This window comes from Chrysemys picta, chromosome 7, assembly GCF_011386835.1.
Source record: "Chrysemys picta bellii isolate R12L10 chromosome 7, ASM1138683v2, whole genome shotgun sequence".
Classification (NCBI taxonomy): Eukaryota; Metazoa; Chordata; order Testudines; family Emydidae; genus Chrysemys; species Chrysemys picta.
Window position 1 is genome coordinate 33,513,603 of NC_088797.1, and position 244,594 is coordinate 33,758,196.

Sequence of the window (244,594 nt, forward strand, 5' to 3'; positions counted from 1 at the left end):
GGTGTTTGTGTTGGGGGAGCTATTTTTAGCACCAATTCCCCCTCCCTGGGTGGTAATGAGCAGCTGCTGTGGCCTGGTGGGGGGAGGGGGTTCACCCACTCTCCCATCTCCTCTCTAGGTCCCCCTCACTCACTCTTGTGACTAGCAGCTCTGGCAGGCACTGGCCCAAGGGCAAGAGAAGGCTAGAGATACAACCCACCCCCTGGCTCTAACCCCCAATGCCCTCCCAGAGCTGGCTAGAACCCAGGAGTCCTGGCTGCCAGCCCCCCTGCTCTAACCCCCTAGCCCCCACTGCCCTCCCAGAGCTGGATAGAACTCAGGAGGCACCAGGTGTGGACAGGTGCAGGGATGGGGGCAAGACCCCAGTTTCTGGGTGAGGGCGGGGCGGGGCGGGGCGGACCACGAGTGGGGAAAAAAAGCAACAAAGCCAGAGAGTGTTGAGTATCATCTTTATTGCTGGCTCACAGCCCCAGACCCTCCACAGCTGGGGAAAGTGGAGGGTAGAGCAGCATACCCCACAGCTCCTAGGACTCCCAGCCCAGTGCGGGCGGTGGCTGAGACACACACATATGGGGCTATAATTAAAATTACCAACAAATCCCCAGCCTGTTCCATTCCCCCTGTCCCACATTAAGAGTTGAAAGTCAGAGGGTATTTGCACAGATTCCCTGCCATAAGTTATAAAGGACCCCTAAAAATAATAAACATAAATGCCCCCTAAACAGTCAGCAAGTACGTGGCAGGACGTATTCTGGGTTCTATTGGCTGTAGGATAGGAGTCTCATGGCCCAGGAAAAACAGTAGTCACTGAGATACAGCAATAGGGATGGATCCCAGGAGTCCTGGCACCCATACCCACCGGCTTCCCACAAACCAGGAAGGAAAAAAACAACACACAACACTCCAAGTTGTAGCAATGGGCTAGGTGGGGATTAGCACCAGGCACTGAGTGCCTAAGGGGGAAATGCGGGGTGGGAGGACGGATATATGAACAGAGATGTAAGCTGGTGGGGGTGGGTGGAGTGACTCTGTTTATTTTAAAAGTCACCAGTGGATGGGGACTGATCCCCCAAAATTTAAAACCACATCAGGGTAGCAGAGGCAGGGCACCCCACCCCGGATAATCACACGCAAAGGGGGGTGGAGTGGGGTGCAAAAATGGTGCACTAGAAAGAGGGTCACAGTGCTGGGGGCCTGTGAAGGACAACTCCCACGCCACGCCTCCCCTCCCTCCCCCTAGGGAACTGACACACCTTCTGCCTCGTTAGTAGATGGGGGACCATGGGATTTTAAACCTACAGAACGGGTGTGCCCCAAAACATAGCTGGGTTTTCACCCCCTAAGTGGGTTGGGTGGGGGGTTATAATGGGGGGGGGGGGAATTTCTCACCCTTAAATAAATAGCATGTTATGGGGGGGAGGGAGAGGGAAGTTAACCCCCCGCATCCCTTTTCTCTGGGTTTCTTCATTCCTCAACCCTATGGAATTGGGGGTGGGGAAGAAGGAAGGGACAGGAATCCAAATGTCCCTCTGCTTATCCTCAGCTAGGCAGAGGCAGGAAGTAGTGGCCAGTTCTCCCTGGGCGGGGTGCAGGGGGGATCCCCCACACAGAGGGGGGGGGAAGATCCCCACACATAATGGGGAACATGCTGAGCATCTGGGGGAAGCCAGCGCAGTGTCTGTTTGCTGGCACCCGGTGGCGCTTGGTTGGTGACAGGGGTCAGGGTCAGGCAGGCCTTAGGGGGACTATTCACGGGGATCATCAGGCGCAGGGATTTTGTGGTGGGTGGGCTCGACCCCCCAGATCTCACGGGCGTACTGCGTGATGGTGCGGTCGCTGGAGAACTTGCCCGAGGTGGCGATGTTTTTAATGACCTTCTTGGTCCATTCCTTGGTGTTCTGGGGAGAGAGACGCAGGTCAGTGGCAATCACACATGGACTGCTGGGGGATGGGGCCGGGGAGGCCAGATGGGATGGCTGGATGAGTGTCAATGGGGCGGGCCGGCCATGCGTGGGATGGATAGAGGGACAGCGTGTAGGGGGGGAATGGATGGCTAGATAGAGGAGTGGGTATGGTTAGAGGAGTGTCTGCAGATGAGGGATGAGTGTGGGGATGGATGGATTGAAGAGGGTTGAGCGCAGAGATGGATGGGTGAATCCAAGTAACTACCACTGACTTTCATAACATTTGAACACCTTGAAATAAAGGTGAGTAGAAGGACGGACAGACAGACCGACACACACACACACCGCAGCCCCCCTGAGCTCCCCTTTACATACCTCTAGCACTGTGCCTGGTTCTCATCCCCTGGCCATCAGGACGCCGCAGGGCTGAGCTTGATGGGTTTTGATCTTTCCATTTCTCCCTATGAAGTTCCATCCTGCCCCCTTTCCAGCCCCCTGCAGGGCTGTGGTTCTCACCTGAGCTTGTCAGTGTTTCTCGGGGATTGAGGGGCCTGGAACTGAGCCAGGATGCCCAGGAATAGAATCTAGGAGTCCTGCCTGCCAGCCTGTCCCGGCCACTCTAACCCACTAGACCCCACTCCCCTCCCAGTGTTGGGTGCAGTACCCCAGGGAGGCCACTAGGGTGCACACTCACCTTGTAGAGGGCGCTGACATTCTCCTGGCATTTGATGTAGGCTTCGTAATCCGCAAACACTTTGAATCTGAAGACGGAGGGGAAGCAGGAGGGTATCAGGCTGGGGGCCCTTGTGCATGCTGCCACCTGCTGCCCACAGACAGGATCGACACCTGGAGCCTGTCCCAAGAACATAGCCAACAGCAGACACCCAAAGCTCTGGGGAAACCCTTCCCCCAATGCCTCAGCTGCCCCTCACTATGGGTGCACTCGTGGAAACAGAACCCAGGAGTCCTGGCTCCCAGCTCCCCTTCCCATAATCCACTAGACGCCCCTCCCCTCCCAGAGCTGGGGACAGAGCCAGTGCTTCATTTGTGCCAGGGCTTGCCAGGGCTGAGGCCCGGCACCTCTGGGCTGGGCAGTTCCTAGCCCCGGCACCTCTGGGCTGGGTGGGGCAGGTCAGTTATGAAAGTGAAAAAATTGCTTGAGCCCCAGCACCTCTTTCCTTACAAATTAAGCACTGGATAGAGCCCCCTTCCTCCACCCCACACCAGGCCTGGTTGCCTCTGTCCCTTATTCCCTCCCCCCAGTGCCTCCTCCCACCTGTCATTGTTCATCAGCATGTTGACAATGTCCTTGAAGAGCTGGGGCTGTTTGGGGGAGAAGAAGCCACTGCTCAGCTGGTCAATCACCTGTCTGAGCTCCGGGATGCGGTCGTAATAGTCCTTGGCACAGTAGCTGGAGGGGAGGTGAAGGGGGGCAGGTTACCTCAGGATCATGGCTCCACCCCAGCCCAGCATGGCCTCAGGGGCTCCCCCCAAACCAGAAGCCCCCAGCCCCCAGAGGACTCCCCAAGCCCCCTGCCCAACCTGGCTCCCCCACCAGCCCCCAAGAGGGACCCCAGCAGCATGGGGAAGGCATGCTGAGGGAATGGGGGCAGGATCCCAACAGGAGGGCAGGCAAACAGTGTGAGGAGCCCAGGTGGGGGGGGGGAATTGGGAAGGGATCCTAGCAGGAGGGGAGGCAGGCAGCGTCGGGAGGGTCCTGGCAGTGGAAGATGGGTGCGAATCTGGCACTGGGTTAGGGGGCACCATGGGTAGGAGATCCAGGCAGCGGAGGAGAAGATTCTGGCAGCTAGGTGGGGCGGGTGTAGAGAAGGTGGAGCAGGAATCCAGCAGCAGGGAAGGGGGCATGGGAGGGAGGCCTGGCAGAGGGGTTCCCTGCACGAGGGAGGGGCAGGGGTCCGGCCCCCACCCTTTCCTGTCCATCTCTTCCACGTCTTCCACCCGCATGCCGAAGATGAATAAGTTCTCCTCGCCCGCCTCCTCTGCCATCTCCACGTTGGCGCCGTCCATGGTGCCAATGGTCAGCGCCCCATTCAGCATGAACTTCATGTTGCCGGTGCCCGAGGCCTCTGTGCCGGCCGTGGAGATCTGCTCGGACAGGTCGGCCGCTGGGATCACTGCGGGAGAGACGGGATCAGCGGTTTGGGGTGGGAGGTCTGAGGTCGCCATGTGGGGTGAAAGGGCCCATTTACCTGATCCGGGGCAATTGCGGGGGGCGTGGGGGTAAGTAATGCGGGTCAGAAGCTGCCATGTGGGCTAGACCCAGCCCTGAACCGGAATGGAAGGGATGGAGGTTAGAGGAGGCTGCAAGGAGCAGACAGCCCCATTGGCCTGATTTGGGGTGGGAAATGGGAGTGCCAGAACCGGGGGGGGGGGGAGGGGAGAGCCTGGAGAGCCAGGCCCCCCCCACTTTTTATCAGCCATTAGGGCGAGCAACGGGGGGTGAGGGGCAGAGACGAGTGAGCAGGGGGTATGGTCTTGGGGGGGGGGGGGAAGAGGCAGTGCAGGGGCAGGGTCTTGGGGGAAGTGGCGGTATGGGGAGAGGCCTCAAGGAGAAGAGGCGGCATGGGGGGCAGAGCCACCCTTCGGGTGCCAATGGCCCTTCCCCAACTTTTAGGGACTTTCTGACCCCACTATTCTCCCACCAGGGGTGGCAGAAGTTGCTGTGTGGGGTAGATGGCCCTTAACCTGATCTAGGGCAGTGGTGGCAGGTTTGGGGGGAGGATAGCAGGGTGAGAGGTCACGGACTCCCTACCCTTCTCAGCCAGGGAGACGCGGTAGTTCTCTAAGAAGATCATCTTGAGGCGGTCGCCGATGATGGGGTCGTTGTTGATGACGTCCCCGATTGCCGTGACCAGCTTAATGATCATCTTGGCTATGTGGTAGCCAGGGGCGGCCTGCGGGGGGATGGAGGGTGAGACTGCCGCTTAATCCCCACCCTCGCCTCCCACTAAGGGACAGCAGCACCGAGAGGGGTGGGCCTTGGCCTCCAGGTCTCACCTTGCCGCCGATCATGACAGTGCGTGGCACAAAATGCTGGTTGGGCTCCTTCTTGATCCCTGCAGGGGGATGGGGAGAGATGCAGGGTCAGGGCCAGTGTGCCAGGTAGCAGGGCCGGCAGCTGGCCAGTCCCTGGCCACCCCAGTGAGCACAGCTGGCCTGGAGGTTGGCCTCGTAGCTGGGAAGAGTCAGCAGACCGGCTCTGAAGGCCAGCAGCAGTGCAGCAGCTGCTCAAAGCCTTTGCCGCTGGCAGTGATAACCCCTGCCTTGCCCAGGCCCTGCCCCCGCCTTGCCCCATTCCAGATGACCCAGTCCTGACCTCGACTCCAATTCCAGGCTGCCGACTCCTGCTGCAGCCCCTGGGCCTGACTCCTGTTCCAAATCTAGGTATGGCTGCCCATGTCCCGGTCACTGACAGCGCCACCGAAGAGGTGAGTGGATACTAGTGGTTAGAGCAGGGGGACTGGCAGTCAGGACACCTGGGTTCTCCCTCTCACTGTGGCATGTGGCTGGGGGTCAGCACTCACGGTTGTAAAGGGTGATGACGTGGAGGCAGTTGAGCAGCTGCCTCTTGTACTCATGGATCCTTTTCACCTGCACGTCGAAGAGGGAGTTCGGGTTGATTTTCACCTTATACTCCTCCTCCAGATAGGCAGCGAACTTCAACTTGTTCTCCTGGCGTGGGAGAGCAGAGATGGGAACCTAGGCCTTGCATCCCATCCCCCACCCTGGGGCCAGATCACAGCCAGCACCCCCTAGAGGGGAGAGGTCCTGGGTTCCATTTCCTCACCCTGGGTCCAAATCACAGCTGGTGCCCCCTAGAGGGGAGAGGCCCCATGTCCCATTTCCCCACCCCGGTACCTGTTTAATTTTGGCAACGTCCCGGATAAATCCCTCATCATCCACGTAGGCCAGAAGCTTTTTCAGATGGTCGAGGTCAGAGATGTATTCGTCCCCGATACGCTGGGGAAAGAGGAGGGTCAGAGCCAGGCCTGGCACAGGAGAGTAGGCAGGCACCCCCTCACTCTGCCCTTCCAGGGGCAAGGCAGAGGAGAGGGGTCCAACCTATGAATGCCTCCACATCCCTGCATGGCAGCCTGCCCCTCAACGCCTGTCTGTATCTAGAATCCCACACCCCATAGAGCCCCCCATCCCTGCATGGCAGATTGCCCCCCAATGCCTATCTGTGTCTAGCATCCCACACCCCATAGAGCCCCCCATCCCTGCATGGCAGCCTGCCCCCCAATGCCTATCTGTATCTAGCATCCCCCCACCCCATAGAGCCCCCCCCATCTCAGAATGGTCACCCCCCATGACTGTGTATAGCATCCCCTCACCCCACAGAGCCCCCTATCTTCACATGGCAGCCTGCCCCCCAACTCTCCCCTCCCTGTCAACCCCACCATCACTTAATGGTGCCCCCCAAAGATCCTGCACTAATCTGTCTGCCTTGTGCATCCTCCAACCGCTCCCCCCCCCGCCCCTCACCGCATCCCCATCCCTGCATATCACCACCTAGGATCCTTCCCCCCAGGGACCCCGCAGGCTCCCACCTCGCTGCACTCACCTCGGCAATGACCTCAGCCAACCCTGGGTTGCACAGAACCAGCCAGCGCCGAGGTGTGATCCCATTGGTTTTGTTCTGGAATTTGTGCGGCTCAAGCTCATAGAAATCCTTGAAGCTGGAGGGTGGGGGAGAAAAGGGGAACGAAACAGGAAATAAATGAATGAGACGACCAAGGAGAGAAAGAATCAAAGCAGGACCAAAAACAAACTAGAGGGCAAAAGGGCAAAGGAGAGAGAAGAGAAAGGAAGAATGTGTGAGTGAACAAACACAAGAATTGATGAGAAGGGAAAGAAAGGATGAAGAGAAGAGTGAATGAAGGGAAGAGAACAAAAGAGGAAAGAAGAGATAAAAGAACAAAGAGAAATTAATTAGGAAAAAATGAAGGTCTAAGAAACAAAGAGAAAAAGAGGGAAAAGAATGAATGAAACAGGAAAAATACAGAGGGGCAAAAGTGGAGAAAAAATAAGGACAAAAAGAATGAAATATATAGAAAAACAGGAACAGAACAGAAAGAAGCAAATGAATGAAAACGAAAAAGAGGGTAAGATACAATGAAATAGGAAGGAACAAGAGAAGAGAAAGATAAAGGAATGAAGAGAATGAATGAAAAAGGGAAAGGGGAAAAATTAAAGGAACGAGAGAAGGGCGGGGGAAAAGAGGGAAGAATGAAATGGGAAAAAATGCAGCATGGAAAAGAGAACCGAGTGGATGAAAGAGGAAAGGAATGAACAGGAAGAGAAGGAATGGGAGCAGCGGGGGAGTGACGGACAGTGAGGTGCAGGGGAGTGTAAGGACAGTAAGGGGGCAGAGCATGGCAAGGGGCAGGGCACATACACAGACTTCTTGATTATGTCGGAGTGGATGCGGGCGACCCCGTTGATGGCATGGGAGCCCACGATGCATAGGTGCGCCATATTGATCCTCTTGATGCCGCTCTCCTCCACCAAGGACATGCGCCGCAGCCGGTCGAAGTCCCCGGGGAACATGGCATTGACTTTCTGGGGGGGAAGGGAATGGCAGAATCCGGATGGAGCAGGCACCCCCAGAGAGAAGCTCTGCAACTGAGCCCTCCTAGGAGGAAAATGGGGGGTCCCCACTGTCCCAGTCCTAGGACACTCATCTCCTCAACACCCACCCTGCCCCACAGTGGGAGCCAATCCCAAATGCCTGTGGTTCCCTCCCAAGCCAAATTTGGTTCCCCACCCCCTCCCTAACCTCACCCCAGCAAGAACACATGTAAATCAGCTGCAGAGCCAGGGAAAAGACCTCGGAGTCCTGACAGCACCACGCAGCTCTAAACCACTAGACCCCACTACCCTCCCAGAGCTGGGGACAGAACCCAGGAGCCCTAGTTCCTGCCACGTATGGAGGGAAAGAGACTTCTCCACTGGATTAACCCCATCCCATCCTGGGGGTGGAGCTCACATCAAGGAATCTCTGGTTAATTTCATAGATGATCTCCAGGTGCCGGGGCAGAAGGGTTTCCAAGAGATTGACGGGCCAGCGCTCCAGGGCCTCAGGCAGCACCGTGTGGTTGGTGTAGGCGCAAGTCCGCACCGTGATGTCCCAGGCCTGGGAGAGAGACAGCACGTGAGGATCCCCAGCACAGCACTGAGATGCAGCAACCTCTGGGTGGGACATGGGGGCTGTTCAACAGAAGAATGACGACACCCGCTCCCTACAGCACAGGGCCCCCGACATCACACGTACACACACCCCTTACCTTGTCCCAGTCCAGTTTCTCGATATCAACCAGCACCCTCATGAGCTCAGGGATGGCCAGGGAGGGGTGAGTGTCATTCAGCTGGATAGCGACCTATAGGAGAGGGGCAGAATTCAGACCACCAATGACAGAGGATGCATGAGCTTATCCGTGAGAGGCCAGGGCTGGAGTAGCCGGTAGCTCCTGCCACAGCTAGTTCCTGCCCCCCTCCCCACAGTGCCCCCTGCTGGGAGAGGCCAGGGCTGGAGTAGCTTGGAGCGCCCTGCACAGCCGGCACTCCTACCTTGCTCCCTACAGCACCCCCTGCTGGGAGAGGTCGGTACCTTGTCAGGGAAGGCATCAAAGGAGGTGCGGACGGGGTCCCGGCTGCCAAACTTGGAGGATTTGAAGCGGCGGATGATGTCCTGCAGGGTGGCCGCCACAGTGAAGTACTCCTGTTTTAGACGCAGCTCCTTGCCCTCGAAGAACTGCAGAGAGGAGGGACAGGTGAGGATGGGGCATTCACCAACCCACTCCAGGCCTGTACAATCCCAACCGCAGAATGGACCAGTGGCTTCAGATGCGGTATAGGCTCTCTCCAGCCCCTGCTCACAGCATAGGGAAAGTAGTGGCAGACCTGGGAATGTAACCCAGGAGTCCTGGCTCCCTGGTTCCCTGCTCTAACCACTACATCCCCCTCTCCTCCCAGAGCAGGGGATGAAACCCAGGAGTCCTGACTCCCAGCCTCCCCAAGCAGTAGACAGGAGGTGTCTCACGCTCCCACATGGCTGCAGAGACCTTGAAGGGGGTAACATTTGGGACACATCATGGGGGCAGGGATCTGGGGGCAGAGGGAAATCCCAGATTTGCCCAAAGGTGAACCCTCCTGGCTAGTGAGATTTAGACCAACCTGACCCCCTGGGCCCTAGCACTGCTGCCGGAACTGGGGGCTGGGTGTGGAAGCAGAACACCCCCATACATACAATGTATAATCCACACCCCAGGTCTAACAGGTTCCTTAAAGGACCAGCTCCCCTCAGGAAACCCTGCAGTGGATGCAGGGAGCACTGGAGTGGGCAGGGGGCTACTCACGTTATCATTGGGGTACAGCACCCGAGAAATGTTCTCGGCCAAGTTCCTGTCCAGCACGGCTTGGATGTAACCACCAACGTTAACTGAGGGGGAAAAGAGAGAACGGGGCCTTAGTTCACACAGGGATCCCTCGCCAGGTGCTGAGGTGCAGCCACTTCTGGGGTGGGAGCTGTTTATACAGGGATCCCTTGCCCAGTGCTGAAATGCAGCCATTTCTGGGGTGGGGCGCACAGGGGCTTTTTGTACAGGGATCCTTTACCCAGCAGCTCTGGAGCCAGCTCCAGGGTGGGGCCTGGGAGGGGCTGTTTATACAGGTGGGGCATTGGGGTCAGCAGGGGAGGGGAGGTTGCCTCCTACTGAGCCCCCATCCCTGGTTATCAGTAGCTGTCTCCCAGCCCTGCTCAGCAGAGGGGGTCTGATGCCTGGCCCTTGGCTGCTGTGATGAATCCAGCAGAGACACAGACCCTCGCCCGGCCTGAGGGGCCCCCCTTCACTCACAGTCCTTGAGGTTGAACTCGTTGGGGGCCCGGGCGGACCAGAGGCGCATGGTGTTGACAGTGTTGTTGCGGTAACCAGGTACGGGTGTATCGTAGGGAAGAGCCAGGATCACCTGCCAAAGGACAGCAGGGTCAGTGCCAGCCACGGCACCCCAGTGAGCATGAAGAGCAGAGCGCCCAACCCCAGCCTTTCCCAGAAGGCCATTCGACCTCGCATCCGATAATACCCTCCCCTCCCCCTTTTTACAGGTGGGGGGACTAAAGGACAAACGGGAACTGAATCCCCCAGCGAATCAGGGAGAGGACCCAGGCGTCCTGGCTCCCTGGGCACATACTCCCAGGCTGCTGAGTGTGCTGACACACTCGTGCAATGGACCTGTGCTTCTGGGGAATCGCACATGCATGGAGGCACTGTGCAAAGGTACATGTGAGCACGCACAGGCCACTGGTGCACAGGGATCTCACACTTGCATGGAAATGCCCACTTGTGCGCTTGCAAACGCACACACTCAGGCATACCTACACACTTGCACTACTATGTGCAAAGGCCTTTGAATGCACCTCTCCCCCATTAATACGGCTTGTGCACCAACGGCCCTGCATGTGAATGTACACTCCCGCACAATCACCACTCACTTATGCAGGGGTACATGCATGGCTGCCAGGCCCTCACATACAGATACACTCACAGCCTCGCTTGTGCAAATGCACACTCACAACTCACTCAGGCCTCCCGGACTCACCTGTGTGTCGACCCATTTGGTGCCGTCGGGCCCGTGGTCCACGCGCCCATAGAAGTGCACTGGGATCATGTACTCGGGCCGGGCCTTCTCCCAGGGGTTGCCATAGCGCAGCCAATCATCAGCCTCCTCCACCTGCCCAGGGAAGGCAGGAGGAGGAGGGGTTAGTGCCATCCTGTTCCCTGCTCCCACCCCACCCACTGGGATCCCTTCACATACACACCCAGGGCGTCCCATCTACCCAACACCCCATCTCCTGCTGCGATCACCTGTGCCCCACAACCCCTGCTGCCTCCCCACCCAGGACACCCCACACTGGCCCCTGGGCAACCTCTCTGCCAGGCCTCTCCTGCCCCAAACTGGTGGCAAATCGTGGGCCTCTTCTACCCGACACTGTCCCCCCCAGACACACATCCAGCCCCCCAACACACATCCCATCCCCCCAGTGCCCTGCCTGCTCCCCTGGGGGAAAGGAGCCCCCATCCCAGCCCCCCGCACCGTGGGGGGTGCGACCCACCTGCCAGCCCCCAGAGATCTTCTGGTTGAAGATGCCAAACTCATAGCGGATGCCGTAGCCGTAGGCGGCCAGTCCTAGGGTGGCCATGGAGTCCAGGAAACAGGCTGAGGGGGAAAAGGGGGGCAGGGGTTTGGCATTACAGCCAGATCAAGGGGAAATGGGGGGTACCTCAGTAACAGCCAGGCCAGGGGGGCAGGAAAATGGATAGGGATGGGGGGCAGGTAGAGGAGATGTGGAAGAGGGACGGGGGACAGGCAGTGGGGTCACAGTGATGGGGTGGGAAATGGAGGAGGGGGCAGGCATGGAATGACTGTGATGCGGGTGGGGGGTGGTCAGGCAGTGGGGTTACAGTGATGGGGGTGGGTTGCCTTGCACGGTGCCTGGGGCAGGTGCTCATGTGGGTGCAGATGCTGAATGGGGCCCTTGGATTCCTTTCTTCCTCGACTGCTGGGCAGAGCCATGGGTCTGGGGGGGCAGTGTCAGGGGACAGTGTCTGGGAGGCTGGGTGTGTGTCTGGGTAGGCAGTGTCGAGTGTTGTCTTGGAGAGCCGGGGGGCTGGGGTGTGTGTCGGTGGGGGCAGTATTGGGGGTCCAGGTGTGTGTCTGGAGGCAGTGTTGGGGGTTCATGTGTGTGTCTGTGAGGGGGCAGTGTTGGGGTGGTTATGTCTGGGGGAGCAGTGTTGGGGGGCTGGGCGTGTGTCTGGGTGAGGACTGTGTCAGGTGTTATGTCATGTCTTGGGGGTCGGGATGTGTGTGTCTGGGGGGCACTGTGTTTGGGGGCTGGGTGTGTGTCTGTGAGGGGGCAGTGTTGGGCGTTGTTATGTCTGGGGAGGCAGTGTCAGGGGGCTGGGTGTGTTTCTGTAGGCAGTGTTGGGGGTCCATGTGTCTATCTGGGTGGGCAGTGTCGGGGGGGCTGGGTGTGGGCAGTGTTGGCGGTTATGTCTTGGGGGGACAGAGGGTTGGGTGTGTGTCTGTGAGGGGGCAGTGTTAGGGGTGGTTATGTCTGGGGGGGCAGTGTCAGAAGGCTTTGTGTGCATCTGTGAGGGGTTAGTGTGGGAGGTTGTTCTGTCCTGTGGGGCAGTGTCGGGGACCATGTGTGTGTCTGGGGAGGAGTGTTGGGGGCTGGGTGTGTGTCTGTGGGGGAGGGTCGGGGAACTGTGTGTCAGAAGTTTTGTCTGGGGGGAGCATTGGGGTGCCGGGTGTGTGTCTGTGGGGGCAATGTGGGAGGTTGTTTTGTCTGTGGGGGAGTGTCAGGGGGCCAGGTGTGTGTCGGGAGGGAGTGTCGAGGGGCTGGGTGTGTCAGGGGGTCAGATGTGTGTCTTGGGGGGACTGTCACAGGGCTGGGTGTATGTCAGGAGGGAGTATCAGGGGGCCAGGTGTGTGTCTCGTAGGGAGTTTGGGGGGCTGGGTGTGTGTCTGTGGGGGAGTTTTGGGGGACTGGGTGTGTGTTGGGAGGAAGTGTCAGGGGGCCGGGTGTGTGTCGGGAGGAAGTGTTGGGGGGCTGTGTGTATGTCGGAAGGGAGTGTCGGGGGGCTGGATGTGTGTCTGGGGGGGAGTTTTGAGGGGCCGGGTGTGTGTCGGGAAGGAGTGTCAGGGGGCTGGGTGTGTCAGGGGGCCGGGTGTGTGTCGGGAGGGAGGGTCGGGGGGACGGGTGTGTGTCGGGAGGGAGGGAGTGTCAGGTGGCTGGGCGTGTCAGGGGGCTGGGCGTGTGTCTGGGGGGGGGAGTGTCAGGGGGCCGGGTGTGTGTCTGTGGGGAGTGTCAGGGGGCCGGGTGTGTGTCTGGGGGGGAGTGTTGGGGGGCTGTGTGTATGTCGGAAGGGAGTGTCGGGGGGCTGGATGTGTGTCAGGAGGGAGTGTCGAGGGGCCAGATGTGTGTCTGGGGGGGGAGTTTTGAGGGGCTGGGTGTGTGTCGGGAGGGAGTGTCAGGGGGCTGGGTGTGTCAGGGGGCCGGGTTTGTGTCGGGAGGGAGGGTCGGGGGGCTGGGCGTGTCAGGGGGCCGGGCGTGTGTCTGGGGGGGGGAGTGTCAGGGGGCCGGGTGTGTGTCGGGGGTGGGAGTGTCAGGGGACCGGGTGTGTGTCGGGGGTGGGAGTGTTGGGGGGCTGTGTGTATGTCGGAAAGGAGTGTTGGGGGGCTGGGTGTGTGTCTGGGGGGGAGTGTCGGGGGGCCAGGTGTGTGTCAGGAGGGAGTGTCAGGGGGCCAGGTGTGTGTCAGGAGGGAGAGAGTGACGAGGGGCTGGGTGTGTCAGGGGGCTGGATGTGTGTCTGGGGGGAGTTGCAGGAGGGAGTGTCGGGGGGCCGGCTGTGTGTCTGGGGGGGGAGTGCTGGGGGCCGGGTGTCGGGAGGCAGTGTCGAGGGGCTGGGAGTGTCAGGGGGCCGGGTGTGTGTCGGGGGGGGAGGGAAGAGTGTCAGGAGGGAGTGTCGGGGGGCTGGGTGTGTGTCTGGGGGGGAGGAGTGTCAGGAGGCCATGTGTGTGTCAGGAGGGAGTGTCGGAGGGGCGAGTGTGTGTCAGGAGGGAGGGAGTGTCGAGGGGCTGTGTGCGTGTCTGTGGGGGAGTTTCAGGGGGCTGGGTGTGTGTCGGGAGGGAGTGTCGAGGGGCTGGGTGTGTCAGGGGGCCAGGTGTGTGTCAAGAGGGAGTGTCGGGGGGCCAGGCGTGTGTCTGGCGGGGAGTTTTGGGGGGGCTGGGTGTGTGTGTGAGGAGGGAGTGTCAGAAGGGAGTGTCGGAGGGGCGGGTGTGTGTCAGGAGGGAGTGTCGGAGGGGCGGGTGTGTGTCGGGAGGGAGGGAGGGAGGGTCGAGCGGCTGGGTGTATCGGGGGCTGGGTGTGTGTCTGGAGGGGAGGAGTGTCAGGGGGCCGGGTGTGTGTCTGGGGGGGGGGGGGGGGAGTGCTGGGAGCCAGGTGTCGGGAGGCAGTATCGAGGGGCTGGGAGTGTCAGGGGGCCGGGTGTGTGTCTGGGGGGAGTTTTGGGGGGCCAGGTGTGTGTTGGGGGAGCTCTCCTGGCCCTCGGCACACAGGGTAGTCGGGCTCCATGGGTGCCAAACTGGCTCCCCTCACCTGCCAGGCGCCCCAAGCCCCCATTCCCCAGCCCAGCGTCCTCCTCGATCTCCTGCAGCTCCTCCATGTCCAGGCCCAGCTGTGGGGGGAGGAAAAAGGGGGCATTAGGGAAGAGTAGCCGGTCCCCTCTAGTCCACGCCATCCGCTCCCCCCGCCCTCCCATCACTGCCTCTCCCTGCTCCACCCCCTCTCCTCCCTGATCCCCCTACCTCCCCCACCTGCCCCCAGTCGGCCGGCGCTGGGGTACCTGGTAGGTGGCCTCGTCGCAGGCATTCTGCAGCCCCAGGTTCACCATGGTGTTCTGCAGGGTGCGGCCCATGTAGAACTCCAGCGACAGGTAATAGATGCGCTGCAGAGAGAGGAGGCAGAGACGGGGCGGGGAAGGGTTGGGGAGCCCGTCAGCCCCACCCCCAGGAAACAGGCCCCATGCCCCGTTCCCTGGCCCACTTAGTACACTAGTTGCCCCACCCTGGGGCTGGACAAGAGTCAGCGTCCCCTAGAGGAGAAACACTCCATATCCAATTTACCACCCTACTTGGGCAGGACACTCTATGGGGGGCAGAGGGGGGCAGGTGGGGTGTGTGTGCGTGTGACTGGCTGCTGGGGCCCATAGATCAAGCCCCTGCTGCTGAATACAACAGGCCATTCAAAGGCACTCATTGGGGGAGGGAGGGCGGGCACCCAACTTGGGTATGCAGCCACTGCCCCTATCCAGTGTCCCAGCCCCCCCTGCACCAGTCCCCCACCCCACGGGCTGACACAGGCTCTTTTCCAGATTAAATGGCAAAAGTCAACAGCAAATGTCAGGCTGGGCTAAATTTAACCAGACTGTGCCCCATCCCAGGACGCCGAGATAGGATCAGAACCAGGGGTCTTGAGAGCTGGGATTCCTCCCCTACCCCCCACTACCTTTCACTTCTGGTGAGAGGCCCTGTGTACCACTGCCTGCTCCCCAAGCCAGCCAGTCCCCCTGCCCTAGTGCTGGATCACAGCCAGCGTGCCCTAGAGGGGAAAGGTCCCATGTCCCATTCCTGCCACCTGAGCCAGCCAGTCCCCCTGCCCTGGTGCTGGATCACAGCTAGCGCCCCCTAGAGGGGAAAGACCCTGTTTCCAATCGCCTGCTTCCTTCATCCTTCAAACATGTTCCCCCGAAACCTACTGCCCTCTAATCCTAAACCTCTCCCCCAATCCTAGCTCCCCCCTTGCAGGTCCCCCTATGCCCAGCATGCCGGGCGGCACCACTAACTCTTCATATCTGCCCATACTGGCTCAAATCTCCAGCCATTGCTACCTTTGTGTCCGTCCCGTCCCCCCCCGGAACAGGAAGGGGATTAATGACCTGCAATCCCCTCATACCGCCCCATCCCCCACTGTGATTCTCCAGACCAGGTGCTCAGCCCCCAGTGCGGGTCTCTGAGAGGCAGTTTGTGCTGACTCCTTGACTCACACACACCCAGGACTTGGGGGCTGGCCAGGGATTGGGGGAGGGCGGCTGGGAGGGGTGAATCACGGCCAAGGCACTCTCAGAGAGGCGTGGGGGCCTGGGGAGGGAAAGAACGAGGGACGATGGGACAGGAGGACACTGTGGAAGAGCGTCCGAGATAAATGGGGGACAGAAAACCTAGGGGGGAGCAACGAGCAAAGGGCTTAAGGATGATGTGGGGGAAGAGAGAAAGGGCAGGAGCAGCAGAGGGAGTGGGGGAAGGGCAGGAGCAGAGGTGGCTGGGGGAGGGCAAGTGGGTCTGGGGTCCCACCTGGGTCTCTGGAGGAACCGCCCCATGAGTTACGCCCTCCCTCTGCCAACTTCTGGGGGGAACCAGGCTCAGATGGTGACCCATCCCTGCCCCAAGGAAGGAAGCCTACTGGCTCTGCTCAGTTCCCACTGACCCCCACAACTAGTCAGGGATGCTGTCCTGTGAACCACCAGGCATTGGGCCGCATGGGCCTGAGGGGAGCCAGGGAAGGAGAGTACTGGTCTGGATGGGCCTGTGGGTCTGATCCGAAGCCCTTCAGCGCCAATAGCCCAGGCCTTTACTCCCTGAGCTGAAGGGTCTGGGGCAGCTGGTGGCAACAGTCCAGCTGGTATTTATACCCTCTGTGGAGCACACGCCAAGCTGGCCTGGCACTGGAGTCTGGCTCCCAGGTGTCAGCAGAAGGCTAGAGCTTGGCTCACATATGGGAGGGGGGTTTTGGTTTGCGAGCCATCCACTGCCCACATCCCCATTGCCCTAGAACAAGGGGCCTGTCCAACAGCCAGACACCCCTGGCCCCGCTATTCCCAGCGGCAGCTCTGACCGGCCCTGGTAGCCCCTCCGCTGTCTGCTCCCCCCTGCCCCAGACATGCCCTGCCCCAACGTCCCTCAACTTTGTCCCCTCCCCTGCCTCTCTGCCCTTTTCCTGGTGGTCCCACTGGCTGCAGACCCTGCTCGGGTGCCCCCCTGCTTCCGACCCTTCTGGCACTTCTCCCGCCTAATCCTTTGCCCCTCGCATTCACTGCCCCTTGGAATCTCTCACATAGCACTGCTGCTGTGCCCAGATCCTTCTCCCGGTTAGGGCTCCCTCCCCAGTGCCCTTCCCCTGGCTCAGCTGTTGGGTGTTATCCCTGCCTGCCCCTGGGCGCCCCTGAGCACTCCCACCTTCCCAACACACAGCCAGCCGGTACCCCCTCTCCAGAGTACCCCAGTGCACTCTCCCCTAGCCCTGCACACACACCCCCGGCACCCGCTCTCCACTGCGCCCATGGGCATCCCTCCATTCCGCCGTACCCCTCTCCAACGCACCCCCGTGCGCTCACCTTGGGGTCCTTCTCGTAGTAGTACTGCTGGGTGCGGATCCACCTGCCCACCAGGTGGTCGCGCACCGTGTGCGCCAGGGCGAAGTAGTAGTCGCGGGGGGTGGCCACGTTCCGATCCTTCACCAGCGTGAAGTGCAGATGCCGGTTGAAGTTCTTCTTGAGGTCGGAGACATTCTCCACCCCGGCGAGTCCCCGCACGCTAATCTGCTTCCTTTTCTCATAATCCGACAGCGGCAGAGACATCCTGCAGCCTCCGGCAGGGACCTGTCTAGTCTGTGCGCACAGCGGGGGCTTTCACGCGGGGGGACACAGGCCCTGGCACTGCGGCACCAGGGAGCCAGGCGAGCAGGAGCTGCCAGGAGGGACACCAAGGAACCTGGATCTCTGCTCTGCCTAGCCCGCTCGCTGCAGCAATGCGTCCTAAGCTCCTCCCCTCATGTATTATTAACCTAACCAGATTGGTGCATTATTCATGAGCCCCTCCTCCAGGTCGGGAGGGAGCGGGGGAGGCCCTCGCCCCGCCTCCTGGCTCATGAGGCTCCTCCCCTTGGCTTATCAATTATTCCTCTGATCCCACCCACACCTCTCTGGGAATCCCCCTTCGCTGGGGTCCCTCTTGGCTGAAGAGTTGTAGAGGTGAAAACAACAGAGGGCAGAGCCCGTGCTAGGCATAAGCGGACTAAGCAATGGCTTAGGGCCCTGAGCAGCTTGAGGGACCCCTATTAATTATTAGTATGTGGGGGAGGAGGGAGGAGAGAAGATAAATGTTCCTTCCTTTGGCCCCCGATTGGGCTAGCACTGGCACTGACAGAAGGGGTTAAGTACCAGAGGGGTAGCCGTGTTAGTCTGAATCTGTCAAAAGCAACAGAGGTCCTGTGGCACCTTTGAGACTAACAGAAGTATTGGGAGCATAAGCTTTCGTGAGTAAGAACCTGACTTCTTCAGATGCAAGAAGGGGTTAATCACAACATGGGAAGTGCTGGTAAAGGGCTCCTGCTATTGTCGTTACAAGGACTAATAAAATATTAAGCAGTGCTTTAACTAATCTCTCCAGCCCCAGACTCACTGTCTATCTGTGAAACCCTCACTCTGTATATCCATCCCCATACTCACCCTCTAGCCATCTAACCTTCCCTCCCAGAACAGGACTTGCTAGCTACATATATAACCCTCTATGTATTCATCGCCATACACAACCTCAATCTATCCCCTTACATGAATATCTATCTCTCCGTCCCTCACCCCGTTAGCATCTGAGCGTATGCTACGCTGCATTGTAAACCTGGCTTTGTGGAGCCGCTGTTTCCAACCCTGCACATGAGCAGCCATACTGCAAAATTACAGGGCTTAGACCGGAGTCACAGCAGAATTTGGGTTCTGACCCACCTCCGAGCAGGCCCACAACCCAGGTTCTGATTGGTTGGTGACCAAAATCTGACTGATTTATGCATAGACAGAAGGGGGCCTTTGGTTCAAACCTCAGCCCACGCTCTGGCTTAGTGTGCAGTGGCAACATACATACTCTCAGAGTCACTTTGCTCTTGGTGGCTGGCATATTAATTTTTACTGTTGTGTAATGATTTTCAAATTAATTAGCAGCCAAGACAATGAAAATTAGTGGGTAAGAACGACAGCGTAATTCAGTTAGCAGAAGGCAATGGAACAGCTAGAAGGCAGGCTGAGACTGTTATGGAGAAATTAGAATAATAATAGAAGGGAATGAATGGAAAGAATCATAAAGCAATAAGATGTAATTAGACTAGGATGCAATTAGATTAAGGATGGAGTCAAATAAATGATAGAGGAAGAATTCCACGTAGTCAAAGCACTGGCAATCTCAAAACATTTTGTGTCCTAGACACTCAGACAATAGGGGCTGACAATGTTTTTCTCAATGTATAACTGTATTATTAATCTATTTGTTGTTGGCTCTAGTTTTTTTTTATAAATGGCTTGACTGGGGGGACTTTGTTCTAATGGTTACAGAAGGAGGGGACTAAGAGCCAGGACTCCTGGGTTCTATTCCCAGCTCTGGAAGGGGAGTGGGGTCTAGTGGGTTAGAGCAGAGAATGCTGGGAAGAAGGATGCCTGGGTTCTCTCCCTGGCCTACCAAGTGCACCCTGCATGACCTTGCACTTCCCTTCTCTATGCCCTAGTTTTCCTATTGACAAAGTGTTCAAACCCCAGGAAAGGGCCCCCACACTCAGTGTGCCGAGTACATATTGTCTCCATTTCACAGCACCATGCACACAAACTCCTGACACTGGGGGCAGGAGGAGATTACAGGATGGGTGCCTGCCTGGTCACTTAGGGTATGTCTACACTGCTGCAGGCAGCAACCAGCCCAGCCTGGACCAACAAGCTTGTGCTAGTGCACAGAAAATAGCCATGTGGACATTGCAGCTTGGGCAGCAGATCAGGCTGCTGGGCCCCACTGGATCAGAGCTCAGGTGGCTAGCGCAACTCTCCATTGCGGCTGCAATGGCCACCCTGCTATTTTTAGTGTGTGAGTTTGACCTCCACTATTGCGAGTCTGGCTGGCTGGGCTGCTTGGTTCCTGCTGCAGGGGACCGAGGCCCTTAGACAGGACAGTATCCCACTGTCGGGATTACAACACGACACTGGCAGACCAGCGTGCACTTGGCACACACGATTGCACACTTCAATGACTGCAAACTCAAGAGTCCACCTGTACTCCCATTCCCGATCCAGCCAGGGCCCTGCCTGGGACATGCAATAGAGCCAGTGACCCATAGAAGGGAAAGACCCCATATCCCATTCCCTGCCCCCCACTGAGCCAATCAATATCTACCTTGGGGCCGTATGGGAATCAGCATCTCCTAGTGGGGAAAGGCCCCATATTCCATTTCCCCCCTCCCCTTGCCCCAAGCCAGCCAGTCCCCCAGCCCAGGGCCTGGATTAGAACCATTGCCCAAGAACTGAAATGGCCCAGATCCCCTTCTCTGTGCACCCCTCCCCCTCAAGAATAAGCAATTGAGCAAAACCCTTCCCCTGAAGAGCTGAGTTATGAAAAGAGCGGTGTGCTAACCTTGTGCTATTTTTTCCCCTCACCCCTAAGAAGGGATCAGGCAAGGGAAGATTGCCCTGTCATATTCATTTCTATTTCTGGCATGCAGTTCAGGGGCCTCAACTCTCAGATCCTTATTCTGTGTGCACACAAAGCTGTGCGCAAATGTGAGTACTGTGTGTTTGTGCATCCATGAATGTGCCTGTGCATGCATGAGCGTGAGGCTGTGTGTGTCAGTGTGTGCGCACACATTCGTAAAGAGTGTGGGTGAGCTTTCCACACCATATTACTGGGGAGTTGGGTTTTCTTTGAACAGATGGGACTGCAATCCTGTCCCCCCTGCATTGAGAAGGGGAAGATGGGAGACCAAGGTCTTTCTTTACTACTGGTCCCCCTTTTGATATTCCCCTTTTCCAAGGTTACCAGTATTTTTTCTCAGGCAGAACTAAGTTCCTCCTTCATAATACTGCAGTATGGCTGAGACTTCACTTCAAACCATTATGGCAAAAGCTAAGGGGGTGTGTGTGTATATTATATACACCTCTACCTCGATATAACGCTGTCCTCGGGAGCCAAAAAATCTTACCGTGTTATAGGTGAAACTGCATTATATCGAACTTGCTTTGATCCGCTGGAGTGCGCAGCCCCCCCCCCGGAGCACTGCTTTACCACGTTATATCAGAATTCGTGTTATATCGGGTCGCGTTATATTGGGGTAGAGGTGTATATGTAAACCAGTATAGCTATCACAGCAAACCTTCCTAGTGGAGACGTAGCTTCTACCAGCAAATCAGTGCTTTGGCGGGTCGAGCTGAGGCTAGCGCCCTGAGTGAAATAAGGCTCTACCAGCACAGGCACCCTTTTGCCAGTATCGCTGCTTCTTCACTAGGGCTTTTGCCAATATAGCAATGTCACTTAAAATAAAAAAATCACCCTTGTCTGAAACATTGCTAGCGTAGCCCGGGCTTCAGTATCAGCCCCACAGGTTCAATGCAGGCACCCAGCCCCACTCTAGCTACTACATACCATTACCTATCAGGGCTTCTAATACAACCCAGGAGTCCTGAATCTCATCCCCTCCCTACTCTAACCAACTAGACCCCCCTCCCCCCCAAGCCAGGGATAGAACCCAGGAGTCCTGGCTCCCACCCACCCCCCCGAGCCAGGGATCGAAGCCAGGGCCAGGGAATATTTGTAAGCAGCTCTCAGCACCTTGGCACTAGAATTGCTGAATGACAATATTTCCTCAACCTCCTTCCCAGCTGGCACCTCCCCATGTGCCTCCCGCAGGTCTTCTCCCAGTCCATGCACAGAGCTACACTGCAGCTCCGCACTAGCTGAGCACGCAAAGGTGGGTGAATGATTGGCACAGAAAGGGGGTGGGACAGGCAGGCAGAGTGTGTGTATGGGGGGAGAGAGAGAGGGAGCCGTGCAAATCTCTGTCCTGGCAGGCTACGCAAGGACTACAACTCCCAGCATGCTCTGCACTGGGCAGGCCCCTGCCGGCGCGAGCGAGCGGCTGCGGGGAACATGCCGCAGTGCGCGTGTGAGGCTGCAGCAGCTGGGTCGGTAACTTGACCCGTGTCAAGGTCATGGCAGTAAAGTCCTTGATGGGCTGTCACAGGCGGACAGCGGAGAGTGTCAGGTGGTTATCTGAGCTACTCACCTCCCCCACCCCATCAGCTAATGTACCCCTCTCACCCCCACCCTCACACCCCATCAGCTAATGTACCCCCTCACTCCCCCTTCACCTCATCAGCTAATGTACCCGCTCACCCCCGCCCTCACCCAAATACCCCATCAGCTAATGTACCCCCTCACTCTCCGCCCATGCACCCCATCAGCTAATGTACCCCCCCACCCTCGCCCACATACCCATCAGCTAATGTACCCCCTCACTCTCCACCCATGTACCCCATCAGCTAATGTATCCCCTCACCCCCCACCCTCACCCACATATCCCGTCAGCTAATCTACCCCCTCACCCTCCACCTATGCACCCCATCAGCTAATTACCCACCCCCCATGCACCCACCCACCCCCACATCCAATCAGCTAATCTATCCCCCCCACTCATGCACTCACCCCCACCCACACACCCCATCAGCTAATCTACATACCCCCATGCACCCCCTACCCATCCCCATACACCCCATCATCTAATCTGCCCATCCCAAACAGCTGTCAACTTAATCTACCCATCCCCATACATCCACCATCAAGTAATCTACCCATCCTCACACGCACCATTATTGTATCTGTATGTTTCTCAGAAAAACTGAGGAACCATCTCCTGCACCTTACATACTGCAAAGGAGACCAGCTCAAACAAGAAATCATCACATGCTCCCATGATCAGGAAACCTACCTGGAGATCACGCAGGAAACCAAAAGCATCTATCTAAAAAAACTTGATGAGAGCCATCCAACAGCACAAACAACAAGTGAAACCTACTGCAACAACCAACAGACAACCACCTGTGAGTGAAACCATGACACCAGCACCCAGCACATGGACACAACACCCCAATATAATCAACCTATCAAGACTACCCCCACCTGAACTGAAATACAGTATCTGTACTCTCCAAGGGACTGAACTTCTGCCCACCATCGAACCTGAACCCGTACTAACTATAAAAAACGGTTAATTACCTTCTGTAACTGTTGTTCTTCGAGGTGTGTTGTTCACATCCATTACACATTAGGTGTACGCGCGCCGCGTGCACGGACGTCGGAAACTTTTTCCCTTAGCGGCTCCCGTCGGGTCGGCGGGCCCCCTCCTTCCCGCCAGAGCGGCGCCCCGCTCCAGGGTATATATATCCCTGCCGACCCGACCCCTCCGGTTCCTTCTTGCCGGAGACTCCGACAGAGGGGAAGGAGGGTGGGAAGTGTAATGGAGGTGAACAACACATCTCGAAGAACAACAGTTACAGAAGGTAAGTAACCGTTTTTTCTTCTTCGAGTGATTGTTCACGTCCATTACACATTAGGTGATTCCCAAGCTTACCATTGGAGGTGGGTAGGAGTCAAGGTACAAGTGACTGTAACACAGCCCGACCGACCATCGCGTCCTCTCTGGTCTGATGATGGATCGCGTAGTGGGCTGTGAACGTGTGCATGGACGACCAGGTGGCTGCCTTACAGATCTCCTGGATCGGGACCTGCGCCAAGTAGGCCATTGAGGACGCTTGGGCTCTAGTCGAATGGGCCCGGATCTCCGGGGCCGGAACATTGGCGAGCTCATAACAAGTGCGTATACAGTGCACAATCCATGCCGACAAGCGCTGTGTCGAAATAGGCAAACCTTTCATACGTTCCGCAATCACAATGAACAGCTGGGGTGTTCTGCGGAATGACCTGGTCCGCTCCAGGTAAAATGCCAACGCCCTTCGGACATCCAGGGTATGTAGGCTGCGGTGGTGAGGGTCCGTATGGGGTTTTGGAAAAAACACCGGAAGGCAAATGTCTTGCCCCATGTGAAACTGTGACACCACCTTTGGGAGGAATTTGGGGTGCGGCCTAAGCTGCACCTTATCTTTATGGAACACCGTATAAGGTGGCTCCGACGAGAGGGCCTTCAATTCCGATACCCTTCTGGCCGACGTGATGGCCACGAGAAACGCCACCTTCCAGGAGAGGTGCGTGAGGGAGCAAGTGGCCAGGGGCTCAAAGGGGGGACTCATAAGTCTATTTAGCACTAGGTTCAGAGACCACGTCGGAACCGGCGGGCGTGAGTAGGGAAACACCCTTTCCAGCCCCTTGAGGAATCGGGCCACTGTGGGGTTAGAGAATACTGACACTCCCAACTCTCCCGGATGGAAAGCCGAAATAGCGGCTAAGTGAACTCTAATTGAGGCGGGCGCGAGCCCTTGATTCTTGAGGTGCAGTAAATAGTCCAAGATGGACGGAACCGAGGCCTGTAAAGGTTGTATGCGTTGGGGCTCACACCAGTGGGAGAACCTTTTCCACTTCACCAGGTATGTTGCCCTTCTAGAGGGCTTCCTACTATTAAGGACGACTTGCTGAACCTGGTGAGAGCACCTGTGTTCTGCATCGTTCAGCCAGAGAGATACCACGCCATGAGATGTAGCGAAGACAGGTTCGGGTGGAGTAGGCGACCTTTGTCTTGTGTGACTAGGTCGCGATGGAGGGGAAGGGTGATTGGATCGGCTATGGACAGTTCCAGCAGGGACATGAACCAATGCTGGCGTGGCCAGGCCGGGGCAATAAGTATGATCGTTGCCCTGTCCCTGCGGGTCTTGAGAAGAACCTTGTGTATAAGTGGAAATGGAGGGAAGGCATATTTTAGGCTCCCTCCCCATGGGATCATGAAGGCATCCGCTACTGATCCCGGGCTGAGGTTCTGGAACGAGCAGAACTGAGGGCATTGGCTGTTGTCCCTGGTGGCGAACAGATCCACCCGGGGAAAACCCCACCTCCGGAAGATCGAATGCAGGACGTCTCCTCTCAGCGTCCATTCGTGCATTCGGTAGGAGCGGCTGAGGCGGTCCGCTAAGCCGTTTTGAATTCCTGGAAGATACGTCACGATGAGGTGTATCGCATGGGCTATACAGAAGTTCCATAATTGGAGTGCCTCGCGACAGAGGGGAGAAGACCGGGACCCGCCCTGCTTGTTTATATAGAACATGGCGGTAGTGTTGTCCGTCAGGACTGCCACGCTGTGACCTTTTAGGAAGGCATGGAAGGTCTGGCAGGCGAGGCGAACCGCTCTTAGCTCCTTCAGATTGATGTGAAGCAGCTTGTCCTCTCTGGACCACAGCCCTTGTGTCCGCAGTTCCCCCAGGTGCGCCCCCCAACCTATGTCTGATGCGTCTGTCACTAACGTCAGAGTGGGTTGTAGGGTAGCGAAGGGGATCCCCTCGCATACCTGCTGGCGATCGAGCCACCAGCGTAGCGAGCTGAGCACCTGGTTCGGGATCGTGACTACCTGATCCAATGGGTCTCTGTTGGGGCGATGCGTGTGGGCGAACCACAACTGTAAAGGCCGAAGCCTCAGCCGGGCATGTCTGACCATGTGTGTGCAAGCTGCCATATGCCCCAGAAGTTGCATGCAACATCTTGCTGTTGTCGTGGGAAATTTTTGGACCGAGCTTACGGCCCCGTGAATTGACATGAACCGTGCCTCTGGTAAACTCGCTCGCGCGGTTACCGAGTCCAGGGTAGCACCTATGAAGTCCAGCCTCTGAGTGGGGACTAACATGGATTTCGGTACGTTGACCCGGAGGCCGAGCTTGTCGAACGTCTGCAAGGCCAGCGTTACGTGAGATCGGACTTCGGCCTCTGACCTGCCCACGAGTAGCCAATCGTCCAGGTACGGGAACACACGCATCCTTCTTTTTCGAAGGAAGGCTGCTACCACGGACATGCACTTCATGAACACCCGTGGTGCTGACGCCAGGCCGAAGGGCAGGACCGTAAATTGGAAATGGCGCTGGCCGACAATGAAGCGCAGAAACCGCCTGTGGGCCGGATTGATTGCGATGTGAAAATAGGCATCTTTCATATCGAGGGCAGCATACCAATCCCCCGGATCCAGGGATGGGATAATAGTTCCAAGGGAGACCATACGGAAGCGCGCTTTGATCAGGAACCTGTTTAGATCGCGCAGGTCCAAGATAGGACGGAGGCCCCCTTTTGCCTTGGGAATCAGGAAGTATCTGGAATAGAATCCTTTTCCCCTTAGGTCCAGAGGGACCTCTTCTACTGCTCCTGCAGAGAGAAGGGTCTGTACCTCCTGTACGAGGAGTTGCTCGTGAGAAGGGTCCCTGAAGAGGGACGGGGAAGGGGGATGGCAGGGAGGGGGCGAGGAAAACTGGAGGGTATAACCCGCCTTCACTGTGCGCAGGACCCAGCGGTCCGATGTTATGCGCGACCAGGCCCGGTAGAAACGGGACAGACGGTCCTTGAAACCCAAAGGAGGATCCGGTATATGAAGTGGTACGCTGTCCTCGGGCGTAGCTTCAAAAGCCTGGTTTATTTCCCGGCTGTGGCTTGCCGTGGCCATGATTCTGGCCCTGGTTAGGCGTATTGTTTCGTCTCCGCCTATTATCCCTGCCTCGACGGCGGTAAGGCTCGTGTCGGGGCCGAGGGTGGTAATGCCTTTGCGGCGGCTGGGGCTTGAAGGGCTTACGCTGCGTCACCGGCGTATGCATACCCAGTGACTTAAGGGTCGCTCGTGAGTCCTTAAGGCTGTGCAGCCTGGCGTCCGTCTGGTCGGAAAACAAGCCCGAACCTTCAAACGGGAGGTCCTGCAGCGTGGTCTGTACCTCCGGCGGGAGACCTGAAGCCTGCAACCACGCCGAACGCCGCATCACGACTCCCGACGCAATTGTTCTGGCCGCAGCGTCGGCTGAGTCTAGAGCGGCCTGTAAAGAGGTCTTGGCCACTGCCATTCCTTCCTCTACCAGGGCCGTGAACTCCTGATGAGCGTCAGGTGGGAGGGAGTCCTTAAACTTGGCGACTGATGCCCAGGAATTGAAATTGTGCCTGTTTAGGATCGCCTGCTGAGTGACGATCCTCAGCTGAAGGCCTCCCGATGAATAGACTTTCCTCCCGAATAAGTCCAATCTCTTATCTTCCTTGCCCTTGGGGGCAGGAGCTTGCTGGCCATGCCGCTCTTTCTCGTTCACCGCTGAGACCACCAGCGAACAGGGGGAAGGATGTAGAAAGAGGAAGTCAAACCCTCTAGATGGGGCGAAGTACTTTCTCTCCACGCCCTTTGCAGTTGGCGTGCTAGAGGCCGGTGTTTGCCACACCGTCTTATAGTTGGACTGTACGGTCCGTATAATCGGGAGAGCGACTCTGGAGGGGCCCTCTGGGCTCAGGATATCGACCATGGGGTCGTCCTGCTCCACGGTCTCTTCCGCCTGCAAACCCAGATTAAGGGCTACCCGGCGAAGCAGGTCTTGATGTGCCCGATGGTCAATCGGGGGAGGGCCGGACACCAATGTGCCCGCAACTGCCTCATCTGGCGAGGAGGACGAGGTCGGGGCCTTTTGCCCATCCTCAGTATCCTGCAGTCCGGCATCAGCCAATTGCTCCTCTGCGGCATGACCCGCCGCGTGGGATTGGGACGGTACCGTACTCGGTGCCGAGTCCCCTCTTTCCCGCTCCGGTGGTCTAGAGACCGTTGCCTCCCTATACGATGGTGGACGGTGCCGCGGGGAGCGGGATCGGTACCGGGATGGCCCGGATCTCGAAGCCCTCGATGGGGGCCCTTGTTGGTGGTAGGCCCAGGGTGTCCAGAATGGCCATTGGCTCGGCTGGCCCCATTGTGACTGTCCGTAGTCCCTGCTGGCCTGTGATCTACGGGCAACCCCGCCGTATCGGTCTGAGTCAGTCCCCGAGACCACGGACGGTGACCTGGAAGGCCACGGTGGCGCCGTAGGACGGTGCCGATCCGACCTTGGAGAATAGCGCCTTCGCGACCAGGACCTGGAACGGCGCCTCGCCGACCTGGACCTGGAACGGTACCGGTGATCCCGGGACCGGGAACGGCTACGGCTGGTCGGCCTTGGGTAACGAGCCGCCAATGCTTCACGGTGCCGACTCGTGCTCGGTTGCTGAGTCGGTGCCGATCGTGTGCTGAAGCCCGACTGCTGCGGTGCTTCTTGCGCCGGGGGCAACCGGGAGTCCACCGAGGCGGAGCTCGACCGGGACCGGTCCCTGGAACGGTGCCGAGACGGCGACCGTGACGGGCGCACCATCGCCGGCTTGCCTCTGCGCGGCAGCATAGGCGGGGCGCCTTCAGCGCGTACTGGGGCCTCAATGGACAAGGCGATGAGGTCCTTAGCTGCCTCAAACGTGTCCGGAGTGGAGGGCTGTTCCACAAGTTCCTCTAGCCCTTCATTGTCGCTCGACGCGCTCATCCCGGGGCTCGACGGGCCCTTCGGCGCCGGAGCCACTACCGGGGTCCTTGACGAGGCCGTGTCGGCCTTAGGGGCACTCGAGGTCTTTACCGGTGCCGCCTTCTTATGCGGGGAGCGACCGCGGGCCTTAGGCTGGCCCTTCACTTTCGCCGGCGAAGACGATCGGCGTCGTGCCCTTCCCCGCTGGGTCGGTGCCGCGGTCTTCGAGTGACCCGCCAGTGCCGGTTCCCTCACCGAAGCCGGTGCGCTTCGCACGGAGGCAGACGGTGCCGTCGAAGTGGAGGGCTGTAACGCCGTCTCCATGAGCAGCTGCTTAAGGCGAAAGTCCCTCTCTTTTCTAGTTCTGGGCTTAAAAGCCTTGCAGATTTTGCAGCGCTCTTTCTGGTGAGCTTCCCCCAGGCAACGCAGACACGAAGCGTGGGGGTCGCTCAATGGCATAGGCCTGCGGCACGTGGCACAGGCCTTAAAACCCTGGGCGTGTGGCATACCCCACCGCCCGGTGCCGGGGCTGAACAAACAACCCCAGCAGGAGCTTTAAGTACTCTAATGAGCCGTTAACTACTGAGTAAACTCTATCTTTGATGACTACTAGATAACTCTAATGACTATTTGCTAAGGGACACTCTCAGACGAGAGACAGAGTTGTTCCAACGCCGCCACGGACGGTAAGAAGGAACTGGAGGGGTCGGGTCGGCAGGGATATATATACCCTGGAGCGGGGCGCCGCTCTGGCGGGAAGGAGGGGGCCCGCCGACCCGACGGGAGCCGCTAAGGGAAAAAGTTTCCGACGTCCGTGCACGCGGCGCGCGTACACCTAATGTAAAAAGAAGAACAGGAGGACTTGTGGCACCTTAGAGACTAACAAATTTATTTAGTCTCTAAGGTGCCACAAGTCCTCCTGTTCTTCTTTTTGCGGATACAGACTAACACGGCTGCTACTCTGAAACCGTACACCTAATGTGTAATGGACGTGAACAATCACTCGAAGAAGAAGAATTCTGATGACTCTACCTCAAGGAATTCTTTCACAAAGATGAGATCATCCACAACTACCTCATCCCCACCAATAGTCATAAGAAAAAAGAATCATCTGACTGACCATGACCCATCAGACAAAACCACACACTATCATTATATCAATTGCTTCAGGAAAACAATCAACAGTGAAATCTTTAACAAACATCACACCCACAACAATCTCTCTGCCACTGAGAGGACAGCTATACAGTCCCTGAAATCCAACTGCCAGATAGTGATCAAACACGCCGATAAATGGGGCATCATCTTGGTCCTCAACTGCGATGACTACGTCAACAAGACCAGCAGACAACATTCCGACTCCACCTACTATAAAGAATTCAAAGATGACCCCAAACCACATTTCACCCAGGTATTTAAGGAGATCATCAAATTCTTTCCTGAAACCTCATCCCCCACGAACCCTCCCCAAAGACCTTCTACATGCTTCCCAAGATACACAAACAAGGGAATCCAGACGGACCTATCATATCTGGCCATGGCACTCTTTCTTAAGGAATATCAGGACTCATAGAAACCATCCTCAAACCACTCACCACACAAAAGGCCTCCTCCAAGACGCTACCGATTTCCTCCAGAAACTCCTCAACATTAACCAGTTCCCTCAGAACACCATCTTCACCACCATGGATATAACCTCCCTAGACACCAACATCCCTCACCAGGACAACATCACTGCCTGCCTCAGATACCTACAGGATAATGTACAATGCTCAGAAATCCACCCCAAACTCATCCATTTCATCCTCACCCATAACAATTTACATTTAACAAACACACACTTAGTCCAAACCATGGGACCAGCCATGGGTACTAGGATGGCTCCCCAATATGCCAACCTCTACATGGGCCACCTCAAGGAAGAATTTCTGAAAAAAAAAGTGTGCCTTGAAGCCAACAAGATACCTGAGGGACATTATATTTTTGTCCTCTGGACTCCTTCATAGATTCCACCACAACTTCAACCATAGGCACTGAAAAAAATTAGTGGGTGCTCAGCACCTACCAGCAGCCAAACTCTCCCCTCCCCCTAGCGCCTCCTGCCCCCTGCTAATCAACTCCTCCCCCTCCCTCCCAGCGCCTCCTGCACACTGCAGAACGGCTGTTCCATGGGATACAGGAGGCGCTGGGAGGGAGGGGGAGGAGTGGGGATGGGGCATGCTCTGGGTTGGGGGCAGGAAGAGGCTGAGCTGGAGCAGAGTGGAGGTGGGAAGAGACAGGGCTGGGCCTTGGGAGAAGGGGTGGAGTGGGGGCGGGCTAGGGGGCAGAGTTGAGCTCCCCCCAAGCAGAGAGGAAGTTGGTGCCTATGACTTCAACAACCTTCCCTATCTATGAAACTCTCTAACACACCCACAGCCACATCAGCTTCCTGGACTCTAATTAGCTTCAGCAACAGAACTCTATAAATGACTATGTACAAGAAACCCACAGTTCACCACACTCACCTCCACTGATCCAGCAACCACCCCTGTTCTCTACAGCCAGGCACTCAGATGCCAGAGAATATGCTGAGGAGAAAGTCTGGGATACACCCCTTAAACTTAAAAGCACCTTAACCAAACAAGGACAGTCCACCAGAGAAGTAGATCGCATCATTGAATGGGCCACCCAATACCCCAAGAGAACCTGCTTCAATACAGAAAAAAAAATAATCCATCAGTCGCATACCCCTAGCTGTCACTTACCATCCCACACTGGAACCCACATGGGTGATCCTCAAACAATTTCAACCCATACTCCATGGGGACCACATCCTGGAAAAAAAAGTCTTTCCTGAACTCCCTTTCTGGCCTTCAAACAACCCCCAATCTTGCCAAGCTCATGGTCAGAAGCAAACTCCCCACAGACAAGGACCCATCAAATCAAAGCAGCACCAGCCTACACTCTTGAATGAACTCACATAGAAAAATGATAAAAGACAAAAACACCCTGTCACCCAGGGGCAAACACTTCTCACCAAATGCTCACTCTGTATCAGACCTCTCCAGACTCATCCTCAAATGAAACCTGCACAACGCCTGGGAGCATAAATCCATAGCGCCGCTAGACACTAAAACCTATGGACTTAGTGGGAGACTGGTTTCATGGAGCATTACAGGAATCTATAGCACACACCTGCCTGCTAACCCTTAATGGCGCATTTCAAACGCCTTTTACATCACAATCTCACCCTGGTGGGCCACTCCATCTCAAATGGCTTCCTGCAATGTGACCCCTTATGCTTATCTGTCCTGACTTGTATTTAGCTCAGACACTCAGATTTCTTTCCCCAGACCTGAAGGTTACCTCTCTGTCGTTCAAAAGCTCGCACCTTCCACCAACAAAAGTTGGTCCAATGGAAGATATACCTTACTTACCTTGTCTCTCTCTATCCCCATACCTATCCATCCATCCCCATACACCTCCCCATTTACTGATCCATCCTTGTATGTAACTATCCATCCATCCCCATACACACCCCTTCATCTCCAGACACAGCCAGCCATCTATTCATCCCCCGACATTTCAGCCCCCCCCCAGTCTCTCTTTATCTCTCTACCTACCTGTCTAAGCTCCCTCTTTCCCACTAAGCTCTCTGTTGATCTCCCTAATTTCACTCTCTAGCTCCCCAGTCTCATTATCAGTCTAATCTCTCTATCCTCTAATCCCTGCCCCTGAGTGACAGTCACCCCCTGTGCGTGCTGTAAATCCCTATTGGCAGGATTGAGATGGGATTTAAGTGATTCGTAGAGCCCGCCCCGGGATCCATTCCCGCTCGCACTGCCTCATTGGCTTGGTTTCCCAGTGGGCTTTGAGAAAAGGCTTTGTTTTAATGCCACCAGGGCTCTACTGAATCCCAAGGGCCCTGTGTGTCTGATAGGAGAATCCTCCAGCACCCTGGGTCTCTGGTAGCGGCTCCCATGCTCTGGTCCCAGGATGCTGCCTTGCTTGTAATGAGTGGAATTCCCATTGCAACAGCTGTGGCAATGCAACTCAGACCCCCTCCCCCAGAGGGGCTGGGCCTCCCACATACGCCCTCACACAAGGGTGGTGAGAAGAAGAGCTCAGACCTCCACAGGCAGCCAGGGGCCACAGATGCCGTCTCACACATTGGGGTAGAGGGTCAGATTCCTCCCAGAGGGGCAGAACAGCCCCAGACCTCAGCTCCTGTGGGGCCAGGGAGAGAGGCTCATACCGTTCCAGAGGGGCAGGGTCCCCTAGCCAGATCCCAGTTCACACATGGGGAGCCAGGAAAAGGGCTTAGACTCCCCCTTGAGGGGTAGCTCCAGCACACAGCCAGGGTGGTACATAGGTAAGCTCACCTTGAGGGGCACCCCCTCATGCCTGGGCATGGCCTTGCAGGGGTCCTCGTCACCAGCACCCCTGACTGCTTCCCAGGCCCTGTGCTTCCCAGGGGTCCTCGTCACCTTGCGCCACTCTCCCACCCAGCTAACACCCCCCCCGCCCCCGCAGCAGCTAACCCCACCTGGGGAGACTCCCCCCTGCGACGGGGAGCCCCCCCCAGCTCACCTCCGCTGAGCACGCCGGCGCCACTCTAATTCTCCTCCCCTCCCAGGCTTGCAGCGCCGATTAGAGGAGACTTAGAGTGGGGGCTGAGTGCTCAGCGGAGGAGGCAGAGTGGAGGTGATCTGGGGCGGGTAGTGGTTCCCCTGTGCGGCCCCCTCCCCCCGTTACTGCGGGTGGCCTTCCCCGAGTGCCCCCACCCCAGCTCACCTCCACTCCACCTCCTCGCCTGAGCGGGCTTTTAGGCACCCCCAACCACTAGGCACCCTAGGCGGCCGCCTAGTTTGCCTAAATGGTTGCACTGGCCCTGCCTGTGAGGGCTTTGTTTGGGGCTTCCAGTGCCTGGCCTCCAGCCCTGCGGGGTAACAGAAGGGCCAACTCCTGATACCAAACTAACAGGGCCGGCTCCAGGCACCAACTTGGCAAGCAGGAACTTGGGGCGGCCACTCCGGAGAGGGGCAGCAGGTCCAGCTATTCGGCAGCAATTCGGCGGACAGTCCCTCACTCCTGCTTGGGGCGAAGGACCTTCCGCTGAATTGCCCCGCAGATCGCGGCTTTTTTTTTTTTTCTTGGCTGCTTGGGGTGGCCAAAACCCTGGAGCCGGCCCTGCCAACTAACCATTGTCCCCCATCCCCGGGGGCTACCTGAGGGTCTCGGCTCCTACTCCCGGGCCCTGCAGAGCTTCTCCCAGGCTGTTTCCTCCCAGCTGGATCCCCCACTGCCTCCCCTCCCCAGGGACCCAGCCCTTGCCCCTGCTCCCTTCAGGCCCTAGCTCAACCTGCCTGCCTCCCTTCTCCTGGGAGGTCTTGTCCATCCTGGCTTCCCCAACTCTTCCCTCAGAAGGCACCTTGCTGATGCCTGTTGGCTCTCCTCCCTAGATTGAGTGCCCAGCTCTAATGGGGTAGTCCTCTCTCTGGTCCTGCACAGCTGGGGTCTGTAATTAGAAGTCTCCATCACACCCAGCTGGGGTCACTAGGGATCACTAAGGTGCTGGGTCACCAGCAAGGCTGATCCCAGCTGACCTTAAAGGGCCAGCCAGTCTGTGATGCCAGGGTAATCACAGCCCAGGAAGGGGAGGGAGAGCACTGAGCCACAGAGCGGGGTGGGGGTGAGAAATTATGATAAACAAAGAAGGAAATTAAATGCCCCAAGCTTTGTTAGCACAGAGCTGTGCTTGCCTGGGGCACTTCGTGTCCTTCCACGTGGAGAACAGCAAGACACACCTCTGAAAACTAGGCAATGAGGACGTACGGTTATATCATGGGGGGGCCTCTTTGGGCAACACCCCACTCCCAGGCCAACACCACACAGGCCCGGGCTGTGCTTGAAAATTCGCTCCCCCAAGCTCTGGCACACAAGGCTGTGAAGTCTCAGGCCCTGGCTAGGTGGAGCTAAGCTTGGCGTAGACACAGGTAGGGAGCGCAGACGTACATTAACTGCATTCACTCTTGTAGCACCGTAGGGAGTGTCTATGCTACAGCACCACAGCGGCACACGGATGTGGCCCAGAGCTGTGCCTCAGACCAGCGCCGCGCCCTCGCTGATGCTGCAGGGAACAGAGCGTGTGAGCCCTGGGACCAAACAGCATCTCTGTGCTAAGGCAAAACTTGGATTTGGGTCAGGCTGATGCTCCGAGCCGGCACCATGACACAACCCACCCTGGGCGTGTTACGTGATCCCGCCTCTTAGCATCTCTTCTGAGCCACGGTCGTCACTCAGTCCTTGGCATGTCTGCCGCCAGGCTGCTGATGGCCCCTGTGGCGAGCAGACTCCGGTGCAGCCCTGTGGACCTAATCCACAGCTCTCAGGGCTGAAATGATCCCTTAAGGAGCACATGTCCCTCTTGCCACAGCACAGTGCCAGGCTGCCCCAGCTAGTCCCTCCCAGTTCAGCACAGCTACACCCCCACCCCAGAGTCTGCTGTTGGAGGGAAAGCAGGGAACTGCGGGAATTTGAGTCCACACAATACCACCCAAAACAAACAATGGCACCTCCTCCAATACCTTCCTCGGCGCTCCTGAGTGGAGAGTTGGAAGGCCAGGAAGACGGATAGATCATCTACTCTGCCCCCAGCCCAGAGCACGTCACGTTGATCCCCCTGCACTGAGACCCCTCACTCACCTATGACCAAAGGGCCTCCCAGGAAGGCAGCCAGGGCTGATCGGAAGGGTGACAGCTGGAGAACCCACCCCCTATGGCAGTAGCGCGTTAACCCTTGCAATACCTTTCCTGAACCATCAAACTACTGGCTAGTGCCAGCACAGGTGGCAGAGTTAAGGTTCTTTCTGGTTGTCAGAGGTTTAAGTTCATCCGCTCTCTATATTGTGGATGGATCCAGGGGACACTGGGCAACCTTAACTCTGCATTCACGAAGTTTAGGGGCATTTAATATGCCAAGGCTTCTCACCCTCTTTGTACCTGTTATCTGCAATATGGCACTTTCCAGCTGCACAGCGCCCCCCCACTGCTGCACAGGCGCATTAGGGCCAGCACTGACTGAGCGAAGAGTGCCCCCAACTGATCCCCTAGCCTGCTCCCTGCAGCACAGCGCCCTCTAGCACAGGACCATCATTAGCACCAACTGTTGGGACTGCACCCTTTAACATCCTCCCCGACTGTGCTCCCTGCAACATAGTGACTAGAGGCTAGACATAGAGGCTAGAGCCTCTGCTGGGAGTGGTGTGGGCCCAGTGCCCCAGGACTGGGGCACTGGGCCCACTCCACTCCCAGCAGAGGCTCTAGCCTCCCAGCCCAGAGAAGCTCCCAATACAGGTGCGAAGGCCACATCTCTCCACGCTCATCCCTTTCCCTGGACTCCTGAGGTGTGAGACTGCTCCCAGCGAGCCAGGAGATTAACCGAGCCGGCTGCGGAGATTAAGGCTGCAGGATTAGTGCACCTGGCAGCATGCGGGGGATGGGGTTGGCCTGTTCTTGACTCACCTTTAAGAAGATAATGGCTTGAGTCTGATTGATGTAGAAACACAGTTGAGCAACCTGCCCAGGCCTCATGTGGGGCGTGGCAGAGCACATCCCCCAGAGCCCAACCAGGATACTGGCTCTGGCTTCTAGTGCTTCTGACCATAGGATTTAATTGAAAAGAGGAATCCCGGCCCTACTGCTTACAGTGGTAAGGACACTCCTCAAAATGCCAAGAGAGGGTCAGCTAGAAGCTGAGGTCTGCCTGAGTCTGCAGCTCTGAGAACAGCATGAACTACTCCACCTCATGTAAAGGGAGTGTTCACGCTGGTACTTCCTGGCAACAATTCAAGATGCAAGTGGCGGGGGTCACTCTGGCAGCAGTGCAAATGCCAGTCACGTGTTCACGCTGGAATCTAATGTGAAATTAAACAGGAGGGGGTTGCTCATGCTGACACCCATGGATTTAAAGGGCAGCTAGGCCTTCAACTGAAACCTAGTGGTGGTATTTTTAAGTGACACCATTAGCCAGTTCACCCCTGACCAGAGAGGAGGGAAAAAAGAGCGCAGTGGGGAGATGGGTGGTATGCACTAGGCCCCACACCTGCCCACTCCTTGAGTCCTGTCCATTTTCATGCCTGCTAGTGAGTAGGCTCAGAGGGTAACAATCAGGCAGCTACGGAACCAGCTAAAGGACCACAACCATCATTCCTGGTCAACTTGGGCCAATGTGCAGGGTCCTATAGACCAGGGGTTTGCAAACTGGGGGTTGGGACCCCTCAAGGGGTTGCAAGGTTATTACACGGGGGGGGGGGGGGGGTCACAAGCTGTCAGCCTCCACCCCAAACCCCGTTTTGCCTCCAGCATTTATAATAGTGTTAAATTAAAAATAAAAAAAGTGTTTTTAATTTATAAGTGGGGGTCACACTCATAGGTTTGCTGTGTGAAAGGGGTCACCAATACAAAAGTTAGAGAAACACTGCTATAGACAATCGCTGTGTTTTAGAGCCCTCAGAGGCAGAGACCACAGTGGACCTGCCGGGAGAGCTAGAACACTTAGAATTTCCTATGGGGCTCTTGGGCTGCAGTTTGGCAGCTGTAACTTTCAGAACAAGCATTACCATCCTGCGTCACAAAGGGGGAAACTTCAGTACAGACAAGGGAAACAAGCCCTGTGTCCCAGGTCCCTGCTCTAACCTACTAGATCTCACTCCTTTCCCAGCCCCAGACATACAGCCCAGGAGTCTTGGTGCTCTAGCTGCTTCACCATACCCCTTTCAAGCCAGGAAAAGAAGCCAGAGGTCCTGGCTCCCAGCCCCACTCCCCAGGTTCCATACCCCACTCCCCCTTCCCAGGGCTGGGAGTAGAACCTAGCAGTCCTGACTGCAGGGTCACCTCTCCTCTGCTCTTTGTATAGTGGGCATAAAATTAGAAGCACTGACCCTACAAGACCTTATTAGCCCATTGTTTCTATGAATACCAAGGCTCATTAGAGCTTGATTAGGGACACAGGCTCTACCAAATGCAGTTTACTGGCATAGGGAGGGTCCTAGTCTCTTCCAAGTCTCCCACACCCTTAGGCCAGTTAAAGTTTCCCTGTAAGGATCTGCCCAGGTGATTTCAGAGTAGGATGTGATGCTGTAGAGTGTGGAGGCAGGAGAAAGATAACCCGAGTGCCAGGAATCCATAATCTCTGGTTACGGGGCTGGAAACCCAATCCACCAGGAATCCAGAGCAAGCCTTAAAGGCCACAGAGCCTTAAGGCCACTTGCACCCCCCACTCCTGAGCAGGGAGAGGCAGAGGGAAGAACCAACCCCAGCAGTTATCTGAGCCTGTTGGCACGTAGAAAACCTTGCTGGCTTGATATTGACAAGAGTCCAAAGAAAGACTAGAGGACTGGAAGCTGGTGCAATCTCTGTGGGAAATCAGGATGGGCTCTGGGACGTGGGGGGGGGGGGGGGGGGAGATGATTTGTAGTGGGGTAGCAGCTAGGAGCTCTAGTCACGCACCAGGACCCCATTGCACTAGGCGCTGTACAGAGAGACCAAAAGACTTACAGCCTAAACACTAAGACAAGAGAATACAGAAAGCCAGGGGAGTACGAGGAAACAATGAGACAATATTGGTCAGCACGCTAGGCCGTGATCTCTGCACACCAGCAGCCCAGACACAGTCAATTTTTTTGTAGGACTATCGGCAAAGAAGAGTTTTGAGGAGGAAGGAGGAGAAGTAGGTGGTTTTGCAGGTGTTTATGGGAATCTCCTCCCAAGCATGGGAGAAAGCACCAGGGGGCTTGTTTGAAAACAGAACAAGTGGTGGTTGACATTATAGGCTGATCAGAGGCAGGAACCGACAGCTCACTAGCGAATGAGAGATGGGGCGGGGATAGGCAGTGAAGAGCTTTGACGATGAGGAGAAGCAGCTTGTGTTTGACAGGAAGAAGGGGGAGCCAGTGGAGGGATGTAAAGAGGAGCAGAGAAGATCAATTAACAATGGGAACAACTTACTTTGAGATGTGGTGGATTCTCCAGCACAGAGGGTTGTTCTGGCCAGGACTGGCTCCAGGGTTTTTGCTGCCCCAAGCGGCAGGAAAAAAAAGAAAAAGAAAAGAAAAGAAGCCGCGATCGCAATTGCAAGTGGCGGCACTCCAGCGGCAGCTCCACCGCGCTGCTTTCTTCTTCGGAGGGAATTCGGCGGGAGGTGCTTCCCTCTGAGAGGGACCCGCCACCGAATTGCCGCGGAACAGCCCGATGTGCTGCCCCTTCCCCTTGGCCGCCCCAAGCACCTGCTTGCTGGGCTGGTGCCTGGAGCTGGCCCTGGTTCTGGCAGCCCCACTCTAGCTCAACCACCAGATATTGGCAGGAGGCAGGAACCACTAGGTAGGATTTTGCATAGGAAGATGGACTTGATATCTGAACAGTCCCTTCTAGCCTTCAACCCTATGAAATACTAGCCAAGGCTTGAGGGGAAGATATCCCCACGTTAAAGCAAGGCAGCCTGTGTCCAGTTCTCCCCGCAGTTATTTGGATGGCAAAGAGCCCCAGGCACAGGCCAGGACCCCACTGCACCAGGTGCTGTTCACACACAAGACGACAGGCCGTGCCCCAAAGTGCTTCCAGTCAATATGGCCATTGCTTTTATTGTTAGCAATAGCACCTAAAGGGTGGTTTGGTGGCTCCTCCCAGACATTAGGAGAGGAAGCACCAAGGTGCTTGTGGGGAAAACACAAGGAGCAGGCCCTGGGAGCCAGCACTGTCAGGAGCTGGGGGGTGTGTATCAATAGCTCAACAGTCAAGTGTGTTGCCCCTCCGCTGCAAAGGTGCCTTTCTTTGCAGGGACTGGAGACTCCTGGGGCCCATTCTCAACACGGCCATAAGCTTCCTGCGTGAATGCGGGCAAGAGTTGCATTCCTGGCTGGGTGCAAATTCCCCATGTGTAAAGTGCGGGGGGGGGGGGGGGGGGGGCTTCCTTTGCCTTGACCATTTAGATTAACAGCCCCATCCAAGCTCAGGGGTCCCCAGCAGGGTGAGTGCCACCAGACCCCCCACAACAGCTGTCATGCCAGGTGCTGGACAGACAGGGCAAGAGTCCCAGTCCCCATGGAGCTGCCATCTAGCGAGAGCAGAAGAGAATGGGAGAAGAGAATGAGCATTATCCCTGTTTTACAGATAGGAGCTGAGGCCCAGAATAATGACGCAACTTGCCCAAGGCCCAAGAAAGGCTGTGACAGAGCCAGGAATGGCAAGAGTCTCACACCCAAGACATCTCAGGCCCACTAACCTCTACAAGGCTCAGGTGAGACAGTGGTGCCAGGGGATTTGCACACTTCATTTCCATTAAAACAGGGGTTCTCAAACTGGGGGTCAGGACCCCTCAGGGGGTCACAAGCTGTCAGCCTGCACCCCAAACCCCGCTTTGCATCCAGCATTTATAATGAGGTTAAATATATTAAAAAATATTTTTAATGTATGGGGGGGGGGGGTTGCACTCAGAGGCTTGCTGTGTGAAAGGGGTCACCAGGACAAAAGTTTGAGAACCATTGCATTAAAAAAAGTCAACCCACCCTGGGAAGCTAAAGCCCTTTTGGGAGCTTGGAGGATACCAGACCGGACATCCAGGTGAACAGGTTGCTCCTCAGACTGCACTAGCTCGAATCCTGTCCTGCAGCACCAGGGGACAAAGGAACCTCCAGCTGTCTGCCCTCCTTCAGGTCACATCAGGCGACGGGAGACAGCTGGCTTCCAGGGCTTGCATGCCTCAAACCTGGGGGTCTACAGCATGCCAGGATCACCCTGCTTTTAACAAAGAGCTGGGGAGGGGCTGCTTCAGGTTCTGAATCCCAACAGGAAGGGGTTGTTTTGCTGATCAAATAAACAGCCTGTTTTCTCTGCAGCGCTTTGGCGGCCTTCTGGAGTGGAACTCTCATCCATGACTGCCACCAGAACCATCTCTGCTGGCCTCATTTATATTCCAAGCACAGCCATACTCACAAAAGGGCTCCTTCACCAAAGCTTTTCACACATCAATAGGTCACAGAGCAGGGACAACGGGAAGGGACATTTCTGCCACACTCGGAGCTACAGGAACTTCCAGTGCATGGGTAGATTGCAGTCTTTTTTGCTTCCTGGTCTGCATGGCTCTACTTTGCCAGCCTCCCACATTTTGGCAGAAACAAGGGGCTGTGGAAAGGAATCAATGCTGGCACAGCAGTGGCTTCAGGATTGGACATGGGGCTGCTCGCAGCAGCCCATCATGACAATCCCAGCCTTCCCCCATGCCTATGGGGAATTGAGGTATTGCCTCAGCCCCTGTCCCAAACCCCACCACTGTTCACTGCCTCCGAAACAGCTGAACTGCAGGAGCAGACAAGCTTTCACTCTCCTGCACTTAAGCCAAGCTACCTGGAGTTGAAAAAGGTCCAATAGAGCAAGACTCTTCAGATTCAGGTAGGCCTAGAGGCCCTGACCGATACAGCGCACTTCTACCCCCACATCATACAAGGTGCAGCCCAGGCCCGACTGAAGGGGGGAGGCTTGTCATGCCAGGGACAGTGCACATGTGGTGAGAGTCCCTGCTTCAAGTTTACAGCCTAGACCCAAGCAGGATCACCCTGTTTCCAGTCACAAGAGGAGTCCGTAGCTTCCTGAGCCCCAGACAAAAAGGTGGGAAAGGAGACAGGCACAAAGAGAAGCGTCTTACCCAAGATCACGTAGTGGATTATTGGCAGAGCCAGGAATCAAACCCAGGTGTTCCGCATCCTAATACTCTGTCGCATGGGCCACACCACCTCTGCCCACGGATCATCTTCCTCTTGTAAAGCAGGAAGAAGGAACGTGTTTGGGCACCTGTCACACAGCTTGGTTTTGCTTCAAAAATTTTCCTGTTTCAAGGATCTTGGAAGCTCAAGGAAGATGATCAGCAACTGGTGGAGGATACCCCTCCTAACTGGGATCTGTGTGGCTTAGATAGATTTGGGAGCCAGGACCCCTGGCTCTATGGGCTCTGGAAAGAGTGGGGGCTGATGCTTAGAGCAGGGGACACTGGGAGTCAGGACTCCTGTGTTTAATTCCCAGATCTGGGAGGGGAGTAGGGACTAGGAGTCATTGAGAACTGGGTTTTATTTTAAACACACACACACACCTGAATAAGGATTAAAAACAAGTTGAGACCCTGATAACAAGAGCACACAGTTACAGCAGGCTGTGAAGAAACTACACCAGCAGGTTATTTCACAGTGGCCCTGAGACAGCATGCCAGAGTAAATGGGCTCAGTGACAAGAGTGACAATTACCAAGCTTCTGTATCTTGGTTAATTTCACTAAAGACAGAGTAAGAGACTGGGCACCAGAGGACCCGATCCCAACCCCAACTCTGCCACTCATCCATGTTATCTTGTGAATAGGCACTCCAAACACATCATCCCTATTCTACTGCTGGAGAAACACCGATCTGCCTCCCTACATGGGGAGCTGGAAGACCTAACTCTTGAGTGTTAAAGTGCACTGAGATTAAAGTGCTATCCATGTGATCAGAGCAGGTGATCTAGCTGCTGTTTGGTAACTTTGCAACCATCGCCAACACCGAGTTTCTTTTAAAGGAGTCAAAGATGGAAGGAGAGGCTGATGTTCAGCACCACGTAGCGGAGACTCAGCCAATAAACAGACCTGGGCTGATGTCATTCTGTCCATTCACACTTGTTAGTATTTACACAAGTGAGAGGGAATCTAAATCTCCATTTTACTACACCTCTAAGTCAACTGTGCCCATAGTTGTATCAGAGCTAGATGAGCAACTGAAGTATTTATACGCAGTCACTGCATGCTTTTCCTGACCCAAATCCACTAGGGAAACTGGCACAATGCAGGGACATTCCGCTGGTCCTACCCAAACAAATGATGTGCAGTGCTTGGAGGAGGAACAGCACACTGCAGTGAAGTGGAAGAAATGCTCCTCAGGGGACTAGAGTGAGAGGTTCAGTCATCTCTGCTCACATCTGCCATGGGCATGGAGCCTGTGGTAGCAGTGGCTGGATGAACCACGCCACCCAGTATTGCCACGCAAGAGTTGTTGGTGTTTTAGCTAGCCCTTGGCTTAAGGAGTGGGTAGCACTACAGAGCATGAACTGTTAATTGAGCCAGTGACCCTTTAATGGGTCAGACAATGTGACAGCAGATCATGCAGCCCTCCCAACTGTCCCAGCAACAGGGGTGTCAGAAATATCCTGCAGTTGGATTGCTGCTGTGGCACTGACCTCCCAGCGCAGCAAGGACCTTGTTTGTAAGGCTGAAGGCCTCAAGAAGAGCTGAGCTTTCAGGAGCACACACTTTCCATACAAATGTGCAAGGGATCATACCCCCAAACCCCGCCTTTAAGAAATATAGCCCAACTCCTGCAGTGGAGCATAGCACCACTTGTTGGCAGCAAATGGTAATGGGTTTCCCCCATCCAAGTCACTGAGAATTAATTAGGCCTTTATAAAAAAAAAACTGCTTTTATTCATTGGAACCTCCCCTCTAATGCAGTTTTATTCATACACAAAAAGCAGTAAGAAATGGCTGCGGGTGACTGAACGGAAGAGCGTTTTACACATTATCGTCAACAGAAATCGCTCCAGTTTGGGGGGCAAGGGGACCCCAGACCACAAAACATTCAGATGTTAAAAAAAGATTCTAGGCACATGGCAAGTGAAAAGCAAATGGACCTTGAGTGTATGCAGTAGCAGGGCCTTCTCAGTGCCTACTGAAACCTCTTAACTACCCAATCAACCACTAACAACTCGCTACTGCTCCCTATGGGGCATTCCAATACCCACAGTTAAGAGGACAATGGACCCCACCCCTCCAGTATGCTTACCACCATTGTCTTGTATAGTAGCCCCTTGACAGAAACAACCCTCCCCAAGCCAAAGCCCTGACTTGGGGTGTATTAGCACTGGGGTTCACAGGGCCCAAAGATCAGCTATGGTACTTTCCTGCCTCTTTCCTCTGGTATGAAGTCATGTCCAAGGAGATCTCTAAAATCCATTTGCTTGCCCCTTGCCCGCATTCCAACCTCCAGGCACTAGCAGTGCTGGAAAGAGTCTAGACTCAGAGAGCATTGCTCTCCTCAGATGGATTTAAAATTTAAGTCGCAGAGAGAGCGAGAGAGAGAGAGAGAATGGAAATAAAGTAACAAACAGGTTCACAATATGGAGCCAGCGTTCCGACCGCGTTCTTCAAGGGAAGAGTTGCGTCGCTTCACAGAACTGTCCTTTCTCCCAACATGGCCACCAGCCAGCTACAGGCAGGTTCCTGCTGAGGGAGTGTCCTCACTGCATTCCCAGAGTTCTCCAATCTCACTTTGGGAGCCCCGGCAGCCCCTGCTTCAGAAGAGAAACTCCGTGCTACAGTGCCCTGAGAGCTAGTGTGGATTCTGCTACCGAAACACACCAGTCGGACAGGAATCGGACATGACAAAGCCCCGAGCCTTCATTCTGAATAGAGTAAGGAGGAGGGTGTGAGATGTAATCTCAAGCACGTTCACAGCAGCCTGGTTTCACGTGCCTCTCCCCTCCGATTCCTGGCTCCATAAGGTGAGATTCAGCATTTTATGAAACAATTGAATAGAAAAAAATCCATCCTTCAGTTCTGTGGTGGGGGTGGCGGAGGCGCAGGGGGCATGCCGAATGGTGGCAAGGCCGGCACCCCCATCCCCATCATGGTGACGAAATTAGAAGGGTCCATGGGGGGCGGGGGAGGGGGCGGGGCGTACATCATGCCCGCGGAGCCAGGCGGCGGCGGCGGCGGAGGAGGCGGGGCCCCGGGCGGCAGCGGAGGCTGGACCCCTGGAGGCAAAGGGACCATGGAGGGGTTGCCTTGCATCTGCGGGGCCCCCGTAGAAGCCGCCACCGCAGCCCCCTGCTGCTGCCATGGCGGGATGGACCCGGTGCCAGCGCTCGTGGTGGTGGTGGTCGTCGTATCTGGGATTTAAAGAAGAAAAAGGTCACTTGAAAGGATCAGGGGTGAAGCTCGGAGTAACTGTAGGTAAGGGAAGTGTCAGCCTCGCTAAAGGGACTGGACTGTCATGGGATGCAGGCTCACCACATGCACAGAGGGCACTACTGGTCCTGGGAGTGTAGGGAGTATTCTCTGGCGTCAGTCAGGGCAAGGGAGTCATATGGAGAACTCTTCGTGCAGAGAGCTATTTCCATCTTTGCTTTGGCACAGCTGACAGCTGGGCAAGTGGGGTGCAGGAGTGCAGCTCCCAAACGCAGCAGAGGGGAACTAACTGCTATGACAGTGTTTCCCTGCCAATGGGCAGCGGAGAGCAGCAATGGGGATGGGGAAATTGTACCACCCCAGCCTCTGCAAACATGCTGCCGTGCTCCCACCTCCCCTACCCCGCCTTCTACACCCATGTAACCATATGGGTGAGTGGGGTAGTGTCCCTTTCTCGCACGCATGCGGGATGGGGATGAAGGTAAGAGAATTGCTCTTACTCACTTTGCTGCCATGGCAAGGGAGTACTGGACGCCATACTGTTGCTGGGAGGTGGCGGCGGAGGCTGCTGCTGCTGCTGCCATGGGGGGAGAGGACCAGAGGGAGGCGGGGGAGGCTGACCACTGGGCGGAGGGGGCGGCGGGGCCATCATACCCATCGGCGGCGGCATCATACCTGCAAGGGAGAGGGGCGGCCGATTAGGGGCTGGGCATCGAGGCGACACTGAATCGTGACTTGGTTAAGGGCTTGTGACACAAGACACTCACCTTTTCCTTGATGCAGGCGATAGACCCCAGAGCCCACAGGCGTATTTCCCAGGTACTGATCTTGAGGGAATGAAAGACCGTAGCCTTAGTGCCAGTTAATGAGACTAGGAGATTCTTCCCCCTTCTGCCCCAGTAAGTCAACTCGTTAGCTAATAGCCCTGTCCACAGACAAGAGCCCATGCAGACACCATAGCCCAGTGATACAAAACTGTGGCTCTCCAGCCTCAAGTGGCTCTTTAATGTGTCTTCTGCAGCTCATGATATTAAAACACTGATTTAAACAACCACCAATCAGGATACTTTGCCCAATTAACCAATTAAGTTATCAACTTGCACTAAGTTATTAACTTATTTGCTGTGCACGTGTGTGTAAAAACACTAAATAATTCTCCTGTCATTCACATTGCTGTGGCTCTTTTGGGTAATGCTGATCACTAACTTGGCTCCTGAACCACTGAGGTCTGAGTATCTGCTGTAGCCTAAACTCTGAGGCTGTAAGGATAAACCCTTCTGCTTTGAGAGGGAGCATGCCGATTAGTGGAGTGCATCTCAACTACAGAGCACGCCCCAACACCAGTCCCGGCCCAAGCCAACCCCCCCGTACCCGCAGTGCCTTGGAATGTACTTACCCATGTGGTGGGGGCCCGGGTGACCTGGAGGATGTGGCCCCTGGTTCATGGGTGGATGATGTGGCTGCATCCAGGGTGGTGGGCCATTGGGATTGTGCTGCATTGGATGGCCACCATGCCCACCCATGTTGGGCATGGGGTGGTGGAAGTTGTGAGGCCCACCTGGACCCCCAGGTCCTCCATGCATCCCATGGTAGGGCCGGTTATCAGAGGGGCCGGAGTTCATCCACGGAGGACGGTTCTACAGTGGGGGAGAGAAAGGAGCTATTCAGACATGCCTTTAAATACAATCAAAGCCATCATCTTATGTACTTCAGAGAGGAAAGGTGGAACCAGACTGCTAACTATTAACTGTTGTATTATGGGAACTACAAGCCAGGACCAGACTTGGAGGGTCCATCTAGTGTGATACCCTGTCTGATAGTGGCCAGAGCCAGACGCTTCAGAGGAAGGTGCAAGAAACCACACCCTGTATCAGGCAGATGTGGGATAACCTGCTTGACATTAGGTCTCACCCTGTTCCTTACCAGTTACAGACTGGGGTAAGCTCCGAAGCAGGTGGTGTAACATCCCTGTCAAAGCTTGTTAACATTGGCTACTGTAACTCTGGATATTCTTGGTGTCTGTAGAAGTGTCCAATCCTTTTTAAATCTAGCTCACTTTTTGGCCTCAGTATTATGGCAATGAGTTCCACAGGGCAATTATCTGTAGTGTGGAAAAGTATTTCTGTGGCTCATTCTGAAATCGCCACCTTTCAATTTCACTGTGTTCCCTTGTGCTTGTACTGCGAGTAAGTACAGGGAGAACAGAAGCTCCTGATCTCCGTTCTCTAGGAGATTAATTTATAAATCTCTGTTCCCTAAACAATCCCAACGTTTTCATTCTCTCTACATGAGAATTTCCAACTCCCTCAACATCGTTTGGAGCACCCAAAAATAGGACAAAACCCAGAACTGACTGCACAGTTGTTTCTCTCCCTATGAACCATTCAAAAAAAAGGGGGACTGATTCCTGTCACCACCACTGAAAAGCTGTGGGACGGACACCGCAGTGCATGGGGATGGAGAAAAGGGGCCTATTGTAAGGTGTTTCCTTTCAAGCAAATACTAGCAGGTGAAAAGGCCTAATCACTCACAGGAGGAGGCGGGTTGTTTCCTGGTCCCGAGGGTCTGGGCCCGCTAGACAGAGGTGTATTGGTGGGGCCAGAGGAAGATCCCACAGATGCTGGGACTGGAGCTTCTCCCAACTCTGCCATCAGGGACAGGTATTCTTTGTCCATGCGGGCTTTGTCCTGAGCAGATTGAGGGTCGCCAGGTCTGGAAGCAAAAAGTCACATGCCACTAAGCCAGAGGTTTTCTACCTTTTTTTGTTTGCGGACCCCTAAAAAATTTCAAATGGAGGTGCAGACCCTTTTGGAAATTCAACCTGTGGTCTGCAGACCCCTACCACAGAAGTTAGTTTTTAGTCTAACTGAACAGACTTCAACTATAAAAGTTGCACGTGCTTGACAACATTCGATGCAGTTTGAGAAAGGGTGTTAAACTGTGGGCTTCTATGGTAAAGACAACAATTTGGGGTTTTGACCTGTAGGTGGGGGCATTCACATACTTTAGATTGATCAGAAAATCAGAATGCCTTTGGATTTTTTTTTTTTTATTATTATTATTATTATTATTATTATAGTCACCTTTCGCAGACCCCTTAGATAGTCTGTGGACCGGAGGTTGAAAACCACTGCTCTAAGCCACACACTCCAGATACCAGTGCTATGGGAGGGGAGCTGAGTCCACTGTACAGGACAGATGGATCCAAAGCTACATCACTCATCTCCTAGGTTTCATATGGAGTAAGCTGTGAAGCTAAATGAATACAGAAAACTACCAGCATGGATTGGGCCAGTGCCTCCATCTAGCCCACTATCCCATCTCCAGCATCAGCCACTAGCTGCTGCTTCAAAAGGTAGGTACCAGAAACCCTACAGTTAAGAAATAACCTATCCCAGGAAAAGTTCCTTTATCCCAATCAGAGGCTGGTTTGGACCCCCATTTCTAATCACCATTAGGTATTGTATAGGATTAATTTCCAAGCCTAGTATTCGCTAACTCCTACCCCTTCCCTGGGTATTGTGCTAAGAGGAAGACTGATTTGTCAAGTGCTTCTGCGTTTGATAGTACATGATTTCCTAGGACTAGCTGGATGGTCTGCTGCAATTAGCTGCTAAGACACCCTTCTGGAAAACTATAGCATTCCAATCACAGAGCCCATCTGCTGACACAAATGATGAGCAGGCACAGCTGACAGAAGATTGCCTAAACAAGCTGGCCTGGGAAATTTACCTAGAGAACTTGCAGTCGGAGGCAATGTGTCCAGCTCCTCCACATTTGGTACACACAGTGGTGTTGGTGATGCTGCGGGTCTCCGCACTTTGCCATGGCCGCAGGATCCTAAGCGATAAAGCATAATTAGATCAGCTTGACACTCAAGCAGCAGCAAACATATGCAGCTGCACTGACTTTGCTACTTCCAACTGGCAGGTACTTACCTGTTGTCATCTTCCCGCAGCGTCCCATTAAGCCGGGCCAGCTCACGCAGCTGCATCTTCCGCAAGTCGTTCTGGTCTTCTGGTGTTTCAATGCCTTGCTTCAGAATATTTCGGATCTGGAAGAGACATATTGCTTAGTGGTATCAAGCTCAAACCCTTATCTGCCTTTGAGAAATTCAGCTTCCAAATGCAGGTCTACACCACTGTTAGAATTCCAGCTCCCCTACAGGCCAATGATAAAGCTAGCCCCCTCATTCCAATTCCTTTCCTATGTTCCTCCATATCACTCCTATGAGTGGAGTGCTGAGATTGAATCTTCCTCCAAAGTTCCCAGACAGGTCTTATTTATTTCATCACTTTGCCTCAAAAATAAAAGCAAGTACGCAGAATAAGAGGCTGGCAATGGATTACAATGCAGGAAGCAAGCTTGAGTTGAGTTTCCACAATGTGATCTTTTACCGTAGCTGAGACGGACTCCCCCAGATGTTTTTGGTTTGACCATCCTGAGCTTTGCATTTATACCTGTTCCACAGCCTTCTTCACATTCTCCATGGTGTTGGCAGTGACCAGAGCATGAAGAGGCTCATCTTCTCCAGGTAGCATCTGGCCATCTTTTCGGCCCACCTTCCCTTCCTTCACCGACCCCTTCCCCCGGATCATGATCTTGGCATTGCATTCCTTCTCAATATTCTTCAGTGTATTACCTCTGTAGAACAAATGGTTGTGTTATTCCCATGCCAACTGGGGGATTTCTCCACTCTCCCCCGATGCTACTTCACTCCCAATGTGACTGTATCACTGCCCCAAGTACTCCTCTTCATGTGGGGTCAGTTTTACCCCAATCAACACCCTGTTTAGAACACTTCTAGGGGTATGTCTACACTTAAACCGTTAGTGCAGCACAACTGCAGCTGTAGCACTTCAGTATAAATACTACTTATACCAACAGGAGGCAGTCTCCTGTTGGCATAGGTAAGCCACATTCCCAAAAGGCGTTAGCTACGTCACTGGAAGAATTCTTCCATTGACCCAGTGCTGTCTACAATAGGGGTTAGGTCAGCATTAGCACATCTCTCACGGGTATGGATTTTTCACACTCCTGAGAGATGCACCTATGCTGGTGTAAATTCCCAGCGTATATCCAGCACTAGGTCAATGCCAAGCACACACTCCTCAAACACAAGGAATCTTTCTGCATTCCCAGAGAAAGCATAAACACACTATGTCAGACATGCTATCGAGGATGTCCTGTCAGAAGATAACATGACAGGTAGTCTGTTTCAGTGTCACGAAGTCCTACATTAAGATATGGGGGCTTGCAGGGTGGAGACTAGAACTGGAATAGCTTCCAAGCACCCAGCAAGGCCGTAAAGCTACTTGGATCGTTTTGCCTTTAAAATCCCATAGTACTTTCAGCCTGGCTCTTGGAGACATGTTCTGAACCATTTTAAAGGCTGCCAATTCCACTCTGGTCTTGATGTCACACCATCTATCTGCTAGAGTCTTGATGTGCTTTTACCAGCACCATCTCTCAAGCATGAGCAAATAAGCCAGCACTCTCCATTACTGCCAAACTCTTGGGACTCCAAATTTGATCACCTCTGAACTACCCTCATTTCACAGAGACGAGTAGCAGCTCACCTGGGTCCAATCAGAAGCCCCACAAAGTTAATCTCAGGATATTCATCCTGTGGGATCATCACCTTATCGCTCACTCGGGTCGCTGGAGGCCTGGAAAAAAAAAAAAAAAATCAAGAAGTATCATCAAGACCTGCATATAGCTAGCCAACAGACACCTCCACAAGGAACCTGAGCCAGCTCAGATCAGAACTCTTTCCCCAGTTCAGAATGCATTGGTAGTCCAGGGAAACAGTGGTTATATGCTTTATAGCAATGGTCTCCAACCTTTTTAAGCCCCAAATCACTTTTTGAATTTAAGGGCAACCCAGGATCTACCCTGCCCCTTCCCCCAAAGCCCCGCCCTGCTCACTCCATCTCCCCTCATCGCTCGCTCTCCTCCACCCTCACTCACTTTCACCTGGCTGGGGCAGGGGTTTGGGAGAGGGTGCAGGTTCTGGGCGGGGGCTGAGGGGTTTGCGGTGTGGGAGGGGGCTCCGGACTGAGCCTGGGGCCAAAGTGCAGGAGGGGAGCAAACTCGGGGGGGGGGGGGAGGGGGAGGGTGTCAGGCTCTGGTAGGGGGCTCAGGGCTGTAGGAGGGCGTTCTGGGTGCAGGAGGGTGTCAGGGCTGGGGCAGGGGGTTGGGGTGCAGGAGGTGGTTCGGGGTGCTGACTCTGGGAGGGGACTGGGGCGTAGCCTCCCATCAGGCAGCACTTACCGCAGGCAGCTCTCGGTTGGCAGCGCAGCAAGGTGAAGGCTGTCCCGGCCCCACGCCACTCACAGAAAGGGCCAACGTGCCCCTCTGGGGGGCATGGGGCACACGGCTCTGCATGTTGCCCCTCTCTGCCAGCATCACCCCCTGAGCTGCCAATGGGAGCTGCGAGGGCAGTGCTGGCAGACAGGAGCAGCGCACCAAGACCCTCGCGCCACACCCCACACACCCCGCCACCTCGGGATCGCGCTGGCTGCTTCCGGGAGCAGCGTGGGGTCAGGACAGGCAGGGAGCAACCTCGCTACACCACCTGAGATCACAGTCAACTGCAGGAGTCCCCAGGATTGTCCAGTCAATTATGATCAACTGGTTGGGATCTACCTATAAAGCAGTGGTCACCAAAGAGCTATTTACACAGCAGCACTTGTGCAGAGGAAGCTGGGATAGGGCAATAGTCAAACTTGGATTTTGGGACAGGATGAAACCGTCCAGGAATGACAGTGCAAAGGCCTATCCATAACATCTGGCAGGATCTTCTCCCTCCACTTACTTGTAATCAGCTGGTGGCTTGAAGTCCGGGTTGAGGGCCACCATCTCTGTGATGAGGTTATGCCTCTCCTCCTCCAGCTTCTTGCGGGTGCGGAACTCACGGGTATTCAGGCGCTTCCCCTCGCTATTGTAAATGGGCTCAGGGGAAGGGGACCTGCAGAAAACACCCATGGTTATTCCTCCCGTGGTCAAACCCAAGTGGCCACTTACAAGTACAGCTTCCCCTCAACCCTAGCATAATTTAGGCAAATCAGGGCTAAATGTGCTATTAAGACCACAGGAAAGGAAGGTGTAAGTTCATTCATGCCTGTCTTATGACTACATGGATAAGGAGGTTGCAGCAAAACACTGTATGCCACGAGGAGGGGGGAAATAAGGTGCTTTATGGGGGTAGCAAGGCTGTAAACAGCTACAATGACAGCAACTCTGCCATGAGTGTGCTCATGATTTTAAAGGGGAAGGTGGAGAGAGTTAATTCGCACGGAGAACAAACTTTCCAGCTTCACTAGGCAATGCAGCCATGAGTTTAGAGAGACTCCTAACGCAGGAGATAATGCAGGTTAAACGTGGACTTTTAACACCATAACAGAGTAACAAAAGAGATTAGTCTTTAATCAAAGGTGACTAATCCTGCTGGCAATACCCATTAAATCTAGTTCACTGCCCCAGTGTAGAGAGACGGTCATGGCTTCTGTCCTGGCTTTTCCATCATTGTGCTGGCAGCTTCAAGGCCGACTCTCAACCTGTTTTCTGTGTTAAGGCTTAGAGGCTGGGTCAAACCGCCTTTTCTTGGTCCACAGTCTGGACCTGTAAACCTCTATGGAGAGCCCTGTTTTCTCCACAGGGTTTAGATGCCCAGAAAGCAGAATTTTTTGTGTTTTGTTTTAACAGCAAAATGTTGTAAAGCTAAAATAAAAGAGTCAGTTTGATTTACCACAGCTGTGTTTGCGGTAAGAAAAAAGTCACACTCCTAGAAATTTGATTAAGTTATGGACCTTTTTTAAAACATGAAGGAAAATTTAGGATTAGCTGCAAGAAGGGAAGAGATTATGTGGATCAGGTTATTAAAAAATACATCCCGGAAGTAATCAGAAACCTACACCCTTGTTTTAGGTTAAGAGAAACTTTTTCTACCGGGTTAGAGCAAGGATTAAATTCAGTTGATCCCACTGTCTTCTGAGCCTAAAGTGAACCATCAACACATGGAATAAAAGGTCAGGTTTGATCAGGACTAATCATGTCTAAATTACACCTCCATTTCTAGGATTTGAATAAATGTAACACAGTCCAATAGCAGAGAGAGCAACACAAAAATACAAGATATCACCCTCCCAGCTTGTTTTTACTAAGCATTTTAAACTCATGTTAGCTAGTAGTTGGTTTAGAAACACATTTTAAAGAATTCAAGTAACAATGAATTATTAAATGGCTTAACTTTGAGATTACACCTTCAGAAATTAATGCTAAGACAGTCATTTCATGCATTTGATTCTGTTGAACTGCTGAGGAGCAATTAAGAGTTAGACTCTTCTGTAACTGAATCAGAAACTCCAATAAATTGTTTTTTTTAAACCACTAACAGGTTTGATATTTGACAGATCAGACAACTTTGGCTTTGGGGTCTTTTGCTAAACTGATCATTAAAAATGTTAAAGGCTGTTACAGCAATGCCTCACCTTCACAGGAAAAAAATTAAGAAACCAATAAGTCTCCCCTCATCAGTCTGGGTTATTGTTCACATAAGAAATACCAATCTGTCAGTCAAGTTAGGACAATTGCCCCAACTCAATCTTAAAAACCAAGAGCAAGGGAAAAAGGATAGACTTTACATCTATTCCCTCCTGACAATAAAAGGATTAAAAAAAAAACATCTTTCAAAGTTTACTAGTAACTTGTAATAATGGTGAAAGTTGGTCAAAAAGACACTATGCAGTGGTGCCCTGTAATGTAAAAAGTGCAATGGGAGTGCAAAATTTGTGTGCTAAAGAAAACTAGTTATTGCAAGGAAATAAGGCATAATAATTTGACTCCTAGCAAGGCTAAACGAAGATGCAGAAGTGAATGGCTTTAACATCCATGACACCATCTTACGGATCTAATACACCTTCAGCTGGGTAGAAATCAAGCCAAAGAAGGTTTCACTCCCATTTTAAAAGCAAAACTACTTCAGTTGTGCTAAATGCTATAACACAACAAATTCCAGCTGGAAGATTGGGGGGGAAAGAGGGGTTTACTCCCCTCCGGTAAACAATCCAGACTCTGCTGTTCCATGCTAACAACCCAACTACAAAAATAAAGTGGTTAAATGCTGTTACTTTTCAGAATGTCACTGAAGCCCAACATAGCCACAGCTGTTCAAAAACCTATTGCAACGTTTTCACTTCAAAAAGAGTAAACGAGGCTGGAATTACCCCACCACCTTGAGTCCCCAGAATTCCCCGATGTTGGCCAATGCTGTACAATAGCTGGCAGCAAAGAAATTGGTTAGAAAACTCATCTGGCTTTTAAAAAATCATCCTCAACCACCAAGCAGAAAGCTCTGCCATATAAGCTGATCAGAGTATGTTTCCAGGCTGCTCAAACTCAATGATGCAAAAACAAAAAAAATTAAAATAAAAATAAAATAAAATAGTGCTTAAAAGTTTGCAAGGTGAACCTGTGAGAAAGACCTCTAGATACTGGGCATGTGCACAAGTCAGACCCTGAAAAAGTACATTAATTGGCTACCTTAATTTCCCTTAAAACAAGTCAGGTTAATTAAACCTACAACCTTAGAAAATCAAAAACAATGATATACCCTTATTACCCTTTTCCCTGTGGTTTTTGTAGGGCTAGAATTGGTTCCATTCCATCTTCCCTAACAGAAAAACCCCAGCTCTCCTCCACAAAGAGCATTGCAGTCATCTGACTAGAGCAGGATTGTATTGAACTGACACATTATGATGCCACCAAAAAAATGTATTAAAAAAGGTAAAAGTGTTACTGTCAGCTGGTTAAAACTGTTTCCCAACCTGTCCTCTGGGTTAGGGGGGATGCCCAGGTCTCCTGTGCGCAGTTTACGAGTCAGGTCTTCAATCTGCAGTTGCACTGGAAGAAACCAGGTTAGGAAAGAAAAAAGGATGGAAAAAAGACATTGTTACCAAATAACATCTCAAATCTTAACATCAAAGCATGAAGAACGGGAAACTTTGCAATGGACGACTGATATTGTGAATAAATCGAAGGAGACCCGCACAATGTTATGTCAGCCAGCTAAATTCAGCAGGAATCCAGAAAAGCCCACATTGATCTTATTTACATCTAGCTAGCCTTCTTCAAAGAGGATTATTAATTAGAAAGCAAAGTACTCAACTGAAATGGAGTTAGCAGAAAGAACTGTCTGATCTCTGAGACTACAACCAGCAAGTCACTGGAAGCCAAAACTCTTTCTGACCTGCTAAAACTGGTATTAGTTCCAGGCCTAATGGAAGATGCCTTTGCAAGCAATTCCACTGTCCTACTGGACTTCTTCTTCCCATAGCAGAGTAACAATGTCTGTAAATATCAAAATAATTTTACTGATGATTTCAGAGCCAATTAAAAATGTGACTTGAATTAATGTTGCTGAAGTCAGACATACCAGTTTAGAAAAGGTCTCATTTCTTTTCCTAAGGCAAAAGCACATGGGCCATGCACCTGTGCATATCTTTATTCTTAACAGAACTCCTTAAGGTAAATAAAAACAAACATACAGAAACTGCATGCACTGTACCATGCTAACTAACCCACACTATGTACAGACTCCAAAAGGTCTGTTGCTGTTATAGGTCATGGACAAGGTAAGTCAGAAAAATTCAGGGTCGATTTTCAGATGGTAAATTACTAAAATGTACAAGCAGTTAAGCTTGACTCAGTTCTGGGTCCCTGACGCTGTACAAAAGAAGAAAGATCAGGATCTCTGAACCCTGAGCAATGTGATTTGGTTAATTTCTGGAGAAGCTGAATAGCACGTGGGAGAGGGGTGCTAATCTGATCCACACTATTTCTTTTCAAAATCCCTGCCCCATTTATTATTATTTTTAAATAAAAGTGCTGGTGTTACATTTGCTTCTTACCTTAGCATAGACTGAGAATTCTGAGCTGCAGTTATTTCATCCAATTGGCAGCAGTTTTATGATGGTTCCAATTTAAGATTGCCTCATTGGCACAGAAACCTTGCTTTCTTTTTGTGTGCAATATGTCTTGCACTTCTAACTCCCTTCAAATGATATTTAGAGCCTCTGAGAAACTGGGACACTCACTGTCCTTGCCTACCAATCACTTCTCTTCTTTAAACTGTTCTTCAAGCAATCCTGGCTCTGCCTATCCCCCAAACCCCACATCTCTCCTCAATCCCTCATGTCTCCCTCTTCCAAACTCATATCCTGTGTTTTAAGTTATGCACACATTATAAGCTCTTTGGGGCATGATACATGTCTTAGCTTTGTTGCTGAAATAGCACGTACACATAGGGCTCTACACAAGTAACAAAACAGCAACTTCAGAAAATCTGGAAATCAGACTATTCATGTCTCATTTCCTTCTGTAGAGCAGTAGTTGGCAATGCAGCTAACACCTGGCTCTTCCTTTAAATATCAGATATTTGTTTTATGATACTGGATCAAAATCTGCTTTATATTTCTGCCTAGAGAAGATATTCTGGTACAGAAACTGACAGAATCAAGGGCAAAACCCACAGTCTAGAAACTGACCTAGCAACCTTGACAGTAAACTATTAACAAACTTAAGTAAACCATAACCAGATCTCAGCATTGAACAAGACGACTAGTTACAAAGCAAGTCAAAATTCTCAGTGGTTATGCAGAAGAAAGAAACCAAGGATTATTTTCAACCCGAGGGAGATGAACTGGATCACACTGTCTTGTGAAGAAGAGCTTGCTTTATGTAAAATGCAAGGACTAGAATTACATGTGACAATGCAAAGTCTCAGACAGATTAGGACTTTCTTGCCCTTTTTCACCCTCCTGGCTTATATTTGGTAGTTCATGAAAAGTGAATTTAGCATCACTGTTTGCAATTGAAGGCAAAGTTAATGTTAAACCTTGTATTTATAAACCAAGTCACTTAAACATTCTTATTCCCATACAGGAATGGTGTAGTCCCAAAGACAAATCTTAACCTTTGAAATTCCTTGTTTTCACAATTAACATTTCAAAATCCTTCATTCCCATAGGTCTAAGCAGTATCCCTTTCCCAGCAGTCTGTGTGCATGTGAATAGAGCTCATTTAGCAGAGCTCTAAACTAGAAGAGATCCTGAAGGTTTAGATTTCTTGCCACAAAGAACAGAAGCAAAAGTTTCTCAATTTCCCTCAGAGCAAAACCAATATGACCAATGCCACCTTGAACACAAAAATTGAACTTCTACAGAGGTCATTTTTAAAAAAATTAAGCAGCCCAAAAGGAAGTCAGACTAGGTTTGAGGGGATTTCTGGTGCAAGGCTGTGCTGTGAAAGAGGTACCGGCAGGCAGTGTTCTCCACTGGAGAGGTAATCCTAGAGGCCCCCACTGACTGTAATGAGATTACTAAATAGATGTTGAGAATAGAGGCTAATATACCTAGAGAAAGGATCACCCCACCCCTACAAAAACTATTCTAGGCATTCCATTTTCACCATGCCTGTGGAGAACACTACTCTTGTCACAAGCACGACAGGGGACCTGCAACAGGGCACGACTGAGCAAAAAATGTGTGAATTACTGATTTAAAGTTATGGAATAAGGCCACAATAACCTGAAGTCTAGAAAAAACATAGTTAACTTTCCAAACACTCAGCAACCAGAAATAGTCTCAGGATTACCAGATAGCAGATCAGATGGAAAAAGGGAAGAACGTGTATTTACCTATATAAGCTCTCTCTTGCTCACGAGTGAGTCCAGGAGGGATAACAGTGGGCATTCCTGGGATGACAGTCTTCTGCTCCATGGTGTCTTGGTTCCATCTGCTTCTCTTCCGCTTCTTATTAGGGAAATCTAAGGGCAAGCATCCTTCTTTAGACACACTTTGTAGAAATACCTTCATGCATACAATTTGACTTAATACATACATCTTACATAAGCAATAATGGCTGCAACATTGAGCACACACAATTCCCTTAAGTCAGAAATACTGTCAAGGCTACCTACTCCTTTCAATACCAAAACTCACTGGGATGTGGAGAACTGCACACAAAGGCAGTAAGGTCTACAGGGTAGCACATTGAACCAAAGTTATATTCTAGTCTAATCACTGACCTGCCATGTGACTTTGGGCAAATCACTTTACCTCTCTGTGCCTGTTTCCCCTCACCCCTTGTCTATTTAGCCTTTAATCTTACTGTCACCATGTTTGCACAGCACCTCGCAGAGTGGGAGTGCTTCTCTGTTGAGGCCACGGGGTGCTACCATAATATAGATAATAGCAGCACGGCAGAAATTAATCAGCAAATGTTGCCACATTAAGACTTATTTATTATCTGCAAATCAGCAAGGGGTAGAACCAGCAGTGAGATTGAAATTCAACAAAACAGTGGTATCAACTACAAAGTTATGCCCCTCCATAAGGCAAGACAAACGGGAAAACAGGAAGATGCTTCAAGATCACCTTTCCAAAGCAAAAGAACTGCTCTCCAATCCAACTAACATTTTTCTAGTCACTTCAGCCACCATTTTTAAAGGGAACGCTGCAGTTCTGATCTTCCGTCAGCAAAGCAACATGGCTGCCTCCCACAGCACCATTTCACATTCAGTCTCTCTGCACACATTACAAGATCCCTGGAGGGAACAGTAAACGTTCTAGGGATATTTACATTGGATGTGATGGGAAACTATTAAAACCCCACAGCAGTTTTCCTTGAACAGTAGTATCGGAAATTGTTAATCCTCCCTTTTTTTTATGATGCTGATCTATGACTTGCTTTCACACAGGTATGGCCAGAAGAGCATGCATTTTGTCGTATGATTGAACACATTTCCAAAATGTGCTCTTCTAAAAAACATTAAAAGCTTAACAGGATTAACTATCCCTAATCATCTAGCTAAAGGGGGAGACTAATAAAAATTGGAAGTTAAAGAGACCAGGGCAGCCTTTATCCTCCATTTCTTCCCAATCCTACAGAGACCTCCATTTTGGTTGTATGAGTAATTTGCTAACTCCTACAGACAACACCAGGCCTCGTCTCTTCCAAGAATACCCATGTCAGGCTGTTCAGTGCCTTAGGAACTGCAGTTATTTTGTGTCCAAAGCTCCCCGACTAGCACATGCCCACGTGTATTACCCAGAACCCCCATTTAAGTTACCAACCCATAGATCTGTTTACATTCCCTTCTTACCACAAACCATGTCTCTCCAACCAATTAAGAAGACTGTTCTCTTCATTCCCTCCCTCAAAAAAGAGAGCAGCCACCACCTCAACCCCATCCTGGCCCCCATCCCCATTTCCCCACATTTGGCAGGATTCAGATCCCTTTCTCCTACTGTGCCTCAGATCCCACTTTCCCAGTCTACTCTCTACCTACTCTTTCTATACCCCCATCCCACCCCTTTATTTACCCCAAATTCTTTCCTCTCCTAGAGCACCCAACATCATCTCTTCCTCCCATTCTCAAATCTACCTCATCCCCCCCCAAATACCCCTACAACATAGTCTCATAGCCATCTCCCATCCCATAAACCCTTAAACCCCCAACTTACACCACTGCAGTTTCTATCCCGTCCCACAATTGCCAAAATTATAACCACCCCTAAATTTATGCCCCTTCAACTCCCATGGACCATCTCAAGCCCCCCCATCCCTTTGCTTTTCAGTGCAACGTTCTCCAAACTTACCCCCTCAGCCTATACTATCAACAAACCTCAAAAGGCCCCAAGCCTGCCCCTTCACCCCTTAGCACTGCCCCATTAGTGTATCCCCCACCACTCCAGCCCCTTAACTTCCACACCTCTTCCCTGCTGAGCTTAACTCTACTCCTATATATCCCCATTGCCCTATAGTTCCTCTAACCCCAGCCTCAACCCTATCCATAGAACTGACCCCCACCCAACCCAGTTCTTCCTCCCCCTCCATTTTACCCTGCCCCCTCCCCCCTTTTGTTCTGCCCCTCACCGTGATTACTGCCCCCTCCCGGGCCGTTCTCATCCTGCTGTTGTTGCGGCGGCGGCGGCTGCTGTTGCTCGTGGCCCTGCGGGGGCGGCGGCGGGGACGGATACCGGTATTGTCCGTACTGAGGTGGGGGCTGAGGCCCCCCGGCCTGAGGCGGCGGCTGTTGCTGCTGCGGAGGAGGAGGCGGGGGTGGGGGTGGTGGGGGCTGCGGCTGCTGCGGCGGGGGCTGAGGCTGGGGCGGTGGAGGGGGCGGGGGTGGCGGAGGAGGCGGCGGCGGCAGCGCGGCGAAGGGGTAGGCAGCAGCCGCCATAGGGCCCAGCAGAGCTGCTTGGGCCTGGCCCGGGCCTGGGGGTGGTGGAGGTGGGGGCCCTGGAAGAACCAGCCCTGGGGGACCCGGCGGAGGCATCGGGTAGCCCGGTTTCCCCGGCGGTGGGGGTGGATGGAGCTTCCCTAGCGGCGTGGCGTTGGCTCCAGTCGCCGCCATTAGAGTCTCCTCAGTTCGCGTTTCGCGAACCTTCCAGCCTTTGCACCTCATAAAGCTGCTCGAAAGCCATTGGCCGCGGAGATGTCAGTCACACTCGCGCGTCCTTCCATTGGCAGACTCTTACGTCCATTGGCCTTCCGCGGCGGCCTGTTGGCCGAGCCGCTCCAGTGAAGGAAAGCGATTGGAGAAGAGCAGTCGAGTGGTGGAGGCAACGCACATAGGTCAGCTGAGATGTCACTCTGCAGCGAACTGCGGTGGGAATGGTTGAGAGGCAGGATGGGTGAGCAGCATGGGGGAAAGACAAGTTATGATTGGTTGACTGGGAACGTAAGGCGCGGTACTAGCTGTATGGCACGGTGGGCGGGAGCCTAGTTCAGTGTCCGTGTTGGTACTGGATGAAGAGACGGAGGGCGGGCACTCGGGGTGGCGAGCTGCGTCGGGATTGGTTGGAGGGGTCTTGCCACACGCGCGGTGTGCCTTAGAGATTTTGGAAAGGTCGTTGGAAGACCCCGTACTGTGCGGGGGTGGTTGGTAGTGACGTTAATGCGGAGGGTCGCTCTCATTGGGCAGTACGCTGCGCGGGCGGGGCGTTCTTTCCCTGATTGGTGAGTGACAGGGCAAGCGCGAGGCAGGGTGCTGACTAAGCCCCAGTCAGTGTTGGGAGGGTGGTAGACACCCCTCCCCCCCCATGCTAGGAGCCCCAGGGGCTCATGGGAACCACTGTCTTTCACGCTGCTGGGAGCCCCAAGGGCTCATGGGAACCAACCCCCCTTCACCCTGCTAGGAGCCCATGAGGCTCATGGGAGCTAGGCCAAGGGAAGTGTGTTACCTCCCCGCACACACCAAGGGGGGGATGTGCCCAGCAGGAGGGGGCAGGGGCCACACCTTGCAGTCACTACTGGGCATGCTCAGGTTGAATCTCACCCCCTACACCTGGCAGGGCTTTCTAAGGAGCAGGTTAGGAGCCAAGGTAAGTACCATGGTGATAGGACTGGGGGCACTCACGGGAGTCCTTGCTCCCCCCCCCCCCCCCGCCCCCGACTGCAGTTAGGGCATAGGAGTCATTGAGCAGTAGGCTAGGGCCTGATCTAGTGCACTCTTCTCCCTTCGGGCTCCATGCTCAGCAGCTATTTCTCCTTCTCCACAAAAGTCCTGTCTCCAGGGTGCACTTCCTGCTGTGGGGCTGCTTTTCACTTGCAAGGCCAGCATAGTCCCAGCCCCAAAACAAACATCAGTTCTCTTTTCAGAGTAGCAGCCGTCTTAGTCAGTTCTCTTGTTTTCCTTATCCCTGCCCAGGTCCCAGTGATATTGGGTAGAGCTCTGTGCTCCCCCCACCCCCATTCTCATAGAGGCCAGAAGGAGGTTTCAGGCAGGACTGAAGACCAGTTCTTACCAATAGGGGTGACCGTATTAAAGATTAGGGAGGAAAGCTAGAATAGCAGTAGAGCTGAACAGGCAAAGAGGTCCCAGTGGCTCTTCCCTTGAGTGATTCACCCAATTAACACCAAGCAAATGAAAGACAGGTTTAATATCAATGTCTCTTTATCTTTTAAATAGCATATTTTTTCAAGTTTGGTTTCTTTTATCCATAAATTCCAGCTTTCAGTTAAAAACCACAGAGAAATTAGCAAAACGGAAAGGGAAGCTTCCACTGCCTGAGTTAGTAGAGCTGTTGGCCCCAGGATCCTGGTCTCTGTCACACTGGCATTTGGGGTTGGCACTGGTTTCCAAGGTAGCAAAAGAACAAGGCATCCCAGCAGGCAGCCAATGCAACATACTGCCTGCCAGTATGAAGCACTCTGCTTCATTTCAAAGCAGTCATCCATCCACCCATCTTTTCACACTCAAAATAGCAGTCATGCCAACCATGCACCCAGCCCCTCCATAGCAGACACACTCAAACCTCTCTTACCTCAATCAGCCACCCACTCAACCAAGCGATTGGCCTGCTCAGTAACCAAGTCCCTCACCTAGCCATTGTACCTGCCCCATCAACCAAACCCATCCTAATAATCATCACACCCAACCAACAAGCACTCAAGCTCTCTCTGCCACCAGCCAGCTGCTCAAACCAGCCTATCTGGATGCCCAACTAGCCATCCCACTCATCCCCATCAGAACCCATCCAGCCAAGCAATCGGCCCAACCATTACCAAAATAGTCAAACAGGTATCCCAGCCACTGATTAAATTCAATAGGTTTGTCCCACCTCAGGCACTGCTTGTTGCTCACACCTTGAATGACGAGACACAGAATTGCTTTCCCACTCCTTTTGCAGCTGAAGGTGTGTGCCAGATTTCTGGACCTTAAGTGCTACATGGGGAACACAACGCAACCACTGGAAAACCGATTGTCTTCATGTTGAAGCTGGAGGAGGAGGACACTTTCACACCCTGTGTCTCCAGAAGACATCTTCTTAGGGTTAAGAACTGGGGAGGGGGGGAAGCATTCAGCAGGCACAGGTATCAGTCAAGACAGACTGCGGAGGTGTCTTTGGACTGGCTGTAGTCAATTATTGCAGACATAAGGGTCTCAGGAGATGCTGGCCCTAAAAGGGGGGAGGGAATCTCTCCATGCACTCCTGGAAAGTAGGGGTATCTCAGGAAGACTTTGGACAATAGGACAAGTGGACTGTAGAGTTTATAGAGTAGAACTCATCTGACATGGATTCCCGCAGCAGAAGACAGGCCCCGCTCATGGGAATAGTTCCCCGAGGCTCCCGCTACCTGTGCGCCTCCACTGAGCTTCTCAGCTATCAGCAGTTTAAACATCACAGCAGGAATTCCCCCTCCACACGGGATATTGGAAAGGCAGTTCCACACACTCAGTAGCTGCTCTCGTGTCCCGTTAGGATGTAGAGGTTGCTGTGAGCCAAGGGATTCTCCGTGGGCGTGCTCTCCAGGATGATATCTCTGGGAGGAGGGGTAGAGGCAAGAGCAATGAGTGAATGTGGAGAGACAAATGGGCAGAGCACGTTTTGAGCAGAAGGGGAGGATTGGTAACCCAAACCTGATTTGAGAGGTGCCATACCCAAGCAAGAAATGCAACTCAGCAAAGCCAGCCCCAGCCATGATTGTACCCCACCGCCCAACCCAGACCCCATCACAGTCCCACAGCCATGAATGCAACCCACCTACCACACAAAACCAAACCCACCATGCAGCTCCAGCCCCCCAACCCTGACCACCATGCAAAACCAGCCTCTCCAACCCAACCATGCAAAATCCACTCTTGATTCAAGTGCTGGGCACATTTCTCTGACCTCACCATTTATAATATAAACAGCAGCATTTTATTATATAAACCCCAATCAAACCAAGCATGTGCCACTCCCTGCACATGCTTCTTTCCTGGCAAGACAATGAGAGAACCACCTCCACTATGCTTAATGCGCTACTGGCAGGTGCTGTGATACTGCAGTGGTAAGCACAGTATAAGACTCTATATAGAATAGAATAACTTCATCCCAGCCATGCAATACCCACCTTAACCCAACCATGCAAATCCAGCCCCCAATGCGGCACATTCACCACGCAACCTCCAGCTACCCCAGAATGCAGCCCAAACCCTGACACAGCGCCATGCATCCTCAAAACAGGCCTACAAATCCACCCAGTCACATAACATCCAGCAGGAACAGGGGCACAGGATGGACACAATAGAGAGTCAGGTGACCGGCTACTGAAGTGACCCAGCCCATGCAAGAGGAAGGAAAAGAAGTTCACAGCTCCTGGTCTCCCAGTCCCCAGATAATTTTCCCACTGTCCCAGCCTTGCAGCCTGGCAACAAGTTCCTACCAATGGCACAGCCAGACAGGAGTAGCCAGCCGGAGCAGGCAGCCACACCACTTGATCAGAGAGTGGAGAGAGCAGAACAAGAATTCTCTGTTGGTGGTGCACTCCCTGCTGCAACCTGCCCTGACCACATTCTCACTTTGGGGCCTCACCTGTTGGCTCCCAGCACCCGGAACACCCTGGATTTATCTGTGATTTCTTGGGTCACCTGTCAAGGAGAAGGGTCAGATCAGCACAGTTTTCCCAGTCCAGCTCCTTCCTGGGTCAGTGCATCTCCATCCCCCTCCCAAACCAGGGTGGTGGGAGAGAAGGGGACAGTTCCGATACCATGTGGTCTCCATCAGGAGCAATACCAACTCCATGCATCATCTCCAAGTTAATCCCCCCGCAGAGTCTGATCCCCCTCTTTGGGGAAGATAAGGAGACATGTCCACCCAAGCCACAATCTGCACTCACCTCGTTGCCCTCCAGGCTGCGGCCCTGCATGCCATGTTTCCAGAAGGCCAGCACGCTGTCTTGAAGGCACACTGCGGTGGGAGGGACAGAAAGAAGGGGGTGAGCAGCGGGTGGTATGGATGACCCCCACCTGGGGGAAGCTGGCAGATGGAGGACACTGCTACCAGGGCAGGGAGGAGGGTGCTGGAACAGAAGGCTGGACAGCTCCTGAGGTCACCAGGCCAGGCAGGAGTGTGGGCCAGGAGATGAGCCGGCCAGTGGCAGTTCTCTCCCCAAGAGACCTCCCTCCACTCACCAATTGTCTCAATGGGGAAGTTGAAGGTCAGCTCTGGGGCCAGGGCTCTCTTGGGGGCCCCACGCAGGTTCACTGTCCTTACATAGTCTGCAGGGGAGAAAGAGTGAGGCAGTCAGCACCAGCTGTGGCCAAGGCTGAGCCAATGAGAGGGCCATGCTGGGAGAGGGACTTACACTCAAAGCAAACGAGGACTGTGTCTCTGTCCATCTGAGTCACGTGGCAGGCCACACTGGAGGCCCCATCTGCAACAACAGCCGGAGAGACACATTGAGACCCTAGGGGAGCTGGCACCCTCTAGTGGAAAAAGGCCTCATACCCCGTTCCCTCCCCTTGGAGCCCACCAATTCCCCCAAAGGGGAAATGCCCTGAGTTCTAGTCCCCACCCTGCGGCCAGATTGAAGTTGTCACCCCCTGGAGGGGAAAGGCTCTGAGTCCCATTCCCTGCCTCCCCTAAGCCAGCCATTCATCCCCCCGCCACCCTGGGGCCCATGTGTGCTGATACCCCCTAGAGGGGACAGGCCCCATGTCCCATTCTCCGCTTGGGCGTCTCTTACCTGCAGAGGGCTCGGTGCTGAGGCTGGAGTTGGTGCTGAGCGAGAGGACGTTAAACTCCAGCTCCTGGCCCGGCCGGTCTCGGTCCACAACACGCACGCACACTTGAGGGTACTCTTCCGTCTCCACCACAAGCAGCTCAAACAGGCTCAGGGGCATGGGCAGGGCCACAGGAAAGTGCTGGGGTGAGGGAGGGGAGGCTGAGATCTCAGCAGCAATGGGTTCTCCCATGCGTCGAGCTTCCCTAGGGCAGTGCCGTCAGTGAAAAGGACCTGGCAAATTTTCCCCACCAGAGCAGCATCCAATCTAGGGCAAGTGTCCCTCCAGAGCAGTGCCCTGCAGATTTTAGCTCCATGCAGGCCTACATCAGAGTCAATGAGACTCCTGGGTTCACCAGTGGCTCCAGCACCCCTTTTTCCCCCCACACCCCGGACCTACCTTCAGCAGCATGAACTTCTGCAAGGGCTCGTACCACTGCAACAGCACCAGGCTCGAGGGAAGAGCAGCGCACAAGAAGGTGTTGCTGGAATAGGGGTTCCGAACTGAAAGGCAACCAAGGCAGGTGAATGGGTTCCCCCAGGGGGAGAGCAATCAGCTGAGGGGCTCCCCTGTCCCCAGGGAGACAGCGATCCGTCCCACAGGAGGCACCCCGGTGGCGTGTCAGAATCACACTCACCCACTCGGCACTTGAGGCAGCCCTTGGTATCTGCTATCTTGGAGGAGAGCGCAAACTTCCTGCAGGGAGGAGGAACAGAACAGAAGGAAGGAATGAGCTGCCACCGGAGGACTAAAGGGGGCAGGATGAGGGGCTGAGTGGAGAGGGGATTCTACAGCCAGGCATGATGCAAATCCACCCACAGTTACCCTAAGGGGAGGAGAACTGTCAGCCAGTTAACCCATAGAACTCTCCGCTATAAAATAGTGGAGAAGCAAAGAACTGGAGGAGGGTTGAAGGAAGGATGGGGAGTTTTCAGAGAGAAGATCGCGGCTGCTGTTAGGATTGTGAGATGTATCCATGCACCCATCATGGTAAGACTGACGGTTATTTTGGACTCTTAGGAACACAAGAGCCACCAGACTGGATCAGACAGGAGCCCTCTAGCCCACTGTCCTGTCCCTGACAATAGCTTCAGAGGAAGCCCCACATCAGGCCGATTGGGATAATCTGCCCTCACGAGGGTTTCAGCCTAATCCCTAACAGGGATCTTCTTAAACCTTCAAGCAGAAGGATTTAGCTTCCTTCCAAATTCATTACCATGAGCTAGTCTAAATCTGGTTGTTCTCATTCTCCACTGAGCACTTGTTCCTCTGGGAAACTCACTATACTCTTCGCCTCAGCGCCAGCCAGTGGCAGAGTGTACCCACAGGCTAATTGTACAATTCACAAAGGTCAGGTTTCAGGGCTTGACTACAACCAGGGAGGTCAGGAAGGAGCTTCCCCCACTCAAGGTAGCATTGGAAAATGAGGCATCCAGCAGATGCTGCAAATGAAGACAGGAGACCAGGGTAGATGGGCCCATTGGTCTGGTTCAGGATGGCAGGCATGAGATGGGGGATACTACTCTGGATGGACCCAGGGTGGCAGTGGGGAAGAGGGGCCCATTGATCTAATCCAAGGGGATACTGGGCCCTAAGGGAACATGAGGGAACCTCAGCCTGAAGTGGCCAATTACAAGGCTATGAGGACACCCAGCCCCATCTGGGGATTGACCCTCGGTCCCTCCCGGCTCGGTGGAGTTTCAGATGCAGAGCCAAGCACAGCACCTGGGGATGATGCGCTCAGTCAGCCGGTTGGTGGCAATGGAGAGGGGGACCTGCCGCTTCTGCAGCTGCCTCCGCTGTTCAAAGAGGCCCAGGAGGTTGTGAGAGGAGATCTGGGAGGATTTCCCTGCACAGAAAGAGAGAGAGAGAGAGCGAGCTGCATTGGATACTAGGATGGTGGATCCTAATGTGCTATCCTAAGGAAACTGCACCTAGATCTGAGGGTGACCCTCACCCCCACCCATAGCCCTCGCCATCCCAGCCCTGCCGGTGCCCCTCACCCCACCCACAGCCGCTGGCCATCCCAGCCTGGGCTCCACACCCAGCCCTGCTGGTGCCCCTCAATCCTGACCTGCAGTTCTCGTAGACTCATAGACTTTAAGGTCAGAAGGGACCATTATGATCTTCTAGTCTGACCTGCACAATGCAGGCCACAGAATTTCACTCACCCACTCCTGTATCAAACCCCTAACCTATGTCTGAGCTATTGGTCTGCTAAACCCAGGGTTGTGAGTTCAATCCTTGAGGGGGCCATTTGGGGATTTAGTTGGGGATTGGTCCTGCTTTGAGCAGGGGGTTGGACTAAATGACCTCCTAAGGTCCCTTCCAACCCTAATAATCTATGATTCTAAGTCCTCAAATTGTGGTTTAAAGACTTCAAGGTGCAGATAATCCTCCAGCAAATGACCCGTGCCCCATGCTACGGAGGAAGGCGAAAACCCCCCCAGGGCCTCTGCCAATCTGCCCTGGAGGAAAATTCCTTCCCGACCCCAAATATGGCGATCAGCTAAACCCTGAGCATGTGGGCAAGACTCACCCGCCAGACACCCAGGAAAGAATTCTCTGTAGTAACTGAGATCCCACCCTATCTCGTGTCCCATCACAGGCCATTGGGCATATTTTACCGCTAACAGTCAAAGATCAATTAATTGCCAAAATTAGGCTATCCCATCATACCATCCCGTCCATAAACTTATCAAGCTTAGTTTTGAAGCCAGATATGTCTTTTGCCTCCACTGCTCCCCTTGGAAGGCTATTCCAGAACTTCACTCCTCTGATGGTTAGGAACCTTCGTCTAATTTCAAGTCTAAACTTCCTGATGGCCAGTTTATATCCATTTGTTCTTGTGTCCACATTGGTACTGAGCTTAAATAATTCCTCTCCCTCCCTGATATTTATCCCTCTGATATATTTAGAGAGAGCAATCATATCTCCCCTCAGCCTTCTTTTGGTTAGGCTAAACAAGCCAAGCTCTTTGAGTCTCCTTTCATAAGACAGGTTTTCCATTCCTCGGATCATTGTAGGAGCCCTTCTCTGTACCTGTTCCAGTTTGAATTCATCCTTCTTAAACATGGGAGACCAGAACTGCACACAGGATTCCAGATGAGGTCTCACCAGTGCCTTGTATAATGGTACTAACCTCCTTATCTCTACTGGAAATACCTCGCCTGATGCATCCCAAGACCGCATTAGCTTTTTTCATGGCCATATCACATTGGCGGCTCATAGTCATCCTGTGATCAACCAATACTCCCGAGGTCCTTCTCCTCCTCTGTTACTTCCAAGTTATGCATCCCCAGTTTATAACAAAATTCTTGTTATTAATCCCTAAGTGCATGACCTTGCACTTTTCACTATTAAATTTCATCCTATTACTATTACTCCAGTTTACGAGGTCATCCAGATTTTCCTGTAGGATATCCCAGTCCTTCTCTGTATTGGCAATACCTCCCAGCTTCATGTCATCCGCAAACTTTATTAGCACATTCCCACTTTTTGTGCCAAGGTCAATAATAAAAAGATTAAATAAGATTGATCCCAAAACCAATCCCTGAGGAACTCCACTAGTAACCTCCTTCCAGACTGACAGTTCACTTTTCAGTACGACCCATTGTAGTCTCCCCTTTAACCAGTTCCTTATCCACCTTTCAATTTTCATATTGATCCCCATCTTTTCCAATTTAGCTAATAATTCCCCATGTGGAACCATATCAAATGCCTTACTGAAATCGAGGTAAATTAGATCCACTGCCATCCCAGCCTGGATTACCTCAGCCCCCTCCACCTCCCGGCTGATGCCCCTTGATAACTTGTATGACATTCTGTGCATCTCACAGTAGCTGTAGCCAAAGGAATCTACAGTTTCCAGACTGGGAGGAAGCCCAGATCCGGTGCCTCTCCTACTCACTCACCTGCTAAGGAGAGCAGCACGTTGTTCATACAGTACAGCCAGGAGCACCTGTGGGGCAGGAGCTGGGGGGGAAGGGGGGGACGACAGACACCTCACCAGTTAGCTCTTCAGTCAACTTAATCAGGAAACTACATGCAGCACTGCCATTATCTCTGCCCATCTTGCCCATCGTTTAGTTAGTTAATTACTAACTGCTCCCCACAGCACGGCTTGCTGGGAGAGACCAGGGCTGGAGTACCCAGGAGCTCCCCCCACAGCCAGCGCTCCTGCCTCACTCCCCACATCGACCCCTGCTGGGAGAGATCAGGGCTGGCGTAGCCTGGAGCTCCCCCCACAGCCAGTGCTCCTGTCCTGCTCCCTACAGTGCCGCCTCTCTGGGAGAGGTCAGGAGCTCCCACAGCGTTAAGCTATACCTCTATCTCCTGGCATCTCACCTTCTCCATGGTGTCCTCATGGAGTTCATGCAGGTTGAGTGCGTAAATCCCCTCCTCAGCCCCTACCAGCAGGTACTGATCTGAAACAAGGCCAGCCAGAGTTAGATTTGGAAGGGCCGGAGTCCCAGCACCCACTTAGAAGCCAGCAGTGTGCCTGCTCCCCTCCTACCCACATGCCCCTCTTCAGCCCAATGGCTGGGAGCTCAGAGCTGGTACCCAGGGGCTGGAGGCGGGGAAATCAAGTCCCCAGATTGGCTCAGCTATGACAAAGGCTGGAGGGTGCGGCAAGGATGGTGGGAAACAGGAGGGCATAGGGTGAAACTGAACCAGTGCATCGGTGAATTGAATGTAGGAGGAGAATCAGCCTCCTCCCCCCAGCCCCAAATGGAGCAGCCGGGGGGAGATGGGGTTAATATGGACATTGTGGGGGGCAGAGAGCTGTGTTGGAGGCAGCCGGGGGCCCTACCTCGTGTCTCTGGATGGATCCACGTCACAGCTGAGTTGATCTTTAGAGGGCAACCATTAAAGACTTTGGAAAAGCAAGCACCCATCTGTGAAGGAGAGACCAGAGGAGAGGCTGGGCCTGAGTAGCCGGGAGCTTCCCCCATTGCCAGCACTCCTGCCCAGCTCCCTACAGCGCCCCCTGCTGGGACAGACCAGGCCTGGAGTAGCCAAGAGCAACTCCAACAGGCAGCGCTCCCACCCTGCTGTCTACAGCGCTCCCTGCACGGAGATGCTGAGGAATGGCACTTACATGGACCTTGGGGGTGGGAGGCAGCCCATGGCAGCTGGATCTCTGAAAGAGAGAGAAAGCCAATCAACACCACACACCACCAAAAGAAGTATGCCGAGCTGCCCACCCCACCTGAGAGGCAACAAGAGCACTGGGGCACCAGCCAACACCCAGACATCAAGCTGGAACCCAGGAGTCCTAACTCCCAACATCCTGCTCTAACCACTGCATCCCACTCCTCTCCCAGAGCGAGAGATAGAACCCAGGAGTCCTGCTGCATTGCTGCCTATGCACCATGACTGCCAGGCCTCCCCATAATCTCTTACCCCCCCTTTTCTACCAAGGCCTGCTCCCCCAGTTGTTTGCACCTACCTCTGTCTCCTCCCTCCTCTTCATGGTGGCCCATTCGGTGGAGAGCAGGGAGGCTCCAGGCTCTGGGGAGCCAGTGTGCAGGGGGGGTTGGACGTCACCTGACTCTGGGCTGCCTGGAGGTGGGGGACACACACAGCACCTGCCTATCAGAGTCAGCTCTGCCCTGGCAGCCCCCACCCACCCAGGGGCCCCCTCCATTCGCAGTTCTCAGCCCCACTGGAGATCCCTACTCCTTGCCTGCGTTAGACTGTGGTGCTTAAACGGCCCGGTTATCCCCTGCAATCGTCCTGGCAGGGGATCCTCTGGGCACCTCCACAGAGTGTCACACACACACTGGCCCCCTCCCCCAGTCCCTCATCACTCTGCCTGCCGATCTGGGGTCATGGTGTGAGGGAAGCAGAGTCCCCAGTAGCCTCTTCAGCCCCCTGGCCTCTCTGCCAATAAGGAGGTCAGTGTGATGGGAGGCCCCATCCTGCTAGGGACCAATGGGCTGAGATACAGCCAACTCATCTCACAGGTGGGAACAACTTTCATTCACTACGGACCTGGGGCCTGAACGCAGCCGACGCCCCCTAGAGAGGAAAGGCCCTGTGTCCCACTCCCAACCCAAGAGCCAGCCAGTCCCCCACCCTGGAGCTGGATTGGAGCTGGCACTCCCTAGAGGGAAAGGCCCCGTATCCCATTCCCTGCCCCTCTAAGCCAGCCAGTCCCCCGCATCTTGTGTCAAACCCTGGTACCTGCTGAGGTCTGTCTCCTCATGGTCTCTGAGCCACCCCCAGGCTCCATGACCTGCAGCTCCCAATTCATCAGGTCCCATAGTGATGCTCTCTTGATTGTTCCCGTCTCGTTCTCAGGGATGCAGTGGGGGTCCACAGGCTGATCCTCTGGGGTGGGGACCTGGGCAGAGAGACAGTCATAGAATGGGAGGGGACTTGTGCCAGGGCAGGCAGCTGCCTGGGGAGATGTGTGTAGAAGAACTTACCCTTCCAGACGCTGGGCGAATGGTCAAACTCCTGTAAGGAAAAGACAGAGAGAAGGGTCAGGGGTGAGGCTTGGAGAGGGACAGCCCCTTATGTGAGCAAAAGTGGGGGCCCTGGGGTGGGGGAACTCCCTCCTCTGGGGAGTCTCCAAGGGGACATCAGGGGTCTCCGACATTCATCCCTGCCATGTTCCAGATCTGGGATTGAGGAGGGGGAGATACAAAGCAGCTGCAGAGAGCAGGGTCAGCAGAGTTCACACCGCTGCCCCTGCCCCCCAAAACAGCCCGCGTGTCAACCCCCGCCACACACGCACCAGGCGCATCTCTGTGAGGGGGAGTGGCAAGGATGCTTGTAAAACTCATTGTGTGGGGGCAGGGACTCTGCATTACTGCCCCTCCCCCCACCACTGAAATGACCTGATCTCTACAGCTTGGTGGGAGGTGAAGGGACCCCCCACACACACACTTTGCCTGCCCCAACTCCAACCTGAGTCTCAGCTTTACCTTTCCTCCAACGCCTCCTCCACAGACTGCAGGAGACTCCTAAAGACAAGGAGAGGGGGTAGGGATATGGGCCACACATTACCTGCCCCCCAACCCACTAGACCCCACTCCCCTCCCAGGGATGGGATAGAACCCAAGAGTCCAGGCTCCCAGCCTCCCCTGCTGTAACCCACTAGAGCCCAGTGCTCACAGCCATCCCCATCCTTAGAGCTGACTAAATTGCCTGTTTACCTGCACTTGGAGCCATCAACCCCCCTGCTCCCAGATTATCCAGTAGGAGGCGCTGCTCAGTTCCCCATACCCCCACCCCCTGATGCGACACTTCCAGGCAGGACAGGGGAGGCCGAACTTTTAACCCAAGACTCCCTTGGTTCCTCTCCCCACCACCAGACAGATACTTACTCTTCAGCTCCTAGCAACGTCCAATCATCCTCCTCTTCCCTCTGTGGAAGGACAAGACTTGTAACCAGTGGCGTAGCCAGGTAGAGGGAACAGGGGGAGCAATAAAAAAAAAAAAAAAAAGGCGCCACCCGCTTCAGCGCTTTTACTCACCTGGTGGCGCTCCGGACCTTCGGCGGCGGGACCTTCACTCGCTCCAGATCTTCGGCGGCACTGAAGGTCCCGCCACCGAAATGCCGCCGAAGACCCGGAGCGAGTGAAGGTCCCGCCGCTGAAGTGCCGCTGAAGACCCGAAGCGCCGCCGAGTGAGTAAAATAAAAGCGCCGCAGCGGGTGGCACTTTTTTTTTTTTTTTTAAATCGCTCCCCCGGGTGAGTACAAAGGCGCCAGGAAATTGACAAGGCACCACTTGTGCTCAGTGGGGGCCCAGCGCTCCCCCCCAGCTACGCTACTGCTTGTAACCCATATGGAGTTACCTGCTTCCCACAACGCCCCCTGCTGGGCAAGTCTGGGGCTGGAGTATTTGGGAGCTCCCCCCACAGCCAGCTCCTGCCCCGCTCCTCACAGTGCCCCCTGCAGGGAGAAACCAGGGCTGGAGTAACCGGGAGCTCCCCCCCACGGCCAGAGCTCCTGCCCTGCTCCCTACAGCACCCCCTTCTGGGAGAGGCAAAGAATTAATGGTGTTTCCACTCACCAGACCACAATATGGTTCTGTTTCTTTTCTCAGTGGGGGCCCGAATTTAACTTGATTAACTGAAAATCAAATTATACAAATTGGCTCATCTGCTGATTGAGACACACTCCATTCCCCTCCCCCCCGCCCCCAGAGCAGCTAGGACTAGCAGGAGGCATCAGCTGTAATTCAGGGGTGAGGCAAACAGCCCTGCTGCTAACCACTCCTGCTTTTTGAAGATCCTGTGAACCCAGGCATCCGGGCCAAATCCCAGCTCTGGGAGATTCCATTTTTTTTGCCCATTCTTTTTGCCCATCCTTCCCCCCATCATTCCAGTTGGATTCAGGATTCATCTTCTCTTCCCTAAGCTGTTGTGTAGCCTTGCTGTGTGACTGTTCAACTGCCCCCGCACGCCACCCCAGAGGCAGCTGCATCTCAGCACCATGCGATGGATCCCTGAATAAACGGGGGGGGAGTGGTGACTGTGCTAGGGTGCCTGGATCTGGGTACACCAGTCTAGGGGCAACAGGGGTGACTTACACTGGATTTCAGAGAGCGTCCGTTCTGCCTGGCCATGTGCCCCACAGGAGTGGATTTTGTCTGGAAAGATGTCGTAAACCTTATAGGAAACAGTGGGGGGGGGGGGGAGAAAGGGGGCAAGGAGATTTGGGGGGCACACATACAGACAGGATGGGGGAGGGGCAGGGAGATGGGGAACAGTTACTTATAGTCCATTTCAAGTCCCCAACTCTCCCACTTCACTGTGGCCCCTCTTCCCAGCCAGTTCAGAGAACTGGGCCCAACTGGTTTCGTGGTGTGGGGCTGGATTGTAATGGTGGAGGAGGCTGATCGGGGTAAGTGCCAGCTCGGCAGCCCCCAGAAACCGAACACACACAGTCCTATGCATCCCCAGAGCGGGGCAGCATCACTGGGAGCTGCAGGGTGCGCAGGGCTGCCCGGTCGCTGGTCAAATTCCACCCCAGGACAGGGCCATTTCTATCAACACACACATCATCTTGGGGCAACAGGCTTCAGCTTCAGTGGGGGGGAGCTGGGCACTGGGACAGGGGACTCATCGGAGCCAGGCTGCCCCAAACCATTACCGGTTTGTCATGGTAACCGGGCCTAGCGACTGAGCTGAGCCGGCTGTGGGATGGTGGGTCAGTGCCCAGGGAGGCTGCAGGGGCATAATGGGCGGGCCTGGAGTCTCCCCCAGGGCAGGTACCTCAAAGTCTCCATCATCCAGGGACGGGGCAGCTAGGTCAGGGCTGTTGACCTTGTCGAGTAGCTCGATGGCCAGGGTGCGGGCAAGGGGCTGGCTGGTGAACAGGTGCTGGGGGGACAAGGGTCATGGTGCTGAAACTGGGAGACAAATGTTCCCCCCAGACAGCCCCCCACTGTCCAACGCAGCATGCCCCATTTCCCCACCCCAAACCCTCCCCAGACCACACACTGCCCCCAGCTCTCTCACGCCCCGATCTCTCTCCCCCGACACTTAACAGCCCCACTGCCCCCATCTCCCCCACCCCCACGCATACACCCTGCACTGCCCCCACCTGCCCCCCACTCTCCACGTCCCAACCCTGCCACACTGAACCCGCATTTCCTTGACACACACCCTGCCCCCCACTCCAGTACAGTCCCCCCAGCTTCTCCCACACCACCCCCAATGGCTCCCACACTCCTCACTCCAATTACCCCCCTGCTCAGCCACCACCCCCTTCAGCCAGTTCACCTGTAACAGCTTTTCCGCTGTGGGTCGCTTTTTGGGGTTCTTGGTCAGGGCCAGTTTGAGGAAGTGGTGGAATTCTGGGGACCTGGGGAGGGGGGGGGCAAAGGGGGAATCATTAAATCCCCCTTGGTCCCTCAGGAGACCCCCCCAGCCCTGCCAAGCCCCCCAAATTCTCCATCACTTTTAAAATAGAATCCTCACCCTCCAACCCCAGCATTCCTGCCCCACTCCCTATAGCGCCCCCTGCTGGGAGAGGCTGGGGCTGGAGTAGCTGGGAGCTCCCCAACAGCCAGCTCCTGCCCTGCTCTCTGCAGCGGCTGCTGCTGGGAGAGGCCGGCAGCAACACTCACCAATGAGCTTTGTCTTTCAGTTTAGGGGGTTGGAAGCTGCTCTTGGACATGAGCATCAGGGCCCTGCAGAGAGAGAGAGAGAGAGAGAGAGAGAGATCAGGGGGCAGGGGAACCAGACAGACAGAACCAGCACGTTGAGGGTTGCGAGGGAGACAGACAGAGCTGGGAGGGGGGCTCGATCCCAGATCTTCCCTTGCATCCAACTCTGCCTCCAGCAGCTCGACCCGCTTCTCCTCCCCCTCATTGCACTCACGTCACTTCCTCGCTGTGGGGAGGAGAGAGACCAGATGGGCCCATGCCAAGGGGGTGCTCCGCTCTTTGGCCTCTTACCTCATGGGGTGAAGGTCGAAGAGCGGGGGCTGCAGCTCGGCCAGCTCAATGGCCGTGATGCCGATGGCCCAGATGTCACACAGCTGGTTATAGCCGCCCTTCTTCTCCACTGCGGCCACCTCAGGGGCCATCCTAGATGAGGGAGGGGCCGCAGACCAATCAGACAACACCGGGCCATACGAATGGGACTCTGGCATCCAGCTTCCCAGCCCTCAAGGGGACCCAGGCATCCAGCTATACCCATGACATTCCCCCCACACACACACACACACCTGCCAAGCCACCCCTGGGATCCAGGCATCAGGCTCAGCTCACCAGCCTCCTCATCACAAGCCATTCCCGGCTTTCCAGCCCAATTTCCCAGCTGCTGGGCACCCCAAAGCACCCCCACACCCTCCTCCATCCCCCCACTCCAAACACCAAGATGCTGCCTCCCTCTGCCCCACCAAACCACCTCCCCAGGCTCCAAGACAGCCCCAGATGGGGTGTCCCAATGGTGAGATAGGCTGGGTTGGCCAGTTCACTCTACTACCCCCACCATGTTCCCCTGGCAGGTAGCGGGGGCGAGGGTGGGGGTGTGAGGTACCAGTAGGGGGTCCCAATGAAGGACTTCCGCTTCGCCACTGATGCTGTGAGTTCAGCTGAGACTCCGAAATCCGCTGCAAGATGTGGGGGAGAGAGAAAGGGGGGGGAACAACAGGAACCCTTGTAAGGGGGCACTATGGGGAAGGGACCCCATATGCATATTGTGGGTCTGTACAGTACCTGTCATGATGGGTCATTAGTCACCACCATGGATGGAAGACAGGTGGGCACACACAGCTCCACTGGCGCCCCTCAATTCTGACCCACAGTTTCCTGCTATCCCAGCCCTGGGCTCTCCCCATCCCCACATTGGAGTCCCTCAATCCTAACCCACAGTCACTCGCTATCCTAGCCCTGGACTTCCTCCCTGACCCCCAACTCTGCCAGTGCCCCTCTGTCCTGACACACACACCCCTCTGGTGTCCCAGCCCTGGGCTACCCCCGACCCACACAGGGATCCAGGTTTTCTATGAGGAAGGAGGAAGAGCAAGTAACTCACCCAGTTTCACATCTCCAAAGAGGGTGAGTAGGATATTGGCTCCCTGCACCAAAAAAGGGAAAGTGTCAGTGCAGGAAGAACCACTGCTCCACTGGAGTGACCGCACCTGCTAAAGCAGCCTGCTCTGGAGATGAACCCAAGGGGCTGGTGAAGGAGGGAGGGGAACGTCACTCTCTGATCCTTCCCCTCCCCAAGCCCAATGGGATTCTCCCACTACCCTTGTTAACCCTGGAACAACGTGCTACAGGATGTTACCACAGTGAAGGGCCAAGTGTGGGTGGCGAACAGAGTCAGCTTCCTGGGTCCTATTGGTGTTAACTTGGGAAAAGGGGATTAATAAGCAAAGGTGATCCCCAGCATAGGCTCATGGGTCTGACCCAGTGGGCCAAGGGGGGGGATCTGGGGCTGGATGGGCCCATGGGTCTGATCCGGGGGAATAGCGGGGGATCTAGGGCTGGATGGGCCTCACCTTTATGTCCCGGTGCATCTTGCCTTTGGCATGTAGGTGGCTCAGGCCCTGGAGGGGGAGGAATAACCTTCTGAGTGTCCCCCCGTCCACACATGTTGCCACGCCCCCCCCCAGACTGACCTCCCAGACCCTGGGGAGGATGCTGGTCTACTCAGGGCATCAGCCACCTGTGCCCTCCCCCCCCTTTCCATGGTGACGAAGCTAGAGCCTGTGCTGCAACTCACACAGCTCTTCCTGCCGCCAGGGACAGAGGAAACTGCAGGGCAATCAACGGGAAACAAGGACTTCCTGCCTGGCCCAGGCCCCGTCAGACACAGCCCCAGGCAGAGAACCCAGGTGTCCAGGCTCCCAGCCCACCTCCCCACCATCCTCAAACCCCACTCCCCTCCCAGAGCTGGGGACAGGCACTCATCCCCAATCTCATGTGCCCCCAAATGTGAGGTGCCCAACAGAGGCTTCGAAGTCTCCAATCTGACCCTCGGCTCTCTGTTTACTCACCTGCAGCGTTTCTCTGCACACATAGGCAATCTGCTTCTCAGAGAGGGGGCCTGTGGCTGGAAGAGACATACAGACGTGGACAGATACACACCTGGGGGGGGGTCCACTATTCTCTTGCCACAATCCAACCACTCCCCAAATACACTCCCCATAATCTCTTCCAATGCCCAGCTACAAACACCCCAATTACCCCACTACCACAGCCCCCCAAATATCCCCCCCACACAATCCAACGTATCTAGCTTCTGCCTCATCACCTTCCCCATGTTGTAACACTGCCCCCCCACTTCCTCCCATCCACCCCCCTGCCTGCCCCCCATTTCCTATCTACCCCCCTGCCCCTCACTTCCTCCTATCCACCCCAACCCCCACATGACCAGGAACCAGAGGCATTTTGCAAACAGGAAGGGAAACCGACCAGAAAGTGAAACAAATGCCTCTTCTTACAACATCCTGATGAGAGAACGTTCTGTCTCCCAATGTCAGAGCACATGGGACCCAGGATTCCAGCTATGGGAGCAGAGTGGGGCCTTGTGGGTTAGAGCAGTGGGGCTGGGAGTCAGGAGTCCTGGTTACTGTCCCTGGAAGAGGAGTGGGGAAAAGAACCGAGGAATCCTGACTCCCAGCTGCCACCATCCCTCCCTGCTTCTAGTTACACCAGGGCAGGGACTCACTGTGGTAGATTTCCTGCAGGGATCCTCCTCCACAGAACTCCATGCAGATCCAGAGACGGTCATTCCTGAGGGAGCAAGGGAGGAGATGTCAGCACAGCGCTGAGATGCAGCCGTCTCTGGGGTGGAGCTGTTGATACCAAGTTTTGCACAGGAAGTGAAGGAAACTCATGTAAAATCTGGGTGGGGGGGGGGATGTTGAATGGAGTTATCTGAGGTGATCTGTTCCTAGAGCTGCACTGACTGTGAAGGGCCCCCACCCAGCTCCCTGCAGCACAGCGCCCCTGGCGTGTCTCACCTGAGGTAGCTGCCGAAATACGCCACCACGTTGGGGTGCCCGCAGTCCCTGAGCGTCGTGATCTCCTGCTGGATGGAGCTGATGTCATCCCCTGGGAATGAGAGGAGTTGGGGGTATGTCAGGGAGGGGGCTGAGGGCATCATCCCAATGGAGCTGTGTCAGGGACATAGCCAGCTCCACAAGAGCTAACCCCTGCAAGCTGGCTGCAGTGCTCCTCATTCACCCACAGGGGGCCCAGGCAGCACCAGGGGCTAAACAGGCTAAGGAGGGTCACAGATAGTTCCTTATGGACCAAAGGTAAGCACTGCAATGGGGGTGGGGGGAGCACTGGGGGGGGGTGATACTGGGGTGCACCAGGGTGAGTCTCAGGGCCAATTTGGGGGTAGACTGGAGCAATTTAGGGGTCACTTAGAGACACACTAGGCCAGTGATTCTGGGTGAGTCCTGAGGGTGATGTGGGGACCACTGGAGCAGTGATTCTGGGGGGGAGGTTTGGATTTTTACCTGGGTCCAGTTTGACGATCTTTATGGCAGCCAGCTCCGCTGTCTGGGTGTCCCGGGCCTAGGAACAGGGAAGGGGCCATCACTCGCAGGGGCCTCAGCATTAGCTGTCTATGCGCCTATGGGGTGGGGGGGGTCGGGGAAGGGGCTCGGGATCCAGCTCTTCCCAGATCAGTGCCCCCACCCTCCTCTGGGTTGCAGCGGGAGGGTTGTCTCCCAAATGCAGCCATCACCCCACCGCCTCCCCAGGCCCGGCTGGTATCCCACCATTACCAGCCCAGCCCCGCCTCCCCCAACACACCCTGCTGCCTGGAAGGCTCCGTTCTCAGGGCCCAGAGTTGCCCCCAGTCTCCTAGTGCAGAAGGATTCCCCACTCCCCAAATGGTCCTGGGTCTAGATACACCCCCCCAAGGAGCTCCCCCAAACCCCATTTCTGAGCCCGAGATCCATTTTGCACCCCTCCCTGAACCCCAGAATTTGGGATCCCTGTAGGGATGCATAGTTTTTGAATTGTTAGTTTACAGGCGTAGCAAACTGTTTTTATGGCTACGAGGCAAGAGTGACTTTTAATTTAGTGTTTGTGTTTGAGAAATTTATTTGGTTAATTTGATTGTATTTTTGTAGTTAGTGTTTACGTGTTTAAAAGATGGGTTTGTTATCTTATGTGCATGTATACTACCTGGCTTTTCTATGCGCAAAATTTGTACCAATAAGAAGCGTTGTAAGCAGGGAAGTGTAAAAAATAAAAGCCCCAAAAAAAGTGCCTGGAGGTAGAGGAGCTTTTCGGCTACCACAGACCTGGTGTTCTGTTTCCTTTCCTGCGTTGTCACCACAGATCCCCCCTAGCCCAGGCCCCACCTCTCCTCCAACCAACCTGAGGGACCGTCTCTCCCAGCTCTGTACCCCACCTTCCCCCTGAGGAGAGGGTACCCCGCCCTACCCACCTCTCTCCCCGATCTGGAGCCTCTGTTGTCCTCCCCCCCGCCACATTCTCCCCCTCCTCCCCATCTCAGGGTCTCTCCCCTGTTCACACTCGTGGTTTCTGACACCAAAACAGCCTTGTTCCGGGTTTCCGGTGCCAATCCCCCCCCCCCCCCCCGCCGCCGCCCCACCCAGCACTTCCTGCCTCCAACTCTACCCCATCCTGGGGCCTAGCTACAGATGGTGGGCGGATGGGGAGAGACAGATACCTCCCCATCCCAGCTGAGCTCTCCAACACCCAGCCCTGTGGCAGGTAGGACATGTTGCAAAGCGTCCTTGTGCTGATGCCCAGACAGACAGACAGGATGTGAACTCCCCATGCCAGCAGCCCAGAGCTGGGGTGGGGGCAGGGGGCTCTGATGCCCCCTCCCCAGGACACAGGCATGACAGGGCCAGGTGCCCACCCCAGCCCACAGACACAAGTTAAGCCACACCACTGCACAGACGCCATCTCCTGACGTTAAGCAATTTCCTTTTCACCCTCCCCATGTCTCCGGTTTGTTCTATCGCTCTGAGCCCTGCACCTGCCCGAGGCGTGTGGGGGAGGGAGAGAGGAATTAATGATTTCAGCTTTATAAAGAGCATTGAAGAGGGAAACGCTCTAACCACTAGACCCAACTCTACTTCCATAGCTGGGATAGAACCCAGGAGTTCTGTCGCCCAGCCCCCGTCCCACCCACACCGCTAAACCACTAGACCCCACAGGCTCCCAGGGCCAGGGAGAGAACCCAGGTATCCTGACTCCCAGGAACCCCCTCACCCCTAATCTCAGGGACCTGTAGGCCATAATACGCCCCTAAGATCTACCTGTCTATGCCCTGCACAACCCCCTGATTGAGATCAGGCCAGGCACTGCACAGACAGTGAGCACCAGTTCCTGCCACAAAGAGCTCACAATTTAATTAGACACAGGATGGGAAGGCAAACACAGGCACCAAGAGAGGAATTTACATGCCTAAGTTAAGTGGTAAAGTCAGGAATAGAACCCAGGAGTCCTGGCTCCCACCCCATCTAACCCAGTGGCTCTCAACCTTTCCAGCCTGCTGTACCCCTTTCAAAAGTCTGATTTGTCTTGTGTACCCCAAGTTTCACTTCACCAAAAAACTACTTGCTTATAAAATAAGTCTTAAAAATACAAAAGTGTCACAGCATAGTTACTGAGAAACTGCTGACTTTCACATTTTTACTATATAATTATAAAATAAATCCATTGAAATATAAATTTTGTACTTACATTTCAGTGGATAGTGTCTAGAGCAGTATAAACAATTCATTGTCTGTATGAATTTTTTAGTTTGTACTGACTTCGCTAGTGCTTTTTAATGTAGCCTGTTGTAAAACTAGGCAAATATCTAGATGAGTTGATGTACCCCCTGGAAGACCTCAGCGTACCCAGGGGTACACGGACCCTGGGTTGAGAACCATTGGTCTAAACTGCCGGACCCCAACCCCCTTCCCAGAGCTGAGGATAGAACCCAGGAGTCCTGGCTCCCAGTCGCGTGCAATGAACTCACCAGCGCTCGGCCTCTCTGGGCCCAGCCTGGGCATCGCTCTCTCAAAGCTCTGCTCCCGCCTGGCACGCCGACCTGTGCTGGGGCAGGCATCGCAGTGGGGAGTCTGCGCCCAGGCTGTGTAGGAGACTGGGCAAGATGTTGGGCCCTTGGTTCTCAAACCAGAGAGCACAAGGGGGCGCAGGCTTCACAGCGATTGTAGGCCCAGCGCATTGCCCACCCCAGCTCCTTGCCTCCCTCCAGCCCCACACTGCTCCCTGGGGCCACCCTCCCAGCCCCTCCATCGCAGGGATTCCCTGCAGCTTCCCCTCCCTCACACCAGGGGCTCTGTGCCCACATGCCAGGTATCCGGTGCTTCCCGCATGTCAGGGGCTCTGTGCCGCTCCTTCCCCCCAGTACCAGGTTCCACATTCTCCCCCGCTCCCATTCCAGGGACTCTGTGTCCCCATTTCCTCCATCAAAGAAAAACAATTTACGAGTCTGAGCATGGAATGGTTGCCTCTTGGCCCCGCTCATTCACTCCTGACCCTGGCAGATCTCAGCCCTGGAGCTAACCTTGCGGGCCCAGCTCTGGGAGGAGGAGGGGTGTTATGAGTGGCCCAGCAGGCAAGGGGCACAGAGCCTGTCTACCCCCACACAACCCCGGCTGCACAACACCTTTGAGTCGGCATAATGGTGGCACAGAAACAGCTGGCAGCACGGGGGTTCTGGCCACCCTAGTGTCTGGGAAGGGGAAGCATTAGATCCCCCCGAAATGGCCTGAAATTGGTTCAGATCCAGCCAGCCACAGCCATGGTACCTCGGGTGCTGGGGGCAAAGGAAGCCTCGGGAATGAACCCTAATTAGCTGATGCAAATGTCAGCTCATGCTTCGCAATGCTCAGTGTTGTGGAGCTATTCCCCAAGTGTAGGCAGGGCTAAGTCTGCACCACCAGCAGGAATAGAACCACTCCCCTCCCTGGGGTAGAACCCAGGAGTCCTGGCTCCCGGGCCCTCTGCTCAAACCCAGGACAGGTCACCCCATGCACTGGACTCCTCTCGAGGGAGGCCCTCCCTGTCTTAGCAGCTCCCCTTCCATCCCCTCACACCTTCCTGGTCTGGCAATGAAGTGCCAGTTGCAGTGGTTTGAGTTTCTGACAGTGCCCCAGGGACCGCTCAAGGGGCTCCCCCACACGTTTCTGCCCATGCACAATGCCTCGCCACCCCCCTATGCCTGTATCCTCCCCCCACATACACTCCTCAGGCCTGAACATCAGCCCCTTCCTCAGAATGCCCTGTGCACTTCCCCCATCCACTCCCAGGACAATCCCCCACCTCTTGCCCGAAAAGGGCACCTCACAGGAACCCCACCGCAGGCATCTGGGTCATGCCCCCCATGCATCAAGATGGTCTTGGCAGCCACTGCTGTCCTGCTCTATCGCCCAGGACAAAAATCCTGCCAGGCGCCCCCAGCCCCTAGATTTCCCTGTGCACACACCCCCTGCCCTTAGCACAACCCCAAACAACCCTGCCCCCTCATGCACCCCCAGCTCCCCTGCCCCCATATATCCCCTAGCTCCCCCTGAATCTCCCAGGGATCCTCTGACCCCAATTCCCTAGGAATCCCACAAATACTCCAAGATCCTTCATCCACCCTAGTCTCCCCTTGATTTCTGGGCTAGCCAGGCCCACCCCTGAGCCCTCATTTCCCCCATTCATACACCCCACTGTATCCCAGCTCCTAAACCCCCAGGCTATTCCCCATCCCCAGGCCACAAAATCCACCCTCCTGCCTTGCAGCCCCCACCCTCCAGTGTCCCCAAGACCCTTTGACTCACATACCTCCCAAAGGTCAGGAAATCCCCTAGCTCCCTGCAACCCCCACCCCAGCTTCAAGGGCCCCAGTGTCCCCTCTTATCTTCCTGGGCCACCATGCACCCTACCTCATCTCTCCAACCCCACATACCTGCTCTTTTGCTCCATGGGACCACTGCTCCAGCTCCCCACGCCCCCCTCTGTTCTCTGCCATGACCCCTGCCCCCATCCCAATTCCCCTCAGCCCATGGCTCCCTGCCATGCCCCCCATACGCACCCCAATTCCTCCTCGGTTCCCCACCATACCCCTGCCCCTACCCCAGCTCCCCATGCCCTAGGGTCCCCTCTACACACGGCCGTGCACCTCCAAGCAGGGACGGCTCTATGTTTTTCGCGCCCCAAGCACGGCAGTCAGGCGCTTGCTGCGCTGGTGCCTGAAGACGCCCCTGGCCCCAAGCCCCTCCTCTCCGGCCCGTGCACCCCCCCGCGCCCCCCCTCCGGCCCGTGAGCCCGACGCCCCCTCACCTTGTAGACATCGCCGTAGGTGCCCGCCCCGATGCGCTGGATCAGCTCGTAGCGGAGCCGGGGGTCCAGCAGGGAGACGTCCCGCAAGAGGCTCATGGTCCCCGGGGAGCCGCAGGGTACGGCGCGGCGCAGCGCGGCCCGGCCGGCCGGGGAACCAGCGGGGAGGGAAGCGGAGCCAGCCCTGCCCCCCTGGGGGCGGGGAGAACGAAGGGGGTCACACCCCCAAACAGGGGAGGGGACAGGCCCTGCTGATGGGACGGGGAAGGGGAGAGAAAATCAGCCTGGCTGGTGGGGAGAGCAGCCAGGGCAAGGGCACAGGGGGTCACACATGCTGCTCCTGCTGGAGACTCCGCCCCCCAAAAATAGGAGCCTGCAAAGAGCACGGCCACCCCCATGGCTTTCGGCCAGCTTGGGGAGAGGGGCCTAGTGGGGGGGAGAGGGGCTGGGAGGGGCTGGGAGTCAGGACTCCTGGGTTCTAGCCCAGCTCTGGGAGGGGAGTGGGGCCTAGTGGGGGGGAGTGGGGCTGGGAGTCAGGACTCCTGGGTTCTAGCCCAGCTCTGGGAGGGGAGTGGGGCCTAGTGGGGTGAGGGGTTGGGAGTCAGACTCCTGGGTTTTGTACCCAAATCTGAGAAGCCCCTTTGCAGAGGGCTAGGCCAAGGCCATGCACCCACAATAGTCTTGTGGCACCATAACCCACCTACACATGGGCAGGAAAATCCATCCCCGCCGCTCTGAGCTGAACAGGCATCTCCCACCCCCCTTTCCCGCCTGGGGTCAGCACCAAATTATCTTTCTCTGCTGCAAACATCACTGATCACTTGTGACAGCCTGAACCGAGCGCCCGCCACAAAGCCTGCGCAGGGCTGGCTCAAGAACCCCCTCTCCCCCCCTTGGCACTGCAGGAAACCCCACTGTAGGCTAGAACTAGACACAGACATAGGCGGCAAGTTATTTAGGCCCCTAGTGCCCATGCTGCACTCAATATTCAGGAATGTGGGCCCAGCTCCACCACTGTTTGGGCTTATATTTTCAGAGCCGTCCTGTCCACAGGACACACGTTGAGGGGCCTCACACTTCAGGGGGACACAGGTCCACGGCAGCCTGGGGGGATAACAGGGGGCCTGGTCCCAGCGAGCAGCCCCACCTCTTTCCACCCCTGCTCTGCCCCCACTCACTCCACCCCTTCCCCCAAGCCTTCACCCCGCCTCCTTCCAGCTTTCACCCCCTCCTCCAAGCAATGGCAGGAGCGAGCAGGACGGAGCAGATTGGGGCCAGGTCACTTGCTGCTGCCGGTGCCAGGATACTCGGCACCCCACATCCCCCTGAAGGGTAGGGCCGGGGGCAGTAGCCCCAGTCCATCCTATGGATGGGAGGGCTCTGCTTGGACCCATTCTGGGCACCACCAAAAATTATACAAACCTGGCGCCCATGGACACAGGCCACACACCAGCCAAGCCCTGAGCAAAGGCAGCAGGAAAACTAGCTTGTCTGGGCTTGAGGGCTGAGAGATTGGCAGGGGACAGAGGCCAGGGAGGAAGGAGGGGAGTGTATTGCAGGGGGCCGCTATCCTACTCCCTACAGCGCCCCCTGCTGGGAGAGGCCAGGACTGGAGTAGCTGGGAGCTCCTCCCAGCCAGCTCCTGCAAGAAACAAACCAGCCACTAGGAACAGACTATTTTAAAACCAACTTTTTTATTAACCCTTCATGCTACTAAAAAATACACATTTAGTAGACGAATTCCCCCCCCCCTTTTCTGGGACCCCTCAGGCTGTTTATCACAGTCTTGCCAAAGCTGTCCCACCCCAGCACCATCCACCCCCCTTCTAACTGTACAAAGCCCTGCCTGCCCCCACCCCAGCTCTGCTCCCCATGGCCCTTCAATGCAAACCCCATGTCAGCCACTGGAGGGAGACAGTGGGGTCCAGCAGGACATGCTGCTTAGAAGTCCGTGGGCTTCCCCACTTAGCACAGCCTCAGGAGCTCTCTGCCTGAGCTGCACGGGGAAGGCAGTGCCCACTATGAATACTATGGCCCTGCTGGGGCTTGTTTAGCGGGACCCATCACAGCCCCACAGAAAGCCCACTGCGTTCCCAGTGGTTGGTCACACCCCATTATTCTTGTGCCGGTGGCATGCTCAGATTCCCCCCAGCAACCCCTGCTGTCTGCCCCTACCCCCTACAGCAGGTCCAGTGCTCTCAAGGGAAAGGCCTCAGTTGAGAACAGAAGGGGGGGACATGACCACCTAGAGGGGTGAGATGGGGGGGGAGGGAGCATGATGGGGGAGGAAGAAGTTTACATTACAAACTCCAGGGGGGGGGGGCGGAGAGGTACAAACCCCCGCATCCGCCACGCTGAACAGCTGTGGCTCTACCCAGGGCTTTGTGCAGGGCCGGAAGATGCCTTGGAAGCTCAGGACACAGCAGCTGGACTCTGGAAAGATCAAAGTCAGCTGCTAACCCACCCACCCCCAGCCTAAAGAGAAAGAGCTCCCCTCCCGCCAGGGCTGGCTTGGGGGCACAGAATGGGATGCGGCTTCCTTCTCCTCTAGAGGGTGTGGGCACAAGCCCGGCCCATGGGCAGGGCACGGGCTGGCTCAGGTGGGTCTGTATTTTGGAGACACCTCACCCAGAAGTACCCCAGTGTGTATCAGAGGGGAGGGGGCCATATCTCCTCAGCAGAAGGAGCGCAAGGTAGAGAGAACCTCCACTCAGTTCCTGCAACTCTCCCAGATACATGGAGAACACACAGAACTCATCACCCCTGAACCCCAGAGCTCAGGAGGGCTCAGGCCATGTCAGCTCCTGTCTCGGAGGGGGAGTAATATTAGAGCTCCCCCCTGCCCCAGCATCAAACCCACAGAGCCCCCTCCCTCACACCATGGGGAGCCCAGGAAAGCTATAGCAGGGGTGAGACAGCCCCTGCACCTGGGAGAGACGGGGGCAGGGTGCTTCCCCATGCCCTATTTAAAGGCAACAATTCCTCGCCCCGTGAAGCTGAGCCCGGCAGAGCTTGGCAGGGGGCAGCATTGCACCCCGGCGTCCCCCATGGGCTCAGAGGGATTTGCGGGGGCGCTTGAGGAAGGCCAGGGTATAGTCTCTTGGGGCTGACACCTTCTGCTTCTTCATCTGCACCTGGGACTGGGCTGTGAGCTGCAGCTTGATGGCGCTTGAATTGATCTTGGCGGCCACCAGCAGCTCCTTCATGCCCTTCATCTTCTCGCTCTGGAAGGTGAGGACAGGCCCCTCGGGGAGAGGGACAGGGGGGACCCCCGGGGCGGGAGCCCCCCCCTCCTCCTTCTCTGCCGCAGGGGGCTTGTCTGGCCGCTGGCCCGAGCTGTGGCGCCGGCGCTCGGAGGCCTTCTTGGGCAGGGGGGGCTCCTCAGGCTTAGACTCGCGGCGGGGTCCACGCCGGCGCCCCTCGCGGGGGTCCTCGCTGCCCTGCTCATCGTCTTCATTGGCCTCCGCCTCCCGCGCCACGATTGTCACCTTCTGGCGCACCTGGGGGAGGGAGGGAGTCAGGGGAGGGGCCAGCACCCCACAGCCACTGCCAAACCCCCAAGCCCCCCCAGAGCACCAGCCCCCAAATCCAGCGTGGACCCTCCAAAGCCCAACCCTAACCCCCCTGCCCTGCTGACAACTCGTCCTGAACCCCCAAATCCAGCAGGGACCCCCAGCCCCCACACACTCAAACCCCAGCCCTGAGCCCCCCAACCCTAAACCCCATCCCCCAGAGCTCCAGCCCTAAGCCCCCAAATCCAGTAGGGACCCCCAGCCCCTACATGCTCAAACCCCAGCCCTGAGCCTCCCAGCACTGATCCCCTTGTCCCCCAAAACTCCAGCCCTGAGCCCCCAAATCCAGCAGGGACCCTCCAAGTCCCACAAACTCAGCACAACAATCCCCATCCCCCCCAATACCACTTGAGCCCCCCAGCTCAGACGATTCACCACTCAACGCACACTTCTTCCCAGACGCACCCCTGCCAGGGTCCCCCCTCACCTGCCCATCAAAGCGTCCCAGCGACTGCACCAGGAAGGTGGCCCAGCCCACGTGCAGCACAGGTGTGGGGCTGCCCTCCTCCCACTTGCAGATGCCATCATAGAAGCGCAGCAGGTGGGCGAAGCACTCAGGGTCCTGCAAGGCCGAGCCTCCAGCCTGCACCGGGGACCCCTGAACGGGGAGAGAGGGGTTAGTGCAGGGGTAGGCAACCTATGGCACGCGTGCCAAGGGCGGCACGCACGCTGATTTTCAGTGGCACTCACACTGCCCAGGTCCTGGCCACCGGTCCTGGGGGCTCTGCATTTTAATTTAAATTTTAAATGAAGTTTCTTAAACATTTTAAAAACCTTATTTACTTTACATACAACAATAGTTTAGTTATATATTACTAAAAATGTTAAAATGTATTACTGGCACGCGAAACCTTACATTAGAGTGAATAAATGAAGACTCGGCCCACCGCTTCTGAAAGGTTGCCGACCCCTAGGTGAGTGCCTCCCAGGGGCCCAACGTGACAAGGGCTAAAGAGCCCCTCCAGCCTGGTGTCGTTGTCCCCACAAATCAGCCCCATGGCCCCTCCAGCCTGGTGTCGTCCCCCCACCCCCACAGATCAGCCCCAGAGCCCCTCCAGCCTGGTGTCCCTCTATCACCCCCCCATCCCAGAGGTCCATCCAACTCAGTGCCCCTCTCACCTCTCCTCTCTCCCCAGCACCTTTCTCCTCCAGTGGCTCTGCCAGGTTGGCCACCTCCTTGAGCAGGTTGGGAACCACGTCGTTGGCCACATCGAAGAATTCCTTATAAATCTCCTCATCCTCACGGCAGTAGTTATAGCTGGGGGAGGACAGGAACAAGGGAGGCAGTGAGCAGCTGGGGCCAGCGCCCCATAGAGGGGAGAGGCCCTATGTCCCATTCTCCACTGCCATCCAGCCCCTAGGCCTGGGGCCAGCCCCTGTGTCCCATTCCCCCGCTGCCAGCCAATCCCCAGGCCTGGGGCCAGATCAGAGCTAGCGCCCCCGAGAGGGGAAGGCACCATGTTCTTCCAGACATGAATCACTCCAGTCTCCTTTTTAGGCAAGCAGTTCCATGGGCTGGTGGCCAGCCAGGCCCTAATGAAGGGAAAGGTTTGGGGCCATAGGGCAAGCTCCTGGGGCACTCACTCCTGGATGACAGTGGCTGTATCAGCCCAGGCCTCCAGCGCCTCCTTGACATTCTTGTTGCGACAGTGGTAGCCAGCCAGGTACATGTAGGGGTAGATGTGCTCATTGTTGTAGTACTTCCTGGCTGAGCTGATGCCCTGGGGGAGGAGGGGTTGGGGCAGAAGACGACACAGAATAAAAGGACGTTCTCACCAAACTACTCAGGAACATTTATGTTTTACAAATTACATCCCAACCACAAACCCCCTGCAATCCCCACCCTGGGCTCCCCCAGCTCTGCCGGTGCCCCTCAGTCCCGAACCACAGTCCCATGCGATCCCAGCCCTGGGCTCCCCTCAGTCCCGACCCACAGTCCCCTGTGATCCCAGCTCTGGGCTCCCCCCAGCTCTGCCAGTGTCCCTCAGTCCCGACCCACCACCCCTGCAATCCCAGCTTGTCCCCCTTCACCTTATGGTAGATGGAGAGGGGGTCTGGTCTGCCTGGTGTCGGCTCCAGCTCCTCCAGGTCAGCCAGGTTGCCCAGCGCCATCGGGTACCTGCCCGGGCAGCAGAGCAGACAGGGGTGTTACCTTGGGGAGACAAGCAGCTGGAATGGGGGGGGGAGGGACCCTGTATCCTGACTTCTGCCCCCAACAGGCGGCACTGGGGCAGCACTGCAATGCCTGGCACCCCAATGCAGCAGATGGTAAAAGACCTATTGATTTCAAGGGGTGCTGGGTAAGACCCACCCACTGGCTCCTGCCAGTGCCATCCCCTGTTGCACCGCGTGCTCTGCACTGCGACTCCTTGGCACACACATCCCAGCGGAACATGCTCACGGGCCAGCCCCACAGGCAGGAGGAGAAGAGCCGACCTGGCCCAGAGCTGGGCTCTGCTAGAGAACATCTCCATCCCCACCAACCCTGCCTAGGTCCCAGCCAGCGCTTCCCAGCCCTGGAGCTCTACGTACTTTACGAAGGGAGGCCGGGGTCGCCAGCCCTAGGCTGGGAGGGATTCCACCACGCACAAACCAGTGAAAATACACTTCAGTCGCTAAAAACCAACGTTTACAGCCAGGCAAAGTCAGCAGAGCGCGGCCAAGGCGGCCGGCTGAAGGACATCTCCTTGGCGTACTTGGAAAGGGGACGGGGACAGTTTGTGCTACCGGTTACAAAGCTGCAAACTTTTGCCATCTCAACCGCTCCCATCACTAAACAACGGGCTGACCCTGAGAACGTCCCCCAGAGCTGAACATTTAAAATCAATACAAACAGGAAAAACGCTTACAAATAAACATCAATGTTAGCTGTCAAAACTATACAAAATAAAAACTTGCGTCTGCCACGCCTAATGATCCCCACCCTGCAGATGGAGAAACTAATGATCAGAGGTGATAGCTCAAGTCCAAGGGGTGCCCCCCACTGCCCTCCAGAACTGGGATAGAACCCAGTAGTCCGGACTCCCAGGCCTCCCTCCCCCGCCCCAGCTCTAACCCACTAAATGCTACTGCCCCGCCAGAGCCAGGGATAGAACTCAGGATTCCTGGCTCCCAGCCCCCCCCAACCACTAGACCTCCCTCCCTGAGCTGTGGTTTCAAAAGCCCAGCTGTACTGACCTCTCCAGGTGCCCCATGTCGTAGAGAACCCACAGGAGCCGCTGCAAGGAAAGGGGAGGGTGGGTTATTGAGGACACAGAGCCATGGAGGGTGGGAGTAGGGGATGAGACCCGTGTCCCCTGTAGATAAGATCTCAGTGGAAGGGAGGGGCGTGCATGGCGGAGGGACAAATGGTTGGATGAACATGGAAGGGTGTGGGGTGCGCGCGGCACTGGAGGGATGTGGGGTAGAGGAGACTAGAACAACCTTAGAGGGGGCCATGCGGGGAGGGAGGGAGTAGATGGGCCTGTGGATGGGGCAGGCATGGGGGTGTGCCCAGGGGGAAGGGGCCTGGACGCGCACACATGGAGAAGGGGCATGTCCCACCTGCTGCAGCTGCAGCAGCTCCAGGCTGTCAGTGTGCAGGTCGATGGAGGGGTTGATGGCGCACACCATGAAGGCCACCTCCATGTGCCGGTCACAGCGCAGGTACGAGCCCTTCAGGTACAGCCAGCTCTGCGGGGGACAGCGGCAAGTGAGTGAGGGAGCTGGGCCAGGCTACCCCTGAGCCCAGAGCAGGGGGGTGGGGCTGGGAGCCAGGACTCCTGGGTTCTATCCCCAGCTCTGCCTCTGATGTTGGGCAAGTCCCTTCCCCTCTTGATGCCTCTATTCTGATTGTGAGCTCTTCAGGGCAGGGACCGTCTCTCACTGGGTCTGAGCAGCCCCTGTCCTCATGCAGCCCCTGCCCCGATCTCAGCTGGGGTTTAAGCAGCACCTGGTCCGATGCGGGGGGAGCAGATCTCAGCCGGGGTCTCAGTGGCACTTGGTCTGATGGGGGCCAGTGACTGAATGCACCACTGTATTCACACCCTGCACACCATTGTAATATTTGTATCAAATATGTCCTGTGAGGTATGATTTGAAAAGTAACAACTCCCTGCTCAGTAACATCCTGGTGGGATGTGTGGAGCAGCCCTATATGGAGAGTAACAAACGTAAGCAGACATTATGACTGAAATGTGTTTACCAGACAAGGCAGAGGGGCGGAAGGGACTGTTCCTCAAAGGACAAGCTGGCACTTCTAGCCAGGTGTCACCAGAGTTAACTGGCAAACACCAGCCAAGTGGCCACTCTTTGGGGAAGGAACAGAGCACTCTGCATTTTAGCAAACAGCATGGAACCTCTTTTACCACAAGACCCCATGGCTCTATCCCCACCGCAGGAAGGAACTTGATCTAGGGGTAACCTCAGGACAGTGCATGTCAAGGGGACAGACTAGGAAAATGAGGGGCAAACACACTTGGGGGGAGGGGCTGTCTGTCTCGCTCTCTCTCACATCTGAGAAGACAAAGGAACCAGCCTTTGTGAGGGGTTCTGACCAGAAAACTGAGGCTGTCCTGTTGCTGGGAGCACATGCCAAGTCCAGTTTGTTGCGTTTAGTTACTAGAATGCGCTTTATCGGGATTTCCCTTGTAACTGTTTCTGACTTTACACCACATACTTGTTCTCACTCACATTCTCTCTGTAATTCAACTGGTTTTATTCTTTTTAAATCAAGTCCAATCCTGTGCTGTGTTTCAACTGAGCCGTCTGGGTAACTCCAGTTAAAATAGCAAACTGCTGCATACTGACCTCTAATATCTGACCCACCCAGGGATGGACTGGACAGTGCAAAAAATTCGGGACCAGGAGCTGGAGTTGCCCTGCGGGTGGTAACTAAGGCTGCTGGAAGCCAGAGAATGGCTGATGTTTGCTGACAGGCTGCTGGGGTCAGAGCTGCTGGACCAGGACTGCGGCTATCCACAGACACTCAGGGTGGGACCTGCATGCTGCTATGCTGTTTGTGGGAAGCCCAGGTGGGAGCTACAGCAGCAAAACATTGCGCGGCACCCAGGGCAGGTGGTGACACACCCCTCACTGGTCTGCATTGCGCCCCAGAATGTGACAGAACCCCCCAGATCTTGCCCATGGTCTGAGCAGCAGCTGGCCCCATGGATGGAGCCCTGATCTCAGTCTGGGAGATACCTTACTGACAGCAATTAATGTGGATCAGTTATTAGTTACCAATTGCACCATCTACTAAGGTTAAAGCCCAGGGGGTCTTGCACAGCAGCTTTCTGATACAAGCAGACAGCCCCAGCCCTGCACAGACCCCAAGCCCCATTCCCTCCCCCCACTGCACCACCTCCTGCAGCTACGTCTCACTGCAACCCCCCAACCCCTCAAAGCTAATGGCCTCCCCTCACTTACCCGCTCAGCCACGCCAGCATTCACGGTCTGCCCGCGCCGGTCCTCATTGCCTTTGCCGTGCCAGGTCACCTCGGCCGTCTGCTCACCGTCCCGGCCAAACACCACCCAGGCATGGTCCTCCGAGAGCGCCAGGTGCACATCCGGCAACCCCAGCACCTGGCAGGCCCCCACCACAGCAAAGGCCACCCCTGAGCTGTCCAGCTTAGTGCCTGCAAGGAACACATGGCACTAGGGGGTGCTATGCTGCAGGGAGCAGCATGGGGCTCATTGGGGGCGCTCTCCCCTTGCAGTCAGTGCTGACCCCTGCACCAGTGTGGTGCTAGGGGGTGCTATGCTGCAAAGAGCAGGGTGGAGCTCAGTCGGGGGTGCTCTGCTTTCAGTCAGTCCCAACTCCAATGAGCCATCACTAGGGGGTGCTGTGCTGCAAAGGAGCAGGCAAGAGGAAAAGCATAGCTGAGTATTTTCGAGCTGCCCCAGTGCAGCGCCCCACACTGGGCCAGGGCAGTACTGTCCCCACCCCCATGCTAGTGGGCCCCCTACCTGTGATGAAGCTGAAGAGGGACTGGATGTGGGCCCGGTCTTTGAAGTAGGAGCGGCTGAGGCTGTTCCAGATGACGTCAGACACCTTCTTGACCAGCTCGCGGGAGGAGAAGCCCTCGGGCCGGGGGTAGAGGGACAGGTCGACAGCACCACGGATCTGGGCGGTGAAGCGGGCGTACAGCGCGGCCACGATGGACAGCTCGGCCACAGGGAAGTAGGTGAGGCTGTCGGGCTCAGGTCCCGGGCGTGGCTCGAAGCTGATGCCCGGCACGTTGGTGGGTATGACGCGGTTCACAGCCAGGAAATGCTCCACAAAACCCAGCACCAGCGACAGCAGCACCAGATCGGGCTGCTCCTGCTGCAGCTCGGCCATGAATAACCGCACCACGTCCTCCACCGAGCGCAGCGGGAACAGGGCCTTCTGCCATGGCTTCAGCCCCATGGCGGGCAGCTGGGGAGAGGAAAGAGCATCAGGTGTAGCTGAGGAGAGGGCCAGGGCCTTCCCAGAGCCAGGTCAGACAGCCGGACCTGGGAGTCAGGAGCTGTGTGTCTGCCTTTCTCTCCACCTGTCCCCTGAAGGGGACCCCCACACCTGTCTCTCACCCCCACTGAAGGGGACCCTCATCTCGGTCTCTCTCTCTCCCCCGCCACCCACTGAAAGGGACCCTCGCCCCCCATCGAGGGTGACCAGCCATTAGGGGCTTTGTCTTAGACAGACAACTATCCCTCCCCACCCGAAAAGAAAGTGTCCCTATTTTTCACACTTGCTCTCTGCTCTCCATGACGGTCCCCCAGGCCCCCTTTACCAGAGGCAGCAGCCCCTCCGCCCCCCTCCAGCTTCACTCCCCCAGCACAGGTACAGCAGCAGCCATGCTAGGCCCGCAAGGCACCATGGGAGCCGCAGTTCCACAGGGCACGATGGGAATTGTAGTCCGCCTGGCCAGCCAATCACACCATGTCTCCCAGGCATGCTGGGAGTTATAGCGTATAATTAACCCCGGTGCCTTATGGGAAATGTAGTCTGATGCCTGGGTAGGGACGCCAGCGTGCCCCACGGCATGCTGGGAGTGGTGGTCCCGTTAACTGACTGCCCACGGGCCTCCTGGGAAATGAAGTTTGGCGCCCGAGGGGGCGGGCCCACCTGCCGTGGTGCATGCTGCGAGCTGTAGTTTTTCTGGCAGTGCATTGAAACTTGTAGTTCTTCAAGGAATTATGGGCACAGTAGTCGCATGGCCTACTCCAGCCGGAGGCGTTGCAGGGCTGTCCGCACCCAGCGCCAGTCTGGGCCTTTACTTTTTTTAAACCTTGAGGCCATTTGAGCTGTCCAAGTCAGAGTGGGAATTTTAATGTTGTCATCGACTGCAGTCCTGGCCCAACAGCTGACCGTGGCGCTGTGAGCTTCCCCGCAACAGTGCCGGGGCCAGCCTTGCAAGGCAGGAGTTACAGTCTAGGGGAGTGTGGATGATGACATCACGGGTGTACTGCATGATGTCAGAGCTGTGCCCAGGCTTTCCACGGGGGGCCATTTGGAGGGCTGAGTTGGGTGGGGTTCCAAGGATGCAGGCTGCCCTGCCTCCCTTGTCACAGCACCCACTGTTGGGGGGCAGCAGCTGTAGAGTCTGCCCTCCCCCACCAATGCAGACAGCACAGCACACAAACATCTAGCCAGGATCCACTCCCGCAATTTAATAATTAATTAGCTTCCTTCTCATTATTTACAGGGTTGTTGGCTTTTATATACCTGGTTCCTACAGAAATGAGTGCAAATGCAGCCCTAAGATAATGCTAATAAAAAAATCTTGCAGATGGAGGAAAACCCAATAAAATGCCCCATTTTTAGCAATTAAAAAATATTACGTTCCCCCCAAACAGGATGTGAACCCTTAGCGACAGAGTGTCTCTCTTGTGTCAGGTGGCAGCGCCCCCGGTGGATGACAGGGCTATCGGCGACGCTGGGGGATGCACATGCCCCCATGGTGGCGGGATCGGACAAAGCCTGGCTTGCAGGCACAGCGGTACGAGCCATTGGTATTGATGCAGCGCTCGTTCTTGCACAGCAGGCCTCGCTGGTTCAGCTCCCGGCACTCGTCAATGTCTGTGGGTGGAGAGAGGGAGGGAAAGGGTTAATGGAGTGGCCGTGGTCTGGAGCGTGAGTATGGGTCTTCAACCTGCATCTCCCAATAGACCAGGCACCGAGAGACAGCTAGCAGCACTGTTTGTGAAAGGTGAAGAGGGAAGAGAACCCAGGAGTCCTGGCTCCCAACCCCACCTCTGCTCTAATCCACTAGACCAGACTCCCGTCCCAGGCTAGTACTCAGGAGCCCTGGTGGTGTGGAGAGCACATCCCTTTGCAGTGCATGTAATTCACGGGGCTTGGCACTCTTACCCAGGCAGCGGATGCGGGTGGCGTCTAGCTGGAAGCCAGCAGGGCACTCGCAAACTGCACCGTGGTAGGTCCGGACGCAGCGGCCGTTCAGGCAGTGACATTCATCTGAATCCTCCTCTGAGGTGTCATCCTCTGAGAGGGGGTGGGGTACAAAGGTGGGGGGGACACAGATGAAACCATGGGAATGGCAGGGAGCCCATTCCCATGCAGCTGAAACTGAGGGAAGGGACATGTAGAAGAGTGATCCCTTGTCTGGCACAGAGATGCAGCTGACTCTTGGGTGGGGCGCAGGTGGCTGTTCATACAGGAACCCTTTGGCCTGCAATGAGATGCAGCCACCTCTGGGATGGACATGGGGGCAGTGTATAGAAGGATCACTAACCTTTGCGGGATTTGCCCAGGAACAAGGGGCTGAGGTCCCAGAAGGAGTTGCTCTCGCTCTGAGATGGCTGACACTGCTGCCCTGCAAGGAACCACAACAACCAGCCTGGGACACATAGCAGTGAATCACATCCCATCAGATCCTGCCCAGTGCAACTAGAGCCAGAGCCCCCAGAGTGGAAAGACCCTGTACCCCACTCCCCACCCCTCTGAGCCACCAGTCCCCCCACTGTGGGGCCAGACAGGAGACCGCAATCTCCAGAGGAGAAAGGCCCCATACCCTACTCCCCATCTCCTTGAGCCAGCCAGAGCCCCCAGAGGAGAAAGGTCCCCTACCCCATTCCTCATCCCCTTGAGACAGTTAGCGCCCCCACCCTGGGGCCAGACAGGAGCCAGCAGCCCCCAGAGGAGAAAGGCCCCTCACCCCACTCCCCATCCCCTGAGTCAGCCAGAGCCCCCACCCCAGGACTGAAGCCAACAGCCCCAGAGGGCAGACTGGGCATGCGTGCTACCTGGGCTGCGGGGGGGGCACGCGCGGCACTGGAAGCCCCAGCCTTTGCCGTAGCGGCAGCAGCACTCCTCATAGGTCAGGTGGTAGCCGTTGAGTGGGGAGGCACACATGCTGTCCTCCCCCCGGTGCTGCCAGCAGATGTCGCGCCGATCAGCTGCCCGGTCTGCCAGGGAAGAGAGAGAGGAGGGGAGCCCACAGCACTGTCCCAGCCAGCACCCGCAGGAGACACTCCCACAGGGCCTGGCATGCTGGACGGGCCCTTGTGCACACCACCACACTCACTGCACACCCAAGTAGGTGCACACCCACACACGGGCACCGGCAACTACAGGGACACACTCACAATCTTCGTAACCACCATGGTCACAATCAGTGACGTGCTCACACTCACTCCTGCTCACACTCAGTGACACGCTCACACTCACTCATTCACACTCGCTCCCCTGCTCGCTCACAGAGTCAGGTTCACAATCCCAAGCACCCCCACTCTCCTGGGCCCGTGCAGTAGCACTCAGCCCTGCGTGCCCCTCACCTGCCTGCATGTCGGGGAGCTGGCATTCCTTGCCACTGGGATCCAGCATCCAGGGCAGGCTGCACTCACAGTAGAAGGAGCCCAGCGTGTTGATGCAACGCCCGTGCCGGCAGGCCCCGGGGTCCCGGCACTCATCCACATCTGCAGGACCAGGATACGGTCACAGGGCATCAGGGGCTTGACAGGGTTGCCATGGCATTGGGGACTAGCAGGGATAGCCATGGCACCACCAGACTGACAAGGGTCACTATGGCATCAGGGGCCAGCCAGGGTCAACATGGTAACACTGCGCCTGATGAGGTCACCATGGCATCAGGAGCCAGCAGGAATCACCTCTAATGCAGAGGTGAGCAAACTATGGCCCGCGGGATCGTCCTGCCCGGCCCCTGAGCTCCTGCCTCCGGAGGCTAGCCCCCAGACCCTCCCCCCACTGTTTCCCCTCCCCCATAGCCTCAGCTTGCTCGCTCCGCCGCCGGTGCAATACTCTGGGTGGCGGGGCTGTGAGCTCCTGGGGCAGCGCAGCTTCAGAGGCTGGCATGACCCGGTGCTTGGTGCTGCGTGGTGGCCCAGCTGTAGCGCTGCCAGCAGCATGGTAAGGGGGCACAGCGTGGGGGGGGGAGGTTGGATAGAGGACAGGAGAGTTCAGGGTGGTGGTCAGGGGCAGGGGTGTGGATGGGGTCGGGTTGGTCGCGGGGGGGAACGGGTTGAATGGGGGCAGGGGTCCTGGGGGGGGGGGCAGTCAGGAAGGAGGGGAGGTTGGATGGGGCGGCAGGAGGCAGTCAGGGCACAGGGAGAAGGGGTGGTTGGATGGGGCAGAGGTCCCGGGGGGGACCGTCAGGAATGAGAGGAGGGGTTGGATGGGGTGGCGAGGGTCCGGGGACGGTCAGGGAACAGGGAGCGGGGATGTGTGGATGGGGTAGGAGTCGGGGGGGGGGGGCAGATAGGAGGTGGGGGCCGGTCCACAACCCCTCCCCTAACCGGCCCTCCATACAATTTACGAAACCCGATGCGGCCCTCAGGCCAAAAAGTTTGCCCACCCCTGCTCTAATGTCACAGGCTCAGTGGGTTGTCATGGCACCAAGGACCCCAAATTGGTCATCATGACACCAAGGGCCAGCAGGGGGCATCTTTGCTCGCAAATCCACACCCCACCAATGTGCCCCTCACCTGGGGAGGAAGGAAGCTCTGTCCCCAGCATCCCACCTGCAAAGGGGCCAGGAGGAGGTAGGGCTGTGATGGGGCTGCCCACCTGGCCAGGGCCAAAGCTCAGACCCAGTGAGCTCATGTCATGCGTGAAGGGGACTCACCGATCTCGCTGGGTGCCAGGCACTTCTTGTGGTTGGGGTCATAGACAGCAGGGGCAGGGCAGGTGCACACATAGGCCCCCCGCGTGTTCTCACACAGCCCATTCATGCAGTTCGACTCGTCCAGGCACTCATCCACATCTGGGGGGAAAGGGCATGGCTCAGAGCCCAGTCCCTTCTTTCGGCACCCCTCCTGGCCACCTGGCCCCACCCCAATCACAGCCAGTGCCCCCTAGAGGGGAAAGCTTGTGTCCCATTCCCCCACCCCCACAAGCCAGCCAGTCCCTCTGCCAAGGCCAGATCACAGCAGCGCCCCCTAGAGGGGACCAGTCCCATGTCGCATTCCCCACTCACCCCCCTGAGCCAGCCAGTCCCCCCACCAAGGCTCGATCACAGCAGCGCCCCCTAGAACAGCATCCCTGTCTGCTCCCCCACCCCTCCCCAGCTCTAGACCAGGGTATCTGCCCTCCCGAATTGATGCCACTCGCCCTCCTCACCCACACACTCGAGCAGGTTGCCATCGTAGTAGAAGCCTTGCTTGCAGTAGCACTCGTAGCCCGGCTGCGTGTTGACGCACTTCCCCTCCTTGCAGATCTCCTCCCTGAACAGGCTGCACTCGTCAATGTCTGCAAGGAGCCCCGGGGTGGGGAAGGGGGGCTGTTTATACAGGGATCCCTCGCCCAGCGCTGAGATGCAGCTGCCTCTGGGGTGGGGTGCGGCGGCTGTTTATACAGGGATCCTTGTCCAGTGCTGAGATACAGCCAACTCTGGGGTGGGATATGGGGGTTGTTTATACAGGGATCCCTTGGCTGGCACTGAGATGCAGCTGCCTCTGGGGTGGAGTGTGGGGGGCTGTAATGGCCAGGTAGGAGGGTTGCAGGGTTGGAATCCCTGTGACTCATGGGGGAGGGTGCAAGGGAAGGTGTAACCTTGGCTTCTGATCCCCCAACCCTCGAGTGCAGGCGCCAAGCAGATCAGGGTGTGGGCCCTGGCACTCACCGCGGTGGGCGGGGATGCCATAGTTCAGGATGTTGTCATCCAGGATGAATCCTTTCCCATCAGGGCACAGGGAGTGGAACTCGGCTGCAGGGGAAGGGGAGGACATGAACATTGGGGAAGAGGGATTAATGTCTAGACCAGATATTCCCTCTCCCTGTCCCATGGATCAGACCTTTGGCCCATCCAGCCTGGTATCCCCCCTCCCTGCCACCATATCAGACCAAGTGGCCCATCCTGCCCAGTATCCCCCCACTCCCTCTATGGGTAATGCCTTCCTGACACCCTACCCCCCCCCCCAGCTGGATTCTAGTAGTTGCCTTGGAGCCTGGGAGTTGGATGTTCACAGTCACACCATGTGCAGTAGCAGTTAGTTCCATGGTTCATTGGTGGCAGTGGGAATGGGGGAGGGTGGCATGGAGGAGGGGGTAGGGTGTGTCCCACCTGAGTTGGGCACGGGACAGGGGTAGATCTCACAGTGATCACCCCAGCCAGCCCCCAGTGAGCAGCAGCATTCCTGGCGGGTGATGTTGGTGGCCAGGACGCTGTCACAGAAAACAGTGTCATCGAAGTTCAGGTAGCATTCCTTCTTGTGGTCAGGGGGCTCCAGATCTGGGGGGAAGAGGGTAAATCAATCCCACAGTGCCCCACCCTGGCGCCAGATCAGAGCCAGCGCCCCTCAGAGGGGAAGGCCCCCCATCCCACTCTCACCCTCACAGCTATGTTGATCCTCAGATGGGGTGTATCCCTCATCGCACACGCACATGTAGGAGCCGTCCACATTCTCACACGTCCCGTGGGGCAGGCACAAGCTGGGGTCCAGTGCACACTCGTCGATATCTGGGAGGAGACCAGTGGGAGACAGAGGCAGGGGATGTGCAATGGCACGCTTGCTGCACAACCACACCTGTGCCCACTCACAGATACACACTCATCCACACCACAAACCTATGCCCCCTACAGTACACAAACTCACACTCACACCCAGCTATACACACACACAGGCTTGTACTCATTCCTTTTCCAGTGTGCCACGCTCACTAAAACACACATGCATGGGCCCTTGCACTGCTTTGTGCAGCTCCACACATTCTGTCCCTCACACACACCCCGGAATTTGCTCTTACTTGTGGCAGGCCCAGTTTGCAGCAAAGCAGGCTCACGCTTGGGCATGAGGCATTCCTGAAGCCTAGTGTTTCACGGGCCTTCATACCTCGCCATGCCCAGACTTTCCTACCTACCCCCTGTGTGCCATGTCCTTGTGTTGCCACACACAGCTGCTCACACTCAGTGCAACACGCTTTCCTCACTGTGTCACACTCCCATGTGTGGAACACCAGACTCCTGGCATGCCGTGCCCACACACACACGGATGTTCACACTTGTCTGTGCCACACCCCCACCTCACCTTGACACTTTCTGCCATTCACCAGCTTGTACCCGGCGCGGCACAGGCAGCGGTAGGAGCCCACAGAATTGACACACTCGCCATCGATGCAGGCGGCCGGGAAGTCACATTCGTTAATGTCTGCAACATGGAGAGCTGCGGGGTCAGGGGGCCACTCCCAGCCCCCACCTCACGTGGCCGTCCATCCTGGTCCCCTCACCCACACCCACCCCTCCGGACATGGCCACCCAGCCTGGCCCCGTCACCCAGCCCTGCCCCCAAACATGGCCACCCAGCCTCCCCGGTCATGGCCACTCAGCCTGGCCCCTTACCCAGCCCTCCCGCCCCCGGACATGGCCACCCAGCGCCCTGCTGGACATGGTCATCCAGCCCCCTCACCATGGCTGGCCAGCTCGACCCCCTCACCCAGCCCCCCCACAGACATGGCCACCCAGCCTCCTCGCCCATCCCCTCCCCACATGGCCACCCGGTCCAGCCCCCTCACCCAGCACCCCCCCCAACAAGGCCACCCAGCCCAGCTCCCCCCCAATCCCCCTGACATGGCCACCCAGCCTGGCCCCGTTACCCAGCCCCACCCCAGACGTGGGAACCCAGCCTGGCCCCCTCGTCCAGCCCCCCCTGCATGGCCACCCAGCCTGACCCTCTCACAGCTCCCATGTCCACAAATCCCTCCACCCAGCCCCTTCACACAGCTGCTTTACTCCCACAGGCAGCCCCCCCGACCCGCTGACCCCCCCCACTGAGCCCCAGTGCCCACAGGCAGTTCCCTGGCCCAGATCTCTCACCCTGAGCCCTACATGCCCCCCAACCACCAGCTCAGCCCCCTTCACCCTTCCACCCCATGGCCCAGCCCCTCACCTTCACAGCGTGGCCTGTCCTTCACTGAGTGGAAGCCAGCTGGGCACTGGCACTTAAAGGAGCCCAGGGTGTTGACACAGACCCCGTTGGGGCAAAGCCCCCGATCCTCACACTCATTCACATCTGCAGGGAGAGAGAGCGGGGGGCAGGGAGTCAGAATCCTGGCTTCTGTCCTCCGATCTGGGAGGGCAGGGGGTACGGTGCTTAGAGCAGGGGGCCCTGGGAGGGGAGTGGGGTGCAGTGGTTAGAACAGGGGGGCTCTAGGAGGGCAGGGGTGTGGTGGTTAGAGCAGGGGGCTCTGGGAGGGCAGGGGGTGCAGTGGTTAGACCAGGGGGGCCCTGGGAGGGGAGGGGTGCGGTGGTTAGAGCAGGGGACTCTGGGAGGGGAGTGGGGTGCAGTGGTTAGAGCAGGGAGGCCCTGGGAGGGCAGGAGATCTAGTTACCCAGGCAGCTCCGGGCATTGGGTGTGGGTGCAAATCCCTCCCCACAGGTGCAGCGGAAGGAGCCGGGCAGGTTCTCACACCAGCCGTGTTTGCACGGGGTCTCCTCGGAGCACTCATCCACATCTGGGGAGGGACACAGACGCTGAATCCCAACCCTGTCCCCCATGCAACTTTTGACCTGCAACCCAGTCCCCTGCAGCCAAGTTTGGTCTGGGCCGAATGTCCCCCAGCCCATTGGGGGCTGCACAGGGCACCTCCCACCACGGGGGCATGAGAGTCACACCCCAGATACTGCACTAACCTCAGCACTAGGGGGAAGGGGGTTTATTGGGTTAGAGCTGGGGGCTGGGATCCAGGACTCCTGGGTTCTGTGGCCAGCGCTTACCATAGCAAATCCCATGCTGGCCCCGGAAGCCCGGAGGGCAGGGGCTGCATTTGTAGGTGCCTGGCCGGTTCTCACACTTCCCGTCGGGGCAGGTGCCGGTGTCCAGGCACTCATCAATGTCTGCGGGGAGAGAGAAAAGGTGAAGGGTGAGGGGCCTTTGGGGGAGCCCCACAAGGGGCAGAACACAGGGCAGGGCCCTTGAGGACTCAGCGAGCCCTTTGGCAAGTGGGAAGTTGGTTTGTTATTGTAGGGTCTCTGACAACTCTACTCGACAGGTTGTTGTGAGAAGGGTTGCTCAGGGGCACTGTCTTCTTGTTCTGAGGTCTCGTGCAAGCTCTGGGCCTAGACATTGGTTTGCTATTGTAGGGTTTCTCGGGGCACTGGTTTGTTGTCGTGGGGTCTCTCAGTAACTCTGGAGCTGTGTGCACCTGTTTGTTCTTGTTGGGTCTTTGGAAATTTCTGGCTTTCACTACTGCTCAGCTGTGCACACCCACTTGTTATGATAGAATCTCTCAGGGCCGTTGGTTTGTTATTGTAGGGTCTCTGTCTCCCAGGCTGTTGGGGCTCTCTCCTCCCTCTCCCTCTCCCTTTCCAGCCCAGCCCAGCCAGCCCTTACCTTCACAGAGGGGCTGGCGGGAAGGCTTGAGACGGTAGCCGGGGTGGCATTCACACTTGTAGTGCCCAGGGTAGTTGACACAGGCTCCCCCGTCCCCACAGATGTGGGGCTTGGAGCACTCATCAATGTCTGCCGAAGAGGTGGGTGTGAACAGGGCAGAGGAGGGGGGGACAGGACTTTACTGATCACCCCTTCCCCCACAACTCCCTATCCATCCCCCATGCCTCCTTCCCATCCCCCATGCCCACTTCCCATCCCCCATGCCCACTTCCCTCCAGCCCCCCTTCTCCCAGCCCCCAGCCCTTCTTTCCATCCTTCAGCTCCCCTTTCCCCCAGCTCATCCCCCCACCCCCTTTCCCCCATGCCCCGTTTCCCCAGCTCCCAGCAGCCCCTCCCCCAGCCCCTGCCCCCAGGGTGCTCACCCACGCAGGAGCGCACGCCCTTGTGCACCTTCAGCTGGTACCCCCGGTTGCAGTGGCAGTTGTAGGAGCCGCCCGTGTTCATGCAGACGCCCTTGCCAATGCCGCATGGCTCCGCCTCACACTCGTTCACGTCTGTGGTAGGCGGGGGGCGGGAAGGAGAAAGAATGACTGACCCCCGCCATGCCGGGATGCCGGCCTGTCACAGCCCTGGCCACATGCGTATGTCAGGGGCCGGGGTCACAGGTTTGCATGTGTAGTTGTGCATGTGTTGCAGGCCTAGCTACCAGCGTGCGCAAGCAGGGTGGGTGTCTCAGACTTCCACAGGCTGACTTGTGGGTGTGTCACACACCTATTGTACAGCTGTGTGGTCATGTCACACACCTGTGCAGGCATGTTGCACACCTGTTGTGCAGCTGTGCGGGCATGTCGCATGCCTGTTGTGCGGACACACGTCGCACCCTTGCATACAGGCTGGGGGGGGGGGGCATCACAGACCTGTATATGCAGGCATACCCGGGGGTCACTCCGTCATACAGATGCTTGTGACCCTCCAGGGTGCTGACACCTCCGTGAATGCAGCGGAGTGGGCATGATGTGCCCCCACACAGCCATGCACATGCCTGTCCCTGGGCATGTGTCGCACATCCACAAAGGAGGGCAAGGCAGCATGTTACCTGTGCAGAACCTGCGCTGGGCGTGCCAGCGATAGCCCGGGTAGCAGATGCAGGTGTAGCCGGACAAATTCATGACACACTCTCCATGGCCACAGATATTGCGGTTCAGCTTGCACTCATCCGTCTCTGCAGGGACAGACAGACGCAGTCCCGGGGGGGATCAGGACGAATGGCTCAGACATAGGAGCCAGGAGATCTCTTTCTCATCGATCCCCAGAAGAGCCAGGAGTTCCCCACCCCTAGGGCCGCTGCGATAGCAGCTTGCAGGGACCACACTGCATCGGGTCGGGGCGCTCAGGAGACATCGTTGGCCCGGAAAGGACTTGGGGGACCCCCCTGAGAACATGCACGTCGCTGGGGAATGTTTGGGGTTCACCCCGATAATTAAGTGGGGCCCCAGCAGGGAAGTTTGGTCCATGAATGTGAAATTTCTCCCAAAGGGGAGGGGGAGGTTGCTGGCGTGCAGCCCCCCACCCCTGCCATGAGGCTCTCACCTGTCACCTGCGTGGGTGCGATCTCCACGGCACTACGCGTGTATTGATCCGGCAGCACCTTCTGCACCATGGCAGTCGTGGGACGGGCCACCACCTCTGGGACCCAATGGAGACAGAAAAGGGTTAGCAGCGCTGCAAGCTTCCCCACAGCAGTGCCCAGCCAGGGGCTCCAGCGCTGCGAGCTTCCCCGCAGCAGTGCCCAGCCGGGGGCTCCAGCGCTGCGAGCTTCCCCGCAGCAGTGCCCTTTCTTCCATCACTCACCAGGGTATCGGGCGCCCAGGGTGGCTGCACTGGCATAGAACTGGTCCACTGACTGCTCCTCTGAGTTGGTCCGATATGCTGGCAGCTGGAGGGGGAGTGGTTAAACGGTGGGGGCACCTGCTCTTCTCCACTACCCAGCCGGGTGCCCTATTCCTCCCTCTGCTTCGCTTCATTCCTCCCCCTCTCTTGTTCTTTCATTCATTCCTCTCCTCCCTCCTTCTCACCCACCACCCTCCAGCACCTCCTTTCCCACTCCCTCCATCCTCCCCCCACACCCGCATCACCCCTCCGCTCATCCGCTGCTCCTCTGCTGCTCTGGAGGCCCTACTCACCATGGCCGTGGTGACAGCTGCAAGAGACAAACACAGGGCCCGGGATCAGATCCTGCCATGCCAGGCTGAGAATGTGGGGTTCACCTCCTGAGAGTGGGGGGTTTGCTCTGAGAGCAGGGTCTCCCAGCTCTGGGATTCTGGGGTTCTTAGACAACAGGGTGTACTCCTGAAAAATGGGGTTTGCCCTTAGAGAATTTGGGGTAACAGCTCTGACAACATGGGGTTTGCCCCCTGAGATTTGGGGGTTTGCCAACAAAGAAGGGAGTAACAGATCTGATAAAGTGGGGTTCACCCTTAGTGAATTTGGGGTGCTCATGGAGTTCACCATGGGAGAATGTGGGGCACACCTCTGTGAGAACATGGGGTTCACTGTTGGGGAATGTGGGCTTGTCCCTCGGAGAATAGGGACCTCCAAATTATCTGTCTGTGAACCCCATATTCTCAGAGAGGGTTTCACAATGGGAGAATTTGGGATACAGCCCCTGGGAATACTGGGATTCATCATGGGTCAATGTAGGGTACAGCCTGTGAGAACACTGGGGTTCAACATGGGGTAAAGTGGGGTACAACCCCTGCTATTACTGGGGTTCACTGGGGAAAATTTAGGGAACCCCCATGTCCTGGTGAGCACAGTGCCAGTGGCACCGCCCTGGCCCCCGTGCCCAATCCAGTCTCCTCCCCAGGGTCTCTGACCTTCAGACTCCTGAGAGTCCCCCTCGAGGGGTGGCAGGCTGGGCAGCTCGCGCTGCTGCTGCAGGTCCGTGGTGCCGTCGGGGTGGATGTGCAGGGTGAAGTCACTCTCCCCCTGGATGGTCAGGGTCTGGTGGGACGTCAGGATGTGGTAGCCCTTCCCCGCTGGGCAAATCTCCTTGAAGGCAGCTGCCAGATGGGAGAGAAGACAGGTTAATGCTGGTGTTGCAAGCTTCCCTGTGGCAGTGCCCCAGCCAGGGACTACAGCACTGTGAAATTCCCTGTGGCAGTGCCCCAGCCAGTGACTACAGCGCTGTGAGCTTCCCCGTGGCAATGCCCCCAGGCAGGGACTACAGCGCAGTGAGCTTCCTTGTGGCAGTGCCCCAGCCAGGAACTCCAGCACTGCGAGCTTCCCCGTGGCAGTGCTGTGGCAGATACTCCATCCCCGCCCAGTTTGCGGTTCCTTACCTGCGCCATCAGCCGGGCAGCGCTCGCAGCGGGCCCCCCAGGCCTTGCCAACGCTGCAGCAGCACATCTGGCGGGTCAGCTTAGTGGGCAGTGGGTGCTGACACTGGAGTTCCGGGCTCACCAGCCGGAAACACAGGCTCTTCTCCCCCGACTTCTCTGCTGCAACCCCGGGAGAGACAGGGTCAGTGCTGCTCCGAGCCCCTCTCTTCATCCCCCCGCCCCCAGCTGGGTTCCCCAGAGAGACACTGAGCCCCCATCACCCCCCCAGGAGACAGGGTCAATGCAGCTCCAAGCCCCCTGCCCAACCCTCCCAGTCCCCTTGACCCCCCAGCCTACCCCCGGTCCCCCTACATACGGACACACTGGCTGCGGGATGGGCCCAGCATGTGGCCAGGTTTGCATGCGCAGCGAAAGCTGCCCTGGGTGTTGAGACACTCGCCATTCTGGCACACGCCCTGCATGGCACACTCGTTAATGTCTGCACGGGGAGAGAGAGGGGTCAGCAACACAACGACACACAACACAACGCACACTGCCCACAGAGCACACTCATTAAAGTGTGTTTGAGGAGAGATGGGTCAACAGCACAGCACAGCCCAACACACGACACATTCCCACGGACACAACACACACACAGAAGCAGGTCTTCAGTCCCCCCATCCAGAGAGCGCCCGCTGGGTACCCTGGCAGTGGGTGCTGTTCAGTCTCTTGTATCCCTGTGGGCAATCACCCCCGTGCTCCCCTCGGATCGGGCCTGTCTTCTGCACCCCCGAGTCTGCAACACACAACAAACCCCAGAGGGGGAATCAGCGGGAGCGAGGACGCAGCGTGGTGTACAAGTGAGGGCAGGACTCTTGGGGTCTAGCCCAAGCTCTGGGAAGGAAGCGGGGCCTAGCGGGTTAGAGCAGGGAGAGACTGGCACTCAGGACTCCTGGGTTCTATCCCAGCTCTGCCACTGACCTCAGGCAAGTCCCATTCCCACTCGGTGCCATTCCTTCCCCTCCTATTCATTTGTCTAGACATTGAGCCCAACAGGGCAGACACCGTCTCTTGTATCTGCGCAGAGCCTGGGGCAGGGCCCAGACCTCAGGTATGGGGGAGGGGGCTATGAGGGTCTGCACGGCACCTAGCCAGACACGGCCTAATCTCCAGCTGTGGGGGCTATGGGAGTCTGCATCACCATTGCAATAGCAGAGGCACAGACACAGCCCAGCACGGGTGCCAGACGCTTGCACAGACGGCGGTTTGGACGCGCTGTCTCTTGGCCCAGGGTCTCTGGCTCCTCGCCCCCCTCAGCAGCGGCCCCGGTGGGGGTGGTGCTGGTGGAAGCAGCGATCAGCTAGCCAGCGCCTGCGCTGGTCTCACTACCACAGCCAGGCCAGCAGGCGCGGGGGGCGGGGACATGGGACGATGTTCATTCCAGCAGGCGTGTGCAGCCAGGCTGCTCCTGATCCGTCCAAGCTGGGGAACATGGGGGTGGGGGGTGGGGAAGCGATGGAAAGAAAGACTGAGAAGAAAGAGAAAGATGCGCTGGGGGGATGCTGGGGATGAGGGGGGTTGTCCCAGTGAGATTCAAAAGGCAACAGAATTCCAAGGGACCATGGGAATTATTAACCTGACAGACTCACCACCACTGGCCTGTGCAGAGGGCAGGGCTGGGAAAAGGGTGAGGCATTATCACAACTCACGTGGGCAACAGAGGCAGTGAGAGACAGGGGGAACAGGGACAGCCCCCCACCACCGAGTCACAGCTGGCTACTGACTGATGGGTAAGAAGAAACTGCCCCCAGGGACAAGTTAGCTCAGAATGGCCGGCTGAGAACTCCCCCTGTGCTCCTGCCTCACTCCACACAGTGCCCCCTGCTGGGAGAGGCAAGGGCTGGAGTAGCCAGGAGCTCCCCCACAGCCAGCTCCTGCCCCACTCCCTGCAGCGCCCCCTGCTGGGAGAGGCTGGGGTGGCAGCACCCGTGCACTCCCTCAGGTAACAAACGGTTCCATTCTCCTACCCCACATGCTCCTCTCACCCCCAGGGGGTGGGCAGCGCTTCCCACAGCGATGGGTGGGTGGCGGCTGCAGACAGGAAGTTGCCCAGAAGAGCCGAAGCGTGATGAAAGGGAGAGGGGTGGGGGGCCCTGCCCAGCCGGAGAACAAGGAGCCAGGCCATGAAGCACATTCTTGGCTACCTCTAACACAAACACCCTGCGGCTCACAGATCCCCGGGAGCTGGAAAAGTCATTGAGTGGGAGCGCCAGGAAGGGGGGTAGGTGCAGGGGGAGGGGGAGAATGGAGGGTTGGAACCTGCCACCTGATCCATCTCCTCCCCATCTTAGCCAGCTGGGCATAGGGCACTGTGCCCCGCATCCCCCGCCATGGTGCCCTGGAAGCTCTGGGAGGGACCGGTGGGCACTGCCCAGCCAGCTCCCAAGGCAAGATGCTGGAATGTGACAGCCCAGCTGGCCACAGCCTGGCTACATAAGGCCCCATCCAGGCTTCCCGTAAACCCTGTGCCAGGCTGGGAGAGGTCGGCGCCAGGCCAGGGGGAGAAGTGGGAGCACCAGCCAAACACCAGCCCTCACCGACCCTCAGTGGGTCCGTCCTGGCTCCCCCACACTGGGCAGCCCCTCTTTGCTAGCAGAGGGGCTGCAGGGTCACTGGCTGGGGGAGCTCCTGGCTACTCCAGCCCAGCCTCTCCCAGAAGGGGGCGCTGTGGGGTGGGGGCAGGAGCGCTAGCAGGGGGCAGGCCAGGGGGGCTTGTGAGGCTGTATGGGGAAGGGGGCCGCAGGCATTACTTACACTGCAGGTGGGGGCATTTGTGGCACTTGTTCTGCCCCCAGGAGGTGCCGATGCTCCCGCAGCAATCTTCCTGCTTGGTCAGGCCTGGAAGGGGGTTGCTCCCACACTGAGAAATGGTGCCCCCCATCGCCGGAGAGAGAAATGACAGGCAAGTGAGACCACGAACGCCACCTCACCCTGCAGCACAGCACCCCCTGCTGACCCCACTGCTCCCTGTACCACAGCACCCCCTGCTGACTCCCGCCCCCCTCCCTTTAGCACAGCGCCTCCTGGGGGAGCGGGCAACTCACAGATTGCTTGGGCAGGGTCTCCTGGAAGCAGCGTCCCAGGGGTTTGTGCGTGTGGGGCCGGGCATGGGGTGTGGGGGGTTTCTGGCCCATGGAGCTCTGGGCCGGGTGCTGGATGAGGTGGTGTTGGGCGCCCGGCCCTGTGCCCTCGGTGCTGATGCTGTCGATGCGGTGGACCTGCACGGAGGCATCGGGCGGGTGGTGGACGCGCACATTCAGCAGAGGGGGGTGGACCTGTACTGGAGTGGGGCCCGAGTGGGTGTCAGCACATAGACCCTCCCCTGACACTGACCCCCACCTCCCCAGGCAACAACACCTGGCACTTCCCCTAAATGAGAGAGGCCCCCGCCACCATTAACCCTCTGCCCCCATCACCCCCCTGCCCAATCATTCACCCCCAACAACCCCTGCCCCCCATCACCCCCACCCAAATCACCCGTCTCCTGCCCCCATCACCCCTCTGCCCAATCATTCACCCCCAACAACCCCTGCCCCCATCACCCTCACCCAGTCACCCCTCCCCTGCCCCATCACCCCCTCACTCCAAGTTACCCTGTCACCCCACTCGCCCTATCACTCCCTCCTTGCCCTCCATCCCCATCACACTCCCCAGGCCCACCACTCCACTCCCAGCAGCAGTACCTTCAGACGAGTGGTGCCCAGGCCCCAGGGGCACCATGAAGGTGGAGTGGCTGACGGTGGCCTTGGGGCTGTGGCCGGCGGGTGGCTCCCCGGCACCATGCGCGTCGGAGATCACCTGCACGGCGTAGATGGCGTGTTTGCTGGAGCCCGTCTCACCTGCCGGGCCCTCGAGGGGCCCCAGCGCTGCCGGCTGCAGCAGCTGCTGCCCCCCCTGGGCCTGGCGGCTCGCCGGCACCTGGCAGAAGCGCCCCGTAAACTCGGGGGGGCAGAGGCAGTGGTTACGGGATGTGCACTGCCCGCCATTCATACAGGGCAGCGGGCACACCACTGGGGGGAGAGAGAGGGAGATTAGACCAGGGACCCCCACGCTGCCCCCACTGCCGCACCGCCTGTGTCCACCCCGCAGTCGCCTGGCCCCACCCACCCGCAGCCACTCCCTGCTCCCTGCCCCCACCCCATCCACCTCCTACTCCCTGCCCCACCCACTCCCTGCTCCCTACCCCCGCCCCATCCACCTCCTGCTCCCTGCCCCCCCATCCACCTCCTGCTCCCTGGCCTCTGGCCCCACCCACCCCCTGCTCCCTGCCCCCACCCCACCCCATCCACCTCCTGCTCCCTGCCTCATCCAACCCCTGCTCCAAGGCACACACGGGGGGAGCCGGCGGGCAAGCCAGGACACATGCGGGGGGGAGCCTGCGGGCAATCCAGGGCAGACGTGGTGGGTGAGCCGGCAGGCAAGCCAGGGCACACATGGGGTTGAGCTGGCAGGCAAGCCAGAGCACACACTGTGGGGGCAGCCGGCGGGCAAGACAGGGCACACATGGGGGGGGGGGTAGCCGGCGGGCAAGCCAGGGTACACACAAGGTGAGGGGGAAGCTGGCCAGAGCACAAGAGGCAGGAACTCTTCCTCTGTGTGAGTCTGTGATCTCAGCTGGGCCTCCAGGGACTAATGTAACACCAATGTCTTAACATCCCTGTTAGTATTGGGGCAGCACCTGGAGGCCCCCGACCAAGATCAGGGCCCAATGAGCTGGGTGCTACCCACACACACAACACCGAGATCAGGGCTCGGTGTGCTGAGTGCTGTACACACACACACACACACACACACACTACCGAGATTAGGGTTCGGTGTGCTGAGTGCTGTGTACACACACACACACACACACACACGAGATCAGGAACCATTGTGCCAGACACTGCACAGACTCATGGTGAGAGACAGGCCTTACAGTCTAAATAGACACAGGATGGGGGGGGACACAGGCCTGGAGGGGGAAGGGGCTCACCCGAGGTCACACAGGGTGTCTGTGGCAGAGGCAGGAAAAGAAGCCAGGTCTCCTGGCCCCAGGGCCTTAACCACAAGCCCTTCCTCCCCCACATCCTTCCCCGCAAACCCACACAGGGTGAAATACCCAGCTGAGACTATCCAGGCGGGAAGTGACATCCCTCAGGTCACAGAGTGAATCAGAGCTGGTGCCCTTACTCCCAGCCCCCTGCTCTAGCCACTAGACCCCACTCCCCTCCCAGAGCCAGCAGTCCCAGCAAACACCACCATCCCTGCTCTGACTCCCAGGCTGAGGCTGGTTTGGTTTATTTCTCTGAGTGGGGAGTTGGCCGGGGCAGCTGAACAGCCCTGGCTCAGGGGAGGGAGTGGTGCGTATATACCCGGTTCCCAGGCCCAGCCAGCTGCCCTGGCTCAAGAGTGGGTGACTCAGTGTTGGAGCAGGGATTATCCAAACACTCAGGACAATAACAAAAAGACAGCAAATGGCTCCTGCGGCAGTCCCATCATCGAAAAGGCCGACACACTGCACACTCAGGGCTTGAGATGTGGCTACCTCTGGGGTGGGGCGTGAAGGGCTGTTGATCAGCCGCACACCATGGTAGGACAGGAAGTGAAGGAGAATCATGGTGTCCAGTTGAAAAAGTGTGCTGGGGTGGGAGAGGGATTTCAGGGACCGAGAAAATTGTGGGTCGGGACTGAGCGATTGTGTGGCAGAGCTCAGGGCTGGGATGACAGGGGGCTGCGAGTCAGCACTGGTGGGCGAAGGGGGGTCACCTGGCGCCTGCTCCAGCCCCCTCACTTCCAGCAGTGACTCAATTTCATTCCCTCCCAAGTGCAAAGTCAATAAAGGCCGCGGTTTCTGGAGCCTGAGGTATTTTTAGTCTCTTTGTGTCACTGAGACAAAACGGGGGGGGACAGGGCACATGCTGGGGTGGGATTGAGTGAGGGGGGCAGGGGAAGTTGGGGGGAGCAGAGTGTGTGTGGCTGGTGCACACAGTGGGAGGGGGGCTGGATGGAGGATGGGGTGAGGTGCATGGATGGGGTGCAGGGGTGCATGGGGGTGAATGGGAGCAGGCAGGGAAGGGAGGGGTATTGGGGGAAGGATGGAGCATGGGGGGAGGAGTGTGGAGGGGAGGGACATGTGGGTGGGCCAGCTGGGAGGCAGGGGGAGGGTCTCCCCAGGGGTCTGTGACTGGGTGACTGGAGGGGTTGAGGTCTGGGTCAGACCCCCCAAAAAAACCTCTCCTCCCCTGAACCCTCCAGCCCTCCCGCTCCCCCACCAAAGGCTGGGTGCAGGTGCTGGGCCCGCCCTGGGCCAGGAGGGGATTTTCCGGGCTGGATCCAGCCCAACTCTGGATTCAGTTAGCCCCAGAGGTCACTCCACCCCCAATACCAGCCGTCCCCCAGCAGGAGGATGAAGGGGCATCAGAGATCTTTCCCCCAGCTGGGGGGGGCTGGCATGGTGCCTGGCAGGAGGGGCACCAGCATCAGCTGAGGAATGTTACAAACCAGGGAATTCGCAGCCGGAGCTGGCCCAGGCTCCTGTGAGTGCAAAGGAGTGTGCGTGTGAGAGCACATGTCCGAGTGTGTGCCAGTGGGGCGGGGGGTGAGAGTGTGTGGGGGAACCTGTATGAGTGTGCATGGGTAAGGGAGATTGCACGCACGTGTGTGTTAGATTGTGTGAGTGGGTGTATGCATGTGCATTTAATTGTGTTTGTGTGTGCACATACATATGTTAGACTGGGTGTGTTAGCTTGTGCATACGGTAGATTGTGTGGTGTGCGCATGAGATTGCATGTGTGCAAGTGTTAGATTGGGTGTGTGAGAGTGTGTGTGTGTTAGATTCCTTGCCTGTGTGTGCGTTGGATTCCATGTGTGTGCGTGTGACGCATGTGCGTGTTAAACTGGAGGCCGGCTGCCGGAGGTGCAGGCGTCGGACGGGCCCCAGGGGACGGGAGCTGGGACGGGGCCATTCGCTGAGGCGAGATTTTCCTCCAGCCCTGAACTGCTGCTGGAAGAACTGCCAGGGAAGAGGGGAGAGTGCACGCACGGCTAAGTGAATGCCAAGCGTGCAAGCCTCTGAGTGCTAGTTAGTGCGTCGGCAAGTGCCCACAGGAGGAAATGCACCCACTTGAGCACGACGGTGGCACAACATGCGAGATTTGTGAGTGCACAAATGTGTGCGCAGACAAAGGGCCCGGCCACGCACCATGTGTGGGTGAGGGGCTGGGGGCCTCTACTGGTGTTGGCATGTCAGGAGCACACGCATGTGAAGAGAAGAATGTGACAGGTGAAATGGAGCCGTATGAGCAGCTCCAAGTCCAAAGTGCGCCAGGGTGAGTGTGCAAAAGCCTGCGTGCAACTGATGCTGGTGAGACAGGTGTGAGCCACACAGGTGAGTGCAGCCACACAGGCAGAGCCTGCATGCTGACGCAGAGCGGAAATCAGGGAGACGTGTTCCAATAGCCCCTTATCCCCCACGTCCCTGATCTGCCCCCAGCACCTCCCTCTGCCCCAGAGGGGCTCTCCAGTGCACCCCCTCCCCCATACAGCTCCCCCATCCCCAGTGCCGCTCAGTCCCCTCCCTGGACAACCAAAGCCCCCAATGCCCCTTTTCACATAACTGCCAACCCCTGCTGTCCCTCCTCCGTGCCCCGGCCTGTACCCCGTGCTCACCCACGCGGAAGCCTGAGCCGGTCAGGGTGTCAGCCGAGTGCCCGTTCTCGCCGATCAGGGTCATGTTGCTGCCCTGCTTGCAGGTGTCCCGGCACTGGCCCTTGAGGCAGGTCCGCTTGCAGACCAGCGGGGCGAAGACCACCTTGAAGCGCTCCCGCGCTACGGCCGCCCGCTCCGAGGCTGCGGGCGCTGCGGGCTGTGCCCCGGGGGCACAGAGCCAGGGCAAGAGGAGCACCCAGAATGCCAGCCCCCGGGGCATCTTTACATCGTCCCCCAGCCCCGCCCTGGCACCAGCCGCCTGGCAGGCGGTCAGAGGGGGCAAGGGAGTCCCTGCAGCCAAGAGGCAGCAGGAGACAGCTCAGCCGCCCAGGGACCGCCTCCACACTCCTTCTCCGCAGCTCCTTCCTCCCCTTTCCGCTGGCCCGGGGACAGGGAAACAAAGAGGGCGAGGATGGAGGGGACGGGGAAAGGATCGGCGAGGAAGGAAGGAACGAAACCCTCGCTCCCCTCCCCGAGCCCCCTTGGCCACCCCGCCCTCTCTCCGGTGCCTTTTCTCCTTCCTTCGCTCCCCCCGGACAGACAGCGAGGGCAGGAAAGACCGACAGACAAGCTCTGCCCGGCTCCGGAGGCCCCCCGTCGCCACCCCCGCCTCCGGCCGGCGCCTGTCTCCCCGCGCGCCGCTGCCGACGGAGCGAAGGAGAAGGGAGAAGGGGAGAGGCGCAGGGCCGGGATGGCGGAGCGAGGGAGCGAGACGGGGCGGCTGGCCGGCCGGCTGTTTGTGCCGCGCTCAGCCAATCCCGGGCCGGGGGCAGGAATCTGGGCCGGGGGCCAAGAGCCAGGGCTGGCTCCGGGCAGCAGGGCGGCTCCGAGGGGCTGTCCCCCCTCCCCGCCTCGGAGCCCTGCCCAGGACACGGCCACAAGGGGGAGGGATGGACAGAGGGGGGCAGCACCCCAATCGGAGCGGCATGGGGACTCCGTAGGGGGGGATAGATAGTTAGGGTGTATGGGGAAAGATAGATAGATAGAAGGGGTGCAGGGCCGGATTAACTTTTTGTGGGCCCAGCGCCAAACATATTTGTGGACCCCCATGGGGTAAGGTGCAGGGGTCGGGATGGGCAGTCTCCAGAGTGAAGGGTGGGCTGGGGGCAATGAGGCACAGTGCGGTGGGAGCAGCCCAGCAGGAGGGCTCTGTTTACAAACCTGCAGCTGCCAGATGCACACTGGCCTGCCCAGCCCTGTGCTGCCAGCATGTCCCTTCTCCTTGAAGGTGGGCCTGCACCACACCGCTCCCCTGCCCAGCAGGGCCGCCCAGAGGGGGGGCAATTTGCCCCAGGACCCTCAGGGGCCCCACGAGCCCTGGCCTGTCGGCGGTCTGGATCTTTGGCGGTGGGGGGTCCTTCAGTGCTGCGGAAGATGCGGAGCGACTGAAGGTCCCCCCGCCGCCAAAATGCCGCCGAAGACCCGGACCGTCGCCAGGTGAGTACAAGCGCCACTGCTCCCCCGCTTTGCCCCATTCCCCGTGAATCCTCTGGGCAACCCTGCTGCACAGTGCCCCACCCTTATGCTCAACGCCCCCTTGCCCAGAGACCTCCACCACAGATCTCTATGCCCAGCCACCACCCCTCCCAGAGACCTCCCCCGCTGGCCTCCCACCACAACTGCACAGCACCCTGCACACCACACCGCTTCCCTGGTATCCCCCGCCCATAGATCTCCCCACTGCCCAGCACCTTCCTCACTGTCCCACCATCACAGCTGCACAGCACCCCATATTCCTGAGGGGATTCTGCACCAAAACATTAAAAATTCTGCGCACAATATTTTAAAATTCTGCAAATTTTATTTGTCAATAAATAAATGTGGAGGCTCCAATATGGCAGTGGGGAGCACAGGCCACTGGTTGCATGGAGGTGGGAGATTACCCTGCAGCCTTCCCCCACCCCACCCCGGGACAGGGACTCAGCAGTGAGGCTGAACCCGACCCTGACACAGTGCAAGGCCCAGGTCTGCCCCAGAAACACCCTAGGGCCCTGCCCTCCTGTGCCAGGCACAGCAGGTGTGGGTGAGCAGGCTCAGCCTGGCAGCAGGAGCCAAGTGCAGAGGGACTTAGTGTGGGGGGATCCAGGTGGGGGTAAGAGTTCTCTGTGGGGCAGTCTGGGCGGCTCAGGGGGAGATCTGGATGCACAGAAGCTCATTGGGGGGTTCCAGGTGCAGGGGCAATGGGACTCTGCAGGCGATCCAGATGAAGGTGTTTGGGGCTCAGTAGGGAGGGTCTAGGTGCAGGGGATGTGGGGTTCATTTGGGTGGGGGTCCAGGTGCAGGTGGTTGGGGCTCAGTGCGGAGGATGTCTGGGGGGGCTCAGTGGGGTGGTACAGATGCAGGGGAGGTGGGGTTTGTCAGGGTGAGGGTTCGATGGGCCTGCTTAACAAGGGAGCCCCAGCGTTGGCCAAGGGGATACCGCATGCTGGGCTCCAGCTTCCCCCCTGCCCCCACTTCTGCCATCCCCTTCTCTTCCCCATCCCATGCCCCTTCCCCACCACTTCATCTCCTCCTCATCCCACCCCCTTCCTTCTCCCCTGCCTCTTCCCCCCTGCCCCTGCTTCCCCTATCCTTCTCTTCCCCATCCCATGCCCCTTCCCCACCGCTCCATCTCCTCCCCAGGCTTGGGGGTAGGGGGGAACCGCCTCCCAGCACGAGCCGGCGGAGTAGGCTGGATCCGGGTCGCTCCAGTTCCTGCTGCCCAATGATTGCAGGGCAGGCCCAACCCTGCACTCATGGGGCGGCGGGAAGTGGAGCAATCCGGCCCCAGCCCACTTCACTCTGCTCTCCTGGCTCCCAGCCTTGGGACTTGGGGGTTAGGGGGAACTGCCCCCAGCAGTCACCGGCAGTGCGGCTGGGAGCTGGCAGAGTGAAGCTGGCTGGGGCCGGGTCGCTCCACTTCCCTCTGGTGAGTGCAGCCCGGCCTGACCCCTGCTGCAGTCCCCCAGGACAAGTAGTTCAGGGGACAGGGTTTGTGGGGGGGGAAGGGGTGGAGTGGGGGCGGGGGCAGAGCAGGGGTGGGAAGAGGCGGAGCAGGGGCGTGGCAGCTGGCAGGGATATCGGGCTGGCCGGGGCCCCTTCTGACTCTGGGCCCGGCGCCATGGTAAACCTAGTACTGAGGGATTGTATGGGGATAGATAGATAGAGGGGGTGTATTGGGATAGATCGGGGTAGGCAAACTTTTTGGCCTGAGGGCCACATCGGGGAATAGAAATTGTATGGCGGGCCATGAATGCTCACAAAATTGAGGTTGGGGTGTGGGAGGGGGTGCAGGCTCTGGCTGGGGGTGCAGGCTCTGGGGTGGGGCTGGGGATGAGGAGTTTGGGGTGTAGGAGGGTGCTTTGGGATGGGTTCAGAGAGCAGAAGGGGGATCAGAGCTGGGGCAGGGAGTTGGGGTGTGGGAAGGGGTGCAGACTCTAGGGTGGGGCTGAGGATGAGAGGTTTGGGGTGCAGAAGGGTGCTCCAGGCTGGAATTGAGGGGTATGGAGAGCGGGAGGGGGATCAGGGCTGGGGCAGGGGTTGGGACGTGGGGAGAGGCTCAGGGACGCAGGCTCCGAGTGGCACTTACCTCAAGCAGCTCTCAGAAGCAGTGGTGCGGCCCCCAACCCTGTGCCCCAGCTGGATAGCTGGAGCAGGGCCATGCACATGGTGCGGCCCCCCGACCCAGCGGCCCGGCTGGAGCGCCAGAGTGGGGCAAGCCCCAGACCCCACTCCCCAGTGGGAGCTCGCGGGCTAGTTTAAAACGGCTCGCAGGACGTAGTTTGCCCATCCCTGGGATAGATAGATAGAGGGGGTATTTGGGGATAGATAGATAGGTAGGACTAAAAGGGACCTCAAGAGGTCATCTAGTCCAGTCCCCTGCACTCATGGCAGGACTAAGTATTATCTAGACCATTCCTGACAGGTGTTTGTCTAACCTGCTCTTAAAAATCTCCAATAATGGAGATTCCACAACCACCCTGGGCAATTTATTCTAGTGCTTCACCACCCTGACAGTTAGGAAGATTTTCCTAATGTCCAACCTAAACCTCTCTTGCTGCAATTTAAGCCCATTGCTTCTTGTCTCATCCTCAAGAGATTAACAACAACAATTTTTCTCCCTCCTCCTTGTAACAACCTTTTAGATACTTGAAAACTGTTATCATGTCCCCTCTCAGTCTTCTTTTTTCCAGACTAAACAAACCCATTTTTTTCAATCTTCCCTCAGAGGTCATGTTTTCTAGACCTTTAATCATTTTTGTTGCTCTTTTCTGGACTTTCTCCTACTTGTTCTCATCTTTCCTGAAATGTGGTGCCCAGAACTGGACACAATACTCTAGTTGAGGCCTAATCAGTGCGGAGTAGAGCAGAATTACTTCTCATGTCTTGATTACAACACTCCTGCTAATACATCCCAGAATGATGTTTGCTTTTTTTGCAACGGTGTTACACTGTTGACTCATATTTAACTTGTGGTCCACTATTACCCCCAGATCTCTTTCCGTGGTACTCTTTACCAGGCAGTCATTTCCCATTTTGTATGTGTGCAACTTATTGTTCCTTCCTAAATGGAGTACTTGGCATTTGTCCTTATTGAATTTCATCCTATTTATTTCAGACTATTTCTCCAGTTTGTCCAGATCATTTTGAATTATAATCCTATCGTCCAAAGCACTTGCAACCCCTCCCAGCTTGGTATCATCCACAAATTTTATAAGTGTACTCTCTATGCCATTATCTAAATCATTGATTAAGATATTGATCAGAACTGGACCCAGAACTGGTCCCTGTGGAACCCTACTCGTTATGCCCTCCCAGCTTGACTGTGAACGACTGATAACTACTCTCTGGGAACAGTTATCCAACCAGTTATGCACCCACCTTATAGTAACTCCATCTAGGTTGCATTTCCTTTGTTTGTTTATGAGAAGGTCATGCGAGACTATTAAAAGCTTTACTAAAGTCAAGATATATCACATCTACCACTTCCCCTCATCCACAAGGCTTGTTACCCTGTCAAAGAAAGCTATCACGTTGGTTTGACCCGATTTGTTCTTGACAAATCCGTGCTGTTACTTATCACTTTATTATCTTCTAGATCAGTGTTTTTCACACTTTTTTTCTGGGGACCCAGTTGAAGAAAATGCATGCGACCCAATGGAGCTGGGGCTGAGGGGTTTGGGGCGTGGGAGGGGGTTCTGGGCTGGGGCAGGGGGTTGAGGTGCAGGAGGGGGTCAGGGCTCTGGGCTGGGGCTGAGGGGTTTGGGGTGCAGGAGGGGCTCTAGGTTTGGGGGGGCTCAGGGCTGGGGCAGGGTGTTGGGGTGCATGAGGGGGTCAGGGCTCTGGGCTGGGGCAGGGGATGAGGGGTTTGGGATGCAGGAAAGGTTTGGGGGGGCTCAGGGCTGGGGATTGAGGTACGGGCACAGACTTACCTCTGGCAGCTCCCGGTCAGCGGCACAGCCAGGGTGCACTGCAGACCGTGCTGCGCCCTGGAAGCAGCCAGCAGCAGGTCTGGCTCCTAGGCGGAGGCACGCAAGCAGCTCCGCATGACTCTTGCCCAAAGGCTCCGTGCCCACCCCCAGTTCCCAAGCCAGTGCTTGGGATGGGGGCAGCGTGCAGAGCCCCGTGGCTCCCCCGCCTACAAGCCAGACCACTGCTGGCTGCTACTGGGGCACAGCATGGTGTTGGAAAAGGTAGGCACTAGCCTGCCTTAGCTGGGCAGCACCGCTGATGGGACTTTTAATGTCCCGGTCAGCGGTGCTGACCAGAGCAAGGCAACCCAGCGCTTTACATGCCGTGACCCAGTACTGTGTCGTGAGCCACGGATTGAAAAACACTGTTCTAGATGTTTGCAAATTGATTGCTTAATTATTTGTTCCCTTATCTTTCTGGGTACAGAAGTTAAGATGACTGGTCTGTAATTCCCCGGGTTGTCCTTATTTCCCTTTCTATAGATGGGCACTATATTTGCCCTTTTCCAGTCTTCTAGAAGCTCTCCCATCTTCCACAACTTTTCAAAGATAATCACGAATGGTTCATATATCTCCTCAGCCAGCTCCTTGAGAATTCTAGGATGCATTTCATCAGGCCCTGGTGACTTGAAGACATCTGACTTGTCTAAGTAATTTTTAACTTGTTCTTTCCCTATTTTAGCCTCTGTTCCTATAGATAGATAGATAGATAGATAGATAGATAGATAGATAGATAGATAGATAGATAGATAGATAGCCCAGGGAGGGCTATGGCTAACAAGATCCGGTGGCGAGAAGTTGAAGCTAGACAAAATCATACTGGAAATAAGATCCCCATTGATCCCAGGGAGGGTCACTAGCCAGTGGGACACCATACCCACGGTGCTGGGTTCTCCATCACTGCCCGTTTTAAAATTTCGCAGGGATGTTTCTCTAACAGAGCTGCTCTGGTAGAAGAAGGAACTCATGCAGGGATGTCCTATGGCCCATGCTATGCAGGAGGTCAGACTAGTTGAGCACAGTGGTCCCTCACAGTCTAAATAAATCGGGGGCTCTGTGTAGTGCCCAGCTCGACGGGGGTCTAATCTGAGGGGGCATGTCTGTGTGGCACCCAGCTCAATGGGGGCCCTGCTCTCAGTGAGGGTCTGTGCAGCCCCTGGCCCCGATCTCAGTTGGGGGGGGCATGTATTGGTTCTACAGTAGTACACATAATAGCAGCACAACCAATCTCCTGCAATCAGAAGTGGTTCCCCCTCTCTACCCATGCTCCAATCCTCCAAATGCCCCCAGGGGCAGAAACTCTTCAGGCCGGGCTGGGCCCCTGCACAGGCTTCTCCCATCAGAAGTGTGTGTAGGTGGGAGGCGGAGGTACCCCCTACACCTGCATGTGTCAGGGGTGAGCTGGGAGACTGTGTCCATCCCCTTGCTGGGGAGAATGAGCCCTGCTCTGTGTGTGTCTCTCTTGCCCCCTGCTGGACACAGTCCCAGCTGCTCCCCCGCAAGTGGCTAACAGCTCTGGGAGATTCCTGCTTTGACTGGAGGCTGCGGATGCTGATGCTCTGGGAAGTTCCAGCCCCACTGATGCTCAGGGTGGTGGGTGGAATCCCCTCACCCAGGGAAGATCACTGTGCAAAAGGGTCATGCTGGCACACGTGTGCAGCAGTCACTGGTGCCCCTCTTCCTCCCGTGTGCCAGGGGCGCACGGCACCAGCAGCACTGCCGGAGAGCTGCATGCATGGGCACACAGAGTACCTGGGTCAGTGCTGAGTCCCCAGTGATGTTCAAAGCCACACTTGGCACCTCTGCGGGCGAGGGGCATGCATGCACATGCATAGACATGCAAATGGGGCTGAGCCACTTTGGTGTCCTGAGCTTCCCTGGGGCTGGAGTCGGGGTCAGCCTGAACGAAGCCAGGAGCAAAATGTGGCACCTGCAAGATTCATGCATGCCCTCACACAGGCACCAGAGCCACGTGCCCTGGATAGCACCATGCACCCAGGGCCACCGTGAGAGCAAGGCAGTCAGTGTAAAGCAGCAGTGATTGGCACTGCGGCAGGCAGGCATGCGAGGGGCATACACACAGCCGAGTCCTTTCTGCACCCAGAGGTCTTCGCACACCCACATTTGCTCCTTCCCATGCTAGGCTCATGCCCATACCGGGCAGGTGTGCAAAGGTGGCCAAGCCTCTCAAGGGCCTGCCCTGGGCCTAGTGCACCCTGTGCATTCTCCTACTGGTGCTCTGAGATCATAACCCGGGGGAGAGGGTGCAGCGAGCTGCAGGGGGTGGGTGGGGACGGAACCAAAGCAGGGGCAAGAATGGAAGCAGCAGGCAGCAGCTGGAGGCAGCTGGGAGTTTATTTGGTCTCAATCCACAGGCAGCCCAGGCTTCAGCTGCTCCCCAGCCTGGGGTCTTGGTGCAGTTACAGGGGTATTGACATGGCCTGCCCCCCCCCTTGCCCCCAGGGCAGGAACTCACAGCAGGAGGAAGGGATGGAGTTAACGGGGACCCCACAGATGGGGGAGGGAAGCAGCAGACTCCCACGCTGGAAGTGCAGGTGATGGCACAGCTGCTCCCAAGCACACCTGTCTCCAGCCCATGCATGGGCGAGCATGCCCAGCTTCACGTATCAGTACAGCCTCACCCAGGCCAGCCCTCACACGTGCTCCCACGCCTCCGGCTTCGCACGCACCCATAGATACCAGCACAAAGGCACGCGCACCCCCTGATGCTTTGCACACTCGCCTGAGTACACAGCACTCCCAGTCTTGTACGCACACCAACACTTGCACACCAAGGCGCACGCTCACCTGCAGCCAGTCTGTGCTCGGGAATGTAGCAAGCGGGGGGTGATCCCATATCGACCCCTCCCAGTGTCGTCCCCCCCACCCAGGGATATCCCCAAGACACCCCGTGCTCTCAGCAACAGGGGCTGCTACCTTGTGGGAGGGGTGGCTGGTCCCCAACCCGGACACCAGAACCCCACGCTGGGAACAGAGGGGGCCCATTATTAGTGTTCATGAAACAGATGGGCTGACCCAGTGCCCCTCACTCCTTCTATCCCAGCCCTGGGCTTCCCCAGCTCTGCCAGTGCCCCTCACTCCCAAACAGTGATCACTACCTATGCAGTGGTTCTGAGGACCAGGGTGGGAGTTTGGCAGAGACCTGACAACCTCATGCCATGTGTAACATGGCACCAGGCTCAGAGGGCGTCCAAGCCACTGTTAGTCTCTTCTTTAAGGAGAGGGGAGGTGCCCCAGTTACCCCACAGGAGCTCCCCCGAATTCCCCTACCTTTCCAGTGTATAGTGAAAGCTCCCAGCACTCCCCAAACATCCAACACAGAGACCACCCCAACCTGAGCCTTGTATCTGGTACAATGATCCATGCAAGATGGGACTTCCTGTGCCCAGAACTTGAGGAGGGCAGGACTTCCAGTGTGCAATTGTCCAAAGAGGGCGGGACTTCCTCCATGCAAAGTCTGAGGAGGGTGGGACTTCCAGTATTGCCCACTTTCGTTGTAGGACTTCCTGTGTGCAACTGTCCAAAGAGGCCAGGACTTCCTGTATCGCCCATTTCACTTTGGGACTCTGCTGTCCTCCTGCGGGGCTCTGGCCACCCACCATGGCAGGGGGTGGGTCTCTTTGGTCTGCTCCAGAGGGGCAGGAAAGCCAGAGGAGTGGCGTGGAGGGGGCGAGGGGTAGGGACTGAGCTGGCCATGGTCCAGGCGGCAGGAAAGACCGGTCAATCTGGGCGCCGAGGCAAAAGGGTCAAAGGTCTCCGAGTCAAAAGGTCCCGGTGAGGGGTGGAAGAAGGGGTCGGAGGTCATGAAGGGGTTGCTGGAGTCGGGGGTCCCCGCCCGACACCGGCGTGGCTCTGGCTGGGGGGACTGGGCTGGGGAGGGACGGGGCCCAGCCGACACAAAACTCCAGGGGTCGATGCGGCTGCGCACAGGGGAGGGGCGGGGCCGGGAGATGAGGCTGGTGTGTGGGGAGGGGCGTGGTGAGTGGGGGCTGCAGGGGGATGAGGGTGATGGGAGGGACCCACCTACGGTGAGAGAGAACAGGGGATGTTAGAACAACAAGTGGGTGAGTGCCTACTGGAAAAACCCAAAGCCAAACCCCAACCCCCAAGCTGAACCAGCCCATCGCCTGCCCTGGGGCTGGGTCAGAACTGGCGCCCTCTAGAGGAGAAAGGCCCCATTCCCCATCCCCCATCCTGGCGCTGAGTCAGAGCCAGCACCCCCTAGAGGGGAAAGGCTCCATTCCCCATCCACCTGACTCAACCCATCCCCCATCTGGAGCTGGGTTGGAGCCAGCACCCCGAGTGGGAAAAGTCTCTGCATCTTCGTCACTCCCCACTTACCCCACTTATCCGCCCTGCTGCCAGGACTCCACTCCTCTTCACATCGTGGGCTCTTTGGTGACCTCTGACCCCACAAGGGGGTCAGGGACCCTCTGTCACCACCTGGGACCAGGTGGATGAGCAGCTCCGTGGACCCTGGTGTCCGGGCTGGCCCCTCCTGGCCCTGCTCCATGGACCCTGGTGTCCGGGCCAGCCCCTCCTGGTCCTCCTTCGTGGACCCTGGCGTCCGGGCCAGCCCACCCTGGTCCAGCTCCACCAGCAGGGCGGGGCAGTGTGTGTCCTTGGGGGAGAAGCGGATGAGCTCAGGAGAAGGCGGGGGGGTGGGCACGGGTGGGGGCTCCCCCTTCTCCTCCCGTCGGGCCTGTGACAGGTCTCGGCCCAGACCAAGAGAGGCCAGCAGTGCTGTGCCCCTCAGCAGTGCTCTCTGGATGAGTTTGGGGGTGCTGATACGCTCCGGAGCCGGTGCCCGCTGCTCCTCGGACTCCTGGGTCCCGTTGGGGCCTAGAGAGAGGACATCACCTGCAAGGAAGGGACAGAGCCATAAGCAACAACACCCATGCTGGGAATCCCCTGCCTGGGATAGTGCAGGGAACAGGACACACAGCCAGCATGTCCCATTCCCCCCAGCAAATTCCCCTCCATCCATTCACCCTCCCACAGATCCCTCGCATCCATCCCCCCTCCTCCTCTGCCCCCATCCATCTTCACACACACTCAGCTATTCAGACTGTGAGCTCAGGGACTGTCTCTCTGTGCGTTGGTGCAGTGCCGGGCCCAAGGGGGGTCCCTGATCATAGCTGGGGGAGAGGGGTGGAGCCCAGCCCAAGAGGGCCCCTGCTCACAGCCAGGGGGGTCTGTGTGGTGCCAGGCCCAAGGGGGGCCATGATCTCAGCAGGGGAAGCATGTGCTGCCCAGCCCTGACCTCAGTCGAGGGCAGCGTGCGGTGCTCAGGACATCAGCAGGAGCTCCTCTCGTACATGCAGTGACACGCTCTCTGGGTGCTGAATTCCCCAGGCCCTATGCTGGGGAGTCTGGGCCTGACACCAGAGCCAGCCCGTGTCCCCTCCCCCATGGGGACTCACCGTTCAGGGCAGGCTGGGGTGGGGCCGGCTCCACAGGATTGGGCTCCTCCGGCTCAACATACCAGGTTGTCTCCTCCGGCCGGGACCTCCTTCTGCAGGGGATGGGGGTGGGGATTAGAATCCTGAGAGGGACAGGGAGGGGGGACAGCCAGGAGCAGCAGCTAGAGGAGGGACAACGAAGACCCAGGAATCCTGACTCCCAGCCCTCCTGCTCTAACCCACTAGACCCCACTCCCCTCCCCAAGCTGGGAAAGAACCCAGGAATCCTGGCTCCCATCTCAGTACCTGGCTCAACATTATTAATATTATAGTTAGTGATCATCGGGGTCAGCCGGGATTTCTCCCCCAACCCCAAACACCAAGGTGAGGGGCTTAGGGAGGGGAAAGGAAGGGTGTATGGGAGAGGGGAAGCAGCATCCCCTACCTGCCATTTTGGGTGCTGCCCTCCCAGGGCTTGGGGGATCCGGGACCCCAGTTCTTGCCAGGGCGGCGCTCCCCATTCCAGGCTTCATCTGTGCGGCGTGGTGCCTGTCTGCCCCAGCTCTGGCTGCTCTCGGCGGGCTCCACTGCATGAGAGGGAACACATGGTTCAGTGGGGGATGATGTTATGCCGGGCCCCCTACTCAGGACGGAGAGCATTGGTCAGAAAAAAAGAACATCGTGGGTGAATATTTTGTGATGTCAGTATGTCCCCCGTGATATCATTTCTTTCTGATCAATCAGAGAAGCACAAGTAATGTCACATATAATCCTAATTACATCATTTCTTTCTGGCCAATTAGAAAAGCACACATAACTAAGTTACATGCAATCTTTGTGTGATATCATTTCATTCAGACCAATCAGAAATCACAAGCAATTATGTCACATATAATCGCTTGTGATGTCATTTCCTGCTGACCAGGGAGGCCCAAGAGATGAGGTCACATGCTCTGATAAGATTTAATTCTCTCTGATCAACTTGTGTAATGTTGTCATAAGCTGTGATGTCATTTTGTCAGCCAATCAGCACAAAGCACAGACCACAATGGAACAGCAAATCCCTGCATCCTCCCGCACCAACTTCTTCCCCCAGTGTAATTTACTCTGGTCCAATCGGAGCTAGTCACAGGAAGTGATAACACAAGCAACTTCCTGTGATATCGTTTTCCTTCATCCAGTCAACACCATGTTGAGTCATCAGACTCAACAACAGGTGATGTCACTTCACTCCATCCAATCAACATAAGGATGGACATGCTAAAGGCACAGCAGTGATGTAATTTAATTCTGGCCAATCGGTGCTGAGGGGAGGGGTATATGTGTGTGTGTGTATGGGGAGAGGGGGGAATATAAAGCAACCCATGGATCATTATACCCTGTGTAACTGACCCCTGGGGGCGGCTCTTATTGTACAAAATTATATTATGGCTAGGGTTACCATATTTTGAGTGTCCAAAAGGAGGACACTCCACAGGGCCCCGGCCCCGCCCATGCCCAAACTCCACCCCTTCCCCAAAGTCCCCGCCCCAACTCCGCCCCCTGCCCTGCTTCCCGCGAACATTTGATTTGCGGGAAGCCTGAAGCAAGTAAGGGGGGGAAGGAGGCGCGGCCCAGTCTGGCCCCCCCGGGGTCTCCAGCCTGGGTCGGCTCGGGCCCTGGGGTTCCGGCCCCAGGCCAGCCCCCGGCCGAGCACCCCCGGCCCGCCCAGCACCGCCGGCCTGGCCCCGGCCCCCGGCTCAGCACCGCCGGCCCGGCCCCGGCCCCCGGCCCCCGGCTCAGCACCGCCGGCCCGGCCCCCGGCCCCGGCCCCCGGCTCAGCACCGCCGGCCCGGCCCCCGGCCCCGGCCCCCGGCTCAGCACCGCCGGCCCGGCCCCCGGCCCCGGCCCCCGGCCCCGGCCCCCGGCTCAGCACCGCCGGCCCGGCCCCGGGCCCCGGCTCAGCACCGCCGGCCCCCGGCCCAGTCCCCGGCCCCGGCCCAGCACCGCCGGCCCCGCATGTCCCGATTTTCCCGGACATGTCCGGCTTTTTGGGATTTCCCCCCGGACGGGGATTTGAAGCCCAAAAAGCTGGACATGTCCGGGAAAATCCGGACGTATGTTAACCCTAATTATGGCCAAATAGTGATAACATCATAGTTAAGGCTAAGATTTTGTCACGGAAATTTTTAGTAAAAGTCACAGACAGGTCACGGGCAATACACAAAAATTCACTATTTTTACTAAAAATAACCCTGACAAAATGGGTAGTGGGGGGGTCCAGCACCCACCGCTGCTACAACTCACAGCGGCTGGGAGCTGCGGGCCCCCACTGCCCGTGGAGGCTCAGAGCTCCAGGACTGGTGAGTGGGAACTCCGGAGGCCGCCTATGGTGACTCAGATCTGTGGAGACCCCCTGCTGTAGCTCAGATCTCTGGCTGTCTGGAGCTCTGGGCACGCACCTGGGAGCTGCAAGGCCCCCCATTGCCCATGGGGGCTGGGAGCTGTGTGTGTGTGGGGTCCCCTGACACCGCTTGGAGCTTCAGGGCCCCGGCAGCTGAGAGCTCTGGTGCCTTCGCTGGCTGATAGCTCCAGGCCCATGGCCCTGGGGCTGAAGCAGAAAATGTCACGGAGGTCTCTGGAAATCACAGATTTTGTGACATAATCATAGCCTTAATCATAGTTTGTGCTTCTCTGACTGACCAGAAGGAAATGACATCATGGGTGAATACTTATGATATCATCACCTGTGCCTCTCTGATTGGCCAGAAGGTGATGACAGCACAGCTCTCCCTCCCCAGCCAGATACACCCCAAATGATGGAGTAAGTTCAGGGGATCACCAAGCCACTATTCCCTAGGGTGGGGGGCATGGTGCAAGCACAGAGCCTTAATCCAGCTCCTGGCCCCTTACAGCTGCAGTGTCTCACTCACACTGGATGGCTCTTAAGCGCGGGAAGGTCGGGGAGCCCCCAGCCCCCACCTCGAAGACGTTCTTCCTCTTGTCCAGCCCGGGAGAGGCCTGCACCGTGATGCGGTGTTTGAAATCTAGGAGGCAGGGAGAACGAGATGGGTGAGAACAGTCCCCTGCCCCTCCCCCGTAGTCACCACCTCCAAAAGATCACTGCACCCCACTGTACTGGGGTCAGGGCCGGATTCTGATCTCAGCTCCCCAGGGTCAATCCAGAGTCCTGACTGCAATGGAGTCAGGGCTGGATTCTGATCTCAACTCCCCAGAAGGTTTCCACACTGGTGTCTGCCCGGACACTCCAGATTTACACCGGGTGTCTCCGTTAGCAGCATTACCCGCACCCGCCCCTGCTGGGAAAGAAGAGTAAACAAGGTAATTAGCTTTGAGTAACCACAGCCTGGAGCCCTCCATACTCCCAGCCAAAGCCCAGAGTGGGGCGTGGCCTGGGCACATGGCCATGGAGGGGAGCAGGGTGGCAGAGGGAGAAATGGGGACTCAGAGCAAGGGAGGGGGAGCAGCCCTCCTGCTATGAGCCCTGGGTTGCCCTAGCCCTCAGCCCTGTTAGTGCCCCCCATCCCAACCCGTAGTCCCCTGCCATCCCAGCCCTGGGCTCCCTCCAGCTCTCCCGATGCGTCCCAACCCGCAGCCCCCAGGCCTGTACCGAGGGGCATGCTGATCCTCTCGCTGTCCCGCCCCTTGAGCTTGTTCCTCTTGAAAGTGCCCTTCCTGCGCTTCACATTGGGGGGCTCCTTGTTCATCTGCTGGATGAGCAGTGTGAGCTCCCGCTCAAACACCTCCAGCTCCCACTGCGCCAGCTGGTGCTCCCGCTGCCGCAGGAACTCCTCGTGGGACTTCTGCTCCAGCGCCGCCCGCTGCAGCTCCTCCTCCCGGCTCAGCAGCTCCTGCCGTGGGGTGAGGATGGGGTCACCGTGCCGCTGGGGGGAGGGCAGGGGGCTCACGCTTCACTGGCAGCACTGACCGCAGTGCCCCTGGGCACCATTAGGGGGCACGAGGGAGCAGGGAAGGGGCGCTGTGCTGCAGGGAGGGGGCAGGAGTGGACTTGGCATGGGGTGCTGTGCTGGAGGGGGGCTTAGAGGGAAATGGGAATGCCAGGCTGTGGGGAACAGTCAGGGGGCTCAGTGGGGAGGCTCAGTAAGGAGTAGGAGCCAAGGCTGTGGGGGCTGAGTGGGAAGTGAGGGGGAGGCTCAGTAGGAGGGGGGGCCTCAGTAGGGTGGGGGGGCTCAGTAGGGTGGGGGGGCTGGGCTTTGGGGACTCAGTAGGGAGTGGGGGGGGACTCAGTAGGGAGTGGGGGGGCTGGGCTGGGGGGGCTGAGTGCAAAGTGGAGGGATTGGGGGGGGGGGCTGGGTTGCAGAGGTTCAGTGGGGAGTGTGGGGCCTGAGTAGGGAGTGGGGGACTGGACTGTGGGGGTTGAGGGGAGGCCAGGCTGTGGGGACTCAGTGGGGAGCAGGAGGCTGGGCTGAAGGGGGCATGGGGGAGCGGTACCTTTTCCTTGGCTCGGAGCTCATCGAACATGCCCTGGATCTCCAGCTTCCAGTCATCTTGCATGGAGTGGAAGGAGTCCTGGGGCATCTCCTCCAGCACCTGGGCCTCCAGTGCCGTCAGCTGGGCCAGGATGGAGTCGAAGCTGGGCCGCCCATGGGGGTCCTGGTCCCAGCACTCTGGGGGAGGGGGGGGAGGAGGAGAAACAGGACATGTCAGGGTCTGTCTCATCCAGCAGAGGTGGGGCAAACTCTGCCTCGCTCACACTCTGCCCAGCCACCCAGGATCTGGCCCTGGTGAGACACAGGTCCTGCTGTCTCTCTACTCACTAGGCCCCACACCCCTCCCAGAGCTGGGATAGAATCCAGGAGTCCTGATTCCCTCCCTGCCCTTACCTGCCATGAGCTGGGCGAAGGGCTGGGGGCAGGTGGAGGGGATAGGCAGCGTCAGCTTGTTGACGGCGACGCCGTAGGCCACAGCCAGCCCATCGATGCCGCGGTACGGGACTTCCCCAGTCAGCAGCTCCCACAGCAGCACACCATAGCTAGGAGGGGAGAGAGTGTTAGTAGGGATGAGAGGAGACCATCCCCAGCATCCCTCATCCCCGTGGTAACCCAAGGAGGGGCAGGAAAGAGGGAAATGGGCATTAGACTCCCTCCCCCCACAGTAGTAGGATGGAATCCAGGCATCCTGCCTCCAAGCCTCCTTGGCTCCAACCCACTAGACCCCCTTTCCCCTCCCAGAGCTGGGATGGAACCCAGGCATCCTGGCTGGCCTGTGAGTGCTCACCTCCAGACGTCGCTGCCCTTGGAGAAGGTGGAAGCCTTGATGACCTCGGGTGCCATCCAGGCGTAGGTGCCAGCTGCGCTCATCTTGGTGGTGCGGTGCCACTCTCGCGCCAGCCCGAAGTCTGTGATCTTCAGCGTCTTCCCATTCATGTCCTCCTCTTCAATACGCTGGGACAGCAGGACTTGGGGGGTGAGGGAGACAGGGGTCAGTGCCCCTGCAGGGGAAAGGCGCCATGTCCCACATATCGGAGCCCACACCTCTTAAAGGGGACAGGCCCCAAGGCCTCCCAGCCATGGCTGATGTGCTGTTTACAGCACGTTTCCTGTTGTTGTAGAGACATAAGCTCTTATATTAGAGGCCTGGTATCACTTCCCCTTTCCCAGGGCTCATGGGCTAGTTCATGCTGAGGCAGGTGCCAGTGGGGACGGATCACCGGCAGCTGCTCCTTGGCAAAGCTGGCTCAAGAGCATTTCACAACAGGGGAAACTGAGGCAGGGAGGAGGGACCTGGGCAAACTCTGCGCAGAGTCTCAGTAGCAAAGCCGGGGATAGAACTCACGAGCCCCAACTCCCAGCCCCCCTGCTCTAACCACTAGCCCGCACTCGCCTCCCAGAATTGGAGAGAGAACCCAGGAGTCCTGGCGTCCAGCTCCGCCCAGCTGGGCTCTGTAGCCCCATGACCCGTAGGCGAAAGAGAAACATTCCCTGGGACTGTGCTGCACTAAGCGGCCCATTGTGCACGGCTGGCTGGAGAATTAGTGCTTTGTCTTTTGCCCCTGCCAGTCCGTCCCCCCCGCAATGCTGCAGCCACACTCCCAGCGCTGCCCCCGCCAGCTCCCCCCCAGCTGCAGCCACACCCCTAGCGCTGCCCCTGGCCATTTGCCCCCATCACTGCCCCCTGCCAGCTCTCCCCCAAGCTATAGCCACACCCCCAGCACGGCCCCGCCAGCTCCCCCTAGCGCTACAGCCACACCCCCAGCGCTGCTCCTGCCAGTCCCCCCTCCGAGCTACAGCCACACCCCCAGCACAGCCCCGCCAGCTCCCCCGAGCTACAGCCACACCCCAGCGCTGCTCCCGCCAGTCCCTCCCCAGAGCTACAGCCACACCCCAGCGCTGCTCCCGCCAGTCCCCCCTGAGCTACAGCCACACCCCAGCGCTGCTCCCGCCAGTCCCTCCCCAGAGCTACAGCCACACCCCAGCGCTGTTCCCACCAGTCCCCCCTGAGCTACAGCCACACCCCAGCACTGCTCCCGCCAGTCCCTCCCCAGAACTACAGCCACACCCCAGCGCTGCTCCCGCCAGTCCCCCCCCCGAGCTACAGCCACACCCCAGCGCTGCTCCCTCCAGTTCCCCCCAAGCTACAACCACACCCCAGCGCTGCTCCCCACCAGCTCCCCAACGCTACAGCCACACCCCCAGCACTGCCCCTGCCAGTCTCCCCCAGCGCTGCAGCCACACCCCCTGCGCTGCCCCCACCAGCCTCCCCACCAACGCTGCAGCCACATCCCTAGCGCTGCAGCCACTGCCTCCCTCCTTCCTTTCTCTCCAGTACAGCCATTTGCCATGGGGACCCTCCAGGAGGGAGGGGGAGGAGCAAGATAGGGGTCCCTTTCCCAGGCACCAGAGCACAGCTGGAATCCCCCCCCCGCGCCTTGAGTCCCTCCCCTTTTCACCTCTGCCATCCCCTCTCCTGGGTCCTCTGCACTTACACTCCCTCCCCGTCTGCTGTTTTCTCTCTTCTCCCCCCACCATTGCCAGCTGAGGGGGGCAGGAAACCAGGGCAGGAAGCTGCCGGAAGGAAGCTGAGAAGGGAGGCCCTGGGCCAGGCCAGGCGCTCCCACAGCTGGGGGCCGGGGGGACGGCTGGACAACAGCTCCAACCGCCCCCTGTCAGCAGCCCCCCATACTCCCTCCCCCACCCTAGGGGCCCCCAGATCACAGCCCCCACTGTCCCATCCCACACCCCTTCTGCTCTCCAGACCACAGCCCCCAATGCCCACCACAGCCCCCCATTCAATGCCCTTCCCCGAGCCTGCATCCCCCAATAATCCCTCCCCCACTGCAGTCCACCAATAGCCCCCACCCCACAGCCACCCCAATAACTCCTCCCCTCCCCCACAGCCCCAATTTTATCCCTCTTCCCCATGCTGTGACCTCCCCCCATTGGATCCTGCCATGCTGCAGTGCTCTACATCCCCACCACAGCCCCCCAATACTCCTCTCCCCAACCTAGTGTCTCTTCCCCATACTGTGGCCTTCCCTCCCCAGTCCCTCTCAGCCACCCCAAAACCAGACCCCTGCCCAAGCAGTGTCCTCCCTCCCCGTGTCCCCCAAAGCCTATACGCCCCTCGGGCAGGCCAGGACTCCATTAAAGGGAGTTCCTCACTGTGTGGGGGCAGGATAGGCAGCACTGCCCTCCTCCAAACACCGCCCCAGCTACAGGCACCTCCAGTGGAGCCGGTTCCAGAGCTAGTTGGGCAGACAGGAACCAGTCTAATTTAGAAAGACAGGAAATGGGCAGGGTGGGGGAGGGGCTCAGCCTGTGGACACGACCCCCGCAGCCATATCGGGATGGGTCATAGAGACTGACACATTCCCCTCCCCCCCAGTGTGGGCTAATGACTGCACCCACCACCAACCACACTGATTTCAGCTCTGGGAGGGGAGTGGAAGCTAGTGGTTAGAGCAGTGGGGGTTGAGCGTCAGGACTCTTGGGTTCTATTGCTGGCTCTGCCTCTGACCTTGGGTAAGTCCGTTTCCTTCCCCAGTGCCTCAGTTTCCCCTCCCACCCTTTAGTCAATTCAAACTGTGCGCTCTTAGGGGCAGAGATTCTCTCACTCTGGAAATGTGCAGTGCCCGGCCCAACAGGACCTCAATCTCAGTTGGGGGTTTGTGCAGTGTCTGGCCCCACAGGGCCCTGATCTCAATTGGGGTGGGAGTCAGGGTCTGTGTTGAGTCCAGCCCCATGGGGCGCTGATCTCAGTTGGGGGGCTCGTGATCTGTATAGCATCAAGCCTCCGAGGGTCCCAATCTCAGCCTGCTCCCCAATGCTGCCCTCTCCCAGTCCCTGAGGAAGGCCACCCCTGCCTTGGGGGTTGGCTGCAGCCCCGGAAAGGGGAGGGAACCTGGGGATTCAGACTGGGAGGGGCCATTTGTACAGAGCCAGCTGTGAGCCTGTGCCTCCCACCAGGCACAAACACAAGGGGCAGCTGGCATGTGTCCCTGTGCCCTCCTGCCAGCATGTGTCTAGTCCCCCTCAGTCTCGCCACCCCACCCCCTGCCCTGTGACCCTTTCTAGCCCCAGCTGCCCACCCCAGCTCCTCCCAGTGCTGCAGGACCGCTGATCCAGGCACCACATAAGCCACAGCCCCCGCCTGCCCACCCCCTGCACCAGGGCATGCTGGGAACTCAATGGTGGCCTAGTCCAAGGGAGTGCCAGCCAATCAGCTCCTTAGGAGCCAGTGGGATCCTAACAGGGACAGGGTCAACCAGGGCGAAAGTCATGACCCCAACCTTCCACTTAACCAGTTCATTATTTATTAGGTAGGAACAGGGATAGAACCCAGGAGTCCTGGCTTCTAACCCCACCCCTGCTCTTACCACTAGGTCCCACTCCCCTCCCACAGCTGGGGACAGACTCTCAGCCTCCCCTGCTCTAACCATTCACCTCCACTCCTCCTAATCAAGCTCAGTCTGGCCCCAGGCTCCCTCACCGTTCAAGCCTCTAAGGGGACGTCTACACTGTGATGACAAACCCGCAGCACCGAGTCTGAGCCCGGCTCTGCTTACCTAGCTTGGGCTGCGGGGCTGTAAAATTGCAGTGTAGATGTTTGGGCTCAGGCTGGAGACCAGGCTCTGAGACCCTGGCGAGCCCAAGTCAGCTGAGCCGGACCAGCTGTGGCTGTGCAGTGGTCTTTTATCCCAGTGTAGACATGCCCTAACACTCCTGGTATCTCATTCAATCCAATGGAACCCCCGAGCCAGCAAGTCCCGGACCCTGGGGCTAGATCGGAGCCAGTGCCCCTGGGAGGGCTAAAACCTGAATCCCATTCCCCGCCCCCTGCATTTTATGTACATGTTAAAAATCAAACATTTTTCTAAGGTCCCATAACTGTCATCACTTCCTGCTGCCCAGGGTCAGTGAGGTCAGAACTCAGATGCACCAGCTGAGCTGTGTGAGAGGTGCAGGAAGGGGGGCAGGGCTGGGATAGCAGGAGGCTGCAGGTTGGGATTGAGGTACACCAGTGGACTGCAGGCAGAGGCAGATTAGGGGTTTGTGGGGCCCTGGGCCAAAGCAAGTGGAGGGCCCTCCCCACCCCTTCTGCCTGCAGTCTCCCTACCCCCTCCCAGCGCTCCTGCCAGGGAAATGGGGTTGGGGTGTGGGGGCTTGCCCTGCCCCCCCTTCCAGCGCTCTTGCTGGGGAGCAGGGTTGGGATGCAGGGGCTTTCCCTGGCAGGAGCGCCAGGCAGGCAGAGTTAGTCAGGGCACAGGGTGCCCATTTTTCCAGGGGCCACCCAACTGACCAGGGCCCCTGGGCACAGGCCCCGTTGGCCAAATGGATATTCTGCCACTGCCTGCAGGTCGGGTTTGAGGGACACCAATGGAGCTAGAGGGATCCCATGGGACAGTGTGACTGCAGAGTGACACTCACTGTTGTTGGACTTGAGGTCGCGGTGGATGACAGGTACGATGGCCCCGCAGTGCAGGTACTGCATGCCCCTGGCAATCTGTACCGCCCAGTCCACCAGCACATGGGGAGGGATCCTGCGCCCGGCCAGGGCGCGGCTGAGTGGGCCCCCAGCCGCATACTCCATCACCAGGCACAGGTTGGGCTCCTGCAGGCAGACGGCCTTGAGGGTGATGATGTTGGGGTGGCGCAGCATGGCGAAGAGCCGGGCCTCCTGGCGCACGCTCTCCGCTGTGGCACTGATGTCTTCATCCGGGTCCTGGCGTGCCGCCTTCACCGCTACCAGCTCGCCCTTCCAGCTGCCGCGGTACACCTTGCCGAAGCCCCCCACCCCAATCACCTCCTCCAGCCGCAGCTCCCGGAAGTCGGCGTGAACTGGAGCCTCGCCATAGCCGACAGGCTGCAAGGAGACGTAGCTGGAGGGGAAGATGCCCACCTGGCTCCGCACTCGGCCTGCCCACCAGCCCTCATCACCAGACACAGTGGCATCCCATGACAGCACCTCCACGCGGTCCCCCTGGCGCAGGCTGAGCTCATCGCTGCTTGCCGCCTCGTAGTCGAAGAGCGCCGTCCACACCGGGTTGGTGTAGGCCGCACCGCCACTCCGCTCCGGCCCCCATGCGCCCTTCCGCAGCAGGTTCTTCAATGGCTCCATCCTGGGTCAGAGGCTGGGGGCAGCCTCTAGTGGGACCCTGCCCAGATGTGGCCCTTCACGGCATGGGCATCTTCCCAGAGAGGTGTTGCAAGGCCAGGCTGGGGGTCCCGGCTCACAGGGGTCTCACGGGAGAAGGGTGGTTATGGGGCTGGGAAACCCACCCACTTACAGGAGTCCCCTTCCATCTGGGAACCAGGATCAGCTCCTACAGTTTAATCCCCCTCTTGCTGGGGCAGATTCATCCCAGTTACAATCTATTCCCCCTGCCAGGGGCCACGATGATCCCTGGCAGTCTATTCCCCCCCTCCCTCTCCGGGGGACACAGACTTGTTCTCTCTGGTCTATTCCCCCTCACAAGGGGTGGGATCACCCCCTACAGCCTGCTCCCCCCCACAGGGACCAGGTTCACCCCCTACAGGGACCAGGATAATCCCCTACAGCCTGCCCCCCTCCACAGGGGCTAGGATAGCCCCCTACACCCTGCCCCTCCCCCAGGGACCAGGATCACCCTCTACAGCCCGCCCCCCCCACAGGGGCTAGGATCACCCCCCTACTGCCTGTTCCCCCACACACACAGGGGCCAGGATCGCCCCCTACAGCCTGTCCCCTCTCCCAGGGCCGCCCCCTACAGCCTATCCCCCCAGGGCTACAGAAGTGCCCCTCTGCCTGCAGGGTTCTCCACTCCGATCTAGCTACGGCCCCGGTGATATCTAAGTACCCAGAGGCCCCGGCTCCCCGCGCCCTGCCGTGCCCAGATCCCGCTCCCTCCTGGCCCGGCCCGAGCTCTGTCCCAAGCCGCGGTAGAGCGAGGAGGAAATGCCTCGGCTGGAGAAGTTCCCCGGCTGGAAGCCGCCGCTCCTGGGGGCGTCTCTCCAGGATCCCGGCCGGTCCGGGCGTGGGAAATGCCTCTGCCCCTCGGTCGCTGGACACCCCCGGCACCCACAGGAAACCAGCGGGCTCCGGGCGCAAATATCGATCGTCCGCGGCGGCGGCCCAGTCTCTCCGCCTCTCCCGGGGTGTGCTCCGGCTCCCCCAGTGCAGCGCCCGCTGGCCTGGCTCGTCCCCCCGCCCCGCACAGGCTCTGGGGTGGAGTCTGGGACCAGGAAGGCGGAGCGGGTCACATTGTTACCGGGACAAAGGAAAAGGAACAAGAGCGGAGACACAGTTCAGGAGTCCGACTAGAGTGGGGGAGGGGCTGGGAGCCAGGACGCCTGGGTTCTCTTACTAGCTCGGGGAGCGGCAGCGGAGTGAGTTAGGCCGGGGGGCCTGTGGTGAGCTTTCTGGGGCAAGGACTGTCTCAGACTGTTAGTGTGTGTATACGATAGTGCTGGACAGACTCTGACAGAGATCACGGCCCCTCTCCAACTGGCTGCTGCACAGACCCTGACTGAAATCAGGGCCGTGTTGTGCTAGGCACTGTATAAACCTTAACCAAGATCGGAGCCCCCATTGCACTGGGCACTGTATGGACCTTGACCCCATAGTGATAGCACTTGACTGGGACTCAGGACTCCTGGGTTCTATTTGTGATTCTGACATTGGTCTGCTGTGGGACCCTAACTGAGTCCTTTCCCTCACACTATTTAGACTGTGAGCTCTTTGGATCAGGGACTGTCACTCACGTTGTGTCTGTGCAGAAAGCTTTTGCAATTCATATAATAAATAATCATTAACTGTCAATCCTCATTGCTTCCTACTGGGGCCTGATCCTTGGGCATCACTCCATTGACTTCCCCTCAGCAAGAGGGAGAGGATGAGGGGTATGAACCCTGTTTATTCCTAACCCCACTCACTCTGACCCAGTTTTCTACCTCCAATAGGAAAGAGGAGCCCTGTATGGAATACTAGCCTACTACTGCAGCTAGCGAACAAAGTGACACGTGTAGCTTTGAGGATGGTGCCTGGAGGCCTGGGTGGAGTTGTTCAAGCTCCACTGACAGCCTGTGATGGGGAAAAGAATCAAGCATCCAACTCGGGGTCACAGATTATTGGCTGTGGGCCCCATACATCTGGGGCAGCCAGTGCCCATCAGAGCCCCAGGTCCTACCCAGGAGCAGCAGTGAACATCATTCCCTGGGAACCTGGTAGGGAGACAGGATGGACATTACCACAGCCTGGGCTACCCTTCCAAATCCAGCCCCATGGGGACTGCCAGTGCCCAGCTAACCGGGCCCCATGGGCGGGCAGACACCCGGAAGCCCAGACTGATGCAGCTCAGCTCTCCCACTCACCACCCCCACCCCCTTCTTCTCTAGCCTATTATTTGGTTAGGGAGCATTCGCGCCCCCAACACACCCCTTTAACCCTTCCTCAATGCTCATTGGGGGAATAAAATATCGATCAAACTACCCAGTCCAATAGGAATTAAGACCTAGAGAGTACACGAACGGACGGACCATACGCATGCGCAGTTCACCATCCTGTATCCGCCTTGGGGATCAGTTGCCCATTTAGGGCCCTCAACTTGTGTACGCATGCGCACCTCCGAGCGCCTCAGCGCTCGAAGGACCCGATTGAGAGGGAAGAATGGCGGAAATAAACCCAATGCGCATGCGTGAACAAAGTTCCGCGAAATCTGCTCACGCGCACAGAGACAATTTCTCATTGGGCCGGGGAGCGTGGTAGTAATGCGCATGCGTATAGAGGAAACAATTCAGTGCATGCGCAGTGATGCTTCAGCCGTCAGCGGTTTCTCAGTTGACCCAAGCACCTTCACTTCCGCTTCCTGTGCGTGTGTGTGTGTGTGTGTATGTGTATGGGGGGGGAGGTGATCGGCGCATGCGTGCTTCTCCTGCTGTTCCTGCTGCTCCCGGGGCTCCTCTTCCGGCCTCCCCAGTTTCTAGTTGGGTTGAGGTGCCGCGGCCGGGTGCCCCCTCCGCTCGGGGCTACCGAACTGACCTCTGACCCCGGAAGTGAACAAGATCTTGGGACCCCTTAGCATTCTTGGGTGCCTGGTGGGCGCCGCTCGGGCTGGCTCCGACCCTCCTACCCGCGGTTTCTCCCGGCTGCCTGGGCCCTTCACCCGTGGGGTCCGCTGTCCCCCATTCCTGGGCCCCCCGACCCTCGGGTTCCCCCAGCTGTCTGGGTCCTTCACCTGTGGGGTTCCCCACCCCTGCCCCTTACCTAAGCTCCCTCTTGCCTTGGCTCCCCTGCCCCCCAACCCTCCTGCCTGGGTCCCCACTTGCTTGCCTCCCCAGCCCTGCTCCCCTGACCCACTGCACCAGCTACTCTCTCCACAGGGTAGATCTTTCCCACCCACGGTCCCCCCTCACCACTGTGCTGACCACTACCCTTCTTGGGTCATTCACCTCACTGAGCCTCCCCTCTCCTGGGGTCCCCATCTGCTGGGCTGCTGTTCAGCGGCAACAAGGCAGGTGCCAGCCTGTTCCCCAGGGCGCCCTCTCCTATGCCCCCAGTTGGTCCTACCTCTACTTGAGGCAGTCCCCTCCACTGGAGAGTTAGCTCCCTGCCACCCTACCTCCTTCCTCAGCCTGTTTAATTGTAATTTCCTTGTGACAGTGGAGACCACCCCGCTCCAGTAATCATAATGGCATGAACGGAGTGGCGGGTGGTGAATGTGGAGGGAGAGAGGAGGCTTGTTGCCGGGGAGAGAGAAGAGCACCCCGGATGGCTAGTGAGACTTCACAGCAGCGGTAGCTGAGGGTCTCACGTGTGGGTGTGTGAGGTGCCCATCCCTGCTGGAGGAGTGCAGCCTGGTTTAACAGGGAGAGAGGGGTGGGGTTGGTGTTTGGGGTCCCAGCCTGTGGATCATGGCCTTCAAGTTGCCTTGATGAAGGATATTACAGGTGCAAGCTTGGCAGTCACGTTCCCTGAGCAGGAGGAACGGGCGGAGGGGGAGGAGGAAGAGGCACCGCCGTGGCCATGGGCTCGCAGGTGCTGCAGATCCTGCGCCAGGGCGTCTGGGCCTCGCTGACGGGCGGCTGGTTCTTCGATCCCCACCAGAGCACCTTCTCCAACTGCTTCCACCTCTATACCTGGATCTTCCTGCTCAGCTTCCCTTTCCTGCTCTACATGGTGAGTCCACCTCAGGCCCTTCACTGCAGACTTGGAGTTAGGCTCCTGACACTAGTGCCACTCGTGCACGTCACTCTTGGTAACCTGGGGTGTGGGGTCCTGGCATTGATGCCCCAATTTGGGGTCCTGCGACACCTGATCTTGCATTCATGCCCTGGCATGATTTAGCATATGTATTTCAGTAGGGCTTAGCGCTCTGACCAGGGCCCCTGTTGTTCTGGGTGCTGTAAAGACACCCCTCACTGAGGTTGCCCCCTGCCCCATTTGTGCACAGACAGGCTGTCTGCATTGAAGAGCTCACAGTCTAAGTAGGCAAAGGGTGGGGGGGGGAATTGAGGCACTGAGCAGTGAAGGATGTGGTCCGAGGTCACCCCACAGGTGGCAGAGCTGGGAGTAGAACTTGTATCTTTCTCACCGCGCCTCCCTGACCCTGCTTTGCACTGAGCTGTTGCTCTGTAATGTAGGGCCTGATCCCCAGAGCTAACTCTCCCCTGGAGATGAGCTTCCCCTCACCACTGAACTTGGCACAGAAATTAGAAGCAGCGTGGGGGACTCTAGGCGAGAGGGGACTCTCAGTCCCTTGTTGTCACTGGGGGCCCTGGAGTTCTGAGCCTTTGGTGGAGGGGTGATTGGCATGTTGGGGTTCAGAGAGGGGTGATGGGTTTGTGTGTGAGGGGTTGGAGTGGAGTGTAGGATGCCTGTATTCAGTCCTGCCCTGCCTCGGTGTCTCACTTTCTTCATCTGTAAAATGGGGAGATGATCCTACCTTTGCCTGTTGTTGTGAGCTCTCTGGGGCAGGGACCACCTGTCACTGCGTCTGCGCAGCTCCTAGCGCAACAGAGCTGCAGCCTTCAGTTGGAGGAGGGGGATCTGTGCAGTGGTGGGGGGCTCTGGTCATGATTGGGGGTAGGGATCCAAGCAGAACCCAGCACAATGGGGGCCTCAGTCTCAGTGGGGAGAGGAGTCTGTACAGTGCCTGGAGCCATGGGGAGAGGAGGGCACAGTCTTGGTCAGGGGGTCCTTGCCCGATCTCTGCCTAGGGCAGTTGAGTGGTCTGTGTGGCATGAGGGTGCCCCTGATCTTGGCAAAGAGCAGTAGAGGGGTCCAGGCAGCTCCTGGTGTGACCAGGGTGCCCAATTTCAGTTGGAGGCTGGCGTGCTATGAGCATACCTGCTGAGGAAGAGAAGGCTTGAGCTTGGAAGCAGTTCGTAAGCGCAACCGTAACACAAACAATAATGACAAGGCTTTGCTTGAGCTGCTGTTACAAGTGATGCCCGAGGCAGTGAAAACCGAGGGAACCAGAGCAGGCCTGATACCGGCCCTCCCAATGCCATTCCCTGCCCTGTACCTGCACTGATTGAAATAGCCTAGCTGCGAAAAGGGCATTGAAAGCCACTTTCACTCCTCTGACCCAAGGCTTGGGGTGGAGGGCATGTGGCAGATGCTGCAGGGGAATGTTTGTAGCCAAAGAGAACAGGGGGATATTTTGTGAAACTCGCACAGTTTGTGTTGGGGACAGGGTGCTGGGCCGTGGCTGGGGCTCCTGGCACTGTGGTGTTACGGGTGGTAAATAAAAATCAGCTTCACTTGAGTCAGAGTGCCCAGTGTTGCACACCAAGTCGGTGGGCAGTGCTGGAGATAGAACCCTGCTGTCACCCACTAGGCTGCACTGTGCTCCCAGCACTGGCGATAAAACCCAGGAGTCCTGTGCGTGAATGTCCCTTGGCAGCTGAAAACACTTAAACACTATCTCAACAAGCAGCTTTAACGGAGGCGATGGCAGAGAAAGTGACCCAAACGCTGCTGCCCTGGAGCTCTGTTACCAGCTTCCCCAATGGGCCAAGAGACTGGGTGTATAGAGCCCATGTATTACAACCAGAAGTGTTACCCAGTGGTTGGGGGGGAGGGGGAGGGGTTGGGAGGCAGGACTCCTGGGTTTTATTTCTGCCTCTGGGAGTGGAGTGGGGTTCAGTGGTTAAAGTAGGGCTGGGGATGGCTGGGAGGCCGGGTTCTTTCCCTGGCTCTGGGAAGGGAGTGGGGTCTAATGGTTAGAGGGGAGGAGGAGGAGGGCCTGGGAGGACTCCTGGGTTTAGCCTGACAAGTCATGGTCAGTGCCTGAGTTTCTGTGTAGCAGGCGAAGTAGGCTGAGGTCCCTGGTGGAGAGCATGGTGGCCCCCTAATGCCCCGATTGGTGCTAACCCCATGCTGTCCCGTCTTTCTCTGCCAGGTGCTGCCGCCCAGCATGCTGGTAGCCGGCGTATATTGTGCGGTTATAGCCGTCTTCTTCACCACCATCAAGACCATCAATTTTCGACTGCACACCATGTTTGACCAGGGCGAGATTGTGGAGAAGGGAGGCTCGGTGCTGACTGATGGGGCCAAGGCTGAGGAGGGCACTGCAGGGGATGACAGCAACCTGGCCAGGTGGGTCTCCAGCATCTGGGGTGCATGAAGGGGAGAGCAGTGAGATCCAGGGATGTTTGTACAGGGATCCTTCACCTCGTGCTAAGATACAGCTGCCGGTGGGGTGTGGGGGCTGTTTATACAGGGATCCTTTACCTGACATGGAGATTCAGCTGCTTCTCAGGTTGGCTCATTGGTCTTGCCTATGTGTGTGGGAGGGGATGGATATATATATAAAATCAGGCATTGGGGGCTTGTTGGTCTGATCCAGGGCATCAGGTCTGTTCGCACTGCTCTCCTCTGTGGTTGCGTTAACTGTGCTCAACCGTCAGTGCATGTCCATGCAATGCTCCCTCCCTCTCTCTGCAGAGACCCGGGCGGGGGAGTCGAGATGACAGTGTTCCGGAAAGTCAGCTCCACACCCCCGGTGAGATGCAGCTCCCAGCACTCAGTATTTGGTTTCAACCAAGTCATGGTGAGTACTAGGGGGATCCTCTGGGCTTCCTGTTGCCTTCCTGGCTGGGATGTGCCCATTGGCGATCCCTCGTCCTGGGAGAGCTGGGTTTCTACAACCTTCCCCAGCCCAGGGAGTTGAGGCATATGTGTGTGTGAGTTCTGGGCAAGGGGTCCATGTACAACTAGCCCCTCTGCATGTGAGTGGTGGGTGTTGGGGGTGGAGAGTCCTCTCTAATTTATAAAGCACTTTGGCTCTTTGGGGTGGGGGGAGGGAGAGTTGTCTTTCCTCACCCCGGTGCAATCAGTGAGGTGCCTGGCCCTCCCACAGCCACTGCTGCAGGCTCTTTGCAGCCTGAGCCTGGCGTTTGGGTCAGTTACGCTTGCATCAGGGTTTGCGGTGGCTGCCCTGCAGCAGGGCGTCTAGAAAACCCTGTCCGTGCCCCGCAGGCCCCATCAGTGCATCAGGAGGGCTGGGCATTGGGCCCTCTGCAGCGAAGGGCTCTCTTGGGCCTGCCTGTCTGGGGACATTGGCATGTAACCCCCTGACTGATTCCCCCTCGTAGGAGCTGCTGCCCCACTTGGAGGACGCGGGAGCAGTGAGAGGTGAGTGGGTGGCAGGCTCCCCGCCCCCAGTAGCCCAGCTGGCCCAGTGCAAATGTTTTGCCCCCCACCAGGGTCCCTGACCCTTTGGGGAGCCTGCCCCAGGCTTCAGCTGTGGGAATTGCCCCTCTCCAGGGTGTTCCCTGATTGCCTTTTGCTGCTTAATATCCTGCCTTGTCCCTCCCCTGGCAACCAGAACCACAGAGTTGTGGGTGGATATTCCATTGACTCCCCTGCCGTGGGGCCAGACTGGAGCTAGGGTCCCCTAGAGGGGAAAGGCCTTGTATCCTCTTCTCCACGCCCAGGCTGTCCCCCAACCCTGGGGCTGGATCGGAGGCACCGCCCCCTAGAGGGGAAAGGCCCCATGTCACATTCCTTGAGCCACCTAGACCAAGGTTTCCCAAAGAAACTCAGACTTGCAGGTACCCAGGGGGCGCAGCTGCAACATCTGTATGTTGGAGCCCCTTTAAAGTGACTTGAGCCCCACTAGTTGCTGGATCCATTGTGGATATTGAAGCTCCACTGCCTGAGGGGGGAGCCCGGCGGTGCCCTAGGTGTCTCTAGCCGGTGGTGTAAGGTGGGGAGAGGGCAGCAGTGTAGGCGATTCGGGGTGGCATGGGGTGCGAAGGGAGCGGGGAAGGCAGGTCTCCCCTTGGGATCAGGAGCCCCTGCACTCCAGTAATGCCTCCTTCCCTCTCTATTCGCCCTTCAGACATCAAGGAGCTAGTGCGGGAGCAGGGCAGCAATAATGTCATTGTCACCTCGGCGGACCGCGAGCTGCTCAAGCGTGGTTCCCAGGAGAACATCAGTAGGTGCCCTGCATGGGGGGTAGGGGGACTGTACAGCCTGGGGGGAGCCCGGCTCCCAGGAGAACATCAGTAGGTGCCCTGCGTGGGGGGTGAGGTGGGGCTGTACAGCCTGGGGGGAGCCCGGCTCCCAGGATTCCTGGGGACAAAATGGAACCGGACATCTCCGCCTCCAGTGCAGTAAACCGCTTGTGAGCTGCACCCAGGAGGGACCTGGGATGGGGGCACTGTGTTATTGCTGGAAAGGGTCTACTGCTTGGAGTGCAGTGTCAGGATTCCTGGGGTCTGTTCCAGCTCTGGGAAGGGACTGGGTCCAGTGGGTTAGAGTAGGGGGGCTGGGTGTCAGGACTCCTGGGGTCTATTCCCAGTTCCCAGCTCATTGGGTAAGCATGGTGCCCTACCCGTGCCTCAGTTTCCCTGCTGTTTGTGTAACCCATGTTATCTTGCTCCCTTGCAGTTGGCGACTCGCAGCTGGCCTCTCCCGCCCCAGGGTCCTGTGGTGAGGCCCCAATGCCCCCTCCCAAGGCAGAGCCCCTTGCAGCTGGGAAGAAGCCACCCCCCTCACTGCCAGCTCAGACGTCCATCCAGAGCACAGACTCCTCCGACCAGTCCCCCCTGGGCATGGGATCATTGTCAGTGGTGAGGCCGGGCGGAGGGGCCCCGCGTCAGCTGCCTGGCAGCTGGCATGCCAGCGAATCAGAGAGTGCGGGCGACACCCCCCTCAGCCCCCTGATCAAGAGCAGCCTGAGCGAGGAGCTGAGCCAGAGCTTTCTGAGCCTGGCGCTGCCCGAGCTCCCCATCCTGCGCACCAGCAGCCGCAAGGAGAAGCGACGCTCGGGCACTGACTACAGGCCCCTGGAGGGGCGGGGTGAGCCCAGCGAGGAGCGCTCCCGCAAGGCTGGTTCCTCCGACAGCTGCTTCAGTGGCACCGACAAGGAGACGCCCAGCACCCTCAGCAGCTACCGCAGTGAGAAGACCAACTCCACCCACCTGGACAGCCCCTCGCTGGGGCCAGCAGGGGACGCGGCGCCGGCCCTGGACACTGGGGTCCTGCCGGATGGCAGCGACACTGACGCCCTGTCGGACAGCGAGCTGCTGCGCTCGCCCGAGCAGGGCCTGCTGGGGGAGCTGAGCTTCGCCAGCCACACAGACGATACCCAGAACACCTTGGCCTCGCTGGAGACGGTGCGGGGCGACGGGGAGCCCTGGGAGGGCCCAGCCGAGCAGGTGGTGCGGCCCAAAGACCTGGCCCTGCTGCGCCCGGGGCACAAGCCAGGGCGCCGGCGCCCCTCCCGCAAACATGGTGGGGGCAGCAGCAGCTTTGACAGTGGGTACACGCGGGACTATGCCCCCGTGCGCGCCATCCTAGACAGCAAGGCCTACAGCGAGACCTTCTTTGAGGATGAGGACTCGAGCGATGGCAGCGACCTGAGTCATGCCTCCAGCCTGCCCTCCCAGCACAACTATAGCTCCGACACCTCCTCCAGCACTTCCTGCTACTCCCCAGAGGCTGTACCCCAGCGCCCGCGCCGCACCCCCAAGGCCGAGCCAGCCCCCGAGGTCGCTGAGCCCCCCAAGCGCCCGCACTACGCCCAGCGCAGCGCCAGCACGGCCAGCGCCAAGACCCATGCCCGCGTGCTCAGCATGGACGGGGGCAGTGGGGACAGCAAGGCCACTGCGGTGCTCACTGTCTCCAAGTCGGACCTAGAGGCCCGAACAGGGCAGCAGGAGCACTTTCCCCCGCGCCGGCTGGAGTCGGGGGGCAGCACCCGCAGCCAGTCGGCGAACCAGCCTGGTTGGAGGGGGGAGCTGCTGGAGGAGGGGGCCGTCGGGGGAGGTGAGCAGCCGCGGGGGGCTCTGGCTCTGGCAGCCCTGGGAGCTGGGGTGGGGAGTGATGTGCCCCTTCCCCCCCCCACACACACAAACATGCACACTGCTCCCACCCCAGCCTTCAGCCCCAGGGTCCTGTGTGTGAGCCCACAGCTGGCATGGAGACCCCCCAGTCCAGGGACAGAGTGGGATTTAGCCTTTGTGGCCTGTTCAGTCTCTGGCCATCCTGCTGAAGGGCTGGGGTTGGTGTGATGGGGCCTCCCGGCCCATTAGGAACCTGGTTGAGACCCAGCACGCTCGTCTCACAGATGGGGCTGACTTGTAATCGTTATTGACCTAGAGCTGGATCGGAGCCAGCGCCCTCTGGAGGGGGTCCCCATTAGGTGGGGTACTCTCAGTCCGGGGTTCCTGACAGCTCTCTCTCTCTCCATTGCAGCTGCCACAGGTGAGGAGGGGAGCAAGCGGGATCGGGCGAGCAGTGTCAAACGCACCCAGGCCATGAGGCGGAGGCACAACGCGGGCAGCAACCCCACACCCCCATCCTCAGTGATGGGGTCCCCACCCAGGTGACACTTCTCCCCACACAAGACACTGACACACCGGTCCACGCAGATTTTCGCTCAGTCCCACCCCAAACAGCCCAGAGTCTGCTAACAGCATAGCCTGGCCCGGGCACCCTGATCCTGACCCACAGCCCCCTGCTGTCCCAGCCCTGGGCTCCCCCCAGCCCTGCCAGTGCCACTCTGTCCTGACCCGCAACCCCCAGCTATCCCAGCCCTGCTCCTCCGTCTTGCTAACACTGCCTCCCCGCACTGTGCTCATGGCTGAGCCTTGGCTGGCGCAGCCTGACGCCCCGTCCCTCTCTCTCTGCAGCCTGCAAGACTTGCAACGGGGACGTGCCTCCTCCCACTCACGGGCGCTCACGCTGCCCTCAGCTCTGCAGTTCGCCAGCTCCCTGCTGCTCCCGCGAGGCGCCATCCACGAGGCCTGCAACTTCGACGACACCTCCGAGGGCGCCGTGCACTACTTCTACGACGAGAGTGGTGAGTACACTCACTGCCCATGGCTTGCCCTGCCCCCTCAGGGGCCTTGGGGCTTGCGGGAAGGTTACAAAGTGTGGCAATCTAACAGTGCCACTGACCTCCCCCACCCGCCCTACCAGTGCCCCCAATCCCTATCCACAGCTTCCGGCTATCCCAGCCCTGGGCTCCCCCCCCCCCCCCCAGCCCTGCCAGTGCCCCTCAATCCTGACCCACAGCCCCTGGCTATCCCAGCCCTGGGCTCCCCCACAGCCCTGCCAGTGCCCCTCAATCCCTATCCACAGCCTCCGGCTATCCCAGCCCTGTGCTCCTGCCCAGCCCTGCCAGTGCCCCCAATCCCTACCCACACCCCACTGCGACTGCAGCCCTGGGCTCCCCACACACAGCTCTGCCAGTGCCCCTCAATCCTGACCTGCAGCCCCCTGCTATCTCACCCCTGGGTTCCTGCCCAGCTCTGCCAGTGCCCCCAATCCCTATCCAAGCCCCCTGCTATCCCAGCCCTGGGCTGCTGCTCTTATAAATAATCTGCAGCGGGGGGGAACTGCCCATTCCCCATGGCACCCTCCACCTGAGGTAGAGTCGGGGGGCATTCCCTTGCGGAGGGGGGCCGGTAATTTGCCAGGGCTTCCCTGGCTGATGTGGTGACTGTAGCCAGGGGCTGGTCCCATCGCGGGGCTGTTCCTTCCAGCCCCATGGCTGTGGGGTCTCCCCTCCTCAACTGCTACACGTCCCCCAGTCTAGCTGGCTCCCTGCCTCCCCCTGCAGGTGTACGGCGCTCCTACACCTTTGGCCTGGCAGGAGGCGGCTACGAGAACCCGGTGGGGCAGCAGGTCAGTGTGGATCATGTGACCAACAGCGCCTGGTGAGTGACACCCCCTTCTCCTCCGCTTGTCATGGCACGCTGCTCCCTGTCCCCAGCACTAGGGAGTGCCCGGGGAGGGGCGGGGCTTGGGGGAAATTACTGACAGGGTCTGTGGTGCCCTCTACTAAGCTGGGAGGGGCCAGGTCAGCGCTTGGGTGGCAGACCCCCAGGGAAATCCTGGGAGCTGCAGGGAGCAGGGCAGGGCCCAGTAGGCAGCATTCTTACAGGCAGTTCTGGCCCCAGCATGGCCCTAAGGGGTGCTGTGCTGCAGGGTTGGGGGAGCCAGCAGGGACGCTCTCCCCTCACAGGCAGTGCTGGCCCTAGAGGGCGCCATGCTGCAGGGTGTGAGAGGCCAGCAGAGGGCACTCCCCCCTCACAGGCAGTGCTGGCCCCAGTGTCCAGTGTGGCCCTAGGGGGCGCTGTGCTGCTCATTATGCAGTGGTGGAGCCATGAGTCCAGGATCTGGAGCTGTGGTGGGGCGGGGCTGCTTCCTTCACTCTCTCCTCTCATGTCCCTGACCTCTGCTGCCCTTTCAGGGACCGGCATTCGCACTCCTCCAGCTTCAACTCCACCGACGTGCCCGAGGGGACGCCCGCCCTGTCGCTGCTGCAGCCGCGCCCTGTGGTGCTGCAGGGCATGCAGGTGCGCAGGGTACCCCTGGAAATCCCTGAGGTAAGGGGGGGGGGGTCAATGCCCTGGGAGTTGGGCCATTAAGGGGGCTCTATTGGCAGATGGGGGGAGGTTTCGGGGGGGTCTGATGCGGGGAGGGTTGACTTTGGGCCTGGTCTCTGTGATGGAGCAGAGTCTTTGCGGTGGGGGGCACCCCGTTCAGTGTGAGTAGGTTACCCATGAGAGGGGTGGGATCTCTGTTGGGGGGGTTTGCATGGGGTGTGGTTTGCTGGGGGGCTCTGTGCTGTCTGGAGGGGGCACCCCCTTATCATGGCTTGGCTGGGCCGTTGGTGGTCTATGGGCAGGGTGCCTGCACCCCACTGAGCCTGCTCTCCCCCCAGTTTGACCTGCTGGATCAGGAGTCCCTGCACGAGTCCCAGGAGAACACACTGATGATCGAGGACAAGTCCAAGCCACGGCAGTACTACAAGTACTGGGTGCTGCCTGGGCGCTGGATTCGGGTGCGCTACGACCGGCTGGCGCTGCTGGCACTTCTCGACCGGTCAGTTTCTCCCCCACCCCCTGATCAGCCCCATGGGCCCGTCCAGCCTGATTACTGCCCCCCACCCCACCCTGATCAGCCCCATGGGCCCGTCCAGCCTGCTTTCCCCACCGCACACACCGATCAGCCCCATAGGCCCATGCAGCTTGGTTTATCCCCCCACCGGAACCAGCTCCGTAAGCCCATCCAGCAGGCGCCCGGGTTATGGCTGTATAGACTGGGGCCCTGGCAGCGCTGGGTGCCTGGGGAACCTGCTGGCACCTGCCCACAGTGGCTGACACCGCCTCATGCTCTGGGCCCCCCAGGAACCGGCGGGTGATGGAGAACATCTTCGTGGTGTCTCTGGGGTCCTTAGTGGCCTTCCTGGGCTACCTGCTGCTGCTGCAGGGCTTCTTCCGCGACATCTGGGTCTTCCAGTTCTGCCTGGTCATCGCCAGCTGCCAGTACTCGCTGCTCAAGGTGAGAGCCCGCCTGTGTGGCCATGCCCTCTGGGCATTGCACAGCTTTGCCATTGCCCCGCAGTCCTCACCCACAGTCCCCTGCTATCTCAGCCCTGGGCGCGCTCAGGCTGCCCCAGCTTTGCTGGGATCACTTAACCCTGACCTTCAGCCCTACTGTGACAGTTCTCGGGGCACCCAGCACAGTGAGCTGCACTGGTACCCCTGCCTCCAGAGTGACGGAGTCTTGCCTGTGCCTGGCTGCTGTCGGTGCCCAGACAGTCCCGGCCTTTCAGCCACTCACGCACTCTCCTCTGGCAGTGCCACCACTCTCTTCCGTGGCAGGCTAACAGGGGCACCCCAGCCCTTTTAAATTGCTCGCCTGTGAGATCCAGCCCCTGACACTGGCTAATCACAAAAATCCCAGCTCCTCGCCTCCAGCGGGGTGCTGGGCCCATTTTACTTCCCAGCCCCGCTCCGGTGAGTGCTTACTGGGGAAACGGGCATCACTAGGATCACCTTGATTCTGTTTTTCAGAGTGTCCAGCCTGATGCTGCTTCCCCCATGCACGTAAGTGACCTTCCTGGGGGACTGCAGGGCCAGGAGGGGGCACTCTCCCCTTGCAATCAGTGCTGGCCCCCATGCCCCTGTGCTGTGCTACAGGGAGTGGGATATTATAGCTCCGGGTGAACCATTCCTCTCTAACCAGCCATGTGCCCCACCCCAGAGGCAGCTGCATCTCAGCAGCATGCGCTGGATCTCTGTATAAATGGGCCATGGAGTCCTCAGTGTAGGTTGGTGCCTAGCGCTGCAGGCACTGAGACTCCTGGGAGCTGGGGGTTTCTGGGAGTTGGGTGCAGGCCCCTTGGCCTGTGCAGTGCCCGGTCTGTCGGCTGTGGCTGGCGGCAGGGGGGGCCCCTAGCGCCAGCTGGGAGCTCGGCTGCCCCTCACCCCTTAGATGTGGGGAGGGCCAGCCCCTTGGCTGCCCCCATGCCCCTCACCCCATGCTGTCTTGCAGGGGCACAACTGGATCATTGCCTACAGCCGGCCTGTCTACTTCTGTGTGGCCTGCATGCTGATTTGGGTGCTGGACTTGTGCGCCCGGGCTGTGCCCGTCCCACCCATCACCTTCTACGGGCTCACCCTCTTCTCAACAGACTTCTTCTACGGTGTCCGGGATGTCACCACTGGTGAGTGTGGGGCACCATCCCCCTGCGCCCTGCTGTCGCCCTCCCCAGCCGGGGGTAAGGGGCACCACCTCCCCGTGCCGTGCTGCAGCCCCCCTCGCCGCCCCAGCCGGGGGTAAGGGGCTCTGTGATTCTGCAGTGCCCCAGCGAGGAGTTAAGGGGTGCTATGCAGGTTTCTCTGTGGACTCCATTCACCAGTATGAGGGGGGCTTTCTCTCTAGGTAGGGGTGGAGGCAGTCCCGCTCTGCAGTGGGAATTGGGGGGTGGGGGTCACTGATTTAACCCCCGCATTTGTGGTGTCCTTCACAGTCTTCACCCTCTGCTTCCCTGCCATCTTCCTCTTCGGGCTCCTGCCCCAGGTCAACACCTGCCTCATGTACCTGCTGGAGCAGGTGGATATGCACATCTTTGGCGGCACAGGTACTGCCCAGATGCCTGGGTTCTGTCCCAGCTCCACAGGGGGAATGGGATCTAGTAGTGGGAGCAGAGTGGGTCTGGGAGCCAGGACTCCTGGGTTCTGTCCCAGCTCTAGGGAGGGAGAGCGGTCTGGTGGGTTAGATCAGGGGGTTCTGGGAACCAGGACTCCTGGGTTCTCTAGCTTGCCAGGTGTGTTGCTGTTGCTGCCCCGTGCCAGTGCTGGGCAGCAGGTGGTGCTGCGACCTTGGTGTGTGCACAGGGCCTGGACGGGGCAATTGGAGGATATTCCTATTTGACACTGACCCTGCCACCTCTCTTGTTTCCCAGCTGCCACCAGCCCCCTCACTGCCCTCTTCAGTCTCCTGCGCAGTCTCCTGGTCGCTGTCCTCCTCTATGGCTTCTGCCTCGGAGCCATTAAGGTACCTGGGTGCATGGGGGAGGAGGACTCTAAGGGGCGCCGGCTCCGATCCAACCCTAGGGTGGGGGACTGGCTGACTCAGGATGGGGTATGGGGCCTTTGCCCTCTAGGGGGCGCCAGCTCCCATCTGGCCCTGCGGTGGTGGGACGGGGGTGGCGAATGGGGTATGGGGCCTTTCCCCTCTAGGCAACCCTGGTTTCAGTCCAACCCCAGGGTGGAGGACTGGTGGAAGTCCCAGGACTCTGGTTCCGTGTGGGCTGGGCTGTGTTTTGAGGCACAGTGTGATGTGTGAGTGCCGATGGGCCAGGGGTTCTGAGGCTGGGGGGGCCTCCCTGCACTGGGACTCATGCTCTCTCCTCTCTCCTCTCCAGGCCCCGTGGGGTGACCAGCACGTCCCCGTCCTCTTCTCCGTGTTCTGCGGCCTCCTGGTCGCCCTGTCTTACCACCTGAGTCGCCAGAGCAGCGACCCCACTGTGCTGTGGTGTGTACCCCAGGGCTGGGGGAGAGCCAGGCTGGGCCATCTTCCACTGGGGGGACTGGGAGCCAGGGCCTCTGTCTGCTATCCCCACTCTGCTGGGATAGAGTGGGGGCGGGGCGGGGAGTCAGGACTCCTGGGTTCAAGCCCTAGTTCTGGGAGGACAAAGGTTTGTCCCCTGGCCATGGATGGCAAATCTGTCCTGGGGAGTGCGGCAGGGGGATGCTCTGTCGTGGGGATGCCAGGCTGGGCCCCATGGAGAGAGGTTGAGGTGTCCGGGGCCCACCCCCGATGCTGCTCCTGTGAGGAGGGAACGAACTCCTATAACCCCCTGTAACGAGCTGGTTCTGGCGGGACCCAACTGAGAGTGCCAATTCAGGACAAATTGCTTAAAACAGGGCAGTTGCAGCCCAAGGCTGGGGTTTTTCCACCTCTAAGGCAAACCAAACCAGCCACACAGAGAAGACTTTGGTTTTACCCCACTGGCTAACCACAAGTAACACAAGCAATTCCCTTAGACACTCCAGTTTCCCAGTATCACCACCAGTGCCACTCATTATGGGGACAAATGGTTATGAAAACCAATACCTCAGTAAAAGGGAAAAAAAGGTTCTCTTGATCCCGAAGGACCAAGCCTCAGACCCAGGTCAATATACAAATCAGATCTTACCCACAAATCACGCTGTTGCCAATTCTTTAGAATCTAAAATCTAAAGGTTTATTCATAAAAGGAAAAAGATATAGATGAGAGCAAGAATTGGTTAAATGGAATCAATTACATACAGTAATGGCAAAGTTCTTGGTTCAGGCTTGCAGTAACAATAGAATAAACTGCAGGTTCAAATTAAGTCTCTGGAATACATCCCCAGCTGGAATGGGTCATCAGTCCTTTGTTCAGAGCTTCAGTTTGTAGCAAAGTTCCTCCAGAGGTATGAAGCAGGATTGAAGACAAGATGGAGATGAGGCATCAGCCTTATATAGTCTTTTCCACGTGTAAGAACACCTGTTTGTCCTTACTGTGGAAAATTACAGCAAAATGGAGTCTGGAGTCACACGGGCAAGTGTCTGCATACTTTGCTGAGTTACAAGGCTTATCTGCCTTCTCTCAATAGGTCCATTGTATAGCTGATGGTCCTTAATGGGCCATCAAGCATGCTAGGCAGAGCTAACACCAACTTGTCTGGGATGTCACCCAGCAGCATAGCATAAGTTTGAAATACAGACAGTATAGAGCCAATATCCATAACTTCAACTACAAAATTGATACACATATAGACAGCATAATCATAACCAGCAAACCATAACCTTGTCTTAGACATCTTATCTGACCTCCTTTATACAAGATTTGGTGCCACTACAGGACTTTGGTTGCAACCATGTTCTATATCGTCCCAGTTCAAATCAATAAAGTGACACCGCCCTGCCTCCTAGGTCCCTGATCCGGACCAAGCTCTTCCCTGAGTTTGAGAACCGAAACGTGGAGAACGCACCAGCTGAGATTCGGGACCCGCTGCCTGAGAAACTGCGCAACTCCCTGGTGAGGAGGGGCGGAGTAGATGGCTGGGCTTATGGGGCAGGGGATGGGGCATAAATGGCTGGGGTTACTGGGGGGATGGGGCTGGGTGGGTGGGGGACGGGGCACATGGCTGGGGTTACCGGGGGAGGGGTCGGGTGCGGGGGGGAGGGGGTGCATGGCTGGGGTTACCAGGGAAGGGCCGGTTGTGGGGCAGAGGGGGCACGTGGCTGGGATTATGGGGCAGGATAGGGGCTGGATGGGTGGGTATGGATATGTGGGGGCAGGGCACATGGCTGGGAAGATTGGGGTGGGGATAGGGACGAATGGAAGCAGCTGGTGCCTGGATTAATGTGGTCAGTGGTGGCACATGGCTGGAAGTGGGGGGGTATGGTTGACTGAGGGGTTGCATGGGGGAGGGAATTAGGACTAGGCATGGCTGGAGGTGGGTGGTGGGGGGCCCATGGCTGGGCAGGGGGAGGCCCATGCATGGCTCTGTGTGGAGGGGTGCATATGGCTGGTGGCTCCAGCTGCTCCCTCTCACACGCACACACCATCCCCACCCCCCCCAGAGGGAGATCCTGCACTCAGACCTGGTCATGTGTGTGGTCATCGCAGTGCTCACCTTCGCCGTCAGTGCCAGCACCGTCTTCATCGCCCTCAAGGTACCGCCTGGGTTGAGAGGGAGGGGTGCCGCCAGTGATGGGGCTCCTCGGGCAGCCTGGGGCCATCGCAGCTCATGGCGGCAGTGGGTGCAGGAGGGACAGGTAGAGGGCACGGCAGCTTGGTGGGGTGAGACTAGGCTGTCTCAGGGGCCCCTTCTTGGTAGTTTATGGTGATGCTAACAGCTGAGCAGGCAGACAAACGAACCCAGGAGTCCTGGTGCCCAGTCTCCCACTGGTCTAACTCACTATACACCATTCCCCTGGCAGAGGTGGGATAGAACCCAGGAGTCCTGACTCCCAGCATCTCCTGCCCTGACCCACCAGACCCCAGTGCCCTGGAACCGCGGGGGTAGAACCCAGGAGTCCTGACCATCACACCAGCCTGCTTCTCTGAGTGGACCATAGAGGGAGTTACAGCAAGCTGGGGGGCGGGGGGAGGAAGGGGCTGGGCTATGAGGAGGAGGGGGGGAGGGGGTTGCCATGATTGTGGTGGGTGGCAGCTGGGTAGGTGGAGCGGGGCGGGGGGGCGGGGGTGTTTGGGAGAGGGAGGCTCTGGGGACCTCTGTGTGGGGTGGACTGTTTGGGGGCAGACGGGGGTCCCATCAGATGCCCTGATCCCTCTGGGCGCTCAGTCTGTTCTAGGCTATGTGCTGTATGCCCTGGCTGGGTTGGTCGGGCTGCTCACCCACTACCTGCTGCCCCAGCTCCGCAAGCAGCTGCCTTGGTTCTGCTTCTCGCTGCCTGTGCTGAAGCCGCGCGAGTACAGCCAGTTCGAAGTGCGCAGTAAGTGCTCCCGAGTGTGCCCAGCAGGAGGCACTTTCCCTTCCCCATCAGTGCTGGCTCCAATGCCCCAGGATGATGCCAGCGGGTGCTGTGCTGCAAGCAGCAGGGTAGAGGGGCTCCTGGCGCCAATGTCCTAGTGCCGTGCTAGTAGGGTGACCTGTTCTTCTGGAGGTGTCATCTTTCACATGACGGAAAACATCTCAGCGCAGGGGAGGGATCCCTCTAAAAACCACCCCAGAGGCAGCTGCATCTCAGCGCAGGCGAGGGATCCCTTTATAAACCGCCCCGTGCCCCACCCCAGAGGCAGCTGCATCTCAGCACAGGCGAGGGATCCCTGCTGTTGGGTGTGGGATTCATTGGGACTATCTGTGCATTAGAACCACGTGCTGTCCCCATGTTGCTGCCTTCTGGTGGGTGTGGGGAGTAACCGCGTGTGCCCCACAGGCGCGGCCCAGTTAATGTGGTTCGAGAAGCTGTACGCCTGGCTGCAGTGCGTGGAGAAGTACTTCATCTACCCAGCCGTGGTGCTCAATGCCCTGACGGTGGATGCCCACTCAGTCAGTGCCCCCCACCAGGACAAGATCTGCATCTAGTAGGTACCTGCAGCCCCCTCCTGGGGCTCCACTCCCTGCGGCACCGGCCAAGCCTCCCGGCTACAGCTCCCCCTAATGCTGCTTCAGGGGGTCCTTCCTTTCCCAAGGAGCAGATCCCTGCAGGGTCCCTCTGCCTCCCACATTCCCTGGGGCTGAGTCGGCAGCACACACCCCAGCCCCACCCAGCTCCCCCCACTAGTGGCGGTGCTGTTCACACGCAGCATGAAAAGCAATTGGGAGCGAGAACTGGATACAGCGCAGGAAGGGGGGCCTGGGACAGGAGTAATAGGCAGTGAGCTGGGCAGGGGGCGGCAGGCCCTTGCGAAGGGAGAGTTTCTAATCTTCCCCTTTGCGCAGACAGGTTGGGAAGTAGAAACTCACAATAGAAAAGTAGGGGGTCTGGAAACTGCTTCTGGGTTAGTTTTTAAGCATTCTCTCCCGTCTAACTAACCAATCTAGGAAGGGGGGGCAGGGCTACCTGCCCCACACCTGGCTGGGCTGGGGGTTGCATGCTCCGGTGCCCCCTCACATTCTCTCTCTTGCCCCCAGCTGCCGCGCACTCCTCATCACCATGGCTGGCATGAAGCTGCTGCGCTGCTCCTTCTGCTGCCCGCCCCAGCAGTACGTGGCACTAGGTTTCACCGTCCTCTTCTTCCACTTTGATTATCAGCGCTACTCGGAGGGCTTCCTCATCGACTACTTCGTCATGTCCATCCTCTTCAGCAAGGTGCCCACGCGCCCCTCGGCTTCGCCGCCGCCCCGGGCCCCACATACCCAGAGTGACTGCCCCCTGCTCTGCTTCATGGACCCACAATCCCCTGCTTCCCCTACTCAGCAATATTCTGCTCCCACACTCCCTGGCACTCACTCCTACTGGGGTTTCCGCTGATGCTGTGCAATAGGTACCAGAACTGCCCCGCCCAGCATGATCCTGCTGTCTGAGGATCCCTCAGCATTTGAGTCTCGCAGGGAGCCTGAGGATAGAACCCCGGCGTTCTGGCTCCCAGTCCCCTCACTCTAATCCACTACACCTCAGTCCCTTTCCTCCCTAACTGGGATAGAACCCAGTGGTACTGGCTCCCTGTGGCTGAGCTGGGCTCTGTGTTGTGTGACATATTTCTCTCTTCCCCCACTCCACCCCAGCTATGGGACCTGCTCTACAAGCTGCGCTTCGTGCTCACCTACATCGCCCCCTGGCAGATCACGTGGGGCTCAGCCTTCCATGCCTTTGCCCAGCCCTTCGCCGTGCCCCGTATCCTTGGGAGCTGCCTGTGGGTGCCCCAAGCTAGGGGCAGGGCAAGGGCTGCATGAGAGTTGCTGGGAATGTGCATGGGGGAAACAACTGGAGGGGGGTATGAGCTAAGGAGTGTTGGGTGGAGGGGAATTACTTAGGAGGCTTATGGGATAGTGAGGGAGTCTGGGGAGGGGGCTATGGGATAATGGAGTGCTAATGGGATAATAGTGGGCGGTGGTTGGGCAGCGATGGGGTGTGGCACCAGGGCGGTTGAATGGTGGCAGGACAGGGTGCCATGGCTTTGTGGTGGTTGGGCGGCGGTGGGACGGGGCACTGGGGAGGTTGGGCAGGGCGCCAGGGTGGTTGGGCGGTGGCAGGATGGGGTGGTAGTAGGGCAGTTGGTAGGTCAGTGTGGCAATGCAGTGGCGGGGCAGTTGGGCGGGGCCCTGGGGCGGTTGGGCGGCGGCAGTTGGGCAGCAGTGGGGCGGGGCCCTGGGGCAGTTGGGCGGCGGCAGCATGGGGTGCCATGGCTCTGTGGCAGTTGGGCGGCAGTGGAACGGGGCACTGTGGTTCCACAGGGGTTGTTGCCTTGACGGCCCCAGACTCAGCCATGCTGTTCGTGCAGGCCGTGCTGTCGGCCTTGTTCTCCACCCCACTCAACCCATTGCTGGGCAGCGCTGTGTTCATCATGTCATACGCCCGCCCCGTCAAGTTCTGGGAGCGCGACTACAAGTGAGTGAGAGACGCCCTCCCCCAGCCAGCAGGGCCCCCTGCATCCCCACCACACACCCTCACGCAAGGCCCCCTCAATTCCCCCACCCCACCTAGCCAGCTTCCCTCCCCTTCATGCCCCCCCCACTGGGTCAGCCGGCTCCTCCCCACTCACACATATGCTAGCCCAGTCTCTCCTGTCCAGGCTGGCCCCCTCCTGGCCTAACCGAGAGCTGCAGGGGGCCACCCCAGGTGGGAAACCTGTGCAGGGGTCCAGTGGCGCACTGCTAACCTGGCTCTCCTACTTCCCCAGCACAAAGAGGGTCGACCATTCCAACACCCGCTTGGCCACCCAGCTCGACCGCAACCCAGGTGCGTACCCAGTGTGTCCGCTGAGCCCCCATGTCTGCCGTGTGCCCGGGGCCAAGGGGACTGGCCTCCCCAGCCCAGAAAGTGGTGACTGCAAAGGGAGAGCTCGCCCCTCTGAACACTCTGCTGCATCCTGCTCTGAGCAGCAGGACCCCTAGCACCACACTGGAGACTTAGGACCAGCAGTGAGTGCAAGGGGAGAGCACGCCCTGCTGAGCCCTCTGCTCTGTGCAGTGCAGCTCCCCCTAGTGAAATGCTGGGGCTTTGGGGCCAGCACTGACAGTGAGGGGAGAGCTCTGGCTACTGACCCCCGCCACTCCCTGCAGCACAATGTCCCCTAGTGCTGACTTGGGTCAGCACGGACTGCGAGGGGAGAGCACCCCCTACAGCACAGCACAGCACCCCCTAGTGCTGTGTTGGGTCAGCACGGACTGTGTGGGGAGAGCGCCCCCTGCTGAGCCCCCACAGCCTCAGATCCCTTTTCTATGCCAGGCGCTGATGACAACAACCTGAACTCAATCTTCTACGAGCACCTGACGCGCTCCCTACAGCACACGCTGTGTGGGGACCTGCTGCTGGGCCGTTGGGGCAACTATGCCACCGGTGACTGCTTCATCCTGGCCTCAGATTACCTGAACGCGCTCGTGCACCTCATCGAGCTCGGCAATGGCCTCGTCACCTTCCAGCTGCGCGGCCTCGAGTTCCGGGGTGAGGGCCGGGCCCTGGCTGAGGGGAGTGGGGAGCCTTGCAGTTCTGGCCTGGATAGGGCCCTTCTCGCAGACCCCATTGGCCCCTAGCCGTCTAGTAACCTCACTCATACGTTCATAGCATGTGCTAGGCCGCCATCAGCCCACCCAGCCTGGTACCACCCCCCTCACCCCAGATCAGACCCATGGGCCCACCCAGCATGGTATCCTGCCCGCTCCCTGCCTCTGTGCCAGCCCAGCAGGCCCAGCCAGCCCAGCGTCCTGTCTGCCTGTTCTCGTCCCGTCCCATGGCGGTGGGTTGCCCTGAGGGAGTCCCTGGCATCTCCGCTCACACCCTGCTCCCACAGGTACGTACTGCCAGCAGCGTGAGGTGGAGGCCATCACAGAGGGTGTGGAGGAGGACGAGGGTTGCTGCTGCTGTGAGCCGGGCCATCTGCCCCATATGCTGTCATTCAATGCAGCCTTCGGGCAGCGCTGGCTGGCTTGGGAGGTGGCGGCCACCAAGTACGTGCTGGAGGGGTACAGCATCAGCGACAACAACGCCGCCTCCATGCTGCAGGTCTTCGACCTGCGCAAGATCCTCATCACGTACTACGTCAAGGTGAGGGGGCCAGCGCTGGAGGTGGCACCTGGGGCAGGGAATGGGGGCAGGGCCTTGAGGATGAGGCCAGGGGGCCCAAGGCAGAGGGCAGACAGGGTGGGGGATAGGGCTTGGGGTAGGGAGGGTGCAGCTGAAGGGTAGAGGGGGTGGGAAAACCCATGGGAATTGGGGGCAGGAACAGGCAAGAGAAGTTGGGTTGGGGGCTCAGCAAGAAGGGCTAGAGGAGGTCGGGTGGGAGGCAGGGAAAGGTGCAGGGAGGGAGAGAGAGGCCAGGAAATGGGACCCAGGGCCTTCCCCCTTTAGTGGGCGCTGGCCCTGAGCCGTCCCCAGGGCAGGGGACTGGCTGGCTCATGGAGGTCAGTGCCGAAGTCTGTTCCTGGGGGGCGCTCTCTGTGTGCATATGCTCTGGACGTCTAACTCTGTGTGCCCCGGCAGAGCATCATCTACTATGTGACATGCTCATCCAAGCTGGAGGAGTGGCTGGGGAACACTGTGATCCAGGAGGCACTGCGCCCCTGCATGACCCCCAGCTACGCCGACAGCGATCCCACCTTCAACCTGAACATTGACGAGGACTACGACCCCCGCATGGCAGGCGTCACCCTGTCCTCCTTCTGCAACGTCTACCTGGACTGGATCCAGTACTGCGCCGGCCGCAGGGACAAGGTGGGCACCTGGATGCCAGGGCCTGCACCCAAGAGCGAGGGGAGCCTGGGATCTGGCTCAGCTCTGGGCAGGGAGTGGGGTCTAGTGGGTTAGAGCAGGGGAGGCTGGGAGCCAGGACTCCTGGGTTCTATCCCAGCTCTGAGATAGGAGGGGAGGGAATGGCAGGGGAGGGGAGGGGGGAGTCTAGTGGGTTAGAGCAGGGGGTCTGGGAGCCCCGACTCCTAGGTTCTATCCCCATGGGGCAAGTCCTACATAGGAAGTTGTGGGTCTGTTAGAAGCAAGAGGTGTTGTGCTCCATGGTGGGTGGGGTTTCTGTCCTCTCCTCCCTCCCCCTCACAGCTGCCTCTCTCTTCCTGCAGCCCATGGACAAGGAGTGGGACTCCCCGTTGGTCACCCTCTGCTTTGGGCTGTGCATCCTGGGACGCCGGGCATTGGGCACAGCCTCCCATAGCCTGTCTGCCAGGTGAGACGCCCTCCCTCATTGCCCCTGCCCACAGCATGTCTACCAGGCAAGAGAGCCCCTTCCGTGCCAGTGAGGCCCTCCCCCAGCCTGTCTACCAGGCAAAATAATGGGAAAGCAGATATGGGGTTCGTTTAATAACAAATGGAAGGCTAGGAGTATAATTAATGCTAGTCAAATAGGTCTTGTCAAAGAAACGTGGTTTTGTTCGGTGATGAGATGGGTTGATGCTGTGCAGATGTAATAGACTGTTGTACAGTGTTGTGATAAAACACGAGCGCTGTGCAGTATCAGTAAAGCCCACGTTCAGTGGCTGAATCTCTGGCTGACTGACAGCTCTCAGAAAGTTATCGGGGGGACTGCTCACCCAGTGCTGGTGGTTCTGTGGGGATCGGTTCGTGGCCACACACGAGTCAACATTTTCATCACTGATTCATAGCTTCCCAGGCCAGCCGGAACCATTGTGACAATTTGGTCTGACCATCTGTATCGCACAGGTCAGAGGACTTCCCCAAAATACTTGCTAGAGCAGCGTTTTTAGAGGAAATATCCTGTCTTGATTTTTAAAAAGGCCAGTGATGAAGAATCCACCATGACGCTGGGTAAATTGTTCCAGTGACCCTCACTGTTGAAAATGTATGCCTTATTTCCACTCTGAATGTGTCTAGCTTCAATGTCCGGCCACTGGATCGGGTCAGACCTTTCTCTGCTAGATCAAAGAGCCTGTGATCAGTATTTAGTTCCCTGTAGGTACCTATAGACTGTGATCAAGTCGCCCTCCTCTTGGATCAGGAAGTAAATATAAAATCACTGCTGATAAAATCTGTGCGTAGCACAAAGATGGGTGGAGTGATAAGGACAGGGCAGCCCTGCAGAACTATCAGGATCACTTGCTAAGCTGGTCCTATGCAAACAAACTGTTTTAATACAGCCCAGTGCAAAGATATACACCCAGGGGCGAGGAGTGTAGGTCAGACCCTGCAGAATGGTGGACGGCATCCTGGCAGAGCCCTGAGGGACAAACAGCTCAACGTGAGCTCCCAGCACAACGCCGTGGCTAAAAGCGCCAATGCAGCCCTTTTGTGGCTGAACAGAGGAATAGTGAGTAGGGGCAGGGAGGGGTTTTACTTCTGGCTACGGCATTAGTGAGAGCAGGACTAGGGTACTGCGCCCCCTTCTGGGGGCTGCATCTTAAACGGGAAGCTGGGGCCGGTGCAGAGAAGAGCCACAGCAGTGATTGGAGGACTAGAGAAAACCCCTGCAGGGAGAGAGTGGATGAGCGCCGTGTCTTTAGTTGATCAGAAAGCCGATGGAGAGGTGACTTGATCACTGTATAAATACCTTCCCGGGTGAACCCCCAGGTGCCAGAGGGCCTTTAAGCTAGTGGGGAAAAGCAGGACAAGAACCAATGGCTGGAAGCCGACCAGACGCTCTCCAATGAGAAACAAGACCCGTGTTTGCCAGGGCGGGCGATTGCCCTGGGGTGTTTGTTCCAATGGTCAGGGGTGGAGTCTCCATCTCCAGTGCAGGCAGCACAGGGATGTCTGGCCTGGGCTGTACAGCAGGGCAGACGAGGCGATCCAGTGGTCTTTTCTGACCTGGCATGCCATGAATTTGTGAGACACCCCACCTCACTGGCAGGACCTGCCCGCAGCCTGGCGACCAGATCCCCCACCCCCCGCTGAGCCATGCTATCCCCACAGCCTGGAGCCCTTCCTGTACGGCCTGCATGCCCTCTTCAAGGGCGACTTCCGCATCACCTCGCCCCGCGACGAGTGGGTCTTCGCCGACATGGACCTGCTGCATCGCGTGGTGGCACCCGGTGTCCGCATGTCGCTCAAACTGCACCAGGTACCACCCCTGCCTGCAGACCCCTGCCTGCAGGCCCCTCCCCTAGGGCAGATGGGCACTGGGTTCCCCTCGTCCATGCCCTAAGGGCCGTGCGCAGGGGGAGGGGAGAGGGCTTGTCCTGTCGTCTGCCTGCATACTAGGGAATGGAGGGGGGGGGGGGAATGGCCTGGGGGTGGGGGTGACTGGCTGGGGGAGAGGGGAGGGTGAGGGGTGGGCTGGCCTGCTGGCAGGGAGGGTGTTGGAACACTGGGAAGGAGAGGAGGGGTAACCCTATTAGCTTGTTGAGGGAGGGGAGATGATCCAGCTCCTGATCCTGCCCTCCAGACTGTGCTGGAGAGGAAGGGTCTGGAGGTCAGGGGGTCGTGACCCTCCCCCCGTGACCACCACCACCCTTCCCACGCAGGACCATTTCACATCACCAGACGAGTACGAGGACCCGGCCGTGCTGTATGATGCCATCACAGCCAACGAGGAGAAGATGGTGATCTCGCACGAGGGTGACCCAGCCTGGCGCAGCGCCATCCTTGCCAACACACCTGCCCTGCTGGCGCTGCGCCACGTCATGGATGACGCCAGCGACGAGTACAAGATCATCATGCTCAACAAACGCTACCTGAGCTTCCGCGTCATCAAGGTGAGACCCCCCCAGCCCATATTCCCCTCCCAGAACTGGGATGGAACCCAGGAGTCCTGGCTCCCAGCCTCCTGCGCTAACCACTGGACCCCACTCCCATCGCGGCGCTGGGGCTAGAACTCCCGACCACCCCTCACCCCGTTTTCTCTCCTTGGCCAGGTGAACCGGGAGTGCGTGCGAGGGCTCTGGGCCGGGCAGCAGCAGGAGCTGGTGTTCCTGCGGAACCGCAACCCAGAGCGGGGCAGCATCCAGAACGCCAAGCAGGCTTTGCGCAACATGATAAACTCATCCTGCGACCAGCCCATCGGCTACCCCATCTACGTGTCACCCCTCACCACTTCCTACGCTGGCAGCCACCCCCAGCTGCGCTCCCTCTGGGGTGGCCCCATCAGCCTGCACAACATCTCCACCTGGCTCATCAGCAGCTGGGAGAGGTGAGCACTCCGGAGCTCCTGCCCTGCTTCCCATAGCGCCCCCTGCTGGGAGAGGCCAGGGCTGGAGTAGTCATGAGCTCCCCCCCACAGCCAGTGCTCCTGCCCCGCTCCCTACAGTGTCCCCTGCTGGGATGCAGTGCTCTCCATGAACTGATGCCCCTGTGCCTCATCTCCTTACAGGCTACAGAAGGGCTGCGGTGCTGGCTGCAACAGCGGTGGGAACATTGAGGACTCGGACTGTGGCGGAGGCTCCTCGTCCATCAGCAACAACCCTGCAGGGCATGGGCAGCAGGGGAGCAGTGCCCCAGGCGGGCCGAGCATGGGCATGGCCACCCCGGGGGCTTCAAACCCCCAGGAGCCACCCGTCACCACTGCCCAGCCTCAGCCAGGTATGGAGACCACCAGCAGCAAACCTCCCTGCTCTGGAAGGGGTGGGGTGTAGGGGGGCTGGGAGTCCTGGGTTCCCTCCCCAGCTCGGCAGGGGGATGGGGGGAGTTTAGTGGGTTAGAGCAGGTGTGGTCCTAGGAGCTGGGACTCCTGGGTTCTGCTCTTCTCTCTGCCCTGACCCCTTGCCTAAGTGTCCCCTCCCTGGATAAGAGCCATCTGGCTGCAGGCACAGGTAGGGCCCATCTGTGCAATGCTTGGGGGTGTTTTGGGAGGCCTGGTGGGATGAGGTGGGTGGCACCAGGCTGTCTCTCAGGGGTTGGGGTGGGGCTATCTCGCTGAGGACTGGGAGCTGGAGCAGGGGGATGGAGTGGGTGCCAGCGCCAGGGGTGGGCTCAGGGCGCTGTCTCTGGCCCATGCCAGCTCTAACGTTCCCATCTCCCCACAGGATCAGAGCAAAGCCTTCCACTGGGCCAGAACTGGCTAGTGCGGCCGGTGCCGGAGAGCCGGCGCGAAGCCCCCCCTGCCGCCCCCTGGGTGCCTGCCCACCGCCTCTCCGGCAGCCAGCTGTCCTGCACCAGCTCGCTGGCCTCCATGGCCTCCCAAGTCGAGGGAGCAGGGCCAGGCCGGGCCCCCCTGCCGCTCCCGCTGCCCCTACGGCCAGCACTGGGCACCTCGGCCACCTTTGCCTATGAGGGACTGTGCGGAAAGTGGAGCCTGCCTGGCCGCAAGGGGCTCAATGGGCTGGGGGGGAGCGAGGGAGATGCCTCCCCAGGGGCCCCCGCCAGCATCGGCACCACCCAGGGCACACCCCCCCGGGGGACCAGTGCCAGAGCACAGGTGAGAATGCCCCCCCACCCCCAACCTCAGGGAAACCCCAGCCCTCCTGCCTAGAAGGGGAGACCCCGCCTCCGTCCACACCGTGTGGCCAGGGGGAGCTACTTTCATTCCCCCCACTCCCACACCCAGGGCACCATGGATGGCTGCCCCCTCCCTTAGGGGCTGTGTCTGCTGCACAGAGCTCCCCTCCATATCAGACACGGCTGTTTCATTGTGCGTGGGAGGGATCACCCCTGGACACACCGTACACCCCCCTGCCAAGCAGGTGCCTCAGGCCAGCTCTGGCAGATCAGCTTAGTGCTAATGGAAAGCCCTTAAGCCGGCTTGGGGCAGCTGTGTGCCGCCTCCGCTCCTATGAGAAGCCATTTGAAGGGCACCTGGGATTAGTTTCAGCTTGGATGTTCCCCACCTCCGCTAACCCGTTCTGTCCCACATAGGCTGGGCTGCTTGGGATGGGGCCCTATCCCCCGTGGGGCCCCATACCCTCCATCTAGCCTGTAACCCATCTGTTTCTTTGCCCACAGCCCTCTGTGCCCCCGGACCCAGGCCCTCTTGCTGACACCACGGAGGCCAACTCCTCCCAGCAGTGCTCCCCACTAGCAGAGCCAGAGCAGCAGCCGCCTGGCCTTGGTGCCCCACTACCTGAGTGGGGCCGGCAGCGGGAGAAGGAGAGCCCTGCCGCCCAGCCACTCCTGGAGCACCAGTACTGAGGGGGGGCAGTGGGAGCAGCCATTGTCTTCCCCATCCCTCACATTGATACCAATGGGCTGGTCCCACCACACAGTGCCCCCCGCACGCCTTCAGGACACTGGACAGCAATAAGGGGGCTAATGGCTCCTCCTCCACCTGCCCCTGCCTCCCCCCACCGGACTCCAGAGGGGACCCTATGGACAACAGGACTGTCCCCCCCGTAGTGGGGGAGGGGCAGGCGGGGGTCCTCTCCACCAGAGACGCAACTGCTCCTCGGTCTCAGTACTGCTGCCCCGCGCTGCTCCCCCGGCGCTGTATTTAAGGGGGGTTGGGACCCAAGCGAATAACACTATTTTTGATTTTTTTTTTGATGGTTTATTTTTCTCTGATCCTGGATTTTTGGTTGATACAAAAAATTAAAAAATACCCACAAAAAAAAAAAAAAGCAAAACACCCCACGACCCAGACATGCAACCTCCCAACAAGTCTGGGATGGGTTGGGGAGGGGCCAGACTCCTGGGTTATAGCGTGAGGCTGGAGGGGGTTAGAGCAGGCTCAGAGCGTTCCTGGGTTCTATCCTAGGCTGGGGACGGGGCTCTCGTGGGTTACATCAGGAGGGGCTGCATTAGGACACGTAGGTTTCAATCTTGCCTTCTGCACCTCTGCTCAGATTCCCCCTCTGTCCAAAGGAGAAGATAACCCTTTATCCTGCCTGGGGTCCCTTTCCCTCTAGGTGCTCAATGATGAGGGGAGAGGTCCAGCCCCTGCCCTCCCCCAGGCTCTTGCCATGGAGTCACATCCTCCCAGGACCAGCCCCTCCTGGGCAAGTTGGAGGTGCCTCCACTGTCCAGCTGCACTCGTCCAGAGAAACGGGGCAGCCCCCTTTCCTTCCCCTTCCATATCCAACCTGCCTCCCCAGGGGGGAGCTAGCCCTGCAGGGGGCTGGGGCTTCCTGTCCTCCCCCATAATTGGTGAATCTCTGGGCCCAGGCTGTGGGGGAGCACATAGTTCTTAGCCAGGGGGATGCTGCAAGGTTGGTTGTGGGGTGGGCCCAAGGGGGAAAGCACAAGCACTGCAGGCCTCATGAAGGAGTGGTTCTCTAGTGCCAGGGGTGTGCCCCAAGGCTGGTTCCTGTGTGGGTCAAAGGACTCCCTTGCAGGTGAGAATCCTGGGCCTGCCTGAAACCTGTTGTCCTGCCTAGCAGAGTGCAGTTAGTGGCAGGAGTGGGAATGGGGGGGGGGATTCAAGGAACGAATGGGGTGCAGCTTGCCTGGGTTATGCTGCCCCCACCCTAAATATTCACTGAGCCAACTGCCTTCCCCCATCCTCTTTATACATGGGGATCTCTCCATGGGGTCTGCATGCCTGGTCATAGGTCCTGGCAGCAAGGACCCTGGCCCTGTCCTGTGATAGCAAAGCAGGGCCCTCGTCCTGTGTCTGCTGTCCCCCATCCCTTCCCTCACCCTCAGGTGGGGGAGTCTGTCCTTCCGGGTGTTCTGTCCATCCATCCCTCCAGTACGCAGGTTGATGGGTCAGTCTGTCTATCTGCCCCTTCCCCGCCCCCCCCCCCCAATCTCTCACTCTGTGCTCAGACTCCTGGTAGCGCACCGCACGTCTCTTGTTCGTCTGTCCATCCTTCCCCCCCCTCCCCGCCTTTCTGTCTCTCCTTCCCACCCTCCTGCTTGTCTGTCCTTCTCCCCCATCTACCCCTGCCTGTCCGTCCTTCCCACCCTCCTGCTTGTATGTCCTTCCCCCCCCCACCCCCGCCTGTCTGTCCATCCTTCCCACCCTCCTGCTTGTATGTCCTTCCCCCCCCACCCCCACCTGTCTGTCCATCCTTCCCACCCTCCTGCTTGTCCGTCCTTCCCCCCACCTACCGCCGCCTGTCTGTCCATCCTTCCCACCCTCCTGCTTGTCTGTCCTTCCCACCACCACCCCCGGCCCCGCGCCGCCTGTCTGTCAGTCTCTGCTCCTCCGTCTGCAGCAGTGGCGGCGGCGCTAGGACACCGCGGGGAAGGGGGGGGGGGTCCTGTCAGCTGGGAGGGGAGGGAGCGGCCGGTGCGGAGGCTGGGGGGAAACGCGGGACGCCGGACCCGGAGGTAGGAGCCCCCCGCTCCCCATCACCTCACCCGACACAGCGCCCCCGCCCATCCCAGCTCCCCCATCCTCTTTACCCCTCACAGCGCCCCGCTCCCCCGCCCATCCCAGCTCCCCCATCCTCCCCTCACCCCCACAGCTCCCCCGCCCCCCTCACTGCACACAGCGCCCGCCATCCATTCCCCAGCACCCCCGCCCCCATTCCCCCTCACCCTACACAGCGCCCCCTGCCTGTCCCAGCCAGTGCCCCCTGCACCCCCAAACAGCATCCCCCATCCATCCTCCAGCGACCCCTGCTCCCCACCCCTCACCTCTCCCCCGCCCATCCCAGCTCCCCCATCCTCTTCACCCCACACAGCGCCCCCACTCCCCACCCCTCACTGCTCCCCCACCCATCCCAGCTCCCCCGTCCCCCAGCTCCCCTATCCTCCCCTTACCCCTCACAGCGCCCCTGCCTCCCACAGCTCCCCCGCCCCCTCACTGCACACAGCACCCTCCATCCCCCTCACCCTACACAGTGCCCCCCGCATGTCCCAGACAGTGTCCCCTGCTCCCCATCCTCCTCCGCCCCCACTCATCCTCCAGTGCCCCCCTGCTCCTCATCCCCCTCACCTCACACAGTGCCCCCACCCATCCCAGCTCCCCCATTCTCCTCACCCCATATAGTGCCACCACCCATCCTCACCCCACCCAGAACCCCCCCATTCCCCACCCCATCACTCTACACAGCGCCCACTGCTCATCCCAGCCAGTGCTCCCCACCCCCCTAACTCCCACACTGTGCCCCCACCTATCCCAACTCCTCCATCCTTCTCACCCTACCCAGCACCCCTGCTCACTATCCCCCCACAGCACCCCAGCCCATCCCAGCTTCCCCATCCTCCTCACCCCACCCAACGTCCCTGCTCCCCAGCCCCACCCTCCACACACCGCCCCCAACCATCCCAGCCAGTGTCCCCACTCCCCAGCCCCACCCCCACACAATACCCCATCTCATCCCAGCCAGTGCCCCCACACTCCCCTCAACCCACACAGCACATCCCGCCCATCCCCCTGAACCCCACCCCATCCCCCTCACCCCACACAGTATCCTCCATCTATCCATCCCCCTAATCCCACACAGCACCCCCATTCCTCACCACCATCCCCCTCACTTCATACAGCACCTCTATCCATCCCAGCCATCCCCTTGCACCCAGTGCCCACCATTCCCCATCCCCCTCACTCTACACAGCACCCCCTGCCCATCCCATCCATTCCCCTCACCCCATATAGCATCTTCACCTATCCCATTCTTCCCTCTGCTCCCCCACCCATCCCCTTCCCAGCACCCTGCACCCCCTGCTCCCCCACCCATCTATCTATCCAGTAGCCCTAACCAACGCAGTGCCCCCTCCACAGCTGTCCTTCCTAGCGCCCCCCAATGCACACACACCCCTCAAAAGGCACTAGGTTTCCACTTTGCAGGTGAAGGGCAGACCCCCAGTGTGTGTGTGGGGGGGATATTGGTGCCTCTGGGCTGGGGAGATTTGCTCCCACAGGGGTAATGGAAGGATTTACGGGGGGCTGCCCCCCATTTATGGGGGGGATGGGGTTTGCTTCCACTGAGGGGAGGGAGTACCCGGCCGGGCATCATCTGGGGCCTTCTATAAAAGAATGGGATAACTAGAGGGCGGGAGTTGGGGAGAGCCATGGGGCAGAAGGGGCTGAGGGTTGGGGGGGGCTGGAGCTTGGATGGCTGGAAGGGGGCAGTGGGGCTCATTTCTCATCTTTTAAAAATTCTTTTATTAATATTTTAAAACGTCCCCGACACCCACACAACACAGCCCCCACCACAATGCCACCCCTCCCCCAACATCCATATAACACAACCCCCCACCACAATGCCACCCCATCCCACAATGCCCACACAACACCCCCCCAACACAACACCACCCCCTCCCCTAGCACCCACACAACACCGCCCCTCCCCCCACTCAACACCATCCCCTCCCCCAGTGTCCACACAACACAGCCCCTGATCCAACGCTGCCCATGCCCCAATGCCCACACAACACAGCCCCCTGCCCCAACACAACATAGATCCTCTCCACCTATGCCCACACAACACAACCCCCATCACAACGCAGCCCCCCTTCACCAAATGCCCACACAACTCCACCCCCCAAAACAATAACCCCTCTGCCCCAATGCAATGCAGCCCCCCTCTCTCCACACAGCACCCAAACAATAATACCCGTCTGGCACCATGCTCAGCACACACAGCACCCTGTGCACAATCCACAATACAACCCCTTTGCCCACCACCCAGGCACAGCCGGTTGGGAACCACAAGCAATGGGCAATTCTGACATTTTGGATTTTGTTTTTCTTTCCAAATCGGAATCAAAAAGCCAGAATCTTGGGCAAAACAAATGTCCCAAAACGGTGATTTAGGGGCTCGTCCCTGCTTGGGTTTGATTAAAAAGTTACACCATTTTGATTTTCTCATTTTGATTTGTCCAGCGTATTGAAATAGTAAATCCAATACGTTCTACAGGGGATGAGCTATTTATATATATAATAATAATATTGGAATTAAGATTGTAAGGTAGTATGTCTCCAATATTGTATATCACCATGCATATATTACAATATTAAATATCTACAGCTATTTTAATATGACAAATGTCCCAGCAGTGCTAATATCTTGATATTTATAGCTAGTAGATTTAGTATTTTCATAAAACATAAAAGTCCAAAGGAAACTAACCAAAACAATAAAAGTCAAAACTGACCATTTTTCCTTCATTAAACTGGGGATGTCAAAACAATTCGTTTTTTTCCCCATGTAAAATTTTGTCGGAATTGGCAAGTTCACACAAAACATTTCACATTCAAAGAACGGCTGTTAGCGGAGAACTCCAGCCAAAAATTCCAAGCACAACACATAACGCAATACACACAACACAACACAACACAACCCCCTCACTCCGGGCCCAGCGTGACCCCATATGCACAACACAACTCCCTCACTTGATGCTCAGTGAAACCCAATATACATAATGCAACAAACCCCTTCGCTCAGTGCCTGTTGCGACCCAATACACACACAACACAGCACAACATAACCCCCTTACTCAGTGCCTGGCACAACCTGATATCCATAACACAGCACAACACAACCCCCTCACCCAGTGCCTCCTATGGCCTGATATACACACCACAGCCCCATTTGCGCACCACACAGTGGACACCTCCTCCCACCATAGCACACCCACAAAATGCAGCGTAGCTCAGACCCGGCCCAGTGCCACCCCCTCCCAGCACACTCCCCATGCACCCCACTATCTCAACACAACACCCTTGGCCCACGGCACAGCACCATAACCCAACACCCCTACCGCCTCAGGCCCCCATCCTCCACCACTCCTGTATGGCCCACACTCACATAGCCCCCTCCAGCCTACTCCCTGTCGGGCAGAAGGCAGGCTAGATGGGTACTGGCAGGGCAGGGCAGAGCTGGGGGTGGAATCCCTGGGGGATGGGCTTTTAAACAGGGGGCCCCAGTGTCTTCCCCCTGCCAATCTGAATTGCCCAGATCAGGAGATGGGAGGGAGCTGATGGGATAACTATAGGGTGGAGTAGGGAGCTGGGTCAGTGGGGAGGGGTGGGGCACAAGGGAGCTTATAAAAGGATGAAGGAAATAAACTTGTAAGCAAAATGGGAACTGATGAGGGAGTATTAATGGGGGTGGTGGTGGCAGGGCTTGGTGCAGGCGGGGGCGGAGGGGGGTGGATTGTTCTGAGTAACACCAGGCCAGCTTTGTAGAACCAGAGGAGGTTGAGGGGAAGGGAAGAAGCTGAAGGGGGGTGTGTGTGCATGGGGGGGGGGCACTATCGCTGGGATTCACACTCCCTCACCCTCCAGGGATCCAGGCCCTGGGACACCTGTCCAGCTCTGATCCACCTACCAACACCCTTCCCCCTTTGTTCTGAGTGACTGGGAAATCCCTCAGGGATGCTGGGGCCCTGAGCAGGGAAGAGCTTGGGGGGGCCAGCGGAGAGATAGGGGCAGGACAGTAGTGGGGATTTTAGATGCAGTTGGACACTCAATATCCTGCCATTGGGCAAATCTGAATAGAAACATACACAGCCCCCTAGTTCTGCCAGTACCCCTCAGTCCTGACTCACAGCCCCCCGCCACCCCAGCCTTGGCCACCTCCACCCCCAGCTCTGCCAGTGTCCCTCAGTCTTCTGACCCAGAGCTCCCTGCCATGTCAGCCCTGCCTCCCTCCACTGCCAGCTCTGCCAGTGCCCCTCAGTCCTGACCCACAGGCCCCTGCCATTCCAGCCTTCCCCACTCCACTGCCAGCTCATGGGTTCAATACCAGCTCTGAGAGGGGAGGGGAGGGGAGTTGGGTCTAGTGGAGGCTGGGAGCCAGGACTCCTGGGTTCTATCCCAGCTCTGGGTTGGGCCTGGAGTGCAGGGGTGGGTGAGGGGAAGCCTGAGGGGAAGAAGGGAGACGTGGGGCCTAGGCACTGATGAACTCGGCAGTGAAGGGAGGAGGGGAAGAGTGGGGGGGCATATCTAAAGAGGCTTCATTGTCCTGGGGCTCCAAAGCCGGTCGAATTCCACCCCCTCTAGCTGGAAGATGGGCCAGATGCCGGCTTCAGGGAGGAGTGAAGGCCTAGGAGGGGGGATGGTTGGGGTAGGCAAGGTTCCCCTGACATTGCAGCCATGCTGGAGCCCCCCAGGCTCTCCGCAATACCAGGCCCTGGAGCTCGGGGTACAGGGGCAGGGGAGCACCCTGCTGAATGCCCAGCATCCTTCACACACGGGTTACCATTCTGTTCAATGGCTGCCAATGTCCCCTTGTCCCTGTTCCCCCCCCCGCCCCGCATGTCCCTGAAAGGCCCCTTTGAGGGCAGCAGCCTCGGGGTGACGCAGCCCAAATAGCATCCGCCCCCACCACCCTGTGGGGGTGGGGAACCCATTCATGGCCAGGCGAGGATGTCTGCTTGCGTAAGCTCACTTGGGACCAGGGGAGGGCACCAGCTACAGAGTAACCAGGGCAGCATTGGGGGCTGGCTCAGCACGTCCTGGTACCAGTAAGAGGGATCCCCCCAATATACATAGAGCTCTGCTGTTGCCCCTCAATCCTGACCCACAACCCCTGCTATCCCAGCACTGGGTTCCCTTGCCCCTCCCCCGCAGTGCCGGTACTCCTGATCCACAGGCCCCCCTTATCTCCCTGTGGGCATGAGGCACCGATTTGTGGTTTCCACTCTGAACCGGCAGGGGAAAGAGCAAAAGACCAGTTGGTTGGGTTCTGGGCCGGGCTGTGTGAAGCAGGAAGCCCAGGGCTGGGAGTGTGGGCCCCTGGCAGAGGTGAGGGGCCCCGGGCTGGGCTAGCAGGGGTGTGTGGGTTGGGAGTGAGGGGCACTGGCAGGGCTGTGGGGGAGCTCAGGGCTGGGATAGCAGGGGGCTGTGGGTCAGGATTGCGGGGCACTGGCAGAGTGAGAGGGGGGTGTGTGTTATTAGGCCTAGCTGCGTGGCCAGGAAGCTGCTCACCGGTTTGGGGGTGGGGAGTCGGCAGGTCACACTCGGGACCTGGCTCTTTCCTGAGGATGTTGGGGGGGGTGTGCGGGGGGACGTGGCTCAGGCTCCTGATTGCGCCATCACTTCCCGCACAGCAGGAAGCGAGTCAGAGCGTCCGCGCCACCCAGCCCGTCTGGACCCCGAGGTACCGACCCCCAGGTACCGAGCCTTTCGCCTGGCTTGGAGGGGGCTGGAGAGTCATGGGGGCGATGGGAGTGCCAGGGGGCTGATGCGGGTGGTTCCCAGGCCGATGGGGGTTCAGGGGTGCAGGTTGTCGGGGAGTCCCTGGAGCAATGAAACAGGTCTGTGGGGCAGGCGATGGGGGCCAGCTTAGACTGACCGGGGATCTTGGGGTGGGCTGGGGCCCAGCCGGTGGGAGGAAACAGTCAAGGGCAGCATGGCGGTGGGGCGGCGTATCCAACCATCTTTCCTGGGCGCGGGGGCTCCCCCAGGGAGGGGGTGTTTTCCCAGGGCAAAATAAGTGCAACGGGCAGCTCAGGCAACAGGTCCCAGCAGATCTCTGTGTCCGTGGCCATGCGGCTGCAGCCATGTGTCTGTCTCCCCCCTCCCGCCCCATCTCCTCAGTTTAACCAGATGAATTTTTGTACTTCCTGCCATTGTAGCTTCCTGAGACCTGAAATCACACCCCGAAACTGAGCACCCTCAGCCCCCTGCCTGAGCATGGGGTCCCCTCCCCCCCCAGTCCCTTCTCCCCACATCCAAAACAGAGGGGAGGAGATGGGAGCATCTCCCACCTGCACAGACACCCCAGACCCAGGCCCACCACTGTCCCCGAGCCTCCCCCTCCCCCCAGACAGAGAGTGAACCCCGGTGTCCAGGAAAGAGTCTCAGCGAGCTGAAGCTCCAAACCTTCCTGATTCCCCCTCTGCTGATACAATAGGATGCAGGATTCTCTTTCACTTCCTGTCCTAAATCCTTGGGAACTGTCAATGTGCAGCTGTTAAACAAGGCTCCAGATACAGATGACTCTCAGCACCAGGCAAGGGAGCTCTGTACAAAGAGCCCCTGCGCCCCATCCCAGAGGTGGCTGCATCTCAGCAACGGTCGAGGGATCCCCCTTCCCCCCAAGGAAATACTGAATTCTTGCTCTCTGTTTCTCCAGGTCCCTGTGACACACCCGGGCTCAGATATCCGTCCCCCCTGCCCAGGGAGCTGGGTGAGTTGCTCTTTCCCGTGTGTGTGTGGGGGGGAGGGCACTGTTCCATGGGGGTAATATGGGAGCTCAAAGGGGGCTGGTTCAGCCACCAGACATTGCTGTCACCAGCCCCACATTTGGTCCCCAATAGACACCAAGCAACCCCACCTCCCCCTCCCCCAGGCATTCAGCCGCCATTAACCCTTTCCCTGCCAAGCCCTCCCAATAGAGACCCAGGAATTCCACCCCACTCTCTGGAAAAAAAACATAGGTTTGTCCTAAGTCCGACCTCCAAGCTGGCGGGGACAGTAAATGGGGTGTGTGTGTCCAGGGTGGGGTGGGGCTTGGTGGTCGCCCCAGCACAGTGATGGGGCACGATGGAGCTGCTGGGTCGGGGGAGGAGGGGCTGTGCCAGGCGGGTCCTTTGTTAATGTTCCAGCAAGCAACTAGGTTAACAAGTATCAGAGGGGTAGCCATGTTAGTCTGTATCCACAAAAACACGAGGAGTCCGGTGGCACCTTAAAGACTAACAGATTTATTTGGGCATAAGCTTTCGTGAAAATACTCCATGCATCTGAAAAAGTGGGTTTTCCCCCATGAAAGCTTATGCCCAAATAAACCTGTTAATCTTTAAGGTGCCACCGGACTCCTCGTTGTTTTGTAGGTTAAAAAACTCGTCTGCACCAGAGACAAGGAGAGGGACCTTTCCCTCTAGGGGGCGCTGGCTCTGATCCAGACCCAGGGCAGGGGATGGGCTAGCTCAGGGGGCAGGGAATGGGGACATGAGGCCTTTCTCCTCTAGGGGGCGCCAGCTCTGATCTGGCCCCAGGTTCATAGTGAATGTCATTCCTGTCTGTGAGATGAGTTTGCTGGGTCTCAGGCAAGTCATCCCTAGTAGACTAGGGCACCTCCCACACTGGGCCCCAGCCCCTGGCTAGCAGAAAGGCCTGGGAGGTGGGGCTGAACAGGCTCTGGGGACCATGCTTTCCTCTCCACCCCCATGACACGGGGAGCGTACATGGTGGGGGGCTGTGTGTTTGGAAGGGAGTCTGAGGGTGGGAGCGTGAAGAGGAAGAGGGTATAGGGGACTGGGGGAAGGGGAGAAGGATGTGGGGGGGAGGGGGAGGGGGCCTCTCTCTGCTGTCTCCCCTAATCTGGGGACAGCACAAGGGGGGGATGGGAGCTGGGAGCTGGGGCCTCTGAGCCAGCACCTCCCCCAACCATGAGCATCACTGCAGACACCCACTTCCCCCATGTGTCCTCACCTCACAGACGTGGCTCTAGCGTATTGAGAGGGGGAGGGGGAGCTCAGTCGCTCATCTGACGCTTACAGAGCCAACCACAAATGGGGAAGTAGAGGCCACCCACGCACCCCCCCCCCAAGAACGTCTGGATGCTTCAGTTCCAATATAGACCAGCAAAATGAGCTTGACGGGTCTTAGCCTTGGCATTGTCTGGGCTGTAGATTGGGAGTGAGGGGCACCAACAGAGCTTGGGAGGGGAGATAGCAGAGGTCTGCGGGTCGCGAATGAGAGACACCACCAGAGCTGTGGCAGAAGCTGATCTGCTGGCCCCCTTCTCTGTCTCTCTCTTCTGTTCTTGCCGCTCCCTGAACCCCTCCCCAGCCTGGTATGTCACTGGCGAAGCAGTCAGCTCCCCACCCCCAGAGTCCTGGGGAACCAGGGACCAAGGAGGGGCTGGGACTGGGGGAGCCAGGACAGGGGCTGTTCTGCAGATGTTTGGGACCCCAGTAGATGGGGGGAGTCAGTGTGGGAGGGACAGGTTTGGGGGAGTCAGTTCCAGGTTGGCGGGGTCACAATTAGCTGGGGGGCAAGTCCAGTTCCGGGGTGCAGGGTGATTATTTGTCTGCCAGCTGCTCTCCTTCCCCCTCCCCCGCCACTATCTCTGTGGGGTCTGACCTCTCCGGCACAGATTCCACTCTGCTTGGCTCAGCAACTGCAGAGAAAGCAGAAATGTGAATGGGGGGCACTGGGTGGGTGCAAGGAGTCAGGGTATGGTGCAGGGTGTGTGTGTAGAGGGGTGTCACTTCAGGGGTCAGGGCAGCAACTCTGTTTCTGTCTCTGGGAGCCATTGCCTCCAGACTGGGAGCCTCAGCCCTTTGTCCCCAGCGTCCCCCCAGCCTTGCAGGAGGAAGCTGCTACAGAAACAGGTACTTGTGCAAGTTCCTGTTTTTTGGCTCTTTCTGTTGGTAGCTGGGCAGAGCCCCGTATCCCACCCCGCATGTGAGGGCCCTGTTGGCCCTGTCTCTCTCCCAAACTGAGCCAGCCAAGCCCCAGTTCTGGGCCCAAATTGGAGTCAGTGCCCCTTGCTATCAGGCCAGTATCTGGGTGGTTTTGCCTCAGCTATCATATGTCACAGAGTGTACCTGTGTCAGGCAGCTGTTTGTCCCTGACCCCCCCCCTCCCCATTCAGCGCCGAGACGTTCCCTCCACACACACAGCTGCCCCATCCGAGCGAGGGCAGGAAGCTGCGGCTAGAGGGGAGCGTATGGGGAGATTTCCTGCAGCCCTGACCACGGAGCCCTGTCCTGTCTGCAGCTGCTGCTAATGCAGTATGCCCCCACCCACCAGTCACATCAGCATCCCAGAATGCACCTGCCTCCCCATCGTTCACATCAACCTCCCACAATGCACCTGCCCCACACAACGGTCACATCAACTTCCCAGAATGCACCTGCCCTCTCCTCCCCAGACTGCCCTGGGTATGCAGCAATAGCCCTGTCCCGTCCCCCCCCACCCACCCACACACACACTCCCTGTGATGGGGCAAAGCTGCCTGACATCAGGGCTCCATCGGGCCCAGTCTGCAATCGGGGGCATCCCCAGGAGTCAGAGGGGAGAGGGCACAGAAGGGATTCCCACTGAGCGAGGATGACAGATCAGTGTCCCAGAACAGAACCCAGGAAGTAGAGAGAAAACGTGACCCAGACATTATTGAACCTGCCCAAGAAAGTGCCTAGGTGTCAGAGAGGGAAGCACAGGGGTTTCAGAGAGGAAATGTACTCTGGGTATTAGATAAATAAACAGCCCAGAAAAGTACCCCAGTATTAGAAGGAAAGTACCCAGGTATCAGAGAGGGAATGGCTCAGTGTTTGACAGATAAAATTGCTGGAGAAATACCTTCTCCTCAAGCCCCTGCCCTGGTCATCTCCCTGGCGAGCAACCCAGGTTGGCACCTGGTGTGTTTCAGGGCTGTCCCCATCGCACCAGGGAAAGGTGTCCAACCAGTCGCCAGAAATGCTCCTGGTGTTTTGGGGCAGCTGGGAAGATGGGACCCAGAACAAGCTGCCTCAGTACTGGGGGGACAGGGTCCAGCATTGCAGCCTGGGCCTCTCCCCATCTCCCCCATCTCAGATCTCCCCTCAACTCCTTTCGCAGGAAGGCGGCTCCCCACCCCATACCAGGATCTGTGATTGAGCAGGCTGCTTCACCAGGAGCTGAGAGCAGAGTGCCCTGCCCAGAACCCAGGCTGCACCAAGGCCCACCCTTAACCCCCCAGCATGGCACGCCGGCCGGCCACACCCCATGTCTGGATTTGACGGCTTCCAGCACAGCAGCGCCTCCCCAGTGGCTCCCCATGATGCTCTCATCCAATGAGACGACGGGCCACACCCACTGACGGCCAGTGGCCATAAAGGAGAAAGCTGAGTGGCAAGGGGTAGAGCACATAGTTGTCCTTCCCAGCCAATTGGATTGTTTCCTTGACTCTCGCTCCCCGAAGCCTGCGTGCATGTGATCGGTGGCCGCACCTCTCCGTCCGCCAGGCCGTCTCATTCCCGTTTTCCGGGGGGGCGTGCTGGTGGGCGGGAGGGCCATGCAGTCAGATGACCTCTTCGTCCGCAAAATCCGGCGCCACTCTGCCCGGCCCCCTCTGGCCTCCATCTCCTTCGACGCCAAAGGGATCCCGGCCCCCCTCCTGCGGCCCCCCCGGAGTGAGGTGACCCAGGGGCTCCCCAGGGGGCATGGCACCCCCCCTGGCCTGGGCCTAAGGCCTGCCAGCCACATCATGCACCGCAGCAACAGTGACGTGACCCTTGGGGAGGGGGTGCCTGGGGACGGAACACCCCCCTCCTCGTCACTGGTGGGGGGTGGGGATTGCGGGCTGCACCGGGACTATGGCAGCCTGAGCTCCATCGAGAAAGGCCCGGGGCCCCCCCGCACCCGCGCCCACAGCCACGAGGAGCCACGGGCCAGCAGCCCAGCTGCCCGGCGCTTCTGGGACCCCCTGGTGCTTCTGGGGCTCACAGGAGGCGAGGTGTGGGAAGGGGACGGCCAGGGGGCTGGGGCCGCCGTGCCAGAGCAGGACAGGGGAGAAGAGCCCCCCAAGTTCCCCCCACAGATCTGGGTGCGCCAGCTGGCCCACTATGATGTGCAAAGCATCCTCTTTGATCCAGGTGAGGCGGCCTGGTGCCAGGGCAGTGCCGGGCGCCGGGTGCGTAACATCACCACAGGGGCCTCAGCCGCCTCCGCAGGGCCAGCCCCCACCCCTGTCCCTGAGGAGCCTGATCCAGGTGATGGCAAGGATGGGCCTCTGGTGCTCAGTTGCCCCCACTTCCGCAATGAGATTGGGGGTGAGGAGGAGGGGGGGCTGGGCCGGCGCCAGGAAGCAGGAGGGGGCGCCGGGCAGCTGCCCAATGCGGCCGTGTCGGTGCTGGAGGAGCCACGGGAGAGTTACCCCACCAGGGGCAGCCGGGCCACCCACTACATTGAGTATGCCGACCTGGGCGCCAGCTACTACCGCAAATACTTCTATGGCAAGGGTGAGCCGGGGCAGGGGAGTAGGACACAGGGGGCAGAATGTATGCGGGGTACAGGGTGTGGGGAGGAAGGAACAAGGGACACAGGACATAAGGAGCATGGAGCTGGGGGCAGGGGCCAGCTACTCTGAGTGCTGCTACGCAAGGGTGAGCTGGCAGAAAAATGATCCTGGGGGGGGCAAAGGCTGGGGAGGCAGGAGGCTGGCACTCAGAGGGGGAGGAGTGAAAGTGGGGGTTCATGGGGCTGGCATTCGGGGGGGTCAGAGAATGTGTGGGGAAGGTTGGGGGCAGTCCTCGCAATGCCCATCTCTAACAAACACCCATCCCCTGGCACAGAGCATCAGAACTTCTTCGGGGTGGATGAGCGCCTGGGAGCGGTGGCTGTGTCGCTGCGGCGTGAAGAGAAGGAGAAGGAGGGTGCCAGCCTGCAGTACAACTACCGCTTCATCCTGCGCACCAGCGAGGTGGGCACCACCAGAGGGAGCTCACAGCCTGGGGGGAGCTTGTAGCACAGGGGCACTACTGGGGGAGCAGGACACTGTGGGTAGGGCACTGCCCTGGAGAGGTGGTGCTGTGGGAGGAGTCCCAGTCAGGGGGCTATGCATGGGTACAAAAATTCCCTGACCTTCTCCCCACCCCCCTTGGCTTCTCCTCCCCACAGCTGCGGACCCTGCGAGGCTCAGTGCTGGAGGAGGCGCTGCCCCCCACTGCCCGTCCCCCCGCTGCCCGTGGGCTGTCCCCCAAGAAGCTGCTGGAGCATGTGCTGCCCGACCTGAACCTGCAGGGGCTGCGCCTGGCATCCAACTCACCCAAGGTGCCTGAGACGCTGCTCAAGCTGGATGAGCAGGGGGTGAGTGTGTGAGTGATGGAGTGCCACAGGGATTCTGCCATGGGCCTGCCCACTATGGGGGGTACCACGGTAGGGATGGTGAGGAAGTTGGGGCAGGGCTGGCTCCAGGCATCAGCCCACCAAGCATGTGCTTGGGGCGGCGCCTGGAGGGGGGCGGTGCGGCGGGGCGCTCAGGCCCGAGATCAGGGCCGTGACTGGGCTCGCCGCCCTCCCCAAGGCGCTCCGGCCGGTCGGGGTGAGCGGGGCCCCGGCCGGGCTCGCCGCCCTCCCCCCAGCGCTCTGGCCGCCGGGGGCTCTCCGCCCTCCCGCCGGCGCTCTGGCCGCCGGGGAGAGCGGAGAACCCCGGCCGGGCTCTCCGCCCTGCTCCCGGCACTCTGGCCGCCGGGGAGAGCGGAGAGCCCCGGTTGGGCTCTCCGCCCTCCTCCCGGTGCTCTGGCTGGTCGGGGATTGCAGGCCTGCGGCTGGGCTCGGCGCCCTCCCCTGCCACGCGGGGGGGGGGGGGGGGAGGAGGGGCTTTTTTGCTTAGGGCGGCAAAAAAGCCAGAGCCGGCCCTGAGTTGGGGGCAAGAAGGGAAGGCAGGCTCTGTGGGAGGGGAAGTTCAGGAAGAGTTAGATCAGGGTGGTTGGGGAATGGGGGGTCCAGAAGGGTTGTTCTGGGGAGTTGGATCAAGGTCTTCTGTCGGGGGCTTGGGTCGGGGGGCTTGAGCACTTTGAGGGGGTCAGCTCAGGGGGCCATCAGGGGTCACTGTGTTGAGAGGTCTCGGCAGTTGTGGGGTTGGATCAATGATCCCATCAGGGATGCTACATTGGGGGTGAGATTGGGGCAGTTTGAGGGGTTGAGTCAGGGGTCCCATTGGGGATTGCTGTGTTGGGGGGGTTGAATCGGGGCAGTTTGGGGATGTTGTATCAGCTGGTCCTATGTTCCCCTCACTGTGCCCCTCCGCAGGTGAGTTTCCAGCGCAAGGTGGGAGTTCTGTACTGCCGGGCGGGGCAGGGCTCCGAGGAGGAGATGTACAACAACGAGGGGGCTGGCCCCCCATTCCAGGAGTTCCTGGAGCTGCTGGGCCAGCACGTCCAGCTGCGCGGCTTCACCAAGTACCGTGCCCAGCTTGACACCAAGAGTGAGTGTGGGGAGGGGGCACCGGGGGTGGTAACTGTAAACAGATACATGTAGAAGGCCAGCCATGCTCGCAGCATGGGGGACTCTGTCTCGGGAAGGAACAACTCTGAAAAGGACTGGGGCGGGGGTGTGTGGAGGGGCTAACCTGCTGAACAGGATCTCCCAGTGCCATGCTGCGGCCAAAGGGCTAACATGATCCTTGGATGGATAAACAGGGGAATCTCTAGGAGTGGGGAGGTTCTGTTACCCGTGTATCTGGCACCGCTGTGCCCGCCGCTGGAGGTCCATGTCCAGTGCAGGGGCCCGCACGTCAGCATCACAAAGAATGTGGATAAATTGGAGAAGGGTCAGAGAAGAGCCCCAAGAATGATTGAGGAGTTGGAAAACCTGCCTTACAGTGAGAGACTCCAGGACCTCAATCTCCTCAGCTTATCAAAGAGAAGTTGAACAGGTGACCTGGTCACTGTCCCTAAACACCTACACAGGGAACAGAGCTGGGGTAACAGAGGCTCTTCAGTCCAGCTGACAAAGGTCGAACACAACCCTGTGGCTGGAAGTTGAAGCTAGACCCATTTGGACTGGAACTAAGGCACTGTTAACAGTCCGTTAACAGTGAGAGTCAGTAACTGCTGTTACAGCTTCCCCAGGGCTGTGATGGATTCTCCACCCTTGGACATTTTCCAGTCTCGATGACTGTTTTTCTAGTTCATTTTCCAGCCTCGATGGCTGATCCACTCTAGTTCAACCAGGATTTTTGGAGGGGCGGTCCAGTGTTATACCGGAGGTTAGACTAGAAGAGCACAATTGTCCCCTCTGGCTTTAAACTCTGTGGAAGGGAGGGTGAGACCCAGGAAAGGAGGCAATCTAGGGGGAGGCGCAAGGCAATATTGGGTGGGCACCATACAAAGCCAGACCTTGGGGGAGGGGAACAGGAGTGGGGTTGGGCTACTGGGAAAGGGGCCAGGAGGGCTGAGGGCTGAAAGCGGACTGGACTGCATTGGCAGCTGCCCCCGCCATTTGGCACCAGTAGACACATTGGGGAGCTGTCATAGCAGGCTGCCCTCTGCCAGCCTCCAGCCCACCCCATGAGGTGGGGAGCCTGGTCTTAAAGAGTCCCTCCCGCACTCCAGGGCAGGGGGACACATTGGCAGCAGGGGGTGGGGAGGCTCTGAAGGAGGGGACTGCATTCTCCACTCGACCCAGTCAAGGGCTTTCCCTGCTACCTCCTGCTGAGTCCCTGTCTCTCCCTGCCCCAATAATGCCCCCACTCCCCATCCCACTGACATCTCCCATCCTGTGTCTCCCCCAGCTGACTCCACGGGCACCCACTCACTGTACACCACGTACCAGGACTATGAGATCATGTTCCACGTCTCCACTATGCTTCCCTACACGCCCAACAACCGCCAGCAGGTGAGGGGTGGGGGCAGGGCACTGGGATGGGGCTGGCACAGGGGAGGGGGTGCTGGTTTTCACCAGGGGTGCAGAGGGAAGGATTTCTGGGAAGGAGGAATCCAGAGGGTGCAAGAAGAGAATCTGGGAGTGATCGAGAGTCCAGGCAGCTCAGGAAAGGAGGGCAGGGGTGGGTGACCTGGAAACGGGGGGGGGGGTTTCCCATCCTGATTTCCATCCCCACCCCATGCCCAGCTCAGATCCTGCCCTTCCCCGTCGCCGCAGTAACACCATCTCTCTGGTTGTAGTTGCTACGGAAGCGTCACATTGGCAACGACATTGTCACAATCATCTTCCAGGAGCCAGGCGCACAGCCCTTCACACCCCGCACCATCCGCTCACACTTCCAGCATGTCTTCATCATAGTGCGCGTGCATGAGCCCTGCACCGAGCGCACCACCTACAGGTGAGGGATGAGCACACTGCCAACAGGGAAGAGGGGACCGCACACTGAGTGTACCACCTACAGGGGAGGAGGGGAGCATGTGCCAAACGCACCACCTACAGGAGATGGGGGAGCGTGTGCCAAGAGCGCTGCCTCCAGGTGGGGGAGTGTGCGCTGAGTGTGCCCCTTCAGACCATGGGAGAGTGTGCACTGAGCACACCACATACAGGAGAAGGATGATCACGCTGCTATCAGGGAAGGGGGAAGCGTGTGCTGAGAGTGCCACCTACAGGAGATAGGGGAGCAAGTGCTGAGTGTGCTGCCTACAGGGGAAGGGGGTAGTGTTCACTGAGTGTGCCACCTACAGTGGAGAAGGGAAGCGTGCTGAGTGCACTAACTATGGGGTGGTGCATGTGCCAAGGTCTTTCCCTCCGTACCTGCCTCCTTCCATGCCATCATCCCTGTTGCTGGCTGAGCCCATAGCTGCCCCCAGCTGCCCCATGCCCTGACTCCCATCTTTCTCCCCAGTGTGGCAGTGAGCCGCACCAAGGACATCCCACTCTTTGGGCCACCCATCCCAGCTGGGCACCGCTTCCCCCAGACACTCGCCTTCCGGGACTTCTTGCTGGCCAAGGCCATCAACGCAGAGAATGCGGCTGAGCGGTCAGGCAAATTCCACGCCATGGCTACCCGCACACGCCAGGAGTACCTGCAGGACCTGGCGCGCAGCCATGCTACCACCACCAGCCTGGAGGCCTCCTCCTCCCGCCTGCCCCTGCTCTCCCTGGGTGCCAAGAGGAAGGAGCGGGCCAAGGGGGCCAAGGCCTGGGAGCTGCAGAGTGCCGGGGCCCTGGTGTGGAGTGTGCGGGCACGGGATGGAGACCGGGCCGCCCCCGAGCTGCCCTGCCTGCTGGGTATCTCCGCCGAGTTCCTGGTGCTCATCGAGGCCAAAGGCAAGCGAGTCATCTTCAACTGCTCCTGCCGTGACGTGCTGGCCTGGACCTACTCCGACTGCGGCCTGGACCTCTACTACGGCTCCGGGGACTACGTCTCCGTGCGGCTCCCTGACGGCCAAGGGGACGAGGTCAAGGACATTGTGCACCGGCTGCAGGTAGGGCCTGGGCCACTGGCAGGTGGGGGGTACTTCAGGGGAGCTCCCGGCTATTTCAGCCCTGGCCTCTGCCACAGGGGGCGCTGCAGGGAGTGGGGCAGGCGCACTGGGAGGGGTGCTCTACAGGGGGCACAGCCAGTCCCCCCAATGCTCTCTCTCCCCTCAGCTGGTGACACGGGGCTGCGAGACGCGGGAGCTCACCCTGCTGCGGAACGGGTTGGGCCAGCTGGGTTTCCAGGTGGACAGTGAGGGCTTTGTCACCGATGTCGAGCGCTTCACCTTTGCGGAGAAGGCCGGCCTGCAGCCTGGCGCCCGGCTGGTGCGTGTGTGCGAGCGGGCACTGCCCAGCCTCAGCCACGCCCAGACTACCGAGCTTCTGCGCACTGCCAAGAAAGTCACCATCACCATGGTGCCTCCTGACGAGAATGGCAAGCCCCGCAGGTGAGCACAGTGCCAGTTGGGGGTTCCTGAGGTGTTGAGAGGGGAGGGTCCCCAGCAAGGGGTGCCATGGGGCAGGAGCTCCCAGCAGGGTCACTCAGGGGTATGGGTTACAGGCAGGGATGCTCAGGCCTATGGGCTGGGGGTCCCCAGCAGGGGACACTAGCAGGAGGGGGCAGGAGCTTCCAGGAGAAGCTGCTGTGGGGCACAGGGTGGGAGTGTTGGTGGGGAGCTCTGGGGAAGGATGCAGGAGCATTGACTGCAAGAGTCCCCAGCATGGGGCATGGTGGGGTGTGGGTGGTATGGGGCAGGAATCCTTGGGGAGGGGCACTGTAGGGGGACAGTGGGGGTAGGTGGCAGTGGCAGGGAGCTGTGTGGGGCAGGGTAGAAGGTGCGATGGGGTAGAATGGGGGACAGTGGCGAGCACTGTGGGGCAGGGAGTAGGGCTCTGTTGGGGGTGCTGTGAGGCAGGGGTCAGTGGGGACTGAATGGGGTGGGATCACTATGGGGGCTGCTGTGGGGCAGGATGTGGGGGGCTCAGTGGGATGGGGGTCAGGGGATTCTGGGACCCTGCCCCATCGTCTCTCTCTGACAGGAGTTTCTCTGAGCTATACGTGAAGTCCCTGCAGGAGAAGCGGCGTAGTGATTCCCCGGCAAGGGAGCCCCCCCGGACGGCTGGGGGCCCGGGGCCTGAGGGGGAGCTGAGACCGGCCACCCTGCAGCTGCTGCGCTCGCTTTCCCTGCAGGACGGGCCCCCCCATAGCCTGGCTGAGGAGCGCACCGAGTTCCTGCGCAGCCACAGCGAGGGCACTGCCCCCCGCAACCTGCCGTGAGTGCCCCCACCTCCTGCGACCCCGCCTCCATCCCACCCGGTTCCCCACCCCGCTGTGAGTGCCCCCACCTCCTGCGACCCCGTCTCCATCCCACCCCGGCCCCCCACTCTGCCGTGAGTGCCCCCACCTCCTGCGACCCCGCCTCCATCCCACCCGGTTCCCCACCCCGCTGTGAGTGCCCCCACCTCCTGCGACCCCGCCTCCATTCCACCCCAGCCCCCCACTCTGCTGTGAGTGCCCCCACCTCCTGCGACCCCGTCTCCATTCCACCCCAGCCCCCCACTCTGCTGTGAGTGCCTCCACCTCCTGCGACCCCGCCTCCATCCCACCCAGTTCCCCACCCCGCTGTGAGTGCCCCCACCTCCTGCGACCCCGCCTCCATTCCACCCCAGCCCCCCACTCTGCTGTGAGTGCCCCCACCTCCTGCGACCCCGCCTCCATTCCACCCCAGCCCCCCACTCTGCCGTGAGTGCCTCCACCTCCTGCGACCCCGTCTCCATTCCACCCCAGCCCCCCACTCTGCCGTGAGTGCCCCCACCTCCTGCGACCCCGCCTCCATTCCACCCCAGCCCCCCACTCTGCCGTGAGTGCCCCCACCTCCTGCGACCCCGCCTCCATTCCACCCCAGCCCCCCACTCTGCCGTGAGTGCCTCCGCCTCCTGCGACCCCGTCTCCATTCCACCCCAGCCCCCCACTCTGCCGTGAGTGCCTCCGCCTCCTGCGACCCCGTCTCCATCCCACCCCGGCCGCCCACTCTGCCGTGAGTGCCCCCGCCTCCTGCGACCCCGTCTCCATCCCACCCCGGCCGCCCACTCTGCCGTGAGTGCCCCCGCCTCCTGCGACCCCGTCTCCATCCCACCCCGGCCCCCCACTCCGCCATGAGTGTCCCGACCTCCTGCGACCCCGTCTCCATTCCACCCCAGCCCCCCACTCTGCCGTGAGTGCCCCCACCTCCTGCGACCCCGTCTCCATCCCACCCCGGCCCCCCACTCTGCCGTGAGTGCCCCCCACCCCCTAAAATCCTCATCTCCATCCCACCCCAGACCCCCACTCCGCCATGAGTGTCCCGACCTCCTGCGACCCCGTCTCCATCCCACCCTGGCCCCCCACCCTGCAGTGAGTGCCCCCCACCACCTGGGATCCCCACCTCCATCCCACCTCTGACGCTCTGCCCCACCATAAGTGCCCCTCTCCATCCCACCCGACCCCCCCACGCTACCCCCCCAGCTCCCCAACCTGCCATGAGTGCCCCCTGCCTCCTCAGATCCCCGCCTTCACCCCACACCCATTAACCCCCAACCTGCTGTGAGTACTCCCGCAGCCTCCTAGGACTCCTTCCTCCCCCCAGATCCAAATGCCATGCAATGGACTGGTTGCCACCCCCCTCCTAGGCTTCCCACATCAGCTGTTATCTCCCTCTGCATTCCCCCCCTTTTTCTCAGCTGTGTTGTTCCTCTGCCTCTGCAGGTCCCAGAGCAGGGAGATCCCCACGTTACCTGACCCCACACCTGACCTCATCCTGGCAGCCACACCCAAGGGGCCCCCTGAGCAGGAAATGGTGAGTGTGTGTGTGTCCTGGCTGCCCCCTACAGGATGCAATCAGGCCCCTCGGGGTGTGTGCTGTAGCTCTGGAGGTTTCAGGTGCACTAATGTCATTCTTGGCGTTTCGTGATGTGCATTGTTATTTGCAGCTATTTATTTGTGAAATAAATCTGTGAACCTGTTTAACAGCCCCTGTGCCCCACCTGAGAGGTGGCTGCATCTCAGTACTGGGTGAAGGTTCCGTGTATAAACAGCCTCCACATCCCACCCCAGAGGTGGCTGAAACTCCAGGCATCAATCACTGTGTTGTCTTGTCCCAGGACCATCCAGGAGACCCCACATCGTTGAAGCAGGCTCCCCCCGATCATGGGGTCATGGGTAGCCAGGCCCCGCCCCCTAGCGAGACGGCCCCACCCACCTCGGACATGAGTGACACCGAGAAATTCCTACCCCGGACACTCTCGTTGCGAAACTCCATCACCAAGAGTAAGACAAGCACACACACGCACCCCCGGTTTGATCCTGTCCCGTCAGCATCGGGGGAGCTTTCCCTTTTCCAAGTGCAGGGTCCAGCTCTAAATGCCAGCTGGGTGCTTTGTGCTGGGATTTTTCTCCAATAAAAAAAAAAAAAAAAAAGCAGGGGGATGGGAAGGAAAAATGGAACTAAAGTGTGGGGAGGGGCCCCAAAGCGGGTTTTCACACATCAACCCCTATTTGTTTCCTTCGAGATTCCTTTGTCGAGAACCCGCTGGAGGATAACAACCTTCTAGTACAGTGGTTCTCAAACTTTTGTACTGGTGACCCCTTTCACACAGCAAGCCTCTGAGTGAGACCCCCCCTTATGAATTAAAAACACTTTTTTTTATATTTAGCACCATTATAAATGCTGGAGGCAACGTGGGGTTTGGGGTGGAGGCTGACAGCTTGCGACCCCCCCTTCCCCCGTACTAACCTCACGACCCCCTGAGGGTCCCAACCCCCAGTTTGAGAACCCCTGTTCTAGTACTTTAGCCCAAGCTGGGGAGCCTGGGCTCTGGGTCTGAAGGGCCTTGCTTTAGACAGCTGCTGGGCTCCTTGCCCTCATCATGCCATTCTTTCTCCTGCCCGCCCACCCCTGCCCTCTCCAGTTCTGTCGGAAGCCAGCGAGTCCCTGGAGGAGGAGTGGGACTCCATCTCCAATCTGGCTACCACCTGCAACAGCATCCTAGAGGCACTCTCGAAGGAAGGTGAGCAACAGATTCCCAGGTTGCATCATGGGTGGGAGTGCCAAGCTTGCATACAAGCAGACAGGGGCTGGAGTCCAAGAGTTCCTGGTGGAGGACTTGGCTGTGGTCAGGAGCAAATCCCCAGGCAAAGAGCTTTGTTAATGGGGGGCTAAAGCTGGGATATCTCTAGGCAAAGAACCTGGTTAAAGTTGCCTGGGGCCAGGAGTAGCTGCAAACCCCCAGTCTGAGGATGAGAATCTCACTCTGTCTCCCCTCTTTTCTGCAGCAGGGCAACACGTGCTGGAGAGCAGAGAGCCCCCTGGTGGGAGTGGCCAGAGGAACCCAGGCCAGCAGCCCCCCGAGGATGAGTAAGAAGCTACACAGAGGGGTGGGAGGAATGATGGGGGGGGGTTCTCCTCCACCAGCCCCCATTTCACTGTATCCCCCCTGCTCTCATCCTCCCTTTGCATATTCCATTATGATAATGCAGTCATAGCAGGCGAAAACAGCAACAAACCATCTCTTGCTCAGCTCGCATCCCAGCTTTGTGGGGCTTGTTTACCATGAAGCCACCAGGGTCATCTGGTGGCTGAATAGTGAACTCAAGTGGCTGTGCCACAACACTCCCCCAGTGGGAGGCTGACACATTCACTGGCTCTGCACCTTTGGGGTGCTCTCTGACAATCCTGGGGAGGAGAGGATACTGAGAGGGCTGGGCTGTGGGGAGATGAGGGATCTTTGCTCCCCCTGCCCCATCTGACCTCAGCCTGACTGATGCACATCATCATCCTATGAATCTCTCCATCCCTCCAACCCCACACTTCTCTGTCTCTCGCTCTTTCCTTCCCTTGCCCAGAGGCCATCAGTCCCGGTCGCTGTCGGAGAAGGTCTCTCACTTGGAGTCCATGCTAAAGAAGCTGCAGGAGGACTTGCAGCAGGTGTGTTGGGGGGTGCACAAGGGAAGGAGAAAAGAGGTTGGGAAGGAGTGCGGAGGGAATGGGGGCGAAGGTGAGGAAAAGAGGGAGGGGAGCGGAGGGCGGTGGACGCTGCAGGAAGGCGGGCGGGGGGCAAGGCACTGCAGAGGATTTATGGGGCAGGTGTGGTGCAGGCGTTAGAAGGAGGTGTCATGAGAGGGCCAGGCCAGACGGGGGCAGGGGCTGTGGGGTGGGAAGGTCAATGGCGAGTGAGTGGGAGGGACTAGGTTGGGAGTGGGGGGGGGTGCTGCCCCTCCCCACTGACCCTCCCCCCCCATGTTCTCCCAGGAGCAGGCAGCCAAGGCAGCACTACAGGCTGAGGTGCAGAGTCTGCGGCAGAACAACCAGCGGCTGCAGCAGGAGCAGGAGAGTGCGGCTGCCCGGCTCAGCCAGGTCACCCGCCTGCTGTGCGGTTCCCCCAGCCAGTCCCTCTAGGGGCCCTGGGCTCCCTCCAGCCTCCCCTGCCCAGTCATCCCCCCACCGCCCCTGTTTCCCCATTGACCCCACTTCCACTCCTCCCATCTCTGGTCCACAGGGGGTGCTGTTGTTACCCCCGGGAGGGACCACAATCCGAACTGTACTCTGGGGAGCTCACTTTCCGACTGGCCATGCACAGCAGATTCTTACTACCAAGCTCCCAAAACTGTCTGGGGGGGGAAAGGAGCCCCCCCCCCGGAATATGGCTTCTCATCTCTCAAGACTGTTACCGCCGGGGAGCCCAGCACAGACTCACCAGCCCAAAGGCCACTGCCAGGAGCAGGCCCTGATATTGGGGTACAGGCAACACCCCCAGTTCCAGCTGACTCAGCTCACACACAGATCTCAACTCTTTGATAAATCTGACTGTAATGGGGGGGAGGTTGTAGCCTTGTCATCTGGTGGGGGAACAGGAGGGAGGACTGGTGTTGCTGAGCAGGAGTGAGAAGGAGGGACTTAAAGGCATGTTTGACCTCGACCCCCTCGGAAAAAATCAATTTGCAATACCCCCCCACACACACACATCCTGCTGCATCGATCCAGGCCTCAGGAAAACTCTGGCATGAGAGAGAGATGATTCTACTGTCACACTCATGCACACACTCATACAAATACTCACACACATACGCTCACACACGTGACTGCACACATTCATGCACATTTACACACACACGTGACTGCATGCACACATGCACACACTCATACACACATACACACACATGACTGCACACACTCACACTTGCACACACACTCATACATGTGCTCGCCCAGATGCACTCCTCACACCAGCTCAGAGTGCTCCCAGTCCCACACGCCCTCACACTGATCCATGCCCATGCAGACTTGTGCTTGGGCAGACCATGCTCACACTGATGCATGCTCACAGTCACATGCTGTCACTCAAGCTCCCATGCACTGACACACGCTCCCATGCAAACACACACTCTAACACCTTCACCTGGGCCCCCAGATCCCCCAGACCCATCCAGCACTGACCCGGCCAGCGCAGGAACCTCTCCGCCTGAAGAGGGCGCCGCCCTGCCTGGTAACTGTGAAGATACTGCAAGCTGTGAGTTAATGCCCCCTCCCCCTCTGCACCCCAACCCAACCCAGCCCAGCCTCCCGCATAGAAGAAAGGAGCTATGGGGACATTGCTTCTGGTCACCTGCTCCCACCCAGCAGTGCCCCTCCCTCTGCACAAGCCCGTCCCGCCCCCATACACACACTCCATCAAGGCATAGCCATGGGTACAGGGCCCAGCTCCCCATTTGGTGCTAGGGGATATTTCTGGAGAGTGTCCCCTGTGACATGGGGGAGGGGGGGTTTGTCATGTCTCCTTTTGGGTTGTAAATATTTTAGAACCAAGCAGAACACAAGTGTTTGTTTCAGGTTTATTTGTTTGTATGTTAGTTTTTTACACTGCAAATGGCCCATCTTAGAGCCAGAGAATCTGTGTCTGACGTGAATGTACAAATCGCAGTGTGTCTGTCCCCCAGTCCCTCTGTGCAATAAAGAGCCGATATGCAGCTCCCAGGGTCTGACACCATCTTGCCTATTGTGTGAGCTCACTCGGCCCTGGACAGATATGAATGCTGGCTCCGGGGGGCTGGGAATGGGACATGGGGAGGGGCGGGGAGCATTTCCATAGAAACAAAGAAATGTGGGACTGGGAGGGACCTCAAGAGGCCATCTAGTCCAGCGCCCTGCACTGAGGCAGGACCAGGTATACATAGACCAGTCCTGACAACTGTTTGTCTAACTAACCTATCCTTATAATTTCCAGTGGCGTGGAGTCCACAGACTCCTAACCTGCTCAAGAGCTGAGCTATCCTTAGAGTTAGAAAGTTTTTCCAACCTAAATTTCCCTTGCTGCAAACAAAGTCGATGACTTTTTGTTGTATCTTTGGTGGACACAGAAAACAACTGATCACTGTCCTCTTTAGAACAGCCCTTAACATATTTGAAGACTGTTAGCAGCTCCCCCGCAGTCTTCTTTTCTCAAGATGAAACATGCCCAGTTTTTTTAACCCTTCCTCAAAGGCAGGTTCTCTAAACCATTTGTTATTTTTGTTGCCCTGTTCTGGACTCTCACCAAGTTCTCCATATCTCTCCTAAGGTGTTGAACACAGAGTTGGACACAGTACTCCTTCTGAGGCCTCACTGGTGCCAAGTAGAGCAGGACACTTATCTCCTGTGTTTTAAATATGACACTCTTCTTAATACACCCAAGAATATTAGCCTTTTTTACCACTACCACATTGTTGGCTCATTTTCAAGTTGTGATCCACCATGACCCCCAGATCCTGTTCAACAGTATTGCCACCTAGCCAGTTATTCACCGTTCTGTAGTTGCGCATTTGATTTTTCCTTCCTCAGTGCAGTCCTTTACACTTGTCTTTATTGAATTTCATCTTGTTGATTTCAGACCAATTCTCCAATTTGTCAAGCTCATTTTGAATTCTAATTTTGTCTTCCAAAGTGCTTGCAACCCTTCCCAGCTTGTTATCATCCACACATTTTACAGCCATACTCTCCACTCCGTTATCCAGGTCATTAATGAAAACACTGAATAGTACCAGACACAGAACTGACCCAATGCAGGACCCCACTAGATTCATCCTCCCAGTCTGAAAGAGAACCATGGCATCCACCTTATAGCAATTTCATCTAGACCACATTTCCCTAGTCTTCTTATGAGAATCTCACGTGAGACTGTCAAAAGCCTTAATAAAATGAAGATATATCACATCTACAACTTCCCTACTATCCACTCTAGGCCAGTAACCCTGTCAAAGAAGGAAATTTGGTTGCTTTGGCATGATTTGTTCTTGACAAACCCATGCTGGCTATTCCTTATAACCCTGTTATCCTCTAGTACTTACAAACCAATTATTTAATAATTTGTTCCAGTATCTTTCCAGGTATTGAAGTTAGGTTGCCTGGTCTATAATCCCCGGTTCCTCTTTGTTCCCCTTTGTAGAGATAGATACTATGTTTGCCCTACGCCAGTCCTTTGGGACCTCACCCATTCTCCATGAGCTCTCAAAGATTAGTGATTCCAAGATTGCTTCCGCTAGTGCCTTAAGTATCTGAGAGTGAATTCCATAGGTCCTGCCAACTTGAATAGATCTACTTTAGCTAAATATTCTTTAACCTGCTCTTCCTTACTTTGGCCTGCGTTCCTTCCCCCTTTTGTTAACGTTAATTGTACTGAGTATCTGGTCACCATTAACCTTTTTAGTGAAGACTGAAGCAAAACAGGGAGTAAAGACCTCAGCCTTTTTGATGTCATCTGTTATTAGCTCTCCTTCCCCACTAAGTAGCGGGCCTACACTCTCCATCTTTCTCTTGCTCCCAATGTGTTGATAGAACCTCTTCTTATTGCCTTTTATGTCTAAGGCCCTGCAAAAATTGCATTGCTTTGAGGTTGTTTTTTTAAATCACAACAGGGTCATGGGTGAGAGTTTGAATTTCATGCAATATGCACAGCTGCCAAGTCCCTGCATCCCCACACTGCTGTATTTCTTCCAACAGCTGGGAGGTGGAAACAAACATATCCACTTCCAGCTCCCCACTGAAGCCTCAGGTGCTCCTGTGGGGTTTGCAGGCTGGTCCCATTCCAGAGAGGGACGTGGAGGTGGCAGGTCGGTCCAACCCCAGGGAGTAGTGAGGTGGTGGGCTGGGGGGATGTCTCACCTCATGAGGCTGGCAATCTGGCCTGGGGCAGGGATGGGAGAGAGGGCCCTGCCCTGCTGGGAGAATCGGGGATGTGTGAGGGGCCATGTCCTGGCGGGGGGGATATGGGTGAGACCAGGTTCTGCTGCTTGGAGCATGATCAGTTGTGTGAAAGGGGGGTCTATTCCATCCCCCCACCCTGATCCCCGTGCCAGGGCAGGGCCCCCTCACACCAAGATCCCCCTGCCAGGGGAGGACCCCCTCACACCCCTGCTCCTGCTCCAAGTAGTAGATCCCAATCTCTCCTCCTTGCCAGCTGGTGCTGCAGTGTCTCTCCCCAAGTCTTCCAGGGGCCACTATAGGTCAGGCCAGCCAGGGCTCCACATTGGCAGCACTACGCCCCTCCTCTCTGCTGACTGACCAGATAGGAAACAACAGCGACAGCTTGGGCCAGAGCTGAGGATGGAGCGATCTGAGCCCCAGTTCCTGCCCTTACTCCCCCACGAGCAGCCAAATTAGCCCAATACCATGATTTTTTCAATAGCCCTGCTTCTGCCTCCCCGCTTCTGGAAACACCACTATCTTGGACTAATTTCACTGTTTCTGTGAATGCCTGATTTACACAAGGCCTTATTTGTGTCCCTTGCTAGGAGTAACTCATTCTGTGCCTTAGCCTTTCTACTTTTGTCCCTGCCTGCGGATGCCAGTCTTTTGTACTAATTCTTAGCAATTCACCCACGTTTCCACTTTTTGTCGGATTCCCTTTTGATTTTCAGGTCATTAAAGAGCTCCTGATGGAGCCACATTGGCCTTTCACTATTCTTCCTGTCTTTGCTTCGCATCAGACTAGTTTGCTGTTGTGCCTTTACTTTCGTCTCTTTGAGAAATTGCCAGCTCTCCTGAACTGCTGTTTCCCTTCAATTTTCTTCCCCTGGGACCTTAGCTCCTAGTTCTGAGTTTGTTGAAGTCGGCTTTTTTGAAGCCCGTTGTCCTGATTCTGCTGCTCTGACTCCTTCCTTTCCTTAGAGTCATGAAATGGTATTTCAGAATCGCTTTCACCCAGATTTGCAAGTGATCCCTCCCACTGGTCACAATCCCGTCTCCAGGGGTGAGTTACTTCCTCCACCTTCTGAAACAAGACATTGTCCCCAACACGTTCCAATAATTTATTGGCCCATTTTGTGCTTTGCTGCATTACTTTTTCAACAGCTGTCTGGGCAGCTAAAGCAGTGGTTCTCAAACTTTTGTACTGGTGACCCCTTTCACACAGCAAGCCTCTGAGTGCGACCCCCATTATAAATTAAAAACACTTTTTAATATATTTAACACCATTATAAATGCTGGAGGCAAAGCGGGGTTTGGGGTGGAGGCTGACAGCTCACGACCCCCCATGTAATAATCTCGTGACCCCCTGAGGGGTCCTGATCCCCTGTTTGAGAACCCCTGAGCTAAAGTCTCCCATTCCTACCCAGGTCTCATGTCTTGGCCGTTGCTGGTGTTTGTTCTAGAACTGCCTCATGGAACTCCTCCTTCTTCTGCGTTAATGGTCTATAGTAGACCCCTACTATGGGGGAACATGAATTTTTCGGAGCGCAGGAACCCATCTCTGAAGAGCCCTGAGTTTGGACTGTTTCTCATTGTGTGTCTGTGCAGCACCCAGCATGACAGGGGCCTGATCTTGGTTGGGTTCTGTGCAGTACCCACCCTGAGGGGGGCCCTGATCTTGGTTGAGGTCTGCAGCACTGGCTCAACATGGGGCCTCAATCACGGTTGGGGGTCTGTGCAGTGCCCCTCACAACAGGGTTCCCTTGATCTCGGGGCAGCACCTGGCATGATGGGGCCCCAATCTTGGTCAGGATCTGTGGAGACTCCTCTGGGGCATGTTCCCCATTGTGTAGTGCCTGTGCTAGGTTGGGGCGGGAGACACCTGGGAATTGGGGAGCAGAGTTTATTTATCTTTGTTGCATTTATGACATGTCACAATGTCAGGAGCAGCTGGCACAGGGTGGGGGTGGTTAGTGCCAGGCCAGCTGTGGAGACTGGAAGGGGGGGCTGGTTGCATACAAAAACATGCCATTATTGGGCCCATCAGATCAGAACCACAACAGCATTGTGATATGTGTCCACAGATACTCACAGACACTAGACAACCCCACCCCACAAAGTGACACAAAACACCCCCCCACCCAGATACACAGTTCAGACAAACTCCTCCCATGTGGACACACCCACTGCCTCGCCCCCACAATAACCTCACCCCAAACTCTTCTGTTAATAGACATGCCCTCCCCTAGGCATAGACAGAGCTGCCTTCCTAAGCAGTGCCCAGTCATACCATGGCAACGTAGCTCTGCTCCTGTGCCACACTGAGCCTTGGGCCTGGGTGGTGCTGGCGTGGGCCTCTGCCTGTGAGCGGCCACGAATCCATGCAGGAGGAGGACAGTTGTTGCAAATCAAAAACCTTCCCCGCAGTGCTGGATCTTCAAGGCAAATGTCTCAGTTTTTCAGAAGAGCAAAGCCACAGGGGGTCTGTCTGCTCCAGATCCACCCAGTCCGTGAGTCTGTCCAGTGCACATCTGACACCAGTGCTCAGGATTCAGGGAAGGTGGGGTCTGGGCCAGCCTGACCTGAGCAGTTTTCTTCTTTGAAAACAGTTCTTTGTTGCTATCAGATCTTCATGATAAAATCTCTGTTACACAATAAATAGGATTGAGGGGCACTCCTAGAGCGGGGCGGGGAATGAGAGCTGTGGGTTGGGATTGAGGGGCCCTGACCGAGCTGGGGTTGTGGGGGGAGGCACAGAGCCCAGGACTGGGATAGCAGGGGGCTGTGGGTCAGGATTGAGGGCATTGGTAGAGCTGGGGGTCGGGATTGAGGGACACCGACAGAGCTGCTGGGGGGGAGCCCAGAGCTTCACTGCGGGGGCTGATCAGACCTCCCTTGCCCCGGGAAAGGCTGGTGGAGACAACCGCCCCGAGTGGACAGGGCTGGGAGCTAACAGCTAGGCCCAGAGCCCCCTCCTTTGGCAAGCAGAGGGGGATTGGGAGGCGGTTGCCATGGAGATGCTGACTCTGGCTCAGCCCTGGCCCGGCCTGGTGTAGCTGCAGGTGTCTGTGCAGGTCACTGCGGCGCCGGAACTGCCTGGAGCAGTGGGCGCAGCCGAAGTCAGCCCGTTGGGAGTTGGGCCCAGTGCCCGGCTCAGGACTCTGGTTCTCCTTGGCTGCCCCCTGCCCGCGGGGTTTGTGCCAGCGCCGGTGGGAGGCCAGATTGGCTGGGCAGCCGAAGGCCTTGGGGCACTGAGGGCAGCGGTACTCCACGCGGACCAGGCCTGAGCAGCCATGCCGGGCCAGCGAGGGCGGGTCGCCGTAGGCCTGGCGGCACAGCTGGCACACAATGGCTCCCCGCCTCGAGGAGGAGGGGGAGGCTGCCGGCAGCAGGGGATTCTGGGGCAGGGAGCAGGATGCTGGAGTCCGGCTTGCACCAGGGGGGCTCCCCTGGGTGGGGGGCAGTGGTGTGGGGCAGCCTGGAGGCCAGGGGTTGGTACCAAGAGGCTCAGCTGAGGGGACTCGGATCCGGTAGGAGGCTGGGCCTGCCTTATGGGTTCTCTTCACCAGGAAACCGCGGGGCATTGTGGGTGCTGGGGGCTCGCTTGACCTGTCTGGATTTTGGTGCCAGGTCTGGGGGCTCCCTCAGCCTGTAAGAACTTCACTGTTGTCAGCCCTGGGGGCTCTCACAGCCGGCCTCGCCCTTCGTTCTGGGGACTCCCTCAGCCTGTCCACACCTCAGTGCTGGTTCTGGTGGCTCCCTTGGCCCGTCTGCACCTCAGTACCGGTTCTGGGGGCTTCCTCGGCCCATCCACACCTCGGTGCTGGTTCTGGGGGCTCCCTCGGCCTGTCTGCACCTCAGTGCCCCGTCCGCACCACAGTGCCGGTTCTGGGGGCTCCGTCGGCCCGTCCGCACCTCGGTGCTGATTCTAGTGGCTCCCTCAGTCCGTCCACACCTCAGTGCTGGTTCTGGGGCTCCTTTGATCTGTCCAGCCTTTGTGCCAGTTCTGGGGTCTTCCTCGGCCTGACTGCACCTCAGCGCTGTCCCCACTCCCTTCAGTCTGTGCGTCCTATATGCCCCAGCCCTGTATATAAAGCCCCCACCCCTATTGTGCAGCCCCACAGCTCCAGATGGTTGGGCTGGGGAAGCCAATGGCCGTGGGGCTGGCAGCAGGGTTAGGGGGTCCCCAGGGAGTGGGGGGCAGTGGCAGATGGCAGGTGCCCCCACACGTGATCCCTGCCTGCACCAGACACAAAAGGACCCCCATTATAGGCACAGCACGTGCTGGGGGGGTTCCAATGAGTCATCCCCCAGACAGAGAATTCACACTGGAGCTGGGCTGTGGGGCAAGAGCAGGGTGGAGGGGAGGAATTAACCCTTCACTGCACCCCTGAGATGCACAGGGGAAGGAGGGAGCTCTGGTTCCGTTGCTAAAGGGGATCAGGCAGGCAGGCGTGGGGGCGTATATATCAGGGTTGTATCAAACCCAGGTTCCACCCAGCCCCCACAGCCTGCACGGCAGGATCGCCCCTTAAGGTTTATTTCCTCTGCACACTCTGAGTGCAAAATCATCCCCCTACAGTCTCCCCCACACAACCCCAAACCAGGGTGTAGGCTTCTCCCCTGCAGTCTAGTATCTATGTGTTCTAATTTATTCATCCACACAGTCAGTCATATTAGTACTGTTTGTCATCATGTTTTACATTAATAATTTATTTTTAAATGTACACTGTATGAACTCTTTGTTATACTTATGAATTGTTTATGGTTTCTTAACATTAAATTTGTCTTTACTGACTTTTTAAAAATGTATTCTCTCTCCACTTTATTGTCCTCCTCTATTTTGTTTCTTCTTCTTATGCATTTCCTTTTTATTGGGTTAATTTCATTTTTATTTTTTCACATATTTTCTATTGCTTTCCCTGTTGTAGTTAATGTTTCTTATTTATTTCATTAACTGATTTTAAAATATATCTTATTGATTTTATTCTTGTATATATCACATTTTATTAACTATTGCGATCATGGATTAATTATTTTTGTTATTTTATTGATTATATTGTGCATTATATTTCATTCAATTTTATCATTTAATTTTATCTGATTATTATATTGTTTTATAATTAATTAGTTATATTTTATTAGTAGTGTTTTTCTTTCATTGATTATATTTATTGATATATTTAATTGGTATGATTATTTTATTGTATTAATTTTATAGCAATAATTATAAATTTATGTTATACATTTTATAATTATTAAATATTAACATTATTTTATTGTTGGCTTATCATTTAATGTTGTTGTATTTTATTATGTTTTAATGTTCTATTTTGTTTGTGTTTGCTATATTTTAATATAATTTTGTTAATATAACATAATTATTATAATTAATAAAATAGCTTTATTTTATGATTAACTTGATTGCAAAATAGTATCAATGTATTTCATTAATTTTATAACTAGTAATTGAGACTATCATTGTTTATTTTGTTAATAATGTTTTTATGTATTATTTTACTGTTATATTCATTCTTTGTTTAATTATATTTATGTGTAAATTGTATTATGTATGATTTGTCGTGGGTTAATAATTTAATCATTATTTTATTAATACCTTGATTAATTATTTAATTATATTAATTAACAATATTGTGTGGTTGTTATTGTATTTACTTCATTACAATATTCTTTCAGTTCCTTGTTACTTCATATCTGGATTCTCCAGCACAGCATTCCAGGGAGGGATCATTTCCTCATTCTCAGTTCATTATTGGTTCACAATTATCTTATTAATCTTCACCTCTTGTTTCTGCACTGCCCTGCGAGAAATCCTCCCACCTGCCAAAACATAGACCTTTTGCCTGTGGGACTCATTGCAACTAGATTTCCATTCAGCCTTATTACAAAAAAAAAAAAAAAAAAGAGGGGGGGCGGGGAATATAGCCACCATATCCAGAGTTAGATGAGGTAAAAAATAATCAGTGGTTCCATCTAGTCCGGTCCTGTGGCTGGCTTAAAACCCCCTCAGCTATGGGATAATTTGTCCCTAGGAAAAGGTTCCTCCAGTCCTGGGCTTTGGCTGAGATTTTAGCTACAGCAATATATACTATACTTCAGTTTCCCACAGTTTTGGTTGGGGTCTAAGCTTCAGCAACAGAGAACCATGCCTCAGTTTCCTGGAATCTGGCGGAACCTTTACGTGGGGCTAAATTATCCCAGAGCTGCCAGGTTTCTGAATCCAGCAGCCACGATACTGGGCTAGATGGGCCCATTGGTCTGATCACCCCAGGCCTGGTGCAAAACACCTGTGAATGCTCACAGCTTGGCCACACTCTTTCTGTCTGCACAAGTGGCCTCTGCGTGTGACCAGAGGTCCCTGGTGTGGGGCAATGGCCCTGGGGGCAGGGGAGGGGCATGGCTGCTCTAGGAGACAGAATGAGATCCCTGCACCCATTCATTTTGCCCCTGGAGTGCTGGTCTTCCCCATTGAACAGCTGCCCAAAGAGACCAGCTGCTTTGCCAACGATTATTGCAAAAGATCCCAGCTGGTATGTGTGTGTGGAGGGGGTCACTGTTGGTTTCAATTGTATACCCACACACACTTCCAGTCCCTGGGGGCGGAGGGCGGTTTCATGCCCCACTGACCCCCCTCCCCAATCCCAGCCACTTTCAATAGCCTAGCCAGACACATGCCTGCCCTGACCTCCTGTCACTCCCATGCAGCTGCTGGGAGCAGACCCTCCCTCCCCCAGTCAGTCCTCCCCACCCGCTTTGGAGCGCTCAGGGGTTAACCCTTTGTACACTGGGATCTCTGAGATTTGCTGGATATTTTGTGCAGAAGAACCTTGCCTGTAATGGGGGAGGGGAGAAGGGTTTTGTGGGGGGGGGGCTGCATCAGCACATCTGGGTTCACATCCCATCTCTGCTGCAGATGCCATGCAGGATCATGGGTGGGTACCTGCCTCTCCCCTGCACCACAGTTTCCCCCATCTGCAGGGTTGCCAATTCTGACTGAAGCTATTCCGGGAGATTTCCCCTCCCCCCAACATGATGTAATGTCATTAATTGTACCGTACCTATTAAAATCTCCGGATTGCTTTCAATAGTTACCGGGAGATCGATGCCAATGCCAATTCTGGTAGGGCTGGCAACCCTACCCATCGGTAAAATAGGGAATGATCCTGTCTTTGTCTAATCTGACTGGGATTGTTCAGGTCAGGGTCTGCCTCTCCCTGTGGGTCTGTGCAGCACCTGGCAGAAATTGGGGCCCCCATTGCTGCAGAGATCCACAGGGAGAAACAGCCTCTGTCCTGTACAACTCACGCTCTGATTAGACACAGGATGGGAGGAGAAACTGAGGCACTATGTGGGGAAGACACTTGTCCAAGGTCAGCAGCAGAGCTAGGAGTAGAACCCTGGTGTCCTGGCTCTCAACCGCCTGCTCTAACCACTAGACCCCCACTCCCCTCCCTAGGATAGAGCCCAGTCCTGGCTCCCAGCCTCGCACCCTCCCCACTGGGCTGTTTCTCCGGGTTCAGGGACCTCCCTGCGCACGGCTGAGGGAGTCGATTCTCCTGCAGGGTCCATTCTGCGGGTTTCCGCAGAGCCCTGGGGGAGCCGAGCTGGACTCCCGGGCCAGATCCGGGCCAGGCCGGCGCCGGAAGGGTTAACACCACCAGCTCAGCAGCACCAGGAACCGGCTGCACCTGCCTGGCCCGGGGCCCAGCCAGCTCCACCTGCGGCAGGTGTGGCCCGGCCAGGAAGCAGCAGCCCGGCCCTGGCCGCTGCCCCAGTCCCCCGTGCCCGGCCCGGCCGGCCCCATGGAGCTGCCCGCGGTGCCCCAGTCCTGGCGCTACTGGCTGCTGCTGGGCTCCTATGGGCTCTTCCTGCTGCTCGGCACCGCCGTCTTCGTGGGCATCGAGGCGCCGCAGGAGGCCGGGCTCCGGGAGGCGCTGCGGGGCGCCAGGGCCGGCTTCGTGCGCCAGCACCAGAGCTGCCTGTCGGAGCCCGGCCTGGAGCGGCTGCTGGAGCGGGTGCTGGACGCCGATAGCTACGGGATCTCCGCGCTGGGCAACGTCTCCGACGACGAGAACTGGGACTTCAGCTCGGCGCTGTTCTTCTCCGCCAGTGTCCTCACCACCACGGGTAGGGGCGGGGCGGGGCGGGGGGAGCTGGCAGCTGGGAGGGTGGGGGGGCTGCGGGTTGGGAGTGAGGGGCACCGGCGGGGGGGGTGAAGAGAGCCCAGGTCTGGGAGGGCGGGGGGCTGCGGGTTGGGAGTGAGGGGCACCGGCAGGGGTTGGGGGGGTGAAGGGAGCCGAGGGCGGGGGGCTGCGGGTTGGGAGTGAGGGGCACCGGCAGGAGGGGTGAAGAGAGCCCAGGGCTGGGAGGGCGGGGGGCTGTGGGTTGGGAGTGAGGGGCACTGGCGGGGGGGGGTGAAGAGAGCCGAGGGCGGGGGGCTGCGGGTTGGGAGTGAGGGGCACCGGCAGGAGGGGTGAAGAGAGCCCAGGGCTGGGAGGGCGGGGGGCTGTGGGTTGGGAGTGAGGGGCACTGGCGGGGGGGGGGGGGGTGAAGAGAGCCGAGGGCGGGGGGCTGCGGGTTGGGAGTGAGGGGCACTGGCAGGGGTGAGGGGGTAAAGAGAGTCCAGGGCTGGGAGAGCAGGGGGCTGTGGGTTGGGAGTGAGGGGCACCGGCAGGGGTTGGGGGGGTGAAGGGAGCCGAGGGCGGGGGGCTGCGGGTTGGGAGTGAGGAGCACCGGCAGGAGGGGTGAAGAGAGCCTAGGGCTGGGAGGGCTGTGGGTTGGGAGTGAGGGGCACTGGCGGGGGGGGGGGTGAAGAGAGCCGAGGGCGGGGGGCTGCGGGTTGGGAGTGAGGGGCACTGGCAGGGGTGAGGGGGTGAAGAGAGCCCAGGGCTGGGAGGGCGGGGGGCTGTGGGTTGGGAGTGAGGGGCACTGGCGGGGGGGGGGTGAAGAGAGCCGAGGGCGGGGGGCTGCGGGTTGGGAGTGAGGGGCACCGGCAGGAGGGGTGAAGAGAGCCCAGGGCTGGGAGAGCAGGGGGCTGTGGGTTGGGAGTGAGGGGCACTGGCAGGGGTGGGGGGTGAAGGGAGCCGAGGGCGGGGGGCTGCGGGTTGGGAGTGAGGGGCACCGGCGGGGGGGTGAAGAGAGGCCAGGGCTGGGAGGGCGGGGGGCTGCGGGTTGCGAGTGAGGGGCACTGGTGGGGGGGGGAGTGAAGGGAGCCAAGCACTCGGAGGGTAGGGTAGGGGGCTGCAGGTCAGGAGTGAGTGGCACTGTTAGAGCTAGGGTGGGGTATGGTGGGCAGAGCTGGGATAGCGGTAAACTACGGGTTGGGAGTGAGGGGCACCGCCCCCTCCCCCTTCTCCTCCCCACTGACTCTCTCCCCCCAGGCTATGGCCATACGGTGCCCCTGTCAGATGGGGGGAAGGTTTTCTGCATCTTCTACACCCTGCTGGGACTCCCAGCCACCCTGCTCCTGGCCACTTGTCTCCTGCAGCGACTCATGGGGCTGCTGAGCCACCGGCCCGTTCAGTATCTTCACACCCACTGGGGCATCTCTCCAGGCCATGCAGCACTGGGACACGCAGCTGCCATGGGACTGAGTGTACTGGGTCTTTTTATCCTGCTGCCAGCCCTCTGCTTCTGGGCCCTGGAGAACGGCTGGACCTTCCTGGAGTCCGTCTACTTCTGCTTCATCTCACTCAGCACCATTGGGCTTGGGGACTACGTGCCAGGTCGTGGCAGCCCCTCCTCGCTGCGCCATCTCTACAAAATCAGCATCACCTGTGAGCCATTCTCCAGGTGGTCACTAGGGGACGCTTGTGCTGCAGGGCATGGGGGGACTGGCTCCCTGCAGCACAAGAGGGCCCTGTGTTGCAGGGATGGAGGTGGGTGGCCTCAGTAGGGGGCGCTGTGCTGCAAGGAAGGGGTGGGAAGTCAGTAGGGGGCGCTGTGCTGCAGGGAGCAGAGTGGGGTCAATAGGGGGCGTTGTGGTGCAGGGAGCAGGGTGGGGGCTCTGTAGGGGGCACTGTGGTGCAGGGAGGGGGTGGGGCTCTATGGGGATGCTGTGCTGCAGCGGAAAGGGGAGAAATCCCATCTCAGACCCCTGATCCTCATCTCTCCCCCACAGGTTATCTTCTCCTGGGGCTCCTGGCCATGCTGCTGGCCCTGGAGACCATCTATGAGCTGCGCGAGATCCACAGTCTTGTCCGATTCTTTGCCCCCCCACGGGCCCCTGCCTCCCCCTCTAGTGAGGACGATGACCAGCTGGAGATCCTGAGCTGTGACCAGCTGGGCCTGGCTACTGTCTGCGGGGCCACCCCCTCTGGGAGCCAAGCGGACAGCGAGGCAGATGGGAGAGCGGCACCCCATGATGGCCCCTCTGGATAACCCCCATGGACAATGTGTTGTGTCCCCCCCCCCCCACACACACACCTCCTTTCATGCATCAATAAATGAAGCTGTACAGAATAGACACTGACCGTGGGCATGTGGAGTGGGGTGCCAGGCTGGTACTAGTACCATTGTTTTGTCTCGGGACGGGGAGAATATGGGCTGGATGATCCCATTGGCAGGGCCGCCCAGAGGATTCAGTGGGGCTGGGGCAAAGCAATTTCGGGGGCCCCTTCCATTAAAAAAAAAAAGTTGCAATACTGTAGAATACTATATTCTCATGGGGGCCCCTGGGGCAAATTGCCCCACTTGCCCCCCCTCCAGGTGGCCCTGCCCATTGGTTTCACTGGGGGAGAGAGGGATACAGGGGTGGCTGATCCCATGGGTTGGATCTGGGGCAGAAGAGAGGGGAGACGCTGGCATGGAAGAGCCCACAGGTGTGACCCTGAGTGGGCAGGGGAGGGGGAGATACTGGGCTGGATGGAGATGGGAAGGCACTTAGTAGCCTCAGAGTAAACAAGCCACCCTCCTGTGACCTATCCCACCATCACCAGGAATTACCCAGGAGCTGCTAAGAGCTGTTGCCCAGGAGTGGTAAGTCTTGGACCCTGTGCCTGTCCCTGAGCCAGGCCAATGCCAGCCTCACAGCCCAGGGGAGCAGCAAAGACTACCATCTGGGCCCTATGGTCACTCCTACCTCCTGGCCCACCTGGCCACAGCAAGGTGAGAATTCCCTTCCCAGAGGGGTACAGCTCTGGAAGGGAAGGGGTCTAGTGGGTTAGAGCAGGGGGTGCTGGAAGCCAGGACTCCTGGGTTCTAATCCAGGATGTGAACAGTTCAAATAGGTAAAAAGTTCCTAATGCCAGTTACAATGTTGTGGTGGTTTGTTGTTTTAATAACTGTTGCACTGCTGTGGAGGAAGCTCACAGCACCGAGTCCCCAGCTGGGGGCACTGCTGTGGAGGAAGATTGCAGTGCTGCACTCACCCTTTCCTTTCTCAGGTGAGCACCCCCACTTGCGGATCCCCTCTCCAGACAGTACGCCTGGGCCACAGGGAGGGTGTGGGGTGGGGCCCTGATGGTGGCTAGCATCCCCTTTTCCTGGGTCTGGGAAAACCACTGTGCCCAGCTTGCCCTGTCTGCCTTGGACGGACACCCGTCTTCAACAAATGGCTCAATACCATCTGGAACTGCTTCTTCCTTCTCCTCTATCCTGCTGGGCACAGCTGTGCCCCCCCCACCAGCCGAGACCAGAGAGTCGGGAGGGAGGGCTGGCAGCCAGGACTCCTGGGTTCTTCCCAGCTCTGGAAGGGGAGTGGAGTCTAGTGGGTTAGAGCAGGGTGGCTGGGAGTCAGGATGCCTGGGTTCTGTCGCTAGCTCTGGGAGGGGTGTGTATGGGGGGAATTAAACTGGGCTAAATGCTCACTGTAATTTCACTAACACATTAATCGGGGGGGGGTGAGTTAAACTAACCAAATCCCTGACAATCCCTTGGAAAGGACATGGGGTGGGGGGAATGAGTGGGGGGGAGAAGCTGAGGGTCCATGGGGAGGGACAGTCAGTGCAGGGGTCACGTGGGAGGAGGAGAGAGCATCAGGTGAGGTGGAGGAAGGCAGATGGGAGGGGAGTGAGTGGGGGTGGGGAGGCAAGAGGCTGTGGTAGGTGGGGGCTGAGGGTAGAAAGCAGTGGGGGAGGGGCAGGAGGGGAAGCACTGGTGGATGAGGATGCAGGAAGCCGTGGCATTCCAGCTGGTCTACCCCCAGCAGCCTCGTGGACTCCCTGGAGCCTTGTCCCTCCAGGTGCTGGTGCAGGCGGGGGCGCTGACTGCTGTGTGCTCTGGATACTGGCTGGGTACCTGCATCTGCGGGCAATGCCCCAGCTGTGACCCTGCGATGCCACTGCCCTGCTGGCACCAAGCCTGCTGCCACCTTCCTACTGTCCTGGATCAGCCTGCAGGAGCCTATTGCTGGCATCTGGGTGACACCCCACCGCTAACCACTGCCCATCCCCATTGGGAGAGAACCCAGGGGTCAGGTTCTCTGTAGGCATCATCCTGTCGGTCCATGGCACTGGGTTACGCCCGGGGCTCTGGCTGTGGGGTGTCGCTGAACAGCCTTAAAAACTGGAATCACAGAAATGGGATGAAATGTCATACTGCAAAGTGCAAGGCCATGCACGTAGGGACTAGCAACAAGAGCTTTTCCGATAAACTGGGGACATCTCAGTTGGAAGCAAGAGAGGAGGAGAAAGACCTGGGCGTATTGGTCGATCATAGGATGACTATGAGCTGCCAGTGTGATGGGGCAGTGGAAACCAGATGAAAGCTGAGGGGAGATCTGATTGCTCGCTATAAACACATCAGAGGAGGGAGAGGAATAATTTAAGTGCCAATGTGGACCCAAGAACAAATGGCTATAAACTGGCTATCAACAAGTTTGGTTCCTAATTAGTTGAAGGTTTCTAACCATCAGAGGAGTGACGTTCTGGAACAGCCTTCTGTGACATTATGAGTGTAATATATCATCTCATTGAAAGGTGACACAGGGCCAGAAAGAGTTGTTTAACTCACAGACTGACATGACCCAACTTTAAAGACTTGTTAGGAAGATATGTAAACAAATAGAGCTTTGAAATGCAAGCCTGCATTGTTAGAGATAGAAGGGTAGATGTTTGCTGAGGTCTTGTGATGTAAGCAAACAAGTCTTGTCTATTGCTATAGCTTTGATTCAAAGATCAAAAAAGGAGTATCAGTATTTAGGAAGACACTTGAGTGAAATAGGGTATTATTGTCTATATGTCTCTTTGAAGGTTGTGGTAACCTGTATCTGAACTGTTTAATGGATAAATTACCCTGTGCTAATTGACATGATGTTTGGGAGAAGGAAAGTTAAGCCTATTGTTTTCTCAGGCCAAAAGGCTGTTGGAAATGTATAAAAGCCCTGGGACACGATCCTCCTTCATCTCAGATCTGCTTTGGATTTCAAGAAGGGAAAACCCTGAGCCATAAGGATTGAGATCCCCAGTCACTGACTGGAGTCACCCTGAATATGGACATTGGACTATAACCTAAGGACTATTTCTAAAAGGAATTTTGGCAACTACAAGCTCATCTCTGCTATGTATCTGAACCTCAATAATTGAATTCAAGTCTGTATGTATATTGTTCTTTTAACCAACACACTCTCTTTTCTTTTGTAATAAATTTTAGTTTAGTTAACAAGAATTGACTACAAGCATGTATTTTGGGTAAGATCTAAGTTATAATTGGACCTGGGTGTGTGGCTACCTTTGGGATTGGAAGAACCTTTTCTTTTATATGATGAGATAAGATGTTTAGTAATCATTATCATATCTAACATGTGTGTCTGGATGGAGGCCTAAGGCTGGGCACTTTAAGGGAACTGCATTATTTGGACTTCTGAGTGACCAGTGAAGTAATATAGAAGTTGTTTTGTGCTGGCTTGGTAAATCGAAGTATTGGAATATCCACCAGCCTTTGGGGTTTGTCTGCCCTATTTTGTTTGCAGTTCACCCTAATTGAGTGACCTCATCTGACCCCTACGGGCAGCATTGTCACACCTTAAGTTCCAAGGGGAGCAGTGGAGGCAAAAAACCTAACAGGCTTCCAGACTAAGCTTGCTAAGTTTATGGAAGGGGTGGTATGATGGGACTGCCTACAATGGCGTGTGACCCTCTATGACTGATACTAGCAAATCTCTCCAAGGGCCGGTGATGGGACACTAGATGGGGAGGGCTCTGAGTTACTACAGAGAATTCTTTCCCAGGTGTCTGTCTGGCGAGTCTCGCCTGCATGCTCAGGGTCTAACTGATCGCCAGATTTGGGTCAGGAAGGAATTTTCCCCTGGGTCAGATAGAGTCCCTGGGTTTGTTTTTTGTTTGTTTCCTTCCTCTGCAGCATGGGGCATGGGTCACTTTCTGGTTTGAACTAGAGTAAATGGTGGATCCTCTGTAACTTGAAGTCAGTAACTTAGCCAGAGGTTAGGGGCAAATGATGGGGGTGGGTGGGTGAGATTCTGTGCCCTGCAAAGTGCAGATCAGACTAGGTAATCATGCTGGTCCCTTCTGGCCTTAAAGTCTATGAGCCATGGCCTCTGCTCTGCCTCAAAAAGAAGAACAGGAGTACTTGTGGCACCTTAGAGACTAGCAAATTTATTAGAGCATAAGCTCTGCCTCAGGCAAGCATCAGCCCTTCATCCAGCTCCATGGTATCTGGGCCTGTTCATTGCCTTCAGGAGGGTGGGGTGGGGATTTCATGTCAACTCATCATCTCTGGAGAGGGCCATTTGTCAGAGGCCGGAGTCCCTCCGGCCCCCCAAACCCCACTTCCCTCCCAGAGCTGGGATAGAGCCCAGGAGTCCTGGCTCCACTGGGTTTCTTTCTTTCTTCTTTGTTTTTAATGGTGAAGCAGACGTGACTGAATAGTCTATCACCACCAGCAATTATGATGTCTCAATACTCGTCAGTTTATACTCTCTTGCTTTGACCTGTGCCCTTCAGGTAATGTAAGGACGCCTTGCTGCCACTACCCCATTTCCCCGCTATTTTTACTAAATAACAATGTAACTTTTGTTACCTTAAGACATTAGAGTGCCTTTATCAAAGCCCTTACGTACCCATCACAGGTGATGATTAGTTCCTTCTGCCCTATAGCGCGTACATAGTCCCTCCTTCATTGTCACTTCATTGTCCTAGGTCAGGCCCTGAAGAACGTCCTTATCCTCAGCTGTAGGGCACAAAACAAAAAATCTTCTTCCTCTTCTTTCATTAGTCCCAATTTTTTTTGCCATTCCTCTTTTACATTCTTCTGTACTAGACTTTTGAATTCCTGTTCACTCAGGGGCATTTCTATGGCAAGCCTTCTATTTCGTACCACGTTTTTAGCTGCTTTCTCATGATCAGAACTTCTATTTTGTCAGTCCCAATGCGACCTGGGACGTGGCTACTCTTAGGCAGGTCTACACTGAAAATGCTGCAGTGCTTCAGTGAAGACGCTACTACACTGACAGGAGAACTTCTCCCATCAGTGAAATTAATCCACCTCCCCGAGAGGCAGTAGCTATGTGGATGGGAGAAGATTTCCTGCTGACATTGCGCTGTCTACACTGGGAGTTAGGTCAGTATAAGTGTCACTCCAGGGTGTGGGTTTCTCACACTCCTGAGCAATGTAGTTTTAGCAAAGTTTATAGTGTAGACTGACCAGGGCTTAGTCTGAATTCCAGTCATTCTTCTAAATTGCCTGAATGTTTCTGATGTCTTGGTATGTTTATCTGCCCACAGCACGGACTCCAACTTTATCTTTGTTCTTTAGTTGTTTGTTTTTAATAATGCATTATTAAAAACAATTTCCTTATTACTTTTATACTTTGTTAGATTTCTACTATGGATTGTCTTTTTTTGCTTTTTTATAAGCTTTGTTCCATTCTTTCTATCATTTTTGCACACCTCATTCTACCATGGGAGGGAGGGAGAGGGTTTAGTTTTGGGATACTTACTTCAATATCTTATTTAATAGCAACAGCTACAGTAGCCATAATTCCTTTATTACATTGTCACTGAAATTCTCTGTCATCACTCACACAATGAACATTCACAAAATCAGTAACTTACTTGTAAATAGTTCCCAGGTAGCTTTCTGAAAATACCAGGTGGGTCATTTTTCATTACCTTCAACTCACTTTGTCCTTGAAAAATAATAAGTGTAGGCAAATGATCACTCCCATTCCGTCTTCCTTACACATTTTCCAGTTGCATCTATTTGCAATATCTGCTGTTATAATTCCCAGGGCTAAGCACGAAAAACTGTCATCTGCTGCCTTAAATCTAGTTGGGCCAACATTGGTCAAAACCACTAGATCATTTTCAACAATAAACTTTTCCGAGTGTGCGCCACTGTAATCAGCTGTCTTACTTCCCCACAAGTTATGACTATTTAGGTCACTGCATATAATACATGGTCTTTTAGTATTCTTCATTATTCCTTATCATTCCAAACATTCTGATTTCCTACATGGGTTAAAGATAATATAAATCCTTAAAGATTTCTCTTCTGCACTGGGATCTCAACATCATTGTATTTGAGACTTACCTCTTTCTCTGCTGCTATGTAGTGTAATCTTTCCCTTATGAAAGTACAAACACCTCTTCCTCTCCCTAGTTTTTGGTCTTGTCTAACGGCAATATAGCTTGGGATTTTAAAAGCAAGCTATTTAACTAACCACCTGGATACACTGGACATCTAGGTTAGTTTCATTTCCTGGCTATTTTCTTTTAGTTCTTGACCCCGTGCTATCAAACTGTGCGCACTCCAACCAAAGATTGTGATCCCCATACAAGTCGTATTTCACCATTAACCTCATTCAAAATTGCATGAATACGGTCCACTAACAAATTGCTAACACTCCAGTAGTTTTCCATGGTCCTTGCTGTAATTTGATTTTTTTCTGACACCACCCCCCATTTATGATGTGCAGTTTCTCACTTTTATCATAAATGCAGCAACCCTTTCTTTTTTCACTACTAGTATATCATCACCTATTCCTTGAGCAGTGTGTGTTCTATTTTTATAGAGGGAGGCTATGTCGCAGTACCCCTTGTCCTGTGCTGATTCTCTCTCCCTGCTCCACCTGATGTTTTAAGAGCCTCCTTACAGCTTCCACATAGAGCTATGTTATTTACAACTTTTGGCTTTTGTGTCTCCTTAGCTTGTTTTGCTGCAATACACCTTCTATCTGCCAGACTGTGATTACCACGGCAGTACACTCAGCCTCTGCCATTTCTGTGCAACTGTCATAGGCATGCTGGCCCCTACCTTGACCATCCCTCGTTTTCCCTTGCCAAACATTTGCTACATGCTCACCCCATTGGCACATATAACATCTTAGGGGAGGGGAGAATATATGGCTTGGTTCTAGAGATCTGAAACCCTAGTGTTATTTTCTCAGGTAGATGCCTGCCCTTAAATGTAATCAGCACTGCTGTTGATGACTTGCTGTCTCCTCTGCTAATTAACTTTTATCGCCACATTGGTCAGTTCTAATGGCACGTCAGGTAGCACCTCCTTTGTCTCAGGGCTTCTCTACACTGGCAATTAACAGCGCTGCAACTTTTTCGCTCAGGGTGTAAAAAACACCCCCCTGAGCGCAGCAAGTTGCAGCGCTGTAAAGAACCAGTGTAAACAGTACCCCAGCGCTGGGAGCTACGCCCCTTGTTGAGGTGGTTTTTTTAGAGCACTGGGAGAGCATGACCACACAAGGCACATTAAAGCATTGCCAATGTAGACTAGCCCTCAGTCAAATACCCTGGTACCTGGCAGCTTACTGTAACTTTCCCAAGTGTTTCAGGTTTTTTTTTTACCAATCTGCTCTTTGGTTTTACATTCAGCTAAAAGATTCCCCCACCTTGTAACCTGGCTCCTACTATATCTCCTATGCTTTCTTCAGTACTTTTACTGGGTTAATGTTACCCAATCATATTGCTTTGGCTAGGGATCTTGTCATTATAACATTTTTGGTTTATTTCCTTCCTCAGCTTTGTTTTTTGCTGGTATTATCATCAGATGACTTTGCTTTTACTCCTCGTTTCCCTACTTTGCATGTCTTCTCCCCCTGTAAAAGGCATTCTTCAGTTTTCAGAGTGACTTTGGGGGTGGGGGGGTCAGAAAATCTTCCATCTCAGCCCTTCCCCTAGCCCCACCCTTACTGGGTTCTGACACAGGGAGACATGCCTGGGCTGCTGCAATTCACTTGGGTCCCTGCCCATCAGGATTGTTTGAGGCGGGCTTAGTTGTGCCTCTGAGCATGATGGGAAAGGATCCTGTATAAAAGCCTTTGTGACAGCAATAAGAAGCCATCTGCCAGTGATGCTCTCTGGGGCTGTTGTGATAAGGCTGTTGTGTCTTTGAGACTGTTTTTGCTGGATTTAGTATTTTTTATTGTAGCGGCTGCAGATGTCTTCTGGGGAGAGTGACGGTATATTCCTTCACATCCCAATCTATGGCGGGGGTAGGGGGCTTTTCACCTCTGTCTCTCAATAGGAAGAGAGGACTGGGAGCCAGGACTCATGGGTCCTGTCCTTCATCCCTGTGGGCCTTTGAATAAACCACCTCTGTTTCCCTATCTGTAAAATGGGGACAATATCTGCCCTGAGGTATGTTTGATTCATTACTGCATGAGGGGGAGGGGAGGGTGTACTGCTCTAAGAATGCTGGTAAATTCAAGATATTCCAGCGTAAGTGTGTAAAATTATTTAGGCTAAAGGCTCCTGCTCGTCTATTTCCAAGGTCAGACGTGATGGAGCTGTTTGTCTCTAATGCAAGGAGGGACTGCAGGGCTGGGGGTGCCCATCCGAGCCCCAGCTGCACCCCGTGCTGGGCACGGGCTGGAGGATCCCTGCAGCCATTCTGCCTCCCTGCTAAACCTCTTGCCCTCCCCCCGAGAGATTCCTGAGCCCCTGTGCGTTGGAAATCTCTTCCCAGGGTGAATCCTCGAGGCTGGGATCTGCCCTGCGGGGCGGGCTGACTCGCTGGCTCCACTAACCTTGCTCCGGGGGCAGGCCCAACAGCTCCCTGGGCACAAGGGGGAGAACGAAGCCAGGCAGTTCTGAGCCCCGGACCGAAGGGGGGAGAGGCTGTAACAAAAGGCGGGGGGGGGGTCCTGGCCTCCCTAGTGCCCCCCATGGGGGAATGGATCATGCCAGCCCTGCTAGCACCAGGCGCTGGGCTCCACCCTGGGGATTCCGTCCCCTGCGACCGCCGCCTGACGGCCGAAGCGGCGCATGCGCCCTGAAAAACCGAGGCCCGGCGCATGCGCCCTGAAAAAAACCGAGGCCCGGCGCATGCGCTCTTAGAAACAGACCCCCGCCCACCCGTAGAGCCAGATGGCGACTCAGCTCGTACTGGTCGGGGCGGCGGCCAATGGGGTGGGGTATAAGCCCGGAAGCGGCCTACGCGCGAGCGAGGAGAGGTTACTGCTGCACCTGGAGCCAAAGGCGAGGCGCGAGCAGCGCCCCGCGCGGGGAGCGGGGGCGGCGATGCAGCGCAGACTGAATTCTAGGACCGGGCGCTGGAGCAGCAGCTGGGCAGCCCCCACCCACGTCCAACACATTTTACCATGGTGGGGGCGGGTGTTACTCTGGCCTTTCCTGGGTGTGACTCACTGAAAAGCTTACTGGGGCTCAGACAGTGAATCCCCCAAGCGGGAGGCTGGTTGTTAGCCGGGGCGTTTCAGAACCCACAGCAGGGGTATCAGGCATCAAGCAGTGGGCACACACATAAGGTCACCTGTGGTCAATTGCTGTTCTGGGGAGAAAAGGTGTCAAGAACACAGTCTCTTAAGATGACTTAGAGCAGGGGTACTCAACCAGGGGTCCAGGGCCTCCCAGCAGGGCCAGCATTAGACTTGCTGGGGCCCAGGGTAGAAAGCTAAAGCCCCACTGCATGGAGCTGAAGCAGAAGCTACATTGCTCAGGCTTTGGCTTTAGCAGAACCCTTGTTGCATGGGGGGGTGCCCAGGCAATTGCCCTTAGAGCATGTTGGAAAAGAAAAAGGTTGAGAAGGGGGAGGGGAGTGGGCCCCCCCCGACTATCAATTTGTTCCTGGGTTCACCTGTATGTTAACATCACTTTTCACAGTTATAAAACTACATAAATAAATTACAATGATTTGTGCATGAGCATATTTACTTGTTATTCCTGAAGTTAAATGGTCAGAGCCACCAACTCCTCTTTAAAGCTACCAAAAATGTGTGTACTCCCACCCACCCCTTGGGGCAAATGGCCTGTTCTTAGTCGTCTCCCTGCTCCCTCCCCCAATCCATGGAGGCATCACAGCAAAGTTGACTTGGTGGCCAACAGAATGTAGTAAGAAGAGTGACTATACCAGGGGTTCTCAAACTGGGGGTCGGGACTCCTCAGGGGGTTGCGAGGTTATTACATGGGGGGTCATGAGCTGTCAACCTTCACCCCAAACCCCGCTTTGCCTCCAGCATTTATAATGGTGTTAAATATATAAAAAGTGTTTTTAATTTATAAGGGGGGGGGTTGCACTCAGAGGCTTGCTGTGTGGAAGGGGTCATCAGTAAAAAAGTTTGAGAGCCACTGGACTATACTGTGTGTAGATCAGAGGATTTGCTACATCGATATCGATGTAGCAGATCTCTGGAAATTTTGACTCCTTTTGAGTGCAGTTGTTATACACAACTCACTTGCACCAGTGTATGAGTTTGCTTTCACATCTCTTTATTTCATATTTCAAACAGTTACAAATTAGTGCAAATACCCAGGGAACAAGGAATTGAAACTTGCCATTACAATACATGGCTGGATGGCACTGTCAAGGCACGTCTGTTCTCTGCCCTCCCTAAACCCACATCAACTTTTTGTACCATGATAAAACCCCGACAACTTGGCTGTGAAATGGCAGCTGACAGGGCGGGGAAGGGACACCCAGCTGAACAAAGTCTCTCACACACACAAAAATAAATAGCCCCACCCTGCCCCCAGCAGACTGTTTCCCTCTGCCATAGGGGACAGCCAGGCTCCCTGTGCTCCCCTTGGTATTCATTAGAGAAGGCTGGGAAACTGCATCTGTCCTAGAGCGGGGCCAGACTGGAAGGGAAACCAGCAAAATGTACAAGGGGCAATACAGTGAGGCACTGAGGTAACAGCAGCAGCAGGCAAACCTTGGAGCCCTTTAAGAGGCAGGCAGGCATCCTGGGTAGTATCCCAGCCACAGAACACTGACAAGGACTGTGGAGTGGCCATTTGCCTCTTAGCTAATGCGGCACTTATCTTTGCGGCTGTATTTGCGCCGTCGCAGTTCCAGGCCCCGCTGCAGCCTGGCATCTTCCTCCAAGGCTCTGTGAGGAGAAAGGGGGGAGGGGGAATGCAAGTTAAAACTTATGGTGCCACGCCTGACCTCAACCCTCGCACCTGAAAGTCATGCCCAGACTCACATTCTCTCCTTGATGTCCAGGTCTCGCACCAGCTCATCCCGCTGGTTCACCAGCGACACCAGTTCCTCCAATAGGAGCTGCTCCCGCCTCTGCTGGGCTTCTGTCTTGAGACAGTCTGCAGGGGTTGGAGAGACATCTCAGCTGAGAACCCAGAACAAGAGTCCCCCGTCCCTTCCACAGACTCCCAGTCCCCTTTGCTCTCAGGGGCCCAGCCCTCACCTTCAGTAGCTAACATGGCTCTCAACTCCCGGCTCAGTAGCTCAAATCGTCTTTCCAGGTCCTGTTCTTCCATCCTGGGGGGAGGAGGAGGAGAAAATGGGGGGGGGCATGTCAGTCCCAAGGTTACACATTCTCTCCTCCCCCCCGCATGGTTTGGATGATCACCAAAAGCCCAGCCACCACCCTCCCCCCAGGGTCACTCACAGCAGCTGCAGCTGGTCCTGGCGCCGGATCAGTGCATTCTTCTTATTGACCAGTGTGAACCACTCCTGGATCAGCTCCTCCTCCTGGGCCCGGTTTGTGCCTGCAATGGCGGGTGGGAGAGGAGTGGGGTGTGAGTACACTGCAGGAACCAACAAGTGTCATTTGCACCTGTGTGGTAGTGCAGCAGTGAGTGGTGGTGGTAGGGAGGTGAGCATGGCCCAGTGATGGGATGGGGTCATCCTCTTGCGCGTTCCCCAACTTCTCTTCACCCCTGTTAACTGCCTGCTCCCTTCAAGCCCAGCTGGGGGTGGCAAGGCAGCAACACAGATGATAGGACATCCATACAGAGCACATTCTCCCCTCCCACCCCATGCGGGGCTCCCACGCCATAACTCCATCACCAAGGGGTCCTGAGCAGTTCCAGAAGCCGCCAGCAGGTGGTACTAAGAGGCCACAATTCTGGAAGGGGTGAGGGCACAGGACAGCGCCTGATGATCACTAGTCCCAGCGCCCACAGGGCTGTTGTGTGTGTCCCGGTGCAGCACCTGACTCCATGAGGAAGCGCAGATCCTTCTCCACCACGGCTGCCCGGGCGTCAATCTGCTTCTGCTCATTCTCCAGCGCCTGCAGCTCGGCCACCACGTACTGGCTGGTGTCTTGGAACCGCTGCCAGGGAGGCAGGAGGTCAGACCCAGCGCCCCCTCGAGGGGAAAGGCCCTGTGTCCCAGTCCCTGCCACCACCTCCCCCCAATTACCCATCCTTACCGGAACCTCCTCCTCTGCGGTGCTGGTTTCCTTGCTGGGATCCCGGGACGGCTCCTGGGTGCTAGCACTGGAGGAGGGGGCTATCTCTGGTGGGGGAGAAGACAGAGAGAGGCAATTAGATTGGGGTCACGAGAGGCAGTTAAACCCCATTCCCCAGCCCCCCACTGGTGGTGGAGGCCCTGTTGTAATTATCAGGGCCGACTCTAACTTTTTTGCCACCCCAAGCAAAAAAAAAGAGTGCCGCCCTCCATAGCGCCGCCATAACACCCCCCCCAGCACCATGCCACCCCCCCCCCGCGTGGAGCACCGCACCGCCAAACCCCCCCAGCGCCACGCCGCCGAACCCCTCCAGCCCCCTGTGGAGTACCACGCCACCGAACCCTCCTGCTGAACTCCCCAGCCCCCCGCGGAGCGCCACCGAACCCCCCCAGCCCCCTGCGGAGCGCTGCGCTGCCAAACCCCCTCAGCCCCCCGCGGAGTGCTGCGCCGCCGAACACACAAGCCCCCCGCAGAGCGCCGCGCTGCCGAACCCTCCCGCCACCACGCACACCTCCCGCAGAGCGCCGCCGAACGCCCCTGCCGAACCCCCCAGCCCCCTGCAGAGCGCCGCCGAGCGCCATTGAACACACACCCCCGCCCGCGGAGCGCCGCCGAACCCTCCCGCCGCCACACACACCTCCTGCCGAGCGCCGCTAAACACCCGCACCGCCGAGCCGCGCTGCCTAACACCCCCCCGCCCCACGGAGCGCCCCGCCGCGCCGCCACACCCCCCCGAGTGCCGCTGCCGAATCCCCCCCTCCCAGCCACCAAAACAAAAACAACCCACCCCACCCCCAGCGCCGCCCAACCGAACCCTCCCCAAAAAACAAAAAACCCTGAGCGCCCCCTGCCACCCCAAGATTGGCCGCCCCTTACCAGGTGCCGCCCCAAGCCGGCCCTGGTAATTATTGGGGTGTGAACAATAGCTGCTGAGGGGCAGAGGGCAGCTACTGTATGGTAATTGTGTCTGGCAAATGAGGAGTGTGGGCCCAGAAATCAATGGGCCAACATTGGGGTGTTGGAAATCAGGCCTAACCGGTGGCCAAAACACAGAGGGGATCGGAGGCCAGCTGGTTGGGTGACAGTGGCCAGGAAGGAGAAGCAAGTTTCCCCACCATGGCTGCCACCCCCACGGGCTCCTGGGACTGGAGGAGGCAGCACAACACCATGGTGCCTCCTTCACCCTAATCCTGAGGGATGCTTGGGGCCAGAGAGAGGGACCCAGCTGATGTCGCCATCTCTGCCGGCTCCAGCTGAATCCCAGCCGCTACCAGCAGAGGTTTAGGGTTGCCCCGAACAGGGGGTTGAGTCCTGACCATCCTGGCTAGTAGCCATTGATGGACCCATCCTCCATGAACTATCTAGTTCGTTTTTTAATATGGATCTATATTTGACCATCAGAACATCCCACGACAATGAGTTCCACTGGTTAATTGTGCATTGTGTAAGAAAGTATTTCCTCTTGGCTGTATTAAACCTGTTGCCTATCAATTTCATCAGGTGACCCCATTTCTGTATTTAAGGAAAGGGTAAATAAAACTTCTCAAGTCACTTTTCCCTCACCATGCATGATTGTCTAGACCTCTATCCTATCCCCCCTTAGTTGTCTCTTTTCCAAGCTGAACAGCCCTTATCTTTGTAGCCTCTCCTCCGTATGGAAGCTGTTCTGTCCCTTTGATCATCTTTCCAGCCCTCCAGTGGCACTCTATCGTTTTTGACACCAGAACCCGACACACTATTCAAGGTGTGGACGTACCATGGATTTGTATAGTGGCAGTATGATATTTTCTATCCCTTTCCTAATGATTCCAAACAGCCCGTTAGCCTTTTTGGCCGTTGCTGTGTACTGAGCTGAAGTTTTCAGAGAACTCTTCACAATGACTCCAAGATCTCTTTCTTGGGGGTAACAGCTAATTTAGACCCCCACTGTTAGACATGAGAACTTGGGGTTATTTTTGCGTGTGCATTACCTTGCACTTATCAATGCTGAATTTCGTCTGCCATTTTGTCGCCCACTCACCCCATTTTGTGGGACCCCACCCCGGTAACTCTCCCGCCCCTTCTTTTTCTGTCTTTTTAATACAAGGTTAAAGGGATTTTTAATGGAGTATTTGCCCTGGGAATAAGCAGGCTGAGGTCTCCAAATTCCACGCCCTGAGCCTGGGTTAGCACTTTAGTGTTGTGCAGCGACAGGGATCTGCTAACACCTTGGACATTCTGGGCCTGCAGTGTGTCAAAATTAACACAACCATTCTGCTCCCCCTTAAGGATCCATCTTGCCCCTTTGCCCCAAAACCTGATGCTGCTAAATAAGGCAGACCCTACAGAAAACCCAGGCTCACCTGGGGGCTGCTGAGTCCTGGCGGAGGCAGGGGGTCCTGCCTTGGGGGTCATCATGCCTTCACGGTCATCCTGGTGGAGAAAAGGGATAGGGGACGTTATAAACCAGCTCCCATGAGACCCTACCGTAACAAACCAGTCTATGCAGCCGCAAGAGATTCTACAATAACAAATTGCACAGCACAACCCCAGTGCCCCCAAGAGACCCTACAATAACAAACCAGCATGCACAGCCGTAGTATTTATGAGACACCCGCTCTACTCTGTTCTGGTTAGGCCTCAGCTGGAGTATTGTGTCCAGTTCTGGGCACCGCATTTCAAGAAAGATGTGGAGAAATTGGAAAGGGTCCAGAGAAGAGCAACAAGAATGATTAAAGGTCTTGAGAACATGACCTATTAAGGAAGGCTGAAAGAATTGGGTTTGTTTAGTTTGGAAAAGAGAAGATTGAGAGGAGACATGATAGCAGTTTTCAGGTATCTAAAAGGGTGTCATAAGGAGGAGGGAAAAAACTTGTTCATCCTAGCCTCTAAGGATAGAACAAGAAGCAATGGGCTTAAACTGCAGCAAGGTAGGTCTAGGTTGGACATTAGGAAAAAGTTCCTAACTGTCAGGGTGGTTAAACACTGAAATAAATTGCCTAGGGAGGTTGTGGAATCTCCATCTCTGGAGATATTTAAGAGTAGGTTAGATAAATGTCTATCAGGGATGGTCTAGACAGTATTTGGTCCTGCCATGCGGGCAGGGGACTGGACTCGATGACCTCTCGAGGTTCCTTCCAGTCCTAGAATCTATGAATCTATGAATAAAAACAAACCAATGCTCCCAAGAGAACCTACAATAACAAACTTGTGCATGCAGCCCCAAGAGACCCTATAATAATAAATTGCTAGGGTTGTACATGTTAATTTGTTACTGTAAGGACTCATGGGGCTGCATGCGCTAGGTTGCTATTAGAGTATCCCTGGAGGGAGAGTCTTTCATAAATACTAGGACTATGTATGCTGTTTATGAGCTACCCTATAACAACAAACTAGTGCTCCTGGGAGACTCTACCATAACAAACAAGTGCATGCAGACCCTACAACAACAAAGCAGTGCCCTGGAGAAACCCTGCAATAACTGAGCCCCTTCCCATTCCCCACTCACCGTTCCTAGCCAATCAGGCCTCCTCCGTGGTGTCTCCCCTGGGGGGCTGCCTGCCTCCCCCTCATCCATCGACAGTGACTCGCTCTTGAGCCGCGAGCGCCGCTTCTTGAGCAGGTCTGCATCACGCACGTGGGAGAAGCCCGACTTGCTGCCATGGGAGCGTGGTGGGGCCACAGGGCCCTGGCTGCCAGTGGACAGCGAGCGCTGCAGGGATCGCTCGGCCTGGTCCGGTGCCTCCCCGTTCCGTACAGACTGACGCTTCAGCCGTGGAGGGGGCACCAGCTTCTCGTCACCATTGGCTGGCACCTTCCCAGCATCCTCTGGGGCAAGAGGCTCTGCCTCTGGTTTCTTGGCCGATTGGGACATTGCACCATTGACCAATGCTTTCCCAGCATCCTTTGCGGCTTTGCTCCCTCCATCCTTTGGGGTGGGTGTCTCTGCCTCTGGACTCATGGCTGGCTTGGTTGTCGCACCATTGATTGGCACCTTCCCAGCATCCTTTGTGACAGAGGGCTCCACCTCTGATTGCACAGCTGTTTGGGATATGGCACCATTTACAGTCACTTTCCCAGCATCCTTTGCATCACCTGTCTTGGCATCAGTCCCAGCATCCTTTAGGGCAGTGCGTTCTGCCTCCAGTTTCTTGGCCAATTCAGCTCCTCCTGTCACAATTTTATTGGCTGCTGCCTTCCCATCATCCCTTGCAGCAGGGGCAGTGCTCCCAGGCTCCTCAGGTCCCCTTGCGGCACCTTGGAAGCGCTCGGCATAGAAGCGGGCGGGGTCAATGGAGAAGGTGGGGTCCGAGTCGAACTTGCCCACCTTGTAGGTGCTCTGGCTGCTGTGGTTGGCGATCTGCACCACGTTCAGCTCCTGGCCCGTGAAGAAGGCCCGGATTTGGCACAGGTAGGTCATGACAATGAGCTTGTCAGGCACAGTCAGGAACACCATGTCGGCCGGCTCCAGCACCCGCGAGATGCCCAGGGAGGCAAAGCCGTCGTAGGCCTGGGGGGAGGGGACAAACCGGGGTGTGTGACTAACCCCAATATCCAGCCCCGTCCCTGAATTAGGGATAGGACCCAGGAGTCCTGATGCCCCATGGTCATCCCCCCAGCCCCCGTGTGCTCTGATCACCAGCCACATGCAGCCTATACTCCCATCATGTCCCCCCTCAATCGCCTCTTTTCTAAACTAAACATACACAGCTCCTTTAGCCTTCACTCATATGGCTTGCATTCCATCCCATGGTGGGGAGTTCCTAACCCAGGGGGAGGGAGTCTCCCCAACCCAGATCTTCTCCAAGGGAGCGGAAGAGCCAGGTTCATAGGAAGAGCCAGGTAATAGTAACTGGGGATTTGATTATTAGAAATATAGATGGCTGGCTCTGTGATGACTAGGAGAACCACATTTGGCTGAATTCAAATCAACGGGGGCGGATGCTATTCGCCCCAGAGTACGGAAGGAATTAGCTGAAGAAATCTTGGTGCCACTGGCAATAATATTTGCAAACTCATGGATGACAGGAGAGGTCCTGGAAGACAGAAGGGCTAACGTAGAAAGGGGAAAAAGGAGGAGCTGGGGAACTACAGACCAGTCATCAATACCTGAGAGCTACTAGAGCAATGTATAAAACATTCAATTTGCGAGTACCTGGAGGATGAAGGGGTGATCACTAGCAGCCAGCAAGGATTTACCAAGAACAAATCATGCCAAACCAGCTTCATTTCCTGCTTTGACGGGGTAACTGATTTGGTGGACGTGGGGGATGTGGTAGACATAATATACCTGGACTTCAACAAGGCTTTTGACACAGTCCCACAGGACATTCTGATAGATAAGCTGTAGAAATGCGGGCTCGGCGGAACTACCATTAAGTGGATACATAATTGGGTAAAAAAATGCAAACAAAGAGTAACTATGGATGGGATGATGTCGGACTGGAGGAAGGTCTCAAGTGGGGTTCCACAGATTGCTGTTCTGGGCCCGGTATAGTTTAACATCTTTATTAATGACCAGGGATGTAGGAATAGAGAGCATACTGATCAGACTTGCAGATGACAAAAAGGGGGACGGGGGGGATTGCCAATACTTTGGAGGATAGAGCTAAGACTCAGAGGGATCTTGATAAATTGGACAACTGGGATATAGAGAACAAAATGAAATTCAACAACGACAAATGTAAGGTACTACATTTAGGGAAGAAAAACCAAATGAACAAATACAAAATGGGGGATAACTGGCTTGGCAGGATCTGGGAGTTGTGGTGGATCACAACCTCAACGCGAGTCAGCAATGCGATGCTGTTGCAAAAAAAGCAAATGCAATTTTAGGCTGCATTAACAGAGGCATAGCATGCAAGTCATGGGAGGTGATAGTACCTCTCTACTCAGCACTGGTTAGGCCTCAGCTGGAGTACTGTGTCCAGTTTTGGTCACCAAAGTATAGAAAGGACGTGGAGAAAGGATCCAGAGGCAATGTTCCCTCTAATTTTTGACAGGCCGTGTGCGCAAAAAATTTCTTCTGTGCAAATTTTTGTGCTTCTGTGCAAATTATTGTGCGTGCGGTGTTTCGCCATGTGCACGGTGTTTAGGATCTGTGTGTGTGTGCACATGCGCACAGCTTACAGGGAAGAGTGTCCAGAGGTGAGCAACAAAGATGATCAAAGGGATGGAATGCAAGCCATACGAGTGAAGGCTGAAGGAACTGGGTTTGTTTAGTTTAGAAAAGAGGAGATTGAGGTAGGCCATGATGGCGGTCTTCAAATACTTGAAAGGCTGCCCTAAAAAAGATGGAGAAAAGTTGTTCTTTCTTGCCATAGAGGGTAGGACAAGAGGCAAAGGGTTCAAACTACAGCATAGCAGATTTCAATTAAACCTCAGGAAAAACTTCCTAACTGTAAGAACAATAGGACAATGGAACAGTCACCTCCAGAGGGTGTGGAAACTCCTTCGCTGGAGGTTTTCAAAAGGAGGCTGGATAGCCGTCTGTTGTGGATGGTTTAGACACAACAAATCCTGCATCTTGGCAGGGGGTTAGACTAGATGACCTGGATTCTACGGTGAATTGGCTGCTAGGTGTGAAGGTTGCGGACCTCTTGAGACATCCAGACAGACTCATGTGCAGTGCTGGGGAAGAGCCGGTGGTCATGGTACATGTAGGTACCAATGACATAGGGAAGGATAGGAGAGAAGCCTGGGAGGCCTAATTTAGGCTGCTAGATAAGAGATTAAAGTCCAGGACCTCCAAGGTAGCATTCTCTGAAATGCTTCCAGTTCCACGCGCAGGGCCAGTTAGACAGGCAGAACTGCAGGGTCTCAATGCGTGGATGAGACAATGGTGTAGGGAGGAGGGGGTTAGGTTTATATGGAACTGGGGAACCTTTTGGGAAAGGAGGAGCCTATACAGGAAGGATGGGCTCCACCTACATCAAAATGGAACCAGACTGCAGGCATGTAAAATTAAAAAGGTGGAAGAGGAGTTTTTAAACTAAGGGCTGGGGGAAAGCTGACCAGTGTGGAGGAGCACGGGGTTCGGACAGACACATCCCTTAGGGGAGGATCTATGAATGGAGATTCTCTATGTCCTAGTACGGAGGAGAAAATAGAAGTTGATAAAGTAGAGGCAGGAACTGAAGAGAATCAGTCAAAGGAAAGAGAGTCCCTTCAGTTACATCACATGAAGGCAGGCAACTGAATATTGACAAATTGTGTAAGTGCTTGTACACAAATGCTAGAAGTCTAAACATTAAGATGAGTGAACTAAATGAGGATACTGATATAATAGGCATCACAGAAACTTGGTGGAATGATGATAATCAATGGGACACGGTAATACCAGGATACAAAATATATAGGAATGACAGAGTAGGTCGTTCTGGTGGGGGGGGTGGCACTATATGTGAAAGAAAGCATAAAATCAAATATAGGGAAAATCTTAAATGCACCAAACAGTCTATCCATAGAGATTCTATGGCAAATCCCATGCTTGAATAATAAGAGAATAGCACTGGGAATATACTGACCACCTGCCCAGGAAGGTGATGGTGACTGTGAAATGCTCAGGGAGATTAGAGAGGTTACAACAACAGAAAACCCAATAATAATGGGGGATTTCAACTATCCCCATTTTGACTGGGAACATGTCACCTCAGGACGGGATGCAGAGATAAAATTTCTAGACGCCATTAATGACTGCTTCTTGGAGCAGCTAGTCCCACACTGGGAGAGGCAATTCTTGATTTAGTCCTAAGTGGTGCACATGATCTGGTGCAAGAGGTGAATATAGCTGGACAACTTGGTAATAGTGACCATAATATATTTAAATTTAACATCCTTGGAGGGGGGGTGGAATACAAAAGAAACCCACCACAGTAGCATTTAATTTCAAAAGGGGAACTACACAAAAATTAGGCTAGTTAAATGGAAATTAAAAGGAACAGTCACAAGAATGAAATGCCTGCAAGCTGCATGGATTTTTTTTCAAAACACCATAATAGGGGCTCAAACAAAACGTATATCCCAAATAAAATAAAAAAAAAAAACAGCAAGAGAACCAAAAAATGCCACCACAGCTAAACAACAGGGTAAAAGAGGTGGTTAGAGACAAAAGACATCTTTTAAAATATGGAAGTCAAATCCTACTGAAGAAAATAGAAAGGAACATAAACTCTGGCAAGTCAAGTGTACAGGTATAATTAGTCAGGCCAAAAAAAAAATTTGAAGAGCAACTAGCAAAAGACATAAAAACTAACAACAACTTTTTTAAAGTACATCAGAAGCAGGAAGTCTGGCAAACAATCAGTGAGGCCACTGGACACTCAAGGTGCTAAAGGGGCACTCAAGGCAGACGAGGCCAATGCAGAGAAACTAAATTAATGCTTTCCATCAGGCTTCACAGCAGAGGATGTGAGGAACATGGGCTAGCCCCTCCCACCCCCAGCATTCTGGACGGGCGGCGCGCAGTCCCCCCCCGGCCCCTCTGAGCGCTGGGTGGGCAGCGGGTGGAACTCCCCCACCCCTCAACACTGGGAAGTGTGCAACCCCCACAGCCCTCAAACTCTAGGCGGGCAGGCCAGTGGAGCATGGACCCTCAGCCATGGGCAGCACACAGCCCTCCCCAGCCCCCAAACGCTGGGTGGGTGACGCATGGCCCTCCAGCCACCCTGAGCACAGGGCGGGCAGCCCCAGCGCCAGCATGCACTCCCCTCCCCCAGCGCAGCCCCAGCCACCCCAAGTCCCGACCACAGGCCAGCTGCAGCCACCCTAGCCCAACCCAGCACGCTTCCCTGAAGACGAGCAGCCTGCCTGGGCTGGGGCCAAGGGAGACGGGCAAACAGGATAGGGCCTTCCGGGTGGAGCATGGGCAGGGCCACGCCGGGCTGTTTGGGGAGGAAAATACGTGCCGCCCATGGTGAGGAAGATCATCACAGCTGAGCCATTCTTTTTAGGTGACAAATCTGAGGAACTGTCCCAGATTGAGGTGTCAATAGAGGAGGTTTATGGAACAAACTGATAAACTAAACAGTAATAAGTCATCAGGATCAGATGGTATTCACCCAAGAGTTCTGAAGGAATTCTAATATGAAATTGCAGAACTACTAACTGTGATATGTTACCTATCACTTAAATCAACTCTGTACCAGATGACTGGAGGATAGCTAATGTAACATTGATTTTTAAAAAAGGTTTCAGAAGTAATCCCAGCAATTACAGGCCAGTAAGCCTAACTCCAGAACCAGGCAAATTGGTTGAAACTATAGTAAAGAACAGAATTATCAGACACATAGATTAACATATGATGCGGAAGAGTCAACACGACTTTTGTAAAGGGAAATCATGCCTCACTAATCTACTAGAATTCTTTGAGGGGGGTCAACAAATGTGGTCAAGGGTGATCCAGTGGATATAGAGTACTTGGACTTTCAAAATGTTTTTGGCAAGATCCCCACCAAAGGCTCTTAAGCAAAATAAACTGCCATGGGATAAGAGGGAAGGTCCTCTCATGGCTTGGTAACTGGTTAAAAAACAAAGGGTATGAATAGATGGTCAGTTTTCACAGTGGAGAGAGGTAAATAGTGGGTGTGACATTTTATACCTTGGGGGAGCATCCTGGAACCCTCATATTTCTCATTTTTATATAATCACGATCTTACATATAAAGCATGCCTTGTAAGGTATCAGGGGAAAGGTTATGATCTGCTGAAAGTCATTTCTCTATCCATATATGTATATCATTAACGTATATGAAGTCATGAGAATTGTGTTGTATGGTTGTCACTAAAACATGCTGTAAATTGGGGACTCAGTCAGATATTAGCTCCCCAGAGGCAACAGCCAGGAAAGTAACCAAACGTCCCATCTACAACCATTGTCCAGCAAGGGAGCTACAATTCAATGACTCACCTGCATGAGGCCACACCAGGGGAATTGCTCAGCCTTGCCTGGAGACTCAGCAATGACCCCCAGACATGCCTGGACTTGTGTTTTCCAAGCACATGGACTGAGGGTATAAAACCGAACACAGTGGCCCCATGCTGGGCCTTTCTCCTTCACCCACCTACACTGCAAGCAACAAGGACACTGAAGACTCCAACTGAGGGGACTGCCCCAGATTTCAAGTGTGAAATCTGTGTACTATGAACTGCAATATCCAGTGGGGTGAGAAAAACTGCTTAATCTAGATGTTGCCCAGTCTAATAGGGTTGAGAGTTTAGACTGCGTGCTTATAGTTTATTCCTTTTGGTAACTAACTCTGACTTTTTGCCTATTACTTAATATCACTTTAAATCTATATTTTGTAGTCAATAAATCTGTTTTACTGTTTATCTTTACCAGTGAGTTTGTATGAAGTGTTTGGTAGATCTGCTCAGGTTTTGCAAAGGCTGGTGTGTATCCACTTTCCACTGATGAAGTGGTGAACCAGTTAATAAATCTGCATTGCTCATCTTGAGCAGTGCAAGACGGTATATTCCTGGGGTACAGTGCTGGGAGCTGGGGGGATTTGGCTGGTGCCTTTCTCTGTGTGATTCGTGAGTGGCTCTGGGAGATTCATGCAATCTAGCTGGGTGTGGGGCTCCACGTGCGATTGTGCTGAGTGATAACAGTGCCTGGAGAGGTTTGCTGCTGGTCATTAGCAAGGCATTGTGAGAGACAACCCAGGCTGGAGAGAGTTCAGGGGGCACAGCGCTCCCACAGTCCCAGGCTGCACCCCGGGGATCCCGTCACAATGGGGTCCCCCAAAGATCTGTTCAACATAGTCATAAATAATCTGGAAAAGGGGGTAAGCAGTGAGAGTGGCAAAGTTTGTAGACAATATAAAATTACTCAAGATAGTTAAGCCTAAAGCAGACTGCGAAGAGCTACTAACGGATCTCACAAAACTGGGTGTCCGGGCAACAAACGGGCAGATGAAATTCAATGTTGATAAATGCAAAGTAATGCACATTGGAAAACATGATCCCCACTATACATACAAAATGATGGGGTCTAAATTAGCTGTTACCATTTAAGAAAGAGATCTTGGAGTCAGTGTGGAGAGTTTTCTGAAAACATCCGCCAATGTGCAGCTGCAGTCAAAAAAGCTAACGAATGTTGGGAATCATTAGGGAAGGGATAAATAATGAGACAGAAAATAGCATAATGCCTCTATATAATTCCATAGTATGCCCACACCTTGAATACTGCATGCAGTTCTCGTCACCCCATCTCAAAAAAAAAAAAAAAAAAGAATTGGAAAAGGTAAAAAGAAAGGCAACAAAAATGATTAGGGGGGTGGAACAGCTTCCATATGAGGAGAGATTAAAAAGACTGGGACTGTTCAGCTTTGAACAGAGATGACTAAGGGGGATATGATAGAGGACTATACAATCATGACTGGTGTGGACAAAGTGAAAAAGGAAGTGTTATTTACCCCTTCACATAACGGTTGGGAGGGGGTTGGGTCACCCAATGAAATCAATAGACTGCACGTTTAAAAGAAACACAAGAAAGAACTTCTTCACACAACACACAGTCATCCCGTGAAACACATTGCCAGGGGGTGCTGTGAAAGCCAAAGGTATAACTGGATTCAAAATGAATTTGATAAGCTGATGGAGGATAGGTCCCTCAAGATGGTCAGGGAGACTACCCCATTCTCTGGGTGTTCCTAAGCCTCTGGCAGCCAGGAGCTGGGACTGAACACAGGAGGACCACTTGGTAAATTGCCCTGTTCTGTTCATTCCCTGTGAAGCATCTGGCACCAGTCACTGTCGGAAGACAGGATACTGAGCTAGATGGACCATTGGGATGAGTCAGTATCACCAGTCTTATGTTCTTACAGTCTCCTTCCCCACCACCTGCCGGGGTCCCCAACTTACCAGTTTGTTATTCTCTTTGATAGCGAGAGGGTCCAGGGTCTCATAATTGCTGGAGGGGGGGCAGACAGACACGACAAAGATAGATCCTGCTTAGTGAATGGGGTCTCTTGAGTCCCCACCCCACCCCCACTTGCCTCTCTGAGACACTCCCCCCTCCATACCAAGACATGGCCTCCCCCACAACACACACATCTCCTGATGCCCCTCAATCCTGACCTACAACCCCCTGCTATCCCAGCCCCTGGCTCCCCGCTCTGCCCCTCAGCCCCAGGACTCACATTTTCTCTGGGTGGAAGTGGTGCAGGATGGCACAGAACGCCAGCCCGTTGCGCCAGGAGGTGGTGAAGTTAGTGACCAGGACACCCCGGTAGCCAGCCGTGACATTCTGGCACCATTCCAGCAGCGACTGGCTGCAGCTGACCAGGCCTGGGCTGGTTGCTGGGGGCTCCTCCTAGGAGATAAACAGGGGATGGGGTGGGATATGGGGTGGGGAGGTGCTGGATCACCCCACACCAGGCAAAGCACCCCCACACCAGCACTGGCCAGCCATACTGCCCTCCTGGCTCCCCAACTCTCCTGTCTGCATAACCCCACCACCACCACCCATCACCAGGACCTCCCCCATGATTAGAGATCCCTCACACCCACAGGCACCAAGCCACCCCCTTGCCCCATGGCAGCCAGGAGTGAAGGGCTGGGGCTATATGGGACAAAGACCCAGCCAAGTCCCGGCTGTTGCACCCTCCCCTTCCCGCTGCTAGGCAAGGGTGTTCTCCTGGCTGGGGTTGGCCCAGGGCTCATTGGCAGCTGGGATCCAGCCAGCCCCATGCAACACAGTGAGCAAGCCGGATGCAGGGCAGGGGTCTGTGGGCCACACTGTGAGGTGGAGGGGGTTAGTGAGGGGACCACGGGCCCTGAGGATCCATCTCTAGGTGTTATCCTCAACCCCGATTAAAGGGGAGAAGGCAGTTAGCCCACGATGAGTTTTATCCCCTCCACACACCCCAATTAAAAGCTTTATCCTTGTAGCAATGCTGTGAGTCTGTCTGTCCTTCCACAGCCCCCCGCACACACACACAGCCCCTAGGATTAGTTGAAAGCAAGGGCGGGCAGGCAGCCATGGCAGCTGGCAGGGCTGGGGGCACAAGCATTTGCTGTCCCTACCTGGGCCGCCTCCTGCCCTATGCTATCCTGGACAGCGCCGCAGGGCGGGGGAGACGGCTCCCGCCCGGACGCCTGGGTCCCCTCGTTGGATGATGGGCTGGCACTCCTCTCCCGGGCAGGGTGGGTGGGCGGGAGGCTCAGGGTGAAGCGGCACTGTGAGACGTAAGGCTCAGTGAAGGGGGACGGGGTGCCCAGGATGGGCGCATCCTGGGGGGGCATCAGTGCGAGGGCTGCAACCTGTCTGCTGCTCCTTCCTGGGGCGGTGCAGGTGGCCAGCTGGTCTGTGCAGAGCCCTGACTGCTTCTCCAGAGGGAGCCCTGTCCCACTGGCATCCTCCTTGCTGGGCAGGGAGCCCACAGCCCCACCACGCTCTCTGGAGCCCGCTGCCTCCTCCGGCCCAGCCCTCTCCAGCAGGGGCTCAGGTGTGCTGGGGGTGGCACCCCCGGGCACTGTACCGTCGGCTCCCAGGCTCTCCGTGGCACCCTCCAGCTGGGCAGGAGCCTCCAGAGATGGGGCGTCTGCTACTACTGACAGCACCTCACCTCCGCACGGCCTGCCGGCCACCTCTCCCCCTGACAGACCTCCGGCCACCTCTCCCCCTGCCGCACCTCCGCACGGCCTGCTGGCCGCCTCTCCCCCTGCCAGACCTCTGGCCACCTCTCCCCCTGCTGCACCTCCGCACGGCCTGCTGGCCGCCTCTCCCCCTGCCAGACCTCCGGCCACCTCTCCCCCTGCCGCACCTCCGCACGGCCTGCCGGCCACCTCTCCCCCTGCCAGATCTCCGGCCACCTCTCCCCCTGCCGCATCTTCGCATGGCCTGCCGGCCGCATCTCCCCCTGCCTCCTCCAGCCTGCCTCTCTCCAGCCGGGCTGGGGCCTCCACAGGCAGGGTATCCGCTGTTACTGAGTGCACCGCACCGCCACCTGGCTTGCCAGCTGCCTCTCCCCCTGCCCCTTCCAGTCTGCCCCACTCTGGCCAGGCTGGGATTGCCCGCCACAGTCCATCTCCTGCTCCTGCCTTCATCACACTGCTGGGCACCTCCCCAGCACCCTGTCCCATCACGTCCTCCGACCGACACCTCCATGGCTTGGGGGGGGCCATCAGAGAGGATGCATTGCCTGCCCCCCCCTGCACAGCAGCCCCCGCAGCGTCCTTCCAAGCTGCCCTTTCTGCTCCTGGCCTCTCTGGCTGGGATGCTGCCCTAGGTCTCTCTCCTGCTGGCCTGCGCTGCTCCAGCTTGGGGGGCGTCGCTGAGGGAGCCGGGTCTGGTGCTGGGCTTGGCCAGAATCCTCGCCCAGAATCCTCCTGTGCCACCAGCTCTGTTCTGTGCCTCTCCAGCAAGGGCACAACTTCCGCTACGCTCTGAGCAGCGCCCCCACGCGCTTTCCTGTCTGCCCTGCGGTTCTCCCGTTCCGCTGGCTCCTCCAGCCTGCCCCTCTCCAACTGGCCTGGGATCGCCTCCATCACCTCTCTGGTTGCCCCCCTGGCACCCTCTCCAACCACATCTTCTGACCGATACCTCCACGGCTTGGGTGGGCCCACCAGAAAGGCTGCATCTCCTCCCCGCCCCCGCACAGCAGCTCCCCCAGCATCCTTCGCGGCTGCCCCATCTGATGTCAGCCTCTCCAGATGGGATGCCCCCCTGGGACCCTCTCCTGTCGCCCTGCCCCATTCCTCTTTGAGGGGCACCACCACAGTAGCAACAGCACCCCCGATGCTTGGCCAACCAGTAGCATCTGCTGCTGTCGCTGCCTTCTCTCCCTGCCTGCCCCACGGCACCGGGGGCAGCCCCACCACAGACGACAAGGCCAGCAGCGCAGCGGCCGAGGGCACACCCGCCCCCAAGCCGCTCCTGGGCAGGCCGATGCCCTCCCCAGCAACAACGGCAGGTCCTGGTGCATCCTCATCGAGGTACATCACTACAGAGATGCCCGGAGACGCCGAACGGGCCCGCCTGTCCCTCCGGGGCCGGGGCAGTGGCTTCGGCCGGGCTGGCAGTTCTGCTGACCTAGGCCGGGCTAGCCGGGCCCTGGCAGGCACCGCTGGCACAGGCAGAGAGGCTGCGGGCCGAGGGCCCTGCTCTGACTTTGCTGCTCCCAATTTGAGCTGGGAAGGAGGCGGTTTGGCACCTTCCCATCGGCGTCTCTGGATGGAGGGTACCTCGGGGGGTGGAGCTGTGGGCGCAGCGGGTTCCGGCAGGAGGGGTTTCTTATGCCGTGGGGCAGGGACAGGGCTCTCCGCCCGGGGCATCCAGATGTCACTGGGCCTGGAGGGAGGGACAAAGGGGACAAAAGGGGAGTTGGTCTCATCGTGAGGGCAGAGCTGCCTCCTGGGAGGATTTCTCATTCTCCCAACTTGACAATGAGCCCAATCTTCTTAGCATGGGAACTGAAAGGCCCGGAACAGACACCAGGCATCCTGGCTCCCTGAACCCCTCTGCTCTAACCACCCCACCCCCCAGATCCAGGGATGGAACCAGGGAGTCCTGGTGTCCAGCCCTCCCCGCACCCAACCCACTAGACCCCACTATCTCTACACTCCACTTGGAATATTGAAAATGTCCGCTAAACACAGGAGTTCCTCAGTACAGATGAGCAGCTTTGGGATATTCCGAGCCAGTCCATCCCCACCGTGGGGTCAGATCACAGCCAGCGCCCCCTAGAGGGGACACACCCCATTTCCCACCCCTCTGAGCCTGCCAGTCCCCCACCCTGGTGCTGGATCACAGCCAGCGCCCCCTAGAGGGGACAGGCCCCGTGTCCCATTCCCTGACCCACCCCCCAAACTTCCTCCTTTGTTAATCTGCTCCGCTCAGTAGGGACAGCAGTTTCCTGTAGCGCCAGCTGCATCCCCTCCCCCCCCCCCCTTTTGGAAGGGGCAGAGCTGGCAGCCCGGCCTGCAGCTCCCTTCCTGGGCAGGGGAAGTGCGGCTTCCTCCTTGGGTGGGAACATGCTCTCTTCCCTGAGCGGGGGAGGGGACTGGCAAACCGCCTGAAGGCAGAAGCGAAACCAGCACTGGGTGGCTGGGTTTATCCATAAGCAGCTGGGCACTAACTTTTTCCCACCACAACGCCATCACCCACGCCCCCCTGCCCACTACTTCCAATCACTGGACCCCCCTCCCTCCCTCCCAGAGCCAGAACAGAACGCAGGAGTCCTGGCTCCCAGCCTCCTGCTCTAACCACTATACCTCCACACCCCTCCCACAGCCAGGATAGAAGCCAGGGCTCCAGACTCACCTGCCCTTGGTGTCACTCCCTGATGCCTGCCGCTTCATCAAGGCTGCTGCTTTCTCCTCCTCTTCAACCCTGGGGTTGCCACCACGTCGTCCCGTCTCCTGCGAGGGGCCTGTGCCTGGCTTGTGGGCCTGATTCGGGACTTGGGCCCCCGTCTCCCCCTTAGCGCCTGGTTCCACAGCCCCTGCAGCTCCCATTGGGTTCCCACCGGCTGCCATGTTCTGCCCAGCCCTCCCGGCCTGGCCTGCACCACTTACTGGGGGGGGCCCCATCAACTCTGGGGGAGGGGAGGGTGCTGCTCCCTGTAGGACCAGCTCCAGGGCTGGGAGGGGGGTGTCCCTCAGGGGGGCATCTGGGGTGTCAGCCACTCGGACAGTTTCCTCCTTGGCAGAGCCTGCAGGAGAGGAAAGAGGATCCCAGGAGTCAGAGACTGGGGGCAATGGAAGTGGGTGACAACTAGACAGAACTTCCCCATATTCCTGCCCTGAGGGAGTTGGTGGGAAGCTCTCAGACTCCCCCACTCCTCAGGTCACTAGACCCCACTCCCTTCCCAGGGCTGGGCTAGAACCGAGGAGTCCTGACTCCCAACCCGCCCCTGTTCTAACCACTAGACCCCGTGCCCCTCCCAAACAGAACCCAGGAGTCCTGGTGCCCAGCCCAGGGCTCTTGCACCCACTGTTGACTTACCTGCCTCTCGGGGTGTCCCACAGGGGGTTGCTCTCCCAGCTGCTGCCCTGCTGGTCCCGGGGGCCGAGGGATTCTCCTCTTCCTCAGCAAGAGTGTTGAGCTCTCGCGATGTGTCTGGGGGTGGGGGAGGGGGGAGTGAGGGAATGTGGAAGGCGGCAGGGAGAGAAAGAGAGAGAGATGTAGCGGTTTGCTGCCTGCTCTGCACCCCACCTGCCCCAAACCCCACTTGGCGGGATGGTCCTACCTGTGAAATAGCCCAGCAATATGGTCTGAATGAAACCTACAGTGCGGGACACAGACGGACAGCCAAAAGTGGTGGAGACAGACAGACAGGAGAGAGAGAGAGAGAGAATGACCAACCCCAAGACAGCACAGCTGCCCCGGGGAGTGGGGACAGAGCCGCCAGTCCCAGGGGACAGATGGAACCTCAGTCACTGCCCCCCAGCAAAGAAAAGCCTAGAGAGTGCCCCCTGCTGGAAGGCAAAGAGACACTACAAGCTACTATCAGGAGCCGCAGCAATAGTGGAGCCAAGGGAACCCCACGAAACAGCAACCAAGGCAAACCGCAATTATGAATGGACCAGGGTGGGAAAGCAGGGGGCTGTGGGACAGGACTGAGGGGCACCAGCAGAACTGTATGTGGGGGAGCCCAGGGTTGGCATAGCAGGTGGCTGCGGGTCGGGAGCGAAGGGCACCAGCAGGGCTGATGGGGAAGGGGGGGCCCCTCAGGACTGGCTGGCTGGGCCCACCTGTTGGCGCTGTGCCCTGGCTGCTCCCATCCTCTTGCCGCGCCCTCCTGGCTGCCTCGTCATCCTCGTCGCTTTCGGCGAAGTCATCCAGGTTGCCGATGTCGCTGGGTTTGACGCTCATGAGGCTGGCCAGGCTTTGCATGTCCTCGTCCCTGGGGGGAAGGCACAGTGTAAGGGGGGGGGCAGCACTGTCCCACCTTACCGTGACCCCCCTCTGTGTGGCCACAGGGAGGGGGGTCACGGTAAGGTGGGACAGTGCTGTCCCATTTCCCTTTCCCCCTCCAGCCTGGCATGACCCTTGCAACCATTCACACCGTCCCTCTGGAAACATGGGGCTTTCCTAAGCCAGAGGCGAGGGCAGCCCCACCCCCACCTCTGTGGCCATTACTGGCAGGGGAGGGGACTATTTAAACGATGCACCAACTGTGGCCAGGTGGCAGACATCCTACTATTAAAAACTGCCAAGGTGGCCTCTCTAAACCAGCCTCTTCCTCAACAGTGGTGCCAATGTGGCCGCCCGGAGAGACCCTCTAACCAAGATGGCTGCCCCCTGACACCCTCCTCGCCCATGCCAAGATGGCTGCCTATGCCACCCTCTTCCCCTGCAGCCATGCCAAGATAGTCGCCCTCAGGCAGCCATCTTCCTGCACCAAGATGGCCGCCAAGAGCACCCATCCTCAGTCAAGACTTTTGCTCTTTGCCCAGCCCTTCTTTGGGCCAAGCCCCCGCGCTGCCCCCCCTGCCGGAGCAGCATGGAGAGGGAAGTGCAAGCCAGAGCCCCTCCATGCCCACCCCCTCCCGCCAAGGGACACTGCTGTTCCCAGACAGGCCTGTTTCCATAGGCCCCACATTATTGATAGAACTCACGTGGCTTTGCCCTCACGCAGGAAGACACAGGACAGTGTGAGCTGCAGCGTGGCAGCCACCACCTTGACCGAGCGCGGCTTCAGCTTCAGCTTCAGCTCGGCCTGGGCAGGTGTGGGGCGGGCAAAGCGCTGCAGGTTAACATCGGCCGAGGCCAGCACCTTCCGCTGCCCCTTGGACTCCTGGGAAGAGGGAGTGAGTACTGTGAGCAGGGGGAGAGGGGAGAGGCCTGACTCCCAGCCTCCCTTATCATAAAACCACTAGACCCCACTCCACTCCCACAGCTGGGGAGAGAACCCAGGAGTCCTGACTCCCAGGCCCGCTCACTCTACACACTAGTCACCACTGCCATATTACAGATGGGGATGGAACCCAGGAATCCTGATTTCCACCTTTCCCTCAGCTACACTGTCCCCTTTACAGATTCTATGCTGTTAAATGGCTGCTGAGTTCCTCCTGTGACCTAGCAAGCTCTTGGTGCCAACTGGGAGAGGGCACAGAGGGGATGCCTGGGGCTACAGAGATCCTCTGGGTCTGGTACATGCACAATAATTCACCAAAGGGTGTCAGGTGAGGCCTCTACTAAAAGCCAGTAGCCCACTGGTCGTCATAACCATTGCAAAATGTACATACAGATAATATTTCGGGAGCTGTGTATCTACAATAACAATTATGTTCTTACGGCCTGGGAATTGGGGCTGGTCACCCGAAGGTGACGAACAGCAGGAGGTAAGAGATGCTTCTCCCCTGCCTGCTCCTGTGTGTGGCACGTCCTGTATGGCTCCCAGCGGATACCCTATTAGCATTACTACGCCTCAAGCTAATCAAAAGTTTGCTAAACTCTACAAGAAATATGCAGCCAGGGAAAGACAAGCTGCCGGGGGCATCCTCTTATGAACAGAGAGGCACAGCCAGCCTGGCTGTTACACACTGGGAGGAAGACTCTCGGGGGAGCTACTCTTCATTAGACAGGAAAGTGACTTGTTAGGTAAGTCTAGGCTCGAGAAGGCGAGTTATGAGTTTATTGTTTGTTTCCAACACCTTCACTTGCTACTTCTTGAGACTCTAATCTTTGTTAATTAAACAGACGCCTGGTTTCACTAGGTGCATGGCTGAATGCTGTGTTACACAGAGTGGTGATCTCAGCTGGGGCGTCCTGTCCCCCTGGGAGCAGCGTATCAGCGAACACTGGGAGTGTCCAGCGGAGCAGGGGCTGGGCACTCCAGAGAGACGTTTGCAGGGCTGGCAGCTAGAGCGGGCCTGTTGCTAGCCTGCAGCGAGACAGCGTCGGCCGGGGGTTACTCATGCTGCCTGTGACTGGTGGAGTTGGGCCCCAATAGGCACAGACAAGGGTCCCTCATGCTAAGGACAGGGGGTGGTGAGGTGCCTCCTAGCCCATGCGCCCTGGGAAGTGTCATACCACCCCACAGGCAGCTGCAATTGGCAGCCCTGCATGGCTTTGCGATGGAAGATCCCATGTCCTGCCTGGCCGCTGTCATCCAGCCCTGAGTTACCGCGCTCTAGTTCTCCCTGGACGTACGTTCTCAATCACAAAGGTCCATTCCTTGTCTTCATACTCCTCCACGTGGGGGTCCTGTGGGGGGGATGGGGCAAAAGATGAGAGGGGCTTTGCACTGTTTGTTGCACTGGGAGATGGGGGGAGTTATACGCAAGGGTGCCAGTGTGAGTGTGTTGTCAGGATCGTACGAAGGGAGGCCTGAGTGTGTGCCAGCCCCGCGAGATTGCACGCAGTGGTGTGTGGATGGGTGTGTGACTGCAAGTGTGAGTGCCCAATGTACACCAACAGGTACACAAAGGAGCGGACAGGCACAGCAGTGCATGGGAGGCTGTGAGTTGGTGTGTAACCGTGAGCTTTTGTGCAAACACAGGCCCAACCACAGAAGAGCCGCACATCTGGGTAAGAGCCGTTCGTGTGCTGGTGCAAGTGCCTGTGCCGGAGTGCGTAGGCCAGTGTAAGAACACACGTGTCAGTACAAAGGGGTGCATAAGCGTGTGTGCGCAACAGCATGCTTGTGCAAGCAGCAGCTGCCATACCCGGTACAGCGTCACCATTATATCCACGTTCTCCGGCACCATCCACACAACCATCCCCCGATACGGATTCTTGATCCCCGGCTGCCAACTGTGAGCCTGCAGAACACACACAGCCAGATCAGAGCTCACACCCAAAGGGGGAACAGCCACATGTCCCATTCCCTGCCCCCCGAGCCGGCCAATCCCCCCACCACGGGGCTGCAGCAGAGCTGGCCCCCTTACAGAGAGGACATCCTGAATCCACCCACCTTGGAGCAGACGCGTCGGTTCCTCCTGGTCCAAACCACAATCAGCTTGTCTGGCTGCCTGTAGGGCGAGACGGAGGGAACGAATGAACAAATTAGGAGGGATGGGGAGGAAGACAAAATAAGTTCCCAAGGACCCTCCCCACAACCCTTCCCATTGGGATCAGGGTAGCAGGTGACCAAGGTCCCAGCCTCACCCTCTGCCCCTCACCACCTGTCCCATGGAAAAGCTTCCCCCCTCACCCCTCTGCCAGCCCCCAGAACTGCCCCCCTTTGTGCAGCTCCACTGACTCTCCCCCTTATTGCCCAGGCCCTGGAAGTAGGAGTCCATTTAACCCAATATCCCCCACTTCCCAACCCCCCCAGATCTGAACAATGGCCCCCTCCACCCAGTAACCCCCCCTGGTTAGAGCAAAAGTCAGGACACCTGGGTTCTACCCCAGCTTGGGGAGGGGAGTGGGGGCCAGTGGGTTAACTCAGGAGGGGTTGGGAGCCAGGACTCCTGGGTTCTATCCCAGCTCTGGGAAGGGCGTGGGGGCTAGAGGTTGGAACACTGCTCCCAGTTTGGGCTGCCCACAGAGCAGCACATTGCAGAGCTGGGTGGGGAGAGTTTTTATCTTCCCCGCCTGGCTGCTGGGCGGGTGTGGCCCAGCCTGAACCCCCTGCTCGCCCCACACTGAGTGAGAGACACTGGGGCAGAAAGAGATAAGGATTGGAGGAAGGAGCCTGGAGAGAAAAACGCAGTGAATGCAAGGGGTATGCACCCCCTGCTGCACAGCACCACACTGGGGCATTGGGGTCAGCAGTGACTGCCAGGGGAGAGCGCCCCCCCCAGACTCCCCACCCTGCTCCCAGTCTCCCGAGTCCAGGTAGGAGCAGCCAGCCCTAGCATGGTACAAACCAGTGAGTCACTCTGTAGCCAGAGAAGCTGCGTTTGCCTGTACATGGGGTGTTTACTCAGGAGGCGTGGACGCCATGGTTCACATCGCCAAGGAGTGTGGGGATCCCAGCCCAGCTCTCCCTGCAGGCCACTGTCTGGGCCAGGAGTCTGAGGCCTGTGTCATAGTCCTTAAGAGGTGCCGGGCACCCCCCTCTCTCACCCAATGCCTCTGCTTCACCCCTTGACATCAGAGCTTCTCACTCCGAGACATTTTGCTCTGTATCTTTAACAGCCACATGGGCCAGGCCCTGGGGTGGGGCTGGCTCTTGCTTGCACTCATACGCCCCAAACGCTGCAGACATTGTGGGGAATAGAGTCTAGGGGTTGGGGTGAGGGGGGGAGTTGGGCAGGCATCAGGAATCCTGGTGCTATCTGCAGCTCTGGGAGGGGAGTGGTCTGGAGGGTTACAGCAGGGGGATGGGGAGGGAGGAACTGGAAATCAGGACTCCTGGGTTCCATTCCTGGCTGTGCTACAGATCCTTTGCACAACCTTGGGTGAGTCTGTGTGTGTCCCAGTTTGCTAACTCCCTAGCAGGGATACAGACAGGGCTGCAAAGTGGTGTAATTCATTACAGGCTATAAAGGCTGGAATTCCTGGCTTGGAGGCACCAGGGAAGAGCTGAAGGCTTCTTGTTACTGCAAAGGGACGTTCTGGAAACTCTGTGTATGCAGCCCGGCCCTGGCTGACTGAGACACACTTCCAAAGCATGCTTGTATGTGAGGTTACCTCAACTCCTCTGCAGCCCCTATGCACCAGTCTGAGATGCATCCACCTGAGGGGAAGGGCACAGGGCTGTATATCCAAGGATCACACACCCAGGGCTGAGATGCAACTGCCTCTGGGGTGGGGCGCAGGGGCTATTAAGGTGGGGTGCTGCCCAGCTGTTGGGGAGGGCACTGGCTGCCAGTGGGTTTATCACATTGTAGCACTGCCGACTGGACATGGTGTTCGACTCATCAGCTGTACAGGGAGTTTCTGGCCACAGGCCAGTGGCTGGCAGAGCGGGGGGTGTCACTGCTGCTCTAGCTGACTGTGAGCTGGTGGGGCAGGGAGGCAATGGCTGGGGGGGAATTTCTGACCAGATGGGTGGGGTTAATGGCAGCTCACCCTGTTTATTTACACAGTCCATCCCCCAGCATCACCACTTACAACATGAAAAAAAGCTGGGAACATCCTGACAGCAGGTGTATACAAGTGAACAGGGCCCAGCCTCCCCCGCATCCACCACACAGCCCCAGGGCTCCCCCCCAGTTCTGCCAGTGCCCCTCAGTCCTGACCTGCAGCCAGGGCCGGCTCCAGCATTTCTGCCGCCCCAAGCAAAAAAAAAAAAAAAAAAAAAGCCGTGATCGCGATCAGCAGCAGCAATTGGGAAAAAAAAAAAAAGCCGCAATCGGCGGCAGCAGTTCAGCAGCAGGTCCTTCGCTCCTAGAGGGAGTGAGGGACCTGCCGCCCACCTGCCGCCCACGAATTGCCGCAGGTGCTGCCCCTCTCCCTTGGCCGCCCCAAGCACCTGCTTGTTAAGCTGGTGCCTGGAGCCGGCCCTGCCGCCCCTTCCTATCCCAGCCCTGGGCTCCCAGAGGGGTTGGGCTGGCCTGAAGTGCTATGGAGTCTACAGGTCAGCTCCCATCTGTCTGTGTCAGTCAAGGCCTCACTCCCCCACCCTGATGCTGTCACTGATTCCCAGGGTCCCCCCTCTCCCAGAATCTCAGCCAAGGCCCTTCACCTCCAACCCACAGACGTCACTCTGGCACCCTCCCAAGGTCAGCGGGCAGCCCCAGAGCAGCCCCATGGGCCCATCCAACCTGGCACCTTCACAACCACCCACCCAGGAGTTTCTAAACCTCCTGCTAGCCAGAATCTCTGAGCCCTGCCAGGACACCCAGGAGGCACCCCTCCCCCATCCTAGCACTGTCATAACATTGACCATTGTGGGGTATTCTTAGCTCTTGTAGGAGTGGAAATATAAACACACTCATCTTGTAGCAAATCCTCAGTCCCAGCTCACAGCCCCTCCACAGCTCAGCTGCAACCCAGCCCTGGCTTCCCTCACCTTCAGCTCTGCCGGTGCCCCTCACTCCCGGCCCACATCCCCCTGCTAGCCCAGCCCTGGCCTCCCCCCCCCCTACAGCTCTGTCGGTGCCCCTCGCTTCCGGCCCACAGCCCCCTGCTAGCCCAGCCCTGGCCTCCCCCCCCTACAGCTCTGTCGGTGCCCCTCGCTTCCGGCCCACAGCCCCCTGCTATCCCAGCTCTGGGCTTCCCCTCCCAGCTGCCAAAGCTCCTCACTCTCAACCTGCAGCCCCCTGCAACTCCAGCCCTGAGCCCCTGGCCAGGTGCATTGCTCTGAGACCTGGGCCAGTTTACAAGCACCTTCCTCCCTCCTGGGCTTGTGGCCAAGGGGCTAAATTTAGCTCTGTCAGGAGAGGGTCGGAGATCAGAGCATCTGTGCAGGTGCTGAGCTAAATTGGTGTCTTGCTGGGAAACCTGATACCCCCCTAACTCCTCCACAGGCCTGGATCGGGGGTAGCCGGAGCCCAGGGGGCAGGGAGATACCCACCAGGCTGGGGCTTTGGGCCCCATCCAGGGATCGTGGTGGGGGAAATCCCTGGGGCATGGCAACAGGAGAGGTGGGAGAGGAAGCATGAGGGTGGGGCTGGAGAACAGGGAGGGGTCATGGGGGGAAGAGGAGGGACAATGAGGAAAGGGGAGGAGCATTTGGGAAAGGGGGAGGAGACCCTGAGGGAGAGAGATTGTGGGGAGGAACCACAGAGAGGGGGGGAAGGAGCATATGAGGGCGGGATTTTAAGGGAAGGGGAGGGGCCTGGGGGACCCAGTTGGAACACTTCTGCTCTGCAAGGGCCCCTGATCTAATCCCAAAGAGAGGCCTTTATCCTGCCCCCCCTCCCAATAAGCCCACTCTTCCTACAGTCTCTCTGCCCCCCTCCTCTGCCCCCCTTCCCAGGCCCCTACCCCTCCCTCCTGATTCTATTTTTAGCTGCTGTCACTAAATATTTATCATTTTTCCATGAATCCCTTTTAAGGTCATTTTAGTTAAAAAAAATCCCACCAGCTCTCCCCCCTGCTGGCTCCTCCGATTTCCATGGAGATGGTCCAGAGCTTGGGAGAGGGGGATCTTTCCACTTCTAGGTTCCCCCTAAATCACAGGGGATGTCTCCAGCTCTAGCCACCCCCTAAAACAGGACATTAAGAGATTCCCCCTATCTCCATGTTCTAGAGCATGCTCTAGACTCCAACCATATCCCAATCCTAGAGGAACGCCAACACCACCTGTCACTCCCCATGGTCTAGTGCACGGTCTAGATTCCTCCTGCCCCAGCCCCTCTTCCAAGCCTTGAGAGACACCCACCTTCTGCCAATCCCTGTGTTCTAGAGCATGTTCTCAATTCTTCTGCTTTGCCCCCCATCCTGGAGGGATGCCCCTACCTCCTGCTAGTCCCTGAGTCCTAGGTTCAGCTCTAGATTTCCCCTCCCACACAAGCCCTGCATGGACTGAGGGACACCTCCACAGGTGGCATGGGGCGGGGGGAAGACCTGTGGCTGGTTTGCCACCTGGGCCTGAGGGGAGCAGTCTGCATCAACCAAGTGCCACAGTGGACTGGGCCCTCAGACTTTGCCCCTGAACCACCAACTCTACAATTACCCTTCCCAGCTCCACAAGAACCAGGCCTCCTCACATCTCTGTGCAGAGGCCAGCCCCAAGGCGCCCCCCTCTGACCCAGGAGCTACTAAGGGAGCTGGGCTCAGCAGGGGGGAGATTTGGAAATGGGGAGCATTGGGGTGGAAGCAGGAACATGGGGTCAGAGTAGGAGGGGGGAGTCTCAACCACTATAAACTGGAGTGTGGGGACTGACCCCTTTCCACCCTCAATTCCCCTCCCCAAGATGCCCAAATTTCCCCACCATGACCGGGGAGGGGAGTGTCCCATCTTCCAGACCAGCCTTGACAGCTCCCCCATGACAACAACCTGGGCTCCTCTCACTCAGTCACCCCTCCCAACAGTATTTTGGGAGGCTCCCTTCCTATGGCTAAAATAGGGGAAAAAACATTTCCAGAGTGAAACAACTGACCCCCACCCTGTCCCCCATTGGGGTCTGTCAGTTAAGAAAGAGTTAATCCCCCCCACCCCTGCCAGAGGTACCTGGCCCCCTCCTTAAGTCTCCTTGATTAATTAACTCATATTAATAAACAAAAATAAGAGGCTGAGAAGAGCTTCCCTCTCCCTGTGACAACCCCCCCCCAAATCCTCCCCTCATCCTCACATTCCTAATCTCCCCCTTAGATATACTGGGGTACCCCGAGCCAACCTTTAACCCTTTGATATCCTGGGGTCCCCCATGCCCACCTCTCCCCCATTAGATATACTGAGGTCTCCCGTGCCCACCTCTGCCCCATAACATATACTAGGGTCCCCCCATGCGCACCTCTGTCCCTTAGATATACTGGGGTCCCCCCATGCGCACCTCTGCCCCATTAAATACCCTGGGGTCCCCTGCCCACCTGTGCCCCACGCAAGGCTGGTTGCGAGCCGGGCCGTGTCTGCCCCAGGGCGGGGCTGGCCCCACTCACCATTTCTTGGTGCACTCCACCATCAGCTCCTGGTAACAGGCCACGAACTGAAACTTGGAGGCGCGTTTTCCCACGCGCTGGAGTCTCTTCCACGCGGAGCTCATCGCGGCTCGTAGGGGATCCCGCGGAGCAGCCCCCCGCCGAGCCGGACCAGGCGCCTCTCAGGTCACGGCTGCCCCCGCGGCCCCGGTCGATGCCCCGCGATGCCCATCGTCCCAGACCCCGAGGCTGCCGGAAAACGACACCCGAGCGGCGACGGCTTGGATGCGGGCACCGAGCCAACGGGGCTCCCCGAAAAATCACGGGTGGCTTGGCTTACCCCCCGGACACCCCGATCCCTAGGGGGGCTGGGCTCCCCCCGGACACCCCGATCTTTGAGAGGTTGGGCTCCGCCCCGACACCTGAGGGGGACTGGGCTCCCCCCAGACACCCGATCCCTGGGGGGCTGGGTTCCCACCGGACACCCCGAGCTCTGGGGGACTGGGCTCCCCCCCGACACCAGGGGGGTTCTTGTCTCCCCCCCCCGGCCCGGACACCCCGATCCCGGGGGGCGCTTGGCTCTCACCCCCGGTGTCGCCCCGGTCCCGCTCTCTGCCCCCGGGCCAGACGCCGGGCAGATCAGTTCCAACTCGGTTCCCGTGTCCGAGTCCGACAGGGAGAGAAGGGAAAACTCCGGCGAATGCGAACGAGGGGCCGAGGGAGCCGTGCCAGGCTGCCAGCGCCTGTCGGCCGGCCGTGTCTGCGCTTCCTGGATCCCGCACGCCCCTCCCCGGGACTCGGGGCGCCGGGGGTGAGCGCTGGGCCGGGCTGGGCTGGGCTGGGCCGGGCTCGCCCCGCTCAGGAAGTTCGCGCTGAGACGAAACAAGAAGCAGAAGGAGGCGAAAGGAGAAGCAGAGAAAGGCGCGAGCCCGGCTCCCCCCAGCCAGGGGGCAGGGATGGGCGGCAGGGCGGGGCTGGGGGGTAAATGGGGCCGTTACTGGAAATGCGACCCACCAGGGTGGGCGCTTTAGCCCAGACACGTCTGGGGCGATGGGGGGAGGGGCTCTGATATTGGGGCTGGGGGTACATGGGGGTGAGGAGTCGGGGGTAGATGGGGAGAATGGGAGGGGGCTAAATGAAGGGGATGGGGAAAGAGTGGGGGTAGCTGGGGGTAGTGAGGGGGGACGGGAAGAGTGGGGGATTGATAGTGTGGGGGTGGTGCAGATGGGGGCAGCCTGGGAGGTGGACAGCAGTTGCCCCCCCAACACCCAGGGATTCACAGTTGAGGGACACCGTTTTTGTAGGGGCGGGAGAAGTGGTAAATAGATCTGAGGTCGATTAAAAAGTTCCCACTGCACCCCTATGCCCCTTCTCTGGATACCCCCCCACACCATTACTTCCCTGAGGAACTGGGTTATCTCAGTCCTGGGCAGGAGGGGGGGGCGAGGCAGGGGAGGTGACACAGTATGGGGAGGGAGAGGATCACAACTGGGGGTCACAACTAAGACCAGACTGGAGACGGACCCTTCCCCTCCCCACAACTTCCCCAGCCCAACCCCTCTGCCCCTCCCCCACTGAACTGCTCCCACCCCCCTGCTCACATAGTTGCCCGCAGGCTCAGCGGGTATAAATACCCAGTAAGCTGAGCTGGGTCCTGGCATCGGAGCCGCCTGCGCTCCGGGGTGGAAAATTCACCACCCCAAATTTAGAAACGGCCGGACAGGCCCAGAGAGCAGCCAGCTCCCCCCAGCCCCGGGCAGGGGCCTCCTGCCACATGCGCCCTCCTGCAAAAGTGCACACGCCAGCACAGGCATTGGCACAAGGATCCCTGCCTGGCAGGGTCACACACATGCAAGCCACATGGACATAGGCCTCCCCCCTGGTTCCCTTGTGACTACTCACGCACAGCTATAGGCGGGTGCACAAGCCTGTGGCCACACATCTGCCTGTCACTTGTGTGTGTGTCACGTGTGGCAGGGTGTCTGGACAGCCACAGGCAGTTGATGGTGAGCTCATGTGCACCGTGTGCAACCACACACATGTCACATGTTGCTTGTCAGTGAGCCACAGTCCTGGACTCCTGCCATGCTCCAAACACAGGTCTGGATCAGGATGAGCGCTTTCCCCACCCCCCACCCACAGGGGTTGATGTGACCATTCCAAAGTGTGTGTATGTGTGTGGGGGGGCAATGTGTCCCCACTGCCCCATACAAAACCAGCTGCCTCTGAGTCAGCGGCTGAATCACCAGCCCCCATCTCATTGTTAACTCAGCAGAATCTACATCTGAACCAGGGTGTCACATCTTGGTCCTCACTCCTGTCCCACAGCCCCCTGCTACCCCAGCCCCGGGCCTTCCCCCCAGCCCTGCCGGTGCCCCTCAATCCTGACCCACAGCCCTCTGCCAGTCCAGCCTTGGGCCTTCCCCCAAGCCCTGCTGGTGCCCCTCACTCCTGTCCGGCAGCCCTAGGGATGCACTCCCAAGCCCACCCAAGCCCTTTCCATTGTGGTTTCTCTTGCCAAACACTGAGCAATCCTGTCTCAGGGCTGGGCTTCTATAGCCATGCCCACCCCAGCTGGGAAGGGAGGGTGAGAGGGGATGGGCTGTCAGCTTGGGAAGAACTGGCAGCCCCTTCCCAGTCTGCCTCTACCTCCCCCACCCCATTCCAGTGTAGGGGGCACAAACCTGGGGGCTGACAGCAGAGCAGGGATTGGCAGCTGTAGAACACACTGGTGAACACTAGGGGGGACAGGAGTCAGGGCAGAGGAACAGACTGGTATTTGCCATGCACTGTGTGCCCCAAGGGCACTCAGCCATGGGAGTCCTGGAGCCTGCGGAGGCCTCTGCACTCATTTGGGGCAAAAAAAATAAGCAAAATGGAAATAGAAACCCTGACCCCCCACTGCGCTCCCAGAGGTGAGAATAGAACCCAGGAGCCCTGGCTCCTAGCCCACCCACTAGATCCCATGCTGCTCCCAGAACTGTAGAGTCGGTATAATTTAGACCACTCAGCTGCCCCCCCAGCTGGGAGAAGGTTGGGATAGGATGTATTGTCCAGCCAGGCCCAGGCCCTGCTGTGAGGCCCGGTCCCCCCCTGGAGTGGGATGGGGAGGGGCTAAGGGTAACAGGCCCACAGAATTGCCCCTCCCCTCCCAGGCCTGCAGGGGGCTTCCTGCCAGAGTTGCTGAGTGAGAATAGGAGGAAGTGGGGCCAGCAAGGCCATTGTGTGTGGGGATCCTGCGGACCAGAGCTGGACACAGTGTGGGATCTGGCGGTTCAGGGACGCCAGTGTCCCCTTGATCAGCCTGGGGAAGATGGACACCAAAACTGGTGGGGACTGGAGGGATAGGATCTCCCCCCCACATCCTGCTAATGGAGCCATGAGACCATCTCCCTGGGGGCTGAAATTCAGACCCATGGCCCCGCCTGCTGGCCATGAGCCGTCTCTGCAAGAATTCTCGCAGCCAGTTTTTGCCAGGGCTCAGCCTCTTGGCTTAGCAGTTCTTAGCCCCGGCACCTCTGGGTTGGCCATGTCAGTTATGAAAGTAAAAAGATTGCTTGAGCCCTGGCATCTCTTTCATTACAAATGAAGCAGTGCACAGAGCCCCCTAGGTTCAACACCCCTGCCCCTTCTGTTCCCAAGCAGGTGGGGCAGGAGCAACCGCTAGTTTTTTTTGGGGAAAACACGGTGTCACCAACCCTGAACATTCAAACACCACAAGATCAGCCCCAAAATCACACTGTGACAAGGAAAGATTAAACCATGGTTTGGAGT

At 57.2% G+C, this 244,594-nt stretch overlaps 10 protein-coding genes and 2 long non-coding RNA genes across 45 annotated transcripts; 5 read left to right on the forward strand and 7 right to left on the reverse strand.

Annotated features, from left to right (window-relative positions):
* Positions 1-435: 435 nt before the first annotated feature.
* On the reverse strand, positions 436-17,303 carry PYGM (glycogen phosphorylase, muscle associated). Its single transcript, XM_005307937.5, has 20 exons — positions 16,880-17,303; positions 14,333-14,434; positions 14,086-14,164; positions 11,038-11,141; positions 10,524-10,655; positions 9,782-9,893; positions 9,284-9,366; positions 8,536-8,679; positions 8,213-8,305; positions 7,915-8,061; positions 7,324-7,487; positions 6,490-6,604; positions 5,784-5,885; positions 5,450-5,597; positions 4,923-4,981; positions 4,678-4,819; positions 3,832-4,039; positions 3,181-3,315; positions 2,599-2,665; positions 436-1,898 (listed from the first exon to the last, which is right to left on the reverse strand). The coding sequence occupies exons 1-20, from the start codon at positions 17,120-17,122 to the stop codon at positions 1,746-1,748; spliced, it is 2,532 nt and encodes an 843-aa protein (XP_005307994.2). The 5' UTR covers positions 17,123-17,303; the 3' UTR covers positions 436-1,745.
* A 2,647-nt stretch (positions 17,304-19,950) lies between these two features.
* LOC135972856 (uncharacterized) lies at positions 19,951-42,406 on the forward strand. Its single transcript, XR_010589419.1, has 3 exons — positions 19,951-20,074; positions 38,927-39,053; positions 39,652-42,406. It is a non-coding gene; the product is annotated as an uncharacterized LOC135972856 (long non-coding RNA).
* Positions 42,230-59,262, reverse strand: SF1 (splicing factor 1). Of its 10 annotated transcripts, none has more exons than XM_005307945.4 (13): positions 58,673-59,262; positions 56,433-56,561; positions 53,563-53,638; positions 50,553-50,705; positions 49,315-49,404; positions 48,196-48,379; positions 47,674-47,789; positions 47,468-47,575; positions 46,267-46,447; positions 45,132-45,372; positions 44,503-44,562; positions 44,240-44,410; positions 42,230-43,716 (listed from the first exon to the last, which is right to left on the reverse strand). In XM_005307945.4, the coding sequence occupies exons 1-13, from the start codon at positions 59,202-59,204 to the stop codon at positions 43,379-43,381; spliced, it is 2,379 nt and encodes a 792-aa protein (XP_005308002.3). In that variant the 5' UTR covers positions 59,205-59,262; the 3' UTR covers positions 42,230-43,378. The 10 variants fall into 10 exon arrangements, with proteins under 10 accessions (XP_005308002.3, XP_023956148.3, XP_005307998.3 ...); XM_024100380.3 differs by having other exon boundaries at positions 44,236-44,410; positions 44,503-44,557; positions 58,673-59,248; XM_005307941.4 differs by having other exon boundaries at positions 44,503-44,557; positions 58,673-59,229.
* A 1,415-nt stretch (positions 59,263-60,677) lies between these two features.
* Positions 60,678-83,313, reverse strand: MAP4K2 (mitogen-activated protein kinase kinase kinase kinase 2). Of its 5 annotated transcripts, none has more exons than XM_065553063.1 (32): positions 83,039-83,309; positions 78,232-78,289; positions 77,728-77,818; positions 77,433-77,559; positions 76,759-76,814; positions 76,261-76,308; positions 75,792-75,834; positions 75,294-75,366; positions 74,708-74,839; positions 74,378-74,440; positions 74,031-74,112; positions 73,521-73,628; positions 72,836-72,914; positions 72,317-72,375; positions 71,627-71,667; positions 71,225-71,263; positions 70,724-70,754; positions 70,479-70,638; positions 69,742-69,854; positions 69,391-69,432; positions 69,103-69,187; positions 68,637-68,716; positions 68,204-68,264; positions 66,015-66,138; positions 64,927-64,985; positions 64,689-64,792; positions 64,253-64,430; positions 63,872-63,940; positions 63,699-63,785; positions 63,404-63,474; positions 63,100-63,155; positions 60,678-62,065 (listed from the first exon to the last, which is right to left on the reverse strand). In XM_065553063.1, the coding sequence occupies exons 4-32, from the start codon at positions 77,473-77,475 to the stop codon at positions 61,978-61,980; spliced, it is 2,274 nt and encodes a 757-aa protein (XP_065409135.1). In that variant the 5' UTR covers positions 77,476-77,559; positions 77,728-77,818; positions 78,232-78,289; positions 83,039-83,309; the 3' UTR covers positions 60,678-61,977. The 5 variants fall into 5 exon arrangements, with proteins under 5 accessions (XP_065409135.1, XP_005308003.2, XP_065409133.1 ...); XM_005307946.5 differs by having other exon boundaries at positions 77,433-77,497; positions 83,039-83,250; XM_065553061.1 differs by lacking the exon at positions 83,039-83,309 and adding an exon at positions 80,724-80,924 and having other exon boundaries at positions 77,433-77,497.
* Positions 83,314-84,712: 1,399 nt separating this feature from the next.
* MEN1 (menin 1) lies at positions 84,713-93,519 on the reverse strand. Of its 2 annotated transcripts, XM_005307947.4 has the most exons (10): positions 93,360-93,519; positions 92,554-93,004; positions 92,014-92,222; positions 90,151-90,279; positions 89,785-89,825; positions 88,639-88,726; positions 88,192-88,328; positions 87,727-87,865; positions 87,035-87,205; positions 84,713-86,535 (listed from the first exon to the last, which is right to left on the reverse strand). In XM_005307947.4, the coding sequence occupies exons 2-10, from the start codon at positions 92,993-92,995 to the stop codon at positions 86,089-86,091; spliced, it is 1,803 nt and encodes a 600-aa protein (XP_005308004.2). In that variant the 5' UTR covers positions 92,996-93,004; positions 93,360-93,519; the 3' UTR covers positions 84,713-86,088. The 2 variants fall into 2 exon arrangements, with proteins under 2 accessions (XP_005308004.2, XP_065409141.1); XM_065553069.1 differs by lacking the exon at positions 90,151-90,279.
* A 700-nt stretch (positions 93,520-94,219) lies between these two features.
* LTBP3 (latent transforming growth factor beta binding protein 3) lies at positions 94,220-114,191 on the reverse strand. 5 transcript variants are annotated; one of them, XM_008179705.4, is made up of 28 exons: positions 113,400-114,190; positions 109,436-109,762; positions 108,797-109,032; positions 108,507-108,612; positions 106,396-106,488; positions 106,069-106,191; positions 105,714-105,872; positions 105,249-105,434; positions 104,556-104,572; positions 104,224-104,308; positions 103,963-104,058; positions 103,469-103,594; positions 102,795-102,926; positions 102,373-102,501; positions 101,757-101,876; positions 101,372-101,494; positions 100,930-101,052; positions 100,072-100,191; positions 99,375-99,503; positions 99,108-99,275; positions 98,667-98,750; positions 98,165-98,293; positions 97,671-97,808; positions 96,364-96,504; positions 95,833-95,994; positions 95,322-95,402; positions 94,940-95,071; positions 94,220-94,648 (listed from the first exon to the last, which is right to left on the reverse strand). In XM_008179705.4, the coding sequence occupies exons 1-28, from the start codon at positions 113,656-113,658 to the stop codon at positions 94,494-94,496; spliced, it is 3,879 nt and encodes a 1,292-aa protein (XP_008177927.2). In that variant the 5' UTR covers positions 113,659-114,190; the 3' UTR covers positions 94,220-94,493. The 5 variants fall into 5 exon arrangements, with proteins under 5 accessions (XP_008177927.2, XP_042705583.2, XP_042705582.2 ...); XM_042849649.2 differs by lacking the exon at positions 98,165-98,293 and having other exon boundaries at positions 113,400-114,191; XM_042849648.2 differs by lacking the exon at positions 106,396-106,488.
* A 6,615-nt stretch (positions 114,192-120,806) lies between these two features.
* Positions 120,807-136,275, reverse strand: MAP3K11 (mitogen-activated protein kinase kinase kinase 11). The gene is made up of 10 exons (XM_024100326.3): positions 134,199-136,275; positions 129,550-129,730; positions 129,156-129,304; positions 128,764-128,939; positions 127,922-128,162; positions 127,224-127,337; positions 124,757-124,898; positions 124,333-124,424; positions 123,251-123,769; positions 120,807-122,932 (listed from the first exon to the last, which is right to left on the reverse strand). Exons 1-10 carry the CDS (start codon positions 134,887-134,889, stop codon positions 122,463-122,465), a joined length of 2,775 nt encoding a protein of 924 aa, XP_023956094.1. The 5' UTR covers positions 134,890-136,275; the 3' UTR covers positions 120,807-122,462.
* A 303-nt stretch (positions 136,276-136,578) lies between these two features.
* On the forward strand, positions 136,579-164,525 carry PCNX3 (pecanex 3). Of its 2 annotated transcripts, XM_005307949.5 has the most exons (35): positions 136,579-138,924; positions 141,152-141,348; positions 141,697-141,802; positions 142,347-142,386; positions 143,096-143,191; positions 143,647-145,026; positions 145,456-145,585; positions 145,893-146,062; positions 146,825-146,921; positions 147,458-147,593; positions 147,932-148,092; positions 148,398-148,551; positions 149,067-149,099; positions 149,548-149,719; positions 150,026-150,136; positions 150,461-150,552; positions 150,923-151,032; positions 152,458-152,563; positions 153,112-153,204; positions 153,837-153,987; positions 154,432-154,579; positions 155,130-155,307; positions 155,724-155,832; positions 156,417-156,546; positions 156,839-156,897; positions 157,387-157,602; positions 157,949-158,202; positions 158,638-158,868; positions 159,228-159,331; positions 161,032-161,179; positions 161,583-161,813; positions 161,973-162,247; positions 162,428-162,636; positions 163,080-163,471; positions 163,996-164,525. In XM_005307949.5, exons 1-35 carry the CDS (start codon positions 138,772-138,774, stop codon positions 164,179-164,181), a joined length of 6,558 nt encoding a protein of 2,185 aa, XP_005308006.2. In that variant the 5' UTR covers positions 136,579-138,771; the 3' UTR covers positions 164,182-164,525. The 2 variants fall into 2 exon arrangements, with proteins under 2 accessions (XP_005308006.2, XP_042705581.2); XM_042849647.2 differs by lacking the exons at positions 136,579-138,924; positions 141,152-141,348; positions 141,697-141,802; positions 142,347-142,386; positions 143,096-143,191 and adding an exon at positions 143,252-143,261.
* A 3,702-nt stretch (positions 164,526-168,227) lies between these two features.
* Positions 168,228-194,276, forward strand: SIPA1 (signal-induced proliferation-associated 1). Of its 8 annotated transcripts, none has more exons than XM_065553053.1 (18): positions 168,228-171,628; positions 171,937-171,997; positions 172,962-173,015; positions 176,393-177,774; positions 178,108-178,235; positions 178,433-178,621; positions 179,567-179,741; positions 181,050-181,153; positions 181,441-181,598; positions 182,106-182,688; positions 182,855-183,129; positions 183,722-183,955; positions 185,427-185,517; positions 185,822-185,987; positions 186,629-186,727; positions 186,993-187,074; positions 187,563-187,644; positions 187,969-194,276. In XM_065553053.1, the coding sequence occupies exons 4-18, from the start codon at positions 176,829-176,831 to the stop codon at positions 188,113-188,115; spliced, it is 3,459 nt and encodes a 1,152-aa protein (XP_065409125.1). In that variant the 5' UTR covers positions 168,228-171,628; positions 171,937-171,997; positions 172,962-173,015; positions 176,393-176,828; the 3' UTR covers positions 188,116-194,276. The 8 variants fall into 8 exon arrangements, with proteins under 8 accessions (XP_065409125.1, XP_065409127.1, XP_065409128.1 ...); XM_065553055.1 differs by having other exon boundaries at positions 171,937-171,983; XM_065553056.1 differs by lacking the exon at positions 171,937-171,997.
* Positions 194,277-198,843: 4,567 nt separating this feature from the next.
* On the forward strand, positions 198,844-205,503 carry KCNK7 (potassium two pore domain channel subfamily K member 7). 2 transcript variants are annotated; one of them, XM_065553082.1, is made up of 3 exons: positions 198,844-200,025; positions 201,279-201,690; positions 202,019-202,211. In XM_065553082.1, exons 1-3 carry the CDS (start codon positions 199,701-199,703, stop codon positions 202,071-202,073), a joined length of 792 nt encoding a protein of 263 aa, XP_065409154.1. In that variant the 5' UTR covers positions 198,844-199,700; the 3' UTR covers positions 202,074-202,211. The 2 variants fall into 2 exon arrangements, with proteins under 2 accessions (XP_065409154.1, XP_005308058.1); XM_005308001.4 differs by having other exon boundaries at positions 199,277-200,025; positions 201,279-201,674; positions 202,019-205,503.
* Positions 205,504-212,513: 7,010 nt separating this feature from the next.
* Positions 212,514-240,973, reverse strand: EHBP1L1 (EH domain binding protein 1 like 1). 7 transcript variants are annotated; one of them, XM_042849631.2, is made up of 20 exons: positions 240,842-240,973; positions 235,320-235,377; positions 235,072-235,167; positions 234,557-234,610; positions 233,020-233,198; positions 232,153-232,304; positions 231,648-231,683; positions 231,404-231,517; positions 230,720-231,110; positions 227,482-229,747; positions 226,596-226,768; positions 226,318-226,366; positions 217,965-218,966; positions 216,820-216,889; positions 214,439-214,524; positions 214,219-214,339; positions 213,674-213,773; positions 213,470-213,543; positions 213,251-213,365; positions 212,514-213,154 (listed from the first exon to the last, which is right to left on the reverse strand). In XM_042849631.2, the coding sequence occupies exons 1-20, from the start codon at positions 240,943-240,945 to the stop codon at positions 213,067-213,069; spliced, it is 5,328 nt and encodes a 1,775-aa protein (XP_042705565.1). In that variant the 5' UTR covers positions 240,946-240,973; the 3' UTR covers positions 212,514-213,066. The 7 variants fall into 7 exon arrangements, 6 of the variants coding, with proteins under 6 accessions (XP_042705565.1, XP_065409119.1, XP_023956057.1 ...); XM_065553047.1 differs by lacking the exon at positions 240,842-240,973 and adding an exon at positions 238,812-240,311; XR_010589415.1 differs by lacking the exons at positions 214,219-214,339; positions 240,842-240,973 and adding an exon at positions 238,812-240,326.
* LOC135972857 (uncharacterized) lies at positions 235,861-240,504 on the forward strand. The gene is made up of 2 exons (XR_010589420.1): positions 235,861-236,185; positions 236,832-240,504. It is a non-coding gene; the product is annotated as an uncharacterized LOC135972857 (long non-coding RNA).
* Positions 240,974-244,594: the final 3,621 nt, after the last annotated feature.

Excerpts from the sequence above, each read along its gene's own strand:
- PYGM (XM_005307937.5), bottom strand. The coding sequence starts at position 17,122 with ATGTCTCTGCCGCTGTCGGATTATGAGAAAAGGAAGCAGATTAGCGTG. Across the intron at positions 11,142-14,085 it reads GGGCTTGGGGCGCCTGGCAG|CCTGTTTCCTGGACTCCATG; the intron begins GTGAGGGGAGCC and ends TTTCCCCCTCAG. Across the intron at positions 5,598-5,783 it reads ACGTTGCCAAAATTAAACAG|GAGAACAAGTTGAAGTTCGC; the intron begins GTACCGGGGTGG and ends CTCCCACGCCAG.
- SF1 (XM_005307945.4), bottom strand. The coding sequence starts at position 59,204 with ATGAGGTGCAAAGGCTGGAAGGTTCGCGAAACGCGAACTGAGGAGACT. Across the intron at positions 53,639-56,432 it reads GCAAGAGAGAGCTTATATAG|TGCAACTGCAGATTGAAGAC; the intron begins GTAAATACACGT and ends GGTTTCTTCCAG. Across the intron at positions 44,563-45,131 it reads CCCGGGCCCCCACCACATGG|ATCAGTACCTGGGAAATACG; the intron begins GTAAGTACATTC and ends CATTCCCTCAAG.
- MAP4K2 (XM_005307946.5), bottom strand. The coding sequence starts at position 83,134 with ATGAGCCTCTTGCGGGACGTCTCCCTGCTGGACCCCCGGCTCCGCTAC. Across the intron at positions 75,835-76,260 it reads AGATGCACCGGGACATAAAG|GGAGCCAATATCCTACTCAC; the intron begins GTGAGGCCCATC and ends TTTTTGGTGCAG. Across the intron at positions 64,793-64,926 it reads CTGCCTCAAGTGCCGAGTGG|TTCGGAACCCCTATTCCAGC; the intron begins GTGAGTGTGATT and ends GTTGCCTTTCAG.
- MEN1 (XM_005307947.4), bottom strand. The coding sequence starts at position 92,995 with ATGGGGCTGAAGCCATGGCAGAAGGCCCTGTTCCCGCTGCGCTCGGTG. Across the intron at positions 87,206-87,726 it reads GTGCTGGGGAGAGAGGAGAG|GGGTCCCCGGTGCAGGCTGG; the intron begins GTGAGAGGGGCA and ends CTCCCCGTTCAG. Across the intron at positions 86,536-87,034 it reads TGGGACGCTTTGATGGGCAG|GTGCGCCAGAAGGTGACAAT; the intron begins GTGAGGGGGGAC and ends TCCCTCCCCCAG.
- LTBP3 (XM_008179705.4), bottom strand. The coding sequence starts at position 113,658 with ATGCCCCGGGGGCTGGCATTCTGGGTGCTCCTCTTGCCCTGGCTCTGT. Across the intron at positions 97,809-98,164 it reads CAACCTGCTCGAGTGTGTGG|ATGTGGATGAGTGCCTGGAC; the intron begins GTGAGGAGGGCG and ends CTTTCCCCCCAG. Across the intron at positions 95,072-95,321 it reads CCTGGGCAAATCCCGCAAAG|AGGATGACACCTCAGAGGAG; the intron begins GTTAGTGATCCT and ends ACCCCCTCTCAG.
- MAP3K11 (XM_024100326.3), bottom strand. The coding sequence starts at position 134,889 with ATGGAGCCATTGAAGAACCTGCTGCGGAAGGGCGCATGGGGGCCGGAG. Across the intron at positions 129,731-134,198 it reads CGACCTCAAGTCCAACAACA|TCCTGCTGTCCCAGCGTATT; the intron begins GTGAGTGTCACT and ends TCACCCCCCAAG. Across the intron at positions 122,933-123,250 it reads CAGCAGGGCGGATAAGTGGG|GTGGGTCCCTCCCATCACCC; the intron begins GTAAGTGGGGAG and ends CTCTCACCGTAG.
- PCNX3 (XM_005307949.5), top strand. The coding sequence starts at position 138,772 with ATGGGCTCGCAGGTGCTGCAGATCCTGCGCCAGGGCGTCTGGGCCTCG. Across the intron at positions 153,205-153,836 it reads CCGTCTTCATCGCCCTCAAG|TCTGTTCTAGGCTATGTGCT; the intron begins GTACCGCCTGGG and ends CTGGGCGCTCAG. Across the intron at positions 158,203-158,637 it reads TCATCACGTACTACGTCAAG|AGCATCATCTACTATGTGAC; the intron begins GTGAGGGGGCCA and ends GTGCCCCGGCAG.
- SIPA1 (XM_065553053.1), top strand. The coding sequence starts at position 176,829 with ATGCAGTCAGATGACCTCTTCGTCCGCAAAATCCGGCGCCACTCTGCC. Across the intron at positions 178,236-178,432 it reads TCATCCTGCGCACCAGCGAG|CTGCGGACCCTGCGAGGCTC; the intron begins GTGGGCACCACC and ends TCCTCCCCACAG. Across the intron at positions 185,518-185,821 it reads GGCCCCCTGAGCAGGAAATG|GACCATCCAGGAGACCCCAC; the intron begins GTGAGTGTGTGT and ends GTCTTGTCCCAG.
- KCNK7 (XM_005308001.4), top strand. The coding sequence starts at position 199,701 with ATGGAGCTGCCCGCGGTGCCCCAGTCCTGGCGCTACTGGCTGCTGCTG. Across the intron at positions 200,026-201,278 it reads CAGTGTCCTCACCACCACGG|GCTATGGCCATACGGTGCCC; the intron begins GTAGGGGCGGGG and ends CTCTCCCCCCAG. Across the intron at positions 201,675-202,018 it reads CTACAAAATCAGCATCACCT|GTTATCTTCTCCTGGGGCTC; the intron begins GTGAGCCATTCT and ends TCTCCCCCACAG.
- EHBP1L1 (XM_065553047.1), bottom strand. The coding sequence starts at position 238,969 with ATGCTCCTCCCCTTTCCTCATTGTCCCTCCTCTTCCCCCCATGACCCC. Across the intron at positions 226,769-227,481 it reads TAGGGCAGGAGGCGGCCCAG|GAGGAGCCCCCAGCAACCAG; the intron begins GTAGGGACAGCA and ends TTTATCTCCTAG. Across the intron at positions 218,967-226,317 it reads TCAAAGAGAATAACAAACTG|GCCTACGACGGCTTTGCCTC; the intron begins GTAAGTTGGGGA and ends CCCTCCCCCCAG.